This window comes from Schistocerca nitens, chromosome 3, assembly GCF_023898315.1.
Source record: "Schistocerca nitens isolate TAMUIC-IGC-003100 chromosome 3, iqSchNite1.1, whole genome shotgun sequence".
Lineage (NCBI taxonomy): Eukaryota > Metazoa > Arthropoda > Insecta > Orthoptera > Acrididae > Schistocerca > Schistocerca nitens.
Genome location: NC_064616.1, coordinates 62,265,391 through 62,553,748, shown reverse-complemented (window position 1 = coordinate 62,553,748; position 288,358 = coordinate 62,265,391). Strand labels below are relative to the sequence as shown.

Below are 288,358 nucleotides of genomic sequence, written 5' to 3'. Positions count from 1 at the left end.
ACTGACTGGTCGGGTGTCTGAGAGCGACTTATATATGTGAGAAAGGGGGCGTGGTTCAGGCGACACGTGATGAGCAGTGATAATCCATAGCAAAGATAAGGTTGACTATCGATTACCACCTTGTCAAAGATAAAAATTGTTAGCAATTTTGTAGAGCCACTGACCATATATCGTTAAGTTTGATAGCCTCCTCTTTCCTATTAAAATTATCATGATGTTTATAAATTTCAATAGCTTCTCTATATAGCCATGGATAGTAATTTAACGTTGTAGATAAAACTTCGGTATCCGAAAACTTCACTTGGTGGTTGCCTGGTTGAAGATCATGTTCCGCTACAGCTTGGAAAAATAGAAAAATCAGCTGTAGCGGAACATGCTCTTCAACCAGGCAACCACCAAGTGAAGTTTTCGGATACCGAAGTTTTATCTACAACATTAAATTACTATCCATGGCTATATAGAGAAGCTATTGAAATTTATAAACATCATGATAATTTTAATAGGAAAGAGGAGGCTATCAAACTTAACGATATATGGTCAGTGGCTCTACAAAATTGCTAACAATTTTTATCTTTGACAAGGTGGTAATCGATAGTCAACCTTATCTTTGCTATGGATTATCACTGCTCATCACGTGTCGCCTGAACCACGCCCCCTTTCTCACATATATAAGTCGCTCTCAGACACCCGACCAGTCAGTCGGCAAGACTCAGCGGAGCAGCGCCTCTGAGGAAGTCCAGCGCAGTCCTGGACGAAACGTAAGGAGCAGAAAAGTTCTTGGACCACGACCTCACACCCGGAAAGTATATCAACAGCCATGTCACCCGGTCGTGAGAGCCTTCATTTTACAACAGATGACAAATGACAGCCATCTGAGGGCTGTTCTTCGATTGTACACCGCAAGTAATATTTGTCCGGACATACCCTCACTTGCAGCAAAACTTGGCAAATATGGATTATAATATGTATAAATGTAATATAACAAAGCCTGCATTTTTGTATGTGATGTGATTATATATTGGAAGTAATGAAATAGTATTACGATACATTTAACCTGCAGCCAATGAAAACTTACCACCGCAGAGCTGTACTGTATGTCCAGAATGTAACCTAGAACGGCACACACACACACGCCCGAGAGAGGACTCAAACCTCCATCCGCAGTAGCCCCACCCCGCGCCCAGCAACGAGCTGTGTTCCTGCGCGCGGCGACGGTGGCCTGCCGCTCTGCCCCTTCGTCTCGTCTGCCAGCTGGTGAGCTGCCTGCAGCTACGTCACATCTGCCCGGCTGCACCAACACCGACTCAAAGGAAGGCCTCGGCGCTTGTTTGTGACGTCACGTCAGCTATGCACGGCGAACGCCAGGTCTGTTGCAGGCAGAAATGCCTGGGCGTGCTTATCACTATAAATCTCTTATTTCTGGACAAAATATTTGGTATTGTTTTGGATTCTGCAGTTTTGTTTAGATTAAAGATTTTCTTACTATTGTAAAGCTACAAATGAAGACCATAGTTCTGTATTACTGAATCCTGTTGAAACAAACGTAGATCAATATGAGAAGATGCTTTGCCCCATTGCAAGCTTCGGAAATTTTACATTCAAGTAATTATATTTACTTGATCCATTTTGTTATAGAAACTTACCCCAACCCCCTAACAATTAACTCGTTTCTTTTATTTATTTATTTATTTTCGTTTGACATAGTCACTGGAAATGTGAACTAATTTACATGTGTAAATGTTCAACTGTTGCCAATCATTAGATTACAGTCGTTTTCAACGAAAGGAATTCTAAACAGGAAACAAAATAGCTTCATACATCAAAAATACTGCTGAGCTTAAACTTTTTTAACCATGCACATTAGAAAAGATAAATATTCCCCTCTTACAACTGAAAGGAGAAACTTCATAAGAAAAAAAATTTATTTGCTAAAACAAGTATCTCTCTTTTGCCTCTTCTTCTGTCCCTCCTCCCCCGACGTGTACAATCGCAAGATATTTCATTAACATTCAGTGCTCCTCACCCCATAGTCAACCAAGATACCTAAAGAAGAGCACCAATATGTTCACAGTTTCTTGTAAACACAATCCAGTACAAACGTAACTTCCTCAGATTTACAAATAAGGTAAAGAAGCACGAATTCTGTTGCTGCTGGACCATGAAGTTGTTTTTGTATGTCAATCCTTAAAACACGTGGAAATTTAAGTTCAGGAGTACACTATTTGTTAAGAAGTGTAATGAATTGCACAATTAATTGATTGCAGAAATCTCTCAGAACAATGTGTGTTGGTCAACTACCGCCAATAGTTTCACATTTTCCTGTGTCAGAGAGGGAGACACCACCATTGTGAGTATGCCTGCAACAGACCTGGCGTTCGCTGTGCCTATCTGACGTGACGTCACGAACAAGCGCCGAGGCCTTCCTTTGAGTCGGTGTTGGCTGCACCGGGCTAGGGCAAACAGGCGCCCGGCTGAGCACGTTTAGTCTACGTCTAAGGTGCACACTAAACCAAAACTCGCCACTGTAACAGAAGGGTACCACAGTTCAACTGAGAGGCATTCCGCTCCCAGAGTGGGGCACGTCCGGTCGCGGATCTAGCTGGCAGGCAAGAAAACGTACTCAATGTCGACTCATTCTCGTCAACCGAAAAGTCCTGCGTGTCCGTCGCCCAGTCCTCCTGTTGTTGGGCAGAGGGTGCTTCAATGGGCGTCCCTCCGTCAGCGGTACTCAACATAGCGTCCCCAGTCAGCGGTATTACCGTGGGACGACGTTCGCGTGGGCTGAGCGTGGGTGTTACCCAAAAAATCCGGTACTATGTTGACCGTGCTCAGCCACTGTCTTAACAAAGAGGCAGTAGTGCATGTCGCACGAAAGAAAATTAAATGGAAAAATCGAAAAAATGTTAAAAAACCGTATTTCCTCTCAGTAAAACTGCTCCGACGCACACTTTTCTGTAACCTGCACGAGGTGGTTCCCCAACGAGCCATAGCCGTTCCCCGTCGCCTTACAGAAGTATCAGACGCTCCCCTAGCGGCTGAATTAAGAAAACCTAAGCGAGGGCTACGCGGGATACCCTGCGGTCTGAAGCGCCTTGCACGGTCCGAGGGGTTCCCCGCGTCGGAGGTTCGCGTCCTCCCTTTGGAATGGGTGTGTGTGTTGTCGTTAGCATAAGTTAGTTTAAGTTAGATTAAGTAGTACGCAAGCGTAGGGACCGATGACTTCAGCAGTTTGGTCCCATAAGACCTTACCACAAATTTCCAATTGTCCTATGTGAGGCAACCATCGTTGGGAATAAAGTGGCCACATATGAAAATCCTTCATGGACGACCATCAGAAAGATTTCAGAAAATTTCATTGATTTCATTTTTGACACTCAGAGGCTACTTTTTCTGTAATGGCGATCGGTTATACACTCCTGGAAATGGAAAAAAGAACACATTGACACCGGTGTGTCAGACCCACCATACTTGCTCCGGACACTGCGAGAGGGCTGTACAAGCAATGATCACACGCACGGCACAGCGGACACACCAGGAACCGCGGTGTTGGCCGTCGAATGGCGCTAGCTGCGCAGCATTTGTGCACCGCCGCCGTCAGCCAGTTTGCCGTGCCATACGGAGCTCCATCGCAGTCTTTAACACTGGTAGCATGCCGCGACAGCGTGGACGTGAACCGTATGTGCAGTTGACGGACTTTGAGCGAGGGCGTATAGTGGGCATGCGGGAGGCCGGGTGGACGTACCGCCGAATTGCTCAACACGTGGGGTGTGAGGTCTCCACAGTACATCGATGTTGTCGCCAGTGGTCGGCGGAAGGTGCACGTGCCCGTCGACCTGGGACCGGACCGCAGCGACGCACGGATGCACGCCAAGACCGTAGGATCCTACGCAGTGCCGTAGGGGACCGCACCGCCACTTCCCAGCAAATTAGGGACACTGTTGCTCCTGGGGTATCGGCGAGGACCATTCGCAACCGTCTCCATGAAGCTGGGCTACGGTCCCGCACACCGTTAGGCCGTCTTCCGCTCACGCCCCAACATCGTGCAGCCCGCCTCCAGTGGTGTCGCGACAGGCGTGAATGGAGGGACGAATGGAGACGTGTCGTCTTCAGCGATGAGAGTCGCTTCTGCCTTGGTGCCAATGATGGTCGTATGCGTGTTTGGCGCCGTGCAGGTGAGCGCCACAATCAGGACTGCATACGACCGAGGCACACAGGGCCAACACCCGCCATCATGGTGTGGGGAGCGATCTCCTACACTGGCCGTACACCACTGGTGATCGTCGAGGGGACACTGAATAGTGCACGGTACATCCAAACCGTCATCGAACCCATCGTTCTACCATTCCTAGACCGGCAAGGGAACTTGCTGTTCCAACAGGACAATGCACGTCCGCATGTATCCCGTGCCACCCAACGTGCTCTAGAAGGTGTAAGTCAACTACCCTGGCCAGCAAGATCTCCGGATCTGTCCCCCATTGAGCATGTTTGGGACTGGATGAAGCGTCGTCTCACGCGGTCTGCACGTCCAGCACGAACGCTGGTCCAACTGAGGCGCCAGGTGGAAATGGCATGGCAAGCCGTTCCACAGGACTACATCCAGCATCTCTACGATCGTCTCCATGGGAGAATAGCAGCCTGCATTGCTGCGAAAGGTGGATATACACTGTACTAGTGCCGACATTGTGCATGCTCTGTTGCCTGTGTCTATGTGCCTGTGGTTCTGTCAGTGTGATCATGTGATGTATCTGACCCCAGGAATGTGTCAATAAAGTTTCCCCTTCCTGGGACAATGAATTCACGGTGTTCTTATTTCAATTTCCAGGAGTGTAGTTACCAGCTAAAGAAGACTATGTTCTGTGATATGAAAGTGATTGTGCTGAAAGTCGCAAACATGAAATACTTCAGGCCGATAGGAATATGTGTTGCAAGAATAATTGTCAATGGCAGAACACATCCTTCCAATTTGTCGTTTTAGCAGAATGCAGTCATAATTTATTTCTCGGATGGAACTTCTTGCCGGCGGAGCAAGCTGTCATAGATTGTGAAAGATCAGAAGTCCAGACCGAAGAAGTTATTCCAACGAGCACACATAACAAACATTGTTTGTTTGCCATTGAAGTAGTGGTCATCCCACCGTCATCAACGAAACGAGTGCCAGTCATCACCCTAGAAGCTCAAATAACCTGTGTAGCTTTTGTCGACTGCAAAAAAACTACTCAGGCTCATAAAATGGCATTTGAAGCCTTCGAGGAACTGTACTGGTCTTCGAAGAACTGTACCGGACGATCTCTTCGCCTTAGTGATACAGTATCAATTTCACCATGGTACGAATTACATACTTTCATTTTGCCTGATTGAAGTTGTCCCGCAAGATTGAAATCTTTACAAAATCACCTGTGGTCATACCGTACACAATCATAGGTTTCTTCTTCTGACACTTGTTCGAGACTTCTGTCCGCTTCTTAGGCGAGAATTCATTCGGACAATGTTTCCGTACGTATTTCTCAACTACGCCCAAATCAAGATCAGAAGTCAACATTGTATGCCCTACTTGCGGAAATGTGTGTGTGACAGTTTTGAATCTACTCTCTGCTATAAGTTTCAACCATACTGCAACAATGGTCCAGTTTCTGTTTTGGCCTCTACAGTTGTCAGATATGGCTATTAATCACGTTCCCCAAATGTCATGTCCCTCAAAGTGCTTCAGTAAACAACTGCCAATCTCATTTGCTCCTCTACCAACAGTTCCTTCATCCCACACATAGAAACATCCTTGTTTTTCTGAACAAGAATGGACACTGGGATTGGAACAGAAGAGTTTCTTTTTGTAGAAAGCAGGACAAGTTGAAAGTTTGGGAGTTGGTAGGGCCTGCTGCAAATCAAACGTACTGACATAAATACCTTTATTTTTCTCTGACTCTTTTGTAGCTAACGTAATAACATCCTGTCCTGCTTTCGATTTGCGCTGATGTAACTCAAGTTCAGCAGATAAGGATTTTGATAAGTTTTGGTCTTTCTTCATTTTTACATTTTCTTTTTTAATATGTAGACAGTCCCATGTGCTGCACGTTTCTGATTTAGGGTTTTTAAAGAATATGTTGTGCTCTCCTACAAAAATCCGTCGAAGTTTATCATGGATACAGGCAATTTCTGTAGTTCTTCACATTCTTCTTTGTACTGAACATAACAACTTTCTATTGTGTATTCCATGCTCATGAATTTCCTATTTGAACTACCAGCTCTTTTGCAATTATTGGTATGTGTTGGCAGTATATTTATGAAAGTATTGACAAATTCAATATCTGCACTCGAATACTTTTTGGGATAATGCTGGTGTTTTCCCCTTCCATCTCGTGAGGAGGTTTTACAGCCTTCCTTAATTTTGGATGTTAAGTATTCTACACGACCCGTACTTCTATGTAGTCCATCAATATTCAAGAGAGCAATCTTACAAACTTCAGTGCGCTTTCCACTAGGTGAAATCACAGAATACCTTACAGTTGTACTCCATCGTGATGGACTGTCCGTTTTCTTTGTTTTTCTCTTTGTTTCGGTTGCTTGTATGTAACCATGAAGGTAGGCATTCCGAAACTCATAATTTACCAAATTCCAAAACTTCTGAAAGACACCCATTGTCTCTCCCTCGTTGAATAATTGAAAACACCTTTTTCTGCCGTTACAGTTAGGACCAGGTTGGCAACTGTGACTCTCATTCAATTTCCCTCGTTTGTCAATACAAGCTAAATCTCTATTCCGAGCTTCTTGGCATTTCTGTTGTTGGTTCATACCCCTCTTACTTTTTCTGCCACGACCCTGTTCGCCTTTCTTAGGATCTGCATTATTCTAAAAGAAAAAAGAAAGAAATCGTTAGGCCTAGTTCTCCTTTAAATACGAAAAGATTTGCTTCGAAAAACACACACTGAAATTCGTTTACAATTTGAATTCTACTGCAGTTCTTATTAACAAACCTTAATCAAAAATACGTTGAAAATTATTTTGTAGATACATTACATTACCTAACCAAGCAAGCTACAAGCTTTAAAACATAGTATGTACACAAGCGTTTTCACAGAAGAATGTTACAATACATAACCATCAGTTGTAGTTCTCTGTATTAATCCATAGTATATAATGTGCAAATAGCAACTGTATTTGCCTATAGCACGCATAACATGTTAAGTACAGTAGATGCCATTGCTTACATGCAAAGGCAAATATGAGTTTAGTGACACTGCTTACCTTATTTTTTTCATTATTACTGTTGACGTTACTTTCGCCGGCCGAAGTGGCCGTGCGGTTAAAGGCGCTGCAGTCTGGAACCGCAAGACCGCTACGGTCGCAGGTTCGAATCCTGCCTCGGGCATGGATGTTTGTGATGTCCTTAGGTTATTTAGGTTTAACTAGTTCTAAGTTCTAGGGGACTAATGACCTCAGCAGTTGAGTCCCATAGTGCTCAGAGCCATTTTAACCATTTTTGACGTTACTTTCATGGTATGTCTCACTTCATCACACTCAAAATCACTGTCTAATCGCTCTTTTAACATCGAAAAATCGTCCACATTCATCGTGCCTCCAAACTCCAACTTTCTCATGGTAGCCATTTTCTCTTTGATAACGTTATACATGCAGATGCCGCTACTTACCAGGAAAAAACAAGCTGTATTCTGCTGTCATCTGTGGAGATTTTGCCGGCCGGAGTGGCCGTGCGGTTCTAGGCGCTACAGTCTGGAACCGAGCGACCGCTACGGTCGCAGGTTCGAATCCTGCCTCGGGCATGGATGTGTGTGATGTCCTTAGGTTAGTTAGGTTTAATTAGTTCTAATTTCTAGGCGACTGATGACCTCAGAAGTTAAGTCGCATAGTGCTCAGAGCCGTTTGTGGAGATTTTTGGAAACTAGCTCGGTATTTATCTCAGCATGAAAGATTCTTCATTGTACGTGGCGTAAGTCATTTTTGGCCAAAATGCCAGTTACCATGTTTTACGCCCGAGCCCCTCAAATCATTCATCTCTGTTATGAAAGAAATATCCCGGATTTTTGCCTGAATTAATTCAAAGAATTTAAATTCAATGGGTGAACTGGTGTAGCACGTTATTTCTTCATACGGAAAGCCTAACGTCTTAATTACAGCACACATACTAAATACCATGCGTTAACGACCTTTGAATTGTCTCTCAATAGCAAGTGAGTTCGTGCCTTGAATGCTCACGTTTTACCTTACATGTTTCGCTACAAGTGTGGTACCTGAAACATACGGTGTTTCCCCTTAAGAATACTCACTGTTAAGCTCAGTCGGCCGTTGGACAAATGACGAGAATGATTAATTTGGTACTAGCAAACAAATAAATTTGCAAGTATTTGCTTTGAGTATGGTGGATCTTAGTGAGTATGAAAATTCATTTTATAGAGAGCGAATCGGTTTTTTATGTCTGTATAAATAGTCTAGTTGCAGACGCACATCAGAGTAGATGTAAAATCTACTGATGCGTCAGATCGTTTATTTTGGCTTTCGAGTTTTTATGAATATTCTGCTAACATACATTGTTGCTGAGAATTAAAAATTGATTTATGGGTCCAGATAGAAAAAGGATTTTAGACTGTTCTTTTATTTTACGCATTTGAAGTATTTTCAATGGATAGTATGAGCACTAGAGTTCTACTTCCAGTAAAAGAAAATCAACAATATAAATATTGTCTCTTTCGATTGAAATATAGTTTAATAATAATTTCACAGGCATAATCAGAGTATAATATGCACTTCTAGATTTTTCGTCTCAGTTGTAAGAATTACTGCTTCTTTGCTTACCTATTTCAATAATATGCTGAGAGAGAGACAGAAATGAGTAGTCTTAATAGATGTGTCAATCTCTAGATATTAGCACCATATGACACGTTTCATCTCAATCACAAACGTTAGCAGGAACGATATTTGGTAGAATTCCGACAGTAGCTGACAGTCTGATGATAATTTCTTCGTTGGAGCAGGATAAGAAATTTCAAGCCACCAACTGATAAGATTTTTCTTCACTCAGTGTGCTGTAGTTGACCTTCACAGTTTGCCTAGACATGAGTTGTTCTAATCTCTGAAGCCAATGTCTTTTTTTTTTAAATCTTATCACCTAACAGAAAGAAAGCAAAATGGAGTACTTCAAGTAGTTGCGCAGAAGTTTTCATAATGTACTGATATGTCCTATAATTTAGTAACGTCACTTACAACTGCAGGATGTAACAAGAGATACCAAAGAACTTTGAGTGGCTGTAGAGGGTGTCTTGAGAATCAATGTCTGGAAGCGTTATCCAGCCACGCTACACGCCGTCGAAGATTCAGAAGCTAAGGCCTGCTATCAGGCAACTCATTTGGCGACATACACAAGTTTCTTCGTCGATGGGCCGCAAGCAAAAAAGCAAGTGGATCACACAGCATTCGAGACTCAGATACCATTGAACATCGTGACGTCTCTCCGTGCCACAATATAGACCAGCTAAATACAATGGCGTCTGCGAACAAACACGCTGGCAACCTAAGTGGTGGTCTAGTGCCAGCCCTTAATTTCGACGATTTTTAGCGTCGTTGGATGAAGTTTCCAAACATAGCTTTCTATCCCCCGTTTGTTCCACACGCACCCCTACAACCATTTGTAGCTATTATTTTGTTTCAACCTGTATAGTATCCATTACTTTACCACCGCTGCTAAATACCCCTCTACATCAGAACCCTCACAGCCAGGACCCTTTAAGCATTATGTAAGTGTACTATACACAACAAGTTTGGGAAAAAAAGCAAATTTGTACACTGACCGGTTGCAAGCAGAACTACTCGGAATGGACTTTCTGATATCTGCACAAAATCAAACGACCACAGGTAATGTCGACAGCGCTGCTCCCTTGTGTGCAGCTGATACTCTCCGATGCTTAGGACTCGATTTCGCAAGTCATCTGCGGCGCACGATTGCCCTCAACTACCGGCGCCTACTTTCCAAACTACGAGCTGGACTCTTAGATCACCATTTACGAGCACTCGGTCTTCTGCAACGGACACAATATGTAAATGTATATTTGGTGTCACGTATCCCCCACGTGGCATAGACACTTCCTATTCCTCCATCCACGGCCCGCCGCATGCTAGCAGCATTGGGTTCATTTGTTTGCCGCGGCTTGCTGTTCAATATAAGGTACGAGACCCTCACCGTCCCACGGTGTAGGGGCGGTTTAGGTCTGTATGATGTGCCTGGCAGAGCGATAGTCCTTTTCATTGGCTCTCACATGGCGTTGTGGTAATGGCAGCACACGTGACATCCACGATGGCAATCTATGGGTTCCTGCAGCAGCACAGGTCACCGAATGTGATTAGGAGAAGCATGCCCACGTCGTCTGGCGCGATGGGGGTGCGCTACTTATCTTGACACTGCCGTCCAGTCTGCATGCTACCTTACTGCCAATGGGAAGCAAGTATGTCGGTCAAGCCTTCACGGGGGGGTTTGGGTTGTTTTGTGGTAGGAGACCAAACTGCGAGGTCATCGGTCTCGTCGGATTAGGGAAGGATGGGGAAGAAAGTCGGCCGTGCTCTTTCAAAGGAACCATCCCGGCATTGGCCTTAAGCGATTTAGGGAAATCACGGAAAGCCTAAATCAGGATGGTCGGACTCAGGATTGAACCGTCGTCCTCCCGAATGCGAGTCGTGTGTGCTAACCATTGCGCCACCTCGCTCCGTCGCCTTCACGGGATTCACCTCTCAGACACCTCGCTGTGTGTCACCTGTGATATTTTGGACACAGCCGAGAATCGCCTGGTGTGCAAATCGGCAAGAGGTGTCTGGTTGTTGGTGTGACATGTGTTATCCCTAATTACCCGTACGACTCCTCATCAGATACCTACTCAACTGCTCCTCTCCCCGCACGCGGGATACTTTCCGCAAGCAAAGACGAACTCTGTGAAGTGGATTTGTGGACACGCAGCTCACTACTGGTTTGCTGATGGCGAGAGAAGTATACTTGATTTTTAGTAGTTCCTTAATGAATGCCCTTGTGGAGCCGCCCACAATCCAGAATACAGACAATTTTTCTGTAGTTTCCTTTGCAGTGTCTTCCTCAACCCACCCCGAAGCTGGGATGTTCCTGTCACGAAGAGTTGATCCCCACCTCTTCTACACTTAGAACCGATATATTCTCTGCTCATCGGAATTTTCTTCTCGGAAGAACTGTACGTCGATATTCTAAATGCGTCTGACGTCTTGATGCACCCTCCTCCTCGCGACGCCGGTTTACTACTATTCTCGGTGGTATTAATGTAATGATAAATAAACAAACCACTGATGTTCATTGTGCCTCCATTCCACGTTCGCTACGCTCTCCTTGGTTCCTGGAGGATGCGAACGGGACATGGTGGGCAGGCCTCGGGCTGTCACCCCTACCCTCTTTTCCCACACCCCCCCCTTTTGGCGCCAGGAAAGTTCCTATTAAATAAAAAAAGTAGTAAAAATCGCATATTGTAAACGCAAGCCACGCGCACGTCTATACTCATTCTTTACTTTTTATTTATTTATTTGTTTGCCGGCCGGAGTGGCCGTGCGGTTCTACGCGCTACAGTCTGGAACCGAGCGACCGCTACGGTCGCAGGTTCGAATCCTGCCTCGGGCATGGATGTGTGTGATGTCCTTAGGTTAGTTCTAGGCGACTGATGACCTCAGAGGTTGAGTCGCATAGTGCTCAGAGCCATTTATTAATTTGTTTATTCTTCAACAGCATTTTGGCTGTTAAAAGTATCTGTTTGATGGTCCTCAAAGATAATTAGCTTCACATTCTAACCCATCAGTAATAGTAGAAACTTCCGCGAAAGAGTTTGTCTGACCAGGTGAACGCGGTGCGGCGCATCTTGGGCATGTTTCTGCTCTCGCATTCATAAGCATAAAATTGTTTCTTACTGTAGTATGAATTTCCGTGTAAAATAATTTCAATAAACCGAGTGAGCACTTTGCATTTACACAATATGCCTATATTACTATGAGTGTATTTATCAACAGTCATTTTCTTGTTGGAAGTACTAGTATTTCTCTTGCAGTTACGAATTGGATTTTGCGAACTTGAAAGTTATTAACGATGTTTAATCGTTGTAAAACTGAGTCTAAGTGGAAAAATGTCCAACGTTACGACATTTGTTCGTTTTGGATTTAACAGACGGGGGAAGGTAACGGAGGCAACTTGAAACTATTGTGGCATTTGTGGGGCAAGCGCTATGGGACACATAGGTAATGCGCCCAGGTTATAAAGTGAAGGCTGCGGTGGCTATTGGTCCCAGTCTCCATAGAGACCAGTTTTTTCCTATTCTATGACAGAGCTAAAAGCAGCCAGATTGAAAATCGCTAAAGAAATCATCAGAAAAGTTCTCCATCATACGAATTGCCACTACTTCCAGGACGCCCTATGAAGGGACGAAAAACTTACGATACTGCACACCTGATAGTGCCTTTTACTCCTTCTGTCGATATAATTTTTGGTTTTTGTGAATACACAACTTTAGTTGTGAACTTGTGGCACTGAGTAATTTATTAATTGGGTTTCACCATGCGTCCACACCAGCTGTCTTATTTCCACGCTGCTTGAGTATGACACAGTACAGCACGTGAATATAGATCGTTTCAAAGTCCAAAATGCGTAATACCTTAATTATACCTGCCGATTTAGGCCAATCGTATTACAGATACTTTATATTTTATTAAAACAGACTTTCTATTTAGTGTAATAGCAGTAAATGTAATTCATTTGTAGTAGTACAGTGCATATTTTAATAGAATGTTTCCATTATTTTATTGAACATAAGTGAGACATTATTCATCAACAATATACTCTCTAACATTATCTAAAACAGTCTGACAATACTCAAGCAGTTTACCAATTTCATGCCGGTAGAAACCCACTCGTTATGAGTTAAAGATGTTGTCCTGCCAGGTTTGAATGGCATTTTCGACCGGAAAGGAATTTTCGTGACGATTGTTCAAGAAGGAGCGGGAAAGGTGAACAATTGAGGGTACAAAATCAGAGGAATAAGAGCGTGAGGTGTGGCTTTGAAGGAAAAACAAAAAAAACCTCCTGGGTAGTGCTGTTTTTGAAATCAGCAGAGGCCAGTAACTGTAGTAACGTGTTGCACCACTTTTGTTGGACGTTTATCTTCACCGAAAAGTGTCTCAGTTCTCAGTTGTCGGCAATAAACGTCCAGCTGCTATTGATACACCGTTGGGGGGGGGGGGGGGGGGGAGTTTGTAGAGCATAACCACCATTTTGTACCACCACATGCTAAAGTCTTTCGTTACTGCTCAGCCGGTAATTTCTGGTTAATAAGTTAACTTAAAGACATCATAGCTCGTCACCAGTAATAATACTCCGTAGCAATGCCCAGCGAGCAGCCTGATGGCATTCAAACAAAAACGCAGTAATACTCATCCCTCTGACTTTTGTTCTTTGAATTACAGCATATAATACTCTTAAATCCACTATTGAACCGTACCTACTGAATGTAAATGCCGCATGAAGATTAAATTGGGATATCACATCACGTATGTCAGTAGATTGAGACTTCCTGACAGTAGAAAATTGTTTAAGTGTTAAAGTTAGGACGGTCTTCTTTGAAGCAAAACGGTGTTCTCCTAACGTTATTTGTTCAACAGCGCTCGCCCCACACACGACACAAAAGTTTCACCCGCTGCCTCCCTCTCACTTCCCCTTCCCGCTCCCCATCCCATATTAAACCTAAAGCGAACAATATATCCAAATGTTAGCCTGTTTACCAATTACGACTCTACTTTATAACGCTTAAACTACGCCATAAGATTCAAGTATGCAAAATCCAATTCATAGCCGCAAGACAAATATTAGTACTTCAAACAAGAAAATGACAATTGATAAATATTTTCATAGTAACCTACGCATCTTGTTTAACAGCTCAGTGTTCACTCGGTTTTGTAGATGTTATTTCGTACGAAAATTCGGACTAGAGTAAGAAACAATTTTAAACTTACCAACGAGAGAGCACTAATATGAACAAGATGAGCAGCACAGCGTTCACCTGGTCAGACGGCGGCCGCCGTCGAGAGGATGGTTTCAGATGACCAGTTGATCAGCCAGAACATTACATCCACCGACCTACTATCGTCCAGGCCGCAGCAGCGTCACTTGGCGAGGAATGACTGCCACCAGACACACGCACGGTGTGTGCAGAGTCAGTGAGCGTGCTGTCCGTATGTCGAATGGGAAACGTGCGCGATATATCTGAGTTTGACCGAGAGCAGATTGCTGTGGCCCGGAGGCTCGGCAGGAGCACTGCGGAAACTGAACGACTTGTCCGGTGTTCGAGGAGTGCCGTGACGAGTATCTCCGACACGTGGCGAAACCGAGGTGGAACCACGGCCAGACGTCGTGCCATCGGCCGGCCACTCCTCATTACAAATGTCGGCTTGGCAGGCTGGTCAAACAGGACAGATGGCGAATTGTGGCGGAGCTAACATCAGACTTTAATACTGGGCAGAGTACAAGTGTGTCTGAACATACAGTGCACCAAACACTCCTAACAGTGGGCCTCCGCACCCGACGACCCGTGCATGTGCCAATGTTAACACCGTGACATTGGCAACTACAACTGAAATGGGCACGTGACCATCGGCACTGGACGTTGGCGCAGTGGCAGAGCGTTGCATAGTCTGATGAATTCCTATACCTTCTTCATCATGCCGATGGGAGGGCGCGAATCCCTCGCTTCCAGGGGAACAGCTCCTTGACGGCTCTGCTGATGGTCGGAGGCAAACTGACTGTGCTCTAGGGAACATCCATGTGCGCAACCATGGGTCCAATGGAGCTCGTGGACGGCACCATCACAAACAAGAAGTATTGTACAATTGTTGCAGAACACATACACTCTTTGATAACGCTCATTTTCCACGACAGCAGTGGCATAATGCGCCATGTCACAAGGCCAGGTGTGTGATGGAGTTGTTCGAGGGACATAGTGGCGACTTCAAAAAATGGTTCAAATGTCTCTGAGCACTATAAGACCTAACATCTGAGGTCATCAGTCCCCTAGAACTTAGAACTACTTAAACCTAACTAACCTAAGGACATCACACACACCCATGCCCGAGGCCGGTCGCGCGGTTCCAGACCGTAGCGCCTAGTACCGCTCGGCCACTCCGGCCGGCGGCGAGTACCAGTTGATGTGCTGGTCCCCCAACTCGCCAGATCTGAACCCGACCTAACAAATGTGGAATGGGATCGAACTTGGCGTCAGAGCTCATCCCCCCCTACCCGGAATTTACGGGAGTAAGATAACTTGTGTGTGCAGATGCGGTGCCAGCTGCCTCCAGCGACCTACCGACGCCGCATTGCTTCCTTGTCACAACGCGTCGCCGCTGTTATCAGTACCAAAGGTGGACATACCGTCTATTAGTAGGTGCTCGTAATGTTCTGGCTGATCAGTGTATACTGTTCTAGTCTTGATGCAACACGAACTACTTCGGGAAAGGTTTTGCTATTACTGGTGGGTTACGATGTGCATAAAATTATCTTAGAGGTGTCATCCAGCAGATAGTCTTAGCATACAGCCGAAATGCGTTAAAAAATAAATTAAAAAAAGTTATGAGTATACTCGGACTCGCGATTTTGTGTCCACACTGCGCGACGTTTACCGCTCCTTTTCGTGTGTCTTCTTTCTTTCGGTCTGGTTCTTCGTCGGATTCTCAAATGGTTCAAATGGCTCTGAGCACTATGGGACTTAACATCTGAGGTCATCAGTCCCGTAGAACTTAGAATTACTTAAACCTAACTAACCTAAGGACATCACACACATCCACGCCCGAGGCAGGATTCGAACCTGTGACCGTAGCGGTCGCGCGGTTCCAGACTGAAGCGCCTAGAACCGCTCGGCCACTCCGGCCGGCCGGTCGGTTTCTCGTCTGTGAGTATATCGTATGACTTCTTTCAAATTCAAGAAGTGAGAATTTCACGCAATTCTTTTATTACAGTGGACGGACAGTCCCTGACGAAACAAGTTTTGCTACTGTACCGACGCATCTAGACTTTGACCAGGTACAGCACTGTAACAGCTCGAGGTCGACACTTGGTCTAGATACTTCCACATTCCACAGTGTTGCCACGGCGTGCAGATGGCCAGACTTAAAATTCTGATTGATGGGACACTTACGTGAACAACTGGGACTTAGTCTTTGAGGCGGCTGGCTGGCTTCTACTTTTATGTCAAAGATTGTACATTATCTGTCTTCATCTGTTTACCCATTTCCACCACTAGCCCCTTCCAATAATAAAACAGTATCTCTTCCTTATCCCTTTGTGAGGTGGGGTGATTGCGGTTTTAGTGTGCATACCACTTAGAGCGGATAATAAGGTGTTAAACTCCCTATGCAGTCCTGCGAATCTATTTTTAAAAGTTAATGAAACGAATCATGCAACGCATAACGTCTCATTAAGTCTGAATTTAACAAGACCCACCTTTGAAAGTTAACAGTCTACCATGAAATACACAGGTCAACCACCACACGACAGCATATTTTAGTTAAGGGAGGCATCCAAATATTTAAAAAATGCACGCTCGTAAAAGATGAGATTTATTTCTTTAACAAGAATTCAAGTGGAAAAAAATTCCACAAGATAACAGTGAATTCAAAGTTAAAGAGACAAAAAATATCTAATTCCGATCTTTCTAGGATCGCGTAATGAAAATTGCGAATGGTCAGGCAAAGAGCATATCAGAAAGTGCTAATGAAAAGTGAACTCAGAAGATCAAACACCATTCACAGATGCAAAGTGCATCCTGCAACGCTCATCAGTAATCGATGCGACTAACTCCACAAAGTTAACTAATACCGCGCCCTCTGAACCATTCCACAGAAAACACTGATGGCCAAACAAACTTGCAGTACTCGGTTGCGTGCACATTGTGTGTGGCAATTAACAGGATACTGCTGCCATCTTCGAGTGTGCGGATGCTAGCGAAACCGGCGCTCGTGGAGGCTGGAGGCAAAACTGAAATTCTAACTTCTCTCTCAAAAGTTCCAAGTCATCAACCAACTGTGGTAATGATTCCGGGCGCCGTTCAATCTCCAGCCACGTTCTGCCGAGATTGCGACCACCGCCCCAATGAAATTTCAAGACTTCGACAGAGCGTCAGCAAGAGTGAAAATTTTTGTTTATTTTGTGGGTGCGGCCACGGACAGAAGCTAACTGCCTTTCGAAGCACGTTCTAGAGCAGCCATTGATACGCTGTGTATTGCGGTTCTCACGGAAAACTTCGAACGGCCACTCTAAGTAATGGAGACATTCCTCCAGGTATGCATCGCACCTTTGCACAAGCGGATTCTACCCATCCTGCGCAGTGTCTTCCATTGCGTTAACGTGGCTAGCCCCGAGTCGGGAGGGTGGAGGCTGCATCTGCAATGAAGACCACTTAAAGCTGCACATATATGGCTGTGGTGAAGGTCGAATGCTTGCATCGATCCGCCATATCTCTGTGCTAGACTACTGTGCCAAATAAACGGAAAAATACAGCTTCTCGCAAACGTAAGTGAACAGCTAGTTCAGTTCCTAGCTTGACCGTGGGCAACAAATGGAATTACATATATATTTGCAAATAGTAACACGAATTATGAAAAGAATATCTCGGTTACCCATTCATTATTTTAATAATACCGAGCGAGGTGGCGCAGTGGTTAGACACTGGACTCGCATTCGGGAGGACGACGGTTCAATCCCGCGTCCGGCCATCCTGATTTAGGTTTTCCGTGATTTCCCTAAATCACACCAGGCAAATGCCGGGATGGTTCCTCTGAAAGGGCACGGCCGACTTCCTTCCCCGTCCTTCCCTAATCCGATGAGACCGATGACCACGCTGTCTGGTCTCCTTCCCCAAACCAACCAACCATTATTTTAATAGGTCTGGGAAGTACTATTACAGTATAAAAATATGAGTAAAATATGTAAGGTGGCGCTACGTGAATAATTAATCCACCTTACACCTTCTAAGCTCTACCATCCCCCCACCTCACGTTGTCTCTCTCTCTCTCTCTCTCTCTCTCTCTCTCTCTCTCTCTCTCGCTCTCACACACACACACACACTCGCACACACACACACACACACACACACACTCACTCACGCGCTCGCGCATTTCGAATATAATTACGTTATGTAAGGGATTTCACTGTTGGCAGCATCGTTATGTATTCTTTGCACTCATTAACTCCGGACACACGATCTGTGCTTCTTTCGGCTTATTGGAAGTGTATGTAAAGTAAATACTTCGTATTCATTTTTCTGCTTATCTGGGAAATCTAAGAATCCAAGTAATTTTGGACCATGTAGTAAAACAGAATTTTCTCTTCTTATGGCCAACTACCGTAGGTTTTCAGCTGATGCTGGATGTATAATCCTCCGAAAAGTACATTGATTAAGCAATAAAAATACTGGTTACAACTATTTGCGTATTTCAATTCATATTACGAGCATCTGAGTCCAAAATTTTGTTGGTGGGGCGGCTAATAAACACTTAATTATTTTCTTGTGTTCACTTACATTGTATGGCGTACTGTATACATTGTTACTACTTAATTATGTTAGTGTACTGGACACAGAACATATATCCCAAAGTACACGCCGATCAAGAATAGCTTTTTCTGAGAACGAATGAGAATCTAGTCTGCCATCTACACTATCTTACCTACACAGGATCTATTAACATATTGTTGGTTGTCCCAGCACTCATCGCATAGATAGAAGCATTACTTGAAAATTTCTCTAATTTAGCTGCCTTCCTCAGTATACTACTTTAAAATGAAGGTTGTTTGTGTAATTTACAGTTTCAGTTGTGGATTTCTATACTCAGAAATATAAAATGATATATCTGCGAACATTATCTTTTTCCTGAATAATTCAAATAATGCATGTATATGCACCCAAAATTTGTCAGCACGTTCGTATTTTATAATATATATTTATGGTTAAATACAGGATATGTACAATACATTGAAACAAACGTCTCTCTCCAGTATGTGTGTTAAATTATTTACAAGATCTATAAAAGATACTAATTTGAGAATATACTGAAAATTTTTTATGTATAAAGTGTACTGAAGTAAAGTAATGGAATCTACTCAAATTTGACGCCTAAGATTGATCCGTTACTTGACAGTTTTCTTTGTTACAGAATTCTCACCGTCTCTCATCTTGCTCCATTTTATTGAAGAGAATGCTTACATATGTCTGAGGTTCCACTGAAGCAACGCCGTCTAAATGACTTATCAACTCAAGTTTCCAACAATACATGTCGTGCAAGTGTGTGGCAGTGCCTGTCGTAAAAACTAAAAAGTACATCAATGATACTGGACACAGACGATAGTTTTGGAAAGTACAGCAGTACAGTCTCCTATAGTACAATGTAAGCAAAACGATAAATTATTTTCCACTTTCATGAGAAGGCACGTGGTACGTTGGATAAACTGATTAAAACCTTTTAAAGGGTCCGTTAGATGGAACGAACAACAACTGTTGTCATAACATGTCCCATAAAGAGAAATACATTGGTATCTAAACTGCCTAACAAAAAAAAGGAAGCTGAAGCACACAGAAGTGAAAGAGGAAAAGAAATGAAACTTCGTGGGCCAAATATACAAAGGTATACAAAGAACTTGGCAATATGAGGGAACTTACCGGTATGACGTTACACCTCCTGTGACCTGATTCGGTTGGGAAGGGTGTTCTAAAGCCGTTGTCCGCTCCCCTGAGGCAATATGGCTCACCACAGTTGTAAATGGTTCTTGATACTGGCATTGGGATTACGTCCGAGCTGCAAACTCATCTATTCTATGGGAGGCAGATCTGGCAATCTTAGGAGTACCTCAGCCTCACAGACAGTTCATGCTATGCAGCGTCAATTTTTCACACTATTTGCTTCGGTTTGGAGGTCGTGAGTCGCCCTACTGCGAATACGGAAATAACGGCTCCTGGTGTCAGCCGTCTTCTCTTACTTGACTCTTGTTATGATTCAAATAAGAAGTGCCAATTAATCATCACATATGATAAAATATCTATAAAGTTAACTGACTGATATGTCTTCGAGTTATAACTGATAGACATCTAATAAATGCGTAAGCTAAATAAAACAGAATCTGTTAGACGATTTTGTACAAATGTGGATTATAAAGCAGTAGCTCTGTAGTAGAGCTGTATGAACTCGACCCGAAACTGTGTTACCATATTTTATTACAGGGTTGCTCTTTGTGCAAACCATGACAACAATTTTGTTTCCCTAGCTATCTTCCTGCGTTGCGGGCTTCTTTTCATCAGTTTTCTGCTACATAAAACAGAAATTAAAGATATTTTATTACAAATTTGCTTCCGAGGAATTCACTCACGCTCATGTGCATCTTAGTCTGAAACAAGTAATATAGATGAAAATATTACAATATCTTCATCAGCCATAAGTTAATTTGTACATTTAATGTTTTTGAGTATCACATATATTGTAATATTTCATTCTTAATGAACTGCGTGTAAGTTCTTAAAAATACACTGACCATTTCTAAACTTTGGCTGCTGGTATTATTCATATCAGTTGTTCTTTCGTATTATACGACACTCTGTCCAATTTCATGGATAACGGTGTGATCACAAGTGTATTTGCGTCACTGTGAGTATTACAATGATTTTAAAGCCGTTACCACCATTTGGCTCTTTTTTGGTGGTATAGTTTCTCTGTGGCCTATGTTAACTACAGATAACGAATCCAGTAAATGTTTTTAAAGACAGAACATACAAAGCACGGGCATTCATCTACATCTACATCTACATGGTTACTCTGAAATTCACACTTACGTGCCTCTCAGAGGGTTCATCGTACCATTTTCATACTGCTTCTCTACCATTCCACTCTCGAATGGCGCGTGGGAAAATGGAACACCTATATCTTTCCGTTCGAGCTCTGATTTCTCTTATTTTATTCTGATGATCATTTCTCCCTACGTAGGTGGGTGTCAACAAATTGTTTTCGCATACGGAGGAGAAAGCTGGTGATTGAAATTTCGTAAATAAATCTCGCCGCAAAGAAAATCGCCTTTGTTTCAGTGACTGCCACCCCAACTAGCGTATCTTATCAGTGACACTCTCACGCCTATTGTGCGATAACACGAAACGAACTGCCCTTCTTTGCACTTTTTCGATGTCCTCCGTCAATCCTACCAGGTAAGGATCCCACACCGCGCAGCAGTATTCCAGCAGAGGACGGACAAGTGTAATGTAGACTGTCTCTTTAGTGGGTTTGTCGCATTTTCTAAGTGTTCTGCCAACAAAGCGCAGTCTTTGTTTCGCCTTCCCCACAATATTATCTATGTGGTCTTTCCAATTTAAGTTGCTCGTAATTGTATTTCCTAGGTATTTAGTCGAATTGACAGCCCTTAGATTTGTGCGATTTATAGTATACCCAAAATTTATGGATTTCTTTTAGTACTCATGTGGATGACCTCGCACTTTTCTTTGTTTAGTGCCAATTGCCACTTTTCGCACCATACAGAAATTCTGTCTAGATCATTTTGTAATTGTAATTGATCGTCTGATAATTTTACTGGACGGTAAATTACAGCGTCACCTGCAAACAATCTAAGGGGGCTGCTCAGATTATCACCTAGGTCATTTATGTAAATCAGGAACAGCAGAGGGTCTATGACACTACCTTGCGAAACGCCAGATATTACTTCTTTTCTACTCGATGATTTACCGTTTATCGCTACGAACTGTGTCCTCTCTGAGAGGAAATCACGAATCCAGTCACATAACTGAGACGATGCTCCATATGGACGCAATTTGATTAATAGTCGCTTGTGATATATGTATTTGTGGACGAAGCGTCATTTGATAGAGAGGCATTTACAGTGTATCCACAATACGACCATTTGAAAGTAGGATACATATTTTCTGCTTATCTCTTGGAAAACGAACATGATTTTTACAAAGTCCATTGGTGAAGTTCATCTACCAAGATAAGGGTATATCTGCTCTTCCAGTCACCGTGCGGGCACTCGAGTCAGGTAAAATCTTCTTTGAGACTTTCTGTGGGTAAAGAGACTTACGGTTTGTTGCTCCACCGACGCTGAAGTCGTTAAGGAAGGAGGATAACTCAGTTTGTGTAAGAACAAGAGATAAAATTGTCCATTTCTATTGTGAAAGAATTATCCGAGATTTTATGTGAATTACTTACAAGAACCTAGATCCAGTTGGTGATAGGGCTCAACACATTTCTCCTTTAGACGCAAAGTCAGAGGGTTTATGGTATACTAGTGTTAGCTATCGTATATGTTGAATCTAAACCTCGTTTTTAATACCTGTCACGTTTAATACCTTAGTAATTATCTCTGTAACGTTTGTACCAGAAATGTTGTCGCCAAATATCGGATAACATTTATTTTCCACTTATAATTTAACTTTGATAGTTTAGAATGTAGCTGACATTGTCAGAACAGCAGAAAGCTATTGTAAGTAGATAATCAACTGTAAAATCGTAAAAAAGTCTATAAACTTTTTAAAACTTTCAAAATTTTTCTATATATAAAAGTCAGCGTACTGATGCAATCATAAGTGCTCATTCTTCTCATTCACCACGGTATACAAAAAAGTTGTTTTGCTCAATCATCATCATCAGTCGTATTCGTCTCTAATGACGTCGATGTCGATGGGACGTTAAACCTAATCCTCCTTCCTTCCAAATTGATCGTATGGCTTGTGATGGTCAGGAGACCCAACCTGGAATGTTTTGGCCGCCGAGTTGCAAGTCTTTTCAGGTGTCGCCGCAGTGGGCGGACTCGAGTTTCGATGATGATGACAACACAGAACCCAATCCCCGAGCGAAGAAAATCCCAGACGCGTCCGGGAATCAAACCCGTCATACGCGCTGACCACTCAGCTGAGGAGGTGGACATTTTCTCTCTGTTTAATCGGATATTACGTTTGCTTTTACACTAAAATTGAATTAATGAAAAATAATGACTTTAAAACAGATTGCGTTTGCCAACGGATATCAGCACTCTGAGGTAACAAAGATATGCAACGGATTAAGAAAGAAGAAATTAACTTCTGATACCAGCGACAGCATAGCAAGTAGAAATAACAGCCATAAGGCTAAAACTAGGTATACAACCATGATCTAAGATGGCCTAGTTTCAAAGAAGATTGAGCAATGCTTCGGGAAAACGAACGTTATGATCGCTTTTCAGACAACTGATACGTTGAAATCATGCTTGCGTCACAGACTAGGTCCAAAACGGAATAAATTTAGCAATTCCGGGATTTACAAAATAAGTTTTAACGAGTGTGACCAATATTATATAGGCCAGACTGGTCGGTCATTTGGCATCCAGTTGAGGTAACACTCGTACGCTCAAAATAAAACAGTTTTTGGTATGTCCACTAATACTATGAAGGATGCAGTTAAATACATTACACGTGGAATAAAAGTATTACATAGTGCGCCCAAGGGAAGAAGTTAGATTTACTGAAGGAATTGGAAATTTATAAAAGCAGGAAGCGCGCCACAGATGGTATATTAAATGAGCAAACTCAATTTAATCAGCACTAATATTTTAGTATTTGTGATGAAGTGATGCCTACGAGATGGCACGTCGTCCTCACAAGATGCATTTAATTTAAAATATACGTTATTAAGTGTTCCATGTACTATAGTCACGATTAAATTTATTAATTTGTTTTCTTCTGGATGACGATGAATTAAGTCATATAGTAAATTACAGTATTTTTTTGCTTCATCTATTTTAGTCACTTCTTTCCAAAAGGAAAAGAAAAAAAAATATTTTCTCACATTTATCGCCACTCTCTATAATTTTAACTTGTCATTTGAGTATATACACAACGGTCATTATTGCTGTAACTACCGGTACATGGGGACCATGTGTCACCCAGTGAACATCAGGTTACCTTCCATTCGGAAAGTGGTTGCACTCAGCGACTGTTATATTGACTTGTAAATTACATATTGCAGCAATCAGTCGTCCTTTTTAAATTTTACTATGCAGATCTAGATTTCGGCTAGGAGCTAGCCATTCTCAACGCACTATTATTTTCGCTCAAAGCATGTAAGTCGCTGTTGATCGGGCTTCACCCACAGTTCATTGAATACTCTTGCTGTCATAGGAAACGTGGTACGTTCAGCGAATTGGCCTTCCTCTAAACAGATATTTGTTACTCTTATATGTTTGTCAGTGGATAATATACTTCCCTTAGGTTCGTTTTGGTCTTCACGTAGCAAGTTTTACCTGGAGATTTAAATGAAGAACGATGCAACCGTCTTGTACACTGCGAGTGCATTTATAATACTATATATGGTATCTTAATTCCCTGCAATATTTTTTAAAGATAGGCCAATGGCAATTTTTACATTACTTTGTTCCTTTAGGCAAAATTACTCTTCCTTTATCTATTTTCAGGTCTGAAGATGGTAGTTAATCTACCGAAACTGGTCATCACTTCGTAAATAATTTTTTAATGTTAAATGCGATTGAGTCAGTATGTAGAAAATTGTGTAAGTTTTGAAAGGTTTTGTAGAAAGTTACAAATTTTTGTAATTTTACAGTTGATTGTTTGAAACTTCAAATAAGATTGGATTTCAAGTTTATTTTCAGTGCAATGTAACAATTTAATCAGAAGATGGCTGCATTTTCCTATTAATTTTTGTCAACAAATTGGTTTTTACTAGAAAAACGTATTACACTCTGTGTACATTATATTTAATTGTGTATGAAGGAGATAGCTCTAAGATAATAAGTAAAGCATCAGACAAAGTGTTTCCTGTTTAACAAGTTACGGAAGTCACTCAACCAGAATCGAATCCACCTTTCAGGTTAGTGACTGTTCGGCTGGTAAGCTGAGCGATCTGGATGTTCGGTTTTTCTGGAGTTTCTTTTAGATTCAACATTAAATAAGTATTACACATTTTCTTCTAACAACTGTGACGCATTGATGTTTATGAAACTTTTTCCAGCACCAAACTACTGTAATCTCTGAAATCATTGTTTTCTGATCTGACATAAGACTTTGTTACATAGCTTTACTCTACAATTTGAGCTCACTCACGTTGAATAGTCTTATGACTGTTTACAGTAACATTAGCGTTCTCCTCATAGTCTTCTTCTTGCTCACGGAAGTCAGGGTCTGTTGTCAGCTTGTCATCCATAACAATTTTGTTAAAAATTATAGCAAAATGTGGTATTATATCGACATTCATAAGGTAACGGTCTTTTACAAGAATCTGTGGCAGTAGCCCAGCAGCTGGTCCACTAGAGGATCCATTTTAACATCGGCCAATTCCACTTTATATCGTATAGCCACCGGAATTTTTGTATTTCCTCGAAATACTTTCCAGTGCTTCCTTGCCAGTTTTTTCTGTTGTATCACTTTGCTGTCACATTATTTCTCCAGTGTAGTTTCGGCTTGACGTTATGTCTCTAGAATACATATTCTTTCCAATATTAAAGTAGAGATATGTGGTATCATCCCTCTTTTATACGTAGTGCTCAAATTAAAGCTTCACAGCTTGTACCACAAATTACGATTTCTTCCACTGTAAAACGCTTTTTTCTAACTGTATCTATAAAACCAGTGAAGCATTACCAAATTAGGGATTGTGACGTATGTGTGTATGCAACGAATTTATTTATTATGTAATGGAGTCTGATGTTTTGCATGGTATAAATCCCACTGCAGACTGAAGTCAACTAGGTCAGAGAAATGTGCAAGCTTCTGGAATGCTATTCCCATATCGGAAAGCACTTGTTAACAGACGATACAGAACTTTGTGAACATATCTGAATGTCTTAACAATAGCACTCTGCGAGGAACAAAATGGTGTTTTTTAACCCATGGAAGACCGTCTAAGTAGACAATTGGTTATATTGTGCATCAATTCTACATTTTCAGACTAACTAAAATAATGTTTCTTTAATTCAGGTGATGTTTTCTGAAGTATGTGTTAAGATCATGCAGCAATCATAACCATCATTTTAAGAGTTATCATCTCTAGGTATTATCGGTCTCTACATAGAATGTTTATCCAGAGTATAGCACTTTCTTTAAAAATACCTGTATCCTTCGGCATATATAACTATACAGCATTTTGTTACTAACTCTACCATAAGATTTGTCACTGTGTATTTTTAATGCAGTGTAAACTATGCACAATATGCAAAATGTCTACTAGCTTCCATGTCTTCCACATCCAAATTATCATGTAAAGTAACGTGCCTGTAGTAAACACCCTTGAACCAATCATTCTTATACAGGTACGCCATTTTGTGACCACTTTCCTTTAGTTTTTACAGTAAATGCGGATATACTGTATTCTCCCCTAGTATCTTGATTTTTTTCCACATTCTTTGTGTAATTTTATGTGCTAATTAATAAAGATTTTGTACTGGAATATATGTCTTCTCCTTCGTTACCCTACCATCTGTGATAGGGTTGCTTTAGCATTCAACCATGATACTGATCCCCCCCTCAGCCACATTATCTACGAAGTTCTTGTAGAAGCAGTTCCTCGTCTTCCTCCAAATGTTAGCCTAGACGAGCTTCCGTAACCATACAGTGCCAACTACCAAAGTCATCCCTTAGATAAACTAAGACAAATGAACTACGGTGGACGTGGAGTGCATTGCAGTGACACTTAGTGCACTGTGTGCTGAATTTAGCTATCTTAAATACTGCATCATGCTTACTGATTCTTACAAAGTCTCACTCCACGACGACCTAACAAAGGTGAGACCCATTCTCACTTTCTCATAAGTTAATAACAGAGAACAGTGATCAACTGCAGCTGGCAAAGTTACATATATACACTTAAGATCCATGATGTGCATAACAGATGAAAATAACGTTCGAGGAACTGCCTTTATCTTATAGTAAACACCTATCGCAATTGACTCTACCCCAGACCTTACACAGATGGATTCACTTCCAGACGTTATTCTGGACACAACGCAGATGGACCCACCTTCGGGCCCTCTGTAACTATATACACCCACCCCCAGGGGGGTGTAAATAATATTCTAATACATATCTTCCTGATTAAAGAATACTCATTAACAGAAAAGAAACTAGTGCACCCTTTTAGAGGTATCCAATTCATTTAAAATTTATTGTTGCAACGTGCACATGGAGTATATGAAAGGATTAGATTTACAGATTGACAGCACAAACAGTTCTGAGGCACCAGGTACCGAACCACGTTGAAACATATTTGTAAGTGGTGTAGCCTCCACAGACGGCAATGCAGGCCCTGACTCTGGCATTCAGACGGCGAATATTGTCCTGGGATACGTTATACCACACTTGCTCGACCTGTTCACATAGGTCAGTAAGACTTGTTGGCTGACGAGTCGCACGAATCATTTCTTGTCCAATCATATCCCACAAGTGCTCGATTGGAGACCAGTCCGAAGATTGTGCTCGCCCGGGAAGTTGCTACACGTCTTGTACAGCATTGGGCAAGCATTAACCTGTCGGAACAACACATCACTTTCCTATTGTAAGAAAAGCAAAAGAAAGGATCTAACAACATATTGCACTTACCGAGCACTGGTTTGCGTCCGCTCTAGGAACAGCAAGATGTAAACGAGTGTTGTAGTTTATAGTGCCCCAGACAATAAGGCGTGGGATGGTGCCAGTGCGTCTTGGAAGAATGCATTCAGCGAAACAGCATTCGCCAGGTCTACATCGTGAGCACAAACGATCATCACTTGCGTGTAGGCAGAATTTGCTTTCATCGCTGAAGACCACGGTGCGCTACTTCATGTTCCAAGTGACCCTCTGACGGCGCCAGTCGAGCAGTGCACGTCGATGCTGTGGCTGAGTGAAAGACGGGCTAGAGGGTGGGTGTCTGTAATCCCACTGCCACTAACCGGTTCACAACACTTCTTGTTGACATGTAAAGGCTCACAAGCCCTCTTATCGTTGCTGTGGTACCTGCACAATATGCCACGGCTGCCCTTACAATGCGACGATCCTGGCAGGTATCTGTGCTGTGCGGACGTCCAGAACCTCGTTTACAGATGTGGGACCACTCATAACAGCGTCGTTACACATCTGACGTAGCACATCCTACTTGTTTGGCAGTTCTCCAAAACGACCATCCCGTCATTCGGAAGGATACAATTTGAACCCTTTCAGACACACTTAGTTGGTCGTAGGAAGCACAAGTGCGTCTCACTTGCATGGTTGCTTGCTTTACTTGACATGTTTGCACCACACGGAGCCTTCTGGCTGTGGCATTGCCTATTAATGGCGCTCTGGTAGCTATGCCACTGCGCTGTCTGTTGGCGAAAGACGTTGAAACCATTATTAGTACATCTACTATCCCTCAGATTGCATATGCCGTCTTCGGATCAAAATCGACGTCGTCTTTGCAGGTCAGTTTATTAAGGTGCTATTTCCACTGTGGTGCTAACAAGGGAAACTCCCCGTCTCAGATTTAGCGGTAAGATGGCCCAGTGGACAGCCCATCAAACACTGAATACAGATCAGTTAGGAAAGCAGGAAGAAGGTGTAATGAATTATGAAAGAAAGAAGCAAAATACAAACAGTGAACGGTCCGAGTTTAACAAGTGTAAGATCGAGTGAAATAAAAGAGCCACGGCGTCGTGGTTGAGTGCTCACGGTGTTGGAGTGCAAAGTGGACGGGCAGGGTTTCATAACATTTGCCTGCCTTTTTTTTTTTTTTTTTTTTGTCCAACATTCTTTTCGCTAACTATCCGTCCGGTCATTGAAATGTTTGTTCTCTTTGTGTAGTCTTGGCAGTTGTCATACTATGCATTGGCAGTAGCACATAAGTAATATGGTAAGCACACATTACCGTCGCAAGTGAATGTTATGAATAGTGAAGGAAGGCGAGATACCACATACACGTCTCACAGAAATGAAAACAACAAATAAACGGGTGTGAACTGTTACAGTAACGGAACTGAAGAGTCGAAACTTCCAAAATTGAACGCAGCTTCTAAAACGTTAAAAACGTATGTTTTGACAGAGCACAGAGAAACTGTGTGATTGAGAAACTTTTGTCTTCATTTGTAGCAGCTTATGTGACAAACTATTACGTTTTCATCATTTCCTTGGGGGTGATCAGATTCACATTCGTACGAACACCTAAATCGGGCAAGGAGGCATATTTCACTCGCTCACCAGTAGTACAAATTAGGTGCGGCGATATGAGATTCCTGTGCTCTCATTAATGCCGTGTATGACACACGAGACGTATTTTCCGGTGGAGGATTCGGCTGACTTGTCACCTTGTCATCAAAGGTTTGCGGTTCCCATTCGAAAGCCACTTCCTTTCCGCTGCTAACAGAATAGTTGTGCAGAATCAGCTTTCATTGTAGGTGCCTTCCTTACACCTTGCTGTTGGATACGGACATCACACCACACAAATTTTAATACAGCGAACAGCGACCAGCGAAGAAAAAAAACTGAAACGAGGGAACTTTGAAGAGGGTTCGGCCGCCTTGCAGTCCAGCTCCGCGACCGTTCTACCACGACTCCATTGCTGTTCGAAACTACTCTACGTTGCACTTCTTATACTTGTACCATTCACTGTTTCTGTATCGGTTTTTCTTTACAGTTCAGTACGCCTTCTTCCTGTTTTCATGCTCGATCTGTTTTCAGTTTTCGATGGGCTGACCACTGGGCTCTCTTACCACTAAACCTGAGGGCAGTGTGATGAGGAGTTTCCCTTGTAAGTATTTCTCATATGACCAAGCAATATTTACAGTTCATCCCCTGCTATACGCGGTGTAAAATGGCAAACAGCCGTTTTTTTGCTAAAGCGGTGGAAACTCTAGTTCGATACTGTAGCGTTGGCTGGGGCCATAGGACAAAAAATTATGGGAACGATTGGTTGAGTCACAGTTAAACTAACACATCGTACTTTTATAGATAGTCTCATAGTTTCAGCAAATTTACAATCTGTGCTCTGTAAAAAAGTTTCTCTTAAAATTCACACACAGCCCAAACACTCAGGAAATTAATATAGCTGAATCATGACAATTATTCACTACAGGAATCCAGAAGTAAGCAAACTTAGAATATTGCTCAAATAACCGCACTTGGCAATTACTGATTCTGGAACCTGACAAAAAATGGTTCAAATGGCTCTGAGCACTATGGGACTCAACTGCTGTGGTCATAAGTCCCCTAGAACTTAGAACTACTTAAACCTAACTAACCTAAGGACAGCACACAACACCCAGCCATCACGAGGCAGAGAAAATCCCTGACCCCGCCGGGAATCGAACCCGGGAACCCGGGCGTGGGAAGCGAGAACGCTACCGCACGACCACGAGATGCGGGCGGAACCTGACAGATCTTCATAAATTAAAATTTACTTACATTACTTCAAGGGACATAACAATTATTCGCCAGGTTATTCACTTTCTCTGTATAAACCCACAACATTACTGAAAGCCCAAAATACAGAAATTTAAAAACTACCTAACACTGTAAGTTCATATACATGATCCAGACAATTATACCGGACTGTACTCTCCGCTGAAACACTAAAGGGTAACAGTAAGCTGCATAGAGCTCTTCAGACTTTACTTAACTGACAGATAAATATTCGAAATGGCTTGGTATAGCATCCACTACAGAAGATAGAATAGAGGTAACGTTTGGAACTATTCCTTCCCTTTTGCATAGCTTGCTGAGGTTCAAAGTGCTGCACCGTTACATGCAGTACTTATATCGTCAGACTTCGAGATCCTTCGTATGGCAAAAGAATAGAACTTCTCGGAAAGTACCTCAAACAGGCCAGTGTTAAAAACAAGCAGCACAAAGTTTCACTGATGCATGTCTCCCGCACAAGCGTGTTATGAACTAAGAAATAAGCAAGTTTACAATGCACACGTTTTAATGGCATATGTATAATACCACGCAAGGAAGGCGGATACCACTAAAAAGATGAAATCAGGTAAGTGCCTCAGTAAAAACGCGTGTACACGAAAGTGTTGTATCTCCACAGTTTACATAGCATTTAAAATATATACGAACATTATCGTGAGCACATAACAGTATGCCATAAGAATGAAAAATCACGAATTGGCGACACAACCATCAGTCCTTACACTACTGGCCATTAAAATTGCTACACCAAGAACAAATGCAGATGATAAACGGCTATTCATTGGACAAATATATTATACTAGAACTGACATGTGATTACATTTTCACGCAGTTTGGATTCATAGATCCTGAGAAATCAGTACCCAGAACAACCACCTCTGGCCGCAATAACAGCCTTGATACACCTGGGCATTGAGTCAAACAGAGCTTGGATGGCGTGTACAGGTACAGCTGCCCATGCAGCTTCAACACGATACCACAGTTCATCAAGAGTAGTGCCTGGCGTATTGTGACGAGCCAGTTTCTCGGCCACCATTGACCACACGTTTTCAATTGGTGAGAGATCTGGTGAATGTGCTGGCCAGGGCAGCAGTCGAACATTTTCTGTATCCAGAAAGGCACGTACAGGACTTGCAACATGAGGTCGTGCACTATTCTGCTGAAATGTAGGGTTTCGCAGGGATCAAATGAAGGGTAGAGCCACGGGTCGTAACACATATGAAATGTAGCGTCCACTGTTCAAAGTGCCGTCAATGCGAACAAGAGGTGACTGAGACGTGTAACCAATGGCACCCCATACCACCACGCCGGGTGATAAGCCAGTATGGCGATGACGAATACAGGCTTCCAATGTGCGTTCACCGCGATGTCGCCAAACACGGATGCGACCATCACGATTCTGTAAACAGAACCTGGATTCATCCGAAAAAATGACATTTTGCCAATCGTGCACCCAGGTTTGTCATTGAGTACACCATCGCAGGCGCTCCAGTCTGTGATGCAGCGTCAAGGCTAACCGCAGCCATGGTCTCCGAGCTGATAGTCCATGCTACTGCAAACGTCGTCGAACTGTTCGTGCAGATGGTTGTTGTCTTGCAAACGTCCCCATCTGTTGACTCAGGGACCGAGACGTGGCTGCACGATCCGTTAAGCCATGCGTATAAGATACCTGTCATCTCGACTGCTAGTGATACGAGGCCGTTGGAATCCAGCACGGCGTTCCGCATTACCCTCCTCAAACCACCGATTCCATATTCTGCTAACAGTCATTGGATCTCGACCAACGCGAGCAGCAATGTCGCGATACGATAAACCGTAATCGCGATAGGCTACTATCCGATCTTTATCAAAGTCGGAAACGTGATGGTACGCATTTCTCCTTAGACGAGGCATCATAACAACGTTTCACCAGGCAACGCCGGTCAGCTGCTGTTTGTGCATGAGAAATAGGTTGGAAACATTCCTCATGTCAACACGTTGTAGGTGTCGCCACCGGCGCCAATCTTGTGTGACTGCTCTGAAAAGCTAATCATCTGCATATCACAGCATCTTCTTCCTGTCGATTAAATTTCGCATCTGTAGCACGTCATCTTCGTGGTGTAGCAATTTTAATGGCCAGTAGTGTAGTATCTGAAGGACCTGAATGTACGATACAGTGACGTCACACAACTACTATGCGTCCAGCTTGTTCATATTCCTTAAGTTTATAGTGTGGCCGGCCGCTGTGGCAGAGCGGTTCTAGGCTCTTCAGTCTGTAACCGCGCGACCGCTACGGTAGCAGGTTCGAATCCTGCCTCGGGCATGGATGTGTGTGATGTTCTTAGGTTATTTAGGTACTGCTAGTAAGCAGGAAGTTTTCGGTGTATGTGAAGGAACATTTGACACAGATAGACGACGTGTTTACTTGGCTATGCCTAAGCGGAAGGCACAGTGACCCGTTTTTTCATTATAAAAGCATGGTTACATCGTACCTAAATGTGGAAAAGTGGACATTGTGCGTGAACTCCAACACTATTTACAGTTAGGTGGTCAACTTATCAATGTTATAAAGTGCCCTTTATGCATTTTCTTGACTTTATGTGTTGGAATTAAGCTTCTGTTTATAACTCCAGACATCAAAATGTTACAGCAAATCAGTTGTAACATACCACTCTGCTTGCCGTAAAATCTTCACTCAAGCACCACAGAATTATTCAGTAAAACACGACACCCAATTAGGAATTTACTTCTGTTCCAGTAAATACGTTTAAAATGTATTAGTTAGATAGTCCAGGACACAAATCTGTAACTCAGAACTCCACACTGCATGCATTTAGAAATGAGGGCATTGTCTGGGGGCCTTTTACATTTCAGTAATTGATTTCTGTATGGAATTATGATTATCAAAAACGTTGCAAATAGATTAGGTGTTTGCTACACGTATCACTTCACTGCCCAAAGTATGCAATTTACCTTTCGTGTCTGTTTTATATTCATTCCTTTAATACATATTCACCACTAAATTTCCTCTTTATGTAGGTGTTTTGGGTGAAGAATGACGACACGTGTAGAAAGCATATGTAGGTTCCTTATCATAAAGCACAAGTATGATCAAACTCTCTGATCACGAATAAACCTCCGTTATCTAATTGATTTGGTAGTATCTGACCAACGAAGTAGACTTAGCAGTATATTGACTGAAGACTGTGACACCATCGTATATCTGACACATCAATTATAAGAATAAGAAAGTGATAGATTAGGTGCATGTACAGAGGCACGTAGACAATCACGTTTTTCTCTGTTATCACATGAGATTGTAACAGGAACGTAAATCAATAATACTGTTACTATGTATCCTCCAAAACTTGTATACAGTGGCTTGTGGGGTATGTGTGTAGACGCAGGTGTAGGCTGTTTGTTAATGATGCCATTGTCTATAAGACGATAGCAGTGCCAGAAGATATTACGACTTGTAGAAGATCAGCGACCGGTACAGAGACTGACTGTACACAAATATAACGTACTGAACATACGTAGGAGAAAATATGCCACACTGAATGATTCAAATATTGATGTAAACAATAATAGCCATGTAATACTTAGTAATAACTGTGCAGAGTGATCTATACTGGAATCACTTCATAAATCACAACAATATGCTGCAGGGCTTTCATTCATTTGGGGAAATCTTAGGGAAATGTAGTTAATTTACGAAAGAAGAAGAGACTTAAAAATATTTTTTCGACCGATTTTCGAGTATTCCTCATCAGTCTGGAACCCACACTTGGTTGGTTTAATAAATGATCCACTAAAGAGCATCTCACATGCAGTCATTTAGACACTGCAAGAATGCCTCAGAGAGGTTTATTGTTGAAAGCTCCAAGGAAGTACATTTTGGTCAATAGATTAAGTCTTCCCACATATGACTTGCAAAATTACCACAATCACAAACTATAACTAATACCAGGTTTTTGCTGACACACATTATTTTCAAGTCAATGGAGCACAGAAATTGGCTAAATGATACATCGTAAGGTCGCATATAGGTGTCATGCGTTTGATTTTTGATACAGGCACTAGAATCGTCTAAGAAAGCTATAGTCTTTCTTCCATGGAATCCCTACAAACTGCCCATGTATGCTCGTCATAATAACCTATGTTACTAAAAATCTCTGATCATTCCGATAATGTTAGCATTTTGAAACTTAAATGGGGTAACGCCTCACAGCCTAATGGAGATCCCCTTTCTTGGTATGGGGTCCAAGATCGAATGCAAATGAAATTTCATAGTGTGTATGACCGTTCTTCACTGCCATTGTCACGTAGGAGTCATAGGAACGCGGCAGTTTCGTAATGTGGAAGGAGTTTACCAATGTAGAAAAATAAATATCGATTAGTAAGGTGTTGGAGGACTGCCAAATTATAGAAAAAGAAGTACTGATGACAATAAGCAAATTACATTTCAAATTCAGCGAGATGAAAGTTTGAGATGCATGTATTGTACATTATGAAGACCGTAATTTTAGTAGAACAATTGTTAATGGAAATAATGTAGGGAAGTACCAAGCAGTAAACCTATAAAAGGGGGCTAACGGGGTTGGGTAGGCGATCTATCTTCAGTTCATATTGGCTGCTGAGGATGTCAGGAAACAATAATCTAGATATGCTTAAAAATGGATGGTTCAAATGGTTCAAATGGCTATGAGCACTATGGGACTTAACATCTGAGGTCATCAGTCCCCTAGAACTTAGAACTACTTAAACCTAACTAACCTAAGGACATCACACATATCCATGCCCAAGGCAGGATTCGAACCTGCGACCGTAGCGGTCGCTCGGTTCCAGACTGAAGCGCCTAGAACCGCTCGGCCACACTGGCCGGCAAAAATGGATGGTTATAGTGTATCAGCATGCAGTGAAATGGGCACTGTACACCTTGTTATTCTGGAGGTCTTAAGAATGAAGCAACATAAACTTTTACTGGTCCACAAACACTTTTATTCCACATATCTTTCGAAAATAAGACGATATATCAAACAGATTTAAGCTGGTCCCTGTTTAGGAAATTACTTGTAGGTTCCTGCAACAGATGAATGATATATATACTACCCTACTCTAAATCTGGTACCACAGTCATTCCACTCTCAAATAGCACATGGGCAAAGTGAGTGATATATCTCTGTTTGTAATATTGTTAAGTGATTTAGACGTCAATGTATCAAGCACATACTTTATTCCAACTACATCCACATACATACCACAGATATATGGTGGAGCGTGCATGTTCCATATTTTAGTGGTGTTTTGTCCCATATGTGTACTGAGCAGCAGAATATTAATTGTATGTAGGCACTATAATCTTTCTTATCTTATTCCTATGGCGCCTATGCGAGATACACAATTGTGGTGGTATAATTATCATGCAGCCTACCTCAAATGCCTATTCCATAAAATTACCCAACAGAGTTTAGTGAGAACTATGCAGCCATTGTTCCATGGATTACCATTTACTGCAGGCAAGAGAAACTATCCCAGGGATTGCATATGCATACACACATGTCCAAACAACTCTTAGGCTGACCTGTGTAACAGACAAACGGTTGCAAATATTTTGCACATAAGTAATGATTTTGTCTATATAATAACAAAAGTTATTTCTACCACCAATAAATAACGAATTTCTTGTTTTGAATATGGTGTGTGATTCGACCAATAGGCATTCCACATGTTAATGTCCACTAGGAGATAACCAGATAGATTTGATCAGACAATGTATGCAGAATGTAGAACGCACATCACTAAGATGAGAGCAACTTCTCGAATATGTTTTGTAATAAAATGTGATTTTTTAAGGGTTACATATTATTTTTAGAGTGTGGGGACATGAATGGAGAGCAGAGACCTGGGCAGTACAGCGACGCGAAGATGAAGGGTTATCTGTTCGCACGGCTGCTCAGCGGCCTGACCTATTTATGCAGGTGTCGTGCCTTAGCCCTTCAACCATTGCCCCACCCTTGCACAGTACCGCCAGCTGCGGTATTAAAATCATTCCAAACTCCATCTCCAACTGGAGAAGCCACGGCGCCTGCAGTGGCTGCTGGCTGCCATAGTGAGCACAGCACTGGTGGCCTCATGACCCTGCACCAAGTTATGTACTGTATCCATGGCCAGTGTGAGTGCACTGTGGACAGAGTGGACCATGGAAGGTACTCTCCTGCAGTTTTGCTTGTTTAGTACGGTAACGTCTTTACTGTTCCTGCCCTACCCCAGTGGCAATGGTAGTAGCACAAGTGGGTGACGCAAATTGTTTAAATGTCGATAGTGATGAAATTTATTGATGTCTTGCGTGCGTTTTTAACGTACATACACAGTTATTAAAATTTTCCTACTTGGAGTTTTTAATTTCCTGTCGTTATTTACAAGTCTACCATAATATTAGAGTATCGAACTCATCTAAAGACGCATGATAGTGACTACATAATGTGTAGGTCTTTTTTGGTCCATATGTGCAGTGTAAATCATTTTAACACACTGATAATGCGAGACCAAGTTCATTACGATTGTTAAAAGAATTGCAATAGGTCAGTAGCACTGTCCGGTGTGTTTTCTGGTAGCTGCATGATAAAACACTTGTATTTGATACATCACCTGAGTAAGCAGCCATGACATCATTTTTGAGCCATAAATTATAGTAATTACGACCCAAAAGCATAACATCCCACTCTTTGTACCTCACTTAGTTGGCCTAGAGGACTAGGGGAGGAGAGAGGGAAAGGGAAGAAGGTTGCCATTTTCAGATCATAAATTAACCCTATTAAGATAATTGGTTCATAAATTAAATTACATGAATATAACATAAGAGCACAAATTACTGGTTTGTTTACATAAGGGTCATTAAATTAGGCCGGCCGAAGTGGCCGTGCGGTTAAAGGCGCTGCAGTCTGGAACCGCAAGACCGCTACGGTCGCAGGTTCGAATCCTGCCTCGGGCATGGATGTTTGTGATCTCCTTAGGTTAGTTAGGTTTAACTAGTTCTAAGTTCTAGGGGACTAATGACCTCAGCAGTTGAGTCCCATAGTGCTCAGAGCCATTTGAACCATTTTTAGCCATTAAATTAGAGTAGGCCGAGCGGCCAGTAGAGGGTGCATTGAAGCAGAATGAACTCAGCTGTACTATCTACAATCAAGGTCATTTAGTGTTATTCTGCACGTCCGCCATATTCTCCTGGATAATGGTCCCTTTATTCACGCTACGGTAACATCAAGTATGGTGCCACCTACGAAGTCTTGCTGTAGAGCGTTGGGTCGTTAAAAGAACACAAGCATGTAAGAGGCTTTTTCCATTTTGGTATCAGCATTGCCGCAATAAATATTTGCAGTGAGTCACTCTGAATAAAATCTGCTTCTGTAGTGTAAAACGAATACGTTGCTGCCGCCTGAACTGATGCTTGAAACTGGTATTGCCAAGCGAAAATAGTTGAAATAAAGATGAATGTCACAGTCTGTTAATAATATACTTGTCTATAAGAGTTACAAGGAAAAACTAAAACTATGTTGAACTGAAACTAGAAGTAGGGGTTATTAAACTGAAAATTTTTATGTGGTTAACATGTGGTCTACGAGACCAGTTGAAGTATTGACAGTAGATGTGTACGATGTGCCTTTAGCGGACCAGGGTCAGTGCACTAGTCTACACATGCTCATAACAGTTGCTCAAAGTGATGGCCAGCTATCTCAGTGCAGTCATGTAATAGACATATGTGACTATGCCACACTGTTCTAAAACCTGATAGACGTTGGGTCTCATACGAAATGTAACAGTTCTGGTATCACGTATCGATGCCATTCCATCGGCGTTCAACAGCTGGTAACGGAATTGCAAGTTTATGTCTGACGCCGATAGCGGTCGCGCGGTATGCAATAGTGCGCGCCTGATGACCCACGCCCCGCGAGCGCCCTTTGCCGCCGTAATATAGGATGGCCAGCGGCAGCTGCTCAGCCCACTTGCACCTGGAGCCACTTCGTTATGACATTGTTAGAGACTCTCTTCAATGTGGACATTGTGACAGATGGACTCTGTTCCTTGCTGCCTTATTTTTAATGAATGTTTGTGTAAGTAAATCTTCTGTTTGCTGTGTTAACTTGTTCGCTCGTGCCCAGTTTTCCTACGATCACACTTGCTGCACCACTCTGCAGCCCATCTCTCCTTACCATTGTGGATGAAGTCGTACGCAACAGCAATAACTGTGTCTACAGGGTAGTCAGACGCAAGTGATTGCAGATACCCCGACACAAAATAATCCAGTTGATTCGAGTCGGGCCATATCGCAGAAGATTCGGTTGGACCTCCATTTTCACTCTAGTCAGCATAAAATGTAACCTACAGATGATTTGAAAGGGAACAACATCAAACTACAGTCACGTTCTCTCGCTTCCTACGCCAGCTCGGTATTAATGGTAAAGTATACAGATCCTCATCCCACCCCCAGTCACAGTAGATTACATCCATGAGATTCATGTTGCAACGAACTACACACATCAAAAAAAGTTTTGCATCACCTCGGTTCCGAGAGTTCGGGAACCTGTACAGAAAATTGGAATAGAGATCAATATAAACATCATTTCCGCCCTTTTTATTGCTCATGAAAACCACGCACTGCATGTTGTACCACCATACAGTGAGACCTTCAGAGGTTGTGGTCCAGATTGCTGTTCACACCGATACTTCTAATACCCAGTAGCACGTCCTCTTGCACTGATGCACGCCTGTGTTCGTCGTGGCATAAAATATACAAGTTCATCAAGGTACTGTTGTCCCACTCCTCAACGGCGAGTCGGCGTAGATCCCTCAGAGTGGTTGGTGGGTCATGTCGTCCATAAGCAGCTCTTATCACTCCATCCCAGGCATGTTCGATAGCGTTCATGTCTGGAGACCATGCTTCCCAGTCTAGTCGAGCGACGTGGTTATCCTGAAGGAAGTCATTCACAAGATGTGCACGATGGGGGCGCGAATTGTCGTCCATGAAGACGAATGCATAGCCAATACGCTGCTGATATGGTTTCACTATCGGTCGGAGGATGGCATTCACGTGTCGTACAACCGTTACGGCGCCTTCCATGACCAACAGCGGCGTACGTCGGTCCCACATAATGCCACACCAAAACAGCAGGGAACCTCCACCTTGCTGCACTCGCTGTACGGTGTATCTAAGGCGTTCAGCATGACAGGGTTGCCTCTAAACACGTCTCCGACGATTGTCTGGTTGAAGGCATATGAGACACTCATCGGTGGAGAGAACGTGATGGCAATCCTGAGCGGTCCATTCGGCATGTTGTTGGGCCCATCTATCGCGCTGCATGGTGTCGTCGTCATGCAGCCTAATGCGCACAGTTTGAGTCATAACACTACGTCCTGTGGCTGCACGAAAAGCATTATTCAACTTGGTAGTGTTGCTGTCAGGGTTCCAATCGGTAGGCAGCGCTCATCCACTGCAGTAGTAGCCCTTGGGCGGCGTGAGCGAGGCATGTCATCGACAGCTCCTGTCTCTGTGTATCTCCTCCATGTCCGAACAACATCGCTTTGCTTCACTTCATGACGCCTGGACACTTCCCTCTTTGAGAGCCCTTCCTGACACAAAGTAACAATGCGGACGCGATCGAACCGCGGTACTGACCGTCTAGGCATGGTTGAACTATAGGCAATACGAGCCGTGTACCTTCTTCGTGGTGGAATAACTGGAACTGATCGGCTGTCGGACCACCTCGGTCTAATAGGCGCTGCTCATGCATGGCTGTTTACATCTTTGGGCGGGTTTAGTAACATCTCTTAACAGTAAAACGGACTGTGTCTGTGGTACAATATCCACAGTCAGCGTCTATCTTCAGGAGTTCTGGGAACCGGGGTGATGCAAAACTTTTTTCGATGAATGTATTTTATCCGTTTGTTGTGACCGAAAAATAGCAAGAGAAAGAAGTTGGTAGGCGTCTTGGGCAAAAGTTAGATTTGCAGTATGTATAATGGGTAAAGGAGAGATGTTAAAGAAAACGTTGCTTAGTTTGGTGTTAAAATTTAAACGGTGTCAATATGGAATGTTATTGGGAAGGAAAATGAAGACATTGGGCTCTAAATGATCGCTATGAAAACATTATCTCTATTTGTTCATCGGCAGACAATGACGAAAATGATGGAGGATTATCTGACGAAGTTGGTGCTCATTGATACGATATTAAGAGACTTGCAGAGGCAACAAGAGAGGTGGATGAAAGAATGGTGCATACGGAATGTTAGAAGAAAACAGCTCCAAGCAAAGTTATGCTGATGAGACGCCTGCCAGATTCAGTTGTGCTTAAACGAAATGCGAATCGGCTCGAAAGAAATTTACTGATCATTTCAGTGTGCAATGTTCAGTGTTTTTTTACAATATCTCGTCAAAATTTAAGTGAAAGAAAAAACATAAATTTGTGTGCTTACTAAAAAATAATATTATATAAAATTAATCCTAATATTTATGGCATTTAACCCACATCATTCTAATTTCTGTCTGAATTTGCGGTTCATTCGGAAATTCGTTAATCCACATGACCTTCGGTTGCAGATACAGTAGTTCAGTTAATTGAGGTTCCACTGAGCTTGGAATATTATAGTATAAATATTAAAATAATGCAGCAGCTGACACGATCCTGACTAGAGAATCCTTCATAGAGGAAGGAAATGGGCGCTCATTAAAACGTTTGGAAGCACTCGGTGCTGGCTCAGTCTGCTTTTCAGCAATCCCTTAATGCTTCGGATATCGGTGCCAAGCAGAATTGGACCTTTTTTGTCACAAGCTTTCATACAAGGTTTTTCAAGAATACTGTAGAATAATCATCGTAAAGTGAGCTGGAGTAAGTTTATCAGTTGGCCATCTTGGCAACAAAAAGTAAAAAAAAAGGAAGGTCAGCTGCAGATTGGGAAATATCGTACTTCGAATCAATATGCTGGGTAGCATGACAACGTTTGCAAATGAACGTGAATCTGGAAGTGTTAATAAGTGTCACATACATCTCCGTCAGTCTTCCTCAGATCCATCAGTATATTTTTCTGATTGAAGACGAACCGGGTATTAGCCTATGCTAAGAAATAAGTTTCGGAGGTAATGACAGAGATAGGCCTCCATGTAACAGAATGACAGTGATCTAACGAAGACAAAATAAAAAGTTCTCTCCTTTGTCAAGTGTTGAGCATTGTTCATTATCATAGTGGACGTATCGTGATCGTGTGGATCAGATATTCTATAACAGGATACACTGAGTATCACAGGTCGAACTTTTGAAACAAATAAGTATGGGAATAGGGACACAATTCGCTACATCGGTATCAATTCGACATTCGTGAACCAAACTGTGCTTTAAAAGACTTTTTTCAATTTTGCTTACCAGAAACTTCAATTGAAACAAGCCTGTTTGTACAACTAGCAATAAAGAAATAAATTAAAGAAAAGTATTTTAATCGGAGATTTTTTTGTATAGCTTTAAAACTTTTTTCCTTTCAGTTACATATAAAGAATTTAATTTTTAAATTTTTCATACCATTTACCTTTATCATCGTAGTAAGCAACGAATACAGGAACAAAGTGGCAAAAAGCAAACAGACAATTTTTTTGAGGAGGTAGTTTCGCGTTGGAATATAATATTAAAATTTGTCACAATATTTTGTTTCCGTACTAAGCATGGAATACAAAAGAAATTGATAACAAGTAAAGAATAATTTGTTACAAGAAGATGGTTTTCTTCGGAACCATAGGTACATACAGTTTTCAACCACTCATTGTTTCATGACATATATTTGAAAGCAATTTCACATTTTTCTCTAGAAATAATCTCACGTCTCTGAACTTCCATACACTCATAATCCCTAAAACAAATTATAGTCCTAAATAATGAGCAAAATTGGGCCTCAAAATTAAAAAATCTATATCAAAAGCATATACTGCCCCCGTGGTTTCATTTCAAATCATCTCATAATAGCAGTAGTACAAAGTCAAATTTAGGTTACAATAACTTTAGATGTACCTACTTCCACTTCCTCAATATGATCATTATGAAATAAAAATGTTTTGAACGCTGTGACTGTTACAGTACATCACATTCGTAGAATTTTTCCAACTTAGAGTGGACTTTAATGTGTCATACTTCTAATAGCGTCCACAATGAAACCATACCTCTAAATCAAACAGAAAATCCAAAGAGATTCTAGTCGCACGTAAAGCACACTAGCAGCAAGACACAAATAATACCTTCACTGTGCGATACCAATGGTTATATAAACGATGACAGCACCACTAACGCGGATTTGTTAAACACAGTTTTCTGAAATTTCTTCACTAAAGAAGACGAAGTAAATATTCCAGAATTCGGATAGATAACTACTGGCAACATGAGTAACTTAGAAGTAGATCCTCGCTGAAACGAAGCAGCTTAAAGTACTTAACAAAGGCAAGTCTTCCGGTCCAGACAGCATACCAATAAGACTCCTTCGGGGTATGCTGGTGCAACTGCCTCATACTTAGCAAGCATATACAACCGCTCGCTTGACGAAAGATCCGCGCCAAAAGACTGGAAAGTTGCACAGATCACGTCAATAATCAGAAAATGAAAATGGAGTAATTCGCTGTGTTACAGACCAATATCACTGAACTTGATTTGCAGTAGGATTTTGGAAGACATGCTATGTTCGAACATTATGAATTATCTCGAAAGTAATGCCCTATTGACACACAGTCAGCACGGATTCAAACAATGTTGTTCTTCTTAAACACAACTAGTTCTTTATTCGAAGAAGTAATTAGTGCTGTCCTCAGGGGATCTCAAATTTTTCCGTATTTCTAGATTTCCAGAAGGCTTCCGGCACCGTTCCTCACGAGAGACTTGTAATCAAATTGCATTCCTATGGTGTATCGCCGGCCGCGGTGGTCTAGCGGTTCTAGGCGCTCAGTCAGGAACCGCGCGACTGCTACGGTCGCAGGTTCGAATCCTGCCTCGGGCATGGATGTGTGTGATGTCCTTAGGTTAGTTAGGTTTAAGTAGTTCTAAGTTCTAGGGGACTTATGACCACAGATGTTGAGTCCCATAGTGCTCAGAGCCATTTTTTTATGGTGTATCGCTTCAGCTGTGTGACTGGATGCGATATGTCCTCTCACACAGGTCCCCAGTACGTACTAATTGACGGAAAGTCATCGATTAAGACAAGAATGATACCTGGCGTTCCCCAAGGAAGTGTTGTAGGCCCTCTGCTGTTCCTTTCCCTTATAAATAATTTAAGAGACAATCTGAGCAGCCGTTTTAAATTGTTTGCAGATGATGGTATCGTTTAGTAAAGTCATCAGAAGATAAAAACAAATTGCTAAATCCAGTAGACGCGACATTTGAATGGTGTTTAAAGTGACAATTGCCTCTCAATAAAGAAAAATGTGAGGTCATCCACATGAGTATAAGAAGAAGTCCGTATTTTTCGATTAAGCAATAAATTAAACAAATCTGATGGCAATCAAGTCGACTAAGTTGGAATGATCACATCGACAATATTGTGGGGAAGGCAAACCAGAGACTGCGTTTTACTGCAGGAACAGAACATATAACACATCTTCTAAAGAGACTTCCTACACTACATCTGTCCATCCTCTGCCAGAGCATTGCTGTGCTGCATGGAAACCTTACTAGATAGAATTGACGGAGGACATCGACAAGGTTCAGAGAAGGGCAGCTCGTTTTGTATTACCGGAAAACGGGGAGAGAGTGCCACAGATATGATAAATGAGCAGGGATGGCAATCATTGAAACGAAGGCGTTTTTCGTTGTGGCGAGATCTTTTCACTAAATTTCAGTCACAAACTTTCTCCTCTGAATGTGAAAATATTTTAACTTTCACCACCCTACATAGAGAGAAATGATCATCGTAAAGAATTAAATAAATCACAGCTCGTACAGAGGGAACTATGTGTTCTTTTTCCCCGCGAGCTGTTAGAGTGGAATGTTAGAAAAACAGTCTGAAGCTGGTTCGATGATGATGTTTGGTTTGTGGGGCGCTGAAGGTGGCTCGAAGAACCTTCCTCCAGGCAGTTAAGTGTGAACTGCAGGGCAGCCATGTAGATGCAGATGCAGATTCAGACAGAAACCACTGGTACTCAAAGGGTTAATACACGTATTTGTTTTCATAATTAGTTTAATTACTTAACTTTTTCTGAAGAGTTTGGAGGTAGAACAATATCAAAGTTATTTTCTAAACTTCCCACAGTTATCCAGGGAAGTAAGTGTGAAAGGTTTGTCGAAAACTGAATATATTAAGGACAGGAAGAAAGTTGACAGTTTTTCGTGTATCTTTTACGGCTATAAATATTTTAGAAATATTATTGTACTATGTTCTTTGCATGTTCGTGTTAAAATGTAGCTATAAGCTCGGATTATTGCAGCCCACCACCGACCCAATTAGCAAAATGATTCGGAACTAGTATCCAGGAGAAGTTTGGGTCGGTTCCCAACATGTAAAAAAGAGACAGAATTCTCGGACACTCCTTAAAAAAATTATGCAGATTTACTCTCGGTAACAGATATAAAACACTTTTAATGTCAATAATGTTGATAATTAAAATAATATCACATGAAACAGCACACTTCCCAGAAAGAACACGACATAAAACTGAACTTATCTTGAAAGGATTTGCCTAAGCGGAAACTAAGACTCGAAATTAAACTGCGTGTATTACATATGTTCGAATATTTTCCATTTTTAGCACTCAAACTTACCAGTTCTAACAAATGTTGGGAAGTTCCACCGAGAAAGCCTCGAGTAATAGCAGCTGCATTAACATGATGTTAAACATCGAAATTACTGCTGGTGGGCATAGTGATCAACGCGATACGACATGGCACGCGTAGTCGGAGGTCGTATCGAGCGAGGTGACGCACCACTGGCGAGCTGGATTCGCCTTCGTGTTATTCCTGCGTCCACCACGACGACTCCTGCATGCCTTCCCCAGCTGCAGCTATTCTGTTTCCTTAGGTAATGATTAACTTTTTCCATTCACTTTGACGAGTCAGTACCACTCGTAAACTTATATAGTCTCTGGTAATCTACTTAGTGACACGTATGTGGAACGCTTCTACGTTAACAAATGGAATCTGACACCAAACTCAAATCATACAACTTTTTAACGATACCATATTGGAACAAAGTAATCAGAAGAAGTTTTAGAATGAATGACTAGTATTTGGGTATTAATAACCGTTTCAGCTGTACTTAGTTCTTTATTATTGGATCACTTCCGGTTTCGTGATAATAAAAGCAACATCTTCCCACGAATATCGGTATAACCATAAATCCAGAAGGAATGACAAAACTGGTACGGTAAATTATTAATATTTTAAAGAAATTTAAAAAAAACTTTCTAAAAACTATTACATGAGAAATGAAAATGTTAGTACTCGTATGACTAAAATATTACATCGGAAAAGCTACGAACCTTTTTACCCAACATTTGTTGTCTGTCAGAACGAAACACCACTAAAAGGCTAAAACAGCCTGATTCCAATATTCATTGGTAAGGGGGGAAATCATTGGTAAGGAGGAAATAGATGAATACTATTAAGACCTAATTTTGAGCCAAAATGAAAAACCAAGAAGTTGTTGCCACAAAATGGAGGGATGTTCTACCTGGGCAAAATTGTCAAGTAAATAGCTATTGGTCGAACAGCAGAACCTAAAAATCGCATTTATCGCCTCTCCGGTCTATATAGAATCGCGACCAAAGAACGCGACCGCGTGTTCTCTCATACTGACGACAAGAAAGTAAACAGCTAGCCTGTGGACGACTCACGCATATGCTGATGATGCAATGGGCTCGACCGAATGTTTGGTGGTCTTTCCGAAGATACACGGATAGTGAATGAGAACAAGGAATATTGGAATAAAAAGTACCGAAACTTTTTATGAAAAACAGTCTGTATAATGACAATATGATAGTGACAGTTGACATATTTTTCGTGAAAAACGCCCGTAAGTTATGCTAAAGCTAGGGCTTAAAAGAGAGACACCATATGCATATATTACGGCAACGGAAACGATCTGCAGGCAGAGTCAACAGAATAAACTTTAAAACTTTCAAGCACATTAAAATTCAAAAATTACCGTTTTGTAAAAATGTTTTAAAAAATTCTTCACTTTGTAGTTAAAGGGATGCAAGAATGTAATGAATTTTGATGCTTCTTAAGAGCAGATAAAACTTAAGAAAATTTATAAAGATTTTAAAAATGGTTCAAGTGGCTCTGAGCACTATGGGACTTAACATCTGAGGTCATCAGTCCCCTAGAACCTAGAACTACTTAAACCTAACTAACCTAAGGACATCACACACATCCACGCTCGAGGCAGGATTCGAACCTGCGACCGTAGCGGTCGCGCGGTTCCAGACTGTAGTGCCTAGAACCGCTCGGCCACTATAAAGATTTTAAAACATACTTGAAATGAAGACGTGGAAAACCTAATATAATACGGATGATGTTGAAGTTTTGGTTTGTGGGGCGCTCAACTGCGCGGTTATCAGCGCCCGTACAAATTTCCAACTTTTGCTCGGTCCAATCTCGCCACATTCATGAATGATGAGGACATGATGAGAACAACACAAACACCCAGTCATCTCGAGACAGGTGAAAGTCCCCGACCCTACCGGGAATCGAACCCGGGATCCTGCGCTCGGGAAGCGAGAACGCGACCGCGAGATCACGAGCTACATACAACATAATAAGGAGGATGCGTACAAGCCGGAGAGGTAAAGTGAGGACGTGAAGGGGAGGGGTTGAGGGGGGTAGAAAATGGAAAGACCCAGGAGGAACAAAGCGGGACTAAGTAAACAAAGAGAAAGTACAGAGTATCACGTCAACTAACTTAGGCAGTCGAAATTTGCCAAAATGCTACGGTTTCTCAACTTCGCTTGTCCATTCAGGGTTTGGCGTGGAAAGCGAGTAATGGATCTCATAATTTCGACCTCCTCCAGGATGCGTAAAGTGTGACCCTTGTTTTCTCTATGTAAAATACGTAAGTTACTAGTGATGGTGACGGAATGCGTCTGCTCATGGAATAGGGTACTCATGGCAGATTTTGAGCCAGAAACCCTAAGATCTTCTTTAAACCTTATGCTAAAGCTACTGCCTATTTGTCTGATGTACCGCATCTGATGCCCAACTTCTAATGGGTGAATAACTGTAGTTGTTTGATCATTATTTTCATAAAAGTTACATACATAGCTGTGGTTGCCCTACCTACAAGGTTGTCTGCAGGATGACTAGAAGCTGGAATTTGGACGACGTCGTGAAAATTTTCACAATTATTACCTATATCACGCTACAGAGTCCAAAGTTTCTAAAAACTCGTCATTTTCTACGTTACCTGTTATGTCTTACAAGAAAAATAGCAGTCATTCAGCTGCTAAGACCGCAGTGTATACCTGCGAATCTCATACTAAGGACTGCGCGCTTTCATGGTGAGTTATTATTGTTTGGGCGCAACGTGAAGCGCCGTCATGTCGGGCAAGAACGGAAGAGCACAGAGGGCTGTCAGACGACACGAGACAGCAGCGGTCTCAGCGTGAAGGGAACATAAGTGCCGCGGCCCAGTTGAGGTGGAGCCGACATACGAGCGCTACAGCAGTGACCTACAAACTGTATTGGTTCACTTGTATTGCGTACTCTATACACTTAAGAGCTTGCTTATGTTTGTCTGTCGCCCCTTGTTTGCGACACGTCTGTATCTCACAGAGTTAAGTATTGTAATCATTTCCTTTTGTAATAAACTCTATTTATATGATTTCAGTAATATTTTAGTTGCAATTGAAAAGTAATGAAATGTTTCAATATCCATGATCATCAATGAAGTATCTGAGGTTTACGGAGTTTATTCCGTTTACTATCGTTAATTCTCAGGTAAAAAATGTCGGAGTATGTAGAAGTACTTGGGGTTCCGTGAATTGATATATGATCACAAAAATAGCTATAATCGGGGTAAACGTATAGCAGTTTTAGATTATATTAGACATACTTTTCGTTCCATAGACCCTATTGAAAACATTTTTAATGATGGAAAACTTGACATAAAAACACAAATCAATAGTTTACAAAAATCCTTCCACAGATTCTAAAATAAGTGGTTCTTATTGATGTGGAATTCATACAAAACGTTATGTCCAACTTCTAATGGGTGAATAACTATAGTTGTTTGATTATTATTTTCATAAAAGTTGCATTCAAAAATGATTAACAAGATACAGGTAACTTATAAAATTAATGTTTTGCAGCAAACTGCATATATAGTACATATTATTTTAAATCAACCTCTCAGAAGTTTCGTCGCCGACTCCATTTATAATTTACAACTCTCTCCCAAACATTATGTACAGTTCGACTAAGACTTCTTAGTGTAGTTTCGTGATTTCGACGTTTCTCATAATTAAAGCAACACGTATGTACTGTATTTACATTTTGTTGCAAATTTTCCTTCTTATACTTCCACACTAACAAGAATCTAATAGCATACGGTTCGACAGCGTTGATGGCCTATCATTTGGTTAGAGAATGTTAAATTTAAATGATCTATCACTCGACTAGTAGACAATACAGAAAAAAACATGAGTAATGCATAACTCATAGAAACTTCTTCCAATTACAGTGGTAACACACTTTGCAATAAATCTTTATACTTGAACCATGTAAGAGGATGTGACAAACAAGCATCACATTTAACAAACTAGCGATCTTACCGCACCGCGCATTTACAAAGATTCAATGCCCGACAATAGAAAGTGGATTTTCGGCGCATTATAGACGTGCGTTACAGAGCACAGTAGTGCAATGAATATGGTGATTCACTCGCGTTCTGGGGGAGCAGGTGAAATCCTTATTTACCCAGCCAGATTTAGGTTCTCCACGGTTGTCCGTAATCACTTAAGCCAAATGCAGAAACAGTTTCTTTGAAAAAGACATGATAACTTTCCTTCCCCTTTTTTGCTCGTTCTCCGGGTCGAATGACCTCGTTGTTGACCCTATGTTTAATCTCAATCTTTTTTGTTTCTTCCAGCGTTAATCACGGAGGTATCTGGTGTAGTTCGTGCTTCATTTGAAAAGAAAGAATGGGATTTGTTGGCGACTAGCAATTATCTGTAGACATAATTCCAACCTTAGAGATACATCTCCATCGTGAAAGACTTGAAGCTACTGGTGATAAAATAGCACAAGCCACGTTAACTTAATGTTACTCATACTTCTGCAAGTGGAATACCAATACTGCTCTAAATCGTTCGTAAGAGTTGATATCATTACATTTTAATTTCAATGATGAATTAATTCTGTTTCTTCCACACTCCGGTTCAGTTGAAGAAATACGTTCACTGCGAAAGGCATCGGTCTCTCTAAATTTGTTGACGTCATGAATAAACTCTCTTGAATCCAATATACTGCTGTTAGGAAAACACTTACAGAATTCCACAGAAGGATCAAGATAATTTTCATAACAAAGCCTGTAATCAAATACCCCGTCTGTGTATTCTACAAATGTGAAGACATGTGCAACTGTTTTCAGTACTTACATTGCTCCAGACGTAACAGCTTGAAAATACAGTCTAGTTTGATTCAGACATCAGAGTCGCCCGTGCTAGTTAGTATTTTCATCTCGCTCGTGCATCAAAAACGATTAACTTTAGTTTCAAGCAACCATGTATTCATATCCACTTAGAATGCAGTGGCTTTATGCCATGCTTTTACACATAAAATTACCTCTTGCGACATTTGCAGTTTCACCGAAAACATCATATGTGTACTTCATACAGCTGTAAAAGGACACCATAGAAACAGTTCATAGGACACTTAATGGCATGAATACAATTACTTCATAGATGAATCAACAATATAAACTGACGGGAAAAAATCGTAGCGCCAAGAAGGAGTTGTGCGAGATAAACGAAAGTTGGTAGGCATGTATCTACATACGAAAGATGACGTCTCTTGAGATTTGGCGCTAGTCTACGAGGATGTAAATCACGTTGGCCTTAACTACGCGCTGTAACGGGTATGAGAGTTTGTTACCTTTGAGGTTGGACGTAGTGAGTTGATGTCAGTCAAGAATGTCTTAAAGACAACAATGACGCCATTATCAACAGCTCACTGAGTTAGAACGAGGTCGTGTAATGGGGCTACGAGAATCTGGATGTTCCTTCCGCGATATTGGAGAAAGACCTGGCAGGAAAGTAGCCACTGTACATGATTGCTGGCAGCAATGGTCACGTAAAGGTACGATAGCAAGAGCACCGGGCTATGAACGACCACGTGGCACTACCGATAGGGAGGACCGTCACGTTCGGAGTATGGTTTTGGGGCGTCAAACTGCGTCAAGCAATTTGAGCAGCACATGACACAACGAGCTGTTCCAAATCGGTTATTTCACGGAAAGCCCTGTAGCGTGCATTCCACTGACCCAAAACCACCACAGCCTGCGACTTCAGTGGTGTCAAGCGAGAGTTCATTGGATGGTGAAGTGGTGGTCTATTGTGTTTCTGGTGAAAGCCGGTTGTGCCTCGTTACCATTTATTGCCGTGTGTTGTTTAGGAGGACGCCAGGTGAGCATCTGCAGCCAACCTGTCTGCTACGTATATTCACTGGACCTACACTTGGGGTTATGATCTAGGCTTCTATTTTACAGCACGCGCACGCTCTTTGCTATCCCGCGCACACTAACTGGAAAGTCGTACGTCTGTCTTGTGATTTGACCTGTTCTGCTGCCATTCGTGAATAGCATTCCAGGAGTGTTTTCCAGCAGGATAACGCTCGCACACATACCGCTGTTGTAACTCGACATGCCCTGCAGAGCGTCGACATGTTGCCGTGGCCTGCTCGATCAGCAGATCTGTCTCTAGTCGAGCACATATTGGACATCATCGGACGATAACTCCAGTGTCGTCCAGAAACAGCATTAACTTTCCCTCTATTGACCGACCAAATGCAACAGGCTTGCAACTCCATCCCACAAACTGACATCCGGCGCCTATACGACACAATGCATGCAAGTCTGCATGCGAGCATTCAACATTTTAGCAGTTACACCGGTTATTAATGTACCAGCATTTCACATTTACAATTATTTATCTCGCGCTTACATTAACCTCTGATCTTGCTACGTTAATCTCTTAAATATCTTATCTAGAATAACGCGTTTGCGAATTTTCGTGAGTCTACAGTACTTGTTTCTCGGTGATGCGATTTTTTTTCCATTAGTGTAAAAGTGTCTGTGCTACACTTCCTACGAAAAGACACAAACAGTAGCTTTTCATACAAAGCGAAAATGATACAGTGACGATCGCAAAATGTTAAAAAATCCAGTAAATTGGCGAGTAGTTATACTGTACAAATACGTAAATCTGAAATATTAGAAAATAAGAGACTGCAACAAAATTCCCCTTGTTGCAAAATTTCAAATATATTTAAAAAAAGAAAATTTAGATATACTGTTTTAAAAGTTCCTAAATATTGTGCGAGATATTTCAGAAATGTGTATTAGTTTAACAGAACACATTTTCAGTTCAGAAATTTACTAAATCTCAGCAATACTGCTATTTTGTAGAAACATTTGGCCGGAAATGTTAAATAAATCTTGACACTATACAACCTGAGTAGCTTTTCCTCTACTGAGGTTCAACAGCCCTTCTGAATTACATTATTTCTTCGAGAGGTGATATTGTGAACACGAAGTTGATAAACATCAAAATGTCGTCTGACTGCCTGCACCACTGACTGAGGAGGGCAGGTAGTGTATTTTGTTCCTTGCTGGCGCTGCAATACGCGGTATGGGCTCAAGCACGAATTGGGACTTCCTTTCAACGAATCCAGCTGTTTAACAGGCCATTAGTGGTGTATGATTTGATACGTGACTATGTCCTACAAAGCACTGACTGAGACATTCCATTAAGGTAAATAACTTGTCTACATAGTTGAAACACTTTTAAGATATAATCTTCTGTCACAGCTCAAAAGAGAATCTTAGAACAAATATCCAGTTTCCAAATCTCCTACTAATTTGATTATTTAATTCTTTATTGTCATTTTATGCTTTTTCAGAAACTGAGTTCTGCAGTAAAACATTGGAAGTAAAATATAACAATCACTAACACACATTTTTATCGTGACCCAAAAACCGGTGTTTTTTTTTTTTTTTGTTCTTTCACTAACAGATTGAAATCGTGAATACAATCTTGAATTTAGCACTGCAGCATTTCTTTGTAGAGTAAGTTTGCTTCACACTTTTCACAAAGTTTATAAAAAGCTTAAATACAGAAGTATGTGTAGGGTTCGTTCCACTCACGTATTCTGGTTAAAATTATCTTTAAACAAAAGAGACGTACATTCTTCAAACAGGTATTCTAAAATAACTACTTAAGATATCTCACCTTGCTTTTTTAAGAAAAATAGTAATAGTTTTTCTGTGTATAACTTGAACCTAAGGAAAAGAGCAAGACATAATTGGCAGGTTTTTCTTCGATCAGAAATTCTCTCAGGCCATGATCTAGAAAACCGTGGCCGTCGAAGTGTTCGCCAGGTGTCTTGTCCTAAGCAGAACGACACGTCACGGAAGCATCTCACGGAAGCTGTACCCTGAAAAATAGAACAACGCTGTAGACGAGATTGATTTTGATCTTTCATCAACTTTCATTTCAGTTTATGAACATTTTAAAGTACCACAATCAAGACTTCAGATCATCCAGTGTGGAACTATGTATTGGAGCACACATAACCTGAAATTACGATTGGTTTTGAAGAACGCTAATACAACTCTGCATCACAAAGCTGCTTTTCCCTTATATAGGGTGATTCAAAAGTGGCTTATACACTTGGTGGATGTAATATATGCATCAAAATAACAGTAAAATGTTAAATAAAGTTGTGTGTGAAATTTCTTTATTTCAACATATGCATTAGAAAAAGGATCAAAAGTGAATCACAAATGACTCAAAATTAATTCTTGGTGATTGGAAAATAACTGTAAATACTTCATGGGTGTAATGTGTGCATCAAAATAAGAGTGAAATGTTAATTAATGTTTTGCTTTATTTCAGAGTTATACAGCAGTGTAGGGCTCGTAAGTGGAACACAAACACCATTAAAATAATTATTCTCAGAAAGGAAAGACACGAAGGGATTCGAAATTCAACACAACTGTGTACTGTACATTTATCCCAGAACACGTTCAAAATGATGTCCATGTAGACGAAGACAGTGACGTGCTCAACGTCTTGCCTTTCGAGGAACATAGCAGGCTCCGTTCATATCATTCTGCACAGTTGCACAGCCATTTCCAGTTTGCTACTGTAGTTGTGCCGGATTCTCAGTCGCAGCACCGTACATAAGCTCCTTAAGACGATCCGAAAAGTGGAAGTCCAGGAAATGTAGATCTGGAGATCTAGGGGGCCAAACAACTGGTCCTGAAGGACCAATCTGCTTATCGGGATAAGAAACATTGAGACACTCTCTTGCCCGTCAACTGAAATGTGCAGGCGCACCGCCGTGCATAAACCATACTCTGCTTCGTGTAGCGAGTGGGACATCATGAAGCAGACCACCCAGTTCAAGTTCCAAAAACTGTCGATACACTCTGCCAGTCAGGCGCTGTGGAATAACATCCGGTCTGAGTAACTGACTATACACTATACTACACCAAATAATCACTGCAAAACAATTTTGATATCCTCTTACGGCAGTTACGCGAGAATTCTCTTACGCCCACACGTGCATGTTATGAGCATTCACGATACCCAGACGAGTAAATAGGCACTCATCCGTAAACAGTGCCCGACGAACGAACAGTGGATCAGTAGCATGGTGCTCAAGTAAACACTGACAGAAATTCTGACTTGTACGGTAGTCTACAGATGTCAGCTTCTTTACCTTATGCAGCTTATATGGATGGAACTGCTGTCTCCGTAGCAGGCGCAATACAGTTGGTTGAGAAAGTCCTACGATGGCAGTTATACGGAGGGTACTTATGATCGGATCTCCAGTAGGCTCTAAATACACATGATTTAATGCCTACCACAAATGATATTATGCATCATAACTCGGAAATAAAGCAATTTCAGAAAAAACCTTCATTTAAAAATTTAGTCTTATTTTAATGCATGCATTACACCCACGAAACTTGTACAGTTATTTTTTAATCACCCTGTATAAACTTATTTAAGAGTTCTGTGTTGTATTTCAGTACAATAGTAAGATAGCTTCATAGAAACATCTGTATTAAGCAGTCATTACCGCAACATGTCACATAAAGTCGCTGATGCTATATGCGTAGCAACTGCTGCCAAAATATTATGACAACTGCTAATCGCGAGACTGGATGCCGCCTGCTGGCGAATAGTGCGCGTGGCGCGGTGTCGAACGTATGTTCGCGCAACAGAGACAAATGGGGAATCATTTTAGCGACGATACGGGCCGTAAATGTGCTGAAATAAGCGACTTTCACAAAAAGGAGATTCTTCTCGCCCGATGCCTGGGAACGAGCATCTCGGAATCTGATCGTCTGTTCGTGTCTACTGTCAGGAATAAAATGGTTCAAATGGCTCTGAGCACTATGGGACTTAACATCTATGGTCATGAGTCCCCTAGAACTTAGAACTATTTAAACTTAACTAATCTAAGGACATCACACAACACCCAGTCATCACGAGGCAGAGATGTCAGGAATATCTATGCAAAGTGGTTGAAGGACGGTGACAATACATATAGATGACAAGTTGTTAGACGTCCATGTCTTACTGCAGAACGTGGACTCTGGAGGCTTTCCCGCTGTGCAAACCGGGATCGACAGCGATAAGTGGCAGATGTGACCCAGAGTACAACTCTGGTGGAGCCACGATGGTTTCGAATCCGCCGGTTCAGTGCGCGTTGTTGAACATGGGGCTTTTTTTTTTTTTTTTTTGTCATTAGTCTACTAGTCTACTGACTGGTTTGATGCGGCCCGCCACGAATTCCTTTCCTGTGCTAACATCTTGATCTCAGAGTAGCACTTGCAACCTGCGTCCTCAATTATTTGCTTGAGGTATTCCAATCTCTGTCTTCCTCTACAGTTTTTGCCCTCTGCAGCTCCCTCTAGTACCATGGAAGTCATTCCCTCATGTCTTAGCAGATGTCCTATCATCCTGTCCCTTCTCCTTATCAGTGTTTTCCACATATTCCTTTCCTCTCCGATTCTGCATAGAACCTCCTCATTCCTTACCTTATCAGTCCACCTAATTTTCAACATTCGTCTATAGCACCAAATCTCAAATGCTTCGATTCTCTTCTGTTCCGGTTTTCCCACAGTCCATGTTTCACTACCATACAATGCTGTACTCCAGGCGTACATCCTCAGAAATTTCTTCCTCAAATTAAGGCCGGTATTTGACATTAGTAGACTTCTCTTGGCCAGAAATGCCTTTTTTGCCATAGCGAGTCTGCTTTTGATGTCCTCCTTGCTCCGTCCGTCATTGGTTATTTTACTGCCTAGGTAGCAGAATTCCTTAACTTCATTGACTTCGTGACCATCAATCCTGATGTTAAGTTTCTCGCTGTTCTCATTTCTACTACTTCTCATTACCTTCGTCTTTCTCCGATTTACTCTCAAACCATACTGTGTACTCATTAGACTGTTCATTCCGTTCAGCAGATCATTTAATCCTTCTTCACTTTCACTCAGGATAGCAATGTCATCAGCGAATCGTATCATTGATATCCTTTCACCTTGTGTTTTAATTCCACTCCTGAACCTTTCTTTTATTTCCATCATTGCTTCCCCGATGTACAGATTGAAGAGTAGGGCCGAAAGGCTACAGCCTTGTCTTACACCCTTCTTAATACGAGCACTTCGTTCTTGATCGTCCACTCTTATTATTCCCTCTTGGTTGTTGTACATATTGTGTATGACCCGTCTCCCCCTATAGCTTACCCCTACTTTTTTCAGAATCTCGAACAGCTTGCACCATTTTATATTGTCGAACGCTTTTTCCAGGTCGACAAATCCTATGAAAGTGTCTTGATTTTTCTTTAGCCTTGCTTCCATTATTAGCCGTAACGTCAGAATTGCCTCTCTCGTCCCTTTACTTTTCCTAAAGCCAAACTGATCGTCCCCTAGCGCATTCTCAATTTTCTTTTCCATTCTTCTGTATATTATTCTTGTAAGCAGCTTCGATGCATGAGCTGTTAAGCTGATTGTGCGATAATTCTCGCACTTGTCAGCTCTTGCCGTCTTCGGAATTGTGTGGATGATGCTTTTCCGAAAGTCAGATGGTATGTCGCCAGACTCATATATTCTACACACCAACGTGAATAGTCGTTTTGTTGCCACTTCCCCCAATGATTTTAGAAATTCTGATGGAATGTTATCTATCCCTTCCGCCTTATTTGACCGTAAGTCCTCCAAAGCTCTTTTAAATTCCGATTCTAATACTGGATCCCCTATCTCTTCTAAATCGACTCCTGTTTCTTCTTCTATCACATCAGACAAATCTTCACCCTCATAGAGGCTTTCAATGTATTCTTTCCACCTATCTGCTCTCTCCTCTGCATTTAACAGTGGAATTCCCGTTGCACTCTTAATGTTACCACCGTTGCTTTTAATGTCACCAAAGGTTGTTTTGACTTTCCTGTATGCTGAGTCTGTCCTTCCGACAATCATATCTTTTTCGATGTCTTCACATTTTTCCTGCAGCCATTTCGTCCTAGCTTCCCTGCACTTCCTATTTATTTCATTCCCCAGCGACTTGTATTTCTGTAATCCTGATTTTCCCGGAACATGTTTGTACTTCCTCCTTTCATCAATCAACTGAAGTATTTCTTCTGTTACCCATGGTTTCTTCGCAGCTACCTTCTTTGTACCTATGTTTTCCATCCCAACCTCTGTGATGGCCCTTTTTGGAGATGTCCATTCCTCTTCAACTGTACTGCCTACTGCGCTATTCCTTATTGCTGTATCTATAGCGTTAGAGAACTTCAAACGTATCTCGTCATTCCTTAGTACTTCCGTATCCCACTTCTTTGCGTATTGATTCTTCCTGACTAATGTCTTGAACTTCAGCCTACTCTTCATCACTACTATATTGTGATCTGAGTCTATATCTGTTCCTGGGTACGCCTTACAATCCAGTATCTGATTTCGGAATCTCTGTCTGACCATGATGTAATCTAATTGAAATCTTCCCGTATCTCCCGGCCTTTTCCAAGTATACCTCCTCCTCTTGTGATTCTTGAACAGGGTATTCGCTATTACTAGCTGAAACTAGTTACAGAACTCAATTAGTCTTTCTCCTCTTTCATTCCTTGTCCCAAGCCCATATTCTCCTGTAACCTTTTCTTCTACTCCTTCCCCTACAACTGCATTCCAGTCGCCCATGACTATTAGATTTTCGTCCCCCTTTACATACTGCATTACCCTTTCAATATCCTCATACACTTTCTCTATCTGTTCATCTTCAGCTTGCGACGTCGGCATGTATACCTGAACTATCGTTGTCGGTGTTGGTCTGCTGTCGATTCTGATTAGAACAACCCGGTCACTGAACTGTTCACAGTAACACACCCTCTGCCCTACCTTCCTATTCATAACGAATCCTACACCTGTTATACCATTTTCTGCTGCTGTTGATATTACCCGATACTCATCTGACCAGAAATCCTTTTCTTCTTTCCACTTCACTTCACTGACCCCTACTATATCTAGATTGAGCCTTTGCATTTCCCTTTTCAGATTTTCTCGTTTCCCTACCACGTTCAAGCTTCTGACATTCCACGCCTCGACTCGTAGAACGTTATCCTTTCGTTGATTATTCAATCTTTTTCTCATGGTAACCTCCCCCTTGGCAGTCCCCTCCCGGAGATCCGAATGGGGGACTATACCGGAATCTTTTGCCAATGGAGAGATCATCATGACACTTCTTCAATTACAGGCCACATGTCCTGCGGATACACGTTACGTGTCTTTAATGCAGTGGTCTCCATTGCCTTCTGCATCCTCTTGTCGTTGATCATTGCTGATTCTTCCGCCTTTAGGGGCAATTTCCCACCCCTAGGACAAGAGAGTGCCCTGAACCTCTATCCGCTCCTCCGCCCTCTTTGACAAGGCCGTTGGCAGAATGAGGCTGACTTCTTATGCCGGAAGTCTTCGGCCGCTAATGCTGATTATTTATCAAAATTTAGGCAGTGGCGGGGATCGAACCCGGGACCGAAGACGTTTTTGATTACGAATCAAAGACGCTACCCCTAGACCATGGACCACGGGGCTTAGCAGCGGACTATCAGTTGCTCGAAAAATGAACCGTGCCACTGACGCAGGCTTCTAAGGGCAGCATTATGCTGTGGGGGCATTCAATTGGGCTGCCAGGGGAGTTGTGATAGTAATCGCTGATAACATTACAGCTGTTGACTACGTGAACATTAATGCAGACCACCTGCATCCCTTCACGCCTGACGTCTTCCCTTCTGGATGACAACATCTACTAGGGTAAGTTCCCATGTCACAAGCTAACAATCGTGCTCTAGTGGTTTGTGTAACGTGATTGTGAACTCACGCGGATGTCTTGGCAACAATAAGTTGCCTGCTCCGAACCCGATGCCGCCCAACCGTAACGCTATAGGGTGCCACCTCTGCATCCACCAACCACCCGGCAGCAGTTTACTACACCTGCGTGACTTGAGCATAGACATACGCTGCCGCGCAATTCCGGAAACTTGTCGATGACTTGTCGGAGTCATGCCACGCAGATACGCTACGGTAATGAGTTCCAAAGGTGGAGCAAGACACTATTAAGCAGGTGGTTATATTGTATTCCAGTGTATATCGAAAACGATAGAGTGGGTGTATTATGAACACTGATAGATAAAATGAAGGATTATTGTAGTGTCGGCAGACTTGCCAACACTACGCACACTAATTGAAAGAGGCGGCCAAGATGCACGCGCTAACTCACGAAGGATGGAGTGAGGTCTGAAACAGGAGACTTAATGAATGTGATAAAGAAAATACGTATCTTTGGAATATACTTAACTTTTAATCCGTCCTTGTATACATCGTTATTGATGAAACATCTGGAGATTGTGGCAATACAAATGAGACTCGTATGATACATGCACTGATACAATTGGCGCCTTGCTAAGTCGTAGCCATTAACTTAGCTGAAGGCTATTCTAACTGTCTCTCGGCAAATGAGAGCAAAGGCTTCGTCCGTATAGTCGCTAGCAACGTCGTCGTACAACTGGGGCGAGTTCTCGTACGTCTCTCTAGACCTGCCGTGTGGTGGCGCTCGGTCTGCGATCACACAGTGGCGACACGCGGGTCCGACATGTACTAATGGACCGCGGCCGATTTAAGCTACCACCTAGCAAGTGTGGTGTCTGGCAGTGACACCACAATTATCGTCCAGAAATTTCATTCTAAATTATGTCCTATACTGGCAAAAACGAAATGGTCGTAATGATATCTAAAGCACGAATTACTGCACTGGAAAATAACTCATCCGCACAACTTTAACTTACAACATTCGAAAAGAAACGTTTATCTGTTATCAAGGTTTTTCTTAATGAACTGCGTTTGAACAACATATAACACCTGACAAGAAAGGGAAGTACTTAGAATGAGGAGAGGAAATGAAATGGAACTTCACAGGTTGAGAGGGTACGTGATGTTATTTTAGTAATTACAAAATCGAGTCAAACGTACGAAGCACTTGGTAGTATGGAGTTTTTATCCTCTCCTGAGACTAGGTGTGCCACTTCTGATGTAAATCACCATTGATATCCTGAACGCTGGCACTGGGGCGGAGCTGATCCCATTGCATACATCTGGATGTGGCTGGCCACGGGAATACCTCAAAATCAGGCAGACAGTTCACAGAGGGACGTACCATGTGTAGACGAGTTTTTCCTGTTGAAAAATGCCCCCAAGACACTGTTCCGTGAGAGGTAACACACGAGGGTGCAGGATGTCCATGGCACAACGCCGATGCTTCAGTTTTCCCTCAATAACTACAAGCCGTGAGCTGAAGCCATAGCCCGTGGCTCACCACATTACACAAGAACACCGCTATGCCTTTCCAAACATTGGAAGAATGGGATTCCTCTCAGCGTCACCATCATTCTCGCCGATGATGGTCATCCAGAGTAGTACAGAACAACAGTTCACCGTCGAACAACATGCGACGCCATTCTTGAGCAGTCAATGCTTCCCAGTCACGACATCACTCTATACGCAACCGTTTGTGTTGTGGTATTAATGGTAGTCCACGCTTGGGACGATAATATCCTAATCCAGCTGCTGCTAGTCTCTGACCAATGACAAAGAATGTTACAGGGAATTCATTACTTGTACTCGAATGGTGCAGTCAGACTTGGAGGAGTTGCGATGTGCTTGGTGCACAGTACGACGATCCTAACTTGTGGTTTTCAGACTTGGTGGAACGCTCCACAAATTTGGATACTGCACAGTTCGACCAGTTGACCAATTGGAGACCCACAATGAGGCCGCTCTGAAACCCTGTCAGGTGCTGATACCGCTGTCTCGCATGAGTACACCTCATCTCTGTGTCCTTCATACTGATCGCTCAACACCTGATGTTGATCACGCCCTTTATATACCCTACCATGCCTTGTCATAAGACAAAACACGAAAATCACTAATGCATTCTGGTGGCCATTCTACCTGTCACATAGAATCGTAGATCTAAAAGTGTCAGATGAGGCACTCCCATAGACCTGAAATTTCGTACTCGAGACAAGAAAATTGTTGAACAAGGACGAAATATTTGTGCCCTTCAAGCAGAAATAGAAATGGCGTATTTTAAATTAGATAGTTTTAAGGGGAAAAAGAGACAGTGGGAACTGGGAAAAGGTGCTAAGTAATACGCAAAAGGAGAAAATCTCATGAGTCACATTTGAAATTTTCGTTAGCAATCAGTTTGACTTGTTATCTGAAATATAAAAAAGAGCCTTAACCAGTTTATGAGAAAAGCAGAGTGGAGCAGAGTCGTAGGAACAGTTTTAAGGCTAAGTCGGTTGAAAATTAGATAGAAAGAAAAGAGTCCTGCTGCTTGGTAACAGTCACGGGAGGGATGGAGCCCAAATGCTACAAGAAAAGCCTCGTGTAGAATATCAGGTCACAAACATTGTGAAACTAAATGCCAAGCTTATCCAGGTGAGAGAGAACATAAGGGGCCTTGTACAGAGTTTTGATGAAGAGGATCAGGTAGAGTAGGAAGAGCAGGAAATAGCCTGGTTAGCAACTTAGACAATAGTATTAAATGTGACCTGGAGGAAATAGGAGCAGCTACAGCAGACACTCGTGTGGCATTTGTGGAGGTCTTGGATTAAAGAGCTTAGTGAATTGCTTTTGACTGAAACAAAGTCTCAAATCTTGGCCGAGCTTCTTTCTGTAATTGGGACATGGGGACACACATATCACGGCCTGCACCTGAATAGGAGGGGGAGGGAAAGATTTACTGAATATCTTGCTAAAACTGTAATGAGCGGCCACAAGAGCACAGGACAATATCCGTGTTATTACTGGAGTCATAGATGCTCATTTTGTAGGTTAGTGTCAGGTTACAGACAGACAGTATATAAGGAAACGAGAGCAAAACAAGATCATAATGTATGTAATAGTTTTCTGAAAAATAAAATTAGTCTCATCACAACTTAAGGGGTCTGAGGAACAAGAGAACAAGACGGATGAGCTTCTTCTATGCATAGAGAGAAGTGAAAAATTCTCAAGTGATAGATGTTCTGTGGCTCTGTGCACACCATGTAACCACAAGGTCGGAGAAGTTTAATATCAGCGATTATAGACTAGCATCATACAAATGCCCAAATCACTTCGTCACCCTAGCACAGTGCAGAATACTTCTCGTAATTTTATCAGTCTACAGGTCCTTTCTAGGAAACTTTTAGCTTTTTATGAGAAGTCAAGAAGCATTACTGAGCTAGCTGTCGATCGAGAAGAAACATTTAGTAGTTTGTGGAGATTTCACTACAGATTTCTTAAAAAACATGGAAAATGAAATGGAACCATTATTTTAGTGTTTCAGTCTCATTTCAGTTATCAGTTCTCCAAGTCGTGTGCAGCAAGATAGTAGGACACTGACTGACAATATTTTTATGGACAGTGCTCAGACTGAAACAATTAATGTGTACCCAATTGTTAATGGACTATCTGTTCATGATAGCGACGCAATTCCAATTAACAATACAGCACCTTACAGCCCTGAAGCTCGTATATACCAAGCAGTGAGGCTTATTAATGAAAAAACAATACAATGTTTTAAGAGTAAGTTAAAACAGTTTGTAAGGCATGACGTATACATAGAATGATATGCTCATGACAAACTCAATGTATTCCATGCAAAATTTGTGTCAATATTTGAAAGTAACTTTCCCAAATAGTAATTCAGAAAATTCATTAAAAAAAGTAAACTATGGAAACTTAAAGGAATTAAAATCTCATGTAAGAAGAAGAGGGAACTTTTTATAAAGGCTGGACTAAGTCAATATCCAATATTACTTGCATACTACAAAAAATACTCTAATATTTTAACGAAAGTCACTAAAATGTCAGAAAGTATGCATATGACAGAAATTAATTATTCAGATAATAGGATTAAAACTATATGGGATAATGTCAAATGAGAGACAGGCAGACAGTCAGTATACAGGATCCTGTACCAATCCTGTGCCAGTTAAGCTAAGTGACAGTGGTGTGGCTGATAATTCACAAGCTGCAGGTACCTTTCACAATCTCTTTCTAAATGTAGCAACAAAAACATGATTAAATAATTGAGTTGAAGAAGAAAGAGAAAATATTAAAAACATTTTTAATATATTTTCTCGCATGTACCAAATTTTAAGCAACTAGAAGTAGCACCTAGTCCTTTCACTGAAATTAATAGAATTATAAAAATAAAAAAAATAAAATCTCATGTAGTGTTGATGGAATTTCAAACAGAAATCTGAAAAGTTCTTGCAACTCAATAAGTAATGTCCTTAGTGAAATATGCAATGGATCACTGGCACAGGGATTTTTCGAGACAGATTAAAACAAATAATTGTTAAATGTCTTCTTAAAAAAGGTGACACGATAAATTAAAACAGCTACCAGCCAGCTTCCTTACTAACATCTATTTTTGCAAAACATTGAAAAAAGTAATGTGCTCCAAAGTAGTCTCACACTTAAGGGATACTCCCAGATACACGATGAAATGCTTGTTTATCGGAGGTATTTAGATGACGTATTTGTAATATTCTATGGATCTGATGTGGATGCTTCTAGGCTAACAACATTTGTTCATTCCGATAATTTACAGTACTCGATGGGTGAAGCGTAGTGTCGGCGTGCCGTCCGCGCACTGTCCCGCGAGTCCAGCCGGCTCAGCAGACTTCTGCTATGCCGACACCACTGCTGCCGTTATCAAGGTCACCCGCCAATGGAAGTCACCTACTGCCGGGGCATTATGACTGCCACTGCTCCGCTGCCTGCAATTCCGGAGACTGCTACAGTCCCTGGACCTCGCCGCCCTCCAGCCTGTTTGGCCTGCTCTGTCCGACCGTGGGATGAAGGTGGATGTACTGGTCACCCGTGGCCCTCAGAACGCCGCTGCTCCCAGGACAGGACCGGACTGGAACCCGCGCCTTACTCGACACTGTACGCAACTTTCCGCTAGTAGTGCTTGCTGGATAGCAACACCTGCCACTGTCACAGCGCTGTTGCGTCTCCTGCAGCGTACACCTCGCCCGGACCCTGATCAGCCAGGTGAAAAGGGAACATGGCCCGTAGACTCGAGAGGAACCTAGCCCCTCCTGGACCCGCTGCAGACCACTGTCACTACCCTCCTTCAGGCAGACTGTGCAATCTCCAAGTTCCAGGCTGCTGTTCCGTCCTGCCCCAGTGTTTTGTCCCCGGAGGCGGAAAATAGCCCGAATAAGTACATGAAAACAAAGTACAAGTTTGTGCAGAATACTTATAACATTGCTGCCAGACTGGTCCCTATAAGCGTAGACCAGCACAGGCCCATCCCGACGCTCGACTGACCTGGCACACTCAGTCCCAAGCTAAAATTGCCCGTCTATTTATACTGTTTTTTCCCTCACGTCTGACGTAGGGTCAAAGAGAGACAGAAACTATGGCAGGGATAAATTCCCACATGTCAGCCACTTACAAATCGCCACTCTTGGCTCTGGTCTACTGCCCCGCCGCATACATCGCAATAACTTAAAGCAACGCTGCAGTTTCCTGCCTCATTCTTGCGCCACTCAAAACAAATTGTACGTGCAATACCACCGTCACAGCTCCGTGCCTGCAAGTGCCATGTTTACCTGGCCTGGCCTGCTGGCTGTCGACTGTTATCACACTCTGCCAGTGGCCCCAGATTTCATCGCCTAACTGCGCCTTCATTGAATTTTGATAAAATTTCCCTTTCCCTCGTCGAGGACTGACACTAGTGTATCAGAATTTAATGCTTTACATCCCACCATGCCTTGTACGCATGAGGTTACGAAGCATGACGCACGTCTTAATTATGTAGATTTACAATTGCAGTTTGTGATCAATACTATTCATTTTGATGTTTTAGAAAGCCCACAACCAGTAATGCAATTATCCATGATCCACCATGTGATCCGTATGAGCACAAACAAAGTTTTTTAGATCAATGATTGGCCGCCTCTGAACCGTCCCCCTCAGCAATTTATCTACAAAAAGAGAGCTTCATAACTTAGAGTTTATTTCATCTGCCGATGGCTATAGTCCATGTATCGTAGATAGACTATATAAAGGAAAATTATCGGGTGGCAGGAACAATACGCAATCGAGTCATTTTTCACCACCACAGACATATACACTGAAGAGCCAAAGAAACTCGTACACCACCCTAATATCGTGCGGGGCCCCCGCGAGAATGCAGAAGTGCAGCAATGCGACGTGGCATGGACTCGACTAATGTCTGAAGTAGTGCTGTAGGCATGAACGCTGCTGGGCTGTCCATAAATCCGTAACAGTAAGAGGGGGTGGAGATCTCTTCTGAACAGCACGTTGCAGGGCATCCCAGATATGATCAATAATGTTCATGTCTGGGGAGTTTGGTATCCAGTGGGAGTATTTAAACTCAGAGAAGTGTTCCTGGAGTCACCCTGTAGCAGTTCTGCACATGTGGGTTGTCGCATTGTCCTGGTGGAGCCGGCCGCTGTGGCCGAACTGTTCTAGGCCTTTCAGTCTGGAACCGCGCTGCTGCTATGGTCGCAGGTTCGAATCCTGCATCGGGAATGGATGTATGTGATGTCCTTAGGTTAGTTAGGGTTAAGTAGTTCTAAGTCTCAGATGTTAAGTCCCATAGTGCTTAGAAACATTTGAACCGATTGTCCTGGTGGAATTGCCCAAGTCGTTTGGAATGCACTGTGGATATGAATGGATGCAGGTCATCAGATAGGATGCTTACATACGTGTCACCTGTCAGAGTCGTATCAGGGGTGTCATGTCACCCCAACTGCACACGCCCCACACCATTACAGAGCTTCCACTAGCTTGAACAGTCCCGTATTGACATGCTGGATCCATGCATACATGAGGTTGTCTCCATACCCGTGCACGTCCATCCCCTCGATACACTTTGAAACGAGACTCTCCCGATCAGGCAACATGTTTCTATTCATCAACAGTCCAAAGTCAGTGTGGACGGGCCCAGGCGAGGCGTAAAGCTTTGTGTCGTGCAGTCATAAACGGTTCACGAGTGGTCCTGAGGCTCCGAAAGCCCATATCGATGATGTTTCGTTGAATGGTTCGCACGCTGACACTTGTTGATGGCCCAGAATTGAAATCTGCACAATTTGTGGAAGGGTTGCACTTCTGAAACGGTGAACGCTTCCTTTCGGTCGTCGTTTGTCCCGTTCTTGCAGGAGCTTTTTCCGGCCGCAGTGATGTCGGAGATCTGATGTTTTACAGGACTTCTGATATTCACGGTACATGCGTGAAATGGTCGCACGGTAAAATTCCCACTTCATCGCTACCTCCGAGGTACTGTGTCCGATCGCTTGTGCGCCGACTATAACACCACGTTCAAACTCACTTAAAACTTCATAACTTGCCATTGTAGCAGTAGTAACGGATCTAACAACTGCGCCAGACATGTGTTGTCTTATATAGGCCTTGCAACCGCAACTCTGTATTCTGCCTGTTTACATATCTCTGTATCTGAATACGCATGTCTATACCAGTTTCTCTGGCTCTTCAGTGTGCGTTTATGGGGAAATTGTCGTATCAGATAGCTAAGTTATTCAAAAATCTTGAGGTTCGTGTAGCTTTTTTATTGCATTATCAAGTTCACAGTTCTTACGTGCATAATGAGCTGCCTCTAAAGATTGGTATAACTTCTCTGTTGTTTACAAAGTGGAATGCAGTTCCTGGCATAAATTCTACATTGGTTAAACTGGAAGAATATTTAAGACAAGATTTATGAGCATTTGCTAACCGGAAAAGGTCAAGTAAAGCAGCACTCTACGTTTGCCGAACTGCAGGGCACCAGCCAGCCACGCTTGATGATCTCTTCATCTTACGTTGTGCTCGGAAAGACAAAAAGCTTGCTTTATTGGAAGAGTTAGAAATACTTTAGCATACGTGTCCAGTCGACGGACAATTGCTGAATGACCAGCTCAATAGTAAGAAGAAAGGCTATTATGAGTCAATGACGCAAGTTTTTAAATTTCTTACATAAATTTCGTTGTGCTTTTCTAATGGGTTCCATTTCATGTTCATTAATTACGTCCCCTCCCTTCCCCCCTCCTCCCACAAATGACTCATTCCCAGACATCGTAATTGCAAAGTCAAGTCGGGACTTCCTGTTTTAAGAATTTGTTTTATGCCCAGTTATTGGGGTGGTTATCTTACGGTTTTATTTAGATACGGCTCATGTTACTATTTTATCTTAGAAAAAACTTAGCTCCGTCCGAACAGGCAATGAAGTACCAACGGTACCGACCGGCCACCGTATCATCCTCAGCCCACAGCCCCACGGAGACGCATGTGGTCAGCACACCGCTCTCCCGGCCGTATGTCAGTTTACGAAACCGGAGCCGCTACTTCTCAAAGGCTGAGTTCACCCCGCTTGCCAAGAGCGCTCTGCAGACCGGAATATTGTATCTATCTGGAGTAATTTAAAGATTCCTTTATGGGTTACTGTGTTCTAGCCAAGTTATTTCATTAGAATGAATCAACCATTTTCAGATCTTTTTGTAAGTATTAAATACGCTTCACGTAACTGCTTTGAGCGCCGTCTATGTACGTCCACTGTAGACATAGTATGAAAGCCTCATTCCATTGCACGCCCGTCTACCTGCTGGATGCTGCTCCCGTGAAACTACGGCTGCAGCAGCACTGAGTCTGCAGCACGGTCTCTACCAGAGAAATTAACTTCAGAGAAGAGAAGAGAAGAGAAGAAGAAGTAGGTCAACATGAAATAGGAGATATGTTATTAAGAGAAAAATCTGAGTGATGACAGAACGACCTGAGTGAAATCAAGTTGCCTGCAGTAGAAGACGTTCCCTCTGAATTACTGAAACCCTAGGGAGAGCCAGCCATGACCAAATTATTGCACCTAGTGTGCAGGGTACATGAGAGGCGAAATACACTCGCGTTCAGTTTGATTTCTAAATGGTTCAAATGGCTCTGAGCACTATGGGACTCAACTGCTGAGGTCATTAGTCCCCTAGAACTTAGAACTAGTTAAACCTAACTAACCTAAGGACATCACACACATCCATGCCCGAAGCAGGATTCGAACCTGCGACCGTAGCGGTCTCGCGGTTCCAGACTGCAGCGCCAGAACCGCGCGGCCACTTCGGCCGGCGTTTGATTTCTATCCCACGATTACGTGATGTTGTATTAGTTGACACACAGACAGACAGCCGGACAACAAAGAGATCTCATAAGAGTGCCTTTTTTACGGATTATTAAATCTGACTGTGGCGCAGAGCTTATTTCAATATGCATCAACAAAAGTTACTGATCGTTTGTCCAACAATATAAAATATCTGTGAACAAGCAAAGCAAGTTTTAAAATTAACCTAAAATCACTTCTTCTGGACACGTTCTCTTCCACAGACGAATTTCTATTTAATAACGAGTAGCCTGTTCATCACACACACACACACACACACACACACACATATATATATATATATATATATATATATATATATATATATATATATATATATGTGTGTGTGTGTGTGTGTGTGTGATGAACAGGCTACTCGTTATTAAATAGAAATTCGTCTGTGGAAGAGAACATGTCCAGAAGAAGTGATTTTAGGTTAATTATATATATATATATATATATATATATATATATATATATATATATATATATATTGACTCGTTGCACATCATGTCGATAAAAGAATCGCTCAAAATATCTATGGAACACGTAACTAACTATCTATTCATTTGTTTTCTCTCCAATGATGTGTGCGTGTACGAAGTTTCATTGAAGTCCGACCATATCTTTTGGACACTTCACTTTTTTGTCAGCCAGTATATAACAAATGGTCACGGTCCCAGAGGATCACGTAAACAAAATATTAGACCTGTTAGAAATATTTGTTTAACACTATAGATACTGAATTTAGCTGTCGAATGGAGAAAATATAAAAATGCAAGTAATGGAGCAGGCAAAATGAAATACAGATGTCTAAAAAATGAGTTTGACGGAAAGTAAAGAATGGCTAACAAATATGGCTCCAGGACAAACCGAGGCTGAGGAGGATTGTATGACTTGGGAAAAATTGGTGTCGTTCATTGAAAAATTAAAGAACCTTTGGAGAAGGCAAGCCTGTACTAAGTAAAGAAAGGACAGCTGAAAAGTGTACGGTGTATGAGTACAGTCTGTGCCAGAGAAATTAACTTCAGAACAATATTAAAAAAGAGAAGAGGATGTAGGTCAGCATCAGATAGGAGATTTGTAATTAAGAGAAAAATTTGACTGATGACTGAACGACCTGAGCGGAAGCAAGTCACCTGAAGTAGACGACATTCACTCTGAATTACTGAAACCCTTGGGAGAGGCAGCCATGACAAAATTATTCCACCTAGTGTGCAGGGTATATGAGAGGCGAAATACACTCAGCGTTTAGGAAAAATGAAATCCAAACAAAGGCAGGTGCCGAGAGCTATGACTGTTACCGCATTATAAGTTAAGTTATAGTTGCAAAATACTGACACGGATGGTTTACATAACAATGAGAACACCGATAGAAGCCCAGACTGGGAAAAATCAGTTAAGGTTCCAGAGAAATGTAGGAACGCGTATGGCAGATTGAAGGGGGGGAAACCTGCGGTTATAGCATTTGTAGGTTTAGGAAAAACTTTTGACAATATTGAATCGATTACATTCTTTGAAATTATGAGGGTAGGAGGGATAAAACACAGATAGCTAAAGGTTACCTATAACTTGTGCAGAAACCAGGCTGCGGTTTAAGAGTCGAGAACATGAGAGGGAAGCGTCAATTGAGAAGTGAGTGAAGCTAGGTTATAGCCTAATCCCGATGTTATTAAATGTGTACATTGAGCAATTTGTGAAGGAAACCAGGGAGAAATCGGAAAAGAGAACTGAAATGTAGACAGGAGAAATTAAAAATTTGCGTTTTGGTTCGAATGGCTCTGAGCACTATGGGACTTAACTGCTGTGGTCATCAGTCCCCTAGTACTTAGAACTACTTAAACCTAACTAACCTAAGGACATCACACACATCCATGTCCGAGGCAGGATTCGAACCTGCGACCGTAGCGGTCACGCGGTTCCAGACTGTAGCGTCTAGAACCGCTCGGCCACTCTGGCCGGCAATTTGCGTTTTGCCGGTGACATTGTAAATCTGTCAGAGACGGGAAAAGTCTTGGGAGAACGGAATGGATAGCGTCTGGGAAAGAAACTATAAGATGAAAATAAACAACAGTAAATCACGTGATCTTGAATGTAGTGGAATTAAGTTAGACAATGTTGAGGGAACTATATTAGGAAATGAGATACTTAAAGACGTGAATAAATCTTGTTAACTGTACAGCAAAATAACTGATGATGGACGGAGTAGAGAGGAGATAAAATGCAGACTGACATACGAAGATAAGCATTCTGAAAAACATAAGTTTGTTACCACTGAAAAAAATTAAACGTTAGAAAGTATTTTCTGAAGTTATTTGTCTGGAGTGTAGCCTTGTCCAGAAGTGAAGCGTGAACGATAAGCGGTTTAGACACGAAGAGAACAAGGTTTGGAAATGTGATGTTACAGAAGAATACTGAAGATTAGATGCTGAATCGGAAAGGGGAAAAAAGAAATTTATAGCAAAACTTGACCAGATAAAGGGATAGATTGATCGACACACCTTAGGCATCAAAGAAGCGTCATTTTGTAATAGAAGGAAGCGTGAGAGTTAAAAATTATGGAGGATGGCCAAGGTCCGAATACAGTAAGAAGGGTCAAATGGATGTACGTTCGTTATGCAGAAATAAAGAGGCTTGCAGAGGACAGAGTGGCGTGGAGGGCTGCATCAAACCAGTCAACGGACTGCAGAACACAATGGAAATGGAAATGCGTGGCTAGGGCCTCCCGTCGGGTAGACCGTTCGCGTGGTGCAAATCTTCTGAGCTGACGCCACTTCGGCGAAATGCTTGTCGATGGGATGAGATGATGAGAACAACACAACACCCAGTCCCAGAGCGGAGAAAATCACTGACTCAGCCGGGAATCGAACCCGGACCCCTTTGCATGACATTCCGTCACGCTGACCACTCAGCTACCTGGGCGCACGCAGAACACGATAATAACATAATACATTTTCACGGTATATTACTCTAATAGACCGTTGGGAACAATAGCAGAAATGATGTTCTCGAAATACTTGCTTTAACTAATTTTGCCACCAGTACAACATCCTTGAACATCTTGAAAGGAAATTACGTGACAAACCAAGGAGCATTGCCGTTGATAATGAATTAAAACAAAAAAATAATTAAAGACATACTGACATTATAAAGGGAAATTGACTTTATACTGAATAACTTTAAAGTATTATTTACATTTTTTACAGGAAATTCGATTGTGTCAGGAAGTTATTTATGCAAGAGGGTATAAAGGTGTACGAAGAGGAACATAGATCTGTGGCCTTTCTATCTTATGCTGGAGGCTTATCGTTTAGGATTGGACGAATTTTAAGGAATTTTAACATTAAGAGTGTGTTCCGTCCACCTTCTAAGATTAGGGCTCAGCTCGGCTCTGTGAAGGATGATTTGGGACTTAGGATACCCGACGTGTACAAAATTCCGTGTCAATGTGGGAAAGCTTACGTTGGCCGTTCGATTCGTACAGTGCATGACAGGTGTGAGGAACATCGCCGTCATACGAGGCTACAACAGCTGGAAAAATCGGCGGTACCAGAACACTGCCTAAATGAGTGACACAATATGAAATTTGAGGAAAATGTGGTGGTTCCCAACATTTCCGGTTTTTGGAACAATGTCTATAAAGAGGCGATTAAAATTAGGTTGGCTGATAATTTAATTAACAGATACAATGGGTTTCCTCTTAGCAAGACGTGGAATCCTGTATTATCCGCATCAAAACTGAACGTTCTTCGGTGCGGCCTTGATTGCGATATATCGTTGCCAGCAGTGTTTCACTAAGGGCGGCGCCACCTCCCTGTTTTGGAAGGCAGAAACTGTGATGGGCGGCGCATGCGCCGTGTACTGAACGGTGGCCTATATAGGAAGTCGATTTGCAACCTGGCGTCAGTTCTCAGCGGGACTCATCAGCAGAAGCAGCATTTTCCTGAAGATGGCGACGAGTTGGATCGCCGTAATATCGAGTCAAGTTGATTTTAGGATCCGGCAGCAAACCCGAAGAGACTTTCAAGAAAGTAACCTGCAAAACTGAACAGTGTTCGCGTTTTATTTTCTTTAAAAGTTCAGGATTTTCACAAATTTAGGTCTTCATAATTAATAACCTGTGGCCCGGTGACATGTTTAGGAACACGAAGTACATGAATGGCTGCAAATGGTCTCAAAGTAGCCCAGCATATTTCCAGTCAACGATCGGTTTAGTTGGACCAGAGGAGCCAGTTCATTCCATTTAAACACATCCCACGTCATTATCGAACCACCAACAGTTTGCATTGTACCTTGTTGACAACTTGGCTCCATGGCTTCGGGGGGCTGGGTCACTCTCGAACCCTACCATCAGCTCTTACCAACTGAAATCAGGACTCATTCGATCAGGCCACAGTTTTGCAGTCGTTCAGGGTGCAACCGATATGGTCACAAGCCCGGGAGAGGCGCTGCCGTTGATGTGCTGTTAGCAAAGGCACTCCCGTCAGTCGTCTCCTTCCATGTGCCATAAACAAAAAAAATTTCGCCTTACTGTCCTAGCTGATACATTCGTCGTGCGTCGCACATTGATTTCTGCAGCTATTTCACGCAGTGTTGCTTGTCTGTTAGCCCTGAAAACTCTAGCAAACGCCGCTTCTCTCGGTCGTTAAGTGAGGGTCATCGGCTACTTAGTTGTCCGTGGGGGGGGGGGGGGTAATGCCTGAAATTTGATATTCTCGGCACACTCTTGACACTGTGGACCTAGGAATACTGAATTCCCTAACAATTTCCGAAATGGAATGCCCCATGCGTCTAGCTCCAAATACCACTCCGCGCTCAAAGTCTATTAATTCCCGTCGAGCGGCCATAACCACGTCGGGAACCTTTTCACGTGAATAATTTGAGTAAAAATAACAGCTGCGACAACCACCAGTCTTTTATACTTCGCGTGCGCAATACAACCGCCTTCTGTATGTGCGCGTATCGCTGTGCCACCTCAGTGTAATGATCCGTGTATGATCCACAGAAACGAAAGTAGCATCAGGTACTCCCAGGGCAGCATAATAGGATTTGCAACCTTCTGCATATACATAAGTGATTTATCAGATAGTACAAACAGAGCTATCAGGTCGTTCTGCGACACTGCTTTTGTCTACAGGAAGCTGTATACGATATACCTGTGACATTCGTCTTCTTGATCATATTCTACCGTTTCCGGCTCAACAATCGTGTCTACGTGCAGACAAGCGTCTTATTAACATATGCACTCCTTCATATCTCACATCGACCGTAATGCTCTTGTCTGAACAACATTACTGGGATGCTCCTTCCAGTAAAAGAAAAATCCTTTCTGTCCTACTCTGTCACTTTAGCTGCTTTCTTGAAATCCTTTTAAGCAGCAGGAATACGCCCTTGGAGTGACCTCCCATACTACATCAGAGAACTGAATAACATTCCAGATTTTCCTCATTTCCCAGGATTCTTTGTTTTCTCCCTCAGAACTCACTTTGTCAGAAAAAAACACTTTTGTACACTAATAAATTCATTTTGTATCTGGCGATATTACTATTGTTATTGTAGTGCCACAGTGAAGTAGCCGAAAGGGCACGCGTCAACTCACGCCGTCTGGCGTTAAGTCTGGAACAGGATACGTGATGAATGTGATAAAGAAAAGAACGTAGCTACTAGAACACTTAACTTTTATATCGTCCTTTGGTATACAGCATTCTTGATGATACAATTGAGACTATCCTGAGATACATGCAATGGTACAAATGGCGCCTTGCTAGGTCGTAGCCATTAACTTAGCTGAAGGCAATTCTAACTGTCTCTCGGCAAATGAGAGAAAGGCTTCGTCAGTGTAGTCGCTAGCAACGTCGTCATACAACTGGGGCGAGTGCTAGTCAGTCTCTCGAGACCTGCCTTGTGGTGGCGCTCGGTCTGCGATCCTGACAGTGGCGACACGCGGGTCCGACATGTACTAATGGACCGCGGCCGATTTAAGCTACCACCTAGCAAGTGTGGTGTCTGGCGGTGACACCACAGTTATTATCATTATTAGCAGCCGCAGTAGTACTACCAGGGCGTGCTGAGAAGTAATTGCTCCGCACATCTTATGGGAAAATTCTTAAGGCTTCTTAAATAAAACGAACGATATTAACATTCTACATCTTTATTCCACATTTCTACATATTTTTTCTAAACATCTTCACCCTAGTGACGAATAAATTTCTCTCAACGAAAGACCAGTTTGTTGATTCATCGCTGTAGAATATTTTTCATTGTTGACAGAGTCGCAACCTCACCTCTGCTTGCACCGCATCATCATTATCGAAGTGAAGTCCTCGAAGGTTTTATTGAAGTTTGGGAAACAGATTAAAATCAGATGCAGTCAAGTCGGGACTATATGAAGCATGATCTATGACAGTGAACCCAAGGTGTCGGATTGTTGCAGATGTCGCAGAGCTCGTGTGTGGTCTGGCATTGACATGCTGAAAAAAGGGTTCTCCATGTGTGGACGAACCCTTCGAATTCGAAACACCATTACAGATATGGGCTGCAAGTGAGGAAATCCATTGAGATAAGCTACTTTCACAAAGGGTGCGTTATTATTACGCAGAGCCTATGAACGAGTATCACGAAAATGGCAAAGCTGGTCGAATGTTCAAGTGCTACTGTCGTGAGCATGTGCGAAAAGAGTTAGCACAGTGAAACTAACCACTAGGCGCTAAATGATTGAACGTCCATGACTCTTCACAAAATGTGGGGTTCGGAGGCTTGTCTGCTCTGTGAAGTAGATCAGATAGTGATCTGTGGCATTTCTGCCGAAAGAGCATAATGCTGGTGTACCCACAAATGTTTCGGAGCACATCGTTTATCGTACGTTACAGCTTCTCAGCAAACCACCCCCACGTGTTCAGATGTTGACCCGACGACATCGTCAATTAAGATTGCAGTGGGCACGGGACCATAGGGACTCGACCGTCGATCAATGAAAACGTGTGTGAACAGCTGCTCGAAATATGCAGCACGTCGCGGACACACGTTGGTCAGAGCAGTATTATGCTGTGGAAGACATTCTCCTGCGCTTGTGTGGGGCCTATGGTAGTACTCGAAGACACGCTGACAGCTGCAAAATACCTGCATCACTTGATGCTGGATGGCACCCCGACTGAGATGTTATCTTTCAGCGGTATAATTGTCCGTGTCTTGGAGCAAGAACCGTGCTATAGCGGTTTCAGGAGAATTACAGTGAACTCACGTTGATGACTCAGCGACCAGAATCGCCTGATGTGAATCCTCTGGGGGCCATGTGGGTCGCTGCTGGGCGCCATCACCGAGTACGCAAATCAGCGGCTGGTTATTAACGCGAATTATATGATCTGTGCGCAGGCATCTAATGTCACATACCTCTACAAATCTACCAACAAACTATCGGACCCTCGATACGCAAAGTCAGTGATGTATTTCGTTATTTCGTTCCACAGACGGACAAACACACTATAAAGCACGTGGTCATAGTGTTTTGGTTGATCAGTGTAGCTACGTTGTACGCCGCTTCAGTTCGGAGCCCTCTAACGGCAGAGGGCTGCAAATATGTAGGCTCGATGAATATAGATGTAGAATGTAAATAACGTTTGAATTATGTAAAAGCTTTATGAGTTTTAAAAAAAATACAGGGAGACTTCTTTTCAGCACGCTCTCGTAGTAGCTGTAGTAGTTGTAACAGTAGTAGTATTAACGATATTAGTTGTTCGTCCCTATCGTTATGCACAAAGTCATTAGGTGCACTCAAATCATTCTTAACTGAATTACATCGTTTTACTACTACTTACCATACTAAATTTACTGTTCTTTTTCATGTATTTATGCTGTAAAAATGCTGTATATATGAAACCCTAGTAAGATGTAAGACACGAACTGCAGGCCGTAATCTGATCAGGGTAAACAAAAAAATAAATAAAATGGGACCTAGACGAGAGATAAGTGTTTTTAAGCTAAAACAAGAACAGAACGTCACTCCCAAGTGGTACAGTTCTCTCATTGCTGATGTATTTTTCAAACAGGAGGATCCTCTAAACACAAGAACAGAAAGTTCCACAAATAAATCAATAACTTAAGAAATCCGTAAAGGTTATTGCGTCTACCGGAAGTACAAGAAAGCTTTGTATCAAAGGGTCGAAATAATCACAGTGTCACTGTGAAAGAGGATGTTTACTTTTCATGAATACCTGCCGTGAACGGATCCGAAGACATGATCACCCAGCGCAGTTACTTCTTAGAAGACCCGGATTTTGCAGAAAGAAGAGCGATGATGGAGAAACAAGAGGTTGTGAAGTATGGAGAGGATAGTATACTAAAGGCAGGAACACTGAAGACAGCAGTTTGGCTTTTACGTGGGGCACTCAGAAGCCATCGTGATGTAAATTAATAGCTGTTTTTAGATCACTTGAGTGCAGTTCTAATATCAGTTTCGTAAAATTGTTGTTGTCCAAAATATTTTATCTTCCTATATCTTGCTACTAAATTTGTGTCTCTTTTCGTGATATCGAACGATAGGTCACTAATTTGCTGTAGTGAATGCCCACAAATATTGGTAATGTACACCATCACCATCACAGAGACTAGTTTTCCTATTTGGGAAATATTGCGGGCTTATATGCATTTTCATTTATAATTTTTGGGTACCAGCTAGAACTAAGAATTTAAATTTTATGCTGCTAAGTTTCATATAAGTTACAGTTCTTACCATGGTGCTTAGTATCCTTGAAAGTTTCTCTTGGGATATCTTTGTTGCGCCGACTGCACACGCTGGGTCAGTATCTGAAAGTCAAAGCATAGCTTAAAATTGCATCAATCTGTCATCTGCGAAGACTATGCAGACTGTATTTATCTGGTTAAAAGAGGCTTATAGGTAAAAAATCAGTGCCGTATAAATAATAAATACAGTTTCTAATGTGAGAACAAAAGCAATTGGATTTTAATGGGCTAGAGTATCGCTAACTTTGTTTCTTAGCACTTTCAAAACATATCTATTTAATAGTAGATTAGCTCAACTTGTAAGGCTGAAAAAAGCAGTAATATAAGGAAGAGACAGCAAGAAAGATTTCCAATACCTTTTGAGGGATAAGAAAGTCCCTTGGTTGCCCTTTACTGTGCTTTTTGGACATTCTCAAACTTATTTTTGTGAAAAAATCTTAATTCTATATAACCAACAATATTAGATTACAGTAATGTTTCTCTTGCATCAGTTCGATGTTTATTTGTAATATTTTATATGCACAGATATAAGTTTACAGTTAGCCCTATCGAAGTGCCATCTTTCCATAACAAATCAACTAGTACTTCTGGAAAAGCCAAATCTTCTTGGTATTAATCACGTTTCTACAAACAGAATCGATTCGCCAGCTCAGCATCGTAGTTTTAAATATAACACTATGAAACCAATCTAAAAACGTTGATAGTTATTAGTTCAGTGAATTATGAGTTCTTAAAACAGAATCAGCTATACTAAATTCTATTGGTACATGTTAACAGGTAACAGGTATCATCTTTAAGGTTCTATCTGCTTCACTTCGCTTATTTTACTTCTGCGGCATTGCCAATTTCGAGTGTATCATCTCATGCAAAAAATATTTAACATTCTTTTTCTTCACTTTATATTTTTTTTCAGATCCGTTTTTTACTATAACAACAGCAGAACGAATTCCTACAGCAGTCATTTACACAATTGAGCCGGCGCTCCTTTCCTTATAGAATGATTTCAGGAGAAAGAAATATCTTAAAAACAAATATTACGAAAAGATTTAACCTGGGGAACAGTTATTTCTGAATCTTACTATATGAGAAACAACAGAGTGACCGATGTGAAATGTTACATACTATTTTTCTTTTCGTTGAGCCTCTGTGTTAATGATGAAGTCCAAAAAGAGTCACTTTCAATCTATATAGCTTTTCCTAGCCGAAGGATAGGGAAATTAACTCTTTTGTAGTCTGAAATGAAATCTGAGCGGTCCATTGCACACTGAAATAGAATAGGCAGCCATTGTAGCGGTGGCATGTTAGCTCGTGACGGAGTAAAATAATGAAACCCTACACTTTATACCGACAATGTTCTGGGACTGACGAAGAATTTTTCATAACGGGAATTTGACTCCATAAACATCGAAAGACAGCGCAAGATCATCAAAAGGCTTTTTATGACTATTCGAAACAAGAATAACGGGCGGATATTAAAAAACGGGTTCAGTGCACGACAACATTCGCCAACAAACCGCACGCAAAACATTGGCGCTCCGCACCAGTTTTCGTTGGTATATTCTGTTCCATTCGGCTCATCCTTCCCACCTAGTACCATAGAACTTCTTTCTTTCCACCATATTAATGCGGCACATGGACGGAAAACGTTTTTCACCTAAAGAAGAGGAGAATGATTCCGTGTACGTTTGGTCAAGGCATTATCAAATGGTTCAAATGGCTCTAAGCACTATCGGACTTAACTTCTAAGGTCATCAGTCCCCTAGAACTTAGAACTACTTAAACCTAACGAACCTAAGACATCACACACATCCATGCCCGAGGAAAGATTCGAACCTGTGACCGTAGCGGTCGCGCCGTTCCAGACTGTAGCGCCTAGAACCGCTCGGCTACCTCGGCCGGCAGGCATTATCGATAGGGACGCGCGTAACAAGAGAAAAAAAGCTAATGCCCCTAATATTTGGAAAATTATGCATATTACGTGGCTGTACCACAATATTTTCACTTAAAATGCGACGGAAGCGTCAATAGAAATACACCTTTTTTTTCTATTCGAGAAATACACTCCTGGAAATGGAAAAAAGAACACATTGACACCGGTGTGTCAGACCCACCATACTTGCTCCGGACACTGCGAGAGGGCTGTACAAGCAATGATCACACGCTCGGCACAGCGGACACACCAGGAACCGCGGTGTTGGCCGTCGAATGGCGCTAGCTGCGCAGCATTTGTGCACCGCCGCCGTCAGTGTCAGCCAGTTTGCCGTGGCATACGGAGCTCCATCGCAGTCTTTAACACTGGTAGCATGCCGCGACAGCGTGGACGTGAACCGTATGTGCAGTTGACGGACTTTGAGCGAGGGCGTATAGTGGGCATGCGGGAGGCCGGGTGGACGTACCGCCGAATTGCTCAACACGTGGGGCGTGAGGTCTCCACAGTACATCGATGTTGTCGCCAGTGGTCGGCGGAAGGTGCACGTGCCCGTCGACCTGGGACCGGACGGCAGCGACGCACGGATGCACGCCAAGACCGTAGGATCCTACGCAGTGCCGTAGGGGACCGCACCGCCACTTCCCAGCAAATTAGGGACACTGTTGCTCCTGGGGTATCGGCGAGGACCGTTCGCAACCGTCTCCATGAAGCTGGGCTACGGTCCCGCACACCGTTAGGCCGTCTTCCGCTCACGCCCCAACATCATGCAGCCCGCCTCCAGTGGTGTCGCGACAGGCGTGAATGGAGGGACGAATGGAGACGTGTCGTCTTTAGCGATGAGAGTCGCTTCTGCCTTGGTGCCAATGATGGTCGTATGCGTGTTTGGCGCCGTGCAGGTGAGCGCCATAATCAGGACTGCATACGACCGAGGCACACAGGGCCAACACCCGGCATCATGGTGTGGGGAGCGATCTCCTACACTGGCCGTACACCACTGGTGATCGTCGAGGGGACACTGAATAGTGCACGGTACATCCAAACCGTCATCGAACCCATCGTTCTACCATTCCTAGACCGGCAAGGGAACTTGCTGTTCCAACAGGACAATGCACGTCCGCATGTATCCCGTGCCACCCATCGTGCTCTAGAAGGTGTAAGTCAACTACCCTGGCCAGCAAGATCTCCGGATCTGTCCCCCATTGAGCATGTTTGGGACTGGATGAAGCGTCGTCTCACGCGGTCTGCACGTCCAGCACGAACGCTGGTCCAACTGAGGCGCCAGGTGGAAATGGCATGGCAAGCCGTTCCACAGGACTACATCCAGCATCTCTACGATCGTCTCCATGGGAGAATAGCAGCCTGCATTGCTGCGAAAGGTGGATATACACTGTACCAGTGCCGACATTGTGCATGCTCTGTTGCCTGTGTCTATGTGCCTGTGGTTCTGTCAGTGTGATCATGTGATGTATCTGACCCCAGGAATGTGTCAATAAAGTTTCCCCTTCCTGGGACAATGAATTCACGGTGTTCTTATTTCAATTTCCAGGAGTGTATATTGCATCCATACTTACAGGACATGTTTAATACACTTCGCCTCTATACCAACCAGGATATCAACGGAGAAAATATCAATCAATCCTCTGAAAGAGCACAATAATCACATTGTATCGAAATTCTTGCACAAGATTCCGTAGGTTTCCTAGTAGCGTTAGGTATAAAAGATACTTCAAGCTTTCGACGGGTTCCTCGTCGTCATGATATGACTATAGCATCTGATGCTGTGTTGTTCTTCAACTAATTTTACACTTCATATAGCTATAATTATATCGTGTCGGTGTCATGCTATGGAAATAATTTAAGCCTGCATAGATTATGTCGATGCCTGAAAGATCTGTAACTCTAGGCTCCATCATCCCAGACACCGTCATAATTCGTGGAAGCATATTTATATTCCTTGGACTTCGCATGACGTCATGATAACGTAAGTCGTAAAACTGTTTAATATAAAACTAGTTGAAATAACAGCACTACATTAATTACAACTTACAGCTATCGACGATGCTTTCAAAACGTATCATTTAAGCCCCAACTGGAGAAAAAGGTAATTTTACTGATGTTTTAGAAACATACTGACATCATTTCTGCTTGACAACTACTACTCCATTGATGAATTGCTGAACAGATTAACATTTGGAAGGGGGGGGGGTTGGGGGGGAGGTCGGTAGGGAGTTGTTCAGTTCCTAAATTTAAATGTAAATTAAGGTTAAAGTAAAACCCCATCGCGTAAGTGTGGATCATTTAGCCACGTTTCCAGTGATATCATGTATTATATTTGTGAGCCTTATTATAAGTTCTACGTCTTTGAGAGATATCGCAGATGTGATGCACACAACTTGCAAATAACTAAGGTAACTAAAAGGAAGCAGACGCGTGTGGCGGGACCCGCACCAGAGAAGGTCTGTCAGAAAATTGTTCTATGTATTGCACAGAATTGATATTGCGCGTCTGCAGATTACTGACTGGTGATCATCCCCGATAACTCGCGTATTCCTGATGGTGTACTTGGCGTCGGTGGCCCTGCAAGAAACGTAGGAGAACAAAGTCTCTGCAAGCAGAGAGCGAAGAACATAAGGTAGTTGCGTTAACGTTATGCTCAAGCGAAGGTTTCCCAGGCTTTCTCCACAAACATTTATTAAAGTGGAAGGCACACTTCATCAACTCCATTACGAATTCACCTTCGAAGTCACCTTCTTCAGCACATAATGATCGCTTTCGCTCTCTTACAACAAGAAAAACAGCAAATTTTTGAAGAACACGCCAACGGCTTCAAAGAACTTCTTTACTCTTTAAAAATTCCTTGTATTGTATACAGTTGAACATCCGTGATCTCTGTACGAGACAACCAGCCACACATCTTGGAACAACTGTGGGAAACGCAGGAAACAGCACGACACCGGATATCAGCAGATGGTCATAATTGCGTCGACAGCGCATTGGTTCCATTATTTTCATAACTGTCGAGTTGTTGGCTCACCTTTAAAGTCTAACAGCACAAAAATGCACTTTCATTGACTTATAAAACTTCTCAACCTTATGTGAAACCATATTCGCAGTTGTCCTAGAGTAACATGTTGCCTTGAAAACCTAGAATACCGCCGGCCGCTGTGGACGAGCGGTTCTAGGTGTTACAGTCTGGAACCGCGAGACCGCTACGGTCGCAGGTTCGAATCCTGCCTCGGGCATGGAAGTGTGTGATGTCCGTAGGTTAGTTGGGTTTAATTAGTTCTAAGTTCTAGGGGATTGATGACCTGAGAAGTTAAGTCCCATAGTGCTCAGAGCCATTTGAACCAACCTAGAATACCTTGATCTCAGTGTAAATGTGTGTACATACTGATGAGACAAAACATTATGACCACCTGCTAAATAGCTTGTCTGTCTGTCTTTGAAACGAAATACGTCACTGATTCTGCTGATTCTGAGTATCAGGGATCCGACAGCTTGTTGATAGGTTTGTGCAGGTAGATGTCTACGTACAGGTCATGTAATTCGCGTAACTAACGGGCCGCTGATTTTCGTATGTGGTGATGGCGCCATACAACGACCCGGATGGGTCCCATAGAATTTACATTAGGCGAGACATCAACGTGAGTTCACTATAATGCTCCTCAAACCAGTCAAGCACGATTCTGGCTCCGAGACACGGACAATCATGCTGCTGAACAGGTCACATGCATGCACAGGAGAATGTCTCCCATAGGATAATACTGCTCCCACCAGCCTGCGTCCGTGGCGTGCTGCACGTTTCGAGCCGCCGTTCACCTCGATGACGGAGTTTGTGAAGATGACAATCGACCTAGTGTAGCAAAAATGTGATTCACCCGAAGAGCCCACACTTTTCCACTGACCGACGGTCGAATCCCTATGGTCCCGTTCCCACTATAATCGTAACTCACGATGTCGTTGGGTGAACATTTGAACACGTAGACAAGGCCTGCTGCATAGCTCCGTGTCCAACAATGTACGACAAAGGCTGTGCTCCGAAACACTTGTGCATACACTTGCCTTGTGCCCTTTCGGCAGAGATGCCACAGATCACCATCTATCCTACTTTACAGAGCAGACAAGCCTCCGAACCCCACGTTCTGTGAAGAGTCATGGATGTGCAACCATTTAGCCCCTAGTGTTTAGTTTCACTGCCCTTCTACCTCTTTCCATACATGTTAACGACAGTAGCGCTCAGAAATTCAACCAGTTTCGCCGTTTTCGAAACGCTAATAATGTGCCCTTTTTCAAAGTCGCTTATCTCAATGGATTCCCCCATTTACAGTTCATGTCTTGACTAGGGTGTTCCCCAGCCGTGTCTGTTCCGCTTCCATACTTTTGTTACAGTGTCACGTGCCCGCAACGCTACCAGACAGCATCTAACATCGCGCTGGGCAGTGGTCGTAATCTTTCGGTTAATCAGTGTAGCCGGCCGGTGTGGCCGATCGGTTCTAGGCGCTTCAGTCTGGAACCGCGCAGCCGCTACGGTCGCAGGTTCGAATCCAGCCTCGGGCATGGATGTGTGTGATGTCCTTAGGTTAGTTAGGTTTAAGTAGTTCTAAGTTCTAGGGGACTGATGACCTCAGATGTTAAGTCCCATAGTGCTCAGAGCCATTTGAACCATTTTGAATCAGTGTATGTTTGATTAACAGTCATGTCAAGTAGTACTTACTATTTCGACTTATGATGTGTCCCGTACCCGAGCGAGGTGGGTGAACAGTATTGATAATTTCCTGCTTGAATTTAGATATTTAATGAAGATGGTGAACGTCAGAGTACCGTTTTCCTTAAAAGGGCAACTCCTCATCGCACCCCCACAGATTTTGTGGTAAGATAGCTCACTGGATAGCCCGTCAAAAACTGAACACAGCTCAAGCATGAAAACAGGAAGAAGGTGTACTGAACTGCGAAAGAAAAAGGAAACGATCCAAGCTCAAGATACGCGACGTTGAGTGACTTTGACTGACCATGGTGCCGTGGGCACGTGCTCATGGACTTGGACTGTGAAACGGGAAATCTGGGTTCAAACCTCTCTCATGCCTCACTTTTTCACAAAATTATGAACTATCCGTCCGGTAAGTGACGTGTCCGCATGCTGTATTCAAATTTGTGCCTGCATCGTGGTGTCACGTCTATTTATAAAAGCGACGTGTAACGAAGGTACCTCCAGACGTATGTACCTCCTATTTGTTCTACACAAGTATCACATGTTATGCCTCTTGCGTTCCGTTTTGGAAGTTTTGACTCTTGAATTCCTTCGTTGTAATATAGTTCACACCGGTTTCTTTGTTGTTTTCACTTCCGTAAGAGATCTATGAGGTATCTCGCATTCTGTCACTACTCATCACATTTACTTGTGACTGTAATATATTCGTACCAAGTGTCTTATATTCTACAACCAGTGTATTGTGTAACAGTCGCCAAGACTACAGAAGGAGAACAGACACGTTAATGACCGGACGGGAAGTTCATAAATTTGTGGTAAAAAGGGGAGGCTCAAGGGAGGTTCCAACACAGACCCGAGTCACCGATGTTGTGCTGGCACGTTAAAGTAGCAAGTTCAAGGCTGCATGTCCGTTCCCCACACAGACAATTTAAGTGGCTAGAGCTGTGTTGCTTGTATGTATGGCAATAAGCATTAATCACACTAACTTTCATTACGTCTCTTCACCGATGAGCCAAAACATTATGATCATCTGTTTAATAGCGCGTTGGTCCACAGTAAAAATGCAATACATCAGCGATTCTGCTTGGTACGTACTCTGTAAGTCATTGGCAGGATTCCAGAAGTATGTGGCACCAGACGCCTTTGCACAGGTCAACCAACTCCGGCAAATTACGGGATGGTGGTTTACGGGCACACAGCTGGTGCCAGATATGTGTTCCAGTGGGTACAGATCAGGCACATTTGCTGGCCAAGACATCAATGTGAGTTCACTATAATGCCCCTCAAACCACTGCAGCACGATTCTAACCTTGCCTCACGGACAGTTATGCTGCTGGAAGATGGCATCGCCGTTGGGGGAGACTTCAACCACGAAGCGATGCAGCTAATGTTCACTTAGTTCATTGCTGTCATGATACCTTCGATTGCCATCACAGATTCCATGAAAGCTCATAGCATAAATCTGCTCTCACCAGCCTGCATCTGTGGCGTCGTGCATGTTTCGTGCATCCATTCGCCAGAATGACGGCGTGTAAGGACCCAACCGTCGATCTGGTGTAGCAAGAAATGCGATTCATTGTACAGGCGACATGTTTCTATTGACCCACGGTGGAAGCTGAGAGATACTGTGCCCACTGCAATCGTAACTGACGATGTCGTTGCGTCAACACAGGAACACATAGTGGTCGTGTGATGTGGAGCTCCATGTTCAACAATAGCTTTTGAACGGTGTGCTCCGAAACACTTGTGCCTGCACCAGCATTGTGCTCTGTTGTCAGATCCGCCACAGGTCGTTGGCTCTCCTGGTTTACAAATCGGGGGATCCTCCGACATGGACGTTTTGTGGTGAGACGCGGTCGTCGGCTACTCGTTATTTCACCTTCCTTCAACCACCTTCCGTAGGTGCTCACCAAAGTAGTACGCAAACGGATGACCAGGTACGTCGTGTCAGAGAATCTCGTTTCCAGCCGCAACACCGCCACAGTGTGCCCTTTGTCAGAACTACTTTTATCAGTTAATTTTCGCATTTGCGTTCCGTACCTTCGTTATAATGACTGTCTAACGTTTCTCTTCCGCTTACATTCTTTTCTTACTGCGTCACGTGCCCGCAACACCACCAGGAGCCTTTCAACCTCCCGGTGGGCAGAGCTCATAAGGTTTTGGCTCATCAGTGTATTCATGCCTTCAGCAGACGAAGCGTCAACTGAAGCAAAGGAGCGACATTTCGCAAGCTGGAAACTCTATGGGTTCCAGGAACACGTGCGTCTTTATTTATTACGTTGGTCGAAAACTTTCGGTTACGCGGAAACGCAGGTTCAAATGGTTCAAATGGCTCTGAGCACTATGGGACTTAACATCTTAGGTCATCAGTCCCCTAGAACTTAGAACTACTTAAACCTAAGGACATCACACACATCCATGCCCCAGGCAGGATTCGAACCTGCGACCGTAGCAGTCCCGCGGTTCCGGACTGCAGCGCCTAGAACCGCACGGCCACAGCGGCCGGCGGAAACGCAGGTGTAACTCGTTGTGTAAATGAACGCTTTCCTGCCGAACGCCAGACGGAGCAAATATTCCGATAGGACTGCGCTGTGAGCTGTGACAAACGAAACCTCCATTATTCTTAAACATATTCTGCGAATGGCTTTTCTGGCCCACACTGACATACTTTCTTCCCATATCCTATCTTTGCATTCTCCTACTCCCGTTCTCAATATGTTCTTCACCGTCTTTTTATAATCATAATTATTTTAAGAGTTCGTGTGGCTTGCACTTTTGATAACATGTGTTCCGACATTGTGTGTCTTTAGCATTTGGGTATATACAGGGTGGTCCATTGATAGTGACTGGGCCAAATATCTCACGAAATAAGCATCAAACGAAGAAACTACAAAGAACGAAACTCGTCTAGCTTGAAGGGGGAAACCTGATGGCGCTATGGTTGGCCCGCTGGATGGCGCTGCCATAGGTCAAACGGATATCAACTGCGTTTTTTAAAATAGGAACCTCCATTTTTATTACATATCCGTGTAGTACGTAAACAAATATGAATGTTTAGTTGGACCACTTTTTTGGCATTGTGACAGATGGCGCTGTAATAGTCACAAACGTATAAGTTCGCCGACCTCATCATCCCAGAGCAACACTTATACCCACCGTTTTGGTTTCTTTCTTGGGTATATTTCAATCTTTATCTTCCTCTACAGTTTTTTTTTCCATCTACGCCTCCATCTAGTAGGCCTACCATGGAAATTATTACCTGATATTCTAACAGATGGGCTATCTACCTGTCTCTCCCTCGCCGATTCTGCAGACGAATTTATTTTTTATTTTGTCACTACGCTTAATTCTCGACAACTGTCTGTTATACCACATCTGAAACGCTTAAAGTCTCTTCTTTCCTCTATATATTACTAATCTGGGGCTTTACGTTGAATTTTTCATTATTTCTTTCACTTTTATTTTCTTTTAGCAACGGACTTTCTCTGAGCCACGAGAGCGAATTGTTTATGAGTGGCCAAGACGTCACTGATCCATTTTGAGTATCATAATATACTCTGTTGTAAAGCCAGACGCGTTCGGTCACTGCCTTCTGTCAATGATACTCATCCTATAACCACATAAAAGACCACGATCAAATCCTGAACACCACCCCTTGCTACTAACTGATGTCTGATTACATGCTGGTAGTTATCGTCTTCCTGTAATTTATGTAAACTGCGCTCTCTGTAACCAAGCTGTACACATTAAAGGCAGTAGCAGCTGAACATTAGTAACTGATATTTCTTTGGTGTTTTTCCGTTACTGATAGAGCATAATGAACTCTACTGTACTTGAAAATGGCTTCTACAGAAAATCTTAAGTCGCAGTTACGTCTTACGCACATACTATATCATACAAGAAAAAGATTTACGTGAAGGACTGATCATACGGTTGCCCCTTCCTTTTCGTGTCTATTGTTGCGTTTGCTGGAGCAGGCAATGGCCTGTCTCTTCTTAAGTGGGCACGTACTGGCGATTGAGGACAGACGACGGCAGGCTTTGTGCATATTTCACTAGGGTTGTCTCCACTGGCTAACGTGCTGAATATTGCACTACACAGGCCGAGTTGAGGAGAGACGTCACTTGTGAAATGGTCTGCCGCCCACGTTTCGTCACTCGACGTTGCTGACAGATTACGTTTAGATGCTTGGGCTGAAATTTAGACCTGCATTTTTTATGAAGCGGCATTGGGTCAATCACTCCTCACGCAAACCTATTGAATAACGGTAGGAGATGGTGCTGTTTCAAATTTCATCACGATTCCTGTGAAATTACAGCGTTCAACTAGCGATGTCACTGACGTCTAACAATATAAACAGCTTTAGCAGTCAGAAATAGACAGAAGCACGTTTCGATTTCTAATAATTATTTTCAAGAAGATAAGTATCATGCACGAGTGTTGCTCTTCATGTAATCCCTCCCAAATGCGTCACATGTTTCAGACGAATGTTATCTGACGTTATTTTACTATTGCTGCACACTACATGCGACACTAGATGTATCACACGTAGACACATGAGACTTCGTAACGAAAGAGAAAAGAATCCGTGCTAAGGTCCAATGGACTTTTCGTATGCCAAATGTTCACTTCAGTGTGACCTGTATGTTTTAATTTTTGAATGTAGCTCTCCCCGTAGCTTTCAACCGTCTGACGCGGTGGGTCTAGATAATGAATAAATATTGACGCTATTTTGATGCAGCTTGTTGACCAGTTTTAACAGGCTGTTCAGCCGCCTAGAGCTACATATTACAACCTGCCGCCGGAGAGTTACCAAAAGACTTTGCAGCGTCCCAACATTTGAATTTTAGGTTGAGTATCTTTTCTTGTTATCCTGTTATCCTTTGAAGAAAATATACAAAGTACCGGAGTAAAATTTCGTAGGAGAATTTATTGGTGCTTGTGGCATTAGTGTACCACGTACAGGAACACTGTGCTGAGAATGTAGCGTATAGTAAGGTAAGCACTTCCATATGTGTAAAACGACGCATTTAAAATATTTATTTTGGTTAAATATTTTAAACCATCAGAACTAGATAAGAGATCATATTTAAAGATGATGTTGTCCCTCACTAGTGTCTCTAGCGAAAGGATATTTAGTGTATCTGGGCTCGTCAGTATGGATAAACGTAATGAAATAGCTACGGAAAATGCGAATAACCCGCTTATGGTACACTGCACCGCCGTGTAACTTTCAGATACATTTACAAAACAGGCTATTTTCGTTGCCATAAATCTCTAACGACTTAATAGCTTGTTTCAGGAATAAATTCATCCAGAAGGTCGTTACAGCTTTACGAGATGAAGAATATTTCATTATTTGCTTGAAGGAAGAACGTTTTCAATAAACTTCATAATTATATCTTTCTTGCCTGCAGTTTAGGTTCCTTTATTATTTTTAGTTTAACAAGCGCATTTGCGCCCAACACATGGTTTAGTTGTTGTCACATAGATATTTATGCACATACCAAAGAGCAGTAATTCCTAAACTTTTTTGATATGCGACCTCCTTCCACACAAATATGATAGATCGCCTTCCACAAAAATCTGATATGTGCAAGGCCCTGCCTTATAAAAGAAAAAGGACTTACTGTAACTGGGAAGTAACTGAATTCCAAAGAAATGGTTAAATAACACTAATGCTTTTAAAGTGTTTTACATTTGATTCGTACCACACTAAAAGATCTGACGAAGGCTTTTGCACAGTGGAGAGCTGTAGTATGTAACATTAAATTATTTTACACTTTTCTGTTAACCTACAAGTTTTCATTGAAGAACTCACTGGATCGATCTTTCTTTGGAATTCGTTGTGGACGATCCGCTTGGTTTGCGTGTCGCATAATTTTGAAATCAGAAACCACAGAAGTTAAAGGTATCTCAAAATTACTTTCACGGAGAAATTTTTATCTTTATTTACTTCTTACGTGAGTGTAACAAGGAGCAGGTGATAAATTTGTTTCCGCTTTATTTAACATCATTGCAAACCGCCTTTAAGCTTCACCAGAAACTTACCGGTGACAAAGATAGATTTATTTTATGTAATTTAATGTCGCTGGAAGTTTCGATTAGCTGCTTGTTTTAATGTACATTTCACGAGGGTTCGAAAATTACTATCTCTTCCAAAAGATTCCGAATCCAGTTCTTATAACTAGACAGAGCACGGAAACAGTGTTTGACAGCTTTTCGAAATCCCTTGAAAACTTCCTTAATTATGTACTTGATATTTTCGTTCTGAAGAAAGATGAATTTCAACTAGGAAATCGGGAGGGGTAACGAAGCAGCCGGCCGCTGTGACCGAGCGGTTCTAAGCGATTCAGTCTGGAACCGCGCGATCGCTACGGTCGCATGTTCGAATCTTTCCTCGGGCATGTATGTGTGTGATGTCATTAGGTTAGTTAGGTTTACGTAGATTTAAGTTCTAGGGGACTGATGACCTCAGATTCTAAGTCCCATAGTGCTCAGATACATTTGAACCATTTTGAATTTATTGGTGCCTAAAGTTGTCACGATATTCTCGTGCACGTGGAATAATAGGTTGTACGTTCGTCACTTTTTCACGGAATTAAGCAATATAGGTATATGGCTGTTTCTGTATAAAAGTGATTTCTGCCAGAACAGTGAATAGCACTTCGGTAACAGGACACATTTTGGCTCGTCCTGGACGAAATTAAACGACTGTATCAAGGAAGCAGACAGCCGATTTACGTCATTCTCACTATTAAATATATTTCAATCAGGTTGGTTGCGTATTACGTGTTAGATTCAAATTTCAGCAAGAAAGACTGTGCTATAGATAGGAACGGAGACAGAACAGAATCTGACATCTCGTCAACAAGGAGATTTTGGAGATAGAGAAATAGTTTACTTCCATAATGATGGGAAGGAACAGATCATGGAGTTACGGACGACACATCTAGCAATTCTCTTGAATGAGTCATTAAAACTACGTCAGTTGTACGACCAAACTCAACACACTGAACTCCTTCATTCATTTACTGGAACTTTTCTCGATCTCACGACAGTTAATACAAGAATAAGGGGCGTTCAGTAAGGAATGCAACACATTTTTTTCTGAAAGCAGGTTGTTTTTATTCAGGATTCCAATACAACATATTATTCCTTACTCTTTTGGCTACAAAACACTGTTTTTCAATATAATCTCTGTTCAATGCCACGGCTTTATGCCACCTTACTGGGACGGACTATATGCCCACATTGTACCACTCTACAGATGGACGTCGAAACCAACTTCTTGCTGCATCAATAACCTCTCCAACATCTTCGTATTGCTTCCCGAGAGAGCAGCCTTCATTGCGCCAAACATATGGAATTATTCTGTTAGGTGGCGAAGAATCCAGCTGGTACAGACCTTGTAGTACCGTAACTGGCGAACTAGTGTGTCAGCACTAGCAACGGAGACATCCAGTAGACCACATTATGTGATCAAAAGTATCCGGACACCCCCAAAAACATACGTCTTTCATACTAGGTGCATTGTGCTGCCACCCACTGCCAGGTACTTATATCAGTGACCTCAGTAGTCGTTAGACATCGTGAGAGAGTAGAATGGGGTGCTCCGGTGAACTCACGGACTTCGAAAGTGGTCAGGTGATTGGGTGTCACTTGTTCCATTCGTGTGTACGCGAGATATTCACACTCCTAAACATATGTAGCTCGACTATTTCCGATGTGATAGTGAAGTGCAAACGTAAAGGGACATGTACAGCGCAAAAGCGTACAGGCCGACGTCGTCTCTTGACTGACAGGGACCGCCGACAGTTGAAGAGGGTCGTAATGTGTAATAGGCAGACATCTATCCAGATCATCACACAGGAATTCCAAACTGCATCAGGATCCACTGCAAGTACTACGACAGTTAGGCGGAAGGTGATAAAACTTGGATTTCATGGTAAATGCCAAACATCGCCTCGTTTAGTGGTGTTATGGTGTGGTCGTGTTTTTCATCTCATAGTGTAGCTTCTAGCCTATATGGATATCATTAGTGATGGAAGGCTAATTCATTTAGACAATAATGTGGAATTAAATAATCCGTGACAAACTTGAATCACAGGGGAACCACCTGAAAAGTTTAGAGGCACAACAAGAAAATTGAGCTCTAGATTCACAGACGGGAATATAAAACACTCACCCCTAATACAAGTTCAGTGTCTAAATCGTAGCATGCAACTGATTTACTGCTTACTGAGGGTTATTCGACCAACCGAGCGAGATTTTCCCAACACAGGTAGTGTTGTGGATTGGCAGGAGAGCCAACCCACGAATTTTAGAGGAAGCCGAAAGGCACGCGTTTAAGCTCACGCAGGCTGGCGTGAGATCTGGAACAGGACAAGGAATTTAGACTTCAGAAAAAAGGAGGTAACTGGTGGAATACTTAACTTTAATCCATTAATGTTGTACGTAGCTCTTGTCTGTACATTATTTACAATATCAATAGTAACTGATAATGGCGCCTTGCTAGGTCGTAGCAAATGACGTAGCTGAAGGTTATGCTAACTATCGTCTCGGCAAATGAGAGCGTATTTTGTCAGTGAACCATCGCTAGCAAAGTCGGTTGTACAACTGGGCCGAGTGCTAGGAAGTCTCTCTAGACCTGCCGTAAGGCGGCGCTCGGTCTGCAATCTCTGATAGTGGCGACACGCGGGTCCGACGTATACTAACGGACCGCGGCCGATTTAAAGGCTACCACCTAGCAAATGTGGTGTCTGGCGGTGACACCACAGGTGGTCGTTCTGATTTATCTCGCTCCTCGTATCACTTGTTACGGTCATTGTCGTATCCCGGCCTGGCGACTTTGAAAGCCCAGTTGGTTCTCTCTTTCCGGATTACTGACTGAACTCTTTTTATCTTTAATACTGTATCCAGTCGTCCGCTTCCTCGATGGTGTCTGTTCTGTTCTCACTCGACATTCGCTATTGACGGCTCCAATCCAGTCTCTCCGGCGTCATCAGGTTTCTCTCGCATCGTTCCCGAGATTAGGTCGAAATTCGGTCGCAATAACTGGACACAAAATATTAGCAGAGTACGATGAAATCAAAGGTAGTAAACTCCTGGAACAGCAGCAGATGCAACTTTAGCAGTAATTGGAACAGCAAGTTCCAGCAATAGCAGCAAGAATATGAGGAGCAAAATGAGTTGCTCCGTCAGAAAGTTCAGCTCCTGAAGGATCAACTGCAGATACAAGTACAGAGACTGGTTACCTACCCAACACAGTCGGTAGTCACTCCGCAGGAGGAGAGACGCGCACCTGCGTTTCTTCCATTTAATGATGCCAAAACCAATACTTCATCGCTTTTCACGTCACAGATGACAGTCTCGAACGGTCGCTCTTCATGTCATGGGCTTTCCTGGAGACGTTTTTTCTTATTTCAGGAGTCAGCTCCTCTCTCCAATCCAGTGGTTCTCAAATTCGAGCAAATGTGCACCTCACTTTCAAATTATTATTCTCAAATTATTATATGTGAAGGTTCAGGAATTCTCGAAACCGATGTGATGCAAAACTTTTTTTTGATGTGTGTATTGTGTACTTTGTTTCAAATGGCTCTGAGCACTATGGGACTTAACGTCTGAGGTCAACAGTCCCCTAGAACTTAGAACTACTTCGCGGTCGCGCGATCCCAGACTGAAGCGCTGAGAACCGCCGGGCCACCAGCGGCCGGCCTTTGGCACGGGTCGGGCGAGGTATGAGGCGCTTGTGTTACCGTAGCTATCTGGCAGCGGATGGTGCAGCGGAAAGCACACAGAACGGTGATGAGAGTGTCATTAAGTCGAGTCCCTATGCGCAAACTTTTTTTTATTTTCTGTTTTTACGTTACAGTGTAAACAAACCGAAATAATGCTCACGTTATTTTATTTATTAATATTTTCATATAAGGCTTGAAAAGGAAAGGGAAAGGAAAACTTGGGATTGCAAATTAATTTGAAGAAGGAGATCGTATGAAGAACGCTAGAACTTCGTACTAGACACTTTTATTAATTTGCAGTTTATGACTTACTCGTGCTGGTGTGATATTCATTGTAAAACCAGGGTAGCAATAATTTTCCCGGTCATCTTGAACGCGTTATAAACGTCGCATTTTTACAATTACGTGGCTATTTAAAATTTTATATAGAAAAACAAACATACGAATATTTTAAATTCATAAAAAGTTCTCTGTCATCGCTCAGTTTGGCACTAAACTACACATATTGCATCATTCCGCCAAATATAGGCGAGGATAGATGACGAGGTACAATGGAATGTATCTTGATGCAGTCTTGATCTCTTGGGATACGATTTCTTTTTCTCTCTCTAGGAGGTGAGAGCAATACTGAAGCTTTTTGATGAAATTATTTACCTGACGATATAAACAGATGTTGTATGGTTGCACTATCGGAGTGCATATGCGAGGAATTACTTTATTACTGCACGATGGCAGTCCCTTATGCTGAAAAGTCTCGTCGTATTAATATGATTTGTTTGCTCCGTCACAAGTCAATAATAGTAAAATTTGTACTGTGCGTAGGGCTTCATAATATCAGTCAAAAAAAATTTGTATAATGGTGTTGTCATTTTTCCTCATTTTGATTTGTATGTACTGCTGCATACCATCTGTCAAAAAAATTTTGTATTGTGGTGTTGTCAGTTCTCCGCATTTGTATGAAGTAATGACGACACTGGTATATTTTGCCGCGTATTCATCCACCGTTTTTGGAATCCTCGGTCCCAGATTTTCTTTTGTCTTTTCTTTTCATGCCTTTTATGGAAATGAATAAATACACTATACTGGCCATTATTTTGGTATATTTGCCGTGCAAGTAAGGAAAAACTTGAAAATAAAAAGGAATTTTCTGCACTCCACGGTCCTCTGATTAAGGTTTTGTACCCTTTCCACTGCTCCAACCGCTGCCTGGAAACTATTCTAACACGCATGGATCATAGCTCACCTCACCCACTCCAGAAATTTTATATTTACTAAACGCTTGACCATTTGGAGCTCCCACTTCTGTGGCTTTCATTTAAACCCAAGCCCTGAACATATCACAAATTTGGAAGAAATCGGTGATGATCCCCTACTAACGATTTATCCGTTTCGCTGTTGTCTTGTTGTAATAATGCACTGTTGGTACTTGGTCTCCTACGACTCAGTTTCTGTCCGGTTGAGATGTGGGGCTTTTCTTGTCTGCAGTTCCGTCTCCACTTTTTCGTTTCCTCGTTGGTGTCTTTTCTGTTCCCACTCGGCAGTTTTCTGCTGGCAGCTGCAAACCAGTCGGTCGTGACTCATCACGTTTCTGTCGAGTCGTTCCCGACATTCGTTCGAATCTGAATCACAAAAGTCATTACTCCTCACATTTCGTAAACGTTGATAAAATCTAAATTATGTACTTAGAATATCTTGCGTATCGTTACTACCCTTAACTTCCGAAACATTTATGTTCCTCTGACAGTAATCGTAAACCACATTAGAAAAAGCCACTCTCGTTTTCACTAATCATACAGTGCTGCACTTATAATTTCTTAACTCACGTATGGGAAATCTACATAAACAAGTACGCTGATGTGTATATTGAAGTTCTCACGGAATAGTGAATAATTCATGAGGTTTCTGGGCTTCTACTGGACTAAGATGACTTCATGCCACGATATATCGCTGGCAGCAATCTCCAGAGGAGTTTTCCACTCGAGATTGCTGGTGTACGTCGTTGGGCTTATACAAAAATTGGCGTGGTGGTGCATGCACACTGTTGTGCATGACAGCCGTCTGTCGAATACTGCTCTACCTGTGACGCGAAGGCGCTTTCGTAAAGGTGTTATTGCATGCACACCCTGTGTCGAATTACAGGTCGGCGCAGATAATATCTGATGGTCTAACTGATAAAATCAATCGTAACTGGGCCTCTCTGTAACGAAATCACCGACTCCTATGTCTCATACAGCTGGAAAGCGTCATCACGCTTAAAAACATCTTCCGACAACGTACTCCCACCGAAGCCATGTAACTGAAAACGAATATGTAGAAATACGTTTGCACTCTGATGTTCCGAGCCCAGTCGCGTCAGTATTTTAGCATTTCTCTTTCCCCTGCGTCTCTCATTTTGTTTCGTTCTTTCTTTCTTTAATGGCAAAAAGCGAAAATTCCTCGCACTTCTGCCCTCGACACTGGCCGCATGTGTGCCCAATCACAATCTACATCTACTTTGACATCTACACTCCACAAACAACCTTATAGTGCGCGGCACAGGACACTACTGCAACTGCCCACCTCGAATGTTGTGCGGGCGTGATGACTGTTAGTACGCCTCAGTTTGAGCTCAAATCTCTGATTTTAATGAGGAAGCTATACATTGGATCATTATTCAAGGAATGTAGTCTCTCGGAATTTTAATAGTAAATGTTTCCGTGGAACAAAACTTTTCTCGTGCATCTGCTGGCACTCAAATCGTCTGAGCATCTCCGTGACGCTTTCTTGCATACTAAACGAGCCTGTAACTATAAGCGCTGCTCTTCTTTGGATTTGCTCCATTTCTGCTATAAATACTGTCTAGTAAGGGTGACAAAGTACAATACTGGCCATTAAAATTGCTACACCATGAAGATGACTTGCTACAGACGCGAAATTTAACTGACAGGAAGAAGATGCTGTGACATGCAAATGATTAGCTTTTCAAAGCATTCACACAACGTTGGCGCCGGTGCGACACCTACAACGTGCTGACATGAGGAAAGTTTCCAACCGATTTCTCATACACAAACAACAGTTGACCGGCGTTACCTGGTGAAACGTTGTTGTGATGCCTCGTGTGAGGAGGAGAAATGCGTACTATCACGTTTCCGACTTTGATAAAGGTCGGGTTGTAGCCTATCGCGATTGCGGTTTATCGTATCGCGACATTGCTGGTCGCGTTGGTCGAGATCCAATGACTGTCAGCAGAATATGGAATCGGTGGGTTCAGGAGGGCAATACGGAACGCCGTGCAGGATCCCAACGGCCTCGTATCACTAGCAGTCGAGATGACAGGCATCTTATCCGCATGGCTGTAACGGATCGTGCAGCCACGTCTCGATCCCTGAGTCAACAGGTGGGGACGTTTGCAAGACAACAACCATCTGCACGAACAGATGGACGACGTTTGCAGCAGCATGGACTATCAGCTCGGAGACGATGGATGCGGTTACCCTTGACGCTGCATCACAGACAGGAGCATCTGCGATGGTGTACTCAACGTCGAACCTGGGCGCACGAATGGCAAAACGTCATTTTTTCGGATGAATCCAGGTTCTGTTTACAGCATCATGATGGTCGCATCCTTGTTTGACGACATTGCGGTGAACGCACATTCGAAGCGTGTATTCGTCACCGCCATACTGGCGTATCACCCGGCGTGATGGTATGGGGTGCCATTGGTTACACGTCTCGGTCACCTCTTGTTCGCACTGACGGCACTTTGAACAGTGGACGTTACATTTCAGATGTGTTACGACCCGTGACTACCCTTCATTCGATCCCTGCGAAACTCTACATTTCAGCAGGATAATGGACGACCGCATGTTGCAGGTCCTGTACGGGCCTTTCTGGATATAGAAAATGTTCGACTGCTGCCCTGGCCAGCACATTCTCCAGATCTCTTACCAATTGAAAACGTCTGGTCTATGTTGGCCGAGCAACTGGCTCGTCACAATACGCCAGTCACTAATTTTGATGAACTGTGGTATCGTGTTGAAGCTGCATGGGCAGCTGTACCTGTACACGCCATCCAAGCTCTGTTTGACTCAGTGCTCAGACGTATCAAGGCCGTTATTGTTCTGGGTACTGATTTCTCAGGATCTATGCACCCAAATTGCGTGAAAATGTAATCACATGTCAGTTCTAGTATAATATATTTGTCCAGTGAATACCCGTTTATCATCTGCATTTCTTCTTGGTGTGGCAATTTTAATGGCCAGTAGTGCAATAAGCAATACCCAAGTGGCGGTCGAACGAAGTTTTCGTAAGCCTCTTCCTTCGTGGGTGGACTACACTTCCTGGAGGAAAAAGAAGGAAGGTTATTGTCTAACGTCCCGTCGACATCACGGTCGTTACAGACAGAGCACAGGCTCGGACTGTTTTCAAGGATGGGGAAGGAAGTCGGCCCTACCCTTTCCAATGAATCATCCCGACGTTAGCCTGGGTCGATTTTGGGGAAGTCGCGGTAAACCTAAATGTGAATTCCCGGTGGCGGATTTGAACTGTGGTACTCCCGAACGTGAGTCCAGTGAACATTTCCTGAGGACTGTTCCAACGTGTCTCTGACAGGTATCTTCTTTTTGTACAATTAGTTTCGTTGCTCTCTCCCCTTTAAATCGTCCCGAACGAATTCTCTCTGACATTTAATGAATGTGACCGCTTCGGCGATCGTTGAGCCATTCGATAACAGGTATGGTGTACAGGCGGCCGTGCACAGGAGAAGGTGAAGGAAGAGAGCAGACCTGGTGGCGGCGCTGCTCGGCCTCGGCCTGCTTCTCGTCGAGCAGCTGGTGGGTGAGGGGCAGCTGCTGGTCCTCGAGGCGCTTGAGGCGGCGCGGCGGGTGCCGCCGGATCAGGCTCTCCGTCGTCACCGGCACTTCGAACGCCAGCGGCTGCGCTGCGCACACACACACACCATGCTCTCCTTAAGTCTTCTCTGGCTTACAATAATGTTGACGGGTACTTAATGTTTATTTACTTATTTATACATTTATTCCACCCGACAAGATGAGGGCCTTCAGGCTCTTTCTTACATCTAACAAGACAGCTATAGTGAGTCTACGTTACAGTTTATCAAATGCACGAGCAATATAATAATAAAATAATAATAATAATAGTGACAATGTATAGTAATGAATGTGTGATATTTCAGAATTGCAATTTTTATCAATAGCAACGCATTTTCCACAACGCGTACTACCAACGGGGAGGCGGGGACTTTCTGCCCACCACAAAAAATAAAAAAATAAACAAATTTCCCTAATTGTTGTTAACTTGTATTAACAACATCCTTTTTAAATAGTAACTGATGAATAAGTAGGATCCAGAGCCTGAAAAGGCCTTTTATCATAATTTTAGAAATACCGACATATGTTCTGTAATGTGTTCACAGAGAGGAGGGGTACTTGACGACCACCACAAAAAATTTAACAAGAATACAGATTTCGTTAAATGTCGCTCAGTTTTATTCGTAACATACTTTCTGTAAAGTTTGGAAGGTAGGAGACGAGGTACTGGCAGAAGTGAAGCTGTGAGTACCGGGCGTGAGTCGTGCTTCGGTAGCTCAGATGGTAGAGCACTTGCCCGCGAAAGGCAAAGGTCCCGAGTTCGAGTCTCGGTCGGGCACACAGTTTTAATCTGCCAGGAAGTTTCATATCAGCGCACACTCCGCTGCAGAGTGAAAATCTCATTCTGGATATATATAGACGTGTACGAAGGACCCTTAATCTGAAATAATGAAAAAGTCATTTGTTGCAAAAAGTCACATTCACTACGAAGACTTAAGATTTTGGGTTACGTTATAATGAAAAAGCCAAAACAGTTACGGAATCTGGTAAAGTAAATCATTAAAAACTATAAATATTTTTTAAACATTTTAAAATATAAATTACATAACTACTTTACAACATATTCAGGAGCTGGGCATAAACTACCCTCCCACTCGCTTCGTCTTGCGAGGATTAAGTAATTTCCTCATTGCGTTTTTGTCGAACGTGAGTAATGACGTTAACAGAAATGTCAGTTAACAGCACAGAAGGATTAAAAATGGGCCAAAAAATTGACTGGTCGGAGTAAGTGCAAGAAATAATATGGTAAATTAGCAGATGAAATGCAAGGCAGGAAATGGAACGTACTGGTTCCCTGTTGAGCAGAAATAAACCAACTGTGTTATGCCGAGAGACAGAGTGGTTTTGGATAAGACGCGGGTTACTAGCTAGTTGTTCCGCAGATATATAGCCGAAATGGAGAAGAAGATGAATAAAGATTTAGCTTTTAGATTCCTCTGCTGAGCCAACCTTGTTATCTCAGAGTAGCAACTTACACCCTCAATTATTTGCTGGATGTATAATTGCCTATGTCTTCCTCTACAGTTCTCCCCACCCCCTTTAAACCTCTCTCTGGAGAGGAAAGTAGTGATTAAGAAATCGATGAAGTGAACAGAGCATGTGAAAATCACGCTGCCTCTCCGATCACATCCAACCTCAATGAGTAAGGAAGTACTAATGCACTTGTACAACTATGTTCACTCATACCTTATCCAAGTATTCATAGTTAGCTCGAGTTATTTGAAGTTTTCACTTTTTGTGGCGTGTTGAACTATATCACGGCAGTAAAGATTTGGTAGCATTAAATACTGGACTGATTTTGGTAGCCTGAGGTGGGGATATTTTTCTACATTTTTGGTGTGCATGTACGCAGGAGAGAGATTTTCTACGTGCTGCAAAAGTTTGTTCTTCCCAGATCAGATTTTCAGAGAAGATCATGACGAAGTCTATTACTATGTCCAGAATGAGAAGGTAGAAGATGACGCACTGGCGAAAGTAAAGCTGTGAGGACAGATCGTGACTCGTGCTTCGGTTTCCCAGTCGGTAGAGTTCTTCTCCATGAAAGGCACAGGTCTTGGCTCCGTGACCGGGTCCAACACACAGTTTTAATCTGCCAGAAAGTTTCTTTTATTGTGTACTGAAGCGGTAATTGGATACCATTCAGAAACATTGGAAGAACTGTTTCACGGAAATATACGCCGAACAGCTTTCAGTGTTACATGAGTACGACCAGTGACTTCTTAGGGTTTTGTTTAAGAATAACATGACACAATTTCAGAGACTCTTCTGGTCTCATACAGATAGCCATCTTGGCACAACGGTTGCACAACTCCACAGCACGCCTTCCCCTCGACCCAAATTCTCACTGCCTCCCTAGTCTACTTTAAATTCCCCCTTACACACTTTTTGTGTCCACCGTGATACTGAATACAGGTCGTCATTCAAACGTGATCCGACAGCGGGTATGTTCGTAGGGTTGGTACTGGCTTACAATTGGACATCATCAGCATGTAAGTGGTAGTTACAAGAATGAAGCACGCATGAAATATCATTGAAATACAGAGAGAAATGCAATGGAGCATGGACTGGACGGTGGCGGATTCCAGAGAGCATTTGTTTTCGTGCTGACCTTGGCCCACAGATCACTCGTAGAGGTTTTTTTTTTTTTTTTTTTTAGGCTGCTGTCGAACAGCAGCACTGCATTATTTGTGGAAGACAACTGTTTCATTTTAATAAGTAATATATCGAAGTCAACAGTATCAAAAGCCTTCCTGAAGTCAAGCAATATAGAAATGGACGCTTCACGTCTGTCCATCACTTTATTGACGTCGTGAGTCACTTTGATTAACGTAGGTGCTGCGTAATGATGATTTCGGAGGCTTGATGGATATCTACCGTGGGAGTTTTTTTTAAGGTAATGCGTTAGCTGCTGAACAATTTATTCCAGTGGAAGGTAAATCCAATATTGCACTGACTGATTGTTCCGTCGGTTCCTGGTAGAACATTTTATACGTTATGAATGAAAACATGCACCACACTGGTGTAGTATTCTACAATATTTACTATTTATTTCAGTTGCCTTTGTACCTGATGGCGTAACAGCCGAAAACCGGTTTGCGAAATAAATAGTAAATATTGTAGAATTGTGGGTGTTATCATTCATAACGTAAATCTAATATTCTTTTCCTCTTCCTGTCGAACGCTTAATCGACAGCACGTGGTTTTTATTTGAAGTTTCTTTTCATGGAACTTAATATCTATATTTCCTTTCGAATTTTTCTAACTACGTACATCATATGAAGTCCTGGCTGAATCGACATCTTTTCAGATAGTGCAAAGCGTAAGACATTGGCCATGGCTCGTGATCTGCTTTAAATTTATAGCCCAGCTTCTCTCATAACGTTTCCATTGCAACAGAATTTAATTTACATCGCCAATCACGTTAACAGCAATGTGTGTGAAAAACGCTGACTTGATGCAAGTGTGCGAAGAAGAACCAGCATTCGACCATAGGATGATACGATTGTCGGATTCTGTTAAGCATAGTTTTATTAGGACGCACAGATCGTGTCGTTTTGCAAACGTGCATAGCTGATTCCCCCTAATTTTCCGTACTTTCTCCCCGCTATGAAAAGATTGTTTATCGTTCGATTTACAGAAGATATGAGAACTGTATGCTCAACTGTATTATGCTCCTAATTGCATTTTTCGATAGTTTGTCCACATTAATTACATTTAGTGCTAATTTGAGGCGCAACTCAAATTACTTCTGATACTTTTTTCTTCTTCCTACTCGATCCACAACAAATTTACGTTTAATTCTACCATAGTTTCTACCTCAAACGGATTTCACAGCACGTTTGAGTCAGAGTTTATTATTGCTGTGTTTTTGTTTACTACTGCTTCGTACACTTTTAAGAATATTTTGTATCTGTTAGTCTCTACAACTGCATATGTTTCTACTGCAAATATGGAAGATTCTTTTGGTGTTTAACTTTCTTTTCTTAGTTTTTGGACAGCAGAACGCGTATGCATGACTTCCCCTATTTATTTTTCATCCGCCATTCTAAATTTGAGTATAACTCTACCGCTTTTCTTGCAGGTTAATTCGTGGCTAGTTACGTCGGTTGAATCCTGCAAATCGCGATGTTTTATCTGCAAGGTCTACAACACATCATACACCCGAGCGTTGGGGTTGCCCGCTTGCCAGGCACCCACTTCTCACCGGAGATTTCCTGGTGTTACACTTTGCGGTTCCTGCTACACCGCCAGAGGTCGCTGGTCGTGGGGAACCTACTTTATTTCGCGAGCCACGTGGACGAAACATATCTCATTATATCCTACCGCTGGACGGTATTTATGGCGGTGCACGGCCATCCATCAGCAGGTCACTCCAGTTGGGAGCTCTACGCTGATAGCGCTGTCTCAGCCACCTGCGACGCTGCCACGCCGCCGACAGCCTGTTTTCGTGGTTGTGGATGTTTTAAAGTCTTGCTTAAACTATTTCTGAAGTACATTGACTGTAGACTGTTCCAAGGGAACTTTAACTACATACATAGACGAAAGAACTTAATTTTTGTTTGCTAGATTTTAAAAGTGTACCAAGACGGAAGAACTTAAACTTTTAGTTGAATTTTGCTTCGAGACGGTCTCAGCGAGACTCAGCACTTTCATTTCCGTAGCAAATCTTTTTTTCTAAAGTGCGGCCTTTATCCGGTGACTTTCAACTTGAAAATCTTGTACCTCCATTATTATTCGTCGGAGTAGAAGAACAGTGTTTCATACTTTCTTTGTAAATAAACCTTTTGGAGAATCTGTGACTTTTTTGTGCCGCCTTCTGCGAATTTTCCCAATGCTTTGATTGGTAGAGTAGCAGACAAAGGAACAATTGAAAGCTATAACTATGAGGTATCTAATTTTGGAAATGTTCCCAGCATTGGTATCTCTTGTAGGTAAGTGGTTTGTGAAACCAAATACAACTTTTTCAAAGTCGGCGTTTAGTCTCTACCATCTATTTTAAGAAAAAAAGCCTTGTTTCTTCTGCAGATGAGTGGAAAAAAAATTGGAAATTTGTGGTAAGGTCTTATGGGACCAAACTGCTTAGGTCATCGGTCCCTAAGCTTACACACTATTTAATCTAACTTAAACTAAATTGCGCTAAGGACAACACACACACCCATGCCCAAGAGAGGACTCGAACCACCGACGGGGGGAGCCGCGCGGACCTTGACAAGACGCCTAGACCGCGCGGCTACCCCGCGCGGCAGATGAGTAGAGATCTTATTTGTCTCCTGGAGAAGAACATTTGTAAAGCTAGAAAGATTATGCTGGTAGGATGGTGGTACATTGTTGTTTCTTATTCTAGAATTAACACACAGGTGATTACCTGTTCTAATGGACTTATGGTATTTTTGTTATTTGAGATATCTACCATACCTACGACAATTACGACATTTGTGCATTTTCTCTTGCCTTACATATGTGGACGTTGTCTGTCTGAGGCTTCCGTGACACTCCTATATCCGAGAGATGTTGTTTCACCTTCACCTTCCATTTCACCTGATAAATTTGGTAGCTAGTTCAGGTAAAACAACTTGGGTGATCTCCACTTTTTGTTAATCTACAGTTTTCACTGTTGCAGAAAGCTGCATCATGATTGGCACGCTGCAATGATATATTGAACAGATAGATGCTGTCAGCTCGGATTGCTTCATGAGTGGCTATCTTAATTCTAGCTGCTGAGACTGAGGTCAGAAGGACCTTGCTTTGTTGTAAGCGATGTGGTAGCTGCGATGGCAAACTCGTTAAGATTACTTGAATCTTAGCCACATTACCAATAGGGACTAGTGACAGTACATCGACATTGGCTGTGCACCAAGTGATGTCCACAGCTATGTTAATTACTAAATAAGTTTCAAAGCAGTCTGTTATAACCGTCTTTCATGTTATGAGTCAATGTGCGCGATGCGGACCACTCATATGATTCAAAGACTTTATAGTCATGCTTTCGTCTGCTAGGAAAGTCTAATTTTTTGATGAGTAGAGAGAAGCATGTCTTTCTGTAGCACTTCGAGAGCAATGCTTTGTGAACAATTCAGGTTGCTAGTCAGAGTAGCGTGTGCCTGGACAAAGAACTAGTCTTCCAAGACGCTTGGTCTGCGCAGGATGCAGTTGACAACATACTGCCTGCTGACGATTCGTGAAATTCAGAATTTTATCTTGTGAATTACCTGAGATGGGTGTTACTAGGATTATTGGTAAGATCGTTGCTCGCTTGCACTGCATTGGCGTCATTCCATTCCATGCTCCTGTTCAGGTCTTTTTTTCAGACGGCGTCTCTGAATACATGGAGGATCAATATATATTTTTCCGTGTTTCATCCAAGGATATAGGGACTCTTTCACGGTAATTTTCTACACTCCAAATGATATTACGGGGATTGTAAGGCATATGGTGCTATTTTTTTGCTTTTTGTGAAACTTTTCCATTGAACACAACGTGACCAATAAGAGGATATTTGTACCCGCTGTTCATTAATTTTCGTTCGCTGTCTAAATACTAATTGAAGTTAATTTAAAATTTTCCTCCTGAAGTTATTATTTCAATTATAAGGATTTTCATGCTCGTTGACACATGTGCTCATGCATCCTTTGCTCATACTAATAGCAGGTGAGAGCACAACGAACTTAAAACAAAATTACTTTCAGCGGACATAGGATTTTTCTTTAATACACAATTTTCCATTAAACATATTAAGTTCGAATAGTAGAGAAATTCGAGACACCAGCTGCAGTAGTGAATACATCGAGAAACTGCATTTCAGTGAATGATTTTCTTGCCGTTAGGCATTAAGACAAGCAGGATGCAGTTTCATCATCACTTCACGCGTGTTACTGACAAGAAGAGATGATTTACACTCAGAAGTTGTATTAGGGTGCTGAAAATCTTGGCTGCAATATTTTCAAGGTTTTAATGCCTGAGTCATAACTTGCTATGTTCTCAGGTTGAATTACAACAGGCAGTGGTGGCTTTCACGTGTTCGCGATGAAAAATAGATGTAAGTCACACAAACGTAAGTATTGTCCCAATAATATCAGGAAAAAGTGATTATTCGGGTAAAATCCCGGGAAAACGAAGCGCATGTAAAGAAACGAAATTACCATATGTATGCGAATAAGTACAACTTCAGGCAAACAAGATTTTGACAAACTGCCTATTGGCTTCTGTCTCGGGTTCTTCGGCCGACGTTCATCTAATGATTTTTCTGACGTTTCGCCAGCACGAGTGGCTGGCATTGTCAAAGCTTCACCCTCCATTGCCGGTGGTGAACTGGAGGCGAGCTCGCGGCCGCAGACTATATGTACCTGGCGCGCCAACGTCCGAGGGCTTCTCCGCGGTGATTTCCGGTGCGGTTCTCCTCTTGCTACCTGCGACGGTCGTTCGCTGCAGTACGGGAAGCCAGGATTCGTTTACCTTAAGGCTTTCCTCTTTCTTGTTGAAACTGTTCGCGTGTTTTTGGATTTCTACAGCTTCTCTGAACAAGCGCGTGTGATAGTCTGCGGCCGCGAGCTCGCCTCCAGTTCACCACCGGCAATGGAGGGTGAAGCTTTGACAATGCCAGCCACTCGTGCTGGCGAAACGTCAGAAAAATCATTAGATGAACGTCGGCCGAAGAACCCGAGACAGAAGCCAATAGGCAGTTTGTCAACAAGTGGCCACGAAAGCCTTAACAATTTTGTAAACAAGATTTTGAACGAGAGCTCACTAGAAATAAGAACAGGCTGCTACCAAACCCGCTGGTTCCTGCGTGTTACGTGCATATTCTCTTAGGTCTGCGTGCTGCTGAGTTACTCCGTTGGTGATCATAAATCGAAGTCTTCACTTAATTAGCAAGACGTGGATCCGAGATACGATGGGTAGAAAAAATATCAGCTAATTTCACCTTACTGCTTCAACGTAACTGCAGTCGAGAGGAGCAGGATTCAGTTCTCCGTCCGCAGTTTCAGATTTAGGGTTGCCCTGTTTCTCATAATCGATTAAGATGACAGCTGGTAAGGCTTCTTAGAAAAGACGGGTCCAACTTCCTGCTGCTCCGTTGTTCAGTTCAAGTTTACGCTTCGTCTCGACGGGATGTTAACCTCCAACCGCCTTTTTCTTTCTTTCTTTCTTTCTTTCTTTCCTTCGTTCCGACAGAACGTCAAGTATCCATACATCAAATAAGCAAAAATGTGAATATTGGAATTAAGATCACTAGACGAAAACGTAGTTACTTTCGTCCTGTTATCCTGTAACATTTCTTAAATGAAGTCATTTTCCTGCATAAGCTGTTCTTTTAGTTTCAAATATAACCCATATTTTATTATTTATCAATTATGTAGACTTCCCCCTTAGGCATTATCGAAGTTCGTCACATTAAATGTAGTTATGTTAACAGCATGTTATAATCTAGACAACAGCGGGAGGAGAAAGAAATATCTGATGGACTTCCAACCGAGAGTTTCACACAATAATAGTAGGTACGGATACAACTATCACACGTATAAGTGCATACAGGGATTAAATAATTATATTTAAACACCGCGAGAAATGTATGCGTGAATATAAATGCAGATGCTAGCCAAGTGATGAAGTGGCGCTGTTGTAGCTGACCACGGACGGCACCTTTACAATGGCTTCAAATACACTGCACGAGTCAGTCGTAGTCATAATAGTGCTCCGTGTGGTTTTGAGTGCATATTAAGTGAATCCGAAAGTAGGGAAATTGTTGGTGCTCGTTTGGTGGGTGCCTCTGTAACCACTGTAGACGAAGTGCTTGGTTTTTCGATAGACACCGTGTCGAAGATTTACACCGCACACAGGGAAAGCGGAAAAACATCATCCGTTAAGTCACAACGCAGACGAAATTTGTATTGAGTGATCGTGACGGTAAGTCTTTGCAGTGGCCCGTGATGAAAAAAATAAGAGGACGACAGCTGAAAATCTAACACCCCTCCCCCCAATTCCACTTTCCGGTTTACTTAAAATAACGGGTAAAATAAAGGTCCCACTTGACTACAATACAAACATTTTTCAATGGTATAATGACTCGAGTTCACTTGCTTGAACTGGTCGAGCCGGACGTCATTTGAAGAAATGAAAAGCTGAGAATTCTCATGCTCGAATCCCATCCCATTCAGAAATCACCTACAGAACATTCAGATGGTCAAACAGCTGTAACTGATAGCTATAACCAAAAGCTTATCAGGATTAAAACATTGGTCGTTTTGATAATGTACTGGCGCGACGATCTTTCTATTTCGACTTGCACAGTAACTGGTGTTGATATTATGCCGTACCTTTCTGTGCTCTATCTTCCACTATATTAGCGTTCTCAGGTGTTCGTACTCGTTTTGGGTATTTTTCTAATGTTCTCCTTGCGGTGTAAATTTCGTTGCCACTAAACGTAATAAACATTTCTTATGCCAGCTTTATTCTAGCCATCCTATATTAACGGCAACATGCAAGGTGACCGTCCCATGAGCTCACTTGAAAACATCTGTCACGCTGCTGACTAAGTGAAATAGGCCAAATTTTATCTATACCTGCGTGTCGAATGAGTACTGCATGTTCGCTTAGTCCATTCCACACAGTAGACGCCTTAAGGTCGGCAGCACCTTGCTGAAATTTATGGGGTAGTATCGAAGAGACACACAACAGAGTTATGTATCTGGTGGAAAAGAGCTGCAATCTATATTTCAGTCTCTAAAACTTTTGACATACAACAGATGTAATTCAATTTTCCGTGAGACATATGAGTCAAAACTTTATCTACGATAATAATAGAAGCTGAAGAAATGAATTAAATCTTGTAGCTGTGGCACAAATTTTAATTCATTTCTTCAGCTTCTATCATTATCGCAGATTTTGAAATTCAGTTGTGTGTTGGCATACGCAGGCGCCAGCACACCATGTGGCATAGAGGTTACGATAGTATCGATGGAGGCCAATGACAGTCACGCGCCGGCCGAAGTGGCCGTGCGGTTGAAGGCGCTGCAGTCTGGAACCGCGAGACCGCTACGGTCGCAGGTTCGAGTCCTGCCTCGGGCATGGATGTTTGTGATGTCCTTAGGTTAGTTAGGTTTAACTAGTTCTAAGTTCTAGGGGACTGGTGACCTCGGCGGTTGAGTCCCATAGTGCTCAGAGCCATTTGAACCATTTTTTTGACAGTCACGCTGGAAAAGAGCCGCCAACGCCCACCGCCCGCCAGTATTTAGATAACCGCCGCGGCCCGGAGGGCCGGTGGGTCAGTTCTAGTCTGTATGCCGTGTGAGTTCCAGCGTCTCACCGAGACGGAGTCACAGTCAGCCTCCAGGTTAGAGACAGGCAGCACATAGTGAACATAATAGTGTTCATAGCGAACTTTGTACTTCAACAGCAGTGAAGCTAAAGTGGACTATATAGGAGAGCTTGTACCACAGCACATAGAAGCTTAACTTAAGTAGCTCTCTGTTTATGAATAAAGAACTCAGTTAATAATTGAGTGCAGTGTGTGTTATAGAACGAGGGTATGGGCCACCAACCAACATCATCTCCTTGCCCCCCCCCGCCCCCCCCCCCCCCGCCCCACCAATCGTATACAGCTCTATAGAGACAACGAGACGACTAAAAGCGGCTAACGAGGATTCAACCAGTTTCACGAAGATACAGTTCCCTATATTATCATTCACATTACTGAATCCAGGTAGATCCGAGTGTTTTGGAAACAATGAAATCCTGGTACACTTCACACAATACAGAGTTTAAACAATCAACGACGCAGTGCGGTCCTCTTGAGTCCTAGAAATTTGAATAGTGATGGTTACGTGAGTTGAAGTGAAACAGTGAATGCTGTAGCGCCGCCAGAGAAGACTCCCTCTCCATCGTCATTCCTGAACCTGAGGCGCCCAAAGGCAGTCACTTTCTACAATACATACATCTTCAGGAAATGTACGTGACTTGCTACTGGAGAACACGTAGCAACTTTAGAAAAGCCCAGTGTCAGTGTCGGAGTGTCTACAGGGCACAAAACAGCAGTCATATTTAACTAACTGTGTCCAACGCTCGTATTTAAAAATCTATTTCACACGCCTTATGTAACCATATCGCTGTGTCAGTGGTTGCCGTCGTGAATAACATCCACTAATTTATAGGGCACATTTTTTGTCAGATGTATTTAACCAGGAAAGCATTCAGTATTGACATGTCGTTATTGTGACATTTGTTGTAAGAGCCACGAACTTTGAACTGAGTAAGAAGATAGCCTCCAGCATTTTACCAGGAAGGAGTTTTGTGACTGATACGGCCAGATTAATCTTGTACAGTAAAGGCTGAAGGCTGTGGCGCAAGCTTGACTGCAGGTAGAGAGCAGTCTTTCTATTCACCACGATGCTTGGAGGGGGAGGAGTGGCTAGCCTCTCGGCCTACACAACTCTTACCCCCCCCCCCTTCCCAAAGATTCCGGTACTCACTTTCACAGCAGGCTGAGGGGACCCGAGGGCGTCGTGGAGGGAATGGGAAGAGGAAAAAATCATCGCGCCCGTCCGGCGTTGAACCCGGGACGTTCCAGGCCGAAGTCTAGTGCTAGGAGACCAAGGCTGATGCTGCAGTGTGCGACAAGGTGTCGAAGTTGAGTGACTGCAGGAGGATGCAAGATGACAGATAAAATTTCTATTGGTATGATGAATGACTGCTAACTCTAAATGTAGAAACATGGAAGTTAATGCGGATGAATAGAAAAAACAAACCCGTAATGTTCAGAGACAGTATTATTAGCCTCCTGCTTGACATAATCACGTCGTTTAAATATTTGGGCGTAACGTTACAAAGAGATATGAAATAGAACGATGGAACGAGCACGTGAGGATTGTGGTAGGGAAGGCTAATACTCGACTTCAGTTTACTGGGAGAATTCTAGGTAAGTGTGGTTCATCTGTGAAGGAGACCACATATAGGTTACTAGTCCGACCTGTTCTTGAGTACTGCTCGAGTATTTTGAATCCGTACGAGCTCGGTTTAAGGCAAGACGTCGAAGCAATTGAGAGGCGAGCTGCTAGATTTGATACTGATAGGTTCGAACAACACACAAGTGTTACAGACATGCCTCGAGAACTCAAATGGGAATCGCGGGAGGGAAGGTGACATTGTTTTCCAGGAACACTATTGAGAAAATTTAGGGAATCGGCATTTGGAGCTGACTGCAGAACGGTTCTACTGCCTCCGACACACACTGCACGTAAGGCCCACGAAGGTAAGATACGAGATGTTAGGGCACATACGTAGCGAGACTTGAGCTCGGGACCTTTGCCTTCCGCGGGCAAGTGCTCTACCAACTGAGCTACCCAACTCTGACTCCCGACCCGTCCTCACAGCCGCAATTCCGACAGTACCTAGTCTCCTACCTTCCAAACATCACATAATCTCTCCTGTACAGCCTTGCAGAACTAGCACTCCCGGAAGAAAGTATATTAAGGAGATATGGCTTACGTGATGACTGGGTGTTAGTTAGGTTTAAGCAGTTCTAAGTTCTAGGGGACTGATGACCCATAGTGCTCAGAGCCATTTTTAGATATGGCTTAGCCACAGTCTGGGAGATGTTTCCAGAGTGAAATTTTCACTCTGTAGGGGAGTGTGCGCTGATATGAAACTTCCTGGCACATTAAAACTGTGTGCCGTACCGAGATTCGAACTCGAGACCCTTACCTTTCACGGCAAATGGAAAGGTCCCGAGTTCGAGTCTCGGTCCGGCACACAGTTTTAATCTGCTGGGAAGTTTCATATCTAGGAGATACTCTGAGAAGTTTGGAAAGCAGGAGAGGAGTACCAGAGAAAGTGAATGTGCGAAAGCAGGGATATAAGTTGTGCCAGGTTAACTCAGTCGGTAGACTATTTATTTACCAAATGGAAACGTTCAGTGTTCGACACCCGTTCGTGCATACAGTATGAATCTCCTAGGAAGTTTTAATCAGCGCACTGAAGTGTGGGATTTAATTTCGGAATACACAGGGCGTTCGGAAATTCCCGTTACAAACTCCAATGGCTTGTAGATGCGACTGAGTAGATAATACTATGAATTAGAAGGCATGTTCGAAAACTTATCGTTCCCGTGTTACAACCATTTGAAAACACGTAGGTAACGCGACCACTTTTACACGTAATAGACTATGCGTGACCCAGTATAGCATTTGTTTTGCAGTTTCACTCACTAACAGCCAAATTAATTGTCCGTGTACTCGTTGACGCATTTTCTTCCAGGTGTTGCAGTACGGTCTCTTCCAATTCGGGTGTGTGGCATCTCCTCGGAGCAGCAGAGTCACGCCTGATGCCGGTGAAGGTACCCTTTCTCAAAGACGATGTGCAGTTGTGCCGAAAAGGGTATGCAATGGCGTCGGGGGTTGTGGATAACGATCTCGATAAAGACGACGAGCAGCTCTTCCATTACCGTGAGCTTCGCAATTCAGAACGATCGTGTCTGTTTATTCTGCAAACGTGTATTCAACCACGTTCCTCTAACACTCACGGACACGGGAATGAGCCTCGAACCAGGTCAGAGAGGTAAGACAGACGTCAAATGACGTCAGCCGATCCAACGTAACCACATGCCACCATGAGTACTCTGTTGCATACCTACCCAGCAGAAATGTTTTCGAACAGCTGTAGCACGGAAATAGTAGGTTTCCGGCCGTGGGGTCCTGTTCAAAATACACACATCAAAAAAAGTTTTGCATCACCCCAGTTCACAGAACTCCTTAAGACAGAGGTTGACTGTCGATATTGTATCACAGACACAGTCCCTTTGACTGTTCAGGGATGTCACTAAACCCGCCCAAAGATGTAAACAAGCGTGCATAAGCAGCTCCTATTAGACGGAGGGGGTCCGACAGCCGATCTGTTCCAGTCGTTCCACCAGGAAGGAGGTACACGGCTCGTGTTGTCTGTAGTTCAACCATGCCTAGATGGTCAATGCCCCGGTTCGATCATGTCCACACTTTATGCCAGGAAGGCAGTACTGCTGCTAGGGTGCTACGAGATCACTCTGCATTGTTGCCAGATGTATCCAAGATGGCGGAGATGACGTTATCCAAGATGGCGTCATGTAGACTTGGCAACAGAGCATGATGCCATCCAAGATGGCGGCCATGACGTCAGATGATGACGCAAGTACCATTATCCAAGATGGCGGATTTTGGTGGGAAGTTTAAATTTTGGCAGAAAAGTGCCACACCCCCCTCCCCTAGAAAAATGGCGGGATGTTCAAATTCCAAGAGGGTAATGGACCACACCACTGTTATCTCTACTAAGCAAAGAAAATGGTGGGAAGATAACTCACTTAGTCTACCTCCACTAACCTAAGTCACCCGACCATCACTTCCTCCTATGAACTGGCACCAAGTTTGAATTTTGGCGGTGAACAAGCTCACTTGGGGTTTCGCTGCTAAGGTAAGAAAATGGCGCGAAAGAAAGGACACTTGTACTAACCTCAGTCGCCCGACCACCACCTCCTCGTAAGGATTCATGGGAAAAAAGGACTTGTCTTTATTATTTAACCAATTTTATGCAGATGTGTTCGCCACTGGGTCTGGACTCGAACTGGCTTAGCACATTTCGCCACCAGCAGAGGGCGCCCTCATGATGTCAGGTGATGACGCAAGCACCGTAATTCAAGATGGCGGCACCCAGTGTGTTCACCACGAGGTGCAGAGTTCAACTGATTTAGTACATTTCGGCGCCGCCAGAGGGCGATGCCGTGACGTCAGGTGTTGACGCAAGTATTGTTATTCAAGATTGCCGCAGCCAGTGGATTTGCCACGTGATCTAGTTCATATCGCCTCCACCAGAGGGTGCTGTCATGATGTCAGCTGATGACGCAAGAAGTGTTATTCAAGATGGCTGCATACATTTTGTTCGCCATGTGCTCTAGGACACAGCCACTGCACGATCCCATTACATAATCCAAGATCGTCGCTTGCAGTACGTCAAACACACATCAAGCGCTGAAAAATAGAGAGTTTCTGTAATGCTTTCTCTCTCACACGTCTATAACGGCGTGTGCCGCGCGAATAGAGCCCGCGGGCACCGGTGATAGTCTTGACGCATTCCTCTAAACGGACTTTGATTTATGCGGCCCTCCCTATTGCATCTTGGTTGTAAAATCGAGACTTCAGCGTCTTAACTAAGTTAGCGATAGGAGCTTTTGAGGCGCTGCAATCCATGTGTACACATTTGCCCGACAGATGTGCTATTTACAGAGTTAGTGATGGAATGACTTGCAATTTTCAAATGTCGGACACTGCTGCTATGTGTTTATCTGTTTCCTTGTAGGATGTATCCTCCGCTAGTAACGATCATTTTATATAGGCCTGATGCAGGCATTGTGTATTTTCTGAACGGTGATCTAATGTGAACAGTGGACACTATACATCTCTGGAAAGCTATATTGTGCTCGTATCACGAAGAACAAGTGTTTTACGGTTCGATAACATAGTTTCTTTTTATTGAGAAACCGGGAAGGAGGATGTATGCCATGTACTTGATATATATTTCTCACAAAGAAATATTAGTAACGCTACATTCCATACGTGTGATAGGTCAGAAACGCAGGTGATCTAAGATTATAGGCCCGTTTTAAGTGCAGAACATTGTAGCCTTAGTAGTGCATGTGTTTATGTTCTCTCTTACTAATACCTTCCAGGCACTGATCGTAGACTCCAGAACAGTACTTTAGAGTTGATAGCTTGATTGATTTACATAAAAATGCGTCGAATTCCATCCGTCTGGAGCTCCGTCTCCTATAATAATCATTCTTTTCTTGTTTTTCTTATCTGTCTGCTATTACGTGATGGCACTTTGAAATCTGTTACTATAAATCGATAAGGAGTGCTAAGCTCCTTGACATGGAGGCATCTCGAAATAGGTGAGGACTCAGAAAGCTCCATTCATTCACGAGAAGTGGAGTGTAGCGGTCTGATTCTGGTCGGTTGCAGATTACTTCACTAACGGTGCAACAGGGCTGGTTGGTCAAAGACAGTGTGAGGAGGGTATTTCACTCTCTAATTTTACCCTAAGACAGCGGGAATACTCTGCAACTCTCATGCGCATAGAGATAGATCGTAAAATTAAACACTATGCTCGAGGTGATAGAAATATGTGGAGCGTTGTCTGGTATACTTTGATGATTTATGTGTTTGAGAATTAACACTGAATTGGCGTACTGCACAGTCATTTATGTTCGCAATGATACTCGCAAAGTCGAGAGGGGGTGGTTTGACTATGATACTGAAACTGGGGAAACTTGCTGTCAGATCATTGGCCGGTGCTGAAGTTACTGTAAAATTCTTCACGATATCAACTGTGATGTTCATTATTAGAGTACATCGATGGTGACTTTTTGATCACATCTGTGCACTCGTTACCACATAATGATTGACTGATATGGCTTTTTTGAGTTGGGGAACAAGTTTTCGTGGATGGACAGCAACGTCTGGGGGTTGCTAGCAGCGAAACAGTGATCACGTACATGAGTGAAATATGAGAAATCAGTCGAAAGGTAACCAGAGTCGTCAGCTATTCCATCAGTGTGAGAGGCGATTCTAAATTTAGAGATTCTGAATGACTTTCGGACTGTAGTTTGGAGACCTACGCCAACGCCATAAAACTCTTCCAGTTTGCTTATGTTGTATCTGTCTTTTATTTAAATCATCCAGCGTTATGCTATCCGTCGTAAGAATATGATTTACAAGGTGAAAAGTCTAGTTTCCTGCGAAAGGCCGTCGATCAGAACATCTTAATATCAGTTTAGAACCTTGCACAGACCTCGAAGTCATGGCAGAAGGCAACGACATGTTTGGCATTGTACAAAAGCGTGTTAGAAAACAGTGTTTTAAACAGGACCAGAGCAATTTAGTATAGTCAGCGTGATACGATCATTCGTGTAGAGTATAGCTGCTCAAACTTTAAAGTGGCCTCTGTGGTGCCTGTATATTTAATAGGCGGCAGCAGCGGTAGCAGTTTGAGGTAAGGGACTTAGTAAACAGTTAGGAATGCTTGGAGGGCTGCACACTTGGGTATTCTGGGGAAACATTGCAAAATCTCTTTCTCTGTGCTGGAGCTCCACCGCAGCTATGCGTCGGGGTGCATTGTGAAGTCTCTTCCTACGCTCTATACCGCACCGCAGCTATGTGTCATTTTGTCAGCATCGGTGCCTAATTGACTTCTAAATGGGATGAGATTTTAAAGTTCGTAATTTTTCTCTGTTGGGGGGTACAGAATAAGGATGATAGCATGTTTGGCTGATTGATTTGAATGGACATTGATCTGTAGTACTTGTATGTAGTTTGGGGACGTACAACATTGCGCGCATTTTCGCCGAATGGTCAAAACACTGTCCTGTTGCACTAACTCAGGTCGTTCTGTTTCTACACTGGTTGCCGAAGGAGGTGGGTATGTCTTTCTCCGACTTCTGCTCACTTCCGACTTAAACTGGAACAATCACATGCGGAAAGCTGTAGAAATAGAAGCAGTTGCAAGATGCATAGGGGCTGGCTAAAACCAAGTTGGAATTTTACTGTAGCAGCTAGGTTTGGGAAAGGTGACTCGTTTCGAGATATGGGAGTGCTACAAATATGATTGAGTAGTCGTTGTAATCATTAAAGGTATTGTCCATAGGATCCAACGCAGATATGTGCTTGAATGGAAAGAGCTGTTTCGAAATGCCCGACATCATTTCTAGCGGATAGCATAACACTAGAGATCAGAGAAGCTAGTGTACATTTTTCTTCTTACGACCTCAATCGGCATATCATATACTACTACTGTTTGTGTTCCTTCTCAATCAGTCATCGCTTATAACTCAGTGGATATATCGCAATACCTCTGATATGGTTTCGAGACATAAAGCAATAGAAATACTGTAGAATTATTTAGTTGGGATGGTGTGAGGGAGTCGCAAATACCACTTACATACCACGTTCCTTAGCCGAATCACTTTCAAAGTTGAGTGATCTTATCACGCGGTTGCATTGTGGACGGATAATACGCATTTGTACGATCACCGTCATTGTATTCGTCCGAAAAAAAGACCTCATTCAGAGGTCATGTCGTACCTCCATTTGTAATGCGGGTATAGCTTTTAACATGGATACTTGTGTCCACCTGTAGAACCAAGACCGCTTGTGACAGTAACATGCAGTAGTAGGTGCGATCGGTTTTTTCTTTAACATCTAGCCGATTAGGTCTCCCTTTCTAGGACACGGTGGTAGGACTCGCAAGAAAAACCTAAGAAACATGCACACCCATCGTTGATTTTCGTTCAGTATTATTTCGTATAGTAGGCAATCAGTTACTGGCGGAGTATTATAGTTAGTACTAATGGATGCGTCATATGTTCGCATTTGAACAAGAGGTTTTATAAAGTATGTGTTTGTGGGAAGGAAATAACTATGTACAGTCGTAAGGAGGGTATGGATTTGACTTGGAGTACTGTGATAGCAAGGTGAAGAGTATGTCCAGTCGTAAGGAAGGTAGAGATATTTCCATTTCCATAGTCACTGCCGACAGCATGGTGTATTTCCGATACTTCGCTCATTGTCGAATGCCATTCAATTGAGACCGCGATCGTAACATTTAATTGTAATTATAATGAAAAAAGATATATTTGACCGGTTTTCTAGAATGATTCCATGTACGCATGGCCTGTGGTGGTAATGATTCCCGTTTCCCGTTAGCGGAAGCCCCTGTCCGAATGCATAGGCCTGTTGGAGTGTAGGAACGTTTCTGAGTTAACTTTGCAGTTCTCTACACGACAGAATAGTGAACTAATACTTGGTATGTATTTGGCGGCTTACGTGATCAAGTGTAAATTTGAGAAGATGGTGCGTTTGCGCTGGACCGTTATTCCCTCCCATGTAAATTGTTCGGTTGACTACTTCTGCAGATTTAGCACCTTTATTTAGTTGAGAGAAGATCGATTGTGGTGTGTGGAAGACACGTTTGCTGTTCTCTAGACATGGGAAAGATCTTAGTTGGCTTGTAATTTATAGGGCTGATTTGGAATCTGTCATGTCATCGACATCGGTATTCTAGAGTGGAAATAATAGTTTCCTCTATTTGTTTCTAGTTAGTCAGTAGTTTACAGCACGCCGCACCTCGCTAGAGTTTGGGGTTGTAGAGAAATAATTTAGAGTCTATATGTTGGGAATTACGTTGCGCGAGCGATCGGTAGGATGGTGTCTAGTGCTTGATATTGAAAAGTACGGCGAAAATGGTCTAACATTATGGCGACAACGCTGATGTTCTTGTAATTCCCGAGTTTGGAGATGTGTGCAGAAAAAAGCGAGCAAGCAAGGAAGTAGGAGCAGTAACGCGTTTGTGCCGAGGGGAAACGAGTGCACGTTAGTACACGTTTATGTACATTAATGTATGTGACAGTCTTCCCTTGAAATATACCACTTGGAGTTGATTCTATCATGTAGCCATTGTAGTTCAGTATTCAAGCTCCTGTCCTCAGTGGGAGAACAGTGGAGTTGAGTAAGAGTCTTTCCGTATTTGACGATAAGTATGAGACATTTCGAGGTTTAGTTGTCGGTGTAAACAGCGATTCCCTAGGGCTGGAGAGCATAGTGACATATAGCCGGTGTGAGTGTATGCATATAATAATTTTTTAGGGTCTTGTACAGATATAAAAGATAGCTGCACTGTTGTGTAAAATGTGTATATATGGTATTGTAACGATAGAGTGGCTTACGTTGTGTAAAATTTGTATATATTGCATTGTAAAGTTACTATGGTTTATGTTATGGCATTACTAGAGAGGATGAGTGTGTCCTATCGTAAGAGTCTTTCCGTATTTGACGATATGTATGTTGTCGGTGCAATATGACGAACTGTGTAACATAACCGCTGAAAGTATCGTCTGCAGAAGGAAAAAAAAGGAGGACAGTACTTCGATATAAGCGGTATCAGTAATTCGGCGGGTAAATTCGATAATAGCCAATCAGAACGCTCGATTCATTGACATCGTTTGTACTGGGATATAGGAGCCTCTTTATAGCGGAGGGAACGTTTGCGTATGTTTGGAGCATGATGGTTAACACGTGATGGACTGAGTACGACGTTAGACCTGCGAGGAAGACTGCATTAGGCGCTATTTTCGTAAACAGGTATTGTTAGAATAAGAATTTTCGTGCATGCAAGCTCAGACATATAGAAAGCAAGCGTTAAATATTTCTGCGACACTATACAATTCCCGAGAGGTCGATTTGGCTGTTATTTACAAAGGAATGTGATGTAAGAATAACATTGGGAACGTTTTAGATGGCGAGTCGCCACACGGACGTTTTGCAGCGAGGTGTCAGTAACGCTGGGGTGGGTACGCATCTTGTATGTTCCGTTAGGGGGAGAGCAGGCTGTGCTATTCAATCATCAGCGGTAAAGACAAGTGCCGTCCTGCGGTGTCTCGCGTATGGGGACTGTGCCTTATTGTTCTGTGACGCCGGTATATAACAGTAAATGTATACTCGAAAATAGAAGCAGCTTTCACCTGCAGCCGGCGGTGGCTCACGTCTGCGCCCCCGCCCCTTCACGTCAGCCGTGTCGACCACGCGTGCATGCGGCTCTGCTCGGAGCGTCCACGCTCTGTAAGTAAGTCTTCGCTCCCATTCGATTGTGTCATCACCGGCGTCTAGGTGGCCACGCATTGCGATAGGAATTTCTCTGAGGTCATGTATGAAAAGGGATGTGGCTGCCTCATGCCTGAGGGCACCTGTGTGTAGTTTGACAGCTGCCGACTGCCGACCACGTCACTTCGCGGGGGGGAACGGGGCTGGCGGACGTTGCTTGCGCGCGTTGATTGCATTATTTTTTGACCGTGGCCCTAGGTTGTGCTATGCACTATTTGGACAGTTTACAAGTACTGATCGTGCCTACACATCAGTGGGCTGTGTTATTTAGGAGTAGTCTGCAAGTTTGTAATGGAATTATTTTGTGAATTTAGGAGTTGTTTACTTGTCTGGAGAGCGTTATTTAGAAGTAGTCTGCTGGTCTGTGGGCTGTGTGAGATGGTCCCAAGCAAGTGAGAGCCTGTGTTTTGTGTCAGTGTGATAAATGTACTCCATCCCTAAACAAAATTTTCAAAAATAAATAGAATTCACTCCTTCCTTACTCTACCCAGCACCCTTGCGCCGCCTGAGTCATTTTCGCACTATTTTCTCTCTACAGAGCACCATCTGGGATTCTATGATGTAGAATCACGTTACGAATGCAGTAGCCAATAGGAGTGCAGCATTCTAGGAGTGGGGGGTGCTATGTCCTGAATGAACACTGCGCTCCTAGTGGGAAAATGTGAAAATTCTCATTTGAAAATTGAATATCCAAATGGTACATTCATTTATGGAATATGATTGCAATTGAATTGGAATTAAGTACTTAGGTAATTTATACATTAGATACGCGATGTAGGTGTGACAAGTGTTCAGTTACATTCGCTGGCATATTCCAGAAGAGTATCTGTGGCGCCCGCTGGCCCTACACGTGAGTCACACGCCATCATATTGGTTCCCGCCATTTACCCCACCACATAACGTCATCATCTGATGTCGCTACGGCGCCCTCTGGTGGCAGCAATATGAACTAGACCACATGGTGAATACACTGGCTGCCGCCATCTTGAATAACGGTACTTGCGTCATCACCTGACTCCACGACATTGCCCTCTGGTTGTGGTGATATGTACTAAGTCAGTTGGGCTCTGGACCTAGGGGTGAACACACTAGGTGACGCCATCTTGGATTACAGCACTTGCATCATCACCTGATGTCAAGAGGGCACCCTCTGCTGGTGGCGATGTGTACTAAGGCAGTTGGGCTCTGGACCCAGTGGCAAACAAATCTGCATAAAATTGTTTAAATAATAAAGACAAGTCATTTTCCCACAAATCATTAGGAGGAGGTAGCGAGTGAAGTTAGTACAAGTGTCCTTTCTTTGCCAGCATTTTTGTACCTTAGCAACGAAATGCCAAGTGAGCTTTGTTTACCAGCAAAATTCAAAGTTGGCGTCAGTTCAGAAGAGGAAGTGATGGTCGGTTGACTTAGGTTAATCGAGGTATCCCTAGTGAGCTATCTTCCAGTGATTTTCTTTGCTTAGTAGAGATAACTGTGGTGTGGTGCATCATCCTGTTCGAATTTGAACTTCGCGCCTTTTTCTGGGGGGAGTGGCACTTCCCCACCCAAATTCAAACTTACAACCAAAATCCGACATCTTGAATGACGTCACCGCCGCCATCTTGGATGACATCATGCGCTGTTGCCAAGTCTACACGACGCCATCTTGCATGACGTCTTCGCCGCAATCTTGGATACAATTGGTAACAATGCAGACTGATCTTGTAGCGACTTGTCCCAATACTGAAGGTCTCTCAACAAGGGAAGTGTCCAGGCGTTTCGGACATGGAGAAGATACAGAAAGACAGGAACTTCTGATGACATGCCTCGCTCAGACCGTCAAAGGGCTACTACTGCAGTGGATGACTGCTACCTACGGATTATGGCTCGGAGAAAACCTGACAGCAACGCCAACACGTTGAAAAATGCTTTTTACTCAAAACATAGTGTGCCATTTCTTTGGCGAGTTGCGTATCCGGCACTATCGATAGCGAATTGTATTTCTGTTTCCGTCTGGTTCGGCCTGCGCAGGCGCTGAGGCGGCTGTTGCCCTCTGGAGCGTTTTTCGCGGGGGGCCGCGCGCTCGGGTCGGCAGTTGGATTCGCACCGAGCTGGTGGTATTTTGCCTTCCGCCCCGTCACGGAGGTGTGGTCTCGTTGTTGGCGGGCCTCGTTGATTTGGCCGTTGGCCGGTGTGGCGTGTGGGTGATGTGGAGTAGTGGACAACTGATGAATCCCCGCACACGATCGCTCGAGGTTCTCCGCCTCTGGAAAGGGTGCCACGATATCGCTTGGGTTTCCGCACCCAGGAGTTGTAAGGACTGCAGGGCAGTCTTTCTGTGTGTTTGCTCTTTCCGGTCTGCGTGGCGGGGTTCGTTTCACCTTACTTCAGCTGTTGTTTATATTTTCTGCGTGATTCCGTTTTGGCCGGAGTCTGGGTGTCGAGTTTTCCGCTGGTGTGTACCCGGTCGTCGCCCCTGTTTTCCCGCCCGGGGAGCAGCCGTATCTGTTGGTCGGAATTATTTGGCAGTGTGTGTTTTGCGTGGACCCGGTGTGCTCACGCGTCCTGATTCTGAGTTGAAATTACTGTGGTCCGGCTGGCTCCGTTGCTGGAGCGTGTGTTATTGGTTTTCTGGCTTGCTGGGGACTGTGCGCGCGCCTGTTCCGTTTTGTGATGTGGCAGCAGTCTGATATTCTAATGTGTGCTTGTTAAGTTGCTAGCAATTGCTTTTGGCCTTGTGCTAACTTATTTTTATTTAAATTGCTGGGCATTGTCATTTGTCTGTTCTTTTACCTTTATTTATTTGTAATGTCAATTAAGCCTAAGACGATGTTCAAGGTGCTAGCAATTGATTTTAGCCTCGTTTGTACTTAATCCTAGTTAAATTCTTGGGCATTGCCATTTGATTGTTCTTTTATTCTTAGTTATTTGTTGTACCAGTTAGCCCTAAGACGATGTCAGACCTTCGTATCTGTCAACCTTATTTTGGTTACTAGCGCTCAGGTGCAATATTGCCGGGCCTGTCCTGGATTTGTCATTAACTGAGATCATTTTATACTGTATTTTTAGTAGTAGGTTTGGCAAGTGCACTTGCGTATGGTATTTATTATGTTTCCCCCGCCCCCTTCTTCCTCCTTCGTGTAAACTGATTTTGGTAAGACTGCTAGGTGGCCTGTGTTCTTTTATTACCTATGTAAGTTTGCCCGTTGCCGCAGTCGTAACATGTTTTGACCGGCAAGCGGCCCATGTTGGCTAGAGTTTGAATGTGGTCTGCACTGTTGATGTTGGCCTTTGCCGTACATATATTTATTATTTGAGCTAGTCATGTACGTGTTGTTGTGTTAAGGGTTTTGGGGCATTTTTAATTGAGATACCTTTTGGAAATTTTATCACTCTTTTAAAGAAGGTATAGGAAGGAGTAACTTCGACTGAAAATTTAATTGTAAATTATACATTTGTGCTTCACATTATAAAATTTAACTGTATTAGGTGAAAGTATGTAGTTTAATGCACAATGATTATTTGTTAATGTATCAAATTGTAAACAGTTTTGAAGTTTCTCTGTTCACCTGTGGCATACAACATTTTTATTACCTCATATTGTAAGTAGCTTGATTTGTTTGTGTCACTGTAATTTGTAAGCCACAGTGTAATTTATTTCAATTAATTGATTGTTTTGGGGAAATAAACCTTGAATTGTATATCCCCTTTTCATTAACCGAATCCCATCCAAATCGTCCGCTCACACAGGTCACCAAACTATGCACAATATGCAGCATGATTCGCAACTTCACTCCCGACGTCCATGGCGAGGTTCACCTTTGCAACGACGACACTGTGCAGCGCGGTACAGATGGGTCCAAAAACATGCTGAATGGACTGCTCAGGACTGGCATCACGTTCTCTTCACCGATGAGTATCCCATATGCTTTCAACCAGGCAATCGTGGGAGACATGTTTGGAGGCAACGCGGTAAGGCTGAACGCCTCAGACACACTGTCCAGCGAGTACAGCAAGGTGGAGGTTCCCTGCTGGTTTGGGGTGGCATTATGTGGGGCCGACGTGCTTCGCTGGTGGTCATGGAAGGCGTCGTAACGGCTGTACGATACGTGAATGCCATCCTCCGACCGATAGCGCAACCATATCGGCAGCACATTGGAGAGGCATTCGTCTTCATGGACGATAATTCGCGCCCCCATTGTGCATATCTTGTGAATGAGTTCCTTCAAGTTAACGACATCGCTCGTCTAGAGTGCCAACATGTTCTCCAGACATGAACCCTATCGAACATGCCTGGGATAGATTGACAATGGCTGTTTATGGACGACGTGACCGACCAACCACTCTGAGAGATCTACGCCGAGTCGCCGTTGAGAAGTGGGACAATCTGGACCAACAGTGCCTTGATGAACTTGTGGATAATATGCCACGATGGATACAGGCATGCATCAGTGCAAGAGGACGTGCTTCTGGGTATTAGAGGTACCAGTGTGTACAGCAATCTAGACCACCAACTCTGATGGTCTCACTGTAAGGTGGTACACCAAGCAATGTGTGGTTTTCAAGAGCAATAAAAAGGGCAGAAATGATATTTACGTTGATCTCTATTCAGAGTTTTATTTGAAGGTTCAGGAATTCTCGGAACCGAGGTGATGCAAAACTTCTTTTTGATGTTTCTATTGTGTAGTTTGGTTCAAATGGCTCTTAGCACTATGGGACTTAACCTCTAAGGGCATCAGTCCCCTAGAACTTAGAAGTACGTAAACGCCGGCCGGAGTGGCCGTGCCGTCTAGGCGCTACAGTCTGGAGCCGAGCGACCGCTCCGGTCGCAGGTTCGAATCCTGCCTCGGGCATGGATGAGTGTGATGTCCTTAGGTTAGTTAGGCTTAATTAGTTCTAAGTTCTAGGCGACTGATGACCTCAGAAGTTAAGTCGCATAGTGCTCAGAGCCATTTTCTAACTACTTAAACCTAACTAACCTAAGGACATCACACACATCCATGCCCGAGGCAGGATTCGAACCTGCGACCGTAGCGGTCGCGCGGTTCCAGACTGTAGCGCCTAGAACGGCTCGGCCACCCTGGCCGGCTATTGTGTACTCAGTCGCCTCTACAAGTCGTAGAAATTTGTAACGAGAATTTCTGGAGACTTGTACTACACTTAGGTAAAATCGCAAAACTGCATATTCACTGAGTATCTAGCAGCCAACTCGTGCTTAGGATTTGTGTGCAAATGGTGTTAACACATTCGAATGTGAAACAAGTGCGGAACTTGTTGACTGTTACCGACTCTGTGGGAGGTAAAGACTCGTGTTCTGCGGATGAGGAACAGAGAGATGCCTTCTTACGTGAGCCAGCTGTACGTACCGACGGCGGGCTTAGGCGGCGGCGTGTCCGGCGCGAGCGGCGGCGCCTCCCGCAGCAGCTCCGCCGGCGGGTCGGCGGCCTGCAGCGGCGACTGGCGGCGCGACCCCAGCTGTGGCCCCGCCTCGGGGCCGCCGCCCCCGCCGTCGCTCCCGCCGACCCCGCCACCCCCGCCGCCGCCATGCGCCGCCGACAGCGACGCCGACGCGGACCCCGAGGCCGGCACCACCACCGTCGTACGCCGCGACACGCCGCACCCCATCTCACTCCATGTTCGGCTCTGCATCACAATGCCTCAGGCACTTACTGCTCATTCGTGAGCCGTTACACACAACCAAAATGTAACAACCGGTAATGCAGTATTAGGGCAAGCACAAATTTTTCGAGACTAGCAGAGAGCCGACGTAGTTATCAGTGGAATCCTGTTCTTGTTAAACTTAAGTGACAAAAATTGTGCGGCACCTCCTAATATCGTGTCGGACCTGCTTTTGCCCGACGTACTGCATAATATCGACACAGGATGAACTCGACGAGACTTTAGAAGTCCCCTGCAGGAGTTTTGAGACGTGCTGCCTCTATAGCCATCCGTAATGGCCAAAGTGTGGCCGGTGAAGGATTTTGTGCGCGACCCGACCCGTAAATGTTCAGTGGAGTTCACATCGGGCAATCTGAGTCGCCAACTCACTCGCTCAAAATGTCCAGAACTTTTCTCAAACCAGTCGCGAACAATTGCGGCCCGGTGACATGGCGCATTGTCACCAAAAACAATTACATCGTCGTTTGGGAACACGAAGTGGCACGCGCGTCTCTCACCTGCTGCCGTGGTCTATTAATGCTATACTTCACCGCATTGTCGTAACGGATACGTCCGTCGTACCTCCCACATAGATTTTTGCGGTTATTTCACGCAGCGTTGTTTGTCTGTTACCACTGACAAGTGTACATAAACGCCGTTGCTCTCGGTCGTTAAGTGAAGGCTGTCGGGCACTGCGTTGTCCGTGGTGAGAGATAATGCCTAAAGTTTGGTATTCTTGGCACACTCTTGACAGTTCGGACCTCGAAATAGTGAATTCCGTAACGATTTCCGGAATCTAATGTCCCATTCGTCCAGCTCAAACTACCAGTCTGTTAATTTTTCGTCGCGTGGCCGTAATCGTGTCGGAAACCTTTCCTCACGAATCACCTAAGTACAAATAACAGCTACGGCAATGCACTGCCCTTCTACACCTTGTGTTCGCGATACTACCACCATCTGCAAGTGTGCATATAGATATCCCGTGACTTCTGTCGCCTCAGCGTGTGTTGGGGACACGTGTGGCAACGCAGTAGGTCTACTATCAAACATCCTGAGTACCCCTGTTTCTAGAACTTTTCAAAGTGCTGTGCCAAACTTAAGGACGAAAGTGATTTTCCCATTACGTATCATGGTATAGCAACATAGCTCGATGAAAATTGGACCATACATAGAACTGCTACAGTATAGTACAATAGGTAATTGAAGAAAATACACAATCGGACGAAGAGAAATGACACCATTGTTTAAAGACGTTAAATACGATGAAGTCACAGTCAATGATGACGGTCCTCTGGACACTGCAAAATCAGCGACGTGTTTCTCCATGCGGTTCTCGATCGTCACAGACGGCAACGGACGCTCCGCAACACTCCCACGCTGGTTGCAAGACTGGTAAGGAGTTCTTCTGACAGGGCGTTCACTTCCTCCACTAACTGCCGGATGGTCGCTCGTACACGTCCACACGCTGCGATACGTCTCCCGACGCATCCCACAAGTACTCGATGAAAATAAAGCCTTGGAAACGGGAAGGCCAGTCCAAACGCCGAATATCCACTCGTTCCGAGAGCTCTTCCACCTGCGCAGTTGGCACTGGTGGCACACTGACATCCATAAAAAGGACGTCAGGGCCGGATCCAGCCCTGAAAAGACGCACGTGGGGAACAAGTACTGTATCACAATACGTTGACCGGTGAGTGAACCTCGTTGAAAGATTTGGAGGCAGCGTACAGCCAGGCTATTCCATTCATTTCAACTGTCAGCCCTAAACAATATGACATGAAACATCTATCGATGTGATACTGTTATTGTTACGTCTGCCACAGATGGCCCCTGCCAGGCAGACTACACTCAAGACACCCCTGTATACCATATAACATACACAAGCACTTGCAGGCGCAACCAAGAGGAAAACAATTCTTCTCTGAAGGTTTACTCAGTATTGCAGAACACTCAGTATAATGTCGTTTATTGAAACTGAACTACACTTCTCGAAATATTACTATATACACACAAAGAAAACAAATAACATGGAGACGACTATTCATTAAAATCGTCGGTGAGGTCCGTCGGAGCTAGTCCTAGCTCGGCGAGGAACTGGCTGTACTGCTGTTGCGCTGGCCTTATAAAGCTGGCGGAGGTCGGCGGAGTACTCCAACTCTCCCTGTGTCTGTGAGGCGACCTCTGCAGAGAAAGGTTCGCATTAGTTGCGCCTCCAAGTGCTTGAGTATGTTATATGGTCTTGAGTGTAGTCTGCCTGACAGGGGCCGTCTGTGGCAGACGTAACAGTTATAGTATGTTAATTGTGAGTACATTCAAGTATATAAAATGTCGAAATTCCTTTAAGGGGACAAGGTATTAAACAAATATCTGAAGAAGATAGAAATCGCAGTGTATAGAAATGGTGGGGCTATTTCACTCAACCGTAGGCTATTACGCCCCAGTGCATTTCCGTGTCAAAATCAAAATTATTTACCACAAGTAAACGTTTTTCGTCCCTTTCCACCCACATACACTTCGAGAGACCATGTAGCACATTGTTATCACTTTATCCAGAGGAGCTGCCTGTAACACTTGGTACTGCTTGTTTCATATCTTCCTTGGGCCTTGGAGCATTTGCCTTCCCCTGACTTCCTTTTTATGGATGTCAGTGTGCCACCGCTGCGAAGGCAAGTACGGAAAAGAAACCGAGAAAAGGTGTTCTGTAGAATTTCGCAGTAAAGCTATTAAACTAATAAATTGATTGATACGAAGTAGCCACACGCGCACTGGGCGAAATAACTCCATGTGCAGTCACTTCGAAAGTCGCGGCACGTCAGAGCTTTGTGGAAAAAGCCAGCAATATTTGTTGATACACACACTGCATAATCTGTGTTCTTCTGCAAGCAGCCATAACAGTTTAAAATTTCACATTATTGTGCACGGCACACCTTAATTTGTTAGGCTGTATTTTTTAACTATGGCAATAATCCATCACAAGTCGCTTACTTCCAGAGCTCGTTCTTCTGCCCTGTCAGTAATGTAACATAAAACACCCCAATTACATCCACATGCGACGACACAGAGATACTGGCTTACACTGATGGCAAAACGACCGTGACTCTGTGAGGAACGAGCGCTCTGTTGCAGCATACTTACTTCATTCTGTAATGGGACATCCTCCTCTAGCATTACCTTTCCTCAACAGTAGTTGTCGATACCAGTATTATTTTTCGAATTTTGGACAGGTTCATATGATCTCAGTCGTTTTTCTGAAAACTTTCCTGTAATTTTATACACTGTATGTTATATTTCAAGCTAAAATTTATGAAAAGGAATTACATTATAAAATATTTTAGTCTCGAAGCTATAATCGATAAGTACTAGTTCTAAATGTACAGTTAAAATTTGAAATTACTAATTATTGGCACACTTAAATTTTCTGTTATTAATTAAGCAGTCCTGTACTGTTTACTATGTTTATTTCTGGATTAATTTATGAAGTAATAATCGAAATTAATAATGTAACGGAAACTAGCAGAAATTCATTTGTCAGGGAAAATTTTTATACCCTTGGAATATGGTTATTTCCGCAGAGTGTAAGAGTCGCGTTCTTCTGATGTGATCGGCCTTATTTTCGTATTTTTGTACGAACAATGTAATTTCGGCTTTGTTAATGTGAAAAATAAAAAAACTGTATAATACACTAAAATGAGAGGAAATATATTTACGTACAAAATTTTGCAACAACAATCTTCAGATTTATTTTGTTCAAATCAATCGTGAGGACCTGATGTGACATTTTCAGGTTAAAGAGTCAGGCCCCTACAGGAGAAAAACTGGAGCCAACTCAACATGAAAAGCTAAGTAAACTAGAAAGTTTATTGTAATCTTCGCTCCTCTCAAATCTTCATAAAAGACATTGTTTATTAATTGTTTGGACTCGACATTGGTTCATGTGGACAATTGATGGAAGTAGCAAGGAGGGGGGAGATTACAAGGCGGATTAGCCGCATAAGCGGAATAGCCCAGCTGTACCCTGAGGCTGCTGATGCTTCATTGAGCCTCTCCACAACATAACATATAGAACACCAAAATGATTATGTTCGCCGTGTTCCTGGGTGCATTACATGCCCTCATTCGGTGAGAGATGGGAGCACTTTATATTCAGTTGTCAGCAGCGATGCTGAACGAATGGATCACCCGACCACGAGAACTTTTCACTAACCTTGTGGGCAGCATCGGCTCATGTTGCAGAGCATGTATTACCATCCAGTTGATCTCAGATTCTATTAAGAACCGTGTACTGCTTTTTCTTATGTTCAGGGGCCATCATAAAGTGCGGTGGCTTCAGCGTAATTACTGTCTTTCAATAAAAGTACGATATCTCTTCGTGTCATTGCGTGTTTGTTTTAGTTACATTCTGTGCTCCGCTGTAGAAGTTCTTTCTATATGTGATCCTAGTATCATCGAGTTATGTTACTTCTCAGTAACACATCAAGCGAGAGTTACTTTCGTCCTTAAGTTTTGCATACCAGTGTATTTGATTCGTTAAAGTTGTAAAATTAGAGTACTGCACCGTTATAAAGGTCTTGGTTCGACTGTTTGTCGTCAATAGAAATTCATCCAGAGTTCATTTTCAATTGTCAAAAGAGCTATAGTATGTATATAGGGGGTGCTCCATTTTTCAGGTTAAAGAGTCAGGCCCCTACAGGAGAAAAACTGGAGCCAACTCAACATGAAAAGCTAAGTAAACTAGAAACACCATATCAGCGCATCATGTACACACGATGGGGGTGTGAATTGTCGTCCATGAAGACGAATGCCTCGCCAATATGCTGACGATATGGTTGCACTATCGGTTGTCCCTAAGAAAAGAAAAGTATCAAGCAAATGTTTAGCTACGAGGAGGACATTAACCAGCATGATTGCCTTTCTCGTTTGTTTGTTCGTTAAGAAGATAGGAGCGGCAGTACGTACTTCTTACACGGCATTTTACATATATTATTCTATAAGCCACTTCCTGTCCTCATGATGTTAACAGAAACACAAAATTGACTCTGACTCTCGTGTACTAGCACACAGTGCAGGTACCTGAGTCACGTAACTCGTCTACTTGCTGGAGTAGACCGCAAAGAAAAGAAACACGTACAAGGAGCATATACAACCGCCATTCAGTCAGTCGTCTTCTGTTGAATGTTTGTGAGTCCAATGTACACTAACGAAAAGTATGTAAAAATGCTAATCATCTACAGAAAATGTTACTTAGCAAAAAAGAAATTTCAGTACATTCTCATTTATAATACAGACATACACACATTTAAAAAGTTTTGCGTCACCTCGGATCCGAGAGTTACGGAACCTGTACAGAAAATTGGAATAGAGATCAACATCAATATAATATGTGCTATTTTTATTGGTCATGAAAACCACACATTGCATGTTGTACCAGCATACCGCGAGACCTTCAGAAGTGGTGGTCCACATTGCTGTACACACTAGTACCTCTAATACCCAGTAGCACGTCCTGTTGCACTGATGCATGCCTGTATTCGTCGTGGCATACTATCCACAAGTTCATCAAGGCGCTATTGGTCCAGATTGTCACAATCCTCAACGGCGATTCAGCGTAGATCGCTCAGAGTGGTTGGTGGGTCACGTCGTCCATACACAGCCCTTTTCAATCCATCCCAGGCATGTTTGATAATGTTGTGTCTGGAGAGCATGCTGGCCACTCTGGTCGAGCGATGTCGCTATCCTGAAGGAAGTCATTCATAAGAAGTGCACGATGGGGGTGTGAATTGTCGTCCATGAAGACGAATGCCTCGCCAATATGCTGCCGATATGGTTGCACTATCGGTTGGAGGATGCCATTCACGTATCTTACAGCCGTTACGGCGCCTTCCATAACCACCAGCGGCGTACGTCAGCCCTACATAATGGCACCCCAAAAACAGCAGGGAACCTCCACTTTACTGCACTCGTCGGACAGTGTGTCTAAGGCGTTCAGCCTGACCAGGTTGCCTACAAGCACATCCACGACGATTGTCTGTTTGAAGGCATATGCGACACTCATCGGTGAAGAGAACGTGATGCCAATCCTTAGCGGTCCATTCGGCATGTTGTTGGGCCCATTTGTACCACGCTTCATGGTGTCTTGGTTGCAAAGATGGACGTCGCCATGGACGTCGGGAGTGAAGTTGCGCATCATGCAGCCTACTGCACACAGTTTGAGTCGTTTCACGACGTTCTGTGGCTACATGAATACCATTACTCAATATGGTGGTGTTGCTGTCAGGGTTCCTCGGACCCATAACCCATAGGTAGCGGTCATCCACTGCAGTAGTATCCCTTGGGCGGCCTGAGCAAGGTATGTCCTCGACAGTTCCTATCTCTGTATCTCCTCCATGTCCGAATAACATCGTTTAGGTTCACTCCGAGACGCCTGGACATTTCCCTTGTTGAGAGCCCTTCCTGACACAAAGTAACAATGCGAACGCGATAGAACCGCGGTATTGGCCGTCTAGGCATGGTTGAACGACAGACAACAGGAGCTGTGTACCTCCTTCCTGGTGGAATGACTGGAACAGATCGGCTGTCGGACTCCTTCCGTCTAATAGGCGCTGCTCATGCATGGTTGTTTACGTCTTTGGCCGGATTTAGTGACATCTCTGATCAGTCAAAGGGACTGTGTCAATGATACAATACAGACAGTCAACGTCTATCTTCAGGAGTTCTGTGAACCGGGATGATGCAAAACTTTTTTTGATGTGTGTATGTAGTACAATAACTTACGCCAAGTTCCCCAGACACATTACGTGCCAGTAATTCTGGTGTCTCATAATGGCTGGGGTAGAGGACGAAGCAGAGTCGGTCAGCAGGCCAAGGTACGTCAAATACTATAGCGCAAAAAGATTTCGGTTCGCTGAATACGTCGTCCGTGCCAGGTACTATGAGGTATTGTGGTTCTTTATTGGGCGTAATAACTCAATAGTTTAATCCGGTGATGGCCAGTATATCTAACTCACACGTCTATTCATAACGGTGGAAATTATTTCACAGAATGAACGAATCCGAATGGATTTGGAGATGCTCACTAAAATTAATTTAGTGTTACGATGTTTTACACTTTCAAGAGTAAACTGTGATTACTAATGACGTACAGAAACCAAAGAAAAATAACAAGAACTTTAGCACATGAATATATGTACGCCACAATAGACTTTACAGTGAGTGCCAGGGCTACTTGGTATAACCCAACGATCTTCCAGTTTTTCTGTCGCACTCGCAAAAGGTGCATGTGAAGAACGAGCGCGACTTTCTCTAATTTTATTTTAATTAATTTAGTTAATAGACCGCGCCACTCGAATTGTCAAGACAACTGGCACTGCTAAGAGTATCCTACGACTTTCACATCGCTGGCAACGGGTTATACACAATGCTGGTGACTACTTTGAAGGTCAGTAAAACTTTGAAACACGTATATATTTTGTACGAGCTGTAAATAAATAGTTGCAACTATTAAAGTTCCAACCCCCGTACAGTTGCAGAAAAAAGCGCTATACTTTGCTGCTAATTGTGAGATACGAAAATTAAAGGCAGTCATTAATTTTGGAAACACTTCCTAGTATTTTTAGAGGGATAGCACTCTGTCACACACAATTCACCTAGAGGATTAACATTTTTCCGTCACTTTGGGTAGTTTACCATTAAATTATGTAATGGCGACGTAACTTACGTTAATATTTGGAGCCATTTACAGAATGTGCCCACACAGTGTAATTTCGAAGTGTCTTACATTAATATTTACAACCATTTTGAGGTCTGCTGCTAATGGCCTCCTCACTGCAGCGTTATTTTAATATTATTGTAACAAATTCGTTAGCAAATACCAACTAGAGAGCATACACCTAGAATGTAAACCGAATTGGTGGAGGGTAGTGGAGCTATGATTGGAGAGGTGATTTTTTTAAACAAAGTTCGGATGCTTTTGAGTACAATGCAGGCTATATGGTACACATTCCCTTAGTGTCAAAGTGCCTTATGTTAATAGTTTGGAGAGAAATTGCACAGATCGTTCGGAAGTATCCGAACGTACTACGGGTCGCAAATGATGAGCACTAAAATAATTATGGGCACTGACGTGACATTAGAATGGTATGTCGCATGGCAAACGCTAAGGTTATGTCATGTGAGACATGTCTGATGCGTATACCACTTGTGTGACGCTGTCAGATGAGTTGGCTACTTCCTAGCACATTTATGTTTATAACAAATAAGGTCCTTGCAAACATGAGGTAAACAGCATGATATGCATATTAATTAGAGCAATCCTGCAACACAAGGCGGTGCAGGGAACTTGGGAGCGTGAGGGCGTGTGGACATGCGGGCATGGGACGCAGAGTCTGGTGCATCGTGAGTGTCGTGTAGCCACAGCGGTCGTGGGGGTTATGGGTGGGGGTCGGGTGGTCTTCACAGAGCAGTGACCTAGCTTTGGTGCAATTGGTCGGTTGTGATGACGTCAGAATTCCAGGAAGCCTTCAGCGAAATATAACAAGCACAACAGCATGAACACCGGATGGTGGCGTCCCCAGTTCCTGGAATTTGTCCACATATGCACTTTAATTCGTTACTGCTGCTCAGTATAATTTGGAAATAAGACTTTTAGTGCAGTATCACACTAATCTCGTACCTACAACCTATAACATCCACGTGACTCTCACAGTCAACAGCTGGGAACTGAAATCTCCCACTATTTTCTAAGCATAAACAAGAAACTTACGAGTGATATCCGTCTCTTATAACCTCGATGTCAACGGGACGTTAGATACTTATTCTCCGTCATTAATTCTTTTACAATCGATATTGTCCCCCTTTCTCACGGAAGCATTACGCCACTAAAGCTTGTCTGGCTAATCAATACGACAATAAAAAACAATTCATAGGTTAACGTAGTTAATGAAAATATCGAAAAGCTCTTGACCAATTTACTTCATATTTTTACACGATACTCTAATAGACATCCGGACGGACATAGCACTCCGTCTTCAGGCCACAAGTAGCCCATAGGGACCATCCGACCGCCGTGCCATCCTAAACTGAGGATGCAGATAGAAGCGTCGAGTGGTCAGCACACCGCTCTCCCGGTCGTTACGATGGTTTTCCGTGACCGGAGCCGCATGTATTCGGTCAAGTAGCTCCTCCATTGGCATCACGAGGCCGAGTGCAACCCGAAAAATGGCAACAGCGCATGGCGGCCCAGATGGTCAGCCATCCAAGTGCCGGCCACACCCGACAGCACTTAAATTCGGTGATCTGACGGGAACCGGTGTATTCCACTGCGGCAAGGAGGATGGACGTAGGCAACACACTTTTTTTTAAATATATAGCACACACACACACACACACACACACACACACACACATATATATATATATATATATATATATATATATATATATATATATATATATATATATATATATCGTGACCGGGCCAAATATCTCACGAAATAAGCGTCAGACGAAAAAACTACAAAGAACGAAACTTGTCTAGCTTGAAGGGGGAAACCAGATGGCGCTATGGTTGGCCGCTAGATAGCGCTGCCATAGGTCAAATGGATATCAACTGGGATTTTTTTAAATAGGACCCCCATTTTTAATACATATTCGTGTAGTACGTAAAGAAATATGAATGTCTAGTTGGACCACTTTTTTCGCTTTGTAATAGATGGCGTTGTAATAGTCACAAACATATGGCTCACAATTTTAGACGAACAGTTGGTAACAGGTAGGTTTTTTAAAATTAAAATACAGAACGTAGGTACGCTTGAACATTTTATTTCGGTTGTTCCAATGTGATACATGTACCTTTGTGAACTTATCATTTCTGAGAACGCATGCTGTTACAGCTTGATTACCTGTAAATACCACATTAATGTAATAAATGCTCAAAATGATGTCCGTCAACGTCAATGAATTTGGCAATATGTGTAACGACATTCCTTTCAATAGCGAGTAGTTCGCCTTCCGTAATGTTCGCACATGCATTGACAATGCGCTGACACAAGCTGTCAGGCGTTGTCGGTGGATCACGATAGCAAATATCCTTCAACTTTTCCCACAGTAAGAAATCCAGGGACATCAGATCCGGTGAACGTGCGGGCCACGGTATGGTGCTTCGACGACCAATCCACCTGTCATGAAATATGCTATTCAATACCGCTTCAACTACACGTGAGCTTTGTGCCGGATAACCCTCATGTTGAAAGTACATCGCCATTCTGTCATGCAGTAAAACATCTTGTAGTAACATCGGTAGAACATTACGTAGGAAACCAGCATACATTGCACCACTTAGATTGCCATCGATAAAATGTGGGCCAATTATCCTTCCTCCCATAATGCCGCACCATACATTAACCCGCCAAGGACGCCGATGTTTCACTTGTCGCAGCCATCGTGGATTTTCCGTTGCCCAATAGTGCATATTATGCCGACTTACGTTACCGCTGTTGGTGAATGACTCTTCGTCGATAAATAGAACGCCTGCAAAAAATCTGTCATCGTCCCGTAATTTCTCTTGCACCCAGTGGCAGAACTCTACACGACGTTCAAAGTCGTCGCCATGCAATTCCTGGTGCATAGAAATATGGTACGGGTGCAATCGATGTTGATGCAGCATTCTCAATACCGACGTTTTTGAGATTCCCGATTGTCGCGCAATTTGTCTGTTACTGATGTGTGAATTAGCCGCGACAGCAGTTAAAACACCTTGGGCATCATCATTTATTGCAGGTCATGGTTGATGTTTCACATGTGACTGAACACTTCCTGTTTCCTTAAATAACGTAACTACCCGGCGAGCGGTCCGGACACTTAGATGATGTCGTCCAAAATACCGAGCAGCATACATAGTACACGCCCGTTGAGCATTTTGATCACAATAGCCATACATCAACACGATATCGACCTTTTCCGCAATTGGTAAACGATCCATTTTAACACGGGTAATGTATCACGAAGCAAATACCGTCCGCACTGGCGGAATGTTACGTGATACCACGTACTTATACGTTTGTGAATATTACAACACCATCTATCAAAAAGCGAAAAAAGTGGTCCAAGTAAAACACTCATATTTCTTTACGTACTACACGAATATGTAATTAAAAATGGGGGTTCCTATTTTAAAAAACGCAGTTGATATCCGTTTGACCTATGGCAGCACCATCTAGCGGCCAACCATAGCGCCATCTGGTTTCCTCCTTCAAGCTAGACGAGTCTCGTCCTTCGTAGTTTATTCGTTTGATGCCTATTTCGTGAGATACTTGGCCCAGTCACTATCAATGGACCACTCTGTATATATAAATGGGAAAGGTTGTTAGCAAATATCTCGAAAATTTCTTACCTGATTTACTTCATATTTTCAGACGATACTCTAATAAACGTTCATACAGACATATGCTACAAATTTTTAATTATATATGTTGTATAAATGTAACACCAGGAAGGACTAGTGCGGCATAAACGAAAGTTAGTAGACGTGTTCCTTCATCTGAAAGGTGATGTCTATTCAGATTTTGCGCCAGTCGCATAAGAGTGGCGCTAGTAGCGCCACTATAAGCACGCAACTCAGGTCTACATCTACATCTACATTTATACTCCGCAAGCCACCCAACGTTGTGTGTCGGAGGGCGCTTTACGTGTCACTGTCATTACCTCCCTTTGCTTTAAATACACGATTTAGCTGTCGAGAGCGTAAGTTACCTTCGAGATAGGACGAGGTGATCTGATGTTAGTCAAGAATGCTTTTAAGGATACAAAGGCGACATTACCAGCAGCTCTCTGAGTTATAACGATGTCGTGTAATAGAGCTACGAGAAGCTGGACCTTCCTTCTGCGATATTGCAGAAATACTTGGCAGGAATGTAGCCACATGATTGTAGGCAGCGCTAGTCACGAGAATGTACGGTCGCCATGAGGCAGGGCTCCAGGGGCCACGTAGCACTACCGAGTGGGAGGACCACCGGGTTTGGGGTGACTCTGGTGCATCGTACTGCATTTGCAGCAGCAGTTTGGGCAGCAGTTGGCACCACATTGATACAACTAACTGTTAAAAATCGGTTACTTCTAGGACAGCCCCGAGCCACACGCCCTGTAGCGTGCATTGCACTGACTCCAAACGACCACAGTTTGCGACTTCACTGTCAAATGAGAGCACGTTGGAGGGCAGGGTGAAGGTCTGTCGTATTTTCTGATGACAGCTGCTTCTGCCTCGGTGCCAATGATGGCTGTGAGTTGGTTGGGAGGAAGCCAGCTGAGGGCTGGCAACTAACTTGTTTGCGTGCCGGATCTATGTGTGGAGTTATGGTCTGGAGTACGAATTCGTGTGACAGCAGAAGCAGTCTTGTAGTTATCCCACGAACCCTGACTGCAAATTTGTACTTAATCCTGGTGATTCGACCTGCTGTGCTCCCGTTCATGAACAGTACTGTGGGGCTATTTTACAACTGGATAATACTCGCCCACATACCGCTGTTGTAACCGAACATGCCCACAGACTTTCGACATGCTGCCTTTCCCTGCTCGATCACCAGATCTGTCTGAAGTCGAACACATATGAGACATCATCTGACGACAACTATAGCGCCAACAACCAGCATTAATTGTCCCTGCATTAACCGACCAAGTGGAACAGGCATGGAACTACAACCCGCAATCTGATTTCCAGCACCTGTACAACACAATGCATGCATGTTTGCATGCCTGCATTCAATATTCTGGCGGTTACAACTGTTATTAATGCATCCGAATCTCACATTTGCAGTGGCTTATCACGTGCTCAAATTAACCTGTGATCTTGCAATGTTAATCACTTAAATATATTACCTAGGCAAATATACAATTACTTTACATTAGTTATTTTTTTGCTTACATGAGTTATCTCCCGTCAGTGTATAACTTCCAAGAGTTGTCAGCACTAATCTCAAGAATTCTTGATCAATTTACTTCAGCTTGTTGCACAGTACAGTAATAAACAGTGAGATGGGCATAGGTGTTATATTTTTTAAACAAAATGTACTCGTTTTCAGCTAAGACAGACTGTGGAAAAATATTTGTGAGCGGTGCTGTGCTGTGAAAATGTGCTGGTTAGTTTTTTTCCCTGCAATGTTTTTTAACTACAATATCATGGTATTTAAACCTTTACACGAATAATTTCTCCTAGGTATATTGTTTCTCCTCATATATAATTTTAAACAAAATGTGTATACATTGTATTCCTCGAAGTTGGCTTTAACAGAAAACAGGAAAATTGTATGGATTACTAACTTAATTATGATTGGAATACTACCATGGAATCTGAATCGTCCGAAACTTAGCAGCCCTATCCGTTCACAAATTAAAACTATGCAATATACAATCACTGAAACTACTATCCTCAATGATCCAGTAGCTGGAGAGGTCTCCCTTACACCCCACATACCAAACATCCCTACCGATTTACCAATTCATTTTAATCGACTTCAGTTGCCGATCAAGGTTTCCTTTGCAACATCGGTATACAAGGCTAAAAATTAACAGAGAGTGGGGAAGAAATGAAAATAGCGAGGGGGATGGAAAGGCTTGCAGAGAGAGCGGAGGATGAAGAGATGGGCTGACAGGGTGAGAGGGAGGGCGACAGAGAGAGGAAGGAGAGATGATTGACAACCAAAGGACAAAGGAGGAGGTGACTGACATAGAGAGGGGGAGGAGGAGACGGATAGGGGGAGGGGGAGTTGGAGAGTAGGACGTATGTCCAATTCCCATACATATTTAGCAACTGGGAAAGATTTCCAAGTTCGCTAGTGGTCTATAAAGTCATCTGATTACCTTGTTTGACACACGTTAAAGGTTGCTTCCACCTAAATCATATTCAGTTCTGAATATGCAGTAACATCAGTATATTTAACACAGTTCCTTACGTCAATAAATAATATTAAACTTATGTAATGCTGCCTCATAGGTGAACGCACCTTGAAATCACGGATACACCATCCATTTTATACATTTCGTAATTATCAACCATGAACAGACAGCGGAGTCACATCTACACTAAAGCACCGAAGAAACTGGTACAGGCATGCGTATTCAAATCCAGAGACAGGTAAAGAGGCAGAATACGGTGTTACGGTCGGCAACGCTCTTGGTGCATTTACATTTAACCGATCGCCTTATAGAGAGTTCATGAACTATTTTAGATTAATCTGGATGTCTCTACTGGCCGCACTTGAGACTAAAGCGTTGTCCATATATCGTTATGTAATGTCCTACTGTGCAAGTCTGCTCTCGCTTACTGCATCAAATTCAGAATTAGTCTTCTGTTCTGGAAAATCATTGAAAGTGTCAATTTGAGACAGAGATCCTACGCATGAACGATATTTAAAGTTTATGGCACCACTGGAAGTCTCCAAAAAGTAAAATTATACCTTCACTTTCTTCAAACCGACGATAAAATCCGCAAGGATTTTTGCAGTACTAAGTTAACGCTTCTAAGGGAACTAATACTAAATTGTCGTTTTACTGTTCAGTCCGAAACACAGCATTCACTTTCTCACTTAATCTTTTCCTTGAATATCATTTTTTTCAGACGTGCGCTACGTGAACTAGAATTGTCAATGATGTGCACAAGGAGATCATTGGGATAGTAGGTTAAAATTTAACGTCCGCCGACTTGAAGGTAATGTGCAAGTATGTAGTGTGAGTGCCGTCAACGGTGTCGCAGGCCATCACTGGGGAGAGGTGCGGAATTTAATCTAGAGCGTTGCCGCGAGCTTTCTCTCCAGCCGTCACTCATCCTTCGCAGCCACGGTAAAAAGAATTTCTTCTGCCAGCGGCTGCGCCTACTCATCCACGGACGTGTCTCGTCGCACTGGCGCACTGCCATGTAGTGACTTCCACTGCGGAATCAGTTTTTGAAATTAGAAGTTTGGAAGGCGCCATATCTCCTAGGTTCGGCTACTTTTGCCTTTGGAGTAACTACCTGCTTTAAAGATGTAGTAAACATTAAGTAAACATACCTTGCAAATTTTCATTCACACATTTATTTATTTATTTATTTAACCTGGCAAGAATAGGGCCATCAGGCCCTCTCTTACATCTAACCAGACATTCTACTTATTTTACATTCATATGTTTTGGCAGGCATGTTAAACTACACATGTCTTACGGAATAATAGTTCGTGGTAACTCCTCACTTAGACAAAAAATATTATGTGCGCGGGTCATACACGTACATCACGCAAGCATTTTCTAACAAACTATACAATAACAAGTTTTATCAGGCAGTATATTTATTCTCGAGTGGCAATGAATACATACGTGTGTGAGTTTGACAAATCGTGTACCCACATTACCTACTTATTTCTCACATGGAATAACGTGTGGTCTCGAACGAGGTTTCATAACACGTTTGGCGGATGTGTCCACCTCCTCCTCCTCTTCCCCGAATTGAGCATCCCTCGAATAGTAGGACTTTCAAAAAACGTGTGTGAATTCCTAAGAGACCAAACTGCTGTGGTCATCGGTCCCTAGAGTTACACACTACCTAAACTAACTTATGCTCAGAACAATACACACACACCCATGCCCGAGGGAGGACTCGAATCTTCGGCGGGAGGGTCGGCGCAATCCGTGACATGGTGCCTCAAATAGCGCGGTCACTACGTGCGACAGCAATGCCGAAGTTATCAGTTTTTGCAGTTAGTACATGAAATCAACAGCTTGAAAGCCTAACTGAGTTCGAGAAGGACAGTATGGTCGTTTGTTATCAATCCGTAGCCAGCTTTAAATTATTCGTTAATCTGATTAGAGCAGCTGTAATTCTGTGATATTTAAATGACATCAGCAAGTGTTATTCGAGTGTTTTCGACAAACCTGTAGCATTATAAATTGATCTATACACATAGGGACATTTTGCTGACCCATTCTCTGGTAGGGATGTTACTAGGCCATGATTAAGACTGAAGTGAATGTACGTGTTTTAACGGAACGACTTCAATTACCGATTATTGTTGGCACTACTGTATCGCGAATATCTTGTTACCACGCAGACGATAATATTAGCATGCTGTCCTACAACCATGTGATCTGTAATACAGAATTGTGGGTCATATGAGAACTGACACGTGTCGAAAATAACTTCTCAGTAGTTCTTTCATTGCATTGTTTCATTCTTCACACGTGGGTCGATTAAACATGATGTGTGGAGAAATAATCGTTCAGCTTTTCAACAAAAATGCATACTTCTGTTGCAGGGTGTGAGTTTACGTTCGAGAGTTATGCAGTTTTATCCTATGCAGTCCCCCTCTAAGACTTTTGGAGACATCAATTTAAACGTTTCTATATTTATCACGTACAGTGACAAGTTTTACTGAATAAAATACGTTAACATGGAACAACTGACAAAATTTCGATCGAATGGAGGACGTCACAGACATATTAGAGCAAGTCTTACTCATGCTACACAAGTTCAGTGAACTCCTTTCCTCCAAGGTCTGTCATTTCTCTGATCCATGATAACAGTCTGTTGCATGAAATTTACATATATCTAAATACATGGGATGTCATTGCCTAATTATAACACAAGATGCGATGTTCCTGACAGTCCCATAAATTTTCAGTGAGGTTGAAATCCGGTGGCTTTGCGTAAAAGTCAGAAAATATTATTATATCTCACTATGCTTATCACGTAGTCAATTTCACTTTTGTGAGTGTGACCATCGGGAAATACTGGATGCCCTTTCCGATTCGAAGTACGTACCTGCCACCGCAAGTTATTAACACTTAATTAAGATATTCATAGGACATCAGATAGCCTCCTGTAGCTTGTATACTCATTTTTCAACGTTCATTACGTACACGACTCGCTGCACCATTCAGGTACGGGTAGAAGTGTGAACTGCCAAATGATACAACACGTTTCCAGTCTCCCATACGCTACCGCTGGAGCAACTTTGCTGAATGCAATCTGGAAAGTTTATGGGCAAGAATATGAAATATTCTCTTCTACACGACTCTGTTCCAAGCTCTCGTGTGTCATAATTCCTTTCGCAGTATTCATTCGTAAATTGGTCGGAAGGAACTGTAAGTACTGGATTTCTTTTGTCACGAGCCGTGACTGACGCGAGTGGTCCTGGTGCTCCGTTACGGGGTTACACTCTAGGCTTCAGAAGACGACTGCACAAAAATACAAGACATTTATCAGTGCACAGAGCATCTGTCACATTAAAGGTGCCCAACATGGGCATCATTTGTGACCCAAAAAACGTCAATACGTGAGTGCAAGTCAATGAACCGAATTGTCGGGAAGCAACGGCAGCAGTCAAATTTGGAAATATGTTCACTGAGTAGCCTATCTGCAGGTGCGAACTAACTCGATGTGACAATACGGAGTGGATGACTTATCTACGTGTTCAGATATGCCTGCACCCTATTGCAGCTACGGCAAGGGGGCGTATTACGAATCGAAACTTGGAGAGATGTTCTGCTCAGTGGCACGTATCATTGTTCTGCGTGCCTTGTAGTTTTTGCACACTCGTCTTCTGCATCCTCATAGGTACCGTGTATTAGCTTTAAACAGAAATTCTGACGTGAATGACTCGTAGCTCTGCAAGTCTGCCAATGCGGACGGCATTCAGAAGTAATATAGAGAAAAGTACGTACTCTACTTCTTGTTATCTTTCACGATATCGTAGTAGTTAGCATACTTGACTCGCCCTCTAGAGGACCGGTGCTCAGATACCCGTTCAGCGATCCTGATTAGAGAATTCCGCAGTTTTCTAAATCGAATATGTTGAATGGTGGATTGGTTCCATCGATATGTGCACGGATGATTATGCTTGCTATCCTTGCCCTATACACATTACATGGTCGTTGACGGGACGTTAAACGCTGATCTTACTATGTAATGTTCACCGATTTTTGTAACGCTATTATAAAGTAGTCTGATGCTGCAAAGTATCTTCTAAGCATGTCGGATATGAGTATCGTACTAACATAGCTTCCGAAAACTCGCAAGTGCTGTTGTTTCTACACTGCCTAGAATCTTCAGTCGTGATGCAGGAACGGAGTCATTTAACATGTAACCATATGTCCCCTTGGTCCTTATTAACTGTTTGTCCACATGTAAGACGTTCCTTGCATCTGTTCAAGGGGATCGACACTTATTAAAAAAACAAAAGGAGCTGAAGATCATAGAGGAAGCTAAATGCTGCATTCAGAAGTAAATTCACAATGGGTTTAAATGCAAAGTATATAGGTAGTGTATACTGCCAATACTATCTTACAGAATTCAAACATGAACCTGAAATACGATAAAGGTTCAATAAATGAAGGTTGTCCGGCGAGCAATGGAACAATGCGTGTTGGACACGACATGAAGAGACAGAAAATGAAACAAATGGATAAGAAGAGAGACAAAAGTTGACGACTGGATAATGACTCTTACAAAACTGTAATGGAAGTGAGCTGGGCATTTAGAAAGACGAACCGATGAGAGATGTACAGGAGATTATTTGTTGGATTCCTCGTAACAAGAAGAGATCTACAGAACGATGTACCGTAAGAAGAGTGAAAAAAATAAAGAGACAAGCAAGACAAATTGGATGTGTGTAAGCCTGGAAGAGAGAACTATAACTGATTGACGATGATGACGATGATCTGTGTTGCATACTACCAGTCGTTACGCGGCGGAAGCTCTTATGTGACCGACTGATACTGAGGATCAGATGCTCTACCAATCATGCAATTTTCCCTATCTTAAATATGCTACTTAAATCAAATTATTTGCTCTCGGCAGCCTTTAATACAAATTCTCCCATCGCATATAACTAATTATTTTGGGTCGCCAGATTCATTATAGAAGGTTCACTCCGTGAGACATGGAGAAATATTCCAAACGGAAATCACTGGCCCATCTGAGAGTCGCGAAGATCCAGCATTCTTTCATAACAATCATCGAACCGTAGGAAAACCAATGCAAAAATACAGACACTATATATAAACATAGCCTATCATCATACAAAGATTACGGTGGACACTGAAAAAGTAATGACGGTACATAGTAAATGAAACACTTACGTGCGGAGAGACTAACCGTTAAAGGGATATAGCAATTTAATTAAAAGTGAAAAGCCCTAAATTCACATCCTTTCATTAACATTTCCATCCTTTTCCGCTTTGACAACTAAGATTGCATCTAGTCTCTGTATTTATACTGTATAATAAATACTCCTTCCTTACACTATGAAGAAAAGGATTAAACTAGGCTCTGTTACGACCTTAGACACTTCCAGTCCTTCCTGGAAGCTAGTAAAATACCAGTCTCTGACCCATCAGAATTACCTTCTCCCATTCATAAATGAAACTAAAGGAAGTGTACTACTGCGCTTTACCTTTGACAGTGAGCGCTACGCCTCTAAATTCTCCACTAGTCCATGCTGGACTGCCACCCACTTCATTCAGGTTCAAAAAATGGTTCAAATGGCTCGGAGCACTATGGGACTCAACATCTGTGGTCATAAGTCTTTCATTCAGGCTGCTTCCAACTCCTCATGCCGTTTTCACTACTGAACAATTACACTACCGGCCCTGACTCAAGACCAGCATCCACTGCCTTCATTACTCTCTCCACTCCAGTATCCCCCACACACGAATCTTGGCCTCCGCTCTCTTTTTATTCTCTGTCTCATAAAGAAGCTCATCCACGAGCTGTCATTTGTCACTCATTTCCCTGATAACTCTCTGCCTCTCTTGTTCCTCCCAGGGAAGTTTCATGGTTTAACTGTGGTCTGAGAACCACAGCTAGTACAGTCAACGATAAATTAACACTTGGCAGCTGCCGACACACCTCCGCACTGGGTTTGCAAAATAGCCTCTGAGTTCCCAGAGCCGCTGTGTTTCCATAACTACTGCAAGGGTCGGAAAACGTCGTGTTTATCACTTCCGGGAACGGATTAACCTGGCTTTGTCTGGTGTTCGGCAGCTCCGTTCTACGTCTGCAAATTAATGTCAGAGCTCCCATAGCCACTACGGTTCCACAACGTTGCAGGGGTTGCACATTTCTGAGAAGGGGTTGACCTCTCGGATCCCAGGGCCTCGACCCCGAGCGAGCTCCCAGCCACCCTCTCCATCGCCGTAGACCGTTATCCAGCGAACTGTACTCCTCACGGCCAAAGCTGCAGACCTCCCACCTTCTGCCTTGGACTAAAGCTTGACCAATATTGAGCTTATCTACATCTCCAGACTAAATTCTCGTTAAATGAACAAACACAATCACCCATTACAACGTAAATTCTCCAAATTCCTAAATCTGATATGGGCTAAGACATATTAGAAGTAGAAATCGAAACCTGCGTTATTGTATATTATGGTATGGTTTAATTCTAGAACATCTCACAGAACATTGTGAGTCAAACAAACAATATCTCTTTAAAAATTCACTGTTCAATGTGTGATGGGCAAACAATCATCAGATCGGGAGAGGACAATCATTTACAAAGGCGACGTTATTAACTTTTAAGTCTTTTACCGTTCAACACGTGGTTCTTTATACAAGAAGTCGACGAAGTCCTGCTACATACCGACCCGATGAATGCTCTACAGTCTGTTATAAAGGCAGCTGGAGGCAAACTTTAAATTTCTCGGCATACGAGAAGACTTAACAGAACAAAGGAACTGCGTCAGCTGCTTCATCAACAATGGGTATCCGGCAAGTTTTGTGAGGAGAAATTGACGCTACTGGAAGAAAATAGTACACTTTTTTACAGGCTTCCAGTTCACTAAAGATTTATTGTTGCAATAGTGCATATGGAGTACATTAAATGATTATATTTACAGTTCAATATCGCAAGCGGCTCTGAGGTATCAGGTATCGACCTATACTCGGACATCCCATTAGTACGCCATGCAGCCTCTACGGGCGGCAATGCAAGCACTGACTCTGAAATCCAGTCGATCGTGTAGATGGGGCATACTGTCTGGCGATTCGTTACGCCACGCCTGCTCGACCTGTTCACGTTGTTCTGTAAGAGTTGTTGATTGACGAGTAGTACGAATCACTTCTCGTTCCATCATATCCCACACGTGCGTGATTGGAGGCAATTAAAGAGATCGTGCTGGCCAGGGAAGTTGTTGCACGTCTTGCAGAGCACTTTCAGTTTGACAGGAAGTGTGTGGACGAGTATCACCCTCCTGTAGCAACAACGGCGAAAGAATAGGTCTAACAACAATCTTCAAGTACCGAGCGCTGGTTAGTCTCCCCTCCAGAAACACCAGAGTTGAACGTGTGATGTCGCTTATCGCAGCCCGAACCATAAGGCCTGCGAGTGGGGCCAGTGTGTCTTGGACGAATGTATTGCACGAGACAGTGCTCGCCAGATCTAAGTTGTACGCACACACGACAATCACTTGCGTGCAGGCAGAATTTGCTTTCTCCGCTGAAGAACACGGCACGGCATTCCATCTCCTACATCTGCATCCATACTCCGCAAGCCACCTGACGGTGTGTGGTGGAGGGTACCTTGAGTACCTCTAACGGTTCTCCCTTCTGTTCCAGTCTCGTATTGTTCGTGGAAAGAAGGATTGTCGGTATGCCTCTGTGTGGGCTCTAATCTCTCTGATTTTATCCTCATGGTCTCTTCGCGAGATATACGTAGGAAGGAGCAATATACTGCTTGACTCCTCGGTGAAGGTATGTTCTTGAAACTTCAACAAAAGCCCGTACCGAGCTACTGAGCGTCTCTCCTGCAGAGTCTTCCACTGGAGTTTATCTATCGTCTCCGTAACGCTTCCGCGATTACTAAATGATCCTGTAACGAAGCGCCCTGCTCTCCGTTGGATCTTCTCTATTTCTTCTATCAACCATATCAGGTACGGATCCCACACTGCTCAGCAGTATTCAAGCAGTGGCCGAACAAGCGTACTGTAACCTACTTCCTTTGTTTTCGGATTGCATTTCCTTAGGATTCTTCCAATGAATCTCAGTCTGGCATCTGCTTTACCGACAATCAACTTTATATGATCATTCCATTTTAAATCACTCCTAATGGGTACTCCCAGATAATTTATGGAATTAACTGCTTCTAGTTGCTGACCTGCTATATTGTAGCTAGATGATAAGGGATCTTTCTTTCTATGTATTCGCAGCACATTACACTTGTTTACATTGAGATTCAATTGCCATTCCCTGCACCATGCGTCAATTCGCTGCAGATCCTTCTGCATTTCAGTGCAATTTTCCATTGTTACAAGCTCTCGATATACCACAGCATCATCCGCAAAAAGCCTCAGTGAACTTCCGAAGTCATCCACAAGGTCATTTGTGTATATTGTGAATAGCAACGGTCCTACGACACTCCCCTGCGGCACACCTGAAATCACTCTTACTTCGGAAGACTTCTCTCCATTGAGAATGACATGCTGCGTTCTGTTATCTAGAAACTCTTCAATCCAATCACACAATTGGTCTGATAGGCCATATGCTCTTACTTTGTTCATTAAACGACTGTGGGGAACTGTATCGAACACCTTGCGGAAGTCAAGAAACACGGCATCTACCTGGGAATATATATGTCTATAGTTCTGCACATCTGTTCGACGTCCCTTCTTGAAAACGGGGATGACCTGTGCCCCTTTCCAATCCTTTGGAACTCTACGTTCTTCTAGAGCCCTACGGTACACCGCTGCAAGAAGGGGGGAAAGTTCCTTCGCGTACTCTGTGTACAATCGAACTGGTATCCCATCAGGTCCAGCGGCCTTTCCTCTTTTGAGCGATTTTAATTGTTTCTCTATCCCTCTGTCGTCTATTTCGATATCTACCATTCTGTCATCTGTGCGACAATCTAGAGAAGGAACTACAGTGCAGTCTTCCTCTGTGAAACAGCTTTGGAAAACGACATTTAGTATTTCGGTCTTTAGTCTGTCATCCTCTGTTTCAGTACCATTTTGGTCACAGAGTGTCTGGACATTTTGTTTTGACCCACCTACCGCTTTGACATAAGACCAAAATTTCTTAGGATTTTCTGCCAAGTCAGTACATAGAACTTTACTTTCTTGCGTGAGATCCTCTAACGGCACGTGTTGAGACGCGCATGTCGATGCTGTAGCGTGAGTGTAAGATGGGACTGAGGTGTGTGTGCCTGTGGTCCCTCTCGTAGTAACCGGTTCGCGAAAGTGCGCGTTGACGCGTCTGGCCTTGTAGGCCCTCTTATCTGCGCTGTGGTAGCTGTAGGATCTTCCACTGCTGCTCTTACAGTACGACGATCCTGAAAGGCAAATGTGCTGCGTGGGTCTCCAGAGCCTCGTCTACGGGCGTGAGAATGTTCACGTGATCACTGGTACCGGCATCGTTGCAGAACTGACGTGTGGCAGTTCTCCGAAAGGACCATCCCACCACTCGGAATGCCACAATTTGACCCCTTTCAAACTCGCTCAGTTTGCTGTAGGAAGCACGAGTGCGTCTCCGTGGCATGGTTCCCTTCTCGGTTCACACGTCTGCAGCATATCGAGCCTTCTGGCTGTGAACATTCTGCATTAAACGATAGACGCAAATAGCGCCCTGTCAGCTATACCACTACGTTGTCTGTTAGCGGACGATGTTGAAACCATTACCAGTACATGTGCTATACCCCAGGTGGTATATTCCGCCATAATATCAAATCGACGTCACCTTTCCAGCTGTACTACTTTTTTTTCGGCAGTATAGGTGCAGCACCAGCTTCCCAACAAAAAACCCCTACCGTAGAGTGAGTTTCATAAAACACTCGCCAACAAAGCAAGGAGGTAATGGACTATGCAAGTGGACATGGACCATATTATCAAAGCCGCATGCTACTGGGAGGCAGAACGAAAGATTCCATGTCATCCATGGTTTCTCAACTCTGAGGTCACAAGAAAAGGAGTCTTTCCCATAGATAGACTTATAGCAAGTCTCATAAATAGTAATAAAACAAGACGTTTGTGAAAATTAATACCCTCTCCCAACTATGGCCCCTAGCTCACTGAAGAGGGTATTGCACATGTATTAATAAAATTTGATAAATGCAATCAGCCAATATAAATTACACTGTACACTGGTTTAAAAATTACTAATCATTTCTCTCTTGGGGTAGCTCAGCTCCTTGAACATTTCCGTTTCCAAATGCATGTGCCACTCATTTGTCTGGGCAAACCAAGTCTTTAATATAGTACGAGCTTTCCGTATGTAGCATTGTTTAATCTTCTGTAGTGTTATATACAGTATTAAGTTCTATGTTACAAATTGTGTCTCACATTGTACTAGTGCGGGCAAATAAATGTACTTTTAGCATTGTTACTTCTCATAACTACTTACATATTTTCATATGATTAGTTTTTATATTCTGAAACATCGTCGCAGAGTAGATTTATTTCGAAGCCAACTTTCCTCTTTCAAATTACCTTTATATTATACTATCGAAGTCCGAAAACGTTGTGTTTCAGTCTCATCGTGTTACATAATTGTACATAATATCTGGGCGATAATCATATCGAGTATAACTGTAAGTTTACACTGGAACTGGCCAAAGTGGCTTTGCTGGAAACCAATAACAAAGAGAGCATTTTCAAAACTTCGTGCAAGAAAGAACTGAATACTGTGTTCTGGTACACTCTGTTCATGTTGTTTCCTATTACTGATGTACTATCAAAAATTATAGAAAGTGAGTTCTAACATGGAAATAAGGTATCTTTCTGTTACTCCTTGTGTTAAAGAATAAAAGAATCTACATGGTTTGTGCGTCAGAGATCTATTACATGGCGCCAGCTACCACGCAATCAATGTCAAATGAAAACCTTCATGGAAATCTCGTACGTGTGTTATATGCGTGTTCCACAACAGTTAATCCATGCGTGAACTCAGCTGCTCATACATATTCAGTCCTGATTCGATCTCGAATTTTTTCTCCGTTACAGCAAAACTCCTTTAACTGAAGAACGCTACAACCCCCCGCCATTCATTCATGAAAAAACTTTTGCGAAATTTCAGCAGAAAAATGTATTTCTCTACAAATTATAAATGACATTTCTATCAACTGACGTTATTAGAAAGAAGTGAAGTTTTTTAAAACGATCTGTGACACGATGATGGATAGCAATGAGTAAACGAGAATTTTATCAGCGTGACCTTCTTTTATGTTCAGGTATCTACGAGGGCGGTTCAGAAAGTAACCTCCGATTGGTCACAGTGCGGGTTGTGGGGGGAGTAGCGACGCCATCTGTGCGTTCACGCACTCAACAGGTCAGTCGGCATCAAGCCGTGGTCGAGTGAACTTCGTACCTGCGCTAGTTTAGTTTTTGTGGCAGTTTGAAATGTGTGCTGCAATAGAAAACCCCGCCAAATGTGAAGTGCGTGCTGTCATAAAGTTTTTTACAGCCAAAGGATATTCTGCAGCAGCTATTCATCGTGAGCTTTGTGCCATGTACGGACCAAGACTTATGAGTGAAGGAGTTGTCCGTGAATGGGTACGTTTATTTAAAAGTGGACGAGAAAACGTTCATGATGAAGAGAGGAGTGGTAGACCATCATTGGTGACTGACGAACTCGTTCAGACAGTTGATGCAAAAGTTCGTGAAAATCGACGTTTCTCAATGTCGGAGTTGTCTACTGGTTTTCCACAGATTTCTAAGACTCTCTTGTACGAGATAGTGACAGCAAGATTGGGTTACCGTAAGTTCTGTGCACGATGGGTGCCCAAAATTCTTACCGACCACCACAAAACTCAAAGAATGGCCTCTGCATTAGACTTTCTGTCACGTTATGAGGACGAAGGAGAACCATTGTTAAACAGAATCGTGACCGGTGACGAAACCCGGATTAAGTACGTGAACCCTGAGACAAAAGAACAATCAAAGATGTGGGCACATTCAAATTCGCCTACCAAACCAAGAAAAGCCTCGCAAGATTTTTCTGCCAGAAAACTGATGGCAACGGTGTTTTGGGATGCCAAAGGGGTGTTGTTGGTTGAATTCATGGAACGTGGTACGACCATTAATCAAGACGTGTACTGTGAAACAATAAAAAAGTTACGACGGGCTATACAGAACAAACGCCGTGGTATGCTGACTTCCGGTATCGTTTTTTTGCACGATAACGCCCGTCCTCACTCTGCTCACAGAACAACGGCCCTTCTTGAGTCCTTCAAGTGGGACGTTATCAACCATCCACCTTACAGCCCAGACCTGGCGCCAAGTGATTATCACCTCTTCATGCATTTGAAGAAATGGCTCGGGTCACAGCGGTTTGATGACGATGAAGAGCTCAAAGATGCGGTCACAGGCTGGCTCCAGGCACAAGCGGGTGATATTTATGCAGAAGGAATTTCAAAGCTTGTGAAGAGATACGATAAGTGCCTCAATCGCTATGGAGACTATGTAGAAAAATAGTGCAAAGATGTAGTTGTAAGATTTATATATTAAAATATTTTTATTTAACTTGGTGTATTTTTTTAAATCAACCGGAGGTTACTTTCTGAACGGCCCTCGTATATCTATATTGTAAGTAGGCTGTTTATGTTTTCTTATTGGCAACGTTACGTAGCGCTCTGTATGAAAATCACTGGCTGTGCTGTGTGCAGTCTGTGGCTAGTTTGCATTGTTGTCTGCCATTGTAGTGTTGGGCAGCGGCAGCTGGATGTGAACAGCGCGTAGCGTTGCGCAGTTGGAGGTGAGCCGCCAGCAGTGGTGGATGTGGGGAGAGAAATGGCGGAGTTTTGATATTTGTAAGAATGGATGTTATGAACTCCTATATATATTATGACTTTTGATGACTATTAAGGTAAATACATTGTTTGTTCTCTATCAAAATCTTTCATTTGCTAACTATGCCTATCAGTAGTTAGTGCCTTCCGTAGTTTGAATCTTTTATTTAGCTGGCAGTAGTGGCGCTGGCTGTATTGCAGTAGTTCGAGTAACCAAGATTTTTGTGAGGTAAGCGATTTGTGAAACGCATAGGTTAATGTTAGTCAGGGCCATTTTTTTGTAGGGATTTTTGAAAGTCAGATTGCGTTGCGCTAAAAATATTGTGTGTCAGTTTAAGCACAGTCTTGTATAATTGTTCAAAAAGGGGACGTTTCATATGTCGACCCTTAGCCGAGGATACCTCACTGGAATCTTCTGATTTTTTCTTGTAGTTTGTGTAATTAGTGTAGCTTTTGTTTATTGCTAGCGCGTAATTATAGAGAGAATTTCCTTTGTAGTTGCAGTCTTTCATTGTTGTACAGTAAAACAGGTGTGGCACGCATGTAGATTTGCACCAAGTACTTCGCAGCTGCAATTAACTAGATATTATTTTCAGTACTATGTTAATGTGTTCTCTTATTTTTGCTCTTCAAATTGTGCTTTTCTGTGTTGTCGTGTGAAATATTGTGACAATAATGGCGTGTGAAAAACGTAATACTAGGCTCCAAAGTAAACTGAGAAATGACAGTGAAGACGAAAGCAGTGTGTTAGCGCCACCGTGTAATGAATTAACTAATGTTCAAAGTAGTAATCTGGTAACTGTGCATAGGGAAATGGAGCGGGCGGCAAATAATGGCGTAGACAGTGAAACAATTAGTGAACAGGGAAGCATTATCGATCGATCGGTCGGCAACAGCTCGCCTCAGGAATCCGAAATGACAGGACACAATCTTGCAAATACTGTAGATTCAGGTTTTGGGTCCTCACCGTTTTTTCAAATAAGTGAAGACACATTTTCTGCTTGTCAAAATGTGAATGTTGCCGGTGCAAATTCACTGCCGAAAAGCACTGAGGAACATGTTTCAGACACCAGTGCATTGTTATTACAATTAATGCAACACATGGGACAAAAGCTTCAAAATTTAGACACAATGGAACAACACCAGAGACAAACACACCAACAGTTAGACACAATGGAACAAAATCTTAAAAAGTTAGACACAATGGAACAAAATCTTCAAAAGTTAGACACCACGCTTGAACAAACACATGAAGATTTAACTACTGAGTTACATAACATTGAATCGAAATGTCAAAAAGTCTGTAATGACGTAAAAACACAAATTTGTGAGCATTTTCAACCTATTTTTTTGCGGCATGAAAATGCATTACAGAATCACGAAGCAGCCATAAAAGAACTGCAAACTATTGTTCATGAAAATCATGAGACCTTGCAAGCTAAAATTGACTCAGTTGCATCTACCGATTTGGTTACGCAACTTGCAAAAACTTAAAGGACACAGTAGATACTCTGAAAATTGGTTCAGAAAGACACATGGAGGAAATTAGTTCATTATCAGAGAAAGTAGTTGAACTTTCGGATCAGCTAAATAATTTATCTACGAAGGTAGATGATAATCTGAATGACACAAAACCGGTAGTCTTTAATGACACAGAAGAGTGCGAACAAATTAGAAAATTCAAACAAAATCAAAATCAAATGAATACACAGTACAAAAGAGAAATCCGGGAAGTACAAGATCAGCTGACACAGGTAATACAAGAATTACGTATTTCAGACGACACTCGCGCCCCAATACGGGAAGAGGGACATTGAAATACGGAACAACCACAAAATAATAACACAGGGCATTTCGGAAGTTATGAAAGAAATTGGCAATGTGCACCGAATTTTGAGATTGAACCGCCGACACGACGTAACAATGACCGACATGAGACTCGCCGACATGATGATTTTGACTATAAGCTGTTCATTACTACACGTAAATTCAAAACGTTTACGAATTCTGGCAACGACATTCATCCACAAGCGTGGCTTCATCAATTCTCTCATTGTTTTCCTCCCAACTGGTCATTAGAACACAGATTAGAATTTATGTGTGGCTACTTAGAGAATGAACCAGCTGTAAGAATGCGGTCGGTCATTCACGATTGCCACAGTGAAGGAGAGTTTTACCATGCCTTCCTCTCAGCATATTGGTCTCAAGCTACACAAGACCGAGCAAAACATAGCATCATAATGATGAAACGTTTCGAACAACCTGAATTTTCCAGTCTTATGAAATATTTTGAAGACATTTGCATAAGAATCAGTATCTTTCAAACCCATACAGCCCCTCAGAACTCATCCGCATTTGCTTAATGAAACTGCTGAACATTTACGACATATTATTTTAGCAGGACGTTGCAAAGACGACATTGAAGCTTTTCAGGGACTCTTACAAGAATTAGAAATTGACACAGACAGTCGCGGGATGCGAAAACAGGAAAACAATCACTACAGGTCACATCCGTCACAATTCCGTGACGACAGAAACAATAACTGGACACGACAAGTCTATTCTTACAACGCAAATCGTGACCAAAACAGACACCACCCATATGACAACCACTGGCAGAGTAATAATAGTTACAGAGAAAGATCGCATTTCCGTAGTAATGAATATGACAGAGATTACCATAGAAACAGACAATATGGGAACAAAATCAATTATTATCAAGGGAGACAGAATAACTTCAGACGCAACGGTCCACCACGCAGTTACGGTTCCGGGAGAAATTCTCCACCACACGACCGACAAACAAGAAACTATGTAAACTACTGACAAAGCAACAGACCTGAATTCCATCAGAACTGGCGAGCTTCAAACAGGGCAGGGCCTTCTCGGCAAGGTGAATTTGTAGAAGTTAGGTCTCCTAATCCCAATAACGACGCGCGCCAACAAAGAAACAGACAATGACCCGACCCGAGGGAAGGCACGTGTGCCGACTGGCTCAGAGAAAAATAACATAGACGCTAACCTTGAGAAAAATTCCAGTATTCTTTACCGACGTATACCGCATGACAATTTCATTCAAGTTCAGACTCTGAGTACTATGAAGAGTAAAGGATTTCACCACACTTCACATATAAAGCCGCTTATTGAGAGATAATCTGCTTTTTAACTTAGTCTTTGCCATAAAATTTTTCACTTTACGTTACTAGTATGCTTTGTTAGACTTAGAAATCTAGAACCTAGGATACATATTTAGACAGTAGTTACGAATGCTTTGTTATAGTGAACAGACGTCAGTGTTATTGTGTGTGTACATTCTTGCTTGTTAGTTGCACGATTACGTAACGACTATAAGGCTTACATACTTAGAACATATACTGGTACTGCTAATGAGATTTTAATGCAACATTTTGGTTTACTTAAAAATACATTCTGGATTTAAAGTACTTTCAGTGAGATACCAGATGACATAGTGGTTAGTTTATGTGACAACTACTCAAGTTAATCACGACGCTACTAATGAGTGACAATTTACAATGTTGCTTTTGCGGTGTATCTGTTTTATATCTGCACAGTTTTTCTGAATTATTCTGGAATGTAAAACATGTTTTAGTAGTAATTTTTGTGGTATAGCTACAATGAGACAGCCTTTTCCGTAGCACAACAATACATTACAGCACAGTACTTTCTTCATCACGGCAATAAGCGTTATAACTACGATATCTATACACAAAGCATTTCACTTTTGTTTATCATGAGGTAAGTACATTGACTTCTGCAGAACTTAGCTTTCGGAGGACGATAACTACGAGACTTCCACAGAGATTATCTTACAGCAAGACGCACATTTAGTGCTGCAGGACACGCATTTGAGTGATTAATTTCGCACTTAAAACATTTATTTTTTTAAGATATTTGAAGTGCAATGATACAAGGGTTTTCCGTGATACATTTCATTCCATTGCTGTAATCTGTAACACCTGAGGGTATAATTACATTAATCCTCAGGGGGGTACACGTTTACTTTGTGTCCCATGTGTTTGGCAAGCACAAGGAGCCCTAGCTAATATGGTATTTGCTTATACAACTTTACACATCGGTACCATATTTCTCTAACACACAAATTACACAGCTATCTGATCATTTAACTGAGAGATAAACATTTTTTTTACTACATCAGTGACACATGTTTACGCAATTACACAGTTGGGTAACTTCACACTTATGAAATTGTATTTTGTCTGTACTTTGTGAACTGTTCATATATTTTTTCGGAACCATTGTGATACTATGAGAGCTTTGAATGGTGTATTTGGTATGGGATCATGATTTTTAAAGTACGTTTGAGGTAGATGACACTATTGAAATGAGCAGAGAATTTTTTTTTAGGTTTTGACATTATTGCAGAAAGCTACAACGTTTTTGAGATTTGACTGAGGTGTTATGATGTTATTTTTACGACGACGATGTATATTATGCTGTTGAGGTATGTTTATGATCAATAAGCTGATGCTATATGAGTTATTTGAGTATGCTATGTATCTGTTATGATGAAATATTGAAGAAGTGTCGACGAATAAGGTAAGGAATAATGAGTAGTGGTTAGGGACTCTGACTTGTGAAAAAGGATGTTGGAAACCAAGAATCGTATTTTAAGAGTTATGAAATGTGTGCACATGTGTGAATGTATCACAATGCCACTGAAATTTTTTTGGACACTGTTATATTCATAGGATTTTTTTTTCTACACATTTGCAACGCAAATTCTCGACCTCTGAAATTTTTTATATGAGACTGCCACTGTAGCGGAAACTGCTGTCGTAAATATTTCTGTACGAAAGTTAAGTGACCACCTGCACGTAATGTGTCATGGGCACCCAGCTGTGTCAGACGCCTGGAGAAAAAGCCATTAGGTAGAAAAAAAAGGGAGGCCATTATCCTCGCTATTGACATTCCTTTGTAGAAAGCATCGCAAATACGACACGCTCAAACTTGAAAACATATGATTATACTGTGGAGCTCTTAATTTATGATATTTACTAAAATGCCTAATGAAACGATGAGAAACATTTCACGACTATTGTCTTGCTAGTTGAGAGAAATGCCATATGGCTTGCTTTATGTATTTATTTACTCAATTTGTTTAATATCTAGTTTCTAGCTGCACTGCAGCATTGGTTAAAATAAAATTTATAGATGTACTAACATAAATATTTTCTGTCTACAGATCGAGTAAATAATAATATTTTTCAAAAAAATGAGGGAGCCCAAAAAGACATTTCCCTTCACAGGAACTGCATACATAATTTTCTTTTCTAGTATTTGGTAATTTATTTCATAGAATAAGTTTTTGTGGTGCACCACTTTAATGACATAGATATTAAGATGTGAATAGACACTTCCCTTATCTGCATTTTTGTCTTTACTGTAATATTTTTCTGCTTGACCTTTGTCATGCTTAGATATAATTTATTGCATTTGCTTCTGCTGTTTGCCAGGCATAGTACTACTAAATTTCACTTTACATTACTCTGTTAAGCCAGTTTTACTACTGATTTATTTTTCTTGTTTGCTGCTCATTGCGAAATATTAGTTGTAATATTGCTGCTTGCTTGGCCAATTTGAATATTTTGTCATTGCTGTTTGTGTTAATTGTTTTGTACTGCTGCATTGCCTCGTCCCTTAGTTTAGCATCTGAGCTCAGTAGATTTAAGTTAGCTTAAGAGGGGGTAGACTATATAAGAGTATGAGTTGCGATGAATTGGAAGAAATGCATTGAGAAGTCATACGAAAAAAGCACAGAAAGCAGGTATAGATAGGACTTTTGGGAAATAATGAACAACGAAGGGAGATCTCCAAGAAGTAAAGAAAGTTTTGTTTGCAAAATACTGCAGTAAAAGAAACCCTGTTCTTTCCTTGTGTTATCCCACTATGTGTTAGTGTTCCCTTGTGTATTTGTATTTTTCCTGTCTTTATGTGTTTAGCTGATGTTGTTATGTTGTAGAATTCTTCTAATACTATGTTATTTACTTTGTAAAGATGTTTAAACATTATTTACTCTGTTCTGTTTTAATGCTCATGTGTGAAGTTGATGTTTCGAAAGTTATTCTGATCTTTTATGTATGTACTCATGTCATAATTCCTGTAACACTGATGTATATGTTATTTCGATACTTTTGTAAAGCCTGTACTACAAATGTTATCTGTATTGTTATGTTCTTTAATGATGTATTTTGTACCTCTGTAATTGTATTCTTATGTTCTAAAATTGTAATTGACACCAGTTCATCATATTATTAACTTGTAAGTTACATTTCACTGCACACGTTTCTGTTGGTCATAGTATATGGACAATATGTAACAAGTAGGGACTGTTAGCGTTTGCACGTGTGTTAATAATTCAGCAAGGGACTGGATGACAGCATTGCTGGTTCTAAGGACAATTCCAAAAACTTTGTGAGTGCAGAAGTGTTGGTTATGGACTTGCTATATTATCCGCAAGACTCTTCAATGGTGATTGTGCACCTGCACAGTCACAACAGATGGCTGCTGGCCATTTCTACAAGGACTACAGTGGGTCTACACCTTTGCTGACTCACCAGTACAATTATTTCTACAAGGACTGCAGTGGGTCTGCACCTCTGGTGGCCCACCAGTACCGTAATCTCTACCAGGACTACAGTGGGTCTGCTCTGTGATGGCCTACCTACCAATACACTTCAAAATTTCGACTGACTCTGCTGTGGGTTTGCTCTGTTGTGGACCAATACCTGTCTGCATGTCAAGAGTCAGCACTGTTTTTCCCTTGGAAGGACAACACTACTTCTTCAAGATTGCATCGAAATCCACTACTTCCGTGTGCATTTTCTTTTACTGCTCAGACTTTGAGAAAAACACTGCAATGTTACTGTGATGAATGATCAGGACTGTCTTTATGGACTATGAGAAAATTTTAGCTTTTGACCAACAATGTATCAATAACTGTGTGCATTTGATTTCTTGTTATTGTAATTGTGAAAAACTTTTAACAAATATGTATTGTCCAGTGCCCAAAACAATTTGTAAAATTTTTTGTGGGGAGCATGGGGGCTATGTAAGTAGGCTGTTTATGTTTTCTTATTGGCAACGTTACGTAGCGCTCTGTATGAAAATCATTGGCTGTGCTGTGTGCAGTCTGTGGCTAGTTTGCATTGTTGTCTGCCATTGTAGTGTTGGGCAGCGGCAGCTGGATGTGAACAGCGCGTAGCGTTGCGCAGTTGGAGGTGAGCCGCCAGCAGTGGTGGATGTGGGGAGAGAAATGGCGGAGTTTTTATATTTGTAATAATGGATGTTATGAACTCCTATATATATTATGACTTTTGATGACTATTAAGGTAAATACATTGTTTGTTCTCTATCAAAATCTTTCATTTGCTAACTATGCCTATCAGTAGTTAGTGCCTTCCGTAGTTTGAATCTTATATTTAGCTGGCAGTAGTGGCGCTGGCTGTATTGCAGTAGTTCGAGTAACCAAGATTTTTGTGAGGTAAGCGATTTGTGAAACGCATAGGTTAATGTTAGTCAGGGCCATTTTTTTGTAGGGATTTTTAAAAGTCAGATTGCGTTGCGCTACAAATATTGTGTGTCAGTTTAAGCACAGTCTTGTATAATTGTTCAAAAAGGGGACGTTTCATAATATTAATACATCATACGGTGAGTGGAGAAGCGTAAGTAAAGTCACATTATTACCAGCCTATGCTTTCTATTCATGAAAGAAGTGCGGAAAGTATGCCTGACACTGCACATGAGTATATTTTTTTGCCGTTTTACCAAGATGATCATTAATACAAATGTTAATAGGTGGAAGCAATATCTTTAATTCGTCTCCCAACATACGGTCTCGGAAGTTTAAAAGTCCATGATGAAAAACTTCTTTCTTCTAGCGTCTCTATCCGATATTTTTTGGGCGTAAATGTGACGCTTTATCGCTGATTAAACAAATCCGTGACAGATTTCGCATGTTTAATCTAGCTTTGAGAGAGCGCTGACGAATAATACTCGAAATCACTCGCACGATAATTTTGTGAGCGGCTATCTTGATGGATTAATTATATTTCCTTTAGACTCTTTCTGATAAAAGCTTCCAAATTCCTAAATTTGTGTGGTAGTTCTGCTTTAAACCCATAGACGATGTACAGAATTCCAGTGATTTATTTCCGCTGATGCGGGCGGAGAACACTGTCTAATTTTGGCTGTTAACCGTATTTCATTACATTCGCTTATGGTGGGGCTCGCTGCCTTCCTTGAAGTCCAGTCCTGATCATGCGAAAGCCTGTCTGCATTTCAAGATTTGTTTTATACGGTGCTACGTCGTTCTATAACTGCCCCATGTCGGAATCGTCTCAGGGTGTTAGCGACGTTATCTGCCATGACATTTATGAAGACAGCACATAATAACCGTACTGTCACACTTCCTTGAGGTTTTCCCAAAGATACATTGCGACGGATGCTGAAGACATGTAAGAAGAGGAGAGAACTTGATTAGGTGGTCTATCACAGTTCCGGAGACTGAAGTCGGATATGTGAAGCGAGAATAAACGCCTGGTATAAAGAGTGTTAAAATTTACTGAGGGACTGATGGCAGTCTATAGAGAAAGGAAAGTGGTGTCGTCGCCATTCTGTGTACAGGAGCAGGTGGACAGGGCTAGTTGACTTAGGCCTACCACTTGCATAGAGGGCAGTAGCGTTGTGGGTGTGGTGGATGACGAAAGAGGAGTGGTGTATCAGAAAGAAAGGTATAAGTTGGACAAAGCTGACTAGATGTGTGGGGATGTGTTGTTTGAAACAGACACCAAAATCCCATAGGTTTTTTCGGGTTCGAGATAGACAAAAGTAGTGGATCGCCATTTGTCCTGTTGAACTGATAGTGTGCGGCTAGGTCGCAACTTAACGCAAATCGCAAGCATTCATAGCAAAAACAATGTAATTTGCGTTGTAACTACGCGAAATGGTCACTGCAGCACTGGGTTTAGTAGCCTTCATCCGGTCGATCTACGCTGATCAGTCACAACGTTACGACCGCCGACCTACTACCGATTTAAATCCGTCCAGTCGATGGCAGCGTCACCTAGCGAGGAATGGCAGCTAGTCAGACACACGGACGGTGCATGTAATATCAGTGAGCGTGCTGTCTTTGTGTAGAGTGAGGAAGGCGCGCGATCTATCTGGGTCTGACAGAGGGCAGACTCTGATGGCCCGGAGGCCACGACCATACACAACGTCCATACGTTGTGGAGTTGGGTGGCCACCCCTCGTGACACATGTCGGCTGTCGTAGGCTCGGCAGGCTGGTAAAACAGGATAGGCGGCGAACTGTGGCAGAACTAACATCAGACTTTAATGCTGGGCAGAGCAGAAGTGTGTCTGAACACACTGTACCGACGGCCCATGTGTCAATGTTAACACCATAACATTGGCAACTGCGACTGAAATGGGCAAGTGAACATCGGCACTGGACGTAGGCGCAGTGCAAAGCGTAGCATGGTCTGATGAATGCCAATACCCTTTTCGTCATCCTGATGGGAGGGCGCAAATCCGTCGTCTTCCAGGAGAACTACTCCTTGACATCTGTAGTGCGGAACGGAGACAAGCAGGCGGCAGCTCCATTAAGCTCTATGCCACATTCACGCTAGCATCCATTGGTCCAGTGGAGCTCTGCACGGCGTCACGACAGCCAAGGTGTATCGTACACTGTTTAAGGGCCACGTACATCCCTTCATAACGATCGTGTTTCCCGACGGCAGCAGCATTTTTCAGCAAGATAATGTGTCATGTCACAAGGCCAGTAGTGTGATGGAGTGGTTCGAGGAACACAGTGACAAGTTGTAATTGATGTTCTGGCAACCCAGCTCGCCAGATCTGGACCTGCTTGAGCACATGTGGGATGTGACTGAATGTGGAGTCAGAGCTCATCGCCCCCGTCCCCAGTTTACGGGAATTACGTGACTTTTGTGCGCAGGTGTGGAGCCAACTCCCTCCAGCCACCCACCAAGGCCTCACTGCTTCTGTGCCACGACGCGTCGTCGCTGTTATCTGTGCCAACGGTGAACATACCGGCTACTAGCTAACTGGTCATAACGTTCTGGCTGATCAGTGTATAGCGCTTTCGTAATTTTAGAACCATGAAAACTCTCACGCCTCTGGTGACTGACATACAGCTCCATTTCAGCCCAAACGCAGATCTACTAGCTTTGTTTCTGGACCTAAGAAGAGCCTACGATAACGTAGTACTCCCAGTGATAACCAACAAACTAGCGTATGTGATGTCACATACCCTACACATTTGGAGAACACCTGTTATCTCTTCTCTCTGATTGGTTGTTGCTAGTCGTAGAAGATTGTACGATAGGACCACGAACTAAAGGTATGGGGTTGCTGGAAATATATGTTTTGAAACATATTCTGCTGACCACTATAGAGTACTACCGGAGAAAGTAAATTTTTGCAGTCTGAAGACAATAAATACATTTATGTGTGAAGTACATCCCTAGAAGACTGCATGACACAACTGGCAACCGTGGTGTTCGCGCTCCAGCAGTGCCTCAAAAAAGAAAACAGACTGCATATATATACTGCTAAGTCAAATGTGGCATTGTTTTCGAGGTACAGAGTGAATATACCTGCAGTAATAGCGCTAGGCCCATCCCACAGCCCTATGAAGATGGTGGCTAAATACCTGGGACTCTCCATCGACCCTACGCTAACCTGGAAGGTGCACACAAGATGCGTAGCTAAGATGTGTGAGATGGTTGCTAACATAATCAGAGCTGTGTCAGTACTTGGGTGGAACTTCACAGTACTAACGCTGTAGTGCACCATGGTTGTGTCCAATCACTGGTTATATGAGTTGTTGTTATGGATCTGCCCCTGACAGTCACTTCAACAGAATTAATAATGCCAATATAAAACGCTGAGAGCTTGTTTGGGTGCAATACGCTCCGCCCCTACCAATTCACTACTGGGTGAAGCACATGAATCTCCAATCCATCTACACAGGTACGCGTGTGCCAAATTTCTTCGGGAAAGGAATCAAAATGAATCCAAGAATATCAAGTCGATCGCCTGAAACCCACCATAAGGCGTTTAACTGTATGTTTCTGGACCACTAGAACACTCCCTCCCTTAGTCCAAGCGTACTTATATGCTCAGAAGATTTCAAGGAAGCTCGAGTACCTACACTAAATAGTTTTAGCGTTCCATTCCCAATGACACTGCCTCAAAAGTACATAATAACTGGTGTTACCTTTCACCATGAGGTTCACATTAATGACAAAACTTTGACGCAGTTTTTAAGACATTCGGAGCATCTATAACTATTTTCAGTAGGTGGTACCCCTCAGTTCTTATATATCTGAAAAAAGTCATATTACCGCCTTCAGCTGATGGTAAAGTATTTTATTGATACAACCAGTTTCAGCTGTCTGACCACCATCAGGTTCATAAAAGTATTCACAGCATCATGTTAGGTGAAATATAAAATAATTATCGTCAAGTGATAAAACCATGAATTATACACTGTTATCATATCGCAATATAAATTACGCCGTCAATCTGTAACAGCTATGATTGGGACATGAATGAGTACACTCCCTAGCACAGATTTATGACGTAATTTATATTACGATATGATAATAGTGTATTATTCATGATTTTATCAGTTGACGATAATGATTTTATATTTCGCCTAACATGATGCTGTGAATACTTTTATGAACCTGGTGATAATCAGACGGCTGAAACTGGTTGTATAAATAAGATATTCTACCAGCAGCTCAAGGCGATAATGTTATACTTTTCAAAACAGTAACTATACTGACAGGACCAAAGCAATCACTTAGTCGGAAGCGCGTATTTCATACAGATGTCTGGGCTGTTGAAGTTACCAACAAAGACAAGTATCATGAACGCGGAACCTGTTTCGACATTAGCAGCACTACGTTTCTGCTTGCGGATGACAGAATCTCTGTATTTCCGACTCAGTAACTTTTTATCTGCTCTGACAGCACTTAAAAATTTTAGGCCCTGTTTGACCGAAATAACCATTCTATCGAAAAGTTGGAACATGCTTGAAGAAGTTTTTAGCTAAGCAGTCGGCATTACCTAAAGACTCAGCTGTGATAGGGCACACCACCTGGACTGCCAGAAAACTGGAAAAGGGAATGGAAGGAAACGACAACACACAAAGGCAAGTAGTACGCAACAAATTCACCCGTCGGTCCCCTATTCCACGAAAACTCATTCATATTCACTGCGTAGTCATGTCGCCTCTCTAATAGCCAGACTCAAATATAACCATGAAAGCATCTGCAAACTTCTTCACAGACTGTACATCGAACAGACACCTGTCTGCTTTTGTGGTGAAGAAGAGGACACAGATCATCTTTTATTTGGGTGTCTCAGTCTAAATGGAAGCCCCCAAATGCCTTAACAAGAACTTGTGAAGCCTGATCATTCGTTACCAGCCTGCGTGACAGCGTTGCTAGCAACATAAGCAACACCGGATTACAAGGCTTTCAACGAGTTGTACAGATTCACTGTTGCCCCAGATATCCGCATCCAAGACCAAGATATCAAAACGGACCGTATAAAAGTGTTCTGTAACATCTAAATTTACGATGAGTATAGTATATTGATCTATCTCTACTATGCATGTTCCGCCTACAAGGTGTATGCGTGCGTGTGTGTGAGCAAACAAAGAAACACATGTTGTGATTACCTGACATAGTCAGTGGAAGTAGGAAGCGATCTTCTATGTTTGAGAGTCTAGTATCCTTTTAGAACACTTGATTGCTTAGATCGCAAGTTTTGTTACATACAGAACCAGTTCCAGCCAGTTCAATGCCATCTTTAGGTCTGCAAAGGTTTACAACGAGATACAAGTCATACATCTTATACAAATCAAAAATGGTGTAATACAGTTAAGTAAATTATATAACGTATACAGTAACATCAGTGCTGTTAAGTTAACAAACACATGTTTGTGTACAACACGAAAAAATAATAATTTACCGAACTGATCCGAAATCATCATTAACGTTACACGATTGTGCTTATGCAAATTACCAAGAACTTGCAACATATTAGACATTGTATAGAGGGCTGAACACTCTCACATAGTGCAAAAAATAAATAAATAAATAAAATAAAAAACGGAAAACGGAAAGAATCTCCGGTGTGTGATCATCTTACATTTTGTGAGCTAATAACCAGAACAACATAACATTCCATCCCGCATGACAGGAGAACCAGTTGAAATTGTCCTGTTAAAGTTACATCACTGCATATTCCGTTATTAATTAAGTAAACTTCACATGGTAGATGAATCTACTGTACTGCCACTAAGTGACAGAGACTGCAATGTCTAATATGTTGCAAGTTCTGTGATCACATGTAGGTAATTTACATATAGCACAGTGGTGTAATGTTAATGATGACCTCGGATCAGTTCGGTAAATTATTATTTTTTCCGTGTTGTAGACAAACATGATTAGTTACTAAACAGTACTGATATTTCCGTAGATGTTATATACTTTACTGAACTGTATTACAACAGCCGGCCGTTGCGGCCAAGCCGGTTCTAGGCGCTACAGTCTGGAACCGCGCGACCTCTACGGTCCCAGGTTCGAATCCTGCCTTGGGAATGGATGTGTGTGATGTCCTTAGGTTAGTTAGGTTTAAGTAGTTCTAAGTTCTAGTGGACTGATGACCTCAGAAGTTAAGTCCCATAGTGCTCAGAGCCATTTGAACCATTTTTTGTATTACAACATTTTTGGTTTGGATAAAATGCATGACATGTATTTCATCGCAAGCCTTTGCAGATCTGAAGATGGCCATTGAACTGGCTGACACTGATTCGACATGTAAGAAAACCTGCAGTTTAGGCAATAAAGTTTTCTAAACGGATACTAGACTCTCAAAACCAAAAATATTCTAACGGTATTTTTCAATCAGTGCATGTATATTTTATGTAAGAATGTGCTGGCTGTAGGTGTAAATTAAAAGACAATAAATTTAAAAAAATTACATGAAACTCTTCCACGACATCACAGAAGAAACAGCGGAAAAGTATACGAAAACTTTGCCAATCTTACTCAGTCTATTTGTTGGCTAACGGTTTGTTATTTAGCTGCTTAGTGCTGAATTTCAGAGACATAAATAAGGAATGAACACAGCACTAACCTACACGATAAGGGGAAAAGCTCGTCGAGGCTGGAGAATAACGCACACGGGAGATCGTTATCGTGGCGCGCGTATTCGACCCGTGTCTGACTCACCTACTTTTCCCCGCAGCAAGCACTTAACGAGTACATTACCTAGTCTCGTGGCATTTCGTGTTCGCAGAAAACGGTTGAAACTATAACGAGAATGCAATACAGTTTCAATTAAAGATATATCAAATATTGTTACTGGGTAGAATAACATTTAACATTTCTGCGTAACGTTGTTTTTATATTAACTTCCATTAATTTTGAAGCTTTATTCGCCGCATTATTTGATGTGAGGCAGGTCCTGTAAACTCCGTACACCCGTACACAAAAAGCTAATTAAATAGTCGCACTGTGAAACGACGTCCACCAAACCAATTCATTTCGAAAATAGTCGGAATGTGCGGTCGGTAAATTAGCGCCGAAAAAGTCGCGGAGACTGGCACAGCAAATAACAGCCAGCCACGGCTTTGGCTCGCCGTGTGCCACCAGCCTTTCAGTCGTCGGCCTTTCATGACAATACAAACAGCGTCAAAGGCGCCAACCGTGCCTGCGTGTGCTCACTTGCCCATAGAAAAGTTCGGCCTGCGTCTCTCTTGTCCTACATCACAAATATCGGTTTGAAAGAATTTGAAACGTTACGAGTATCAAAATTTCGCTTATTAAATTTTAGTGACAAAAATCCTACGACTCGTACGTATTTCGAAGTAACTCTGATCTGGAGCAGTTAATGATAATATGGTGCAAAGAGCTTCCGGAGGGCTTTATTTTTTTTTGGTGGTGACGTAATTTCTCTTTCAATATGTTTTCACAAGCATAATTCTACGAACAGCCCGAATTTTCATTACAAATACACTGATCTAGAGAGATGGAACGACGTTTCTACGATTTCAAAGTAATAAGTGAATCGTTTATAATCATCTAATAAATAGTGACGTTATAGAAATAGGAAACAGCGACATCGTTGTACATTGCATCTTTGACACACAACAATTCATTTACGAAAATTAGAACAGAAAGCTGTCATTATTGACATAGAGTTCAACATTAGCTGTGACCATTTAATTACTGTTCATTTACATCACGATCGAATTTCGTGTTATTAAGCCAGTTCTTATCGAAATTGCATTCATGTGCGTACAAATTTGTGGAGCACATCTCTGCTAATTCAGGAACATACTTGTGTGATTATTAGTGGTTGTTCGGGGTCCCTCACGTAACCTGGACACCATTAGTTTTCCTTAACTCATTGTAAATCCCGAACCGACGTTTTAGAAAAAGATTCTATGCGAAAGGGCAATTACTTTACTGTACGAATAGTGCTACTGTCTTTTCCATCTGCTGAGACACAAAACTGACCCATCTAATTTTTTAATAGATCTATGCATTTCCTTCAACGTCATTCGGAATCCTTAGGAAACAAGAATATAAGTGTACGACGTTGGTTAAAATTTTCAGTAGGAATATTCTTAAAAAGGGCTGATCATGTGCTAAATATGAAGATCTAAATCTCTGGCACGATTTACTGTCGCATTATAGGATATTTACACGGTGTTACTGATGGATATACGTGCGGCCAACAATTTGGCTTTCACATTTAGCACACAGAGCGTCTTTTTAATGTAAATATAACAATTCATAATAATATCTCTCTTCAGGACGAATATAATTATATCAAAAAACACTTATTCCATTTGAGACATAGGAAAGTCACTAGCGTGAACGATACAGCATAATTCTTACTTCTCTGTCTAAATTCGAAAACTGGTTTCGATATCTTGAAGTGTGACTAAACTACTATTAGTGTCTACGTTACGTGGGAGACCTTGTATATTACGCCAATGACGACTGTTGCAAACGCAAAAGAAGTAAAAAAAAAAAAATTAAAAAAAGAACTGTGCCAGGAGGAGCTATTGCAAGTCATAGGAAGGAGTTGTATCACAAGCTAATCGTGTAATAGTAATATTTATGATTCACTTTACATTACTGCATCAACAGCGAATACGCGTCTTTTTTTTTTTTTTTTTTTTTTTTTTTTTTTTTTTAAGAACAGGTTTCCAGCATATCTTACACACTAATGTCCGGTGTAGCTGACGCCTCAAGAACAAACAGGCATTACCTATTTAAGTAGAAAATGTGTAATTGTTTTAGAAACGCCTTCAATTCGCATATTCCAAATAGGTAGTTGTTTTTCTCATCACAGAATACAATTTTAAGCAAAGCACTGGTCTACTAATAATGCAGTTAAGACACTGTTTCATAAACGATTAAAAGAAAATTCGACATCGTAAGGTCGGAAATGCCTCACTTCACAACCAAATCGCTGTAGTTTTCCGTTCTAATATTCTGTGTTATATGACTTTATGGTAAATGTACATGAAAAAAAATGAAGCAATACTCACAGATGTGAATCCTGACAATCACCGAAAAGTCGCATCGGCACTTGCAGCTAATGGTAACGTGTGGAATCTATGCATAGACGGAAACAGTGCAAATTAATACGTCAGTACGGCCCACTTTCAGTTTGTAAACCGACCGTGTACATTGAGTAGTCAATATAGTACGCCATGGCAAATCGATTACTGTGCTTGTCAGCTGTTTTAGTGTTACCGCAAGCCGTGAAGCCTTTATGAATCAACATGAGCGTTTAATATAAGAAATTACAGTAAGCTACCCACATACCTCGTGAACTTAAAGACACTTCCTTGTGCTGAAAATGTCCTTACAAACATCCATAAATTTTCTTTATTTCATTTACTTTCTCTTCTGTTTTGGGTTACCAGTAATCCGGTTTGTAAAGTATGGAACTATTTATCCCTTCTGTTTCAAACTGAGTAAGTTTCTATACAATGAAACCGCATTTTTGCTTTAATTTGTGTCACATACGTTGAGTACCATTTTTATATTTTACTGTAGACACTTTCCTCACATTTCGTCCCCTTCTGATCATGTTGGTTATCAGACGGTACATCAGGTTTCAACTGACACTGTGCACTGCCTTCCTTACACCAGCACCCAGTTCATGGGAACGAAGCACTCTGGTCCCCATACATACAGTCATCTCGACCGAAAACATTGACTACGAGGCTCAAACGCTCTGTGCTTCACAGAGGTCTGTCGGCATTCCGTTCAGCATAAAGTATGGAACATAGAATTCCATGTATTTTAAAAGCCGGTAAATCATCGGAGAAATATTAGATTGAGCGCACTATTTTACATCTAGCTTAGTTTACGAATCTGTGACATTAACACTACTAATACGAAACAGATTCAAAGATAAAATGTAATATTATCCGAGCTATGAATGTTATAACTGAAATAATACAATGCAGGCTTTCACGATCTTGCTGGTTTTTCTTTTCTGGTCACTGGAAGGCGAAACGCATAAAACACCGACTAATGCGTATGAAACGGTTTCGTAACTATGTTTTTAAAAATAAGGGAACTCACATGAGCTTCATCTCTTATGTTCTGGGTTCCTCTCCTCAAGGACGCACCATGATAGCTTATTTTGTGCAAAACACTTAATTCGGCCTGAGAGGCTACAACCTATAAGATTAACCCGTATGTCATAGTTCGTACAACCATGACATCATTCAGCAATCTTCTAGTACAAATTTTAATTCTTAACTTATATAAAACTGAGCAAAGTATTTGCTGGTTGTAATCCATTTAGAAGTTTTGGCTCTGTGTGCTAGTAGTTTATTAGCTTTGGGTCAAGTATGGTTTTTTCCTCTTCCATGAACGGCATTCTTTATGCAACTGCATCATAGAATTCTATAGATTTCTCAGATAATTTATTTTTGATACAGCTCTTAGTTTAGCAGTGCTTAAGGCTTCTCCACAGAACAACTTACTCCAGAATTTCCTGTATTCTAATAATTTATTTGGCTGTACATTAGCAAGAAGTACGATGTCTTCATTGTAGCCTACCAACCGTCAGATTCTGATTATATGCCGATGGATCAAATCATGAAAAGGAGAGAGAGATAATATTCCCCACCACTAAACACGACAGCACAAATTTTATCCTAAATTTTTTCCGATATTTTGAGGTCATACATTTCATATCAATAAAATACAAGACTGGTATTGAGATATCATTCCTATTACGTTGTCTGCAGCATTATTTTCATAGCGATGTTACGAGAAGAAGGTCAGTGACCATACTTCGCAACTAAACTGCGCAGACGAGGTAAAACTTTGTTGATCTGACACACACAGGACGTTGATGACTATGAGATCATGTTCTTGTTATGTTAACACACGTTGTTCAATATAATAAATCGAGTATTAGTTTTACTTGCATAGAGCTTCCTAAAGTAATCACTTTATGTTTATTTCGTTCAAACTGACAAACTGAAATACCATATTGACATTTACAAGAAGTGTGCTTCATTCTGAACAGTCATGAAATGGATAACTGAATTCAATCAAGGCAGCGGTCTGAACGCGAAACTCGAGAAAGATATTGCGTAAATGTAACCGCAGATGAAAAAATATGCGCAATACGGTGCTGGACAATCGACGAGTAAAGGTGTACTAAATAACTGAAGTCATACACAAATGACAAAAACGAATACGTTCCTTATTATACACTCCTGGAAATTGAAACAAGAACACCGTGAATTCATTGTCCCAGGAAGGGGAAACTTTATTGACACATTCCTGGGGTCAGATACATCACATGATCACACTGACAGAACCACAGGCACATAGACACAGGCAACAGAGCATGCACAATGTCGGCACTAGTACAGTGTATATCCACCTTTCGCAGCAATGCAGGCTGCTATTCTCCCATGGAGACGATCGTAGAGATGCTGGATGTAGTCCTGTGGAACGGCTTGCCATGCCATTTCCACCTGGCGCCTCAGTTGGACCAGCGTTCGTGCTGGACGTGCAGACCGCGTGAGACGACGCTTCATCCAGTCCCTAACATGCTCAATGGGGGACAGATCCGGAGATCTTGCTGGCCAGGGTAGTTGACTTACACCTTCTAGAGCACGTTGGGTGGCACGGGATACATGCGGACGTGCATTGTCCTGTTGGAACAGCAAGTTCCCTTGCCGGTCTAGGAATGGTAGAACGATGGGTTCGATGACGGTTTGGATGTACCGTGCACTATTCAGTGTCCCCTCGACGATCACCAGTGGTGTACGGCCAGTGTAGGAGATCGCTCCCCACACCATGATGCCGGGTGTTGGCCCTGTGTGCCTCGGTCGTATGCAGTCCTGATTGTGGCGCTCACCTGCACGGCGCCAAACACGCATACGACCATCACTGGCACCAAGGCAGAAGCGACTCTCATCGCTGAAGACGACACGTCTCCATTCGTCCCTCCATTCACGCCTGTCGCGACACCACTGGAGGCGGGCTGCACGATGTTGGGGCGTGAGCGGAAGACGGCCTAACGGTGTGCGGGACCGTAGCCCAGCTTCATGGAGACGGTTGCGAATGGTCCTCGCCGATACCCCAGGAGCAAAAGTGTCCCTAATTTGCTGGGAAGTGGCGGTGCGGTCCCCTACGGCACTGCGTAGGATCCTACGGTCTTGGCGTGCATCCGTGCGTCGCTGCGGTCCGGTCCCAGGTCGACGGGCACGTGCACCTTCCGCCGACCACTGGCGACAACATCGATGTACTGTGGAGACCTCACGCCCCACGTGTTGAGCAATTCGGCGGTACGTCCACCCGGCCTCCCGCATGCCCACTATACGCCCTCGCTCAAAGTCCGTCAACTGCACATACGGTTCACGTCCACGCTGTCGCGGCATGCTACCAGTGTTAAAGACTGCGATGGAGCTCCGTATGCCACGGCAAACTGGCTGACACTGACGGCGGCGGTGCACAAATGCTGCGCAGCTAGCGCCATTCGACGGCCAACACCGCGGTTCCTGGTGTGTCCGCTGTGCCGTGCGTGTGATCATTGCTTGTACAGCCCTCTCGCAGTGTCCGGAGCAAGTATGGTGGGTCTGACACACCGGTGTCAATGTGTTCTTTTTTCCATTTCCAGGAGTGTATATCAAGGTACGATGTAAAAGCTCTTTGTGTAAGACGGATGCTGAATTTGTGGAGTACTTACCAAGTGCAAATATGAAAACGAAGTTTTCAGTAACGTTTGAAAGACAATCAACTGATTTTGTGCACTTTTTCTTACTGCGGATGAGAAGTGAGTTTTTGACGTCACTCCAGAAACGTTACAACTATTAGATTAGTGGGTGGAGTCGAATGACCGCACCCTGAAACAGGGTACACTTATTCCGTCTGCATGAAAGGGTGAATGGTGTCTTCTGGGATGCAAACCACGTTTTTCTTAATGACGACTTTTTTATAAAAAACGGCTGAAATTATAACTGACGAATACCACCCCGATCTTCTGGAATGGCTGGAGGAAGTAACACGTGAGAAAGCTCCTCGGTTACTAAAGTGGAAGAGTCATCTTTCATCAAGACTTGCTATTCACTGCATTTGTCACCCACTGATTCCCTCCTATTGCCACATCGAAGGAGACGTGTCTGAAAAACGTTTTGAGTGGATGTAAGGGATTATTTTAACTTAACTGTAGTTGGGTAAACAGCACTTCAGGAGTCAAATCGACTCACAGACAACGTTGAGTAAACTGCAACGGCGTAAAAAGAATGAATGTTTGCCAGATAAACACTATCTTTCACTGTGGGGCAGTGAATTTTTAATCGTGCCTCACGCAGTGGCAGCGCGGTTTGAAGCGCTATGTCACGGATTGCACGGCCCCTCCCGCTGGAGGTTCGAGTCCTCTCTCGAGCATGGGTGTGTGTGTGTTGTTCTTAGCATAAGTTAGTTTAAGTAGTGTGTAAGTCTGGGGATTGATGACCTCAGCAGTTTTGTCCCTTAGAAATTTACACACATTTGAGCATTTAATTTTAATCATGTCGTTGTACAACAGAACAGTGGACGCAACACTTTGAGCGTAAGGCCACGGTTCAACGCATTTTAGCACTAAACCGAAGTTTATGTTGCTATAGGAGGATTATTGGTTGCAAATTTTGTTTGTTGATTACTTGGACACCTCCGCAAATCCCCGGTTTGAGGTCCACATTCGTTTATTCTGATGCATATGGGGTCAAACTAGGAGACAAGGAAAGATTAGCATTCTTTGTTGATGAAAGACTTCTTGGATTATGTAAGCGTTATGGATTGGGATATTACCTCTGTAAGATACCATGTAAGGAGAGAGTTCTATGAAGTACACTATCTCTATCGATACATCAGTGAAGAGCATCTGGCGTGGCAGATAGTGTCAACTGTCATTGTGGGCTATGATATCCAGCATTTGTGCGGCACGAGCAGCGTAAAGAACAGCCTGGCTACTTTTAAAAATTCTTAGTGGTACGACCTGACTTAACGTGCAACGGATAGCAACCAATACTTCCCCAATATCGCATTAGATAGACACTATACGGCGTATGAGACCGAAGTTAGGACATTAGTGAACAATTAATATACCGTTCAGGCTGAGTAGGAAAATCCATAAGAATTATCATTCTACGTGTACAGGATATGAAATATGTAATGGTGCTCAAAGGACTACATTTAATTTTACATACCACTTAACAGACGGTGTTTAATTAGTACGTCTGTAAACAAGATACTGACATTATAGTTCTTCCTATTATATGCTCAACGGCACTAAGAAAAAGCGAAAAAAATTCAAATGGGCAATAAATGGATATCGCTTACACGAACAATTCGTGGATCTGGTCTCCATGAAGTTCAAATGGTTCAAATGGCTCTGAGCACTATGGGACTCAACTTCTGAGGTCATTAGTCCCCTAGAACTTAGAACTAGTTAAACCTAACTAACCTAAGGACATCACAAACATCCATGCCCGAGGCAGGATTCGAACCTGCGACCGTAGCGGTCTTGCGGTTCCAGACTGCAGCGCCTTTAACCGCACGGCCACTTCGGCCGGCTCTCCATGAAGTGTGAACTCCAAAATGCTTATGTGATAACTTGTGACCAACAAGGTATAATTATTAATTATGTTCGAGTAACTAACTGCTATATAAAACCAACATTAAAATAAACATTCAGGTTACAAGTTTCAGAGTTAGTAATTCAGACATGTACTGTTAGCTGGTGCGAGGAGCGTAGTTTACGTAACACAGTTCTGTCTAACATTTAAAAGTTACCCAGCATACGTATTGTTCCATGAAACTTTGGGTGATCCAAGAGATGTCGATAATTAGTTGCCTCATTATTTTGGCACTAAATTTAATAAAGGACCTCACTATACTTTCCCCAATATAAACCACAAGATGGTCAGAACACTCTACAACGTAGAGAATGAAAGACAGCCAACCAGTAGCAATAAATGATGGTTTTCAAATAACCTTGACCACGATTTCGACGGATTTAAACCCGTCTTCTTCAGAAGGACAAACAAACTTCACACCAGTAGTTCATTCAGTGAATGAACTGCGAATGTGAAGTTGGTTTCCTCTTCTGAAGAAGACGGTTTTAAATCCGTCGAATCCGTCATTCACTGAATGAACTAATGTGAAGTTTGCTTGTCCTTGTCAATGAGACGGGTTTAAATCCGTCTAAACTGTGGTCAAGGTCATTTGGAAACCAGCATTTATTCTAAATGGTTCGCTGTTTTTCATTCGCGTTGTCCCGTAACCGTTGCTGTAGCGCAGCCATGTTCGGAAAAAAAAATTGCGATGTAATATCGTGGCAGAAAATTACCGTCATAAATGCGGCAGCTCTCCCGAAATTTATTGGAATACAGTTCTGTCGAGATTATCTCAGGTATTGTTCGCACAGACGTAGCACGCAACCTTAAGCCAGGGAAGGCCAGAGGGTGCTGTACTGAAAATACTGGCTTTTCAACGGAAAGGAATACATGAAAGTCGAAACCTCTGATCATTAGCCAACTTTTTGCCCAAGAGTCTTAATTTTTACAACATAAAGAATACAGACTTTTTTATTGTATGGGGCTATTGATAAATAAGAGGATCGTTCAGTAAGTAACACCCAACTTTTTTTTTCCTCAGAACATATTTATGGTTAAGAGTCAGAATTTGGTCACAATATACATCAGCATGTCTTGTAGATGTCCTGTTTTTCTACGTAGTCCCCATCACGTTCTATGGCCGTACGTCAACGTTGCGGAAGAGCATGTATTCCTTGCTCGTAATAGCCCTTGTCCTGTAGGCGTAGCCATGTTTTCATTGCATGACTAACACTCTCGTCATCTTGTGTGTTCCCCATAGAGAATTTTTAAGCGGCCCAAAGAGATGGAAGTCCGAGGATGCCAGGTCTGGACTCTAGGATGGATGAGGCAATGAAGTCGAACCAAATTTGGCTATGTGTTCCCGAGTTCTCAGACTTTTGTGTGGGCGTGTATTATCGTGATGGAGCAAGATTTCTGCTGGATTCTTGTCCGGTCGAACACCTCAGAAACGGTTCTTGAGTTTATCCATAGTCTTCACGTTTGCCTCTGAATTGATGGTTGACCCTCTTGGCATCACATCCACGCGAATGACGCCACCAAAATCCCAGAAGACTGTCACCATGACTTTTCCGGCAGAGGGGGTTGTCTTGATTTTCTTCTTTTGTGGTGAATGAGGATTATGCTACTCCATGGAATGCCTTTTTGTTTCCGGCGCAAAGTAGTGCACTCAGCTTTCGTCTTCCGTAACGATCCCTGACAGAAAGGCCTCTCCGTCGGTCTCAAAACGCTCTAACAATTCAGACGAAAAGGCCTTTCTTTGATTCTTGTGGTCCACTGTGAGCGTTCGTGGAACTCATCGTGAGCACCTCTTTGAATATCCGAGAGTCTCGATCACTGCAGACGCACTCCCATTGCTGACTGACAGTTGGAGGGCCAATTGTCGAGTTGCGATGCGCAGGTCTACACGAAGAATGACATCCGCACGATTCAGCACGGCTGGAGCAGTGGCTGTGACAGGACGTCCCGAGCGTGGCTGATCATGGAGCTCTGTTTCTGCATATCCTGAGGTTGTAACTTTCCTTACCCATCACCCAACTGTACTCCTATCAACTGCAGCATCGCCATTCACTGCATACAAACGTTTGTGGATGTTCACTACGGTTTCTTTTTCTGCACACAAGAATTTAATAACAGCACGCTGCTTGTAACGTGAGTCGTGTGTCGACGCCATTTTGACGCTGTATTACAACTATGCCGTCTGCCAGAGCAGTTCGAAACTTCAGCGGCGCACAGAACAAACATCAAATGTGAAGCACCAACAAGGATGTTTGTCTATGTATGTTAATGGCTTTTTAAAAATATGTCAGGCATTACATACTGAACGACCCTCGTATCCCTACGGTTTCAGAAAAAGAATGCGTAAGACCTACAAAACATGTAGAAAATAGAGATGTGGCAATGGATAGAGCATCTCTCCACTTTTTTAACTCACATTAGAGCGCTCAGTATGGGCTTCGTTTTTGACACTGCGAACGTCAATACGTGCTTGCAATCCATTGAAGTCGCTGACCAGAATTACGTGGGAAGGTGCAACAGCTACCCTCCTCAGACGCCTGTTCATCGAGTTGCCTATCCGCAGGAGGGAACTAATTTAGTGCGACAATACAGATGGATGATTGGTCTACATACTCTGACACTCTCGCTCTCTAGTGCAACTATGCTACGGTGCGTATTGCGAATCGGAACTTGGAACGATGGTCTATCCACTGACATTTGTTGTGTTTATGTTGGAGTACAGTCGTCTTCTGAAACCCTGGATGTGCTAATGGACAACAGGAAACTTGTGTACCTGAACATACGCAGGTCTTAATGAGTGAAACCTATAATCTTATTAACTGTGCGATTTTTCGTTGTTGCAGGTATTCAGTCTTGTGCATGGAGATACTTTCGTAAATAGAGGCCTGAATCGCATTTACACTGAGATGAGAAAAGTCATGGCACAGCGGTATGTACATATTCAGATGGTGGTATAAAAGGGCAGTGCGTTGGAGGAGCTGTTATTTGTACTTAGGCGATTCATGTGGAAAGGTTTCCAACGTGATGACGGTCGCTCGCCTGGAATTAACAGACTTTGAACGCGGAATAGTACACGGAACTAGACACATAGGACATTACATTTCTGAAATTGTTAGCGAATTCAGTATTCCAAGATCCACAGCGTCAGGTGTGTGCTGCCGACAATACCACATTTGAGGCATTATCTCCCACCGCTGACCACGCAGTGGCTGATGGCCTTCGCTAAACGACTGAGAGCAGCGGTGTTTGCGTAGAGCTGTCAGTGATAACAGAGAAAGAACACGCACGAAATATCAGGAGAAATCAATGTGGGACGTACGACGAACATATCCGTTAGTACAGTGCGGAGACATTTGTCGTTAACGGGCTATGACAGCAGGCGAACGACGCGAGTGGCTTTGCTAAAAACACGACATCTCTGCAGCGCCTCTCCTGGGCGCCTGACCATATCGGTTGGACCCTAGAGGACTACAAAACCGGTCAGAGGAATTCCGACTTCAGTTGGTAAGAGCTGATGGTAGGGTTCTAGTGTGGCACAAATCCCACGAAACCATGGACCGAGTTGTCAACAAGGCACTGTGCAAGCTTGTGGTGGCTCCATAATGGTGTCGGCTTTGTTCACATGGAATCGAATGGGTCCTCTGGTCCATCTGAACCGATGATTGACTGGAAATGGAGACGTTCGGCTACGTGGAGCGCATTCGCAGTAGTTCATAGACTTTATGTTCCTACATAAAGATAAAATTTTTATGGATGAGTGTGTGTCATATCACCAGTTTGTAGAACTTTCTGGACAGTTCGATTTGGCCACACAGATCACCCTATATCAATCCAGTCGTGCTTTTATGGGACATAACCGAGAGGCCAGTTCGGTCACAACATCCTGCATCGGCAAAACTCAAGCAATTTATGAACCGCTATAGAGGTAGCATGGCTCAGTGTTTCTGCAGGGGTCTTCCAACAACTTGTTGAGTCCGTACCACGTGGATTTGCTGCACTACGCCGAGCAAAAGGAGGCCTGACACGATATTAGGAGGTATACCATGACTTTTGTCACCCCAGTGCGACTTTTTTTTTTTTTACTTGGAAGCTATAATTAGTGGTTTGTGCTGAATAATGTTCCATGAAACATAGAAATATGCACTCTAATCCATAGATACAGACAGTAATAAAAGCCCGACAGAGGGAAAAGATAGATTTAAAAAATTGTCTGTGTTGTTCCCAGCGCACTATAGTTGGACCATGCAGAGTAAATTGCTTGGTATATTTACAAGGAAGTATACGGTCTGTACATTATTTCTAGATATTGTGAGATCTTACAGTCCATTTGCAGTGACAACAGAACCTACAAAAACGTGAAGTGGAACCAGACGACGCTTGGGACAAGTAACAGAGACAGAGACTAATTTATCAAAACAAGCGATTTTCCCGAACCTGGACGGTGGACTGGAATGCTTTATCTGCCCATTCCGACACAAGGTAAGTAGTTTATAACAAAACGAATAAAGTGTGTCCAGCAAGATTACAGGTGTTTTACGGAGTTGTATTGGAATATCAACAACGCATCAAGTGTATAATTTCACTTTGTGAAACCATAATCGATTCGCAGTGTTGCCTGTTCGTTTTCGGATGGTTTACGTTCAGTTTGAATTCTTCATGTTAATGGGTCACACTCCAGCATGTGTCACTTGTGGTGATGTCGCCATTCAAACAGCAGGTAAAAAGAGCGATGCGCAAAGCATTCAACCGCTACCACCGTCATACCTTAGCAAAAGATCTTGCTGAAAACCCAAGGAAATTCTGGTCTTATGTAAAATCGGTAAGCGGGTCGAACGCTTCCATCCAGTCACCCACTGATCAGTCTGGCCTGGCAACGGATGACAGCAAAACGACAGCTGAAATTTTTAATTCGGCGTTTGAGACATCTTTCACGCAGGAGGATCGTACAAACATACCGCCGTTTGAGTCTCGTACAGATTCCCGTATGGAGGACATAGTGATAGACATTCCTGGGGTTGTGAAGCGGCTGAATGAGTTGAAAATAAATAAATCGCCAGGTCCTGATGGGATTCCTGTTCGGTTTTACAAAGAGTACTCTACTGCATTGGCTCCTTACTTAGCTTGCATTTATTGCGAATCTCTTGCCCAACGTAAAGTCCCGAGCGACTGGAAAAAAGTGCAGGTGGCGCCTGTATATAAGAAGGGTAGAAGGACGGATCCTCAAAATTACAGAGAATATCGTTAACATCGGTTTGTTCCGGGATTCTCGAACATATTCTCAGTTCGAATATAATGAATTTCCTTGAGACAGAGAAGTTGCTGTCCATGCATCAGCACGGCTTTAGAAAGCATCGCTCCTGCGAAACGCAACTCGCCCTTTTTTCACATGATATCTTGCGAACCATGGATGAAGGGTATCAGACGGATGCCGTATTCCTTGTCTTCCGGAAAGCGTTTGACTCGGTGCCCCTCTGCAGACTCCTAACTAAGGTAAAAGCATATGGGATTGGTTCCCAAGTATCTGAGTGGCTCGAAGACTTCTTACGTAATAGAACCCAGTACGTTGTCCTCGATGGTGAGTGTTCATCGGAGGTGAGGGTATCATCTGGAGAGCCCCAGGGAAGTGTGGTAGGTCCGCTGTTGTTTTCTATCTACATAAATGATCTTTTGGATAGGGTGGATAGCAATGTGCGGCAGTTTGCTGATGATGCTGTGGTGTACGGGAAGGTGTCGTCGTTGAGTGACTGTAGGAGGATACAAGATGACCTGGACCGGATTTGTGATTGGTGTAAAGAATGGCAGCTAACTCTAAATATAGATAAATGATAATTAATGCAGATGAATAGGAAAAAGAATCCTGTAATGTTTGGATACTCCATTAGTAGTGTACCGCTTGACACAGTCACGTCGATTAAATATTTGGGCATAACATTGCAGAGCGATATGAAGTGGGACAAGCATGTAATGGCAGTTGTGGGGAAGGCGGATAGTCGGCTTCGGTTCATTGGTAGAATTTTGGGAAGATGTGGTTCATCTATAAAGGAGACCGCTTATAAAACACTAATACGACCTATTCTTGAGTACTGCTCGAGCATTTGGGATCCCTATCAGCCGGCCGAAGTGGCCGTGCGGTTAAAGGCGCTGCAGTCTGGAACCGCAAGACCGCTACGGCCGCAGGTTCGAATCCTGCCTCGGGCATGGATTTGTGTGATGTCCTTAGGTTAGTTAGGTTTAACTAGTTCTAAGTTCTAGGGGACTAATGACCTCAGCAGTTGAGTCCCATAGTGCTCAGAGCCATTTGAACCATTTTTGATCCCTATCAGGTCGGATTGAGGGAGGACATAGAAGCAATTCAGAGGCGGGCTGCTAGATTTATTACTGGTAGGTTTGATCATCACGCGAGTGTTACGGAAATGCTTCAGGAACTCGGGTGGGAGTCTCTAGAGGAAAGGAGGCGTTCTTTTCGTGACTCGCAACTGAGGAAATTTAGAGAACCAGGATTTGAGGCTGACTGCAGTACAATTTTACTGCTGCCAACTTACATTTCGCGGAAAGACCACAAAGATAAGATAAGAGAGATTAGGGCTCGTACAGAGGCATATAGGCAGTCATTTTTAACTCGTTCTGTTTGGGAGTGGAACAGGGAGAGTAGATGCTAGTTGTGGTACGAGGTACCCTCCGCCACGCACCGTATGGTGGATTGCGAAGTATGTATGTAGATGTAGGTGCAATTAAGTGTAAGTATTTTACCTCACCAGTTACATAGACATTAGGCGATGTGCTCAGTTATAAATTGTGAATGACAGGGTAGAACATGCAAGACGTTCACAATCATTTACGTTACGGGCGCTGCTTAAATTCTAGGTAAAAAGAGAGAGAAATGTATCAGCAGAGGAATTGTGCTAAACACTAAACTGCAAGTTTTTGCAATGCTAAGTGACCAAATACTGTTTACATGAATACTTTCACATAAAAAAGTCTACTTCCTTACAGAAAGTATCACACATGTACAGGATGATGAAAAATTCACGCACTCGGACTTCACAGCGCGATTCCTCACATACTGGTAATACAAAAGTGTCTTTCACAAAATTTCGTCCTGCGCATATTTCGGGCAGAAAATGGACGTAAAAGATCCCTGTATAATGATTGTGAGTCAAACAGTATACTTCATATTAGGGAGTAATTGACAGAGTCGAAATAAGTATGGCAGCTACAACGGTACTATTTAATTTACTGTAGAATTCTTTTGCCTTGAGAACGGAAACTTGTCTGCTACAAATAAATGCAATACCTTGGCTATATGCTATTGGTAGAGGGAAACCTCTTTACAGAAAGACAATAGCGCAATCTTCTCGTGGAAGGTGGAATGAAGGAAGATTACAATTTAATGTGCCGTCAGTATCATCGTCTCTAGAGATGAAACACAAGTTCACTTGGACAAGGTAGATGGTAAATTGTCCTTCTGAAGGAAATATCTTGGAGGTCACCTGAAGTTATTCAGCGAATACATGAAAAACCTGAATGTGGACACTCGAGCGGCGTCTCGACATCTGCTCTTTCCGAGTACTCCTTCAGTGTGTTAATCACCGTCTCACCTCGTATAACAAGTAAGTAATAGTTTCGTTTCAAGCTAAAATGTTCTGCACATACCAGAGGATGGAGATAACACGTGAAATACAAGACATACCCCAATAAACACTTACGTTAATGAGAAAAACTAGCAAAACAATGTTCCCAGACCAGCGGTGCATTTAGTTCCTTGTGAGGAACCAAAGCGAATTCTTTGGTTTGAACGCTGTGCTTTAACACATCACCTGATCCAACGTCTCACACTCCATAACACACATGTTTAATCAGGTACTAAAATACTTTACAAGCATAATTATGTGAGCTGGAGACTGTCTAGTACTTACACCCATAAACGAAGACCTTTCTGTACTACGACCTCAGAGAAGACGTAAAGGGATGTCAAGCCTGAGAGTTTTATAGAAATCTGCACATCTCCTTATCCCATTAATGCGATATGCGATATGAGATGTCTAACTAATTTGCGTCAAGAAGTCGTCGTGCGCGCATTAAAATGGAAAATTCCTAAGCCTTTGGACTTACATATTAATTAATAGGTGACCCCCAGCCAAATACGCCGTATGCACATTTCACTTCATTTCCGCTTAGTGAATGTAATAACAAAACAAAGCAATCTGAATTCAGTCAGGTATAGTCCACACAAGAATGAATTTTACCTATGGGTTCACCTAGTTCGGGAACAGCAGTCAAAATTTTTAAATACATCCATCTTATGATAGGTATTGGGACAACTGCTTTGTTTCCATTCTTATTGCACACTAGTCAATACCACCATGAATCACACAGAAAAACTAATATCTGAAACTGTAATAACAAATGAAGACTACAAGTATCATCTACTAGTACAGATACATAGATAACATAATGTGCATAACAGATGAAACCCAGACCAAAATATAACAGTTAAGTAGAGTCGTAAAACAATAGACACCAACACAAAGTTTGCAGTAGGAGAAGATGAACTCAACATTCTTGATACAACCATAAGAAAGATATATCACAAATACACATTTGAGATACAACAAAGACGAGAACAACAGAAAGAAAGATAAATGCATCATCATACCACTCACAGAATCACAAACAAACTGCCATAAGATACATGTTAAACTGACTCAACAAGATTCCTCTAAACACTTGTCATTACCAACAACCACCATAATACTGATAGCATTATAGACGGATAGAAAGAAGGGCTAGTAGATAAACTTTACAAGAGCATAAATAAACAGTAAACAACACAAAATTCGAAACAAACAAACGCATATTTTCAGATACACAGGAAACACAAATATAAACAATGGTAAAAATAAAACAAGCAGTACAATGACAAAAAACAGTATATACAGTGACACTCGAAGAAATCCGTACACGGATTAGTTAATAAACTGAAATACTAACCATAAGTGATGCATACAACACAAATAACTTACCACAGAAACACATCCCAAAATCACTACAAAAAACCAAACAAAAACCTGATGAAATCTACGCTAGATGAAATGCAGATTCGTTGAAACGGAGTATAAGAAACACATCAAGGCTTCGAAATACAGTAGAAACTATTCAACATTTACAGAGCACCTTAGAAAAGAATATCAATGACGAAACACGATAGAAAAAGTTAGGAGTATCATAAAAATCAGTAAACTCAGGTATCTTCCTTTTCAAGAAAACTACCAAATAAGTAAATCACTAATACATAGTAAAGAGCTGTTAATGAAGAAATAAATTAAGGAGACAATGCATCATGCAAACCCATTGAACACTTTTCCTGGAAAAACCTTTCTCGCTCTTCCCCAACCACCCCCTCCCCACCGTCACTCTGTGTACCTCCCCACCTTCCACCCCCCCCCCCCACGCATTCCCTCTTTCTCACTTCTACCTTTTCTCCATCTCATTATCATATATCACTCTCCCTTCAACTACTTTTCACTTTTTCATTCACTGTACACTACCTTATCTCTGTCCCCTGACAGGGGTCCTCATTTAGATCACTAACTTCCACACTACTTCCTCGTCCGACTTATATATTGTGATAAATGTATCTGTTGTTGCTTGGCCCTCTCTCCGAAGACTGATTTGATACAGTTCTCCGCCGGCCCGGGTGGCCGAGCGGTTCTAGGCGCTACAGTTTGGAACCGCGGGACCGCTACGGTCGCAGGTTCGAATCCCGCCCCAGGCATGGATGTGTGTGATGTCCTTAGGTTAGTTAGGTTTAAGTAGTTCTAAGTTCTAGGGGACTGATGACCTCAGAAGTTAAGTCCCATAGTGCTCAGAGCCATTTGATACAGTTCTCCACGGTAGCCTGTCCTGTACACGACCCTTCTACTACAACCAACATCCATTTCAGCCTATTTATGGTATTTTAGTCTTGGTTCCCCTCTACAGTTTTTAACCACTATATTTCCCTCAGGTATCAAACTGACGATGCCTTGATACCTCTGTGGTGTCACCGCCAGACACCACACTTGCTAGGTGGTAGCCTTTAAATCGGCCGCGGTCCGTTAGCATACGTCGGACCCGCGTGTCGCCACTATCAGTGAATTGCAGACCGAGCGCCGCCACACGGCAGGTCTAGTCTAGAGAGACTCACTAGCACTCGCCCCAGTTGTACAGCCGACTTTGCTAGCGATGGTTCGCTGACTACAGACGCTCTCATTTGCAGAGACGACAGTTTAGTATAGCCTTCAGCTACGTCATTTGCTACGACCTAGCAAGGCGCCATATTCAGTTACTATGTCTTCTGAACAGATAATATTGTGACTCACGTACCGTCAAGAGCGACGTTCATCATTAATGGATTAAAGTTAAGTATCAAACTAATTATGTCCGCTTTCTGAATTCTAATTCCTTGTCATGTTCCAGACCTCACGTCAGTATAGTCCTTCCCTCCTCACGCCAGCCTCCGTGAGCTAAAACGCGTGCATTTCGGCCTCCAGTTGTAACACAGTGTTGGCTCTTCTGCCAACACAACAACCTCAGTATGTGTTCAATCAACCAATTCCTTCCTTTACTCAAATTGTCTCGTAAAATTAATTTATTCCAGGTTTGATTCGGTACCTCCTGATTAGTTATTCAATCTAACGGTCTAATTTTCTACTTTCTTGTGTAGCCCCATATTTCAAAAGCTACTATTCTCTTCTCGTCCGAACGGTTTATTGTCCACACATCACTTCCATAGAAGGCTACATTCCAGACAAATACCTTAAAAATACTTCCGAACACTTAAATTTACTCTAGATGTTAACAAATTTGTTAAGAAATTTCTCTTTTTCAGAAACGCTTTTCTTGGTGTCGCCAGTCTGCATGATACAGTCTTTCTACCTCTACCATTGTCAGTTATATATTGCCCAAAATAGCAAAACTCATATACTAAATTTTAGTGTCTCATTTCCTAATCGAATTCTATTAGCGCCACCTGATTTCATTGAACTACATTCCATTATCCTTGTTTTATTTTTGTTAAAACTCATCTTATAACCTCTTTTCAAGGCGCAACCCATTTCCTTCTACTCCTCTTTTTTCGTATCTGACAGAATGACAAGCTCATCGAGAAACATAAAAGTTTTTATTTACTGTCCCACAACTTTAATTCGGTTTTCAAATTTCTCCTTAGTTTCTTTACTGTTTGCTAGTTGTACGCATTGTATAGCATTTGGGATAGCCTACAACTCAATCTCACTCCCTTCTCAACATACTGCTTCCATTTCATGCCCTTCGAAGCTTACAACTGTTATCTGATTTCTTTATAAATTGTAGATAAACCTTCTCTCTTTGAATTTGCCCCACCTATATCAGTGTTTCGAGTGTATTTCAGTGAAAATTCTCAAAAGCTTTCTTTAAATCTACAAATGCTACAAACGTGGGGTTGCCTTGCTTCAGTCTATCTTTTAACGTTAAGTCGAAGGGTCAGTAGCTATGGCCCTGCGTGTTTCATCATTTCTACAGAACACAAACTGATGTTCTCCGCGATTGGCTTCTACCAGTTTTTTCATTATCTGTAAGTAATTCTTATCAGTACCTTGGAACAAAGACTTTCTTTGGAATTGGAATTATTGCATTCTTCTTGAAGTCTTGCGGTATTTCACCTGTCTGATATATCCTGCATATCAGGTGGAATAGTTTTGTAGTGGCTGGCTCATCCAATCTATTAAAAATTCTGAAGAAATATCGTCCACTGCAGAGGATTAGTTTCGATATAGGTCTTACACAGCTCTGTCAAAGTCTCGCACTGTGATATCTGCCATCTTATCTTAATTTACTTCCTCTTCTCCTTCTATAACATTACCTTCAAGTTTGTTTCCCTTATACAGACCATCTACGCATCCCTTCCACCTTTCAGCTTTCCCGTCTTTCCTTGGCATGGGCTTGCCATCTGCGATCTTAATATTCATGCATGTGCTTCTCTTTTCTCCAAATGTCTTTTTAGCGTACGTATCCACTGCATCTATCTTTGCCACAGTCTCATATGGGTCCAAATCCTTGCATTTTTCATCTAATCATTTCTACTTGGATATTTTGCAGACATATGTATGCCCTTATACCTGCTTCATTTTTATAGTTTTCACTTCGTTAGATTCAGTATCTCGTGCGTTATCCAAGGATTTCTGCTGGGCTTTGTCTCTTTCATACCACTGTTTTATCTCTGCAGACTACCCATTCGTCTTATGTTGTATTCTTTACCTCTTTTTCAGTAAATAGTTGCCAAATTCTTCCTTTGAAACTTTCAAAAGCCCCTGGTTCTTTCAATTTTTCCTGGACCCATCTCCTTCATTTCCTACCTTTTTGCTATTTCTTAAATTTTAATCTGCATCTCAGAATAAATAAATTAAGATCAGAGTCTACATACGCCCCTGCAAATTTTTGCAGTATAAAATCTGTTTTCCGAATCTCTTTACTGATTTGATTATCTTTCTGAATCCTTCTCGTGTCTCCAGGTCTCGGTCTTAAATGAAATGCACTTACATAATTTTTAAATCAAGTATTAGCGGTGATTAAATTATTCCCGATGTAAGATAGTACCAGGCGGCTCCCCTTTCATTCCTTTCCCCCACTTAATTCCATTTTCTTTAAGTAGTTGAATGATTTCTTTTATCATATCACACAATGCCGTGGTGGATGTTGGCTTAGTTTCTCTCTCGGCTACAACAATGAGTTTACAATGCTTTTAAAAGTATCTTAACAGCATTCCTATTTTCTTATTCATTATTAGACCCAGTCCTGCATTGCCTCACTTAATTTTATGTTGTTGACCCTTTACTTACCTGACTTGAAGTCGTACTCTTCCTGCCACCGCACTTCACTAATTTCCACTATATTTAACTTCAGCCTATCTATTTCCCGTTTCTAATTCTCTAACATCTCAACCCGATTAAGGGATCTAAAATTCCGCTCTCCGACCCGTAGAGTGCCAGTTTTATTTCTGCTAGATATCCTCCTGAGTAGGACCAGACAGGAGATCCGAATAGTGGACTATTTTACCGGCGGTATATTTTACTGAGGAGGATGTCATCATCATTAAGCCCTACAGCAGAGCTGCTTGTTCTCGAGAAATACTCGCATAACGGCTGTAGTTTCCGAGTTCTTTCAGCTGCTCGTAGTACCAACGTAGCAAGGCCATTTTGGCTGATGTTACAAGGCTAGATCAATTATTCATCCAGACAGCTACCCCTGCGGCTACTAAAAAGGCTGCCCCCATATTCGGGAACCACACGTTTGCCCGCCACTCCACAGATATCCCTACGATGTGATTGTGCTATCAGTACGTCTACCCCTATTGTAGAGGCAGGCAAGAAACCCCAAACCAGCAAGGCCCGCGGTTCGTGAACATTAAGAAAACGACGTAATACACATATGCCAAATCACAGTTAACAATAACATTTTTAGGTAAAGTGAAAACCAAAACCAGCAGATAATTGGCAACACTGCACACACGGATATACGTTTTGTCCAAGGAAACACAGATAAACACTAGTGATGCAAAAGGCAGAAATATCTGGTAAATCTGGCATCAATCGAAGCGGATATCAGAAAAAAATGTGAGTAACAATCACGCTACAATAACTGAAGCAATGAACTGTTTTTACATCTAGAAAACAAAATTCTAAATCTGTTTCACTCGAGACTACTGACGACTTCCAGAAAAACAAAATGAAAAGCATATGATAATATTAACACGCATTTCAGTAGTTTCAAAGAAGTATTTTAAATACTTTTAATAATTTTAAAACTATTGTAAATACTGAGGCCACAAAAGTGAAGAATTTAAAAGCGTGCTTCAGGAATCAGTCAAGAGAGACAGTTGCTTCGCACTAGCAAATGGAGATAATTTTAAACTAAGAGGAACCACAGCTAAAATACCTATACACCGTTTACGGAACTTCCAAGCAGTCAAATATAGATGTTTCAATAAACAAAACACATGAACATGTAGCTGAATGGAAGTGTGTGCGAGTCTACAAGAACTTTAATAAATACAGGTATAGTGGAGTAACGAGCTTTAATTCGGTTGTACATTCATCATTTTTAATTATTTTAACATCTTCATCTTAATACGGGAAAGTTTCGTAAACCATGTACTAGCAAATGTATTTGAAGGCCAGAGGTAGTGGAAATACCACACCGAAACAGTGGACCAGAATTACAATAATGGACCACGAGCAATAAAAATACCAACAAATGTTCCAAAACTAAATTTCAGCAAGCTCCCGTTTGTCAAACTGTATCTTCACTAATATTCTTAACCAGTATTGGATGTTGATCGTCATTCTAAATTAGTATTGAATGTTGATTGTTCTTGCGCTTTGTGGTTAAGGTTCTAGCGTCACAGAAAGATGAGGTACGCACCAGCACCATAAACCACGATTGCTTACGTGTGTGTGATAATCTTACTACTGGCAGAACGTATTTGCGTCAGAGGCAGGTAATGAAACAGTAAGTACTTTGATATTTTTAAATATATTACTTCCTCTTGATACTTACGTAATGTATTTGGTAAGAACTAGAATATCAGTGTTCAATATTTACTAATGCAAATTGTACGTACGTTCCTGAATTCTGTTTCCTTAAGTCAATCAGTTTACTGTTCACTGATACATATTCATTTTATACTTTACAGGTCAGATTTCCAGAGAGAATCCTTAGTGTGACGTCATATGTGCTGGACTGCTTTTCAAGTTGCTCACTAATATTTTATAATGGATTAGACTTCAGATACTTATTTTAAAGTTTGTGTTAATATTTGCTGTAAAAGTAACTTATTAGTGGATTTTCATTCATCTCAGTCTTTCTTTCTGTGTTATTCGTGAAAATGCTTACAGCGTTCTCAGGCCTCAGCAGTACGTTTACATTTCGCGGCGTGCTGTAGCGGTTTTGAAGCTGAGTACTAACAAAGTTGTTTGTGCACTGTTATTCAGTTATTAAATTTATTAGTTTTCAACGGTGTCTCCTGCTGTTTCTGACGAAATAACGGTTTACTAAACTTTCGGAAACTTTTGCCCACTCTGTTTTTTAGAGCCGTTTAAGCGTTGAAGTCGTTTAGTAACTTTCGTTCCTTAGTTTTCAGATGACGTTTCTTATGGTTTGTAGTTAAATATTTCAGCAAAATTTTCATTCACTGTGTTTAATTTCGTTGAGTGTTCCAGTGGGTGCTTGAATTTTTGGTTTTAGCTAAGAAATTGTGGGAATGCAGAATCTGTAACAGAAATGAGCAGGAGCAGGAGCGTAAGATCCGTACCGTTCAGGTGCACTAACAAGATGCAAAGGAGGAACTAGATAAGTTGAGGAGCGTAAAGGGCGGTGGGGAATGGGAACCGGCAGTTAGAAGGTACCTAGGAGGAGGAGATAGTCACGCAGTTGTACTTTGCGTATAACCAATAGATTTGACCAACTGTCAGAGTCAAGTGGAAAGGAACCTCTTGTAGGTGTAGGAAACATGCAGCAGTCCTGTGAACTGCTTATAGATGTTGACTCTGATAGTATCGGTATATCGGAGCACCTCTTAAATAATTTGACAGTTCAGAGGATTCCTTTACCAGGATAGAAATTAGCTGGGCTGTTTTTCCAGGAGTTCTTTCTGGAGTGGGGGGGGGGGGCGGAGGTGGCCACGTACGTAAAAAACAGTAAACTATTTGAGACCGTAGACATATCAAGGCACTGCACTGAACAGGTATTTGAACGCTGTGCAGGGACAGTTGAATTTAGAGAAACTAAACTTCTAATTGTTGATGTTTATAGGTCCCCTAACTCTGACATCAGAGCATTTCTGCTCAAGCTGGAGAGGGTTCTTCGCTCACTTTACAGGAAGTACCAAAATTAGTTGTATGTCGTGACTTCAATATTAACTTTGTATGTGACTGTGCAAGAAAAAGTATGTTGAAAGATCTCCTAAATTCTTATGATCTGCTGCAGACTGCGTCTTTTCCAACCAGGGTACAGGTGAACAGTAGTAAAGCCACACAGAATATTTTTATTCATTCTTCATTACGCGTTAAGGAACAAGAGTCGCAGGATATGTATAGTGCCGATAACATAGATGACAAATATAACGCTTTCTTTAACACATTTCTTGTGCTCTTTGAAAGTTCCTTTCGATTAGAACGTTCTAAACAGGGTACTATCAGTAAAAGTCAGCCTGGATGGCTGACTATTGCGGTAAGGATATCATGTAGAACCAAGTGAGAATTATATCAAAGTGTTAGAAGTAGTCACAATCAAACTACAGTAGCCCATAACTAACAGTATTGCAAGGTGCTTAAAAATGTTATTAGGAAGGCAAAGAGTGTATGGTATGCAAATAGAATAGTTAATTCACAGGATAAAATTAAAACCATATGGTCAGTTGTGAAGGAAGCGTCTGGTCAGCAGGACAAGGTCGACAATATAAAGTCAGTTCGTAGTAAAAATATTTCTGTTACTGATAAGTGAGATGTATGTACAGTATTTAACAATAACTTTCTGAGCATTGTTGGTGAATTAAATAAAAACTTAGTTTCTATAGGGAATCGTATAACTCTCTTGGAAAATGCCTTTCCGAGACTGACGTCTAAAATATCTCTTTGTGATACTGACAAGCGTGAAACTGAGTCAATAATAAATCACTGAAGTCTAAGGACTCTCATGGATATGATGGCGTGCCTAGCAGAATATTAAAGTACTTTGCTGAACATGTTAGCTCTGGACGTAGCCATATCTGCAATTTTTCCTTTAGGGATGGTCAGTTTCCTGAACGATTACAGTACTTAGTAGCAAAGCCGATTTATAAAAATGGAGAAAGGGATAATGTAGACAATTTTAGATCTATTTCTATGCCATTAGTTTTTTGTTAAAGTTACTGAAAAGGCTGTGTGTCTAAGGATAATTGATCATTTTATTTCACCTGATTTGGTATCAAGTGTACAGTTCAGCTTTAGAAGTGGTTTAACAACTGAAAATGCTATGTTCTATTTTCTCTGTGAGATACTGAATGGATTAAACAAAAGGTTTCGAACGCTAGGCGTCTTTTTTGATTTAACTAAGACGTTTGATTGTTTTGATCACAAAATATTGCTCCACACATTAGACAATTATGGAATAGGGGAGTAGCAGACTACTGGTCCACCTCCTACTTTAACAACAGACAGCAAAAGGTCATTATCCACGGTATTGAGAATGGCTGTCAAGTGGCGTCTGAGTGGGACGCGGACAAATGGGGAGTGCCGCAGGGATCAGTGTTCAGGCCACTCCTGTTCCTTATTTCTGTAAATGATATGTCCTCTAGTATTACACGTAATTCTAAAATATTTCTGTTTGCTGATGACACTAGTTTGGTAGTAAAGGATGTTGTGTACAATACTGGCTCTGTTTCAAATAGTGCACTTCATGACACAAGTTCATGGCATGTACAAAAATAAACTAACGCTAAACCACAGTAAGACCCAGTTTTTACAGTTTCTAACACAGAATTTAACTAAACCCGGCGTTTTAATTCCACAGAATGGGGATATGATAAGTGAAAATGAACAGTTCAAATTTGTAAGTGTTCAGATAGATAGTAAACTGTCGTGGAATGCCGACGTTCAGGATCTTGTTCAAACTAAATGCTACCATTTTTACTATTCGAACGGTATCTGAAGTATGCAATAGTTCGACACGAAAAGCAGTCTACTTTACTTATTTTCATCGCCTATGACTTTTGATTTTATATTTTGGGGTAACTCTTCCCATTCTCAAAGGATATTTTTGGCTCAGAAACAGGCGGTTCGGGCAATAAGTGGCGTAGTTCGCGAAACTCTTATCGCTCCATAGTCTGGGTATTCTGACATTGGCCTCTCAATTCTTTACTGTCGTTTCTTGTTAACAACATCACCTTATTCCCAAGAATTAACAACTTTCACTCAGTTAATACTAGGCAGAAATCCAATCTGCACTTGAATCGCACTTCCTTGACTCTTGTACAGAAAGTTGTGCAGTATACTGCTATATCTGTTTTCAATAAGTTACTACAAGAATTTTATAACCTTAGCAGTAAGCAACGCGCTTTCAAATTGATACTCATGAGTTACCTCATGGGTCACTCCTTCCATTCTGTCGAGGAGTTCCTTGAAAAATTAAGCTAATTCCTATGTTATGTTGTTGATTGCGTTTACATACAATTATGGCGTGCCTGTTTTTGGGTTCATAAACATTTTCATCTGTTATTAATTTCATGTTTAATTTCACGTACTGACACGTTCCATGACCTTAGAGATTTGCTCCTCAATTTAGTCCTAGGAAATTAGACGTGTAAAATAAAAAAAAGAATTACAGATGAAGACCTTATTTTTCAGGGAGGGACTTTCTGCGTCTTTATGTCTTGAAATACAATTTTTCCACTGCAGTAACGTAAATTTACGGTTTGCTAATAAACTTCGTCCATTTCGCTCGAGGATCTTTATAGTGATCGCCGAAACTGATATTTGGTTCTGATTGTTCTCTCGCAACTTACGTCGGTTTTTTTCCATAAAGCATGTGTTGTTTTCCAGTAAATTTATTTACCTTAACGTGGTAGTGCACCCTTCGAATCTGCAACTACGTTCACCCAGAATTGACATACATGAAGTGATTTTTCTTTTTCTGTGTACTTTACACAGGGTGGACAAAATGAAATGCCCATGTAAAATATTTAGAAAACTTATACGGAACTGACTCTTGTTGATAAACAGGAGAATTGCCCATCACAATAATGGTGTGCTGAGTTCTGTCGGTGGTTTGCGTGAAGTGAATTCAGAACTTTAGGATCCTCAGATTTTTATTTCTTCAGATGAGGGGTGCTTCAGCTTGTCAGCGTATGTGAACACACAGAACATGCGCCATTATGCATCAGGATATCACAGTTAATGCTGACGGACAAGTTGGTTGGTTGGTTGATTTGGAGGAGAGGACCAAAAAGCGAGGTCATCGGATTAGGGGGGGATGGAAAAGCAAGTCGGCGGTGGCCTTTCAAACGAACCATCCCGGCATTTGCATGAAGCGATTTAGGAATGGCCGGATGCGTGTTTGCACCGTCGTCCTCCTGAATGCGAGTCCTGTGGACTAACCACTCTGCCATCTCGCTCGGTAAACGGATAAGGCCAGAAAATGTTATTCCATATGAGGGCCAACTCAAAGAAGATTAATGTTTTCAACACGTCGGTGCAACAGCACGCATCTCCTTGACAACCTTGTGACGATTACATTACGTGATCAATGAGGACGGACAGTCAACAGAGACAGTGCCACCTCGATCGCGTCATGTCTCGCCACGTGATTTGTACGTGTGAGGCAGATTGAAGGGTCAAGTGTACTCAAATAATACTTACACATTGAATGAGCTACATTAGAACATTGAAAACGGTATTGCTGCTATCCCTTAGGCAGAGTTGCTACTCGTTCTCACTTGGAACTAAACTCCATCCTAACAGGCCATGAAGGCCCAACGGTACCGACCGGCCGCCGCGTCATCCTCAGATCACAGGCGTCACTGAATGCGGATATTGAGGGACATGTGGTCAGCACGCCACTCTCCGGGCCGTATGTCGCTTTACGAGACCGGTGCCGCTACTTGTCAGTCAGGTAGCTCCCCAGTTTTCATCACAAGGTTGACAGTTGAACAAATGGAGCACAACTTTCGAAGCAATAAGGTTGTAAATCAAAATGCCAGCTACACTATGCTATTGTAAAAAGTGCGTTGTCCCTTATGGCAAAGTCTCCACAGCCTCTGTCATGCCGAAAGATTAACTCTCAACAATTTTAATGTTAGACTATACGACAAATATTATAAAAACTCATAAAATCCCATTAATTCGTAAATTCTGTGTAGTATTTTAATCCTATGGAACCTAAAACAGTAGAGAAGTAGAGGTACGTTAAATTAATACCTAAAACTCAGACATTAAAAAAAAGATGAAGAAATAGCATTAGAATTCAAACACTGTTTCATTATAATCTTTAACATGTGCGTAAGTATTTCATATAATGATTCAGAAACCGATGGTAAATTAGTTGTTACGGGCTTCATTGTTCGTCTAATGAAACGGTAATCGTAGCAAATAGGAGAACGCTGTTTACAAGAGACGAGAGGAACAAATTTTCAGGATTCCCCGCCAACGTCTACCCACAGATTTTAAATGGAATTACAAAAGCGGGAATCTTAAATATAATGGATGTGTATGCTATGGCTAGTGCTTTAAGCCTCTAATTGTTAATATCCTCTACATCAGATTCAAATTCGTTTTTACACCATTAACATAGATATGACGTCAGTGTTAAATAGCTATTAGTTTTTATTCTTTTTCTTCACCTACACAGACGTGTAGTAAATACAAGTAAGCTGATAGACTAAATGTAAATAAAAGGCAATGTTTGGTTTAAAATATGTTGATGTTCCACCATTTGGAGCGGTGAACCTTAATGATGCTTTATTTTCCCTTTTACTTCCAAAATCGGAGACCCATAACTAACAGATGATTTCTAATTCGGCGCCACTGTTTATTTTCAGTCCGTTGATATCGTGCGATCATATGACATTTCTCATGTATAGGGGGTCCCATTTGTCTTGCTCATCCAAAATAGCTTTTTTGTGATGCTTTAAGGCGAGGTTTACTATCTTTGGCCCCAAAAAAGCACGTTCTTTGAGAATCTTTTTCTCGGGATGTGTTGTAGATATCAGTGTCAAATTTGGTCAAAATATTTATTATTTCCACTGCATACTGGAATCTTTTCGACAGGAAATATTAAAGAGCAAAGGCGGAAGTGACGTCGGAAGGAAACAAAATTTGGATGTAGACCTCCACGAACGGGATGTCACAGGTCAGCCGGCTCGTCTGAAATCAGAATTGAGTTGACGTTAGCGAAGTATATAAGATTCTTTAGGAGTTGTACCTCGCTTAAGTTATTTGGACCATAGGAAACAAAATGGCGGCCATTTGAAAAAATAGGGTTTTTTTCATCGATTTTTCGACTTCGTCGGCCAAGTAAAAATATTTATAGTTGATGGATCGGAATAAAATTGGTACAGTTCCTAGACAATTTAGTTAGCTTCGTCAGAAACAAAGAATCATGCCAATCGGTTCAGTAGATTTTAAGTTACCATACCGCGGGATACAAAAAAAGTCATTTCGAGAAGTCGGCTGGAGTGGCCGAGCGGTTCTAGGCGCTACAGTCTGGAACCGCGCGACCGCTACAGTCGCAGGTTCGAATCCTGCCTCGGGCATGGATGTGTGTGATGTCCTTAGGTTAGTTAGGTTTAAGTAGTTCTAAGTTCTAGTGGACTGATGACCTCAGAAGTTAAGTCCCATAGTGCTCAAAGCCATTTGAACCATTTTTCATTTCGAGAAAAAAACGTTTGAAGTTTTGACTACATATAAATGCAATATCATGAAACTTACGTTCAATCTGCGGTTCCGTGTCTATAAACTAGTCCTTCCTCATAGAGAGCGTTCTGCTCGATCTGGGCCACCATGCGCTGCTCCAGAGCCGCTCGTACGGCCGGTGACAAGCGGTGTTCGGCCGTTCGAATCCGGTGGTCGTCCGAATGCTTGGCGAACTGCGTCGAATAGTGTCCCAGGGTGACGTCCATTGTTGTCACGGTCTTCAGTATTGCTGAATACCCTTCGTTGAAGCTGCTCACTGCCAGGAATGTCGCAATCTCCACAGTCTTCTCACCAGAATGCAAATGCTTGGGGGCTAACTCCCAAACACACGCGTTCAAACTTTCATTTGAATTTTGTGTGTTTCCTCCCAAGCACCGGTACAATAACTCGTCCTCCGAAAGGGCCTCGTAGATCGGATGAATCACTTTTTGAACTTCTTTGGAGAGCGGCTGGTCGTGTTGATATTCGTCCAGATGTCCGGTAGGCTCTGCAATGCGCCACTTGCACCAACTAGTTTCCCCAGCCGGACAATTTTGGTGTTGTGGGTGATCATCCGTCAAACACTTGTGAAATACGTTACCCAAATTGACTTCATTTGTTCCACCGAACTGGAATACCGTCGTATTGCCAAGCCGTAGGGCATCGTAAGCTCCTTGATCACTTTATCAGTTTTAGTCATGGGCAAGCTCATAGAATAATTTTTCGCTGCTACAAAGTCGAAATTCCCGAAAAAAACTGGTTCGTGAAAAAAGTCGATTTCAGGCAGGTGTATTTTTTTATTCAACCGCGAATAACAAACATTTCCGTTCCGTAATCGGAAAAATCGTTTCAGGGGTGGATTCTAAACACTTTTATGGATCCAAAAGTACATATTAAAAATTTTTTGAACGAAAAGATAGTAAACCTCCCCTTAAATGAAAAATTCTTTCTACCAATGTTTTTTTAACATCAGTGGATAGTTCATTCTGAGGATATACGTTTTTTGTGTCCGAACAGCCGGCCGCTGTGACCGAGCGGTTCTAGCCGCTTCATCCGAACCGCGCTGCTGCTACGGTCGCAGTTTCGAATCTTACCTCGGGCAGGGATGTATGTGATGTTCTTAGGTTAGTTAGGTTTAAGTAGTTCTAAGTCTAGGGGACTGATGACCTCAGATGTTGAGTCCCATAAAGCTTAGAGCCATTTGAACCATTTTGTGTCCGCACAAATATAATAGATACGTAGTAGAGGTTAAATTTTTTACATGCAGCCTTGTACATTTAATTCAAGAACACACTCACCCTCTCCACGAGCTATTCGAAAATGCACACACTGTACCATTTTATCCATGAAACTAGTAGCTATGGAAATGATAAATAATATATAACTTCTTTAATTTAAGTATCTTTTTAGTGTATTTCATTAACCAAATCATTTAATCTCTTCAGGGTGCTCTTGAATATTTTACAGATTATCAATAAACATTAAATGCAACAGTACTGCAATGTACGATAACTGGATCTTGTTATTGTACAGTAACGTATTACAGTACTTATGACAATTCAGAAGTAAAGTAGCTCCTTGTGGGAACTTTTGCTGTGATATTACCGCTACATGAAAAACAGAGCGTTCACATCACATTCTCAAAATGGTGACCATTGGCATTCACAGATAGGGCCGCTCTGTGGATGAAGGACGCCCTACATCGTGCTACTTCTTACTCTGTGACGGCTGTACAAGCAACAAAAGTGCTTTGCAGCATATCATCTGGTGTTGTTGGAATATTCTGGTAGACAGCATCCTTCATTGCTCCCCACAGAAAAAAAAAATCCAGTGGTATGGGGTCCGGAGATAGGGCAAGCCACGGTATTTACGGTCCAGAATTCGTTGTGCACGTAAGGCGCTATATGCAGGGCATCCATCATGCCTATACCACATGATCATCCTCTGATTCGGAGATACGGCGACGAAGAAAACAGAAGAGCGTGTCTTAAAGATCGGGCATATGCTCTGCTATTTCGGCTGCCATTTACAAAGAAAGGTCCGATAATGGTACCTCCAATAATTCCGCACCAAACACTAACGCCTATGCTCTACCTGTCGGATCCATCGTCGATTGTTGATGGACCAGTAACTTCTCATATTGACAGTTCCCTTTTTGGAGAATGACGCCTCGTCCGTAAAAAAGAACATCTGATAAGAAATCAGATTTAGTCAGAACTTGTTACTGAACCCAGCGACAAAATTGAACCCTCTTGTTGAAGTCATTTCCATGTCGTTCTTTGTGTAAATGAACACGGTAAGGATGGAATTTATGACGTTGCAGAATGCGATGTACACTTGTTTTAGAGACACCAACTTCAAATTGAATTCGTCTTGTACTGACTTGATTCGTGGCTACGGCAGCGAGCACAGCGACTTGGACAGCTTCGTCTATTCGTGCTCTACGACGATTTCGAGGTCTTGCGTTTAAAGTTCCCGTTTCACGTAAACGAGAAATGAGACGCTCAAACATCCAGCAAGAAGGCGATGGCTTGTCAGGGAATCATCTGCTGTACAATAGTAGTGCCTGAACACAATTTAACCCGCCTCCAGAAAATTACAGTACAGGTATGTACAGCATATTACAAAACATACATAATAATTTAATAATAATAATGTTCTCTAACAGTACTGAACAAAATGGAAGTTACTAAATTATTTTCTGTCAGTCTTACTTTCTCCGTACATCAGCAGCATGTCTATCTTATCGTCATGCGTGTACATCGTACACCTTGACACAACAAAAACTGTGTTCACAATGAGTACTACCGCCATCCAGTTACTAAATTACTCTGATACACGACTACACTGGTGTGCAGTGTACTGTACGCTAAAGCAACAATAAATTAGGTGCGCGCTGGAGAGAGGAGTAACTGTGTCGGAAATCGTAGATAAAACCCACACCTCTATTACAGCATTACATTGGGTGCGAAATGTGTACTATCAAGCAGAGAACGGCTCGTTTCCTTCACAACCTGTGAACTTTTTGCCGTTTGCATATCTGCGTTTTATTGACGATAATTGTGCAATGTGGTACATTTTTGAGTAGCACTTAGGCAGAGTAAGTGTATTCTTGAACAAAATACACATCGTTCCAGGCAGACATCATCAGAACCTGATAATGCCATCTGATTTTGAAGATATCTTTTAAAACGAGTACGACCTAAACAAACATGATGTATTTATTTATTTATTTGAAAAAATAGTGCGTTGCAGTAAGCAATAAAGTTCCTGCACTGCCTGAAATATTACTTCTTTTTGACGTAAATCAGTGGAAATGCTCTTGTTTATAAGAAAATTTAGCCTCTACCCTCCTACATCTGTGGGGTACGATAAACGTATAGTCTCAGCAAGAACTACCCAATGATGTTAAAAAACATTGGCTGAAACGATTTTTCATTTATCGCATCAGGAAAAAGTTATATTGCGTGACCAAGATCAATGGGACACCCTGTATTTCTGAATGTCTCATACAGGAAGATTCATTTCTTATGTAATAGGGCAGACATCAGCAGAACCTGATAATGCCGTCTGATTTTGAAGATTTCTTTTAAAACGAGTACGATCTAAACAAACATGATGTCTTTATTTCATTACTGATGGAGTAACTTTTGCGGTCACTCATGTCCGCCCCTATAGCTGACTTGTAAGGTCGGCTTAATGCCATGCGAGAGGCCTGTGTTCGTTACCCGGCCAGTTTGGAGATTTTTCTCCTCTCGGGGAGTGGGTGTTGTTTTGTCTCCATCACCTTTTCATCCTCGGCGACGTGCAAGTCGCCGAAGTGGTGTTAACTGGAAAGACTTGCACGAGACGACCGGTCGATGCGACGGGAGGCCCTAGCCACACGCATAAAAGAAAAAAGTCCACTAATGTAGCGGTTGTAATTGTACACATTGTGTCTGTGTATGGCAATGGGCACTTTCTACTCATGAGTGAAGCAAACATACTAATTTCCTTTACTAGCTAAATACATTTGGGTTTAATTTTTTAACCCTTCTTTTCATACTGCTTTACAAATTTCTGACTAAATGAATGTTATCTATAATACAAATATTACAAAAATGTATTTATTTATTTATTTGAAAAAATAGTACGTTGCAGTAAGCAATAAAGTTCCTGTACTGCCTGAAATATTACTTCTTTTTGACGTAAATCAGTGGAAATGCTCTTGTTTATAAGTTATAAAAGTTAGATGATAAAGACTGCTTGAAAACTTTCCCTCATTTGGCTTAAAAGTAAGAAGAAGAAAGCATTTTCTGTCCGGGAGCACGGTGTTCTCGAGCAAGTCGTCGTAATTCGGAGACAAAATGCCACGCTACAAACATAGGTGCTATCCACTATGCGTAGTCAATGGATGACAGAGTAACAGTCCTGCTTAAAGTGCATTAGGAATCTTAGTCTTAGCATGGTGACTATTACAAAATCAGTGCTGCCTAAGAGCAGCATTGTTAATTAAATGATTAAATCGACCATTATAGCTTACGTGGGAAACTTTACATAGCGCTCCAAAAGACAAATGTTCATTCCATTTAGTTTCAAATTTATTTCGTGTTCGCAGTTTCGTAATAACTATCATCTTCATAGTAGTCACTGATGGCAGAAAATCGTGCCATGTACTTTCTGCATTTAATAGTTTCTACCTTTTGATTACTTAGCCTCGCAGATTTACGTGCATGTCTCAGTTATGGAACATATTTAATGACAGGCACATTTTTCGGATTATCTACGACGGTACTTGGACTTGGTAATGTCAGCCGTTAACATTTTTGCGATGTTCTATCAACACTTGCCTAACTATGAAGCTTTCATTTCAGTGCGCTTCGGTTTGTACTCATTTTTAATTTGGTGACTTGTCAAATTTAAATCACAGGTCAATCGTTCATCGTGTGACCGAGGGAAAATGGTTGTCAGTGTTAAGAAGGTTTGTGAACGGAGCCTCTTGCGTGGTTTCCTATAAACAGTCTTGTAAAAGGCTACGCAAGTCTTTCAGGCATATGTGACTTAAATTTATGATCAGTAGTTTCTTGAAAACTGGTAGTGGAATAAGGATCAGAGAAATTATAACAAGAGTAATGGAATGTAGTTGACTTAAATTGGGTGATGCTGAGGAATTAAGATTAAGAGTTGAAACACAAAGTACTAAACAAGTTTTGCCATTTGGGGAGCGACGTAGAGGAAAGCTCTTCCGAAAAAGAGATGTTTAATGTCTAATATATATATTATTTACGAAAGGATTAGTAAAAGTATCTGTGTAGAGTGTACCACTGTACGTAACGCAGATGATAAAGAGCCTTCTTTTGTATTTACCATGCTAAAGATGTATTCCGCATGGATGAATAAATATCGTCGCATGTATCTGTAAGATATCGTCGCTCTAAGTCAATCAGAATGTTCGAACGGTTACTGTGTTAAACTTTATGTAAGAGAATGGTCATATGACATAATTTTCGCTACAAGGAGTGGACAAAAATATGGCAACACGAGAAACACAAAACATTACCATGACTAGTATAGTGCAGGAAAACATTTGGCATTCAAAACAGCTTCCAGTAGTCTCGGAATAGTTAAATAATTCTAGTGCTCGCAAAACCAGTCCAGTTGTGTGAACAGGTGCTCTGTCGCCTAGTAACACATCACCACCACAGGTGAACAAACATTGTGCCGTGGGGTGGACCTGATCAGCCGAAATAGTATCACAATCCTTAGCAGTAATGCGACCTTGCAAGTGTACCCATAGAGTCCATGGAGTACCACGATATGGCTGCCAAAGCAGACCGAACCCCGGCTACCTATCACCCTTGGGGCGTAAACTCGGCCAGAAGTTGAAAACAGTGTGAAACAGGACTCATCCGACCAAATGAGATTCTTCCATTGCTCCATAGACCAGGTTTTGTGGCTACGGTACCGCGTTTTCGTGTTACTGGCATTTGCATCACAGACGAGTGGTTTTCGAATTCCAGCTCACCCTGAAATTCTCTAATTATGTAGGTCCCTTTGCGTTATTTTGCTGCAGTCAGGGTCCGCGAATGTGAAATTCAGTTCTGAAGTGACTTTTGCAGCTGTCAGTCATTTATTATTCGTCATAATCTTCTTTGCTGACAGTCCGTCACGACCAATCAAAACACACATTCGTCCGCGTTGTGACTTAGCAGGTAATGTTTTCCGCTTACCCTGCATGCGGTATAAATCTTCCATACGTTGTATCTTGAAACACGAAACACGTAAGCTACCTCGGTTTCGAAGGTTCCCACCGTACGAGCACCAGCAACCTGCCCACATCTGAATCAACATAATGCACTCACAACTACACGGAACAGTATTCAGAGCACGACTGACACTAGCAACGTGTTGAGGACATGTAAGAGTACCGTTCGTCGTCAAATAGAACATTGGGTAGCATCTGCATTTACCTTCAAGTATGCCTTTCTCGCAATGTTTTCATACGTTTATCCAGCTCCTCTCAAGCGCCAAAGAAACTGGTATAGGCATGTGTATTCAAATACAGAGATATGTAAACAGGCAGAATACTACGCTGCGGTCGGCAACGTCTATATAAGACAACAACTCTCAGGCGCAGTTGTTAGATTGTTTACTGCCGCTACAATGGCACGTTATCAGGATTTAAGGAGTTTGAAAGTAGTGTTATGGTCGGCGCACCAGCGATGGGATACGGCATCTCCGAGGTTGCGATCAAGACGGGATTTCCCCACACGACCATTTCGCGAGTGAACCGTGAATATCAGAAATCCGGTAATACATCAGATCTCCGACATCGCTGCGGCCTGAAAAAGATCCTGCAAGAACGGGACCAACGACCGCTGAAGAGAATCGTTCAACGTGACAGAAGTGCAACCCGTCCCTAAATTGCTGCAGACTTCAATGCTGGGCCATCAACAAGTATCAGCGTGCGAACCATTCAACTCCATCACCGATATGGGGTTTTGGAGCCGAAGGCCCACTCGTGTACCTTTGATGACTGCACGAAACAAAGCTTTACGCCTCGTCTGGGCTGTCAACACCGACATTGGACTGCTAACGACTGGAAAAATGTTGCCTGGTCGGACGAGTCTCGTTTCAAATTGTATCGAGCGGATGAACGTGTACGAGTATGGAAGCAACCTCATGAATCCATGGAGCCTGCATGTCAGCAGAAAATTGTTCAAGCTGGTGGAGGCTTTGTAATGTTAGGCATGTGCAGTTGGAGTGATACGCGACCCTTGATGTGTCTGGATACGACTCTGACAGGAGACACGTAGGTAAGCATCCTGTCTGATCACCTGTATTCATTCATGTCCATTGTGCATTCAGACGGACTTGGGCAATTCCAGCAGGAGAATGCGACACTCCACTCGTCCAGATTTGCTACAGAGTGGCTTCAGGAACACTGTTCTGAGTTTAAACACTTCTGCTGGCCATCAAATTCCCCAGACATTAACACTATTGAGCATATCCGGGATGCCTTGCAACATGCTCTTCTGAAGAGATCTCCACCCCCTCGTACGCATAAGGATTTATGGACTGCCCTGCAGGATTCATGGTGTCAGTTCCTTCCAGCACTACTTCAGACATCAGTCGAGTCCATGTCACTCGTGTTACGGCACTTCTGCGTGCTCGCGAGTGCTCCATACGATATTAGGCAGGTGCACCGGTTTCTTTGGCTCTTCGGTGTACCACCCAAGAATCGCCGTATCTATGGCATGCCCTAAAATCGACTCCTTTTCGGTATGAATCACTCAAATAGCTATCTGTCCATCTTCTTTGACGTTTTTCGTGGGTGCCCGATAAAATGGCTACACTACAAAGACAAAGTTAAATTCCATCACCACCCAACCTCTCCGAGCTTGTGCTCTGTCTCTAAGAATTCCTTCTTCGAATGAAAGTCAACCCAACCTTCCATTATGAGAAATGGGGTAAATTTTAAAACAGTAAATCTATTAACGATTTGTGTTCTTTCGTGGAGATGTTTATGGTTCGTGGGATGATCTCGCCATGAAGAACAATAGTATTAGAAAGTGTATTCAAGACGCCACTGATGAATGTGATGGACACAGATTAGGATGGTTCCTGAAAAATAACCTAGATGTTACAATGGAATATTTCACCGTCGGAATATACTAGATACCATTATAATAGTGAGGCTCGTACTCATCACCGCATTTCAATGGGAATCTGATATAAGTGTCTGCGGCTATGCTATAAAGATATTTAGTTTTTATCTGTAGATTCGATACGAGATGTATACAGATTAGTGACCGCTAAAACACTTTTTTTTTTACGAATGCGCATCGGTACGCCGTGCTAGGAACGCCAAGTAACAAACACTCTGCCATCATTAAGAGAAGAACAGAAGACAGGCCTGTCAGAGTTATGCTCTACATAATTTCTTTTTGACTTTCTGGTGGACCTTCAGGTTCACTCTTGACCGATTGTCTTACGAGGTCACGTGATGATTGCCTTCACTGGGTTGGAAGCCGTCTTCCATGTATATAATGCGCTTTACAAAGTAGCTAAGAGTGGCCGAAAAACTACTAGCTGAGCGTAGTCAAGACTTTTAATTACATCTCCTCACCCCATATTCAATAGCGGTATCAACCACTTAACGTTCTAGTAAGCCGAGCTTAGTTAAGACTTCTAATTACATCTCCTCACCCCATATTCTATAGCGGTATCAACCACTTAACATTCTAATAATCGGTGATATATATCCGCTGAAAAGAAACTGAATAATGGATATGTTATTGTCACAGTTTAAAATTCATAGCTCTGTATTCTAAAGTGTTTCAGCTTTTTACACATATTTAACACCACAGGATGAAGGAATTACTGACTGTAAGAATATCACTTGATTTTCATAGCTATATTCTTCTTCATACTCCGACGATGTAGGATATACCCTGTCAGTACACACATTAAGTGGAACCAAACTGACTGTGTTAAATATTACACGTAGATATTTGAAAATTGGTTGGACGAATTTCATGCGGTGTGAATAGTCGCTTAAATTAGTATCAGCTTCGCTCATACCGTGGCTTTATCGATCGTTCTGTGAAACCTCGCGTGTGGCCTTCTTTGCAACGGACAAGGTGACAGCATTTATTAAGGCCCTCGAACGTGCAGTGGGTGATGAAACGAGAAAGGTTGGGGAAGTATTGTCCACGTGAGCCGAGTGAGATTACACTGGGTTGAGAGTCTGCAAGTAGTATTGGATTGCCAAGTTTGATTTAAAACATTCTAAATAGCAACTTTATTGCCAAGGTAAATATTTACTGCACAGCGTACTCTCTACCCATGTAATGAAATCGTCTATAAAGTTATGGTATTATGTGAACGCAGTGAACGGATTAAAGAAATTTATTGAGTCGTTCAACGACCACACCGATACCAAAACGGAAGATGAGAGACAGAAAGCAGAAACACTGAATTCACCCATCCGAAACTGTTTCACTGCGGAAGATCATACCACAGTACCTCCTTTCAATCATCACGGGACCCCGAAATGTCAGACATACTGAGTTAAGTGACAGCAGAATAAAAAGCAAATACGAGGGGCGTTCAATAAGTAAAGCAACACTTTTTCTCCCCTTAAATCATGTTGGTCTTATACGGGATTGCAATACGCAATATTATTCATCACTCTATTCCCTAAAAAATCCTATTTTTCAAGAACTCCGTTCAATGCGACCGCTTACGCCACATCACTGAGAGGACCAGTATGCCCGCATGGTACCACTCTACTGGTCAACGCCGGAGCCATCGTCTAGCTACATAAACAAACTCTCCATCATTCACGTACTGTTTCCCGCAGAGTGCATCTTTTATTGGGCCAAACAGATAGAAATCGGAATGCGCGAAATCCGGGCTGTAGGGGGGATGAGGATGAAGAGTCCAATGATGCTTTGTAAGCTCCTCTGGGGTGCACAGGCTTGTGTGAGGACTTGCGGTGTCATCGAAAATGAGAAGTCAGTCAGTATTTTTGTGGCGACGAACACAAGACGTCGTTTCTTCAGTTTCCTCAGGGTCGCACAATGCTCTTCAGAGTTGATCGTTGCACCATGAGAGGGGAGATCAAACAGAAGAACCCCGTCAGAGTCCCAGAAGAGGGTCACCATGACTTTACCAGTTGAGGGTGTGGCTTTGAACTTCTTCTTCGCAGGAGAGGTAGTGTGGCGACACTCCATGGATTGCCGTTTGTTTCCAGCTCAAAGCGATGAAACCATGTTTTGCCGCCTGTGACATGTTCGACAAAAATTGTTCCGCACAGGTGGTCCTTCGTTACCCTTATAGTCTTCTGTTAGGCGGCGAGGAAGCCAGCGGTCACACGCCATTGAGTATCCAAACAGGTGGACGACTGTACCAGCACTACCAACAGAGACATCTAGTTGAGCCTCGAGGTGTTTGATTGTGAGCCGTCGATCCTCTCGAATGAGAGTGTCCGCACGTTCCAAATTCGCATGAGTCACAGTTGTTTGGGGCCCGCTGGCACTTGGGAGATCGAACAGCTTTGCGCGACCTAGTTGCGATGATGACAGACGCCTGCTCAACGAATCATGGTGCTTCTGATCACTGACAGGTCTCTGTAGACATTTTGCAAACCCCTATCAAAATATTTGCGATGCTCTGGTTTTCCGCTAAAAGAAACTCAATGACAGCTGTCTGCTTCGAACGCTCCACCGTTACTGACGCCATTTTGAAGGCTACGTACGGCGCCGCCAGCTATCGGAACTTCATGAAATTAAAGTGGCTGAAGCGGGAATATTCCACGCTGTGTCACAACAAAATCCATATTTTTTTCAACCGAAATTGGCCGAGATAAACGTGCTACATTACTTATTGAACATAAATCGTAAACAGCTAATTAGAGAAAGCCGTCCGATTCTGATAAGACGTATGTACTATTCTGTACATATTATGCCAGAGGACACGTTACCCTTCTGAGTTTATCGTAGCTCACTGGAGCAGCGAACAGTTCCTATCGACTATAAATATGTGCAGATCATCCTCAGTTTCAGGAAGAGTCGTCGGACTATTAATTATATGTCTGTAATTCTACATCATTCTATAGTAGACTAATAGAGTTCGTTTTATATTCTCATATTATGACCTTCCTGGAGAACGAGAATCTCTGTTTGAATCAACGTGGATTCCGCAGACGTCTTGTGGAAACAAGCTCGCTCTGTTCGTTACAGCTACACACTACCGCTTAATGAACGAAATACGAGGTTAGGGAATATTTGACTAGCGTTGTGGTTGATTCAGAATCTCCCAGCATGTAGAAACCAACACGTAGTTCGGACTACTTCTAATATATGCATAAACGTCTATACATATAAACAGTCTGACGGATTTGGTATGCAGCAATCAGCAAGTGTTTACTAATGACACTGTACCGTACAGGATAATGTCGTCTTTGAGTGACTGTAGGAGGATACAGGACGACTTGACAGAATTTGTATTTGGTGCGATAGATGGTAGTGGGCTCTAAATGTGGAAAATTAATGCAGATGAGAAGGAAAACAATCCTATAGTGTTCGAATACTGTATTAGCGGTATGCAGCTTGACACAGCCACAACGATTAAATATCTACTCGTAACGCTACAGAGTGACTTGAGTACCCATTCCTGAGTAGTGCTCGAGTATTTGAGATCCCCATCATATCGGATTAAAGGAAGACATCGAAGCTGTTCAAAGGTCTGCTGCTAGATTTGTTACCGGTGGGTTCGATGAGCATGCGAGGAAATACTACGTGAACTAAAACGGAAATCCCTGGAGGAACAGGGCATTCTTTAAACGAAAAATTGTTGAGGAAGTTTAGAAAAACGGCATTTGCGGCAGACTGCAGGACGCTCCCACTGCCACCTACACACATGTCGCGTAATGATCGCGAAGACTAGGTAAGTGAAATCAGGACTCAAACGAGAAGCATACAGACAGTCGTTTTTCCTCGCTCCATTTGCGAGTTGAACAGGAAAGGGAATAATTAGCAGCAGTACAAGGAAGGGGAGAGTGTTGTACCTAGAGGATAGTGTACCTAGGAACACATAATGTTTTTTGGTCGGTTCTTCAATCTAGTGACTTTTAGAGTCATATGAAGGAATGCGCACTAGAGACCACCATAACCAGGGCAGTTAATACCATTTTCTACAGTTTTTGTTGTTGTTCGAAATAAGGTTGTGTTTTGTGCAGAATTTGTAAATACCTCGCGTTCTGTCCATTTAAGTACTATAGAGTATATTACAGCTAGTTCGAATACATTGCTAATTTTTCACGCACAGAATTTCATGGTGAGAAAAAGCCTATACATTTTTAGACTATTTACTTAACATGTAAACAGCTAAGCCATACTTCGTCGGTCGTGCACCATCTGGTAACTGGGCCGGCCGCTGGTGGCCGAGTGGTTCTGGCGCTACAGTCTGGAACCGCGCGACCGCTACGGTCGCAGGTTCGAATCCTGCCTCGGGCATGGATGTGTGTGTTGTCCTTAGGTTGGTTAGGTTTAAGTAGTTCTACGTTCTAGGGGACTTATGACTTCAGCAGTTGAGTCCCATAGTGCTCAGAGCCATTTGAACCATCTGGTAACTGAAACAGAAGATGGTCTTTAATCAAGAAATACGTGATACTTCCAAATGAACTGAGTTTATTTAATGTCTTAAGAATTTTATGTGTCCTGAAAATGGAAATTTGTGTTAGTTTCTAATAGCTTCTGTTTCAAAATGTATTTAGCTTGTAACTGGATTTTGATCAAACTTTTGCTTAATTTGATTTTATTTACTGTTTATTGTTGTGTAGTGTAATATCAATGTAAGATACAGACGATAAAATACAGTATCAACTAAATTTTTTCGGTTGCACCGATTTTAAATATCAATCGAATATTTGTTCCTAGGTTCATGACCATGTCGTACATTACATCATGTTTTCACATGTGGAAAAGCCTTAATATTCTAGAGTAATTTTCATAATTAGATGCCATCATTTAAAAATGGAATATGAAAAAACATTAAACAGGGCGAAAGTCTGAAAAGTGTTCCAAAGTAGAACACCCTCTCCTACCTTCGGTCATGCACCATATGATCGTTTTAGAAATATGTATGCAGATATTGTTTTTGATGAAGGGAGTTGTACATAGCCGACACCGTTCACGATATACGTAAATAATCTTGTGGACAAGATCGGCAGCGCACGAGGCGGGTAGTGCATAATTCTGTTTCAAGAGGGCGTGCTGAAGAGTAATGCCTTCCAATTACTTATGTTGAAACTCTTAAGGAATGTTTTAAATTAAACAAACGTTATTAACATTCTCCATCTTAATTCTTCATATCTGCATTTTTTTTCTCAACATAGTCACCCACGCGACAAATACATTTGTCCCAACAAGAGACCAGTTTGCTGATGACGTCGCCGTAGAATGTTAGACTTTGTTGAAGGAATCACCTCTGCTTGCACCGCTTCATCACTATTAAAGTGAAGTCATCGAAGGTGTTCTTTAAGTTTCGGAAACAGATGAAAATCGGATGGGGCCAAATCGGGACTGGCTGGAGGATGATCGATGATAGAGAAGCCAAGGCGTCGGATTGTTGCGGATGTCGCAGCGCTCATGTGTGGTCTGGCGCAGTCATATTGAAGGAGAGGGTGCTACACGTATGGACAAGACCTTCGAATTCGAAGCTCGATTATAGCCCGCTGTTTCTCAATCCGACATAGTTACGTTACACACCGCCGTGTCACAAGCTACGTTTCAAAGCCCGCTAGCAGTAGACGGCTGCAAATACGTAGACATAAAGAATAAAGATGTGGAATGTTAATAACGTTTGTTTCATTTAGAAGGCCTTAAGAGTTTTTTACATAAAAAATTCTGATGCAAGACTTTTCAGGATGCCCTCGTATATTGAAAGGTCAAGGCCAGAACATTGTAGCGAAATGCACAGACCCCTGAAGGAAAAAAAAAAGGACACGGACAAGTGCTAGTAGGACACGCAATCCGGGCGTTCCGTACAGATTTAATTATATATGTAGATAATAATAATATGTTCGTCTGACTCAATGGCCTTGTGCAACTCTTTCTGTTGGATGCCACTTCGATAACTTGCGTGTCCCTAATCAACTCCAGTTATACAAACGGTGAAAGGGGACCTAGAATTTAAAGTGGAATCCGAACCACGAGTTGTTTTTCCGAACCCTCACGTCGTTGGGAGGTAAAGGCTAGGTTAAAACGAATACTGAACATAATAAAGGTGTGACACAAAGTCACGCAGGAGGTTAGTGATTTTCCTAGTACATATGCATTGATCTCTAGTCAAGCTGGCCAGGTAACAAAAAAAATCATACAGCACGTTAAGAAAAACTCCATTGATCACAAAGTATGCACGACGCGTTTCAGTATTATTCCCATCTTCAGAAATCCGTGTGCAAAGTTACAATAAGGGCAAGAGAGTTACCAGTTGTGTACGTAACATGAGATGACAGACTGCTGAAAAATCCGTTGCTCAGCCGCCATTTGATCACGCGACCTCTCAGCTTCTAGACAGACGCTTTACCACAAGTTCAGCAGGTCCGATATGCATGTCGACAGTTCTACTATAGATTCTTATGAGTGACTTTGTATCAAAATATCTGACATATACTCCTATCTTTTTATTGCGTTGACTTAGGAGCTTACATTATTTACAGCACCAAGCGTCGTTGGATCTTAGTACTTGATATAAATTTCAACTTTACACCCCACCTTCCTTAGAAAAAGGGATCTTGACAGACAGACAGGCAGACAGACGTATAACAAGTGGTAAAACATATTTTGTACAGTTACGAACTAACGGCAAGTATCTTACAGGTTCTGATGAATGAGTTTGCGAGTGTCAGAATATGTGACGTAAGTGGCCGTTCTTTTTACTGCTTTGACTTAGTAGCTTTAATATTTCACACCGCCAAAGGACCGTGGATCGTAATATGTCACCTAAATTTAAAGTAGTACTTCTTTCCATTCCTGAGAAAAATAATTTTGAACAGTGGGACAGACAGACAACAACAAAATGATCCTATAAGGGTCCGTTTTTACCGATTTAGTTACGGAACTTTAAAATCGAAGAGAACTGTGCATAAATAGGCTGAGAGACAAATTACTGTTCAGTTGCGTTACTCTGTCACTAGAAATAACCCTGCAATATCTGGGAGTACCCGTTCTCAATTACCTACAGTGGGAAAAAAAAAAACATAAAACTGTTTGAAGCGGAAGCGGAGTTCATATTTCTGTTAAGTAAGGTGGAGTGTGTTACAGAGATCCTCACAAAACTACAGTGACAGACGCTTCAAGAGAGGCGTTACGCATTATCGTGAGGTTTTCTTAATAAAAAGATGGCTCTGAGCACTATGGGACTCAACTGCTGTGGTTATCAGTCCCCTAGAACTTAGAACTACTTAAACCTAACTAACCTAAGGACATCACACACATCCGTGCCCGAGGCAGGATTCGAACCTGCGACCGTAGCAGTCGCACGGTTCCGGACTGCGCGCCTAGAACCGCGAGACCACCGCGGCCGGCGGTTTTCTTAATAGACGCAGAACTAATGTTCCAAGAAGAGTTCGGCAACGTATTACTTCTATATAATAATATTCTTGGTGTCATACAGTCCAGTGTTTTAATGAAATAGGTTTTTCCTTCATAAACATGCATCAGTAATATCGATTTAGCCAAAGTGTGCTGTAAGTACTTAGATTAATTTATATATCACCAAGACGGCTTGTTGCAGCTTACTTACGTTCCTGTGGATTTAGTGTATTCCTGCCTTTATTCATGTGTCCCCTATTTTTGTGTACAAACGAGTGTATATATTGTATGCAAGTGTGTGCATATCGTGGCCTGTTAGTATGCCAAGTTGTTGTTGCTCATCAGGTGCTGGCTGCTTACTGGTGTATTTAAAAACGCAGTGGTTCTTGTCTGTCATTCCCATCTCACTAGTTACAGGTTATGACAGTCTGTAAAATATGCGGCAGTTCCCAGGTGTCACATCCTCATACTTCAGCCTCATGGGTGCCTATGGCATGTATAGAATAGATACAACCTACCACATTAAGGTTTATTACACTGTATTCCAATAAGTTTGTTTGTATATCTGTGCGACCAAATTTCCAAATAAGTTGGTTTGGAATTTTAAAGTTATCTTGAAACCGCCTGAAATAGTTTTTTTTAATTGAAAAATTGTGAAAAGCTCTCGTAATTGCACTAAAAACGACTTCGTAATTTTTTCGGAAATGTAAATTTTATTGAATGTGACGTGTATTGATGCGTACTTATGTACCCAGCACGCTGGTTATTATGACCGAGGCTATTCTCTGGTGATCTGATTGTTTCGCCTGTAAACAAGGGTTTTGTTGTACGGGTGGAGTTCTGGTCTATGAAGTCATACTTTGTTTATGTATCCACGCTGTGGCGTGCGGATCGTGCTAGACTTTACTAGCATACGGAATGTGTTACGCCTATGCACACTAGAGCTGGCAGTGTTTGCCTTAAGTTAATATATATGTGGATGTCAAATACTCGGTCCATCATATGGTATACGTCTATCCCGTGGTGTGATGATTCTCCATTACTGATTTCGTAAGAATCTCAGTTAACGAACTCCAGTGTATTTCCGTAAGAACGTCAAGTATCGATATATGCACACATACGCCACCTGCCGACCGCTCATGTAACGGCTCGCTCTGCCGTTGACTGCTTGGCTGCTCAGTATTTCCTTCGATGTGCTTCAGCCACGACTGCACTGCTGGCATGTACGCATGTTAATAAAATTTTTCCGACAGTATATAAACCAGTGCATACGTATTTTTTACCATTGCCATGTGAGTTTGTACACAGTGACAAAATGTCTTTGTAATGCTTTTTTTTAGTACATTGTAGATCCGATGATGAAATTCTTGGAAATCTTTGGTAAATTCCTATGGGACCAAACTGCTGAGGTTATCAGTCCCTAGGCTTACACACTACTTCAATCTAACTTACGCGAAGGCCAACACACACACACACCCATGCCCGAGGGAAGACTCGAACCTCTGACGCGGGGAGCCGCGGGAATCGTGTCAAAGCGCCCTAGACCGCTCGGCTACCCCGTGCGGCTATCCGATGATGACAGCAAGATTGTGTCGAAACTGGTCATTGTGACATAAAATAAAAATACAGGTGATCTAAGCTGCAGAAGATTTTCATATTCACGTGTTACATTCCCCCAAATACATCTCAAAAAATGATCACGACCGAAAAATCAGAGGAATTAGAGCTCTTACTGGGGGTTACACATGTCGTCCCTTACCAAGATCTTTCCGCAATAAGAGTGGCGCATTGTCAGATGAGAGTACGTCTTCTGGGTATCCTGCAGAGACATTTCTGCTGCGCAACGGATAACAGGTGCTTCTCAGTGTAGGAGTGAAATGGAGCAGCAACTGTAAACTTCTTCCAGAGTTAAATGCACAAGACAGTATGATTTTTGTGACAAATACGTCTAAACTGTACACATATTCACCGTGAAATTCTGGCAGTATATGGACCAAATGCAGTGTCACGTCCGGCCGTAGCGAAACGGTGGCGACAGTTTCAGCAACGTCGCACAGACGCACCGGGAAGGAAGGCCATCGACATCGACCACGGACGGCAATTTCTGGCCAATCAAGGAACTGATTTGCAGCGACGATGAGGACGTTCACACAGCGCATCTAACCTAGGAACAGATTTCTGTCGGCGAGAAATTGAACGACAGAGAAAACGCACCGACCGTAGTTTACAGAAGCTTAGTGATTATGTTGAAAAACTGTGAAATGTATCTGTCTCACTTCGAAATGTAGTACAGCATTCAATAAAAGATATATGGTCTGTTATAATAACGTTTAAATTACTTTTTGACGTCCCATTGTAGATATCTTGGATCCCGCGAAGTTACAATTCTTTCTCCTCAGAGGCAAGAAATTTGCATGTATGGTTCTCGGGCGAGACGTCGGATGTTATAGTGAAAACTCCACAATATTTCATCAGCACAACTGGCCGGCATCTTCAGGTGCGACGAACACACTGCTAAGGCAGCTTTTTTTTTTTTTTTTTTTTTTTTTTTTTTTTTTTTTTTTTTTTTTAATTTCAATTCCCCCCGAAGGGGGCGGGCTGGCAGCAGCTTACTACGCCGCTCTTCAGCCTACAGAATTTGTGTTAAAAAGATGAAGATAAGAAAAAATAACAGTTGGCGAGAAATGGCAGAAAATTCTAGAACTTAAAACATAAAACACAGGGTTGATAATACAAGAAGCAGAAAAATAATAGACAGTTAAAAAACACGGCGACAGTCTGGTTTCTGTTCGCAAAATATAAAATGCACACCCAGCGACAGCATGATTTCTGTTCGCATCACTGTGGAAAGACGCACAACACTGAACACTCACTTAAACACGGCACTAAAAAGTGGGCACAAACATGACATACCACAGCCGAGAGCGGGTGGGGGGGAAACAGGACAGATGACGGAGAAATAAAAAAGGGGGGGGGAGGAGAGGAAAAGGGAAGGGTGGGAGGGGGGAAAGAAGCCAGTGGAGAATGAGGACCCATAAGAGGGGTGTGGGGTGCTGAGCAGACGGGCCAGGGAGTGGGGAAGGCAGAGGAGGGGAATGCAAAAGGACTCGGGGGGGGGGGGGGGGGGAGAAGGGACCTAGGGGGAGGATGGGCGGGGAGAAAACACAGGAGGGAAGGGGGGTAGGAAGAGGGAGCCCAGGGAAAGGACAGAGGAAAGGAGGGGGAGTGAGGATCAGAGTTGATAGGAAGGATAAATGGAGGGAGAGAGGGCATCATCCGGGAGGGGGAGTTGATGGAAGCCACCTTGGGAAAGGAGATGGAGGGTGTAGAGATGGAGGGTAGGGGGGACACAACGGTGAAGACGTGGCAGGGGGCGGGGATGGGAGAGGAGAGGAGCAACCAGGGGGTGAGGGGGTTCAAGACGGCGGGAGGTGTAGAGGATGCGGATATGTTCGAGGAATAGGAGGAGATGGGGGAAAGGAATGAGATCATAGAGGATCCGCGTGGGGGACGGGAGGCGGATACGGAAGGCGAGGCGGAGTGCATGACGCTCAAGGATCTGGAGGGACTGATAGAATTTGGGGGGGGCAGATATCCAGGCAGGACTGGCATAACAGAGGATGGGACGGATTAAGGATTTGTAGGTGTGGAGGATGGTAGAGGGGTGCAACCCCCATGTCCGGCCAGAGAGGAGTTTGAGGAGGCGGAGGCGGTTGCGGGCTTTGGATTGGATGGAGCGGAGATGAGGTATCCAGGTGAGGTGACGGTCAATGGTGAGGCCAAGGTAGGTGAGGGTGGGGGTGAGGCGGACAGGACGTGCGCAGACAGTAAGGGAGAAATCCAGGAGCCGGAAGGAGCGAGTGGTACGACCTACGATGATTGCCTGGGTCTTGGAAGGATTGAGTTTCAGGAGCCATTGGTTACACCATGCAGCAAAAAGGTCAAGGTGAGTCTGGAGAAGGCGTTGGGACCGTTGGAGGGTAGGAGCGAGGGCGAGGAATGCGGTGTCATCAGCATATTGCAAGAGGTGTACTGGAGGGGGGGGTTGGGGCATATCTGCCGTGTACAGGAGGTAGAGGAGAGGGGAGAGGACAGAGCCCTGGGGCACACCGGCAGAGGGGTAGAAGGTGTGGGAATTGGCATTATGGATGGTAACATAGGAAGGGCGGCGGGAGAGGAAGGAGGCCACCAGACGGATGTAGTTGATAGGAAGGGCGTAGGTTTGGAGTTTAAACAGGAGACCGGGATGCCAGACACGGTCGTAGGCCTTTTCGAGGTCAAGTGAGACAAAAATGGCGGAGCGACAGGAGTTAAGCTGGAGGGAGAGGAGATGAGTGAGGCGGAGGAGTTGGTCATCAGCAGAGAAGGAAGGTCGAAAGCCACATTGGGTGTTTGGGAGGAGGTGGTTGTGGTGGAGGTGGAGATGGATGCGCCGGGAAAGGATGGATTCCAAGAGCTTGCTGAACACCGATGTGAGACAGATAGGACGATAGGAAGAGGCATCAGACGGAGGCTTATTGGGTTTGGAGAACATCAGGATACGGGAGGTTTTCCACAGGTCGGGATAGAAGCCAGTGGCAAGGATGACATTGTAGAGGGTGGCAAGGAGGGAAAGGAAGGAGGGAGGGCAGTGTTTGAGGTGGCGGTAGGTAACGCAGTCGTGGCCGGGAGCAGTGTTGCGTTTAGTGCGGAGTGTGAGGCTGATGTCCTGTGTAGTGATGGGAGTGTTAAGTGCAGAAGGTGGGGTGTGGCCCAAGTACTGGAAGCTAGGAGCAAGGGGAGGAACAGAGGTATTCGTACGGTCCATGACATCAGGGAAGAGGGAATAATCAAAGTGGGGATCATCTGGGATGGAAAAAACATCAGAGAGGTGGGAGGCAAAGTGGTTAGCCTTACTGAGGTTGTCAGGAAAGGGACGGTCATTAAGGAGGAGAGGGTACTGGGGGGTGGGGCGGTTCCCAGTAAGGCGGTGGAAAGCAGACCAATACTTGGAAGAGTTGATGGGGAGCGTGGTGTTGAGTTGTGTACATGTCTGGCGCCAGGCTCGGCGTTTCTTCGCAACAAGCAGGTTGCGGATGTGTCGCTGTAATTGCCGGTGGCGGGTAAGTGTATCCCGGTCACGAGTGCGGAGAAAAGAGCGGTAGAGGCGGCGGGACTCTCGAAGGAGAAGGACGGCCTGTGGAGGCAGGGCGGGGCGGTGAGGGTGGATGGCTTTGGTGGGGATATGGGTGGCGACGGCGTCAGATAAGGTCTGGTGCAGGAAGGCAGCAGTGCGAGAGATGTCATCAGGAGACCGGAGGGTAAGGTCGTGGCCGTCAACCTGGGTGTGAATGGAATCCCGGTAGGCATCCCAGTTGGCACGGGAGTAATCATGGACAAGTTTAGGAGGGACGGCAGGGCGAGGAGCGTGGCGGGGTAGGCGACCATTAGAGATAGTGAGGAGGACAGGAGCATGGTCACTGCCAATGAGGTCAAGGACATCCGCGGTGATGCGCCCAAGGAGGTTGGGAGAGGCAAGGACCACATCAGGAGTGGTGTTGGATTCGGGCCGGGTGTGCTGAGGCAGGGGAACCAGGTCTCCCTGGAGAGTGGTGAGAAACTGATGCCACCGCCGGAGGTCGGCAGGATCACGGCTGTGGATATTGAGGTCGGCGGCAATCACGTAGGTGGAGAAGGTGCGGTCAGTGTGGGCCAGGAAATCGTACGGGATGGGGGTGCGAGGGCGGACATAAATGGTGGCACAGGTGATGGGTGGGGGGAAGAAGAGGCTGAGGGTGAGATGCTCAGCAGGATTGTTAAGGAGAGGTTGGGGCCGGACAGGGAGGTGCTTGAGGTGGCCTATAGCAACTCCGCCACGCGCGAGAGGGTACGGGTTATCGGTGCGGTGTAGAGTGTAAGGAGCCGTGGAGACGGAGATACGGGGTTGAAGGAAGGTTTCATTTAGGACGAAGGCATCCACGCGGTGCTGATGCTAAGGCAGCACCAGGGCCCCCTATTTATGCCAGTTTTAGGCAGGAAGTGCGCATGCGTTGAGGCGCCAAATTCGATGGCCAATAGCGACGATATCAACTGATAACTGGAAGGACAGTAACGCCACCTACAGGATGAAGGACCAAATACTTCGGCGCACGCGCGGAGGCTGCCGCCGCTGCTCTGCACTGCCATCGGCAGCCCCAGCGACCTCTGTCGGAAGCCGCAAGGGCGGAGGCTGCCGCTGTTACTCTGCGCTGCCATCGGCCGCCCCAGCGACCTCTGTCGGAAGCCGCAAGCAAAACTGCGCGTCCACGTAGGCGCCTTGATTATCCTCCCGTTGTCAACAGAATATTTATGTTGCTGGCGAATCGTCGTCCGTCTTATGACCAATAGTATTCCTCTCTGCTCGAAGCGACTTCAATATGGCCAGTGCAGGATCCCATGCTGAACTAAGCTGAAAGCCCGTGTCTCTGTTTACAAGATTCGTCGAGCTACGTATTTCCACTGCTTCCTTAATAACACAGTCCCAGTACGAACTCGTCGATGCGAGAATTTTTGTATGTTGATAATTCATAGAATGTCCTGTACTGAGACAATGCTCGGCCACTGCAGACTTTTCTGGTTGCTCCAGACGAGTGTAGCGTCGGTGTTCAGTGCATCTCTCTTCCACAGTGCGACAAGTTTGTCCGATGTACGACATGCCGCAGCTACAAGGAATCTCGTAAACACCGGGTCTTCTTAGGCCAAGGCTGTCCTTAGATGAGCCCAAGAGAGCTCCGAGTTTTGCTGGCGGACGAAAAACACATTTAACTTTATGCCTCTTCAATAGTCTTCCTATTTTTGAAGAGACACCGCCGATGTATGGCAAGAAGACCATTCCCCTTTGTTCTTCGCCTTCTTCCACTTCCTCACGTTGGGTAACCCGCTTTGGTTGTAAGGCACGGCGAATCTCCCGTTCGGAATATCCATTTTGTTGGAAAATGGTACGCAGATGGAGTAGCTCGTTGGATAAGCTGTCTGAGTCTGATATGGCTCGTGCTCTGTGGACCAACGTCCTCAGTACGCCACTTCGTTGCGAAGGATGGTGACAGCTGGTGGCCTGTAAGTATAAGTCCGTGTGCGTTGGTTTACGGTACACTGCGTGACCTAATGTGCCATCTTCTTTTCTCCGTGCCAACACGTCCAGGAATGGAATTTCGCCGTTTTTCTCCATCTCCATCGTGAACTTGATGTTGGGATGAAGCGAGTTAAGATGCTCAAGAAAAACATTCAGCGATGCAATGCCGTGAGGCCAGATAACAAAGGTGTCGTTCACATATCGCCAAAAACACGTAGGTTTCAAATCCGACGTCTGGAGCGCTCTCTCCTCGAAGTCTTCCATGAAAAGATTAGCCACAATGGGTGACAGGGGACTACCCATTGCGACGCCGTCAGTCTGTTCAAAGTATTGTGCATTAAATAAAAAAGTATGTCGAGGTGAGCACATGTTGGAATAAGTCTAAAAATTCCCCATCCAGCTTCTCGCTAATGAGCAACAACGATTCCTGCAATGGTACTCGAGTAAAAAGTGAGACTACGTCAGAGCTCACGAGTATATCTGATGGTGCGAGTCGTAAGTTCTTGAGCCGACGAATAAAGTCTTGTGAGTTACGGATGTGATGCTCACACTTTCCTACTAAAGGGCTCAATTGTGCTGCCAGATGTTTCGCGAGATTATACGTTGGTGCCCCGATATTACTCACAATAGGCCGCAGTGGCACATTATCCTTGTTAATTTTGGGCAATCCGTATAGCCTGGGAGGTACGGGCGCCTGTGTACGTAGTCTCTTAGCATCCACATCGGAGATCGTGCTGTTTTTCAGGAGCTCCAAAGTTTTTCGCTGAATTTTTGCTGTGGGGTCCTTATTTAGTGTGCGATATGCAGAGTCGTCCAGAAGCTGGTGCATCTTGCTTAGATACATCGACGTGGAGAGGATAACAGTCGCATTTCCCTTATCCGCCGGCAAAATCACAATATCAGGATCTTCTCGTAGGGATCGAACCACTGACCTCTCTACAGCTGTCAGATTGTTCCTAGGCACTTGAGCCCGTGTCAGAGCACGGCAAGTCTCCCGCCGGATCTCCTCGGCAGATTCCCTGCGAAGTTTTAGGATGCCTTGTTCGACGGAGCTAATGATGTCCAGAACAGGTGGTGTCCTCGGAATGGGTGGGAAGTTCAATCCTTTCTCCAGGACCGATACCGCCGCGTCAGGCAAAGGTTTGTCCGCCAGATTGTATACAGTTCGTCTACGAACTTCGTTGTTCTCTTCTTGTGGTAAACGGTCCCTGAAGCGATGAAACTTATCAATTTGACGTGCTGCGTCTTGTTGTTGTTTCCAGTCTGAGAACGCCCAAGTAGCGCTGTCAACCCACGTCGAAGAATCAGCGGACAGTCTTGACGATACCTTCAAATGAAGTGCCAAGAGCTCTCTGGATACGAAGTCCAGTTCTCGTCGAGTATGGTGAATCCTTTCTCTAACCTGTGCGTGGCTTGCTCGATTTTTTATCCTTTTAGCGGGTGCAGAGGTTATGAAGTGCGTCACCTCAGCGAACGTCGGAATAACTCGATGATCTCGGCATCTTAATAAAAACGTAAGGGCACATAGCAATCTGCTCTTCTTATTCCGTAGTTTATCAAAACTGTTAACTTCTTTTACCATCTCCTCTCCGTACAGGAATCGGATGTGTTGCGTGAGGCTTTCCCGACGGACATGTTGCATGTATGGTTCTCGGGCGAGACGTCGGATGTTATAGTGAAAACTCCACAATATTTCGTCAGCACAACTGGCCTACATCTTCAGGTGCGACGAACACACTGCTAAGGCAGCACCAGGGCCCCCTATTTATGCCAGTTTTAGGCAGGAAGTGCGCATGCGTTGAGGCGCCAAATTCGATGGCCAATAGCGACGATATCAACTGATAACTGGAAGGACAGTAACGCCACCTACAGGATGAAGGACCAAATACTTCGGCGCACGCGCGGAGGCTGCCGCCGCTGCTCTGCACTGCCATCGGCAGCCCCAGCGACCTCTGTCGGAAGCCGCAAGGGCGGAGGCTGCCGCTGTTACTCTGCGCTGCCATCGGCCGCCCCAGCGACCTCTGTCGGAAGCCGCAAGCAAAACTGCGCGTCCACGTAGGCGCCTTGATTATCCTCCCGTTGTCAACAGAATATTTATGTTGCTGGCGAATCGTCGTCCGTCTTATGACCAATAGTATTCCTCTCTGCTCGAAGCGACTTCAATATGGCCAGTGCAGGATCCCATGCTGAACTAATCTGAAAGCCCGTGTCTCTGTTTACAAGATTCGTCGAGCTACGTATTTCCACTGCTTCCTTAATAACACAGTCCCAGTACGAACTCGTCGATGCGAGAATTTTTGTATGTTGATAATTCATAGAATGTCCTGTACTGAGACAGAGCAGCGGCGGCAGCCTCCGCGCGTGCGCCGAAGTATTTGGTCCTTCATCCTGTAGGTGGCGTTACTGTCCTTCCAGCTATCAGTTGATATCGTCGCTATTGGCCATCGAATTTGGCGCCTCCACGCATGCGCACTTCCTGCCTAAAACTGGCATAAATAGGGAGCCCTGGTGCTGCCTTAGCAGTGTGTTCGTCGCACCTGAAGATGTCGGCCAGTTGTGCTGACGAAATATTGTGGAGTTTTCACTATAACATCCGACGTCTCGCCCGAGAACCATACATGCAAAATGTCCGTCGGGAAAGCCTCAAGCAACGGCAAGAAATTTGTTTGTTACTCTACATAATATTCAGTTACAGCAAAGATACCTTCTATATTAGATGAAATTTTCGTCCCACATATCATTATTTTGTACCCGCAGAGAAACGCGGCGTTGGCCAGGTATTTATTTATAGCTATGCGTTCACGCTCGTACCTACATCTACATCTACATCTACATCTACGTGGTTGCTCTGCAATTTACACTTAAGTGCCTGGCAGAGGGTTCATCGAACCATTTTCATACTTCTTCTCTACCATTCCACTCTCGAATGGCGCGTGTGAAAAAGGAACACCTAAATCTTTCCGTTCGAGTTCTCATTTCTCTTATTTTATTATGATGATCATTTCTCCCAAAATATTTTCGAATTGGAAGAGAAAGTTGGTGATTGAAATTTCGTAAATAGATCTCGCCTCAAAGAAAACCGCCTTTGTTTGTCACCCCAACTCGCGTATCATATCAGTGACACTCTCACCTCTATTGCGCGATAACACGAAACCAGCTGCCCTTCTTTGCACTTTTTCGATGTCCTCCGTCAATCCTACCTGGTAAGGATCCCACACCGCGCGTCAGTATTCCAGCAGAGAACGGACAAGTGTAATGTAGGCTGTCCCTTTAGTGGGTTTGTCGCATTTTCTAAGTGTTCTGCCAACAAAGCGCAGTCTTTGTTTCGCCTTCCCCACAATATTATCTATGTGGTCTTTCCAATTTAAGTTGCTCGTAATTGTAATTCCTAGATATTTAGTCGAATTGACAGCCCTTAGATTTGTGCGATTTATCGTATACCCAAAATTTATCGGATTTCTTTTAGTACCCATGTCGATGACCTCACAGTTTTCTTTGTTTAGTGCCAATTTCCATCTCTAGATCATTTTGTAATTGTAATTGATCGTCTGATAATTTTACTGGACGATAAATTACAGCGTCATCTGCAAACAATCTAAGGGGGCTGCTCAGATTATCACCTAGATCATTTATGTAAATCAGTAACAGCAGAGGGCCTGTGACACTACCTTGCGGAACTCCAGATATCACTTCTGTTCTACTCGATGATTTACCGTCTATCACTACGAACTGTGACCTCGCTGAGAGGAAATCACGAATGCAGTCACACAACCGAGGCGATACTCCATATGTACGCAATTTGATTAATAGAGGTAAAATAAATGCATAAATAAATAAATATCAAAAGCCTTCTGGAAATCTAGGAGTATGGAATCGATCTGAGATCCCTTGTCGACAGCACTCATTACTTCACGGGAATAAAGAGCTAGCTGTGTTGCACAAGAACGATATTTCCTGAATCCGTGTTTGTTATGTATAAATAAGTTATTTTCATCAAGGTGATTCATAATGTTCGAATCCAGTATATGGTCCAAAATCCTACTGCAAATTGAGGCCAGTGATATGGGTCTGTAATTCAATGGGTTACTCCTATTTCCTTTCTTGAATATTGGTGTGACCTGTGCTCCTTTCCAGTCTTTAGGAACAGACCTTTCGTCAAGTGAGCGGTTGTATATGATTGCTTAGAAAGGTGCTATTGTGTCTGGATACTCTGAAAGGAACCTGATTGGTATACCATCTGGACCTGAAGACTTGCTTTTCTTAAGTGATTTGAGTTGTTTCGCAACACCTGAGATATCTAATTTTATGTCACTCATGCTAATAGGTGTTCTGGTTTCGAATTCTGGAATATTTACTTCGTCTTCTTTCGTGAAAGAATTACGGAAAACTGTATCTAGTAACTCCGCTTTAGTGGCACCATCATCGGTAACATTACCAATGAGTATCTGGCATTGTCCTCAATGTTTATGACGTCAGACCTCCTGAACGGTGTGTCGTACAGTGATATTTTGTAGGTGTATGTGAAATTTATTGAGAATAGAGTTAGTAGCAAAAAAGTGTTAAATTTAAACGCCATACATGATGCGGCAGTCATTCACTCATCTCATTGTTTATGACGTCGTATCTCGTCAACTACACCGCACAATCACACAGTTTTGCAGTTACGGTCAGTACTGTAGCTGCACACTGTCTGCAAAATGTGGCGTCAATGTCGTTATTAGTAAAGAAACAATAAATTATTACGTCATGCCTCACGCGGGACTTGTACTGCATGAACTGTGGAAAAGTTGTAAACGCTAAACTGGCTGTTCCAGACTATTGACGGACATTCCATAACATCGAGGATCATTGTGGAACATCCCGGAACATTATGGAATGTGGAATGCTCTCGAATGTTTTGAAACGTTCTAGAAATTTCTAGTGTGCGAAACTTCCCAACCATTATATCTTCGTTATAGGCACTGAAAGCTGGCTAAAGCTGGAGATAAGCTCAGCCGAAGTTTTTGCGAAGACCCTAACGGTGTTCCGAAATGTTAGGCTAAACACGGTTGGCGGTGGCGTGTTTGTTGCTGTTAGAAGTGTTTTATCTTGTCGCGAAATTGAAGTAGATAGTTCCTGTTAGTTAAAATGGGCAGAGGTCATTGTTGGCAACCGGAATAAAATAATAACTGAATCCTTTTACCGACCTCCCCATTCAGATGTTACAGTTGCTGAAAGGTTCAAAGGAAACTTGAGTTTGATTTCAAACAAGTACCCGACTCATACGATTATAGTTGGTGGTGACTTTAATTTACCCTCGATATGTTGGCGAAAATTCACGTTTAATTCCGGAGCTACGCATAACGCATCATCCGAAATTGCACTAAACGCAGTCTCTGAAAATTATATAGAGCAGTTAGTTCATGAGCCCACGTGAATAGTAAACGGTTGTGAAAACACACATGACCTCTTAGCAACAAATAATCCTGAGTTAATAATGAGCATCAAAACGAATACAGGGATTAGTGAACACAGTGTTGTCGTAGCGAGATTGAATACTGTATGTGGTGTCACCGCCAGACACCACACTTGCTAGGTGGTAGCCTTTAAATCGGCCGCGGTCCATTAGTATACGTCGGACCCGCGTGTCGCCACTGTCAGTGATTGCAGACCGAGCGCCACCACACGGCAGGTCTAAAGAGGCGTCCTAGCACTCGACCCAGTTGTACAGCCGACGTTCATAGCAGTGGTTCACTGACAAATTACGCTCTCATTTGCCGAGACAATAGTTAGCATAGCCTTCAGCTACGTCATTTGCTACGACCTAGCAAGGCGCCATTGCCAGTTATATTGAGCTTATTATAAAACTTGTACCGTCAAGAGCAATGTACACCAACTATGGATTAAAGTTAAGTATTACATCATCTACGTACTTTATTTGCAATTCTCAAGACATTGTCCTGTTCCAGACCGCACGCCAGTCTGCGTGTAATTAAACGCGTGCATTTCGGCCTCCTCTAGCAACACGGTGTTGGCACTTCTGCCAATACTTCACTGTAACCCCCAAATCCACAAATAATATACCTATTCAAAAAATCGGATAAACACTCACTTGACGCCTTCCTGAGAGGCAATCTCCAATCCTTCCAAATTCTTGATATAATTGTAGACAAGATGTGGATTGAATTCAGAGAAATAGTATCGGCAGCAATTGAGAGATTTATACCAAATAAATTAAACAAACGACGGAGCTGATCCTCCTTGGTACACAAAACTGGTCAGAATACTTTTGCAGAAACAACGAAACAAACATGTCAAATTTAAACAGACCCAAAATCCCCAAGATTGTCTAACTTCTACAGGAGCTTGAAATTCAGCGCGGACTTCAATGCGACCTGCTTATAACAGTTTCCACAATGAAACTTTGTCTCGAAACCTAGCAGAGATACAGTGCTGCCAAAGCAGAGTTACTAAACACAGCCTTCCGAAATGCCTTTACAAAAGAAGACGAAGTAAATATTCCAGGATTATAATCAAGAACAGCTGCCTACACGAGTAACGTATAAGTAAATATCATCGGAGTAGTGAAACAACTTAAATCACTTAATAAAAGCAAGTCTTCTGGTCCAGAACATATACCAATTAGGTTCCTTTCAGAGTATGCTGATGCAATAGCTCCATACTTGACAATCATACACAACCGTTCGCTCGACGGAAGATCCGTACTCAAAGACTGGGAAGCTGCACAGGTCACACCAATATTGAAGAAAGGTAGTAGGAGTAATCCATTAAATTTCAAACCCATGTCTTTCAAGTCGATATGCAGCAGGATTTTGGAACATAAATTGTGTTCGAATATCATGAATTACCTTGAAGAAAACGGTGTATTGACAGACAGTCGGCACGGATTTAGAAAACATCTCTCTTGTGAAGCACAACTAGCTCTTCATTCGCACGAAGCGTTAAGTGCTATTGACAAAGGATTTCAGATTAATTCCGTATTTCTGGATTTCCGAAAGGCTATTGACACTGTACCATTCAAGCCGCTTGTAGTGAAATTGCGTGCTTATGGAATATCGTCTCAGCCATGTGACTGGATTTGCGATTTCCTGTCAGAGATCTCACAGTTCGTAGTAATTGACGGAAAGTCATCGAGTAAAACAGAAGTGATTTCTGGCGTTACCCAACGTAGTGTTATAGGCCTTTGCTGTTCCTTATCTATATAAACGAATTGGGAGACAATGTGAGCAGCCGTCTTAGGTTGTTTGCAGTTGATGCCGTCGTTTATCGACTAATAAAGTCATCATAAAATCAAAACAAATTGCAAAACGATTTAGAAAAGATATCTGTATGGTGCGAAAATTGGCTGTTGACCCTAAATAACGAGAAGTGTGAGGTCATCCACACGAGTACTAAAAGGGATGTAACTTCGGTTACACGATAAACCAGTCAAATATAAACGCCGTAAATTCAACTAAATATATAGTAAATACAAATACGAACAACTTAAAATGGAAGAACACATAGAAAATATTGTGGGGAGCCGGCCGCGGTGGCCGAGCGGTTCTAGGCGCTTTAATCCGGAACCGCGAGACTGTTACGGTCGCAGGTTCGAATCCTGCCTCGGGCATGGATATGTGTGATGTCCTTAGATTATTTAGGTTTAAGTAGTTCTATGTTATAGGGGACAGATGACCTAAGATTTTACGTCCCATAGTGCTCAGAGCCATTTGAACCATTTTGTTGTGGGGAAGGCTAACCAAAGACTACATTTTATTGGCAGGACACTTAGAAAATGTAACAGAGCTACTAAGGAGACTGCCTACACTACGTTTGTCCGTCCTCTTTCAGAATACTGCTGCGCGGTGTGGAATCTTTACCAGATAGGACTGACTGAGTACATGGAAATAGTTCAGAGGAGGGCAGCACGTTTTGTATTATCGCGAAATATGGGAGAGAGTGTCACTGAAATGATACAGGATTTGGGCTGGACATCATTAAAAGAAAGGGGTTTTTCGTTGCGAAAGAATCTTCACACCAAATTCCAATCAGCAACTTTCTCCTCCGAATGCGAAAATATTTTGTTGTCACCGACTTACATAGGGAGAAAGGTTTCACCATGATTAAATAAGGGAAATCAGAGCTCGAAGGAAAGATATATGTGTTCGTTTCTTCCGTTTCTTCCACGAGATTGGAATAATAGAGAATTGTGAAGATGGTTCGATGCACCCTCTGCCAGGCACTTCAATGTGATTTGCAGAGTATCCGTGTGGATGTAGATGAAAAGTACGCCCTTCAGGTAAAAGCGGGAACCTTCTTCATGGATGGAAGACAGAACGCTACCACACGGTATATCTCCCTTGATCGTACGGGCACTCGTTTCTGAGTTTTAGCGGCAAGCACATTGTACATTTGCTTTTATAATATAAATATTTATATTGATTGCGAAACCGAATATGTCACATGGGAACGATCCCGGTGACAGCGTGTGTTGGCCACTATTTCGAGCTTATCTCTTACGCTTTTGCCATCGCAACGGTTAAAGTGTAAACTGGCGTGTAACCTTGAAATAAGAGCATCTCTTTTCTCCCAAAAGTTGGTCATTTCTGCGTGAACTCGCATTACAAACGTTCATGTACTGTTACATAATAAAAGTCTGTTACTGCTTTGTGTTTTTCCAAGCACTCGAGGATTGCATATTCTGTGAGTGCTGACCTACACGCATCACCATTTTCCCATCGACAAATGAACTGGAGATTGTCAGTAGTTTTACATTCGCAGATGATTTAACTCTACATTTGTCTCTGGAGTGTAATATTGTATCCATGACTTGCCTAAAGACACATCTTATGTCAGAACTTCTTCGGGTTATGCTGTAACATCCTTGAGTGTTTCTGGTATGGTGTCAACAAATGTTGTACCAATGAAGCACACTGAATTTTTCATGTTTACAACTTAATTCGGTACATTATGTATTATCTAACACCAGAGACTTTGATAACTGACTAAGGCACTAACTTTATGTTCGAAATATTGGGACAATTGTGAGGACTGTTACGCATAAAGAAGGTACGACCTAGTGTAATACACCCACAATTGAAGAGGAGGATGAGAGGGTACACAGAACGATAGGAAAAGTGCTGAGTTATTACATAAATAGCTGCCATAGCGATTGGGACGCTCAACTGCCATATATAGTAGCAATTTTTTAACATAAAGTACCCTTAAAATACAGGCATATCTCCATAAGAAACTGTTTTTGGCTAAAATACGCCCTTACCTCAGGAGAAGACATATCTTCTGCTCGAAATTTTGCTAAAAGTTTAAAATGCATCTGGCGCCAGGTTAAAAAAATGAATACATAGGCTCCGAAACAGCAGGAATGCACCCACAACAAAAAGTCAAAATTGCCCAAGAACCACGTTGGGCAGTGGCTAATCTTAACAAACCCCTCCTTTCTAAAAGGAGAAACGAAGTAATCCACTTCGCATAACCTTCCGTTCTAAAAGGAGAAACGAAGTAGTTCATTTCGCATAACCGGGGACGTTATCAGGCTGTCTGGATGACACCTCCAGTTAATGCCAAACTGCAGCTGCCGACCTCCTTCCAAAGGGGAAAAGGAAGTGACTGGAAGAAAAGGGAAAGAAAGGAAAAAGCAACCAAATAAAGCAGTATTTTACAGTTATTACTGGGCATCGACAAGCCTTGAAGTGAAGAGGTGGCCTTGCACGTTAGCTGGGGACACAGTACTTACGTGAATTTTATGCGTTTTCTTATTAACTGATAGGGGCATTTGTGAGTATGTATTGTGATTATGTCGTTTTTTGTGTTCCTTTTATGAAAGAGGCACACGACTGAGCGTGAAGGAAACAACTTTGTTTAGGTCCCAGGAACTTTCGGGAGAAATATTTGTTCGTAATAGTAGTGGAACCTTAGCGTCTTTGTAGTCTTGTCCCTTCAATCCCACAAACCAACCAACCTTAGCGTCTATCATTCAGCTGGTAGGAAACACTGATATTTTGTAGCGCGGTACGTTTATTGTTTTGTTAAGAAGTAGTTGTGCAGACTAGCAACAGCATATAGGTTGGCAGAATATGAGAGTGAGTGTGTGTATGCGTGTCACACTTTGACATTCAGCTTTAAGATTAAAGAGTATGTACAATTTACACATTTACGATCATTTGAGATCTGAGGAAGTACTGCTCTCTATCGCGAATCACTGTAGTATTGACACTTTCAACTCAAGTCACCGCGCGCCTCACAAAATAGCAACACACATTCCCTGAGCCATGCCAGTACACCCTGTTTCGCCCCGAGAAGCCACCAAGTGTGCTAGCGAGGTAATTACGAGTGGAATACATTTCCTTCGGTTTATAGGGTCACATCAGCTGTTCTCAGTGGCAAAGTCAGTTGTCGTCGTAGGCACTTGCCACTGACGATGTCAACGACTAGAACCGCAGGGGCGAGGGTTGTTCATTAACGGTACACATTTCGTCCTTTTGGGATTTTCCTTCCGATTACCCGGAACCACAACTCTAGACACCACATAGTCGTTGATCTACCCACCCTAACGAAAATCTAACTTACTTAAAGGCATAATAGACCCGATACTTTTCGCTTCTCTGGATCAGGTGACAGTTGCACAAAATAATCGCGTGACGATGGAACACCTGCTCGACCATGTGAAAAAATATCGAAACGAATATCAAATGGCTCTGAGTACTATGGGACTAAACGTCTGAGGTCATCAGTCCCCTAGAACTTAGAACTACTTAAACCTAACTAAACAGGCTCATCATCATAGGAACTACCACGTCAGTTGCTTGTGTAGTTCTGAAGATAATAAGTATTATGTAGCACCACCTCAGGCATAGAGCTGCCAAGTCCCTCCTTTACCATCATTTAACCTGCAAGGTCTATAGTAGTCATGTCGGAAGCAATCAAGAGAGGGGAGTAAGTAGTGCAAAAACAAGACGTAAAAACTCTGTGTTTTAACATCGAAGGAGTGAGACAATGTACGCAGTGTGATACTGAAATGAGGAGGACACACAGAGGAGGAAGCTATCAAGTAGGTCATATTTTCTAAAAAAAATGAATGGCATGTATCAGGGAAGGGGCCCAAAGCTGTAATCATAGCGCAATCACTGTTAGTAGCTACAGCCAACGACCTACCATATGCAGAAGCCACAACTGACGCGGCCGCTCTCACATAGGCCCCTTCCACAAGAAGATACCCGCGTCTGGGACACTGACCAACTTTCAGGAAGCGTCCGTCCTATCCAGTAGGTTCAACACGGAGTAACGAGGTCAGATCTAGACAGCTATATTTAAACTGCCAGAACCAGCCTGTCATCAATGGGACAGCTCGGCCATGCTAAGACATCCAGCCTGTGCCGATCATCACTGTACTTATGAAGCAGCCGCCACCGTCGTCTCAAACCGTGGACCGCCTCCACTGCCTGACCATCCACGACCCTAGCAGACAGTATTCTGACGCCGCTTCATGGTGGGTGGCTTGAAGTGAGATGCAGCCATCTGCGCATCCTGGGGAACCGACCCACCCACCGCTATAATGCTCCAAACATTCTCGACTGGGGAGATATCCGGCTATCTTACTGGCCACGGTAGGATTTGGCAAGCACGAAGACAAACAATAGAAACTCTCACTGTATGCGGGTGGGCACTATCTTGCTGAAATGTAAGCCTGGGATGACTTTCCTTGAAGAGAAACAAAACGGGGCGTAGAACATCGTCGACGTACCACTGTGCTGTAAGTGTGCCGCGAGTGACAACCAAAGGGATCCTGCTATGAAATGAAATGCCACCCCAGAATATCATTCCTAGTTGTCGGGCCGTATTTCGCGTCACAATCAGGTTGTTGTGCCACCACTGTATGGAGGGTCTCCAGAAACGTCTCCACTGGCCATCATGGAATGGGACTGTCTTCAGTGATGAGTCCCGCTTCAAACTGAGACACGATTACCAATGAAGTCGTATCTGTGACTTCCTTGACAGTGTTGGGACGCCATACGGCCCTACAGCCAGGAGTGACGGTCTGGGGAACCATCCCTTTTCGGGACTGATGACCTTAGCAGTTAAGTCTCATAAGATTTCGCACACATTTGAACATTTTTCACACATTCCTTTTCATAGCAGTCCCCCTCTGGTTGTCATCTGCGGCAGCCTAGCAGCACAGCGGTATGTCAGTGATATTCTATGCCCCGTTTTGTTGCCCTTCATGGCAAGCCATCCTGGTGTGGGGCGGCGGATAGAATTAATTGTTTAACTGTTGCATAAATGTTTGTTTGAATGGAGAAACACTGCATTTCCCGGCCGATGCACCATATGTGGGGCGGCGGATAGAATTAATTGTTTAACTGTTGCATAAATGTTTGTTTGAATGGAGAAACACTGAATTTCCCGGCCGATTAACCATATGTGCGGCGGCGGGTGGAATTATTGTTGTTAAATGTTCCTATTATTTAGAATGTTATTTATGCTGTCTTTCGCCGTTCTCAACACTGGCTCTCTAACTACAATATTGGCAACCAGAAAGTGATTAGCAAACGTGAAGCCTGTAATTAGAATTCCTAGTGCCCACTTCATCTGAGAATACACTTATAGTTACAGCTTATAGCTCTGAGAAACTAGGAGATTGACTGGGATTCATAATCAAAAAACGATTTTCTAAAAATTCTCTGTATTCTGAAAGTCACAGATGAAAATAAAAGAATCCACACAATTTAACTAACAGAGCAGTTCAGAGTCTAATGCGCTGATGCCACTATAATTGTCCGAATTAAATGTTTAAATGAATGCTCGCCATAATTTGATGATTAGGTGCATCAAACGCCACGCTAAATAATGGTAGAATGTTTGTCCCGCGGCGGCACGTGAAAATACGACAATACGCAAACTGAAGCTAGATAATGAAAATCATCCCAGAATTAACACTTCACTTGAAAATGATTTCATGGTTACGCGTATCTCGAGTAACTTAATACGGCATTCGGAGCTGTTTGTAGCAATGATACCGACGCGACGCGACTCCCGACACAGATGGCGTGCTGTTCAGCGTCTGGAGAGAACTGGGGCCTTCCTTCCTCGCGCAGCGTTCTTATATATAAAGCCGCGGTGCGGACGGCTAAGGGAACGCCTGATCAAATCGGCTCTCCCGACTAGCCGCTGGGCTAGTAATGCACCACTTTAAGTTACCTAATAAATCATAGCTTCTCTTGCTGATGGCCGATGAAGCTCTTAATTTAAATGTGGATTCAGCACGCAGGTAAGTATTGATAATAAAATTTTGACGTGGCTAAGTTAAATATTTTGGGCGAGAGAATTAATTTAATTACACTTCACGCAGTAGACGAGCTCTGAACTGGCCCTTTGGAGATACGCTATCGCTATAGTTTTATAGGTATTCAAATGAAACTTTTCACATATTTATAGTTATAGCGGATCTCCAACCTACTTAAATATAAACATCCTAGCCTTATTTATTAGCCTACTTAATCTATCTTGCTTCCTTAAGTTTTGAGACGAAAACCAGAAAATCATGAATTTCCACTAAAATTTTAATTTGTGAAATCCAAAGTACTGTTTTTATTAAATAATTATGAAAAATGAATCTAATTATAAATTTTGAATTCTCTAGCTCTTTTCTGTTGCGCCAATGATTTTTACAGAAAACGTCCAAATTTCGAAAATGACTAAAGTTATCGAACTGATATTCAACACACATTAATTTAGTATTACTCCTGACATGCTAGAAATGTTTTAGGTTATTTGCTTGATTTTTAAAGTATTGCGCAACATTTATGACGTCAGAGCTAGTTACAGCGGACTGGCTGGCACACAATGGAAAGACTGATGTGAATTTACTACGGCATGAGTAGGCTGCTTCCCTACACTGGGCTTACATTTCAGAAAGATAAGGCCTGTCCGCACACGATGAGAGTTCCGCGGCTTGTCTTCGTGCTTGCCAAACCCTACCTTGCCTATTGAGAACATTTGGATGGTTCAAATGGCTCTGAGCACTATGGGACTAAACGTCTGAGGTCATCAGTCCCGTAGAACTTAGAACTACTTAAACCTAACTAACCTAAGGACATCACACACATCCATGCCCGAGGCAGGATTCGAACCTGCGACCGTAGCGGTCTCGCGGTTCCAGACTGTAGCGCCTAGAACCACTCGGCCACACTGGCCGGCGAGAAGATCTGGAGCATTATGGGGAGGGCCCTCCAGCCAGCTCGCTATTTTGACGATCTAACGCGCCAGTTCGAAAGACTTTGGCACAATAATCCTCAGCAGGACATTCAACAATTCTATCCTTCAGTGACAAGCCGAATAACTAGTTGCACAATAGTCATATGTGGACCAATGCGTTATTGACTTGCTCAGTTTGCAAAACCCTTCCTTCTGACTAAATCACCCATTTTCTTTTTAACTGCAATCACTTGTATTTCTGTCTACCGCTTTCCGTTCCATACGGATAATTGCTATGTGGCACGGCTCTTGTACTACCAATTCTCTGAAGACAGCTATCGAAGAAAGACTCCACTTATAGACGGACAGTGTTAGAGGGACGTGTCGTAAAGCCACTGTGATAGGTCAGCCAACGCAAAGGCCGTGTGGCAGTGAGGGTACTGTCGCCGAAGCAACACACATTGCAGTATGAAGGTCAACTCTCCTTGCGAAGCAAAACACCGACGAAGCTAGTTCCTCTGACTTCTCTCACGCTCGTCGGATTCCTGCGCTTTTTTATCATTATAGGTTCTGCATTGAAATACGTTAATATTATACGCAGTTCTTACCAGGATCCATCTACTCATTTTTTTTTTCCAGTGACCAGCCTAGCTCTGGAATCGATCCACGGTCGCGATATTCCTGTTAAGCCATGCACGTAGGATCGAACCGATGCCACTGATCCAGAAAATTTGTAATTACGTTAATCTCCGCACTTTCAATTGAATCACTGAGTAATATTAATCAGTCCACCGTATTTTATGCAATTATTTCTGCTGGTCGCACAAGTACAGTAGGAAGAAGTAATGAGTCATGAGCAATTAACGGATCTCTCGTGTGACCAGCAGAGGAGTAGTACCGTGCACCTTCATACTCCACCCCTTCAGTGACGTTGTTGAAGCTCATTTAGGCTAGAAGAAACATCCCCCGAACCCATTCTAACCTCTAGTAGGCAGAATATAATGTCAGCGTCGCAGTGAGGTTTAGATGGCTTCCGAGACATATTGGCAAGTTCGAATGACCCTGAAATATTGATACGATCAACTTTAAGAAACGATAGAACTTGAACGTTTCAATCACACCAACTACACCCTCCCTCCAACGAATAACACTTAGTTAATCCATATCTGATAAAAGGAGAAGGCGCTGTGAATTACACAAAAATTTGGAAATTTGTGGTAAGAGCCTATGGGACCAAACTGCTGAGGTCATCGATCCCTAAGCTTACACACTACTCAATCTAACTTACACTAACTTACGGTAAGGACAACACACACACCCATACCCGAGGGAGGACTCGAACCTCCGAAGGGGGGAGCCGCACCAACCGTGGCAAGGCGCTTTAGACCGCTCAAATTACACAGGAAAAAGAAGCTTCAATGGAACACAAATAACTACATACTTTAGAAAAGAAAGTTCAGAGATCATGAAAACAAGCCAAATGCTTGCGTAGGTTTCTCAGAAAAAATCTCTGAACTATTTTTCGGGAGCAGCGAAATTTAAGTATTAATCCAACCACCCCGTTATGTTCTTCTGCCGTTTGCGAAATCACTCCTTGTGAAAATGGGGACGGCTCCTTATACATAAATAATACATTTACGTTAAAACTGAAGCGTCATTTTATCGTTGCAATCTGTAGTTATTTGTATTCCAGACGAGTTTCGTCTTTTCCATTATTGCATATTCAGCACCTCACAACTTTTACTAGACAGTTTTTTTGTAGAATTGTGTCACTCCAGAGATATCGGCCGGTGTAGATTAAAATGGGACACCCTGTATACTTGCTGTGGAAAATAGCCACACATACAAACTTGAGACGCAAATGCAGTCTCTATAAAAATCGATAATGACGGATGAGCAGAACTGATATTGAACTTTTCTCCAAAAAGAAATTGTACACTGCTCTTTTGACGAACATCTGTTACATTATAATTACACAACAACTTTTTAATCTTTAATTGCTTCTACATCTACAGTGCAAGTAAAGTTACTACACGGAAGAATTGTGTGTGTGAGACTTGGGTAGCTGCACTGGGGATGTAGATTCACCAGTTGCCAGACCAGTGTAAATAAATATTGAATATGGATGTGTTAAAGCTAGTTGTTATATTATCCACATATCTTCATTATGCATCTTCAATCTACATTAATATTTGTATTTTGCAAGTTACTGCACGGCATGTGGAAGAGGATACATGTTGTACCATACTCACTGCCCCCTCTCTCCTTCCTTATTCCACCTGTGGATGGAACGCCACTAGAAAGTTGTCTGTACACATCAGTGTAAGCGCGATTATTTTAAACAAATTAACCGTCCTAGTTGTTATTCGAGATAAATATTTCTTGAGTGGCATTACAACGTCGACTGTCGTAGTTCTGAAGTCAGACTGTCTGTAACGTATAACGTGTTTCTTGTAGCGATATCCTCTAGGATTGAAACAGAAGTTCGGTCTTTCAGTAGCTATATACTCCTGTGATGAACTGTGCAACTGTTCTATGAATCTGCTCTATCTCATGCGTTAAATCAACTCTATAAGGTGCCAAGTACACGAACAGTACAAAAGTATATCTCGAACAAGTGTTATATAATAGTCCTTCGTCTTACGTTGTTGTTCGACCATAAATCACTTAGAACAGACAATCGTAACAACTTGGTGAGTCTGGGTGACTGAAGTGACACATTGTTGATCGTGGATACGTTATAGAGTCTTTTTGCCTATTTACGCCTAATAAATTACATACGAGTACAGTTATATTCCGGATTAGTTGCTAGTCTTTTAACTATGCGTTGATACCAAAGACGTGAGACTCTTCATAGGCAAATAAATTTTTGGGGGCAATTAATCTAATATATAAAAATGAATCGCAAAATGTGTTGGTAAGCGCATAACTCAACAACGCCTCGACCAATTTGGCCAAATCTTTTTTTAAAATGTTCGTTGAAGTTCAAGGATGGTTTTTACGGCGAGAAAAATTAGAATTATTGCTGGAAAAACCTTAAAAATAGCCCTTTTCTTTTTCCTATACAAATGATTTGTAACTAAAACGTAGTCAATTTGAGCTTTATTGCTATGGTATAAAGTTCATATTAAAATGAATCGCAAAATGTGTTGGTAAGCGCATAACTCAACAACGCCTCGACCAATTTGGCCAAATCCTTTTTTAAAATGTTCGTTGAAGTTCAAGGATGGTTTTTACGGCGAGAAAAATTAGAATTATTGCTGGAAAAACCCTAAAAATAGCCCTTTTCTTTTTCCTATACAAATGATTTGTAACTAAAACGTAGTCAATTTGAGCTTTATTGCTATGGTATAAAGTTCATATTAAATTACAAGCACACACTGTTGTCTAAGCAATGTAGGTGTGTTCCTAACGTCAAAGATCATATCTATCAAAACAATGTGCGTGTGTGCGTTGGAGCACAGAATACATAGTTGGAGAAGTTTAATATCGCGTTCCGAAACTCGCGTTTCTTTTGTATTAGTTTCGGCACGCGAGATAAAATGCATCAGTTTCCACGTCATTACATCAGTCAAACAAAAATCGCGTTACAATTCGTACGGCTTAAAAGGATTTGACTTCAAGTCATATAAAATGTAAAAAAAAAAAAAGTTGTCTGTGACCTAATCTACTGAGTTTGCTTTTGTCAACTGATACACGAAACAAATTCGTGTTTTGTGCAGAGTGTTTACTTAGTGTTTGTTTAGTTCGTGATTAGTGAAAAACTAATTTATATTTCATATGCCTCCTATACGACGAAGCAATTTAGGCAGAAGAACCAGAAATGCTACAAACCAAGCTAATTACCGATCTAATCGTACGGCACAAGAACGTGACGACGGAAATGAACGTGAAAGAATTCGGATATCACAAACGCGTGAAGCGCGAGCGAGACATTCAACTAATAATCGCGCAAGTTTGAATCGAGCTGCTTTCAGTTACGATGTGTCAATTGACTACAGTAACTACCAATGTGTTGTTATTGGTTCTATGAACTCGGTTTGCTCACACTGTAAGGCATTAAAATACAAAAACGAAGCCAATGGATTGTGTTACGCAAATGGTAAAGTGAAATTGATACCATTGGACCCACCACCAGAACCATTGTACTCATTGGTTTCAGGAATAGGAACAGATTCTATACACTTTTTGACACATATCCAACAATATAACAATTGCTTTCAAATGACTTCATTTGGGGCAACAAATGTAGTTCGGGAAAATTTTATGCCAACTTTCAAGGTATGTATTATAGCAGTTACTCATAATTATTTTAGCGAACAAAATTTTCTGTCACAAAAGTTAAGATGTGTCACTAATCTTCAATTTCTTAATCACTTATATATCACTTAGTCATCATATTATATGGTGATTCAGTTTCAGTGACACTTTTATTATATTTTATATTACATAGATATTAGTTCAAACTAAATATATACTTTTTAAGATCAAATATTATTTAAGTTTGATCACTGACAATCCATTAATTTATACCACACCATAATATTTTATTTTATTTACAGATACAAGGGCAAATATATCACAGAGTAGGTTCACTGTTACCAGTATCAGATAGCGACAACAAATTCCTGCAAATTTATTTTATGGGCAATTCACCACAAGAAATTGATCTGCGTTGTGCACATAACAATTTAGTAAAGAGGTCTATTGTAGAACAAATTACAGGCGAATTGAGGATATATAAATCAGTTGATTCGGCTACTAATCAAGATGATGTAGTCAACTATCCACCGGAATTTTTAAACTCGCTGGATTTGCCAGGATTGCCACCTCACAATCTTCAATTAAAGGTTGGATCGGTGGTTATAATGTTGCGAAATATCAACCAACCGCGTCTTTGCAACGGTACACGGTTAGCGATAAAAAAATTACTAAACAATGTGATAGAAGCAACTATACTCAAAGGAAAGTATAAAGGAGAAGATGTTCTCATACCGCGCATCCCAATGATTCCGACTGATGTGCCATTTGAGTTTAAACGACTACAGTTTCCAGTGCGGCTTGCTTTTGCTATGACTATAAACAAGTCCCAGGGGCAATCATTAAGTGTTTGTGGTACTAATCTAGAAAACCCATGTTTCTCACATGGTCAATTGTATGTTGCCTGTTCCCGTGTTGGAAAACCATCAGATTTGTTTATCTATGCGCCAGGTAATCAAACAAAAAACATCGTATACCACAAACCACTACAATGATAATAATAATAATTATGATTCACATGATTAACAATAAAGCGATTACTTACTTTTAAATCCTTATATATGTTTTATTTAATTATTTTTTATTCACAACGCCCCATCACCAGGGTGACGGTTCTGTTCAGCAGAATTTTTTTAAATACGTAGGCAAAAAAACTGCCATATTACAAATCTTTTTGACAGGACGAAGTCTGTCGGGTCAGCTAGTAGCATAATAAAATAAACTGAAATCCTTCGAAGCATACGATTTATTACTACAACTGGAATGTCAAAAAGTTTCTCGTCATTTACCTCCGATCCTTGACGTTGTTCGTTATAGACAGATTGTTTGATCGAAGTACACTGTTAAAATATAAGTAAATGAAGACAGTCATCAACGAAATTCTGCTATGGCCGCCACACTGTCCAACTAACAGTTCCAGAATATAAGTGGTGTCTTCTAGCCTTCCTCCAACCTAAGTGACCTCACCTGTCGATCTAGAAAGGAGAGAACCAACTGTTTGATGTGAAATCCAAATATGAGTGATACATATACGGAGTATTGACGGACGTGAAAATAATGGTGCGTTCCAGATAGAAATATGATAGGTTTAACCAGGGATAAATTTCTGCCCTTAAATTACAAACGTAGTAATAAACCAGTTAAGCTAACGAGCATGATAATTCACGAAGTCGCATAGTAATAATTGAGACATGAGACCAAGCGAGGGAGTGCAGCGATCGTGATCGAGAATGCGGAATTTAAACGCTAAAATGCCTGTGCTGGTCTAAATTCACCGTACTTTTTTGTGCAGTAGTTCACAGAAATATCAGAATGCCTAATTCGGTAGCGCCACACCATTTTCGTGTCGCAATCTACATGCAAACTAAAACGGAACTGTGTCCCTGCGAAACTCACTATCTACGTGAGTTTGTACATACATCTTTTCTCAGCAGACCACCATTCAGTATATGGCCTCGAGTGTTGATATTTACCTTCCCTCAAACACTCGTGAATTAAATATGGTGAAAGCAACCTTCAGAATTAATTCATGCGTACGCCGATCCGCTACCTTGTTTCGGAGAGGAACGTGTACAGAATTCAAATGAATGGCTTTAAAGTCTCCACATTTCTTCTGAAAATTTCGCCATTATCGTTTCGCGAGAATGGAGCTATTTCTCCTCCGGCGTAATGCAGAAGGTTACAGTATATACACTCCTGGAAATGGAAAAAAGAACACATTGACACCGGTGTGTCAGACCCACCATACTTGCTCCGGACACTGCGAGAGGGCTGTACAAGCAATGATCACACGCACGGCACAGCGGACACACCAGGAACCGCGGTGTTGGCCGTCGAATGGCGCTAGCTGCGCAGCATTTGTGCACCGCCGCCGTCAGTGTCAGCCAGTTTGCCGTGGCATACGGAGCTCCATCGCAGTCTTTAACACTGGTAGCATGCCGCGACAGCGTGGACGTGAACCGTATGTGCAGTTGACGGACTTTGAGCGAGGGCGTATAGTGGGCATGCGGGAGGCCGGGTGGACGTACCGCCGAATTGCTCAACACGTGGGGCGTGAGGTCTCCACAGTACATCGATGTTGTCGCCAGTGGTCGGCGGAAGGTGCACGTGCCCGTCGACCTGGGACCGGACCGCAGAGACGCACGGATGCACGCCAAGACCGTAGGATCCTACGCAGTGCCGTAGGGGACCGCACCGCCACTTCTCAGCAAATTAGGGACACTGTTGCTCCTGGGGTATCGGCGAGGACCATTCGCAACCGTCTCCATGAAGCTGGGCTACGGTCCCGCACACCATTAGGCCGTCTTCCGCTCACGCCCCAACATCGTGCAGCCCGCCTCCAGTGGTGTCGCGACAGGCGTGAATGGAGGGACGAATGGAGACGTGTCGTCTTCAGCGATGAGAGTCGCTTCTGCCTTGGTGCCAATGATGGTCGTATGCGTGTTTGGCGCCGTGCAGGTGAGCGCCACAATCAGGACTGCATACTACCGAGGCACACAGGGCCAACACCCGGCATCATGGTGTGGGGAGCGATCGCCTACACTGGCCGTACACCACTGGTGATCGTCGAGGTGACACTGAATAGTGCACGGTACATCCAAACCGTCATCGAACTCATCGTTCTACCATTCCTAGACCGGCAAGGGAACTTGCTGTTCCAACAGGACAATGCACGTCCGCATGTATCCCGTGCCACCCAACGTGCTCTAGAAGGTGTAAGTCAACTACCCTGGCCAGCAAGATCTCCGGATCTGTCCCCCATTGAGCATGTTTGGGACTGGATGAAGCGTCGTCTCACGCGGTCTGCACGTCCAGCACGAACGCTGGTCCAACTGAGGCGCCAGGTGGAAATGGCATGGCAAGCCGTTCCACAGGACTACATCCAGCATCTCTACGATCGTCTCCATGGGAGAATAGCAGCCTGCATTGCTGCGAAAGGTGGATATACACTGTACTAGTGCCGACATTGTGCATGCTCTGTTGCCTGTGTCTATGTGCCTGTGGTTCTGTCAGTGTGATCATGTGATGTGTCTGACCCCAGGAATGTGTCAATAAAGTTTCCCCTTCCTGGGACAATGAATTCACGGTGTTCTTATTTCAATTTCCAGGAGTGTATATCCGAATTTAAGTGAGCTACCATTCTGTAGCAAAACTAACATTTTCTCGCCAACCTTCTGGAGTTTTTTACTACGCCTTTGAAGCGCTTGTACCTTCCTTTAAAAACAATAATGACCAGAAGACAATACTGAAGTTTTGTGCAGGATACCTTACAAGTCTCCATACAGAGTATGGTAATAAGCGCCTTCCGTTACTCTTCCAAAGACGAAACAATAATAATCCGAACTTAATATTAGTTCTACCACTATAAATGTCATTTTCGTACTTCTATCGTGGACTGGTGCAAAAGGAAGGGTGGTTCCATAAGAAAAACGTTGCCATGATACATCAACGGATAAAGCACCTTATACTTCCAATATGTCCAGTCATAAAGAGCTGCTCTCTTGTACTGTTGAACAATATCTTGCCAGTAGCACTACTACTGATTTTCCAGTTTTATAATGCATTGTTCTTCATATATGTCAAAGTTATTTTCAGAGAGTTTATAAGACAAATAAAGGTTGGTTGGCTGATTCAGGGGAGGGGACCAAACAGCGTGGTCATCGGTTCCATCAGATTATGGAAGGATGAGGAAGGAAGTCGGCCGTGCCCTTTCAAAGGAACCATCCCGACATTTGCCTGAAGCGATTTAGGGAAATCACGGAAAACATAAATAAGGATGGTCGGATGCGGGTTTGAGCCGTCGTCCTCCTGAATGTGAGTGTAAAGTATGACATAGGTATGAAGTGCGAACAATAAAAGTCGACTTAAAGCATTATTACTTCTTTCCTATACTACATTTTAGATTACGATAAAGAATTATTTTTCTAGTGAAGACCCCTGACCGAAAATGTTCAGTTTGGCTCCTGCGGGGCGTCGAAGTATCTCCTCCTCCTCCTCCTCCTCCTCCTCCTTCTCCTCCTGGAGTGCTGTGTTTGGTAGCCTTACTTGTTATGCAAACCATTAGCCATCAGAGTAAGGTGGACGCACAGTTCTCGCCTGCAGAAGGCTTTCTATGTTAGTTGGACGGTAAACTAATAATTTTCAAGCGGTAACCCATGTCCAGAATACTATGGTTTGAGCACACTATTCTGATATCAAGCGAAATTTGTGATTGTATTGATGAGTTCTTGGTACAGAGTGTACAGCAATGGAGACTCATCGATAGATTTAGAAGTAACTTCAGGTACTCCGCAGGAAAGTGTGCTGGGACCATTGCAGCCCACGTTTTGTGTTAATGACGTAGTAGGCAATAGTAATAACAACCTCAGTTTTTTTGCAGATGATGCATTTATCTATAATGAAGTAATATCCATTCGGATATTGATCATATCTGAAAGTGATGCAAAGATTTATAGATTCTTTTAAATTTTTAGAAACGTAACATTAAACACTTCACAAAAGGGAAAAACGTAATTTCGCGTGAAAACAATATAAAAAAGTCGTTACTAGAAGCGATCAAAACATAAAAATCACTGGGGGTAATAATTTGGAGGGTTATTAATCTCATAGGCTCAGTCATACATAAAGCAGACGGCAAACTTCGGTTCATTGGTAGAATACTTGAGAAATGCGATGTCTGCAAACATGAATGCTTACATAACACTCGTGCTACACATCCTAGAATATTATCACTTGTGTGGGACCCATACCAAATAGAACTAACAGGAGATATTCATCGTATACAAAGAAGGGCTGCACAAGTAGTCACAATGTTTGACCCATGGGAGTGTCACGGAAATGCTGAAGAAACTGAACTGGCAAAAGCTTGAAGATGGGCACAAACTATCCCTAGAAAACTTACTTTCAAGTTTTCTAGAACCAGTTTATAATGCTGAGTCTGGGAATACAGGAGGGTCGTTGAGTAAGAAATGCAGCTCATTTTCTTCTCTAAGCAGGGTGAATTTATTCGTGATTTCGATACACCGTATAGTTCCAAAAATCTTTGTCTATAAAACCCTATTTTTCAACGTAATCTCCGTTCGATTATATAGCCTTACGCCACCTTAATGTGAGAGTCTGTATTCCGTCAAGGTAATACTTTAATGGTCTGATTCTTAGGCAAGTTGTTGCTGAAACAGTAACTTCCCCGTCATTTCTGTAGCGCTTCCCGTGGAGTCCATACTTCACTGAGCCAATGATACGGAAGTCAGAAGGCGTGAGACCCGTGCTGTAGGGCAGAACAGTCCAACTAAGTGTTGTGATATTCTCTAGGGTTCGCGGACTTGTGTTATCGTGGAGAATGAGAATTGCGTTCGTATTATTGTCGCCACCATCACGAATTAATCGATCTTTAACTTCCTAAGAGTCTCATAACAACTTCAGAGTTGATCGTTTAACCACGAGGGAGGACATCGAACAGAATAGCCGCTTCACAGTGCCAGAAGCCTGTAGCCATGACCTTACCAGCTGAGTCTACTGTTTCGAACTATTTCTTCGGAGGAGACGTTGTGCGGTGCCTCGCCATGGACTGCCGTTCCGTTTCACACTCAAAACGGTGAACGGGTGTTTCATCGCCTGTAACCATAACTGAAGTAAAATCATCACCAGCCGCCTCTTAACGTGCAAACAAATAGACGCAGATGTCCCTCCTTTTCTCTTTATGCTCTTCAGCTAGGCTTCGAGGAACTCAGCTGACACAAAGCTATTAATACGCTTACTGATGGACAAGTGTGTCTCCGATAATTATTTCGTGCTGTTAGTTCATGAGCCCACGCGAATAGTAAACGGTTGTGAAAACACATTTGACCTCTTAGCAACAAATAAACTGAGTTGATAAGGAGCATCAAAACGAATACAGGAATTAGTGTACACAGGGTTGTCGTAGCGAGATTGAATACTATAACACCCAAATTCTCCAAAATTAAACGAAAAATATAACTGTTTAAAAAAGCAGATAAAATATCACTTAATGCCTTCCTGAGAGACAATATCCACTCCTTCCAAATTAACAATATAAGTGCAGACCAGATAAGGCTTCAATTAAAAGAAAATGTATCGACAGCAATTCAGAGATTTATACCGAATAAATTAACAAACGCCGGAGCTGATGCTCCTTCGTACACAAAACGGGACGGAACACTGTTGCAGAAACAACGGAACAAAATTTAAACTGACGCAAAATCCCCAAGATTGGCGATCTTTTAGAAAAGCTCGAAATTTAGAACCGACTTGAATAGGAAAAACTTAAAATAGTTTCCACAACGAAACATTGTCTCGAAACCTAGAAGAAAATCCAAAGAGATTCTGGTCGTACACTATGTGATCAAAAGTATCCGGACACCTGGCTGAAAATGACTTAAATGTTCGTGGCAACCTCCATCTATAATGCTGCAATTCAATATGGTATTGGCCCAGCCTTTGCCTTGAACACAGCTTCACTCTCGCAGGCATATGTTCAATCAGGTGCTGGAAGGGTTCTTGGGGAATGGCAGCCCATTCTTCACGGAGTGCTGCACTGAGAAGAGGTATCGATGTCGGTCGGTGAGGTCTGATACGAAGTCGGCGTTCCAAAACATTCCATAAGTGTTCTGTAGGATTCAGGTCAGGACTCTGTGCAGGCCAGTCCATTACAGGGATGTTATTGTCGTGTAACCACTCCGCTACAGGGAGCGCATTATGAACAGGTACTCGGCCATGTCGAAAGATGCAATCGCCATCCCCGAATTGCTCTTCAACTGTGGGAAGCAAGAAGGTGCTTCAAACAGCAGTGTAGGCCTGTGCTGTGATAGTACCACGCAAAACAACAAGGTTTGCAAGCCCCCTCCATGACAAACACGACCATACCATAACACACCGCCTCCGAATTTTACTGTTGGCACTATACACGCTGGTAGATGACGTTCACCGGGCATTCGTTATACCCATACCCTGCCATCGGATCTCCACATTGTGTACCATGATTCGTCACTCCACACAACGTTTTTACGCTGTTCAATCGTCCAATGTTTACGTTCCTTACACAAAGCGAGGCGTCTTTTGGCATTTACCGGCGTGATGAGTGGCTTATGAGCAGCCGTTCGACCATGAAATCCAAGCTTTCTTACCTCCCACCTAACTCTCATAATACTTGCAGTGGATCCTCATGCAGTTGGAACTCCTGTGTTTTGGTCTGGATAGATGTCTGCCTATTACACATTACGACCCTCTTCAACCGTCAGCGGTCTCTGTCAGTCAACTTTTTTTTTTTTCTTTATTGTGATTTTAAACACCTTATACAAAGGCGGGCTGTCAGCAGCACAATACGCCGCTCTTCAGCCTTGAGTTTGACAACAAGTAGTACATAAAGGTGGCACAGAGTAGACAGTAAAAACGGTGGGCAAAAAATGTAGACACTAAAAATCGAAAAAACATGGAGCCGTTCACGCTGGACGAGAAACAGCACTAACACTAGGCGACACGGTGCACAGAACATGGATGATGGCGACGGCACGTGAGCGGTGGTGGCGTGACGGCGAACAACACTACACACAAACGAAGGCACACACACGAAACACTGACGGCGATGATCTCCGGCGCGCGAATGTTCACTGAGCGTGTACGAGTCCGGGGACCTGCCAAGAGAGGAGGTGGAGGAGGAGAAAGGGGAAGGGGAATGGGAGAGGGGAGAGCAGAGATGCCATGGGCAAAGGAGAGAGGGGGAGGGAGGAAGGGGGAGGGGAAGCCCGGGGGAGAGGGGAGGAGGGAGGGGGGAAAGGAAAGGGAAGGGAAGGGAGGGAGGGAGGGTGCCTAAAGGAAAGGACACAGGAGGCGGGGGGGGGGAGGATCAAAGTTGATAGGAGGGGTAGATGCAGGGGAGGAGGACATCATCAGGGAGGGGGAGCTGGCGGAAGCCACCTTGGGAGAGGGTAAGGAGGGTTGAGAGATGGAGACCGGGTGGGACGTGGGAATACAGGTGCGGCAGCGGGCGGGGGTGGGAGAGGATCGGGGAGACGAGCGGGTGAGGAGGGTCGAGTTTACGGGAGGTGTACAGGATCCGTATCCTTTCAAGGAAAAGGAGGAGGTGGGGGAAGGGGATGACATCATACAGGATCCGTGTGGGGGAGGGGAGACGGATGCGATAGGCGAGGCGGAGAGCATGGCGTTCAAAGATTTGGAGGGATTTATAAAAGGGAGGGGGGGCGGAGATCCAAGCCGGATGGGCATAACAAAGGATAGGGCGGATGAGGGATTTATAGGTGTGGAGGATGGTGGAGGGGTCCAGACCCCACGTACGGCCGGAGAGGAGCTTGAGGAGACTGAGTCGAGAGCGTGCCTTGGCTTGGATTGTCCGGAGGTGGGGAGTCCAGGAGAGGCGACGGTCGAGGGTGACGCCAAGGTACTTAAGGGTGGGAGTGAGGGTGATAGGACGGCCATAGATGGTGATGTAGAACTCAAGGAGGCGGAAGGAAGGGGTGGTTTTGCCTACAATGATCGCCTGGTCAGTCAACAGACGAGGTCGGCCTTTACGCCTTTGTGCTGTACATGTCCCTTCACATTTCCACTTTACTGTCACGTCCGAAACAGTGGACCTAGGGATTTTTAGGAGTGTGGAAATTTCGCGTACTGACGTGTGACATCAGTGATACCCAATCACCTGACAAAGTTCGAATTCCGTGAGTTCCGTGGAGCGTCCCATTCTGCTCTCTCACGATCTCTAATGACTACTGACGTCGCGGTTATGGAATACCTGGCAGTAGGTGGCAGCACAGTGCACCTAAGCTGAGAAACGTATGTTTTTGGGGGCGTCCTTATACTTTCGATCGCGTAGTGTATGTGATGTATGTTAACGGCAAAACACAATCAATGCCACCTCTGCGCAATAGCAATGGAGATACTATCGAAGACAGTGCTGCCAAAGCAGAGTTACTAAACACAGTCTTCCGAAATGCCTTTACAAAGGAAGACGAAGTAAATATTCCAGGATTCTAATCAAGAACAGCTGCCTACATGGGTAACGTATAAGTAAATATCATCGGAGTAGTGAAACAACTTACATCACTTAATAAAAGCAAGTCTTCTGGTCCAGACCGTATACCCATTAGGTTCCTTTCAGAGTATGCTGATGCAATAGCTCAATACTTGACAATCATATACAACCGTTCGCTCGATGGAAGATCCGTACTCAAAGACTGGGAAGCTGCACAGGTCACACCAATATTGAAGAAAGGTAGTAGGAGTAATCCATTAAATTTCAAACCCATATCATTCAAGTCGTTATGCAGCAGGATTTTGGATCGTAAATTGAGTTCGATTATCATGAATTACCTTGAAGAAAACGGTGTATTGACAGACAGTCGGCACGGATTTAGAAAACATCTCTCTTGTGAAACACAACTAGTTCTTACTCGCATGAAGTGCTGAGTGCTATTGACAAAGGATTTCAGATTAATTCCGTATTTCTGGATTTCCGAAAGGCTATTGACACTGTACCATTCAAGCCGCTTGTGGTGAAATTGCGTGCTTATGGAATATCGTCTCGTTTATGTGACTGTATTTGTGACTTCCTGCCAGAGAGCTGCTCACAGTTCGTAGTAATGGACGGAAAGTCATCGAGTAAAACAGAAGTGATTTCTAGCGTTACCCAACTTAGTATTATAGGCCTTTGCTGTTGCTTATCTATATAAACGATTTGGGAGACAATCTGAGCAGCCGTCTTAGGCAGTTTTTAGATGACGCCGTCGTTTATCGACTAATAAAGGCTAACCAACGACTGCGTTTTATTGGCCGCCTACAGTACGCTTGTGCGTTTTCTTTTAGAATACTGCTCCGCTGTGTGGGAACCATATCAGATAGGATTGACGAAGTACATCGAAAAAGTTTAAAGAAGGGCAGCACGTTTTGTATTATCGCGGAATAGAGGAGAGAGTGTCACTGAAATGATACAGAATTTAGGGTGGACATAATTAAAAGAAGTGCGTTTTTCGTTGTGACGGAATCTTCTCACGAAATTCAAATCTCCAACTTTCTTCTTCGAATGCGAAGATATTCTGTTTACAGCAACCTACATAGGGAGAAATAATCACCATGATAAAATAAGAAAAATCAGAGCTCGTACGGAAACATATAGGTGTTCGTTCTTTCCGCGCGCTACACGACATTGGAATAACAGAGAATTGTGAAGATGGTTCAATGAACCTTCTTCCAAGCACTTAAATGTGATTTGCAGAGTATCCATGTAGATGTAGATGTCAGCACTGCCAACAGAGATGTCAAGCTGAGCACTGAGTTCTTTGATCGTCATTCTTCGATCACCCGAGTAAGAGTGCCCACACGTTGCAACATTGCAGGCGTCACACTGTGTGCGGCCAGTCTGCGAGTGAGATATCAGACAGATATCCTTCTCCTTGTTCTACTGACGACAGACGTTTCGCCCAGCGACTTTCCGTGCTTTTATTCACTGACCGCATCCGTAGACATTCTGTAAGCGACTGTGAATATTTGTGATGGTCTCATTTCCCGCTTGAGTAAATCCAATAAGTGCTCTTTGCTTGGAACACACACTAGGAGCAAATTATATTTTGAAGGCCGTTTATAGCGCAGTTATTTAACGTGAATTATGTGAGATTGCGTGGAAATGTTTAAGTACGTCGCTAACAAGATTAAAATTTTTCTGAAACAAAATTGACCGAAAAATGTGTTGTATTAGTTGTTGAAAGTCCCTCGTACTACAGCCCCCAACGCATAGCCCCGTAGGGATCCCGAGGACAAGAATAGGATAATTGCAGCGTACACAAAGACGTTTCAACAGTCACTCTTCCCCTGTTTCAGACGTGAATGGAATGGGGAGAAGTACTAATAACTGGTAACATGGGAGATACCCTTTTCCATGCACTTCATAGTGAATTGGCGAGTATGGATGCAGATGTAGGTGGTGATGGGTGTGCCTTACCCATTTCATTAATAAACCCAAAACGAGCATCGAACCTTGCATAAAATTACAAACTGGGTTCAAAATTTTGGTGTACAACTTAACTGCGTAGTATACATCATCAGTGCAGTGACGGAAACACGTGGTGAAATGCATGCGGCTATACTCTCGGTACTTGATTCATGCAACAAGATCCTCGTCTGCTGTCGCAGGAGTAGTGTCGATACCCGATCGCAGGAGTAGTCTCGATACCCGACAGTCAAGAAGTGGAAGATTTAGCGACCTTGGTGGCCATGGAATCGTTTATCATTACATCGATCTCGGTAAATGACGTCCAGATACTTTGACATGTGCATCAAAGTGAGTTGGACCTCTGTTGCTCTGCAGCTACTTTACCCGACGAACCCCTAAGGCCTCCTCACACCTAACGTGAAGACATTCGTTGACTGGGAGCTGATCGAATTTTAGGACGTCACAACTCGGAATTTTGCGTTCCAGAGAACTGTCAAGCATGAAAGAGTGAATAAATGAGTCATATTTCTGCTACGTGGAGAGGAACGTAGCCAAGGAGATGGACAATCGCTTTCTACGTCACAAGCAGAATACAGGAAACGCCATACTGAATTAAGTCGTAGGCAGTTAAAGTCTATATTTGATGAATTTTATTTTGTAACTTACGACCTATGAATATATATACTGTTTCAAAACACCAGCGCATTGAGCATGTCTGGATAGCGCGTCTTTATTGGTACGATTTGTTGCAATAAAATGGCGAGAAATGTAGTATTTATGGTTTGGGAATTTTTAAATTTAGTTGTTTACATGTTACAGGTTGCATGTCATGACAGTATGCGGTTTCATGCAATGGCGCACTGAAGATTCATGAAGAACGCGGTTTTTAATCATTAAATTACGAGCCAGACACTGCCAACAGCCGCAAGAGAGCGCTGTGGTCACAAATCACGATGAGGTGCGTGTAGCGAGTGATGTGCCAGCTCGTTTCGAATCGTGCACCAACCACGATGAAAACCACATCTGACACGCTTCACGATGAGAAACACGTCTCGTGTGAGGATGACATTAGTGAAATGATATCCAATAGTATAGGAAGAACAGCTTTGAGAAAAATTGTTCAGTGCGAGTAGACCTCGCACTATAAGGGTTTCGTACAAACTTAATTATCTATACAGACAGTTCATCCATTCCGGGAATCGAGAACATCTACGATATCGATGTTGATACTAGTAAAATATAGGTCCTGGGAATTCCAAGACTTTCGAGAATGTTGTAATTTTAAATTTGAAGTCACATAACAAATGAAAAAAGGAAAAATTTTGGCTTATAAATTAATTTTCCGGATTTTTTACTATGCTTTTACTGTTAAACCTTGTTTCCTGCTAAATTTCATGACTGTAGGTCAACGGGAAGTACCATGTTGGTTTTAATGTTAGAGATCGCGAATATCAAAATATGTGACATAAACGGCCGTATCTTTTTACTGCGTTGAGTTATAGGATTGCATTTATCACACCTCCAAGGGATCTTTGACCTAAGTGCGTGAAATAAATTTCAACTTGATACGTTTACCCATTCATGAGAAATAGGGGTTTTAACACACGGACGGACAGTAGGGTAACAAATGGCAAAAAAATTTTTCGTGTGATATAACTAGAAATTTTTTTCTTTAGTTGCTTTCGTTGTAATGTGAAGCCGTACTTCTTCCCAAATTTCGTGATTATAGATAACTTGAAGTACCCTATAGGTTTTGATGAGTGATATTTCGAGTATGAAAATATGTGACATAAAAGGCCGTATCTTTTGACTGGACTGACTTAGAAGTTTCAATTTTTGACACCGCCAAGGGACCGTACACATTAGTATGTGGCGTAAATTTCAACTTCATAAGTCCACCCGTTCATGAGAAAAGCGGTTTTTAGCAGTCGGACAGAAAGACAGACACACGAAAGAACGGACGGGAAACAAAGTGCTCCTATAAGGGTTTAGTTTTTACCGATTCAGGCACGGTACTCTAAAATATAGGGTAAACTGTCCCTTCGAGTCTGGGTGGCATCAGAAACAGTCCACTGTCTTGATCACAAACTAGCCTAATCGGTAGGTTCACACGAATCATGCGTTGTTCACGTCTAACCATTTGCGCAGGTCGATTTTGGTTTGCCCAGATATGAGTGTTGTGCGAGTTTACAGTGGACATGCATTTATCAGTCAAAAGCAGCCCAAGTTGGTACTTTGGGCTGGAGGCCATGTAGCGCTGTACATACACTCCTGGAAATTGAAATAAGAACACCGTGAATTCATTGTCCCAGGAAGGGGAAACTTTATTGACACATTCCTGGGGTCAGATACATCACATGATCACACTGACAGAACCACAGGCACATAGACACAGGCAACAGAGCATGCACAATGTCGGCACTAGTACAGTGTATATCCACCTTTCGCAGCAATGCAGGCTGCTATTCTCCCATGGAGACGATCGTAGAGATGCTGGATGTAGTCCTGTGGAACGGCTTGCCATGCCATTTCCACCTGGCGCCTCAGTTGGACCAGCGTTCGTGCTGGACGTGCAGACCGCGTGAGACGACGCTTCATCCAGTCCCAAACATGCTCAATGGGGGACAGATCCGGAGATCTTGCTGGCCAGGGTAGTTGACTTACACCTTCTAGAGCACGTTGGGTGGCACGGGATACATGCGGACGTGCATTGTCCTGTTGGAACAGCAAGTTCCCTTGCCGGTCTAGAAATGGTAGAACGATGGGTTCGATGACGGTTTGGATGTACCGTGCACTATTCAGTGTCCCCTCGACGATCACCAGTGGTGTACGGCCAGTGTAGGAGATCGCTCCCCACACCATGATGCCGGGTGTTGGCCCTGTGTGCCTCGGTCGTATGCAGTCCTGATTGTGGCGCTCACCTGCACGGCGCCAAACACGCATACGACCATCATTGGCACCAAGGCAGAAGCGACTCTCATTGCTGAAGACGACACGTCTCCATTCGTCCCTCCATTCACGCCTGTCGCGACACCACTGGAGGCGGGCTGCACGATGTTGGGGCGTGAGCGGAAGACGGCCTAACGGTGTGCGGGACCGTAGGCCAGCTTCATGGAGACGGTTGCGAATGGTCCTCGCCGATACCCCAGGAGCAACAGTGTCCCTAATTTGCTGGGAAGTGGCGGTGCGGTCCCCTACGGCACTGCGTAGGATCCTACTGTCTTGGCGTGCATCCGTGCGTCGCTGCGGTCCGGTCCCAGGTCGACGGGCACGTGCACCTTCCGCCGACCACTGGCGACAACATCGATGTACTGTGGAGACCTCCCGCCCCACGTGTTGAGCAATTCGGCGGTACGTCCACCCGGCCTCCCGCATGCCCACTATACGCCCTCGCTCAAAGTCCGTCAACTGCACATACGGTTCACGTCCACGCTGTCGCGGCATGCTACCAGTGTTAAAGACTGCGATGGAGCTCCGTATGCCACGGCAAACTGGCTGACACTGACGGCGGCGGTGCACAAATGCTGCGCAGCTAGCGCCATTCGACGGCCAACACCGCGGTTCCTGGTGTGTCCGCTGTGCCGTGCGTGTGATCATTGCTTGTACAGCCCTCTCGCAGTGTCCGGAGCAAGTATGGTGGGTCTGACACACCGGTGTCAATGTGTTCTTTTTTCCATTTCCAGGAGTGTATAATTCGGTAACAGCGGTTGACAAAAACGGTTCAAATGGCTCTGAGCACTATGGGACTCAACATCTGAGGTCATCAGTCCCCTAGAGCTTAGAACTACTTAAACCTAACTAACCTAAGGACACCACACACATGCCCGAGGCAGGATTCGAACCTGCGACCGTAGCAGTCGCGCGGGTCCGGACTGAAGCGCCTAGAACCGCTCGGCCACCACGGCGCGCACAGCGGTTGACAAAGGAGGTTTTCCACTATTGCCTATAGTCTCTGTAGATGATATGGATGTAGCTGTTGCTCACGAATATCACTTCTTATGTTAGCATCACACGTGCCCAAATTTGGCGCAACTTCACGGATACCGGTTCCCCTTCAAATATCTCAAAATGTCCAACTCAAAGGCAACTAATCGAACTGAGCATGGATGGCCATCATCCATTTTTGGCAGAAATACAAATGATATAGTATTCAGAAAGTTTTCCACAAGGGCAGTAAATCTGTCTACACCGCATGCGTCTACTGAATGGACAGTAAAATGTAACAAGGGCAGAGCCCACACTTTGCTATACGTACAAGCTCCGGAAATACTCCTGGCGGAAAAGTCCATATGTACTTGCAACTTCCCAGTATTTCTTAGTCTTCCTCGAACTGATCCAAACGTCGAATGATACAAAATATTTTTCTTAGGAAAACTTTCTGCATACAGTCATTCGCACAATTCCGCTTTTAACTTTGCTATATGCAAGTAGCTTATCGGTCACGTCAATAGTTACGTTTTGGTACGTAATGCTGTCAACAAAGTTACTGCCCTGGTGCACAACTCAGCTATGTAACCGTGATCGTGTGTCCGCACTACACTGATTGTCTAATGGGATGCATAAGTAATCATAATATCAAAATTTAACAACACCATTTTCAAACTGTGACACTAAACAGGACCCAAACTATGCACTTCCGAACAGGGGTTTTATCACGAAAAATTTCGTCTTGCTGAACAACATTGTCATGATGTTTTCTATTCATCCTGTTAAAGTTATGACTGCAATGGTGAACCGATCGACCTTTACTAGCGCTTATTTTGTGATACGTGTTGTACCAACTAAAACACTGTATTAATAGTCCGTAGTTGTTCCTTTTACTTTTGCTCCTTGCCTACACATAGATAGAGGGGTCTAATACTTAATTTTTAAGATCTGAAATAGTACCACCGACGCTTAATTACATAGATGTCAAACGAATAAATAATGTTTCAGTTTGAAATTATGTTCGCAAATAACCAAATTAAAAGTAATTTTTTGTTATTTCTCAGTATTTGAGAACGAGAACTACCAGACTAATTTGTTTCTTAGTTTTTATCAATACTGGGAGTAGCTATATGTCCTCCGACTGTTTCATACATTGGATTTACTTCTCGGATCTTTACAAGAACTAACGAAAAGGGAAGAAGTAGATAGTACTAGGACTATGAGACGCATTGGGCGGTATGTAATCGATGGTTTAAACAGGTACATCTGCACCAGTGTTCTGTTTCCGTACTTCTATGTAAAACAATGCGTTCTTCTGTCTCCACGTCTCCTGGGCGAACGATCAGTAGTTATATACTGTGGAAATGTGAAACAAATGCATGAGAGAAGAAAACCTCTGGTAAACAAACTAGAATACCACGAATACAAATGAAATGCTTGCGACTACTTAAAATTTATTGCTGTTGTGCTTGGCTACAACTTTATTTCATAAAGTATTCTTACTTTCTTTGCAAATGGGAAACAGGGCAAGGATGAAGCATTACCCCTGAAAGGAATGGTCAGGTCGAAGAACAATAAATTAAAAACCATAAAGATGTAGTTCACAAATCACATATGAATGCAGTAAATTATTATTTACCGTCAGTACATAAGTCTTGACATGAAGAAAACTTGTGTTAAGGCGATAGATAATAGTGGAATTGGATTCACACATGCCGATAATTATTCAAGACCAAGTTATACAATGGTCACAGGAAGGATCCCTGTAGGGTTCACATAGGGAAACCGATGAGCGACAACAATTTCAACCACACGCAGAATTCAGCTGAAAGAAGGGCTTGGGAAATTTTTAGGGAAGATTGAGTGCAGTTTCTTCAGATTCCACATGGTACAAAGCTTTTCATATGATGTAATAAACGAGTGTAGGACGTGTCTTGCCTTTAAAACTCCAATTTGCGCAACCTCACTGGAACTTCTCATATATAAGTATCGAAGTAGAGATCAATGAGAATGGCGAGAGTTTCTGCCAACGCATTTCGGACCTAAAAATAAGATATCAAGTGAAGTCGAGTACAGATATGTTGGATGACTGTTGTCATACACACAAAATACAACACGAGATGCAAGAGTTCTCTTTCCAATTATCTAGAATTATCAAAGATTTGTAAAAATGAATCAGACGTAACTCAAAAACAAAACATCTGATAGCAAATTCAAAGATATATTTTTTATTCCGTGGAACAAGGTATCGAAATCACCCATTTCATTCATGAGACACAAGCTTTCTTAAACAGTTGCATCAGCTGATTAACGGATGAATGTAAACAATGTTTTACATATTCATTCTTGTAGCATGGAAACAGTACGTTCATGAAAATCAGTTCCGCTTCGAGCCTATCCAAGGAGTTAGTATATGGAATTATGGAAAACTGTATACTGTCAACAAATATATTGTAGGAATCGTTCACGGACGGCAGTGTGGAGGTTTCCTCGAACTAAAATTCTTCGTGAAGAAAGTTGTCAAGAGATTCGGCCTTCATTCTTTGGTGGTAATGTCCTTGAGGCCAAAAACGCAGCTTCTGGGTACGACGAAAGAGCAAATCAATCCATCAATAAACAGCTACGTACGCTTACTCTGTACCCACGTATAACGGACAGTGCTCATTTGATATCGTGTGCTGCTACGTGGAATATCTAAGAGAGGTCGTGATGGTTGTCAAGGTCTCGCTAAAAGCAGTGCGTCAATAGAGCACGCATATTCCACTGTTAGTGTTGTGTTATTTACCAAGAGGTAAAGGTGCTTTTGTGCCGTAAGTGCGTGAATTGTGATATAAATAATGCAAAAAGCTGTGCGTGCGGCGATATTCACCTTTGTGCGGGGCGGAGTAGCGAACAGAATAGCGCGCCCTCCGTCTCTGCGAAAGCGCGTTTACGGCACGAGGAATGCCACCGTTTCGCTGTGTCGAGTTGCTCGTGCGAGGGCAGCGGTTCACGCATGCGCAGTGGCGCCAAGCCTCCAACACGCCAAGCTCGCTGGGGTAGGAGCGATCAGCATGCCAGCCGGACAAACGTCATCGCATACCGATCGGACACCTGTAACGTAAGCTGAAGCCCGCCGTGCTGCGTGCTGCGCCAGCACACTGATACCGGAACCGCCCCACCGTAGGCTGGATAATACAGACAGCCAACCATCAAAGGCTGCAACGTGCGAATAAAATTCTTTGTTGGAGTTTCACATTGCTACGACAGCAAGGTTAGTGAAGAGACGGAGCATCAGTACGGTCTTAACACTGGTCAAGGAGCTTTTAGCTGGAATGCACATAACACTTCGAAGAAGAGTACAAATATTTAAAACGGCTGGCAGGATTTTCTGAACGCAAGAGGAAAAAATTCCACAATTTCTTCTGAAGCATCCTGCACGAAAAGGACACGCAATTTTCCCGGAGGAAAATGCAAGTCGTATTCTAAAACAAAAAATGACTAGAAAGGTGCAGCAAGGCATTCAAGCTCCGAACACATCTAGATTAAATTTACGCACTTAATGTTCCTTTAGGTGTGGAGATCAGATAAAACGGTAAATCGGTGGGAAGGAAAGCAACTTCAGTAACAATTACAACAAAATAGTATACAGCAGACGCAAAGGAACTTCATTAGGGCTAGACATGAAGTAAAATCGTGTACGGGTGTAGACCAGATGCCACAGGAAAAGCTAAGTGAACGACACCAGGATCTGACTTGGTCTACACTGCATCTAGGACATCGTGCCACTGATAAATGGAAAATGAAATTAACTAACTAATCACACACGTGAAATAGTAATACGTATCACAGTATTTTTAAGGTTGTTGAAATGTCGGTTATGTGATTACATGTTAGACTTGGTTGAAAAGACACTATTTCAGTATTTCCACACACTCTCGTATGAATTTATTAATAAGCATTATCAGTGGCAGTAGGTCTTCATTCTTAACAAAGTTGAGCGAACGAGTATAGGAAAACATCCGGTATATTCACACATACGGTAGTATAGCTGGATGCATAAAAATCTACTCACCAGGTGGCGGCAGGAGAAAACACATATAAAGGTAAAAGAAATGTGCAAGATTTTGTGGCGGTGGCTCCTTATTTTGGCAGAACGGTTGAAGGGAAGGGAAGAGGGATGAAGGAAAAGGACTGACAAGGCCTAGAAAACGGGGATACTTCGGAAAAGTGGCCCATAACCCTGGGTCAAGGGAGACTTACCGCAAGGGATGAGAAAGAAAGACTGATCGTTGTAGACTGCACCGGGCGAGATTTGAATACCTGAGAGCTTAAAGGTGGAATATAGGTGGAAGGGATGAGACTGAGGGGAAAAGTGGACAGGTGAGAAAATAAGTGATATAGAAAACTAAAAGATAATGAAGAAGTGCTGAAACCGAGGAAATTTCAAGAAAATAATAAACGTTAATTAAGGCCAGGTGATTGGCGAGAACCAACGACATGTTGTGACGCCAGTTCCCACCTGCGGAATTCTGAGAAACTAGTGTCTTGGGAAAAATACCAAATGCACGTGCGGTGAAACAGGCAACGAAGTGACGACTGCCATGTCTTAGAGCAACACAATATTGCGTGTTGTCAGTACACCCCATTCATCCTAACTGATAACGTCTTGGCAGTCATACCAAAGTAGAAGGCAGAACAGTGTTTAAATAACAGCTAGTACACGACATGTGCCTTTTCACAATGGCACTCCCTTTGATAGTATGTGTTTCGCCAGTTACAGGGCTAGAGTAGGTGGTAGAAGGAGGGTGCATAGGACAAGTGTTAGAGCGGAAACGGCCACACGCGTGGTACAGAAGGTGTCTGACAAGGATAGCTGAATGGACCTTATTTGAGCACATCACTTTAGGAAGTCACAGCCTTGTCGACGTAACTAATTAACACAGTAAAGACCAGGATAATACTGACTGGCGAGACGTGTACTCGTAAGACATTTTTTCTTTTTAATCAGCAGTACAAGGACTGGGTGTGATGGCCCGGGAAATCTGCTTTTGAGCTAGTCTGTTCAGTAAAGGCCGAGGTGGGAATGGTGTGTATTGCTGTGAAGGGTCTATATCTGAAAAACGCGATTGCGTCGAATGCCAAGGGTGTATGGGACAGAACGTTTGACATAGAAAGAATGGCAATCTCAAAATGTAAGTACTGTAGTTTTTAGTGGGTTCATTGTGAACGGAAGTGTGTAGTTGACCCTCAGCGAGGACGAGGTCAACATCAAGGAAAGTGGCATGGGATTTCATATGCAAATCGCACATGAAACATAAATACATATTAAAACAATAACAGGTGAGACGGCAACGCGCACTCAAATTTCACCGGGGAAAGAAAATAATGTGCACACGTATTTTTTGTTTGTGTGTGTGTCTGGTTGTGTGTTTGTGTACGGCTGTGTGTGTATGTGTGTGCGTGTGGAAGGGAGAGAGGAGCTATCGAGAGAGGCTTTCAAATAATCTACCAACTTGTTGATTTTTGGTGCTGATAGATCGTTAAAAATATTTGTTCATTGTTGCCTATTACATTTTTAATTACCAAAGACAGTAATTTCTTTACCGAGCAATGGAGCTGTGACCTTCAAGGAAACTTCTAATTCATTTGGAGTGCAGTCTGTCCTTAATGACAAGACTATTAGCAAAACACTGTTTCCAAAAGAATTTTCAAAAACTGGAAATAAATGGAAGAGCAGAATGTTGGTTAACAGATTTGTCGAGTTTTTGCAGATTCGCACACCTTTATGAAGGATCATTTAAGTTTGCCCGACATCAGAGCAATACTAAACAACGTTATGGCCTGCTTTAAGCGTGAACAGAGGCAGATATGAAGATAACGAAAAAAAAAATGGTTTGCATACAACGCAGGCTTTACGTTTGGTCGAACTTTAACTCCAGTGGGAACTTTTGCACCTAAATCTAGACACGTAAATGGTTCTACTTAATCACAAGTGCTTAGCTTAAAAGCTTTTTTTCAGTAAAGACTGTATTTTTCTAAGACTGTATCCAGGTTTGTCTGCTTTCTCAACAGCTGCATTCGGCTCATAGGACTGCTTAATGGTGTAGTTTGCAGCTAATTCTACTGTTTCAGTCTTTAGGGATTTCGTGAATAAGTTCCAGTACTCGAACAGTAAATGACTCTGCTAGTTTATTTTGCGGTGAGTGGCAGGGCAAGCCATTCTGTTGCGTTCATTGCCAACGTATTGATCGCTACAACGGGAGCAATGTTCCCACAGAAAGGTACAAGCCTTGATTCACTCACGTTCCTACCACCACTCAACGACGAAGCTATAATTTTTTATGATAATCTCTCTATCAGAAATATCACAGACATGAACATGTCTAATTTGAATATCGTCTCGGTAAATAATTAAGAAGTAAACACCACAGACATTATAATCACATGTAACTGGGCGGTCCGATTTCTTGTCCCACTTTTCTCCAGCCTGGATATTTTTCCATCTATAGTGAACTTGGTGTCGACAGGTCGTCAGTCCCCACATTACTTTCTTCACTTTTTTTCAAACGATTGTCTCCATCACAGGGAAACAGCAACCATCAAAGTGATACATATTCCCTTTCGATTTTACCTCTGGCAGCCCAGAAGAACAGCAGAAACCACACTTCGCTGGTTCAGTATGAATGGTTCTGATTCGATAAGGTGTCATACAAAATCTTTAACTCTATTATGATGCTCCGGAAGCGACCTGTTTGTACTGGTCATAAATTTTAAGCAGTAATTCATATCTCTGTAAGTACACGTATCACTACAGATTATCTGTGGAGACAGCAGTTGTTGGTATTAAAAGATAAAATCCAGAGGTATTATACGATACGTTTCAGACATTTATGTGTCGAGCAAGGTTGTAAGAGATAGCAAAAGCCCTCAGTGGTTCAGTAGCCCAGAAAGTTGCTTCGCAAGCATGGAAAACACCACAGAAATGAACGACGTTTAACCCTTGTTGAGAGAAGAGAGCTTACAAAGCCAAAATGAATGAAAGGAGAGTAATTTTGAAAGCAAATTGAGAACTGATCCGACAAAAAATTATCATAATTATAATCTCATACGAGAAACGCATTGATAATATTCGGACTTGCTCGTGGGTGAGTTTACACTTATCTAAATTAAAATGAAATATCTGTTTCCTCTTAAGCTGTAGCACTGGAAGTGAGATCTACCAAACGTACTATAAAAATTAAAAACTGTCATTCCTCAGTTTCTAAGTCTGGCGGTGCAAATCTCGGTTTTATTGCAATAAAAGAATGGTACACTTACCGTACCAGGTGTAAGAAATCTTTGAAAGAGGAACGCAGAAAGATAAGCAGTTTTGACATTTCGTTCCATGCTGTGTTATGAACTAATGTCTGGTGCTAACTGTCCGACTGTGGACGGAGTTGCGAGACGTAGCTCATCAACACCCATGATGCTGACGCCAAGATAACACGCAATATACACTACTGGCCATTAAAATTGCTACACCAAGAAGAAATGCAGATGATAAACGGGTATTCATTGGACAAATATATTATACTAGAACTGACACATGATTACATTTTCACGCAATTTGGGTGCATAGTTCCTGAGAAATCAGTACCCAGAACAACCACCTTTCTGTATCGAGAAAGACCCGTACAGGACCTGCAACATGCGGTCGTGCGATATCCTGCTGAAATGTAGGGTTTCTCAGGGATCGAATGAAGGGTAGAGCCACGGGTCGTAACACATGTGAAAAGTAACGTCCACTGTCAAAGTACCGTCAGTACGAACAAGAGGTGACCGAGACGTGTAACCAATGGCATCCCATACCATATCATCACGCGGGGTGATACGCCAGTATGGCGATGACGAATACACGTTTCCATTGTGCGTTCACCGCGATGTCGCCAAACACAGATGCGATCATCATGATGCTGTAAACAGAACCTGGATTCATTCGAAAAATGACGTTTTGCCATTCGTGCACCCAGGTTCGTCGTTGAGTACAACTTCGCAGGCGCTCCTGTCTGTGATGCAGCGTCAAGGCTAACCGCAGCCATGGTCTCCGAGCTCATAGTCCATGCTGCTGCCAACGTCGTCGAACTGTTCGTGCAGATGGTTGTTGTCTTTCAAACTTTCTCATCTGTTGACTCAGGGATCGAGACGTAGCTGCACGATCCGTTACAGCCATGCGGATAAGATGCCTGTCATCTCGACTGCTAGTGATACGAGGCCGTTGGGATCCAGCACGGCGTTCCGTATTACCCTCCTGAACCCAACGATTCCATATTCTGCTAAGAGTCATTGGATCTCGACCAACGCGAGCAGCAATGTCGCGATACGATAAACCGCAATCGCGATAGGCTACAATCCGACCTTTATCAAAGTCTGAAACGTGATGGTACGCATTTCTCCTCCTTACACGAGGCATCACAACAACGTTTCACCAGGCGACGCCGGTCAACTGCTGTTTGTGTATGAGAAATCGGTTGGAAACTTTCCTCATGTCAGCACGTTGTAGGCGTCGCCACCTGCGCCAACCTTGTGTGAATGCTCTGAAAAGATAATCATTTGCATATCACAGCATCTTCTTCCTGTGGGTTAAATTTCGCGTCTGTAGCACGTCATCTTCGTGGTGTAGCAATTGTAATGGCCAGTAGTGTAGCTTGCTGTTTGAGGACAGTTGATATGTAGAGAGGGAGCTGAAACTGTCGATTATGTCACGTGGGTGTTTTCCAGAATTCGCCTACGCCTCACCACAGCAACCAGCCAGTTTATATAAAAGTTACGGGATCCACAACGTAACGTGTGACACAGAGCTAATGTGTGCACTGAAAGATGCCCTGGCATCCTCGTTATACAGTTACACGGTTACAAGTTGTGCCGGAAAAGTGGCCATTAAACATTGGAGACACTTATCACCTACAGATTCCATCCACTGGTGACAAACAGAATGTCAGTAAGAAGTGCAGCTTACTTGCTACAGAACTACTCCCCATACTGTGGATACGGTAGTCAAACACGACTTGTAGAAGCACATGCCACAGCTGGACACATGCTCTCTTCTTGCAGTGCTGAGTTACGTGGGCGTAGAGAGTCCCGTGCATTTTCTATTGTGATGCAGACCAGGCAGCGAGCTTGCCGCTCAAGACGTTTATGTCCTCACATTACAAGTACTCTTTCATATGGCTACCTCTACGTGGTCGGGGAGTATTCTCCCTCTGATGGACCTCAAGTCTGCACCTCGAAAGCAGCTTACGTACCTTAGCACTAGTCATCCCTATGGAACACAACCTTTACACTACCTGCTCCTAATATGATACAGGTCCAGACAGTGGGACTGAAGCCCCCTTTCCACAACACTTGCAGTGATTTAATGTGTCTCACGGGCGGACGTGATGGAGAGAGAGTGAGAATCCGTCTCCAAGAAAACCGTACTCACGTAAGAACAGAAAACTGTCCTGCTGTTCCTGAGACGACTCGCTACATATGCCAAGCGACTCTGTGCCTCTATGGGAGCATCTGCACTTCGAGTGTCGTCGAGCATGCAATTCAGCCTCTCGAAGATCGACCGTATCCAGACTGACGTGAGATGGTAACCCAGAAGCTGCCGTCAGGCTTCTAGCCAGAACATACGCTATGGTCACTGTATTTTTCTGACAATTAACCTGATTAACAACGATCACGCGTTCAATGAGTAATGTGAAAAGTTAATCGGATTCCAGAGAAGAAGCGCGCACTGTATTATGGAGAAGATGTCGAACATTTCTTATCAATAAGTGGACGATTAATGTCCTGCAGGAATAAAGCTCTGGAAATACATTTACAAAAAGGATCGCTCAACATTATTCAACATCATTAATGTAGCGGTCGCATTTGAGACGTTTCTGGCAATAACGTCCATGACACAACTTCAGACCATCAGGCCATACGTTTTTTCGCTACAGAGCTGGATAATTCGTTTCGGAAAATGTCTTTCATCTGTAAATCGCCTCATGCATGTTCGTCTGTTCCGCAGTCCAGATTAACGCAAGAGACAGCGTACTGCAACTGACACACCGTTGTTTCTATTATCAAAGCTATTGTACTTGAAGACTTCTTCAGTTTGTGTTAAGTAGGTCCTGCAGAAAGAAAAAGTGTAGAAAATTCAGGTGCAGAAGACACTAGTGAACTATCAAGATAGGAAATGATAAGCATGTACGAGGGCTATTCCGAAAGTAAGGTCGGATAGGTCGCGAAATGGAAACCACGGTAGAAATCACAAATGTTTTATTTGCAACAGTTAGATACACCTTGCAGCTACTTATCTCCATAGTCGCCGACCCGACTTAGACGTGTATCGTAGCGTTGTACCAACTTTCCCATACCCTCGCTATAGAAGGCAGCCGCCAGTGCTCTCCGCCAATTCTCTACGCTGGCCTACGGCTCGTTGTCTTGTGCCGAAATGTTGTCTTCATAACCAGCGGTTCATGTGACCTGAGCTGAAACTCAGAGGGAGACAATTACGGGCTGTATTGTGGGTAATCTCACATTTCCATTTGAAAACGATGCAGGAGCATCTTCATTGCCCCTGCAGAATGCGGCTGAGAATTGTCTTGAAGACGAAACAGCACGACAGTTATGTAATGTTAGCTGCATAGCTTCAGGGGAAATTTCTCACCAGGCCCCCGTACTTGGCGGCAGACACTATTTTCTAGACATCTTTACGCACTCACTGCGAGCTCAGAAATGAGAAGAGCGACGTGATGCTAACTGGGGTTATACTAGAGACACTACCCAACACATCTGTGCAAAGCTTTATCGGATTTTCATAGTCGTTTCCATTTCGTGACCGATCGGACCTTACTTTCGGAATAGCCCTCGTAGGTGATTTTTAGTACTGTGCCTAAACTCTAGACGAAGTTGTACGATTCGATTACTTTATGAGAATGATATGTATTACATTCTATACTGACGTCACATTTTGTTGTTAATTTCTAGGTTAAGATAGATCTAGTTGTCTTAACCACAAATTTTCACATATGTACCACTTCTGACCATTGAACGTCTTGCACGATACTATAAACTAAATTCACGGAAGCTGACCCTTCGGCCTCGATCAAACACAGAAGTTCTATTATATAATGCCCTTTGGCGTAGATGTAACACAGTTACACTATTTGATCAAAAGTATCCGGACGCCCCCAAAAACATATGTTTTTAATATTTGGTGCATTGTGCTCCACCCAGGTACTCCATATCAGCGACCTCAGTAGTCATTAGACATCGCGAGAGAGCAGAATGGGACGCTCCACGGAACTCACGGACTTCGAACGTGGTCAGGTGATTAGGTGTCACTTGTGTCATACGTCTGTAAGCGAGATTCCCACACTCCTAAGCGTCCCTAGGTCCACTATTTCCGATGTGATAGTGAAGTGGAAAAGTGAAGGGACACGTACATCACAAAAGCGCACAGGTCGACCTCGTCTGTTGACTGACAGACACCGCCGACAGTTGAAGAGGGTCGTAACGTGTAACAGGCAGACATCTATCCAGATCATCACATAGGAATTCCAAACTGCATGGGGATCCACTGCAAGTACTATGACAGTTAATTGGGATGTAAGAAAACTTGAATTTCATGGTCGAGCGGCTGCTCATATGCCATACATCATGCCGGTAAATGCCAAACGACGCCTCGCTTGGTGTAAGGAGCGTAAACGTTGGACGATTGAACAGTGTGAAAACGTTGTGTGGAGTGACGAATCACGGTACATAATGTGGCGATACGATGGCAGGGTGTGGGTATGGCCCGGTGAACGTCATCTGCCCGCGTGTATAGTGCCAACAGTAAAATTCGGGGGCAGTGGTGTTGAGGCGTGGTAGTGTTTTTGATGGAGGGGGCTTGGACCCCTTGTTATTTTGCGTGGCGCTATCACAGCACAGGTCTACATTTATGTTTTAACAGCCGGCCGGAGTGGCCGAGCGGTTCTAGGCGCTACAATCTGGAACCGCGCGACCGCTACGGTCGCAGGTTCGAATCCTGCCTCGGTCATGGATGTGTGTGATGTCCTTAGGTTAGTTAGGTTTAAGTAGTTCTACGTTCTAGGGGACTGATGACCTCCGACGTTAAGTCTCATAGTGCTCAGAGCCATTTGAACCATTTTTGATGTTTTAAGCACCTTCTTGCTTCCCGCTGTTGAAGAGCAATTCGGGGATGACGATTGCACCTGTTCGTAATGCACGGCCTGAGGCGGAGTGGTTACACGACAGTAACATCCCTGTAATGGACTGGCCTGTGCAGAGTCTTGACCTGAATCCTATAGAACACCTTTGGGATGTTTTGCAACGCCGACTTCGTGCCAGGCCTCACCTACCGACATCGATACCTCTTCTCAGTGCAGCACTCCGTGAAGAATAGACTGCCATTCCCCAAAAACCCTTCCAGAACCTGATTGAACACATACCTGCGAGAGAGGAAGCTATCATCAAGTTTAAGGATGGGCCAACACCATACTGAATTGCAGCATTATCGATGGAGGACGCCACGAACTTGTAAGTCATTTTTAGCCAGGTGTCCGGATACTTTTGATCACATAGTGTATATTCCCTGCATCCTTTACTACTTACTGATAAATACATGGAGCCTTTAACGCATTTTTGCAGCCATTTAATCAAGAACATTATTTTGCTGTAGATCTACTATGCATATTTTCCATCACAGTGAAATCCTTGTTATGAAATGTAGGTAGCGTATTGATTTGTCGTGTGAATAAATGGGGCAAATGTGGAGCGCGAGATCCCGAATGAGACGAATAGGATAGTATAGCACTGAACATAGTGTGTTTATATTGAGTACTTGTTATACGTGTTGTACGAAGCAGTGCCAGGTTGCTACATTCGGTGCCCCGGTTCTCATATGCAACAAGTAACGCACGTGATTTGCGACAGTTCACTTCACACTATTTGGAACTGTCGCCTTCGAAAGCTCTGCGATGCTTCGCATAACAGACAAGAAGGAAAAATTTCACTTGTCGGTGGGAAACATCGAAGGGAGAAATGCATGCCTATAGCTACACCGAAATTGGAATCGAAGCCTACAGATAAGGGAACATGTGTTGTAAAGCGTCCAATTGATCCTTATTCACTTTTACCGTGCTGGAATCTCTATCAGACGGAAAGTAAGAGTTGCCTCTTGTCGGAAAGTAGTGGGTGACGAACTGAAATCTTCTCTGTGCTACAAGCAGTAAATAAAGTCTCATCACTGCGTGGCCATTGTTTTGACCTCCACAACAGTCAGAGAACAAGAGAAAGTGTTAAACATATTCTCCATTTTTGTCATTTATATAATCAAAAACAAATGAACATACTTCATCGCGGCTTTTTCACGCAAATCATGCACATTGAAGACATTTACTGGAAGTAAGAGTCTGTATTAGCTGTAATTTCTCGAAGTTTTCGTGGTGGTCATTTTCCGAAATGTGTGTGAAAGAAGTAGTATCTTGTCCGACAGTTCCCGGGAAGTTCTCTCTCTGAATTTCAAAAGCAAACCTCTCCGTCCTGTACAGTTCCTCTCTTGTAGCGTCTGCCATGGGAGTTTGTTGAGCATCTTTTTAACACTCTCGCTCCGACCAGACGATCCCGTGACGAAACATGCCGTCTTCGTTCGATTTTTTCTTTCTTCTATCAGTCCTATCAGGTAAGTGACCCGTATAGATGAACAATACTCTAGAATCGGTCGAACAAGTGCCTTGTAAGGCATTTCTTTCGTGGATGAGTTGCATTTCCTTAAGATTCTTCTTATGAGTCTCAGTCTGGGATCTGCTTTTCCTGCTGTTTACTTTATGTGCTCATTTCATTCGGTCTGGACAGTTAGTGCAAGATGGATAGTGTAGTACCACAGTGTGTATTTTTTTTCCTTGTTATGCGCGATGCCTTACATTTATTTACGTTCAGGGTCAACTACCAGAGCCTGCACCATTCATCAACCCTCTGTATATCATTCTGCAAATTGATTCTGCCTTCTAGCGTTGCTACTTCCTTGTAGGCAACTGCATCATCTGCGAACAGTCTTAAAGAGCTTCCGACACTTCCTACTAGGTCATTTATATACATTGTAAACAATAATGATCATATCATTGTCCCTTGAGGTACTCAGGAAATTACCTTTACATCTTTCGGTTTTGTTCCGTTAAGCGCAATGTGTCGAATTCTATCTGCAAGGAAATCTTGAATCCAGTCGCAGATCTGATCCGATATTCTGTAAGCTTGTACTTTTTTTTTTAGTAAGCAACACTGTGGGGCGGTGTCAAATACCATACTGTAGCCAAGGAATACGACATCAACCTGACCGCCTTGGTCTACAGCACTACGGATGTCAAGGAGTCTCGCAGGATTTCTGTTTGCGGAATCCATGCTGATTTTTATAGAGAACATTTTCGTTCTCCAAAAACGTCATAATTCTTGAGCATAAAATATGTTTCATAATTCTACAACAGACTGTCGTCAACGATACACGTGTACAATTAAGGGCATCTGTCCAACGCCCTTCTTGAAAACGGGAATGACCTGCGCTAAATAACATTCAGTAATGCTTAAACAATACTCAATAGCAACAGATGAGCTACGAGAAACTACTTGTGTAATTAACAGTCTCCAGAGTAGCCGAAACAAGTATCTCAGTAGCTGAGGACACGTAATACTTCTTGCTGTATCTCAGGTAGTGATACGCCAAAGAAATAACACGCTCCAAATCAACGAGAGAAATGTTTCTTATATCACAACAGGACAAAGACAAAACAAAAAACTTTGTCTAACGAAACTTAACAGCAAACTCTCTGTCTTATAACGGCGAAAACAATGAAGTTAATTAAGATGACAGGATATAGAGGATAATTCAACGAAGTTTCCCACTGGAAGGAAGGAGAATGTAATTCGCAGCAGCGGGCCCTTTGATGCGGCGTTGGAGAGGTCCGAAGCCCCGCGGCAGTGACTCTCACCGTGCTCTAATTGAAGGGCTAGGATTAGTTGGCACGTGAGATGGCTCACAGCGTCGGCGGAGAACAGCCGATGAGTGGAGTTGCGCCGCTATAAATAGCCAGTGAGCGGAGATATACTGCTGGCTCTATCCGCGCACGTGACTCGGTGGAGGGAAGTAGATCCCCAGCGAGGATGACCTCTGGGAGCGCTTTCAGCCGTCAATCGGTTGCGAAATAACATTCGCTGGCGGTCGAAGTCCTGCTGGGCGACGCCTCGAAGGTATGCAAGCGTGCGATACTTCTCCGTCCGTAGGGTTGCCGGTCCGTCAGACGTACTGTTGTCAAATGGCTCTGAGCACTATGGGACTTAACATCTGTGGTCATCAGTCCCCTAGAACTTAACAACTACTTAAACCTAACTAACCTAAGGACATCACACACATCCATGCCCGAGGCAGGATTCAAACCTGCGACCGTAGCGGTCACGCGGTTCCAGACTGAAGCGCCTAGAACCGCACGGCCACACCGGCCGGCGCGTACTGTTGTCGTATGACACTTCAGCTCATACAAATCCTGATGTATTCGTATCGATGATCGAATAATCAACATGGTACAGTTTACGTGAAGCACCACTAGTTGGTATGTATGTAAAAATAGTTGTACAAGGAAATAATACATGAAAGCAAGAAGAAACAGGTCACATTACTTGGTGAACGGATGTACTTGAGAAGAAAAATATGGTACTCAAAACATCACGAATAATCATTAATATAGCCCGCCCGGCTAGCCGCGCCGTCTAACGCGCTGCTTTCCGAGGAGGAAGGCGTGCCAGTCCCCAGCACGAATCCGCCCGGCGGATTAGTGTCGAGGTCCGGTGAGTCGGCCAGTCTGTGGACGGTTTTAAGGCGGTTTTCCATCTGCCTCGGCGAATGCGGGCTGGTTCCCCGTATTCCGCCTTAGTTACACTATGCCGGCTATTGCTGCGCAAACACTGTCTCCACGTACGTACGCTGTGGCCGAGTGGTTCTAGGCCCTTCAGTCCGGAATCGCGCTGCTGCTACGGTAGCAGGTTCGAATCCTGCCTCGGGCATGGATGTGTGTGATGTCCTTAGGTTAGTTAGGTTTAAGTAGTTCTAAGTTTAGGTGACTGATGACCTGAGATGTTAAGTCCCATAGTGCCTAGAGCCATTTGAACCATTTTTCAACACCACAATTACTCTACCACGCAAACATTTAGGGTTACACTCGTATGGTATGGGACGTTCCCGGGGGAGGGGGCGGGGGTCCACTGGGGGACGAACTGCACAATAACCCTGGATTCTTGGGTTCGTTGTGGGGCGGCGGTGGGGCGGGTGGACTGCTGTGGCCTGCTACGAGGTTTGTGAACCACTGAGGGCTACGGCGGGACGAAGCCTCTCCGTCGTTTCTAGGTCCCCGGTTCAATACATACATAGAATCGTTAACATCATTACCAAACACGTCACCATTGTAGACACAAGGAAATTTTCATAGAGTAGACAAGTAATTTAAGCAAAACAATTGCTGTGACAGTTGCCTTGTATAAGAATAACAGATTATATGTATTGTCTGCACCTGTATTAATTAAACTTACATTCAGTTCTGGTCGTATGCCAGGCACTGAACGATACCCAACAGATTTTATGTACTTTATAACTTTAGACAAAAAGTTCCTAACACGAGCTGCCACCATATTGGCACTAAATGGTAAAACATTAGTCTTCATACTAAAAATAATTTTATGTATCAGATGATGACACATTTGGGAGAGTGCCATCATCAGATTTATCAAAACGAATACAGACTGTCTTGTCACTTACTACCCCTTTATCTACGTTAGTTCTGTGTTTTACAGTCAGTTTGCAAGATCATGGGATGAAATTGTTTCGGTCAGGGAATATGTGGGTAAGATTAAATCATATTCTTCTCTTGTAATCAAGATGAACCCTAGAAATAAACAAATATATCACTGTATTATTTCACAGGCCAAAAATAAATTCATGGGTGATATTCTAGTCAACCTGGAGATGAACTTGTCGCATGGTAACATCTGTTTATCCGCAAACGCTTTCAGTTGCTAATTTCATTATTTTAATTAATTTCATTAACAGCAGTGGGTCATCACTTTCGAACATACTCATATTGAACATAAAGGTATTGCACGAAAAACGAGGAAAAAGGGAGGACTGTGACTGATATATCAATAGCCGCACATCAAGAGAGAAAATTGTTTCGAAATTTGTTGTATTAGTTAGCCACTGATGTATACTGCTGGTGCATTATAGTGCATGAGAACTGTTGTGAGATTGCAACATTTTTAAGATAGTTAACATGGGTAGTGGGAGAAATATCGTTTCAGTGCGTTTTGTTAGTGTGGGTTACCTACATCAGGGCCAAGTATACATTCAGGGGCAAACCTATTGTTCTCTTTTGACTGGCAGGTCCTTAAACCACTGTTATGCTAAGAGGATTATGACCCCTGGGGATAATCGGTCCTTTTGATTGACAGGTCCTTCATCTATTGTTCGATTAAATGATTTTCCAAGAAATTCCCACCTACCCTCTACCCCTCCTCCTCCTTCTCCTCCTCCTCCTCCTCATCCTCCTACTCTCCCATCCCTCTGGGATCTCTCCTCACCTAAAGAAAGCACACTTTTGATATCAATCTCATTGACTAATTAATTAAATCGATCGATTAATTAACCCCTCCCCCTCTGGGAACTCCCAGTACCCCCTTACCTCCCCCACCTGGAAATTGGTGGAACCCCCGAACCTCCCATCTCCCCCTCGCTGATACAGATACACTTTGAGGCCTGAGTTATTCGAATAGCCCCCTCCCGCTCCATCAATTTGACTGACTGATTAATTAAATTGATCAATTAATTCATCCCTCATCCCTCCCCTCCCATCCCCTACCTGGAAATTGGCGGCTCTGTGCTGGAGAGGATGGATCACACGACAAGAAATTCAATTAGTAGCAGAGGGTATACTGTTTATTTATAAAAAATTCATTTTACAGTGGTTGCATCTCTCTTGGTCATCATTCTCTGCTGTTTGGGACGATGCAGGTATTGTAAAATACATAGAAAAGAAGTAGTTAAATCGATCGCTTTTTTTTTATTCTCATCGCGCAACGAATACCGTCATGAAACATCATCACACATAATTACACTGTTAAAAATCTTTCGACCAGTAAGCAGGCACCGTCCACCGTCCGTCATCTGCTGGCCCGTACAGGGAGCCAGATGGTGCCACCGCACACGCAGGTCGCTCGGAGTCTTGCAAAGCGCCACGTTTGTCAGCAGCTGCCCCACGTGCCCGTGTCCGAGAGGTGTCCGCACAGACAGACCAGATGTCGCACTAATACCCGAACAAAAGTGTCAGGTTGCGGCAACCATTTGATATTTGATACCCGAGTAATTCCTGGCGAAACACCTGCTCTCTCTCTCGCTCTCTTGTCCTGTAGAATGCCACTGCCATTCGGATCAAACTGCAGACAAAGCAGCGTTCACCTGGTAAACGCCAGCTGTGGCTGTCTCTCACTTTATTAGATTGATTGACTAATTAATTAAATTGACAACCTTTGTGTAGGACAATTTCTCAAATCAAAATGGTTCAAATGGCTCTGAGCACTATGGAACTTAACATCTGAGGTCATCAGCCCCTAGAACTTAGAACTACTTAAACCTAACTAACCTAAGGACATCACACACATCCATGCCCGAGGCAGGATTCGAACCTGCGACCGCAGCGGTCGCGCGGTTCCAGACTGAAGGGCCTAGAATCGCTCGGCCACTCCGGCCGGCAACAATTTCTCCTTGCCTCCTGTTGGTGGATTCAAGGATTGGAATATTTGGTGGAATTCGATTCCCCCTTGCCCCCTATCGGTTGTTACCAACACACTTAAGTCATTTGGTAGAAATTCTGTCACGTTGGAGGTAGCTGAAATTTCAAAAAAATGTTCAAATGTGTGTGAAATCTTATGGGATTTAACTGCTAAGGTCATCAGTCCCTAAGCTTACACATTACTTAACCTAAATTATCCTAAGGAGAAACACACACACCCATGCCCGAGGGAGGACTCGAACCTCCGCCAGGATCAGCCGCACAGTCCATGACTGCAGCGCCTCAGACCGCTCGGCTAATCTCACGCGGCGCTGAACTTTCAAATTTCAGCTCAGTTGCATGCTTTGTCTTTAAGCAATTTGCAGGAGGGGCTGGACAGATGCCAGATGCGTGCTCATTATACAACTATCAGAAACAATGGGAATTTGGTGTTGCGATTGGGTTTTTAAACCACCGTAACTTGGTCCTCTCCGCTACATTCGGATGGAGGAGGAAGGATCTACTACGTGAGAGAATATTAACAACAACAACAACAAATACCTTTGCAAGATAGAGTCCACTGCGATTTATAACCGAGAGAGACGGCGCAGTGGTTAGCACACTGGACTCGCATTCGTGAGGACGACGGTTCAAACCTGCGTCCGGCCATTCTCATTTGGGTTTCGCATGATCTCCCTTAATCATTTTAGGCAAATGCCGGGATGGTTCCTTTGAAAGATCGTGGCCGAATTCCTTCCCCATGCTTCCCTAATCCGATGAGGCCGATGCCCTCAGTGTTTGGTCCCCTCCCCCAAATCAACTAACCAACCAACTGCGATGTATTGAGAAGCGCTACACATGACACACTTAAACCACGATCCAATCCACAGTAGTAGATGCCATGACTAGACGCCTGAAATCACTGAAAACATTCACATATCCCACACACTCACCTCCCAGGTGTCCACACGCAGCAAGCCTGTCCCCTCATACGCTGCCGGCGCCAATGCTCAGAGGTCAGTAAAACCTACCGACGTGATCGCAACCGTAGTCGTGGACGCGCGTCTATGCCAGAGTGCACCACCCCTGGTCACGGAGGGCATCCAGACATGATTGGAGTGGTAGGAATTCGGTTGTTATCAATATGGCCAGCGCAGACAGCCGTCATTTTGAATCTTCTCTCACGCAACACACACGTCCGCTTCTGTCACACTCACTGGCCACTTCGCCAGCCCTCGCTACATTGGGCGAGATCAGGCAGGTCGGCACATCCTTTGTACCAAACCGCACGTCACAGTCCGAGCTAATCCGTTACTTCCGGTTGCCGGCTGCTTGTGACCACCGCTGCAGCCACACTCAGTGCACTGTGAAACAAGCAGCTGCAGCTTGGATATATACAGCAGTTCTAACCAATTCCATCCCGACAAAGATCTAACCCCCCTCCCCCCCCCCCCCCCTTCCGTTTAAAAAAACCACTTTGGTCAATCCGAGACAATGGTATTGTTGACAATACACCTCGAATTCCTCACAAGAAATGTGGATTTCTCCCTTGTATAAAAGTCGTTTTCGAAGACAGAAGAAATCGAGGCGTACATGCTTTTTCACATCGCTGAGGTATCGTTACTTGTGGAAATCCTGTAACAGTATGGCATAGGCTACATTTCCTCTAACTATTTTCTCATCAGGTAGGAAAAATTGTCTTTTCTTATCCGTTACGTCAAGCATCACAGGACTAGAATATTTAACTCATTTTTGGCCCTTGAGGAAGTGCTAAGATCTACCACTCTCTCAGGACACCTCCTCACGTTCGAACTCTCTCTCTTAAGGTAACCAAATGCTTCGCCGCTACCATGTCTCTTAAGGAATCAGCACAGAAAATTTGTAAATATCAGAGTTATACTATATATCACTTTATAAATTTCGTGATACATCTGATTTTTTTACGATGGTTGTCTCTCCCTGTGTAGGTGGGAGATTCCAATATCGCAGCAACGAAAGTAACGTCTCTTTACCGCCCCTCGTCAAGAATCATATACGTTGTGCCCTAGTCATTGCTTCCACCCACCAGGTGGCATGTCAATGATATCAAATTGATAGGCTAACTAATTAAATTAATCATGAAAGTCACTTTGCTGGCTATTCATTTTGCTTCTACAGTAGTCAGATTACAATCACCAGATAGTTCTAATGGGAATCTCTGGAGAGAAGATGATTGAGAACCGACATTTGAAGCTGACCGCGGAAGGATTCTACGGCCGGCAACATACGTTTCGCGTAACGTCTGCGCTATTAAAAACGCAACCACTACGACTATGTTACAGTCAGCCCGCATAAAAAGCGGCCTTGGTTCTTCAGCCACAGACAAGAATCTCTGAATGCATTATGCTTTCTGGTAGAAATGCTGTCTGCAATTTGGAATCAAGTGTATCCATTCACCCACATAGTGGCGTTGTATACTATGGAGACGTCTTTTAATTATTACAGCCACTGGTGAATCATATTCGTGGCATTATCATATCTCCAAATGAGTCATCTTTTCCGAAACTGTCTGCTACGGTAAAACTCTGGCGTGGGTTTAGACAGTCCCTCTGTATCTAGTAACTGTTCCACCCAGCTTTGCGCATGTCATCGTCCCAGTTGGAAGTTGCAGAGTTCTATAACTATGACCTTCTGCAGCCTGTAGAGATCAGGGTGAGCTGAGTTAATGTTACAGGACCATCTCTTTTGACAACTCGGTTGTCATAGCTCAACCAACTGCATATGATGTGTAAGACCAACGCCAAACAAAGGCGTCTCCTGCAGCATGAGGTAGTATAAAAGACAGTGCAAGCAATTATGGTGGTGTTTCTTATCAGGAAAATTAGGAAGACTCCACATCATACAGGGACTGGAAGAAGGACGAGGATTTTGGTACTGCGTTGCTGTACTTCTCCAAACTATACAGGTACTGCAGTCCGAAGGGGATCTGCATCTCTCAGGATGCATTTATGTCTGTCACCCAAACATTCTCTCCCTCTTCGTTATTTTGTGCCATCCAACAGAGAAAAACTACGAACTATAAAAACTCCACTAACGTCATCCAGCAAAGAACGCACTAAGATGTTACCGTGTCCTTGTCTTCCGATATATCGAAAACAAATACCGTCTGCACACCAGCATGGACCATATGTGGTGATCCTATTTAGTATTCAGGTTCTGGTTCATTGGAGCATGTGGCTCATGATCAAAGTCGCTTCCACAGACCAATGTAAAGTTTCATCACCTGTACTGTAACAGGACCATATCCCACAGACTATAAATTGCAAGAGAGAGTCCCTGTGTTGTTGTTTGATACATTGTTTTTCTCTGCTGTAACACATCCAAGCAGTGTATGGCTATAGCTACATACACTGCCATCACTTTGTTTTTTTTTCACCATGACTTCGAGGTCTGTGTCAGGTGCTAAGCTGACATTAACATGTCTCGAGCCATTGGCTCTCACACAAAACAGGACATCACACAGTGCAAATTATGCTGCTGGTTCCATAACAAACACATGATGACTAAAATAAAAAAACAGTCACAACATATAGAAAATGGAAGAGTTTTGCAGTACTGTAGGGCATTTTCAAACAGCTGTCTGAGTGTGATTTGTGACCTCTACATTACACAATCACTGTTTCAGTGCAGGCTATGCCTGGAAGGTGTTGCCCCCACTAAAACTCTCTCTCCATCTCAAAAAAGTGATGTCAGTCAATCATCATGTGGTTATCAACACTGTACCAGTGGACAGATGGGATGGAAAACACACCATCGATTAACTGTAATAAGCACCACAGTTGATAGTGCAATAATTTTAGCAATTTCATTAGTTTTTCCGTAATTTCAACACCAACCAATGACATGGCAACATTCCATGACTAAACCACACCTCAACTTCGTTCTGAGTACCAGACGCTAGATGTGAATGTAGATAAATGGCTGTGCACTACGTCCATTCATTGTTAATTCTTGAACATATGTATGCCAAAGTATACCAGACAGCATTTTATATATTTCTAGCACATCGATTACAGTGCGTAATTTACCATTACGGTTGTCCATCTTTCTTTATGTGGATGGAAGTCACAAAGCACTCTTGCATTCTTAGGATAAAGTTGGAGATTTGAAGGGTCTCTGCATGAGGCTCTTCATGATTCTGCCGTACCACTCAGCTTCATTTGTTTGCCTCTGGCACCTCAGTTGTTGGTGCAAATGATCTATTACCATAGATGTAAAGAAGAAAAGGGAAAAGACTGAGCGGCTGAGTCTGTTTGTGGTGGCCACAGTATATTATCCATATTTAGTTTTAACATTTCATTAGGTTATTGGTACATGTCGGAGCCCCACAATGCATGTTTGATACATTTAAGTGCCATATTGCAATGTATCTATTCTTTCCTATTGTTGTACAATCATTTGAATGTATGAATGAGAGTGTACATGTATTTCAGTGTGTAGATCCGTGGAAGGGTAGTAGTCTGCCACTGTATCAGAACAGCCAACTGTAGGAAACAGGTACCAGGTAGCAAAAAGGTTTCTGTTTGCCTTGTACGAACCTTTTGTATAGGTTGGCACCACAATAGGGGTTCCTCAGGACACTTCCGTAGGTACTGGGACGGTTTTGGTTGGAAAGTGAATGATCATGGAGTGTTCTGTGGGACGCGAGACGGGTGATACCTACTAGCGGTAAGCGTGCCTTTTCGATGAAACTTTTCGATGAGAAGTTAATCTTGTGTTTAATGTAAGTTTTTCAAAGATAGTCAAAGTAAATGATTCCTTTCATTGTTCATAGTTTATTATGGTGTGTGACAAATTCTACTTGTTAAACGCGTTAAAATCCAGGGACTGTGTAGGCTACTGTTCAGTTAAATTGTTAATCAAACACGTGGAGCTGTGTTGAGTTTTCTTGTGATTCAGTTCATTTTGTTTAGTATCCCTCTCGCGAGAGCATGTATATTGCGTATGATTTCCGTGATTTCATGACCGAATTTTGTGCAATTCGTCCCGCTTGATAACTTTCTTTGTGCACGCTTTTGTTTATGAGGACCACGTGGCCGTGATCTAATGAGAAAGTCAACAGCGCCAAGGCCTCAGTGATCTTCCTCTGTAGATTATTTGAATCAATTGTGATTCTTATTTATTCTTTTTCTTATAGTAATTCACTTTAATAGAAATTTTATTCATTTATCCCACATGTTAAAATCAAGGGAACAGTCCCTCTTGCTACGCACGTGTGCTGTGATGATGGTTTTTAGTTCTTTTCCTTCTCTCAGCCGGCTGGTGTGGCCGAGCGGTTCTAGGCGCTTGAGTCTGGAACAGTGTGACCGCTACGGTCGCAGGTTCGAATCCTGCCTCGGTCATGAATGTGTGTGATGTCCTTAGGTTAGTTAGGTTTAAGTAGTTCTAAGTTCTAGGGGACTGATGACCTCAGATGTTAAGTCCCATAGTGCTCAGAACCATTTGAACCAACCTTCTCTCAAGTGTGTGTGAATGTAAGTATCCGTAATTAAACCACCCTTTGATCATTCCTCTTCCATAGATCACAGACTTTGCAGGGGACTCCGAAGTGAAGTTCTAGGGTTAATTAATATGCGACGTAATAGATTGCAGGCAACAGCAACCATCATATTACTCACTATACTCGTTCATGTGTGCAATTTACCGAACTGATAAATGTTCTTTTACCAGAATTTTTGTCTACACTCTCACTGCTAAAATTCCACTCCATGCTTCATCCAACTCTAATGTAAGCCACATCCTACTGCATTCCGTTGGCGCGAGAGTTGTATTGAGGTCGTACTCCCCCCCCCCCCTCGCATTCAGATTAGTAGTAAAGATACCCATTAATAGTAAAGATACCTTTCATATGGCGACCTTGATCTCTGAGTACGCTCTTCCTAGGAGTTTTCTGTGAAAAAGTCAGGTTCCCTAGCATGTATCAATGCACTAACTATTCAAAACTTTTTCCCTTTAGCACTTGAACAATTTCTACGTTGTTTCAAGTATCAGTGTGGAAACAGCGTTGTGATCTATACAGCGTTGTTTCTTTCGTTTTATTTCTGATTTTATGTATTTCTTGCGTGTTAATTCATAGTGCGATAGTAGGATCGTGTGACAATATCAATTTCTAGGGACGTATTTTACGTCCGTACAGGTAATTTGTCATTGTGTTGTGTGTGAAAGATACTACTTATGCTAGGCTTTGCAGTCTCGTTCTCGTTTAAGCGTAACGTACGGTAATTTTGTTGCTAGGAGCGTATGAGAATTTTCGCATACCAAGCAGCATTCTTGTAGTAAGTGACTGGCGCTTGAAATTAGTCAGCTATAAATAATGGACATCTGTAGCCGCTCTAAGAGCAACTCGAGACGCAGCGAAACAGAAAATATCGTGCCTTCCGGAGAAATTTCGCCTAGGGGACCAGAAAACTTCGCGAACGAACTAAACAATATTCCCACTCCCCATAGTGTTAGCGAATCAAACGATTCGTTCTGTGCACCTGATTTCAGTAGTGGTACTGGAACATTATCCTCACAAATGCACAACAATGTGGAACACAGAGTTCCCGGAGTGCAGACAACATATTTGCTGGGTCCGTCAAGAGTAAAGCCACGAACCAGGTGCCGTGTTTACCTGAATGGGTGCAGTATATGGCGCGATTTGAGGCGGTAATGATCCCTAACAATGCATACATGGTTGAAAATTTAGGGGCGCAGACGACTGCGAATAATAACTAATTAGAGGCGCGAACCTCCGCTATCAAAGAAGACTTAGGAGCCCAGATGACGGCGAATTCCGAGCAATTGGCTAATGTACAAGGCAAATTACGAGACGTAACAACGAACATTAAAGAAACTATCGTTTCTGAACTTTGCCGAGATTTGAATGCACTGAACAGCGTCTCCACACAATAGAGGCGACGAAGGTACGCCTGACAAAGGCGAGCGAAGTAGTGTCAGCGTTGCTGGAAACCTAGAGGGCGGAGGACAACAGGGCCGCCGATGCTAGGATAGATAACAACATTGCGGCTATTTCTTCGCTCCAAGACTGTTTCCTACAACTCAAACTGAACTGCGATGAGGAAATCGCCAAGGTGAAGCGCGACCTAGGAAAACTTGCGGAGAGCGCAAGTCACATAAGTGCATTAGCGGGTAGTGAGCAAACCGTGCCGACATCAATAAACCAAACAGAGGAAGTGCGGTCCCTGTTAAGATTTCAACTAGGGCAGTGTGAAGTCAACAGGAGACAAAGAGGGGCTACTGAGGAGTTAAATGAGAGCGTATCTTTACTAGAGAACCGGCTCAAAGGTAATGAAGAGAGGGAAGGAAACAATAAGAAAGACAGACGATACAGTGAGGACAGAGACTCGGGACATGAGGACTACTTTGATCTCAGGCACGAAAGCGAAGTGGCGCGTGGACGAACGAAAAACGGTTATTTTCGCGGACTTTCGTCGAGAGAGCAAACGCACGATTTCGACCATAAGCATTTCCTCACCGCCAGGCGATTTGAAGTGTTTAGAAACGATAAGAACAGGGTTCGTTCCCAAGCTTGGGCTGATCAGTTCCGGTTTTCGTTGCCTCCCACGTAGCCTCATGCACAAAAGTGCAAAAGAGAACCGGCATTGCGAATGAGATCGGTTGCGCGGAACCGCAACACGGTTTACGAGTTGTATGAGGCATTCCTTTCGGCCTACTTGTCGGAAGCGATCCATGAACAAGTGAAAAATGGCACCATAATTCTACCTAACTTAACCAGTCCGGCTTCACGAGTCCGGCGCGCATCTTAGCTACAATATAGCAGGTCAGCAACTGGAAGCAGTTAATTCCATAAATTATCTGGGAGTAAGCATTAGGAGTGATTTAAAATGGAATGACCATATAAAATTAATCGTCGGTAAAGCAGATGCCCGACTGAGATTCATTGGAAGAATCCTAAGAAAATGCAGTCCGAAAACAAGTAGGTTACAGTACACTTGTTCACCCACTTCTTGCATACTGCCCACCAATGTGGGATCCGTACCAGATAGGGTTGATAGAAGACATAGAGAAGATCCAACGGAGAACAGCGCGCTTCGTTACAGGATCATTTAGTAATCGCGAAATCGTTACGTAGATGATAGATAAACTCCAGTGGAAGACTCTGCAAGAGAGACGCTCAGTAGCTCGGTACGGGCTTTTGTTGAAGTTTCGAGAACATACCTTCACCGAGGAGTCAAGCAGTATATCACTCCCTCCTACGTGTATCTCGCGAAGAGACCATGAGGATAAAATCAGAGAGATTAGAGCCCACACAGAGGCATACCGACAATCCTTCTTTCCACGAACAATACGAGACTGGAATAGAAGGGAGAACTGATAGAGGTACTCAAGGTACAATCCGCCTCACACCATCAGGTGGCTTGCGGAGTATGGATGTAGATGTAGATGTAGAAGCGGTGATATCCCTCCACCTAAAAAAGCAAATCCAAACACTGTCTTCATATTTGACGATGTTGCTGTGGAAAACCAAGACCAAATTCGAAAATATTTATGTTTCGGTCGTCATATGGCTGCTGATGTATTTTATGTAAGCCAAACACATTCCAGAATCCCGAAACAGTAGGTTATTGATAATGCAAACCTCATTATAGCCTTCAAACTAGACAATCTGAATTTTAAACACAGGTCCCAGCCGCATGTCGGAACTGATATGTTGTTCAATGATTTTGTAAAGATATGTGCTGATTGCTGGAATCATTCACAGTATCGGTTTCTCGTTATTGATAAAACAAGAACACTGAGTGATGGCAGGTACAGGCGAAACTTACAAGACTTTTTGCATATACAGGGTGAGTCACCTAACGTTACTGCTGGATATACTTCGTAAACCACATCAAATATTGACGAACCGATTCCACAGACCGAAAGTGAGGAGACGGGCTAGTGTAATTGTTTAAAACAAACCAAACAAAAATGCACGAAAGTACGTTTTTTAACACAAACCTACGTTTTTTTAAATGGAACCACGTTATTTTTGTTAGCACATCTGAACATATAAACAAATACGTGATCAGTGACGTTTGTTACATTGTAAAATGTTAATTACATCCGGAGATATTGTAACCTAAAGTTGTCGCTTGAAACCTCCGACGTTCAGTTGCGTGGTGCAACAAACACGGGCCACGGTCGGCGAGCAGCATCTGCAGGGACATGTTTACGATGACGACCATGTTTACGAGTGTGGCTGTAGTGCACTGTTGTGGTTAGGTCTAGCTGTCGCAGTGTCCGCATGTAGCGCTTGCTGCTATTGTTATTCTGCATTCGTCCCCGCACGCAGACCAACTGTAGTACACCGTGTTACCAGACGTCTGTGATAGTGTAGTGTTGTAGGAACTGTGACCATGGTGTATTCGAACTCTGAAAAGGCGGAGATGATACTCATCTATTGCGAGTGTCGACGAAATGCAGCTGAAGCCTGCAGGGTGTATGCAGAACGGTACCCGGACAGAGAGCAACCAACGTGCCGCACATTGCAAAACATCTACCGCCAACTGTATGCAACAGGTATGGTCGTAGCACGCAAACGGGTCCGTAACAGGACCGTCGCAGGAGAAGCGGGTGCAGTTGGTGTGTTAGCTGCTGTTGCCATGAACCCACACATGAGTACACGGGACATTGCGAGAGCCGGTGGTCTGAGTCTAAGTAGTGTCACGCGCATACCTCATCGTCACCGCTTTCACCCGTTTGATGTGTCGCTACATCAGCAATTACATGGTGATGACTTTAATCATCGAGAGCAATTCTGTCAATGGGCATTAACAGAGAATGCGTTGCAGTTATACCTGTTTACCGACGAAGCGGGTTTCACAAACCACGGGGCAGTGAATCTACGGAACATGCATTACTGGTCCGTGGACAATCCTCGCTGGCTCAGACAGGTAGAGCGACAGCGACCGTGGACTGTAAATGTATGGTGTGGAATCATTGACGACCACCTCACTGGTCCTCACTTCATTGCAGGGGCCCAAACAGCTGCAACATATATCACGTTTCTACAGAATGATCTGCCAACGGAAACGGGTCGACGGATGTGGTATCAGCATTATGGCGCACCTGCACATTCCGCAATTAACACTAGGCTGACCCTTGACAGGATGTTCGACGGGCGTTTCATAGGACGTGGAGGACGCATAAATTGGCCAGCCCGTTCTCCTGATCTTACACCTCTGGACTTCTTTCTGTGGGGTACGTTAAAGGAGAATGTGTACCGTGATGTGCCTACAACCCCAGAGGATATGAAACAACGTATTGTGGCAGCCTGCGGCGACATTACACCAGATGTACTGCGGCGTGTACGACATTCATTACGCCAGAGATTGCAATCGTGTGCAGCAAGTGATGGCCACCACATTGAACATCTATTGGTCTGACATGTCGGGATACACTCTATTCCACTCCGTAATTGAAAATGGAAACCACGTGTGTACGTGTACCTCACCCCTCATGGTAATGTACATGTGCGTCAGTGAAAAAGACCAATAAAAAGGTGTTAGCATGTGGACGTAATGTGCTGTTCCAGTCTCTTCTGTACCTAAGGTCCATCACCGTTCCCTTTGGATCCCTACGTAATTCGGTGCTCTGCGATACGCACGATCGAACAGCGGAGGAGTGGTACTCAAGCGTCAACTTTAGGTTACAATATCTTCGGATGTAATTAACATTTTACAATGCAACAAACGGCACTGATTACGTATTTGTTTATATGTTCACATGTGCTACCAAAACTAACTTGGTTCCATTTAAAAAATCTTAGGTTTGTGTTAAAAAACATACTTCCGTGCATTTTTGTATGGTTTGTATTAACCAATTACACTAGACCCTCTCCTCACGTTCGGTCTGTGGAATCGATTCGTCAGTATTTGATGTGATTTACGAAATATATCCAGCGGTAATGTTAGGTGACTCACCCTGTACAGCACGGTAAGAGAGGTTAGTACATCAGCATATGCTGCACCACGGACAAATTCGCGCGTATGTCTAGCTCTCAGCCCGAGAGAATGGGTGTACACAGACAGAACATTCACCTGTACACGAATGCGAAAATTCAGGCTATTGTGCATAAAGTTGGAGGTATGCGGAGGGAACTAGAGACGTATTACCAGACTCTTCTGAGAATGGTGAATCCGTTTTATGAGTTACTCAATGAAGTCGGCAAGAAAGTAGTCGACGTAAGTGAAAAGGTCGAGGCTATTGAGGGGAAAACAGATGTAGAGTTCCTTGTGAATAGGGGGAGCATGTACATAGTGAGAGGAAGAAGAAAATGAGCAGATATATAAAGCCACACTCTGCGGAGATGTCTGATTAGTATACACCGAGATGTCGACGAAGCAGAAAGTGATTCAAGCGCAGAAAGCAGGTCGTGAGAAATTACGGTTCCTGAGGTTAGGGCATATGGATCGACAGCAAACACTAAGAGAGACCTTTAAGCTGGTTACTGAATCTCTCCGACAGCTCTCAGCAAAAGCAAAAACACACGATAACGTGGGTGTTGCCATTGACGAATTCATTATCCGTCACACCCCCGGTCAGATAGATAGAACATTTGGCGGTAGCAGGGGAAGACCATACATGGTGGGTATGCATCCTATAACTGTGACTGATGTCACAATACAGATTGGTGATAGGCGGTTTGAGAGAACACCTGGCTTAATGAATCTTATTTTCTCAAGAGCTACGAAAAAATCTATAAATTACTCAGTTAATGATAGGGAAACCTACCGTGAAATACTACACATGACTGTTGTACATAAGGTCACGAAAAGAGTGAGCAACAAGAAATATAAAACCGTTATAAAACCAATACTTGAAGGCGAAAACAACAAAAACAACAGCAGCAGCAGCGGAGATGGTATTGACACTGATCATAAAGCAGTGAACAATCGAATCCCGCAATATATAAATTATAACGACCTCAACGAGCTAATAGATCGACTACGGCTGCTCATGGCTTCAACAGCTACAGGTAATACAGCTCATTCGAATGAGGTTGTTTCAATAGTCTCGGAGCTTAGAGAGAGAGGTATCATCGAATAAGTGTGGAGACAGTAGATCGAGAACTGCACAAACCAGCACGCAAAACATACCCTCACAGGCATATTATGATTAAGGGGTTGGATGACTTATGGCAAGCTGATCTTGTAGATATGAAGGAATATTCACATGAGAACAATGGATTCAAATATATTTTAGTGTTTATTGATACATACTCCAAATTTGTAAATTTGCCTGGGCATTACCTGGTAAAAAAGAAAACGGCTCGAAATGTCGTGGATGTTTTTGAGCGTTTGCTACAGACAGGGAGGAATCGATGCCCGAACAACCTCCAAACCGATCACGGTGGCGAGCTTTACAATAGGTATTTCAAGACCGTGATGCAACGGTACGGAATAGATAACTACTCAACATTCACTCACCTGAACGCAAGTATCGCGGAGCGTCTGAACAGAACAGAAAAAGGTGGAATGTGGATGCGTTTTAACCTTCGCGACTCATAGAAATGGACAGATATCCTCCCAGAAATAATTGCTCAGTACAATCGAACGAAACATACCACAATAAAAATGAGACCAATCGATGTTCGTGATAATGGACTCATGGATACGGTGTACTATCGCACTGAGATGCTGGATCCAAGCAGACAGAAATTTAATGTAGGTGATTTGGTGCGTATTCAAAACACAGGACGGCATTTGAGAAGTCATACCTACCGAACTGGTCAACTGAGATATTTACAATTTCAAAGGTGCAAAGAACGAATCCTAAAACTAATATATTGAAGGATAGTGAAGGTGAAGAAATTGTAGGCTGCTTCTACACCGAGGAGTTGCAGAAAATCTCAGAACCGGATGTTTTTCTCGTGGAGAGAGTCACAAGACGTCGTGAAAATAAAGCACTAGTCAAATGGCTTGGTTTTCCTGCTCCACAAAACAGTTGGATTGATGCCGACGATTTGCTACATAATGGGCGCGCATAGTCGACAACCACCGCAGTGGCATAACATGCGTGCTAGGAGAGCATTAGAGGAGGTGGTGGTATTCTAGACAAACTGCCAGTGGAATTACACATCCCTGGTATAACTACTGTGGACCTGGGACAAAGCTTCAGAAACGCTTGGCACGAGGTGATACGGAGGTTTATCTACTCGACGAAGAGTGTATGGAACACGGTATTTCTTACGCTGCAAATAAAGGTCTATCAAGTCGTCACATTTCTGATAGGATTTTAGCTGTGTAGTGTGCGTACTGTAAGACCTTCGGTACTCACACCATCAGATTATTTGATTTGTCGCTCTAACGAAGTAGGCGAGTGTCAGCAATATGTCTCCTGGTCTTATCGTGGCGTGTTTATCTTCTGCCGTTAGGTCAGACGATAGAAATGCCACTTGCACGCTTACAGTAGCAGATTGACGGTGACCAACTTTAAACAGAACTTCATTAATTTACACACACATTTATTAAAATAATAACAAGCATAAAAATAACTTAACTTCGTTCTGGATGCTATTTACAATTGACAATCTGAAGTTCCTTTGGTCTTGGTACGTTAATCTTATTCTCTCATATCTCTGATACTTAACAAAGTGTCTATTCATTTATCTTCATGGCTATGTACAGGAATATGATAATATTATTAGGCGCAGACTGAAACTTGACTGCAGACTAATGCAGACTAATGCAGACTGACTAATCGGAGGTCCGTACACTCGTTATAATACCTCGAGCGTTCAGGTATCACTGCGCGAGTGTGATCCCCGAGGAGAAAAGGTTCTACGTTAGCAGCAATATCATTGGCTGCGTTACATATTAATACGCGGATCGGCGGAAGCAGAATTGCCTCCTTCCCGTTACGCAGTGTGACTTTCGGCCGTCCTTCTCTTCCGACGACCTTCTCCTTCACCTCACCCATCTCCTTTCCGACCAGCTTAATTCCCGTCTTCCTCTCCCTGGACCTCGAAAGTGCTTATGACCGCGTCTGGCATTCCGGTCTCCTCTTCAAGCTCCAAACCTTCGCCCTTCCCATTAATTACGTCCGTCTGATTGGCTCCTTTCTCTCCCGCCGTCCTCCCTATGTCACCATCCATAACACAGATTCCTACATCTTTTTCCCCTCCGCCGGTGTGCCCCAAGGCTCCGTCCTCTCCCCCCTTCTGTACCTTTTGTACACGGCGGACATGCCGCCGCCGTCACCCCCCATCCACCTTCTCCAGTTTGCCGATGACACCGCCTTCCTTGCCCTTGCCCCCACCCTCCAGCGCTCCCAACACCTTCTCCAATCCCACCTTGACCGGTTCACCACTTGGTGCAACCAGTGGTTGCTCAAGGTCAATCCCTCCAAAACCCAGGCGATCATTGTAGGCAAAACCACCCCTTCCTTCCGCCTCCTTGATTTCTATATCACCATCTATGGCCGTCCTATCGCCCTCACTCCCACCCTTAAGTACCTTGGCGACACCCTCGACCGTCGCCTCTCCTGGACTCCCCACCTCCGGGCAATCCAAGCCAAGGCACGCTCCCGACTCAGTCTACTCAAGCTCCTCTCCGGCCGTACGTGGGGTCTGGACCCCTCCACCATCCTCCACACCTATAAATCCCTCATCCGCCCCATCCTTTGTTACACCCATCCGGCTTGGATCTCTGCCCCCCCTACCTTTTATAAATCCCTCCAAATCCTTGAACACCATGCTCTCCGCCTCGCCTATCGCATCCGTCTCCCCTCCCCCACGCGGATCCTGTATGATCTCATCCCCTTCCCCCACCTCCTCCTTTTCCTTGAAAGGATACAGATACTGTACACCTCCCGTAAACTCGATCCTCCTCACCCACTAGTCTCCCCGGATCCTCTCCCACCCCCGCCCACTGCCGCGCCTGTATTCCCACGTCCCACCCGGTCTCCATCTCTCCACCCTCCTTACCCTCTCCCAAGGTGGCTTCCGTCAGCTCCCCCTTCCTGATGATGTCCTCCTCCCCTCCATCTACCCCTCCTATCAACTTTGACCCTGCCCCACCCCCCACTTCCGGTGTCCTTTCCTTTAGGCACCCTCCCTCCCTTCTCTTCACTTCCCTTCTCTTTCCTTTTCCCCCGTCCCCCCCTCCACCCCTCTTCCCCCGGGCTTCCCCTCCCCCTTCCTCCCTCCCCCTATCTCCCCTGCCCATGGCATCTCTGCTCTCCCCTCTCGCTCTCCCACTCCCCTTCCTCCTCCTCCTCTCTTGGCAGGTCCCCAGACTCGCACACGCACAGTGAACATTCGCGCGCCGGAGATCATCGCCATCAGTGTCTCATGTGTGTGCCTTCGTTTGTTTTTAGTGTTTGTTCGCCGTCACGCCGCCACTGTTCCCGTGTACCGTCGCCATCATCCATGTTATGTGCGCCATGTCAAGTAGTGTCAGTGATGTTTTCTCGTCCAGCGTGAACGGCTCCATGTTTTTTGTTTTTTAGTGTCTACATTGTTTTGCCCGCCGTTTTGATTGTATTTTCTGTGCCCCCTCTATGTATTACTTATTGTAAAACTCAAGGCTGAAGAGCGGCGTACTCTGCTGCTGACAGCCCGCCTTGTGTAAGGTGATCAAAATCACAATAAAGAAAAAACAAAAAAAAAAGCAGAATTTGGTCCGTCTCTAAGACAGCTCCATCTCGTAGTGCGGAGACGGACGAGCGCTGCGCCTGCGCTGTTGTGCTTAGCGGGGCGCGCTGTAGTGGGAAAGTTGTGTACGCGCTGACTACGCGCAACTATGTACACAACAAGCTGATAAGGCTAAGGCGATATGGAGAAGAAGGGATATTGGTATAGGTCAAAGCATCGCAACATATGCAGTTGATAAAACCATGGGAGGAAAAATTAAGTTGGGTTTAGGAGTGATGAATTTCAAGCAAGTTATGAATGCTCCACGCTGTGCACTAAACAAGAAAGAGAAGAAGGACAACGGCGGGAAGCAGGGCTGTTTGAAGAACTGTACCCAGACAGAGATGTATGCGGCTAAAAACACACTAAAGCAGAAAGATGCGAGAAGAAGAGGATCGGTTAAACCACCACGACTTCTACCAATACCCAAGACATCTGGCGGTTTTATTTCATTTCTCATCCCGGCCCTCTCCGCACTCTCGGCGGTAGGCTCCCTGGCTGGTGGCGGTGCAGCTATCGCTCGAACTGTCAAGAACGAGCAAAACTCCCAAGCGCTGTTAGAAGAGGCAAGAAGACATAACCGCATGATGGAAGCCGCAGCCATCGGAAAAGGACTATACTTGAAACCGTACAGGAAAGGGCTTGGTCTATTTATAAATAAAAAATGCCCATTAGCGGTCCTACCAGATCGACCACTCGCAAATACTGGTCTTCTTAAGTTTGTTAGAAACAAATTCAAGATACCAAGATTCCGTGGTGTGTTTATGCGAGATACATTACCGAAGACAATGTGGAAAACTGGTGAATGTGGCATTGTGAATTTAGATGTCGCTGGAGGCCCCGGCACCCACTGGGTGTCATACGTTATGAAAACTGCGGATACCGTCTACTATTTCGACTCATTTGGTGACCTGCAACCAATAGAAGAATTACAACGATACTTCACTCACAGAAGACGTGTGTTCTACAATTATCGACGCTATCAGGACTTAAATACACACCTCTGTGGACATCTATGCATCATGTTTCTCTTGACGTTCACAAAGAAGAAGAAGCATACTACATACGGAGGAGCTTTAAACATTCCTCCATCAATTGAGGTTCAGATGCAATGTCGTACACTTTGGCGTTAAAAGAACGATTGTCTGTATTTCGTGCAAATTACGTCCTGCCAATTAATTTGAGCGTTGGTGAATGGAGTATTGCATTGATTGGACTGGAGACGTACAACAGCATCCCGAATATCACTGAGACTAACAACAAACTGCATCTGGGTATTAATGGTGAAGAAGATATTGTCGAAGTAGAACCGAGTGCATACGATATCGACGATTTAAACGAAGTCTTAAAACAGTCTGGAAAAGGTATTGAACTACGTGCAAAAATCAGTACACTTAAATCTGAAATAAGGACTATAAATGCAGCGACTGACTTTAACCAGAAAGCTTCAATAGGACGCCTGTTGTGTTTCACAAAAGGACAGGTTTTGAAGAAGGAACCAAGTAAATTTTACAAGTCAGATTAGACTGGACATACTTCCCGTCAGCACAATCAGAGTCGAGTGTGACATTGCAACGCACACCTATCTCAACGATAGTTTGATACATACTGTTAAAGGATTCTTTCCCTCAGTTGCAGCGTTGTATAAGATTGTTGAGACCCCTGTCAATTGAATATACCTTCCAGTGACAGCTCAGACATTGGATTATTTGGAGCTGTGTATTGTGGACCAGAATAATAAACATTTTGACTTTAGTGGTGAGGAAATCATTGTACAATTACATCTAAAGCGTGATGGGCATACGGTATAAAACAAGTGCACGCAATCCACAGCATGCCACTTCGCTACCGAACCGCAAAGTGATAACGCGCGCGAACTACGAGTTTCTTAAATCAGTTGGCTTGAAACTGTGCAATGACGTCCTCACTCAATATAACCAGTCCGGTAGACTATGATGAGAGAATTACATGTCAGGAATACTTCTCTCGTAAACCTCACGCCTCAACCACATTTAACAAGAACGATGAAATTAGGATTGTCATCCAGCACCAAGACGCACGACACTTCCATGCAAGAGTTTCATATATCTAGAGGGCTCATTCAAGAAAACCGACAGAGGCAATACATTGGGATCCAAGCTTACACATAACGCTTTAGCATTCCTGATCCAAGAGATACGCTATGAACTCAATGGGTCTGAGATCGATCGTACACACATTGTTGGCATAACATCAACCAGAATGAGATTTTCACTCTGCAGCGGAGTGTGCGCTGATATGAAACTTCCTGGCAGATTA

The 288,358-nt window shown here is 43.0% G+C and overlaps 1 protein-coding gene across 1 annotated transcript; it reads right to left on the bottom strand.

The window, feature by feature from the left end:
* Nucleotides 1-52,649: 52,649 nt before the first annotated feature.
* LOC126249073 (uncharacterized) lies at nt 52,650-268,249 on the bottom strand. The gene is made up of 5 exons (XM_049950725.1): nt 268,151-268,249; nt 254,451-254,496; nt 98,248-98,402; nt 77,096-77,169; nt 52,650-53,086 (listed from the first exon to the last, which is right to left on the bottom strand). The coding sequence occupies exons 1-4, from the start codon at nt 268,247-268,249 to the stop codon at nt 77,104-77,106; spliced, it is 366 nt and encodes a 121-aa protein (XP_049806682.1). The 3' UTR covers nt 52,650-53,086; nt 77,096-77,103.
* Nucleotides 268,250-288,358: the final 20,109 nt, after the last annotated feature.

Excerpts from the sequence above, each read along its gene's own strand:
- LOC126249073 (XM_049950725.1), bottom strand. The coding sequence starts at position 268,249 with ATGGTGGCAGCTCGTGTTAGGAACTTTTTGTCTAAAGTTATAAAGTAC. Across the intron at positions 254,497-268,150 it reads GCATACGACCAGAACTGAAT|AGACGGAGGGCGCGCTATTC; the intron begins GTAAGTTTAATT and ends GCGCTTTCGCAG. Across the intron at positions 77,170-98,247 it reads CCGAGCAGCGCCGCCACCAG|ATACTGACCCAGCGTGTGCA; the intron begins GTCTGCTCTCTT and ends TTTGACTTTCAG.